General features: G+C 39.0%; 11 protein-coding genes across 19 annotated transcripts; 5 read left to right on the top strand and 6 right to left on the bottom strand.

Moving 5' to 3' along the window:
* Window positions 1-87893: 87893 nt before the first annotated feature.
* cep126 (centrosomal protein 126) lies at window positions 87894-99081 on the top strand. Of its 2 annotated transcripts, XM_079465385.1 has the most exons (13): window positions 87894-88053; window positions 88171-88295; window positions 88635-88754; window positions 89602-89747; window positions 89890-90001; window positions 90904-91084; window positions 92415-94410; window positions 95930-96085; window positions 96627-96748; window positions 97494-97548; window positions 97698-97868; window positions 97948-98012; window positions 98107-99081. In XM_079465385.1, exons 2-13 carry the CDS (start codon window positions 88264-88266, stop codon window positions 98191-98193), a joined length of 3243 nt encoding a protein of 1080 aa, XP_079321511.1. In that variant the 5' UTR covers window positions 87894-88053; window positions 88171-88263; the 3' UTR covers window positions 98194-99081. The 2 variants fall into 2 exon arrangements, with proteins under 2 accessions (XP_079321511.1, XP_079321510.1); XM_079465384.1 differs by having other exon boundaries at window positions 87910-88295.
* A 3761-nt stretch (window positions 99082-102842) lies between these two features.
* On the top strand, window positions 102843-128349 carry yap1 (Yes1 associated transcriptional regulator). 2 transcript variants are annotated; one of them, XM_079465401.1, is made up of 8 exons: window positions 102843-103488; window positions 104345-104580; window positions 116199-116317; window positions 116837-116950; window positions 123399-123571; window positions 124365-124498; window positions 125472-125584; window positions 125677-128349. In XM_079465401.1, the coding sequence occupies exons 1-8, from the start codon at window positions 103288-103290 to the stop codon at window positions 125913-125915; spliced, it is 1329 nt and encodes a 442-aa protein (XP_079321527.1). In that variant the 5' UTR covers window positions 102843-103287; the 3' UTR covers window positions 125916-128349. The 2 variants fall into 2 exon arrangements, with proteins under 2 accessions (XP_079321527.1, XP_079321528.1); XM_079465402.1 differs by lacking the exon at window positions 116837-116950 and having other exon boundaries at window positions 102847-103488; window positions 125677-128263.
* Window positions 128242-132668, bottom strand: tbcb (tubulin folding cofactor B). The gene is made up of 8 exons (XM_079465403.1): window positions 132444-132668; window positions 132095-132275; window positions 131537-131680; window positions 131291-131387; window positions 130544-130735; window positions 130159-130231; window positions 128429-130035; window positions 128242-128351 (listed from the first exon to the last, which is right to left on the bottom strand). Exons 2-7 carry the CDS (start codon window positions 132212-132214, stop codon window positions 129921-129923), a joined length of 741 nt encoding a protein of 246 aa, XP_079321529.1. The 5' UTR covers window positions 132215-132275; window positions 132444-132668; the 3' UTR covers window positions 128242-128351; window positions 128429-129920.
* Window positions 132669-134026: 1358 nt separating this feature from the next.
* six5 (SIX homeobox 5) lies at window positions 134027-141373 on the top strand. The gene is made up of 3 exons (XM_079466379.1): window positions 134027-134849; window positions 136849-138314; window positions 138397-141373. Exons 1-3 carry the CDS (start codon window positions 134161-134163, stop codon window positions 139095-139097), a joined length of 2856 nt encoding a protein of 951 aa, XP_079322505.1. The 5' UTR covers window positions 134027-134160; the 3' UTR covers window positions 139098-141373.
* six9 (SIX homeobox 9) lies at window positions 141280-145224 on the top strand (the record flags this gene model as incomplete). Of its 2 annotated transcripts, none has more annotated exons than XM_079466382.1 (3): window positions 141280-142874; window positions 143381-143544; window positions 144221-145224. In XM_079466382.1, the coding sequence occupies exons 1-3, from the start codon at window positions 142473-142475 to the stop codon at window positions 144351-144353; spliced, it is 699 nt and encodes a 232-aa protein (XP_079322508.1). In that variant the 5' UTR covers window positions 141280-142472. The 2 variants fall into 2 exon arrangements, with proteins under 2 accessions (XP_079322508.1, XP_079322509.1); XM_079466383.1 differs by having other exon boundaries at window positions 144218-144353.
* On the bottom strand, window positions 144717-148384 carry qpctla (glutaminyl-peptide cyclotransferase-like a). 2 transcript variants are annotated; one of them, XM_079466381.1, is made up of 8 exons: window positions 147863-148384; window positions 147531-147794; window positions 147202-147348; window positions 146829-147122; window positions 146492-146653; window positions 146281-146380; window positions 146083-146199; window positions 144717-145503 (listed from the first exon to the last, which is right to left on the bottom strand). In XM_079466381.1, the coding sequence occupies exons 2-8, from the start codon at window positions 147738-147740 to the stop codon at window positions 145358-145360; spliced, it is 1176 nt and encodes a 391-aa protein (XP_079322507.1). In that variant the 5' UTR covers window positions 147741-147794; window positions 147863-148384; the 3' UTR covers window positions 144717-145357. The 2 variants fall into 2 exon arrangements, with proteins under 2 accessions (XP_079322507.1, XP_079322506.1); XM_079466380.1 differs by having other exon boundaries at window positions 147531-148384.
* Window positions 148385-149015: 631 nt separating this feature from the next.
* Window positions 149016-209414, bottom strand: sipa1l3 (signal-induced proliferation-associated 1 like 3). Of its 2 annotated transcripts, none has more exons than XM_079466377.1 (22): window positions 209246-209414; window positions 185958-186037; window positions 173484-175060; window positions 170686-170816; window positions 168864-169052; window positions 168544-168718; window positions 167849-167952; window positions 165413-165570; window positions 164256-164841; window positions 163896-164170; window positions 158725-158931; window positions 158445-158621; window positions 155579-155700; window positions 155296-155408; window positions 154736-155166; window positions 154450-154650; window positions 154198-154360; window positions 153931-154117; window positions 153695-153844; window positions 153447-153573; window positions 153271-153352; window positions 149016-151923 (listed from the first exon to the last, which is right to left on the bottom strand). In XM_079466377.1, exons 3-22 carry the CDS (start codon window positions 174829-174831, stop codon window positions 151777-151779), a joined length of 5073 nt encoding a protein of 1690 aa, XP_079322503.1. In that variant the 5' UTR covers window positions 174832-175060; window positions 185958-186037; window positions 209246-209414; the 3' UTR covers window positions 149016-151776. The 2 variants fall into 2 exon arrangements, with proteins under 2 accessions (XP_079322503.1, XP_079322504.1); XM_079466378.1 differs by having other exon boundaries at window positions 153940-154117.
* A 1968-nt stretch (window positions 209415-211382) lies between these two features.
* On the top strand, window positions 211383-236369 carry map3k10 (mitogen-activated protein kinase kinase kinase 10). The gene is made up of 11 exons (XM_079466534.1): window positions 211383-214013; window positions 227250-227430; window positions 229024-229172; window positions 229295-229470; window positions 230994-231240; window positions 231563-231685; window positions 231995-232133; window positions 232662-232771; window positions 232873-233111; window positions 233500-234034; window positions 234322-236369. Exons 1-11 carry the CDS (start codon window positions 213146-213148, stop codon window positions 234729-234731), a joined length of 3177 nt encoding a protein of 1058 aa, XP_079322660.1. The 5' UTR covers window positions 211383-213145; the 3' UTR covers window positions 234732-236369.
* A 1838-nt stretch (window positions 236370-238207) lies between these two features.
* On the bottom strand, window positions 238208-259445 carry ttc9b (tetratricopeptide repeat domain 9B). Its single transcript, XM_079466127.1, has 3 exons — window positions 258731-259445; window positions 241459-241641; window positions 238208-241146 (listed from the first exon to the last, which is right to left on the bottom strand). Exons 1-3 carry the CDS (start codon window positions 259191-259193, stop codon window positions 241052-241054), a joined length of 741 nt encoding a protein of 246 aa, XP_079322253.1. The 5' UTR covers window positions 259194-259445; the 3' UTR covers window positions 238208-241051.
* A 984-nt stretch (window positions 259446-260429) lies between these two features.
* cUnh19orf47 (chromosome Un C19orf47 homolog) lies at window positions 260430-265205 on the bottom strand. 2 transcript variants are annotated; one of them, XM_079465316.1, is made up of 8 exons: window positions 264803-265205; window positions 263841-263928; window positions 263514-263628; window positions 262951-263032; window positions 262713-262826; window positions 262401-262544; window positions 262191-262267; window positions 260430-262079 (listed from the first exon to the last, which is right to left on the bottom strand). In XM_079465316.1, the coding sequence occupies exons 1-8, from the start codon at window positions 264819-264821 to the stop codon at window positions 261549-261551; spliced, it is 1170 nt and encodes a 389-aa protein (XP_079321442.1). In that variant the 5' UTR covers window positions 264822-265205; the 3' UTR covers window positions 260430-261548. The 2 variants fall into 2 exon arrangements, with proteins under 2 accessions (XP_079321442.1, XP_079321443.1); XM_079465317.1 differs by having other exon boundaries at window positions 262951-262990; window positions 264803-264874.
* Window positions 265206-267477: 2272 nt separating this feature from the next.
* On the bottom strand, window positions 267478-272871 carry fosb (FBJ murine osteosarcoma viral oncogene homolog B). Of its 3 annotated transcripts, none has more exons than XM_079466444.1 (6): window positions 272609-272871; window positions 272226-272413; window positions 270862-271194; window positions 270569-270676; window positions 270007-270315; window positions 267478-269120 (listed from the first exon to the last, which is right to left on the bottom strand). In XM_079466444.1, exons 1-6 carry the CDS (start codon window positions 272670-272672, stop codon window positions 269067-269069), a joined length of 1056 nt encoding a protein of 351 aa, XP_079322570.1. In that variant the 5' UTR covers window positions 272673-272871; the 3' UTR covers window positions 267478-269066. The 3 variants fall into 3 exon arrangements, with proteins under 3 accessions (XP_079322570.1, XP_079322569.1, XP_079322571.1); XM_079466445.1 differs by lacking the exon at window positions 267478-269120 and adding an exon at window positions 269655-269867; XM_079466443.1 differs by lacking the exon at window positions 267478-269120 and having other exon boundaries at window positions 269635-270315.
* Window positions 272872-279732: the final 6861 nt, after the last annotated feature.

Raw genomic sequence — 279732 nt, 5'->3', positions numbered from 1 at the left:
TAGTTCGCATGAGAAGGGTGCATTTGGAGTGTACTACCTGCTTTTCTGAAACGAGACATCCCCGATGATATAGCAGGCTTCAAATAAGACCTCCGGAGGACGCAGCCTTCCAAAACGAGATACACCTCTCCGGGCCTACAGGGGTAACGTTTTCTTCTACTACCTTGAATCGATGCTCCCGGACACTGTTGCCACCTGGTGGATAAACAAATTACCGCAAGAGATGGAATGGAGATGCGTGACCTATTCTGGTGACAAAATTTGCCCTCGCGTATGCGTAAAAAGGATGGAACTCTACTTCAGTCTTTTCAACATCAACAAGCTCAACTTACAGTGTTACTAAGTTGCCCACACCTGGCTGACCTGATTTAAGGTGGTAAAAGCATCATCTTGCTTAGTTTTTAAACGGTTAACACAACCGTCTGCTGAAACAGGTTGTAGCGCAGGTAACTCCACAGGATATGGATGATACAAAGGAAGGTGCTTCAACTTAGCATCAGAAATATTCATGACGATGCCCCTCAGCAGCATACCCAGCATGCACTCTCGGTTAAGAACAATTGCATGTCAGCGCTTAAATAAAAAGTTCCCTTGTGTTCTCACACTGTAGATACTGTAACCTTAAACAGAGCAGAGTACAAATATGTGCTAATTCAATTAACATTCTCCATTGCTATGAGAGAATCGTGAGATGCAATTTAACCGCTACAAACATCGGTCAGTACACGAATGCAAAAAACGCATTCTCTGAAAATATAATGCCTTAAATATTCACATTTATATGGATGAATTTGCTGAAAGCTGTTTTTGTGCTGGGCACAGTTCTCCGGTGATGGATGGTGTATATTGAGCACAACATAGCCAAGACTTCCCCGGAGTGTTTACTCTTTCAAAAATGTATTTGTGGATTATTTTTTACTGGTTCAGAAATGTGAAAACACTGTTAATGAGAACTAGAGGGAGGCAACAGAAAGCTTACATTTTGCCTCTCTTTCTGAGAATTGTAATGAAGAGTTGAAATAAAGGTCATGTCAGCGAGGTCACTTGGAGAAGAATAGTAATGTATTGGAGAGGATTCAGGGCAAATGGGGTCATGATGGATGCCTTTCACTCACTACTCTGAGACACTTCCTCTATGAATGTTTTTGGTTCCTGCGTTGTAGTTCAGAGCCTGAGATGCATTGCACGGGTTAATTAATTCAATTCCTATGTAATTGCATAATTGTAGTTTTACTCTGGTGATGTCTTCTGTTTTTAAAAAAAGCAAGTGACATCCAAATGCATTATTCAGCCTTTAATCGTTTACTATTTTGTCTTTTTGTTGTTTGTTCTGCTACAAGTTCTTAATAGCTTGACTCATTCAAATTCTTTAAAGCCATGAAATGATCAGTGTTTTCTTCATCCGGTCTCATCTTTGTGCTATAGTATTTGTCAACAAAATATTTTTTGCTGTTTCTCTTATTCATTTATTCTTTCGTGATAGTTATTATTTCCATCTATTATTGATACATTTCTACTTTTCTTTCCCTTTTAGATCTCCGAATGCAAGAAGGAGACATTGCAGAAGATTACATCATTATAGGGTTTAGCAGCCTGCTGTTGAGGTGTTTGGATGGCCAACAGTGTTGGCTAACCAAAAGAATAGCGTGTGTGTGTTAGCTAGTAGAGCAGTGTGTAAGTTAGTTGTCAGAGCGCTGTGTGTCTGAGTATCGATTCACATGTTCTAGCTGTCAGCCCTGTTGCTCCTCTGGCCATGTAGACTGTGGCACATTGACGTATATGACAGCAATGGAAGGAGAATAAATGGAGATCCTGCTCCTTAAAGATCTTTAAAGGAAGCAGTGCAGCCCTCAATAAGGAGGATGGCAGCTGAGCACATTACGAATCTGTAGTGTGAATCTTTCAATTAAACTCCTTATACCTTAAATACCCAATCATATACTGTTTTTTTCTTACGGAAACAGAACATCAAAAAATTTTTCAGAAAAGTAAAGTGTATAAACAGCAATTAATTTCATGGATAAAATATACACCAACGTCTTTATTAGTACGTTTTCCCTTATGCTCACTATTCTTTAGAAGTCAAGATCCCTTTATTGAACATTAAACGGAAATTATAAGTTTGTGTAGCGGTATTTTTCAATTGTCTATAAATCTGACTTTTTGGGGAAATCTGACATCTTGAACTAACTTTAAAAGTCAAACTCTCCCCACATCTCCATGGAAACAAGAGCTTTACAGCTTTCTCAACCTTCACTTGAGAAATCCTGTCCTCCCTGCCAGGAGCACAGCGCTGTATTGTTGATAATGGGTTTACACTTCAAATGATGTATCACCACCATCTTTGCTCTAATGTACTAGTAAACATTTAAGTGTAATTTTATGCTATCAGCCCAGGTAATTACAGTATTTACAAAGGATCCTTTTGAAGTCATTCTGTGAAATAAGCTATAAGCGAAAGACTGAGACTTTATTCGGAACAGATGCTGTTATGTATTATTTCTGTCATTTTGCATATTATTGTCCAATAAAAAATGTCAGATGGTTATCTGTACGATTCATGCTTTTCATCGGGTTAACAATCAGAGAGCAATAATCATTCGCGTTATTTGATCATTAAAGAATTTTTTTTTTCTTAACAAATCGATTCGATATCCGTTCAGAACGATATTGTGCCAATATTAATGAACCGACAGAATCTCATTAGGTTTTCAAACAAAGGTAAAATATTTTTACTTTGTGCTTTTAGGACACAGAGCTGGAGCAATGACAAATAAGTGCAATCGAATAATGTGGAGAAGGACACAGCTGCTGTCACTGAGCCGTGCACTGTCCACATTCTTGGTGACTGGTGCATTGCATTTTGTCATTTGCTTTTGATTGTAGCCAAATCTTTTATGTTACTGTGACCTTAAGAGAGACTCCAGCAGTCCCTGAGCTGCCAGCCTGAGCACCGACCCTCAGGTCATTTGAGGTCCCAGCAGAACATGTTAACAGCTACTTTAATCTAATTAGAGTCAACATTTATTTGTGAAATGGGCAACAGTAGTACTTGTTGGCTGTGAACAGTATTGTTTAGTGAACACACTATCTTTCTATAATGATCATAAAATGTGCAGAAATGTCGTGTATTCTATCCAGTACGTAAGTTCTATTGAATATGTATATATTTTTTTTTCCTTGTAGAGCTTGTAGAACATTGTAAAAAGCGCTATGTAAACAAATTTAAATGGTATTATCTTTTAAAGATCTAATTTTTTCATTTAGTAATGCCCAAGAACACTTCAATTGTATTGCCTTTATTCCTTAAAGACAAAATAACAACAGTCAGACTACCCACAAGCCTTCTTGAGCATGATTAAACATTTATCTCTTTTGTAATAGTTTTGTATATGAGTCTGTCATTTGTTCTCAGTTAAAAAAAAATCTAACAGCTGCTGTTAAAGGTTCTGTGTGCATTTTTGGAGGATCTATAGACGGAAATGCAATATAATATACATACAGTAACTATGTCTTCAGAGGTGTATAAAACCCTTACATAATGAAGCGCTCTAATTTTATTACCTTAGAATGAGCTATTTCTATCTACATACACCGCGATGAAATTGGCCATGTTGTCTCTAAATTTCTGTAAATACACTGAACTTCAAATATGCAGAAGATGCTGAAAATGCAGGGACTTGGAGTATTTTTCAAAATTAAAATTCTGTCATTATTTACATTCTCTCTTGTCATTTTAGACCTTTATGACTGTCTTTCTCCTGCAGAACACAAAAGAAGATATCTACAATGCACATTGTGAAAAGCGCTATATAAATAAAATTGAATTGAATATTTAAAAAAAAGTTGGTAACCATTGGTCCCCATTGACTTGCATTGATTTTGTGTCCATAAAATAGAAGTCAAAGAACCAATGGTTTTGGTTACCAACATCTTTCAAAATATCTTTTTTTATTTGCAGATGAAAGAAAATCACACAGGTTAAAAATGACAATGGGGTGAGTAAATGATGACATAATTTTCATTTTGAAGGTGAACTATTCCTTAAAGGAAATGAAAGCAACACTGTTAAGGGAAATAAGCCATACGATAACACATTTGAATGTAACAGTGCTGCAGTCACATTAGATTGTTTGGATACATTTTGCAGTCTGTAGATGGTTGGTCTTTGCTGGATGCCTTTATTTCCCGATGTAAAGAAAACAGCGGGTGGAATAGATCGGAACGCCTGCCTCTCTTTTCATTCGATTGGACAATGGGGAAAGGGCGCATGACATAAAGCGCTTTTCTGCTCAGAGTTGGGGTTTTTCAACTTCAAGCGCTCCGAGCACTCCGCCAAAACCGCAAGGCACAGTATGCCTGATTCACATTTCTCATCTTGACTTTGTATGTAATTTACTCACGCAAATCGCTTAATTCACATTTGGTGTGAACACAGGATAACAGCAAAAAAAGTGCATGGCCCGAAGCAGATCCTTGAGTTCAGATATAGATATTAGATGTCAGATACAGTTATGATGCTGGTTTACGCCTTCACGTGGCACTGTGTGGTTCTTTTCTCACTTTACACAGCCTGACAAAATTTCACTTTTTATACGTATGCATTTTTATTCAAAGCAACCTTCAAAGCTGCTGTCATCATCTAGCGGGGTAACTGTAAAAGTGAGTATTGCGGAGACGCTGCAAGGCTTGACAAACAGATTGGCCGTAAAAAATAACTGAGCATGTGTCAGAGTGATTGCATCATTTCCTCCATGTTTGGCAGGAAGGAGATTGATTTAGCCTCCATTTCCCCCCACAGTAACACCAAGGAATGCTTTTAGCTGATCAGAGAAGTTCTGTCCAACCCCGTCTTGGTTTAGAATGAGCATCATGATGCAATTACGGCATCTTTATGGGACCCATGTGCTTCCTTTGTTTTGGTGTAGACAGATAGTCTAGAAGTCGTAAAACATTTCACAGTTTTCAGGGCATCTGACTGCACCCAGCCTGAGTTTATTTATGCTCCAGAATGAAGCATCTGGGATATTTTGATGTCAGACATCACAAGACTATGTTCAAAACAAATTATTTTCTGATGAAAAAGTGTTTGAAAAGCAAAATCAGCAGAGTGGAAAGGCGAAATATGTGACATGACACAGGGCCAGATTAACACTTCACTCTACCCTGGGCAACAATATTCAAGGGCCCCATCATCACAACCCCAGGATCACCATAATCTTGCAAAATACAGAATAAATTACAGTAATACAGTCAATATACTCAATATTTCAATAACTAACTGACATCAAATGCATTTTGATGTAAAGATGTGCAAATGTTCTTCGAACTACGAATGCACCACTATGTTCTCTTGTCAAGACCACTCAGTCATTATGTTATGAAAACAAAACACATCGGCATCAGTATAATCTGGCAAAATGACCCACTAAATATTCACAAAAAATAAATAAGCAGCGACTTTCAAAGCATCCAATATTTATTTAACAACACCTACTCCAAACACAAATGCATAGAATTTATAGCGCCATCACAGAGGAAGACACAAACAAAAATCCATTGAATCCATCTCCTAGAATCAAGTAGCATTTTGGTCCTCAGCTCATTTTAAACAGAAATCACCGTCACCTGAGAATGAAATAGGACTATCAAGTTATAGCGCAATATAAATATTTTGAAATCTGCTGTTTTCTCGCAACAACAATAAACAAACAAAATTAACAGCATTTTCATGGCTCCACCACAAGGAAAAAATGTATCAAATGTTTTAAAACAGAAAACAACCTGTCACATCACAGTTCAACAAGACAGGCAAGGGTTAAACATTTTAGTGCAATATAATTGCTAAATAATCTGGCAAAATACACAATTTGAATCCTAAATAATGGGGAAGAGCATGTTTAAATTTGAAATGCTTGATTTCATTTGGCAAACACATTTTACACGAGCATTTTGTAGAGCATAGACTCGACAAGCGGTTCAGATGGCGGTTAGACTCGAGACCCATCACCGCTTTCCTCACTGATCGCACTCGCAGCAGAATCCGGGTCGTAGGTTGAAGATGCTGCTGAGGGCTCTTCGCTCTCGGGGCTGTGAACATTAGCTCGAGCCGGCAGTGAAGAAATGTTCTGGCTAGCTGAGCTGTCCTCGTTGACGGATGGTGCCTTAGCAGACTAGTTGCTAACGTTTACTAGCGTAAAGAAATTCCCTATTTTCGGTATATATTTTTAATTTTCTGCGTTCCTGATATCCTTCTCCCTTTTAAATATCCGATTAGCACTCCCACTAAGCTACTCCATGTTTGCATTTTTTGAGTTGTGTCGTAGCGCTTGCCGTCACGCGACCGGCTCAGTGCACGTTGATTGGTGTTACCGCCCGTGGGGCCCTTTAGAAGTCGGGGCCCCTGGGCAATTGCCCATATGGTTAATCCGGCCCTGACATGACATGAATTCGTCTGCCTTGTCAGTGAATGAATACATAGCTGCTTTGATAAATCCTCAAAAACATAATCTCTGACTCCCGCTCTTTAAAAACTCAAAATCAAGGGGTTCTCAATAAATTAGTTTCGGGGTAAAATAGTATCGTCTTTATATGATTGTCAATGGATCGGATCGGATCAAATCTCTTACCTGGTTTGTATCATTTTTAGAATCTGTATCCATTGACTTTGGAAGGTTATTATGGTGATAAATGGGATCAAACATACGATAATAAATGTGTAATAGAAAGAGTGCAAATAACTTGGAATAAATTAATATTTTTAGGAAATGATAAAGATCTCTATATTGGAGCTTGTTAAAAGACAGGGCTATAAGCTGCAGTTGTCGTTTTGTGAAGAGGTGGCTTTCGAAATCTGACATCCTGATCGCATCCGCACATACAGAGAGTGTGACTTGAATCACATTTTCATGAGAAACACTTCAAAAACAAGAGCTGCCGCTAAATAAACCCTACAGGAGAGGACATATTCTCTGCTGTCAGAGATAACAGGAAGCAAATTAAGCCAAACCTGCATGAAACATTGCATGAGACATTCGGATGAAACCCTTGTGAAATTAAGCTGTGGCTACACGTAGAGTATATGAGAATAATTACGAAAAATTGCTGTATGACATGCACAAAAATCTGTACACATTGTATATTTTAATATGGCGCTAATATAAATGTTGTGTGGTTTGAATAGGTGCAAGCAGAAATAAGGACAGACTTTGTATGACTGGATCATGGCAATAACAAACTGATAATGAAGACGTTTCACGGTTTTTATGATCTTTGTTTACTGTACTATATATAGGCAGAGATGGTAAGTAACGAAGTACAAATACTTCGTTACTGTACTTAAGTAGATTTTTTTGGTATCTGTACTTTACTTCACTACTTATTTTTCCGACAACTTTTTACTTTCACTTCTTACACTTTTAACCAAATATCTGTACTTTCTACTTCTTACATTTTCAAACCAGACTTGTTACTTTAATCTGTATTATTTTTTGTCATGCGCGCTGTTTTTAAACAAGAAGCCTGTTGGTTTATCGGTTTTTAGGTGAGTCATTCCCAGACATCCCAAGTCTCCCGGAAGTTCCGGGAGTCTCCCGCATATTGATAGCGGCTCCCTGATGCCCGCAAATGAGTTAAAATATCCCGGAATCTAGAGCGAGTGATCAAGAGCGCGCATGCGAGACAGAGACTGTGCTTCAACACATGTAGCGCATGCACAGCAGAGAGGGAGCGCGATACCTTGCGTGTGTGTGTTTGTGCTAGTCTGCGTGTGTGTGCCTCGTGAAGCGCAGGTAATACAGAGAGCATCCTGATTGGCCCGTTTCGGTAAATCAACCAATCAATTGTCAGTGTGGGCGGGCTTTTATCTCTTCTCCCTAGTCCCGAACTGAATACTCTGTTCAGTGTATATCTGGGTTTAATGATTGTAAAGACATGTTGAGGTGAGTTCATCAAGTTTTATTTGATTTCATGCGCATATTATTCAGGTCGAATAACAACTAGCTACGTGAAAACACCTTAGACATATTTAAAATGGCAATGGAATGTAAATAAATGCAGTTTACATGAGAGAGAGAGAGAGAGAGAGAGAGGGAGAGGGAGAGGGGGGGAGAAGAGATTTTATTTGTCATTGTGCAGTAGTACCATACAACTAAATTTGCTTGTGCATCCTCTAAAACAATACTCACTTTCATATACACACTCACACAATAAATAAAGTATAAAAATATAAAACAATAACAGGGCATCCAACATTACTCTGAAGTCCCATTGCATAAAAGCCCCTATCTATAAAGTGCAACTGTGCTGACTGGGTGGTAGGGGTGTATGATTGTTCAGTTCTATGATGGCTCTTGGGATAAAAGTATAAATAGAATAAGCAGCTTATATAAATAGTAAAATTAATCTACATATAAAATGAAAGCTTGCAAGAAAAGTAAAAGGCATATGATGTAGGAAATAGGCCTAGGCCTACTACATTTGCAGTGTGTGTAAATAGTTATTTTATTCATTCATTGTTGTTATATTCAGCTGTATTTCGCTACACAAGTAAAGTGCAGTTCTGTGGTGAATTGTCATATCCTTGTCCTTCATTTTTTTATGGGTGGGGGGGTCTTCGGGACACCTCCCTGAAATGACTTTTTGCAGGTTGGGATGTCTGCATTCCTAATCACCCATGGCCATATATTCGGGAGATGTTTGAAATTGTCGGTGTTAAAAATATTTCCGTAATTATAGTCTATTTTCTATGTTTGCTAAGTCTGTAATGTTATCATGAATTCATATTTTGCTAGCGTGTTAGTTAGATGTTGTTCATTGTTCACACTTCGCATCTTTTTTGACCAGAAAAAGAACACACATACACTCACCGGCAAACACACACAATAACTTAATGTAGTGTTGCTTGCCTGTTATTTGTTTTGTTAAAGGGATTTTGCTAGTGCTGTTCGTGCTGTTGGCACACACTTTAATATTCAGTCTTTAGCACAAATTGTTTAAGCCAGCGAATAGGATTATCTAGAAAGTTGCCAATTTGAGCAGTAATGATTTATAATATTTTCACTAGGCCTATTAATCTGTAATCTGGTAAACTAGGTGAGGTGTGAATTATAATGATACTTTCACTCTTGTTTGCATTTCAGTATAATTAACAATGTAACTCACTTTTGTCTGCCTGTGTTCTCTATAGCAGTTGTTCATGGATACAGGCTAAAGCAGGTAGTAGTAATGGCTACTTTTTACTTAAGTATATTTTAGAGCTCATACTTTTTTACTTTTACTTGAGTAAAAAATTAAGTCAGTACTTCAACTTTTACCAGAGTATTTTTAAACATGAGTATCTGTACTTCTACTTAAGTAAGGGATGTGTGTACTTTTGCCATCTCTGTATATAGGAAAAGCTTCGGAAAAACACTGAAGTCTCCTCTCGTTCTCTATTGTTAGTATGAAAGTTGCTTGTAGAAAGCAATTTTACCACCCTGCACTTTGATCTTGTTAGTATGTATATTACCGGTGCTGACTTATGAGCACAGAGCATCTCCATAGAAGGGTAAATTATGCCATGTTTTCACTTTTTTTCTTTCAAATCAAATACCATCCTGCAGTAAACGTTTTATTTGGGGGAATAACATCTATTGAATGTATAATGGAGAAGATGCTCAAAATGACCGCATATCAATTCAAATCTAATCTCATAATCAATATGAAAATATAAGGCTGTTGTTTTCAGCCACTGGTGCACACAATATTACTGATTTTATACAACTTTAAATATGTGATGATATAAGTTTGGCTTGAGTATACCATTTAAAGGGATAGTTCACCCAAAAATAAAAATTCTGTCATCGTTTACTCACCCTCAAGTTGTTCCAAACAAAGAAATGTATACAGGTTTGGATCTTGAGGGTTTGTAAATGATGAGTGAATTGTCATTTTTGGGTGGAGTATCCCTTTAAATACAAGGTAAGGTTTTTCAACACCTCTTTAAAATGTGTAACTTCTCTCTCAGTTTGTAAAAACAACCAACAATTATCATTACTGTCATGCATTCACAATGTAAGTCAATGGAGGTATTCTGAAATATTTAAATGCAGAAATAAAATCTATAATACGTCTATAGTTGTGTTAAGTTCTGCTATTACAAGTGCATTACAGTAAACATTTTATTCTTGTTTGTAAAAAAAGGTAATTGACAGACGTTGTGAGCATGCATTTTCAACATGAAACATTGCCGCTTACAAAATATGCCAATTCCACCAACCAATCAAACAACACCAAATAAAAAAACATGCTTTGTTGTATATTTGTAAGATGACTTTTCTTCTGTTAATCTGTTAGGTTCACCTTTTGCTCCAATGTCAGTGCATTATTTTTGTGTCAGGTTCAGACGGGCATACAACAAAAGAGCTCATGATGTGAAGAAGCAAGGCTAGATTTCAGTATGCACGCCTTCTGTTCAATGAATCCTGAGAAGTTTCCCTGCGGAGACACAGAGGCCTTATCACGGATGCTCTTTTAGTATGCGGTCGTCTGTGAGATGTCATTAAACATGCTCTTTGTCCGCTCCCTAACTCGCTTTCTCTCTTTCTCTTCGTGCATGTGTGACTCTACCTTCCTCTACCCCTTGCTGTTTTCCTCTGTGGTGTGATGGTCTTTATCTGGCAGCTCTGTCATTGTCTCCTGCCCGTTGTCCTTAATGGGATCCTGCATCTGCATCAAAGGGAGTCATTGATGTGGTCCGGGGAAGCTCTGACAGTATCAGACTGTGTCCAGAAGAGGATGATAGGAAAAGAAAAGTGACCCAAAGTGACCTTGTGCTCATTGTCTGTAAATAGAATGAGAAAATTATGTCCCCTCAAGTCTTCATTCAAAATGCATCTGTCATTTCTTTTTCTATCTAAAGACATTTCAAGCAAACCTTTCAAGTTTCACGACAGGGTGAAGGGTGATGTCTCAGTGGTTAGTTACAGTCTCCAGCGTGGCCGTTGACGGCGCACATAACTGCTAGTTCTGTAAGCCTTTGGTGGCGGCCTGTCCATTTTTTTCGGGTCACGTCTGACGTCGCTCTCGAGTGAAATTCTTTTGGCTGTTTGCCAATCAGCAGGAACTTTGATTAAAATCCCGATAATACCCTATTAATGTCGCTGCTCCGAGCGTTCTGTTTTCACATCTCCAAGATTAGGATGGACAGAAAGCAAACTCTAAATATCAAGCACTTCAAAGCTTTGTTTAATGAAGGTCACAAATCATTTATGATAAGTGGATAAAAGAAACTGCGCTCGTAGGTTTTCCTCTTAGATTTTGAACAATATGCTATGCGCAAGAATCAGCTTTTTCATCGCCCACAGATGCAGATGCAGATGCACACCTGTATTTATGCTGAAAACATATTATTTGTAGCTGTGTGGGTGTGTATATACCAGAGATTTGAAGATGCTGACTCTGGTGCATAATGACATGTGCATAAATGAAAATGCTGATGCCATGTGATTGCAGATACACATTGCAAAAATGTGAGACTGTATCGTTCATACAGTACCTGTTTATCTTCAAAAGGAATATTTGGTCGCGTCGCTCTTTATCTACTCCGTTTTTACACAAAGTAACACAAAATGAACTCTTTGTTATTTTGTCCTCCCCAGAAGCTTGCATCCGGTGTAAAACAGCGTGAAATTAACATTGGTCTAATTCCGGTCTGTTCTTCACCCAAAACTATCAAGTGTAAGGACTAGAAATATGTGAGCATGAGTCATACAGACTACTGCTATAGTGCTTTGTTTTTCATCTCTTTTGAAGCTCTGTAAGATTCTCGTTTTGTGTTCCACTGAAAAGATATCAGGTTATGGGTGTTCCATTGACATTTACATTTCACTTTTGGGTTAAAACTCTTTTAATAATTTATCGGCAAACTTAACTCAAAGACATGAGGGTTTCCTAGCGCTATTCACAACGTCTGGTTTTGTCCATTTTTCTTTTCATCCATGTCTGTTATCATGTGTCTGGCTGTGTTGAATGGCTTATTAGCCAATAATAGCTCATAGTTTATTTATAGCTTCTCCTGTTCTTTTTTTACACATCGTAGGAGCACATTGTCATCCTTATTGTGTTTACATACCAGGATTGATGTTGGGCAGCATAGTGTTCAATTTCATTTAGACGTCTTGCGCTTAACATTTACGAAGCAATTATGCCTCGAAATGTTCCCAGCCCCTTAGGGAGACTGACATAATGTTAAAAGAGTGAGAGGTGGGTAGTTAGCTCCTCTGTGCTAAAGCACTTTATGGCTCTGGTCTTTAAATAAGGTCTGTGTGTTGTTCGATCTTTTAGTGCAGCGTAATGATTATCTATTCATTATTAGTAAGCTTAAAACAAAGATTAATGTTTAACGCTCAATGATTTGACGAGCCATAAGGGTCTCGTCTGAGATTTTAAAGGTAAAGCATTCATTACTAGCTCATTATGTATCAAACGCTACTGTGTCGATATATTGACAGGCAGTGAGAATCCAGCGTGACAGGTGGTCTTTTCTGTTGATGTTGTCTGAGTGATTGGAGACCCACCTTGAGCAGATAATTAGCTGTCTCCTTGGTGCGAAAGGGGTGGATGTAATTCAATCAAAGCACAATGCCGACAACTATTATGAAGGCCTTCGAGGAGATTAAAAGAATGTGCGTCCGCACATTAATATCAAATAAGCTCTCGGTCGCCCGTCCTACTTATTGATTGTTTATTCATTTGTAGTAATTAATGGCGACCTTTATGTGCTTACTAGGGGGGGCCATGCACCACTAAGACCGTCGTGTTCTTAGGGTCTGTACAGACAACAGAGTCCATGGGATAATGCATCTCTAGAGGGATGCTCTGTCAACACCGCTCGAGGTAACGCTCGCTCCTCACCTGCATGGGAAAAACTCACCGCTTTGACCCCATCGCTATTCCCATGAAAGCCAGATTGATAGCTGCAGTTTAGCCCCTTGGTGCGCGAGTCACATTAGACCTTTAAACTTGTCGAACATCCACGTGCAAATGCTTTCCATTCGCACTGTTTCCTTCCGTTCAGAGTGCTGGAGGGAAAACACAACCATCAGTTGAATTACAGTTCTCGAAGGGCCGCTGTTGATCTGATGAGTTAGTTACACTCATGAATTAATGATAGCCCTCCCCTCTTGGTATTAAGGCAGTGGTGTCGAGGGGGAAGCTGTTCAGACTCAATTTGAGGCTTTTCTGGTGAACCGGAGGTGATATTCGGTGCCTCGTATAATGTTTTTTCTGACATGCGTAACCCTTTGAACGTCATCATATGAAAATGTCCGTTTGAAAATGTCGTTGGAATGTTAAGGGGAAAATACATGAGCTGCTTGCTTCACATTGATGTCCAAAACATTGTTATTGGAGCATACTTTTTAATTCGTTTTTTAATACAATACCCCATGAACAGAAAAAGAGCAAAAATATATTAGTTAAAAAAGATAATCTGATCAATATTTATTGATTAAACCGGTACCTGTATACTTGAACTAAAAACATGCCCTTAATGAGTTGTTATTTCTAATACATCGTAAACATATCTAAAAACACCTTTTATCATTTTCAGCACCTAAAGTAGCCATAAAAAAAGTGTACATGCAAATTTGCTAGAAGAACGTACAACAGTGATGATCAAAACTGTACAACAGAGCCTTTGCAAAAGGATACTTAACAATCAGAATACTTAAAGTCTTCCTGTGGTGAAAATATTTCTTTATGTTATTTATACTGTATATGTATTTTTGGTGTTTACAATATGCTTTAATATATACCATGTGCAAATTCAAATATGAGTTTTAAGTAATACAATTATTGAATACAGTGGGACTTTAACCTTCTAGCCCGAATAAAGTTATAATGGGGATCACATTGCCAAATAAACTGCTAAATACTAATTTAGTCATAAATTGGTCAAGCAGCATCGTGGAGTCAAATAGTTTTGTATAAAAAAATCTTTACTCTGTAACAGAACTCTGTAATCTCGTTCTTCTAATGTAATAAAATAATCTCAACACAAGTTTAGTATTTCATAATTCTTTATTCTATAAACTTATTTATTTAGTTGCTGTGCAGTAAGGGGGATAAGTCATACAGTTGTTATCCCAAAACAAACCCCCTCAAATGTGATGAGTCGGGACCCCATTGCTTGATGTCAGAGTACGGATCACCTTTACTTAAACGATAGATCAGGAGTCATACATTATCTTTTTCTGTTTCTCAAATGTCCCCCAGTTATGCTGTAGAGATTTATGAGGGCCAAACAGAATACAGATTTCTAATCATTTATCACTTGGCTCCTTATACATGAAATATTTAAATGTACACACTGGTTCAAAAGGTTTTTATTCAGACAGCCATGCCCTCAGATTACTCATTCATAATAAGTGCCGAACAGGACTGACGCATTGAGATTCTTCCCTACCTGCCCTGTGTCTAACAGCTATCTCCACAGTTCTTGCTTTGCTATTGAGAAGTGGCAAACAGAACAATTATCTTGTCACATCTGGCACTAACGTTTTCTTTTGTACCGACTATCCGATAATCTTGAGTTGGATTGTTTATTGAAGCATTAGATGCAAAGCTGAGGATTGAAATTCAATCATCTTTTTGTCTCTGTTCAAATAATGTTTGGGGTCCAACAGCTTTTCAAATTCACAACCATTTATAGGAGTGTTTATTTTTATTGTGTAGATCAAAGCAAAGAATAACCTCTCCAGTTTCAATAGAATTCACAAAACACATCAAAGTACAGCACATGAGCTTCTAAAGGAAAAAGCAGACCTCATGCACATCATGATTTTGTCAGATATGCATTATTGCTTTCCTTTTAAAAGGCTTTGAGATGCTTTCTGTGTTGGAGAATTCCAATGCATTCCATTAAAAAAACATTCACGCAGTTAGACCTCAAGCGTGGCTCATGAAGGCACTTGCTCTGCAGAATAGCTCATACTTGGAATTAAAGTGTCGGAACTGTAGACGTATTGAAATGGTCTTGATGTGAAATTTAGTCATATACTTATTAAGCTGTTGAAAAGAGCCAAGTTGGATGTCTTCATTCACTAAATCTTTTCAAATTGGATAATCACAACAGGAATAATACAAGAAAAGATAAAATAAAATTGCACTATGACCAGTGTTGGCAGACCCTTTTATCAAAAGTGACTAGCAGTGCGATCAAAGAATACATGTGAAGGAACCTGCAATCTTGCGGTTGTATCAAACTGAAGCCATTCAATACATAACCAAAACAAATTTATTTGATATGTTTTTATTTCAATTAATATTTAGTTCATCTTTAGCTCAATTTTGATTTAAAAGGCACAAGAAACATATAGAATTCATTAGAAATGTCTCTTCTAATGTTTCCACAGTGTTTTTGTGTTGCATGTTTTTCTGCGTACGCACGGTTTAGTCATCTGTAGGCGACCTAAGAGAAAGAGGAAGTATTCTCTGTTGCTTTTACAGCATTTCACTGTGTTAGGACGGCCTCCGGGCATAATAGTGAAAATGGCAGGCAGGTAAAGCTCTGTTGGAGCTGAGAGAGCGAACATGAGTCTGAGGCAATGTATGTTTGACATGGTGTGAAATGTGATGACTTTCTTTTGACTCACTCAGGAGTTTGCAGGTGCTCCTCTTCGCAACATGCCTACCCGGCTTAAAACCCCACGTACCCGAGTTAATTCCAACGTAAACCACAGCCTGTCGTTGCATTTTCTTTTATTACAATGAATACACAGAGCTGTCATGTACATACAGTAGCTCACAAAAGATTGTTGTCTCTGTAACTCTTATATCACTGTGAGTAATCATGTATCATAATCTTCCTATAGGTCTATAAAGACAAGATCATTTTAAATAATAGCAGACATTTATGTCATTTATAAAAATTTAATCTGATGACTAAAGCACATGACCACACATGTCAGCATTTATCCAACTAAATATATATTCAGTGTTCAATGTTTACCAAACTTTAATACTGTAAAATGGTATAAAGAGAAGAAATGAAGTGGAAAATCACAAATCAGGATATGCTTTATAGTGTGATAATCTTTCAAGGTGTGGTTAATCCGTCAGAATATTAAAGGAACAGTGTGTAATTTCTTGGAGGATCTATTGGCAGAAATGCAATATAAAATACATAACTATGTCTTCAGAGGAAAGAGCACTATGTTTTTATGACCTTCGAATGAGCTGTTTCTATCTACAACTCCAGGTCCCCTTGCATTAAATTTGCCATGTTGTTTCTATAGTAGCCCTAGACGGACAACCTGCGTTTCATAAATACGTTATCTCCTTCGGGAAAGGAGTCGAAAACGTGACAACATCTTGGTCCTGTGTCAGCCTCTGTATTGCATCGAAGGGGAGGGGTGGAGTGAGGGATTGGTTGCAGTTCACAACCTCACCTCTAGAAATTGCACATTGGTCTTTTAAGCTATTGATTGACATCTCTGTGTTCTTTAAAGGTTATGATATTGATATCACTGATTTATTTTTGTTGCATATCACAATAAAACTTCATCCATTTTACAGATGAATTTCCATTTTTTTTATGTAACACAAGTTAAGGCTTAACAAGTTAAGGTTGAAAATCAATACTTTCATTTTTAGTCTGATTCTGAATGTAAATTAGGAAAAGAAAGTAATTCACAATATTTCTTATGAAAGTACTGTTTTTGTATTACTCAATCAAGTAACACTTTACTGTGCCTTTTATACAGTCAATAATAGTGTGTCGTCTGCGTAGCATGATAAAATGCAAATAATGAGTCTGAGAAGACAAAACCATGACAGATTTTCAATTAGATCTGTGCTGAATCGATTTTCCGACCGCACATCATACATAACTGTCTTTAGTCTTAAAAATATAATCGAATTATCCGCACAGAAACATCTGTGAGTTTTCTAACAATACAAAGTCAGGTTGAGCATAACACTTACATGATTTTCATTTCAGATATCTCTCAGACATGGTACTCCATTGGGAAGCAGCAGGCATAATGTATTGGCTCTGAGATACAGCCAGAAGGAAAGCCGTGCGGTTTGTCGTCATAATGCTGGTCTGAATTGGACAATATTTTATTGTTGTGGGTGACTGGGATGTCTTATGAGACATCTGACGTAATCAGTCACATCATGCAGGCTATGGCACAAGGCTCTGTGACAGTGTGCTCCATCACGCTTGGTGATGCTGACAACAACGGTCAAATAAGAAACCGATCACAGAAGCTCTTCTGACACTGTGGGGTTCAAAAGTGTATTTGTGTATTTCATCACAAATGATATTATCTGTGAAACTATCTGGATGAATTGAGAAATATACATGAACTATATTGCAATTGCATCTTTTGCATGATACACTCAAGCTGGAAAAACCTAATGATCCATGTTTTCCCAGCATGTTTTAAAAATGTCCCAAATATAATATTTAATGGAAGAATGCTAACCTTCCACCTCATATAATGTTAACATGGTCAGTGTCACAAATTTACTCATTTGATTTGTGATCTAGAAATAATGTGCAATCCTAACGTTTTATTATATGTTTGAAAGCACATTAAATTCATTTTCTAATTGTATTATTTATGTACAGGTACTGCATATACATTTCAGAACATCTGTGCACAATTACAATAGATGCAGTACATTCAGCACATTTCTGCTCTGCAGTAACTTCTTTTCAATGGCACTATAAAAGTCTAGCCAATATCATTCACCTGATTCGTTTGTGTTTTGTAATATAACTGGCCTTGAATCTAATTCCTGATCCAAATGACCGGTGGTGCATACACCTAATTTAACATTCAGGGGACCACTTTGCCCACTGTGCAGTGATCCATTTGTTTCATCAAACTGAAAAGCCAGATAGATTGCACATTAACTCACTTAGTTCAAAATGGCCAGCACAAAATGCTTCCAATAAATATTTAATGTTTGTAGTGTCATTTTTGGGGGAGCTAGCCATTGGTCTTTCTAGCTCTTCTTAAAACACACTAAGTTAAAGTAAGCCGTGTTAAATTTACTTGTAGATAAAGTATACTTTATGATCAAAAATACAGTTCCTTCGATAGAGTAAATCAATTTGTTGCACTACAGGGGTTGTTATTAATGAAACTGATAAAAATTATAAACATTAATAAAGAAAGTGTAACCGAAATCTAGGCTAGACAAGGGCCATCAGGTGTGTGAAATGAAATCAATAGCGTCATGACTGGGGTAGATCAGGTCACATGCCATTAAATAGGACAGAGTTTCGGAAAACAACATATTTGAAACCTATCTCAGTTACTGCTGAATGCCCTTTATTGTACAAGCCTGCGACTTTGACAAAGGGACTTTAAATGTCACTATAATAGAATAAGCGACCTGAGTTCAATATGAATCATTGGAACATGTGAAGATTGAACCCACTGAAGCCCATGACACAAGTGATGTAAACCTGCCTACATGGTACAAAATAATGACGACATATTTGAAATAAAGCAAATAATCACAATGAATGTCCAAGATATGCAAGAAAACAAAGTTTATGCTTGTAAACTGTATGTTGCTGTGTGGAATCTTTTGGAGGATCTATTTGCAGAAATGCAATAAACGATGTTCACATTGACATCAACATAAAATGTTTTGCTCATATGTGAACTGGACAAACCAAATGGAATCCAATCTTTTTAAATCTGAAGCCACTTCCATATGTGGTCCTAAATCAGATACGGGGCTGATGTTTCACAATGCGATCTCAGTCTGAACCGTAATATTGGAATTCCTGCAACTTTTGCGTCATTGTAGATCGACATGCGTCACAATTTTGCACCGATTCAAAGCTTCACGTGCCATTGGTGACGGAAAAAAACTGCTCTAAAGAGCGTGTTTCATAACATGTAATCTCCTTCGGCAAAAAAGCGAAATTTTGACATCATCTTAATAATGTGTCAGCTACCGTAGTGCTTCAAAAGAGAGGGATGATGTAAGTTGTTGGTTGTAGTTCACAACCTAGATGACGTTAAATTTCAAACACTGGACCTTTAAATAAATATTTTTACAACAAGTATACCTGTAGCGTAACCCCTTTAGGTACTTATCTTCAAAACAATGTAAAGTTAATTCCTGTTAGAAGTTATTGTCACAAGCAAATTACTCAAATTACTTACTAAAATTCGGTTTGGACAGGAAATTGCAACTTGTCAGCACTCTCTCAATCTCTCTCTCTCTCTCTCTCTCTCTCTCTCACTTTAACCTCTAATACAGAGCATTCAGCGAAATAAACAAAAGCTCTGGATGCATCTAAAAAAAATTGTGTCTATCATTCTGCAGTCTGTTCACTTTCTTCACAAACAATTACTTGTCTGTGTTCCAACAATTTCATTCTTGTGTTTTATCCTTGAAATATCAAAAGTGAGTGTAATGAATGTTGAGAAATGGAAGCATGCAGTCATGCAGACGATCTTGGGAAATATATGGGGATGAGGAGTTATATTCTTCATCATCACCACGTAATAATAGATGGGTGCTTATGTAGCATGAAGATCACTTTAATGTGTTAAAGGCTACATTACATTAACATTTAGATGCAGGAAGCACCAGAGCTATAGTGGAAAAGATGCACATGAAAAACGTTCCAATGTTATTCGGTGTCAACATTTGAATTTTTCTGCACACAATTTATGTTTTTTATAGGGCAGTGGAGGATCTAATGCATTTGCGCCAACAAAACACAGGCACATTCACTTGCCATGTGCGGTTCATGTCCGGCAACGTTTAGGCCTGGGAACGACGCTCCAACTATCAGTTTCAAACAACCTACAAATCCAGCGTTGCATCCACCGTTTACATAACATTCATCACCCAAATGCAGTGAACAAACAAACACAGCTGAACTTCGCGATTGAAATTAGTTCTTTCTCTCTCTCCTGCACACAAGTGAAAGTGCCGCATGCTTTTCCAGGAGAATTGTCCAATTAAGGACTTGGATTTTTATGTTCGGAAAAAACACTCTGAAACCTATACGAACACTGGGGTAGTGTTTTGAGCACAGAAATAATACGTCATATGTCCAACTCGTTTTTTGACAAGTTGACCATATCAAGCATGAGAAGACAATACGTTTAACATTGTAAATAAGTCAGAATGCATGAGACACCATTGCACAGCCTTTTTAACAAAATGCAATGTAATATAGTTCCTTATACAGTATATAACTGTGAACATGGTTGCTGTTGTGCCTCAGTTCCGGCTGTTGACCGATCAGCAGAACTATGCACTTCCAAAGACATTCAGACTCTCATCCTTGAAATATGACAAGTAGATACTAGAGCACAAAACATATGAGTATTGCAAAAATACAGGACAGCTCAACATGCACATAACAAATATGCACCAATCTCTTTGCAGTACAAGAGAGTAAATGATATAAATTTCTTAACATTCTCTGATTTTATTATATTTCTGTTTGTAGTTGTTCTCATCGAAGCATAACTTGGCTGCCAGTTATGTTTTTGCAGAGCGATTTCTCTCTCGGCTCAAAATAAACATTTATATGAGTTTTGTTTAATATTTAAATAAAAATATTAGGACTGTACCAGGCGGCATAACCAGCTGCTTTACAACCGTAACGTGATTATGTAGAATCCTTCTCAGTAAGCACGAGATTACAGAAAGATGCTCAGGAGCTAGAAAACAAAACTCAATAACTGTCTGGAAGAATTCAGCTGCGTTGAAGACTTTTAAAGCAGTTGGCTGTCGTAGCAGTTGTGTTACGTGCATGCCTTGTCATGAGTGGCCATATTTTTCAGTTTCTATGTAACTAGCCAAGATTGGCAATTTGCCGACAGACCTTCTGAGCTAGTGTGCCAGAATCATGAATTCATATGAGCCTATTTGGTTATACTGAAAACATTTTCACACTTTTGTCAAAACAATTTATTATTAAGCTGTTGCTACTGTAATTTCATGGGAATTATGTGATTTATGTGGGTGAAATGATGGCGCGCTTGCAGTGCCAACAAGCGACTTTTGCATTTCATAACCAGAGATAAACATCCTCTTTATATTCACAATAATGATGAACACCAGATTAGATTTCTCTCTAGTAATATTGCAAAACAAGGCAAGTGTGAAAATTAAACTGTGACAAACATGGCAAATATACGAGAATGTATTTTTGTCCATGGGACTGGAGTCCATAGAGGACAGTGTACGATCCCAAAAGTATGCTGATTTAAAAGATAAAAAGTTTTAGAATCCCCTCTGTGCATTTCATCACATGAAATCATTCCACCCTCCCTGGTTTAATAGCAAGGGTTTGACAAAGAGTGGATATATTAACTCTGGCTGGTTTGCTGTAGCTGCCAGGGGCAACTCATTTAGTATGAGAGAATACAACTGAATGATAGCAGGATATGCACTTGCTGCACTGGGACAGTAGAGTGAATTCTGTCTCTCCATGATGGGAGATTTTAATAAACCACCATGACAGCACTGAGACCACTGTTGACCTCCCTGGACCATGATTGGCTGAAATGAGCAGCACAAAGCTCACATTGTAATCTCATTGTAAGCTCATGTCTTTTTTTCCCTAATGCAAGCCCTTTATAATGTTTCTGGTTAGTATTTATTTCCTTTCTTCTGACTCAGTGGTTAGAGCATGGCGCTAGCAATGCAATACCAAGGGTTCGATCCCAGGGGATTCCACATATTTATCTTTGTCTTAAAGCCTCTGGACATTGCATAAATGTAAAATGTAGTAAAGCTAGATTTTAAAAATACACTTATTTTATTTTGAGAACTATTACACAGTTAGCATTCGGAAATTAAAAGTGTATTGATTGCATATAGTCCCAATAATTATTTTTGCTGCTTTGTTTAATTAAAATGCAACACGATTCTTGCACACATTGGACCATTCACTACATGCAGTACATTTAAAATCGCAAAACCAACGTTTCTTAATCCATTTAAGTTAAGACTACTCTGGGAATAATTTGCTTTGCTGTTGACATAGCATTGCCGAAATGAGGCAGGGGATTTCCAGTTCCCAGCATGCTTTGCATAGAACTAGATAGAGAGAGTTAATCTTAGTGTAAGTGTTATTTTATGTTGTATAGTGAATTGAGAAAAGAGCAAGACTTTTTAATGTTCTATTAATGTGGGATATAAAAGAGTTTCCTTACGAAGAGTTTTGAGGGTTACGATTGGGGTGATAAGTGCATTTTTGCTTTAGGTGAAGGCGGGGGCCAAAAATGTTTTGTTGGTGTCAGCAATTAGTAATTTTCTGCGCAAATGCTTGAGTGGCGGTTTGTCATTGATCTCGCCATTGTTTTACAATTTTACTGTATAAATATGCAATTGATAGACACTTATTCAAGGGATAGTTCCCCCAAAAATTCTGTCATTATTTATTCACCCTTATGTCATTCAAAACTTCTGTGGAATAAAAAAGATATTTTGAGAAATGTCACAGTGATTTTGTGTCTATACCTTGGAAATCAATGTGAGCCTCTATTGATTAGTTACCAACGTCCTTCAAAATATCTTCTTTTGTGTCTCTGCAGAAGAAAGAAAGCCACATAGGTTTGAAGTTGTGTGAGGGTGAGTGAATGATGCAGTCATTGAACAATCCCTTTTTCTGCAAGATTTAAAATTGTGAACTTTAATAGTTTACTCATTTTGGCCACGTTTCAGAGTTTACGGTTAAATTAAAATTGAATGTTTAGAAAATCGTGGACTGTCCAGACATGAATTAAGTTCAGCAATATGATATTGTCACAGCTCGTCCATTTGTCTTATATATTGTCATTAATTGTCACCACAGGCCCATGTTGTCTCACACCAGGAGTGGTGGCCGAAAAGAGGATGATAAAGAACCAGAATGATGAAGGAATCTTGCTGACACAGCAGGAAGATGCACACCTGATGGTTATAGTGCCATAAATCCAGCTCTAACTCTCATACCCGACTGTGCATGTACGCAATTACTTGCCCTTGAGCTCAAGATATGACACCACTAATCCAACAACCGCCTGGTCCTGCCCGAGAACTACAGACATCTTCACCACGGACCACACAATCACACCCCAATGCCTTTTGCAAAATAAAACTGAATATTACTGATATAATAACCTGTGCTTCGAATAAATGGAGCTGGGTCTGAGAACATGTGATGTAATTACGCTGTCCTGTTCTGAACCCGTGGGGGTGATTTGGCTAACTCTGACCTTGTCTCTTTAAGACGGATTACAAACAGTTCTCCCTAAACCAATTAGTTGGACATTATCATGCAAATGACTGTTATTTCTCTCGGTGATCCCAACCACAGATGTGGAAAAAGTAGTACACTTGTGATGATTTCCCTCGAGATCCTCCCGAGATGAACCACAAGCAGACACTGTGTTCCAAAAACACATGCTCCTCTGCTTCCCTCCCTGCAGATTCATCACAATGAGCACTTAGCAAGACACATAATTCATGAGTGTTTGTTCAAAATAAAAACAACCACATCTTAAACACCAGGGCTCTGAACACAGGCGTAAATAAAACAAGCTAAAAGCTACTGGATCAAGATGTTTGCGCTCTGAGTTATGGGACTTGGTTGAAACTTTGAAACTTCTGAAACTTGCAGCATTGGAAAAGTGAGACTGCATAAAGCTACTTACAACACGGCAAATTTGGATCTAAATGTCCAAAATACATTCCATGTTTAGTGAAGCATTAAAACCTACATTTTCTACTGTATGCTTGATGCACACCTGAAGCACAATCTGAAAGTAATAAGAACAAAGAAATTATTTTTAGAATTTTTGTTAACAATAAAATGCATAAACTTCTAATCCAAATAATAGCATTTCCATTCATCCTGACCTATTCAACCAAAAAAGCTAGAAGAACACTCTGTCTATACGACTCTGTTGATAAATTGGTGTTTATGTCTATAGCTGAAAGCTCCACTGCTTATTAAAACTCACTGTTTTGTGCCCTGATGCCCTATGGTGCATTGTAGAATTATCATAAATAGAGAGATAGAAAGCCTACAATTCCTTTTAATCAACAACCCAGAGAATCTATCCCTCACAATATTCTACACACAGTCGCGCTGATGCACAGGAAAATAATCAACTGTCAACCTATTTTACCAAGAAATAACTGATCTGTTTGTAATAACAATATTGTCATATATAATCCGTGAAGACTAATATCACACGGGTTGACAATTCAACACAGTATTTATTCCAGTTAGGTTTCATCCATGTACATTGTTTTGAGGAAAGATTGCTGTAACTCGTGTTGTAATACCGTATATTTCACTTTACTACAGTAACCACCTACATATGAGAAATGAAGTTCAAAGTAATTTTATAATTGCAAAGATAAGGCACATAAACATACATGAAACATATTGAAATATTTAGCAATATTTCAAAGTTTAGTTTTGTTTGTAAATTGTAGCCACCAAGCACTGTGACGACCATGCACAAAAAACTTTAACCATGGAAAAATGCTGAAAGGGCTTCATAAAACAAACAAAGGTCATTAATTTGACATTTAAACGATCAAACAGCCGTTGTAATCTTATACATGATTACCTACACGTCCACACTTCATTTATTACTGAATATAAAGGTTATTAAATACCACTAAATCTCAATCGCCCAAAGCCGAATCTCATTATGAAGCATTTCCTCGTCGCTCTGCGTTTGGTTTTGCTATCTGTGCATCTTTGGTTAATTAACGTTCCAAATTCTTTTGCCTGGATGCAGATGAACATCTCAAACAGCATAATTAGGCCAGACAACATTATTTTAGAAGCACTTATGGGGTCTGTTCCTCTGGCCCCAAGAGATGAATTTGAAATTCTAAATAGTTTTTCTCTTCTTTTTTTAGGATCAGATTATCATGTTAAACGAACAGGCATTTTGTTTATTTTAAGTTACCTTTTGACGAAGAAAGAAAGAATTGTATTCATTTTTAACATTTTAACATTAAAGACTATAATTAAATTAAATATAGAAAATCAATGTGAACATCACGCTGTAGCTCCCCCATTTCTTCCAAGCATTCATACACTTGAGATCCTGGTAGAATATTGTTTCTAAATCGTCTCTGAATTAGCAAGGGGCTCCACTTCCTGTGCTGTTGAGAGATTAGGGAGTGTAGTGTCAGGTGTGAATATAGAATTCCCAAGTGACCCGTGATACATACCTCGCTCATGAATAATTGAAAGTGGATCATTTCCCTGTGGCACACAGTTGGAGCCATAAGCCTACCTCGACCATGATTTAGAGAACACAAAATAAGTGTGTTGCATAAGTGTCTGGATGTCATATTAGTTGCCATAGCCTAAAGCAGTAGTTTGTGCTATTATTAGTTCTCACAGCACCAGTTGAATCCCTAATAGGACAGCTGCCAAGAAAAGTAAATATCATTCATTATTCCACCTTATTAACGTCTAAATACTTCTCGCACGTCAACACATTGTGAATTTAGCGACTGACAATTCGAAAATTAAGTAGTGCTGGAGAACTTTTTTACCAAATCAAGTCACTGTTGTCAAATTTGAGACTTAGTTTCGGAGCATTATGTTCATTAAAATGTAGTCAAGAAATTTAAGAAATTGTCATATTCCGTATTTCATTACAGTAGATGATTTACCGCTGACCAATAGAAGAAATTGTGTCTATTTACACTGGGTAAAAATAACCCATCTGGCTATTTGCACTAACTCTTCGCACCAATATGTGATTGGAATAGACAAAGTGCCAAATTGCCATACGTTTTATAATTTGTATAAATATAATGATTGGCTGTATACTCTGTTATTATTGCATAATGTTTAATGCACAACAAAACTGAGCTACAAATAGTAAAGTTATCTGCCACTACTTTTAAGTACATTTTCTACTCAATCCAAAGAAAATACCTCTGTTTTCGCTAAGAAATGCTGCTATTTTCACTTAGTGTAAACAGAACCTACTGATATTTAAACTTAGTGTGAATGGCATCTGTCGCTATTTTCACTTAGTGTAAACAGCATCTATTGCTATTTACACTAAATAGCCGCTGCCTAAAATAAATTGTTTTCCCCATCCTGGTTTAAATGTGGAGTAAGCAATTTCTAAACTCTGCTGAAAACTACAATGAACACCCAAACAAATAATCTGTTTTATGTGCGTTTTTAAAAAATGTTGTGTTTGCGCATACCGTATCCCTGCCTCTGTAAAGAGGAAAAAAAATGAAAGTTTATCGGAAACGATCGAAACAACACAAGAATAATCTCATAGCCATGATGGAAGATGAGAGCGAGCAAGCAATCTTTCATTGCAGAGCAACAGACATATGTATCTTTGGAGTAGGAAAATGTTGGTTTAGGTGTCAATTTCTAATATCAAAAGCGTTTCTCAGAAAGAGTTATTAATATAAAGGGCTAAGCAGGTCTCCTGATGTAATTTCCTGCAATTTCACAATCACTTTATCAATTACAGCTCAGGTCCTAAAAAACAACCCGTGACACATTTCAAATTGTCTATGTCCAGGGTCTCCTGAGCCAGCCAACCAACCACTATTTAGATGAAGATAGATAGCTTTTTCTGTTATCATAGTCCTTTTTGTAGAGAATGTGATGTTGAAGGGATGAGGTAGGGAGGCTAATTTAATGGCCTGGCAGAAGTTGCAAAACAGCTTAAATAGAATACAGTACCTTTAAAGGGCACTCATGTCAGACACGATACTGTCAACAGTTGCTAATTAGTATTAACTACTAATAACATCACACAGCTGTCACCCCTAATAGCAGATTACATGTTGATAAGTGCTCCACAACATTTTAATGCCCTTGTATTACATTTTCCAGATTTTGAATCAAGTATTAAATTGCAAAACAAAAATCTTGGGTATTTGTCCCACAAGTACAAAACAGTGTTTGAATAGGGCTACTGTTAAATAGCCCAATAGGCATTTTAAATATGGTGTTTAGGAGGTATAAAGATGCTAATTAAGATCCAGTCTAAATTAAATATGACACCCTTGAAATAAGTTATTGAAGTGGGTTGTCTTTTGTTGTAAAGAAGCTGGATTGTGAGCACTTATCAGCAAACCCAGTGAATTGGTGACACATCCAGTGTATGCCATTTTATTCATGCACACAAAATAAAATTGTTTTTACAAGAGTTCTTTATTTAGCAGCACCAATTTGAAAGCTAAAATCTTCCAAACAAACACAATACCTCTTTTAAGAGATTTAATGAAAACATGTTACTTTGAAGAACAGGACCACAGAATAAATAAACCCATTAATTTCCTGTATGGAATCATTTTCCACCCAAAACCATGTGCCACTTGGAAACAACCTGACACTTCGAATCCCTGAACATGACGAGTGCTTTCGAAATCTGGAATTTTAATGTCTATAAAATTAAATCTGCTGCAAAAAGTCAACAGTTATGTTAGGAGATAATAATCCTGTATTGATACCAAAAAGCACCTCCTGCTCTGCTTTCAAATTTTGCATTCGGAATGGAGAGACTTAGTGATGTTCTATAGACTTTACTTGACCTAGACAAGTGGTTCTCAAACTTCTTTAGTATTTGAACGCATACAAAATCTGGTGTCCCTAACTATCAAGTTACATATATACACAATAACAATACGTTAATCTGGCCCATGATGCGTAGCCTTTAAATTTGTGCCCACGCATGCAGAATGTGCGCGTCCAGTTTGACGCTTGTCAACCCTCATTTATTTACTGGGCACTGCAGACCTCTGCGGCACATTCCATGCAGAGCCTCACATTAGGATCATTTCAAAAGCGAAGCAGGATTCGTGTGACTACGAGATTTGCTTGGACGTGCATTGACTGATCAGCTGGCCATGTCTGAGCCGTAATGTGCTACAGACACATGCATAGCACCACACCGCTTGTGTCCGATGTAGACATCATGACACCGTGCTGCTGGTCAAGGCTAGAAGGGGTAGAGCTACGGCCAAAATCTGTCAAAGTCTTATTTTAAGGGTTAGGTTTGGGGGTAGGAATAGGTTAAAAACTCATTGGGCGAGATTTCGCAAGCTGTATTCTGTGCGACCCTAACTTTGTAAATCTTTGACCTACACTATTGAGAAATTAACTTATTAAATGACTCATGGCAAATACACAAAGGGCAGTAGAAAATATAAGACATTTATTCTGCAGCGATGCCAACGGAAAAGCTGACAGTTGGATGATTTGAAGAATTATGAGGCACACGGAAAAAAAGTCAGCTTAAATGTTTCACTCCTAGAAACTGAGAATTATATTTTTTTATTACCCATTGTGAGTCTTTAAAACCCACTTTACCACATGGCGTCAGACAAAAAAAAACATAATGAAAATCTCCATTATCTAAGTGGTGGCACCATTGTTCTCTAATCATTCTGTTATTTTCGTGTCCGTGCATCTTCAGTCGACGAAAGACTTTTCTTTTTTAAATGCTTATAAAACCATGACCTCTTTTAGTGCACTTTTCTCACTTTTTTACATGAATTTTAGTATGTAGACAGCATACCAAAAATACTTTGACAGTCTTTTATTTTGTTTCTTCATTACAATTTGTAAGTATAGCCGATACCCTCTTTTAATTTTTACAAGATATATTACATATTTACATTTAGGCATTTGGCAGATGCTTTTATCCAAAGCGACTTACATTATCCTATACATTTTATATAGATATATGCAATCCCCTGGGATCAAACCCACAACCTTGAATTGTTAACGCAATGCTCTTACCACGGAGCTACAGGACCACATTCTGTAGTATAAAATGTACACTGTGTCTTTTGAGATACCGTTATGATTTGTACTACGCTGCTATTTATTACCTCATTTGGTCATTTTTTGCACTTTACCATAATTTATTTATATAGTGCATTTCTATTTGCACTTCTGGTTAAATGCTTACTGTATTTCATTGGCCCTGTACGTCACACACTGACAATACAATGACTCTACACAATCTAATCTAATTTAATAAATGACTTTTTTTGTAGGCTCAACATCCATTTATAATAACTACACAGCTTTATAAGGAACAGTATGCTTTGGCAAGTAATAAAAAAACCCACATTTGGCTGTCCTTGAGGCCTGTGGTGGTCACCAACAATCCCAACCTCCATTGGTTTGTGATCCCTGCCTTCATTCTTAAACCAATTACAATGCAAACAATTTGCACTGTAGCACGGAGAACAGAAAAGGTGAATTCACGTTTTACATGTTTCTGCTCAGTTCTGCCAAGAATTTGAAAATGTTATGAAAAAAGGTCAGCCTCATCGCACGCTCTAAAAGAATGAGACATTGCTTATCAAAACAAAATGCACCAATGGATTGGATTCCCAGGTGAACATTAATTCCCAGGAGCATTAGTGACATTTTGATGCTATTTCCATCAAGAAAAGTATTGTGGATACTCGAAATTGCATTTAATACTGTTGACAGAAGCTTTGAGAAATTGTAGGAGATTGTAAAGGAAAAAAAACATAATAAAGGAAGAGTTGGCAATTTCATAATTTAACCTGCTTATCAGGTTTGTTTGCAAATGTGGATGTACATCCTACACAACTGACAAACTGCTTTGTCAGGAAGAGAACAGATTAATTGGTTCAGTATCTTCTGTTTTCTGGATAGAATTACGCCTGAAATTAAATGACCCAGAGGTAATAGAACAAAAACATATTGTTCATCCATAATGTATATGATCAGTGCAGACTATAGCTCAACACACAACCTACTGTGAGACACACGTGATGCCACCCTCATAAGTAATGGCAAATATTTACTATATTACCATGGCCTTGCTTGTCCTTTCTATCTCTTAGCGGTGAATCATAATGCCTTTTTCTAAGTGAGTGATATGGGTATAACAACAGCTGTTTTGTGTCCTGTAATGCTTTGGGAGATAAACACCATCACTAATGAGTAGAGCTCGAAGCCATGCAGCAACAACTCGGATCCTTTTTCACCTATTGGCCCATGTTACCATGGTAACTGATATGTCTAGAGAACAATAAATACATACATATGTGATAGTGTTTTAGGTTTTATCATGGTTGATAAAACCACATAGGCATGGATGGATGGATGGATGGATGGATGGATGGATGGATGGATGGATTGATTAAAGATTCAGAAGCATCCTGGAACGGCAGATTGAATGAAGCCCACACATTTGACATGTAAAGCACATGTTTTATGTTTTAGCTGCATGGTAATGTCTTCTGGTGCCTGCAATTGTTACAGGGCCATTGGGTTTTGTGATTGCTATCATGTGTAATAACTCACCGTTCTCTTGCTTGGCAGCAGTCTAATATTAATGGCGCAACATGTCAAGCCATGTCAGAACAATTAAAGTCGTCCGCAACTCACAGTATGTCAGAGTGGAGATATATCCATTAAATTAAGATCATCATCCAAGGCATTACAATATCCATACTAAGAAAGTTAATCAGCTTTTCACACTCCATCATTTGCAAGTAACTAAAAACAAAGACTGAAAATTAAAGAAGAATGAAACGTCATGATTTTATTCACTGAAGGATCTATTGTTTACACCAAGTTTAATTGATTTTCTTTTGTAGAATAAATGTTGAATATGATGATGCGAATGTCTAATCTCCCACTTCCTTTGCAAACGTTCACTTAGTCCTCTGCTTGAGTGGATTCTGAACCTTTGCTGTTCAATAGTCGTATCATGTTCTGCCCAGGCCCCAGCCTTTAAACCTCTAATCAACCCATAATAGGCATAATACGATGGAGTCAGACCTAAGATTATCCTAAACACTCCGTATCAGACTGCTGGGCTGTCTTAATTTTTCCACTGGGAAGGTGAAACTTGAAAGGTTGAATGAAAGTCATGTATTAATCATTTTTTTCTAAAACAGCAGTTAAATTCAATTGAGATGGGATTGTTTGGGTCTATTTAACATTTTTCAAATACATTTTTGAAGACTCATTTAGGACAAAATCATGAGCAATAATGTTCTCGTCTGAGCATTATGATAGTTATGTCAGTTTAGTTATTCATCCAAATTATCTACTCACCGTCATGATGTTCATGTGATTATTTCTTCTGTGGAACACAAAAACTAAGACTATTAAGATGTTGTAACAGGTGCAGAAATATGAGAGCAATGCAACGAAACATGTGAAATCGCCAACAAGACAAAGGACTTTATTTTTGTTAGTCCTTTCCAAGTGCCACTTGCAAACTTTTATACATGTTCTAGCTGTTTACCTGCCATTCTCACACAGTGTATGTGACCGCACTGATGAAGTATGGTGTCTGTGAGAACAGGGTGAACAATGGGATGCAAAATACATTGATTTAAAATGTACACACGACCTATCATTGCGTTCGGACTGAATGCAATGATTGGGCAAATGTTTTTTGGTCCTATGCCTTTCACAGACATATATACAGTAATTATAAAAATATAATTGGACCACATTACTTATTGATTGATAAGGATGTAAAGAGATTTCCAACCAGCATGACAAAAAAATCTAGACAGGATCACCTATTCTGCCTTTAATTAATACAAAATAAAATGTATGCAAACAGCTAAATGTACAATTTTAACATGGCAGTGTGATATATTTATAGCGTTTTATGGCTGGAATACACTACAAGACTAAACTGATTTTTTTTAAACTTGACATCATACACTTCCAGACTTTCTGAAACTTTCAGATAGAAACACTCTTACTGATCAAACCTTCAGACTGGCACAGACTTTCTTCAGTCCAGACTGAAAATCTGAGCAAACGTATCGTAGTGAATAGGTCAGATGTGAACAAGCCTGACTTCATCCATGTGTTTGCCAGCCAATCTGATATTCACATTCTAGGTCTTACTGAGACATGGATTCGTTCTGAGGACTCAGCCACACCTGCTGCTCTCAAACTACTCCTTCTTTCACTTTCCCTGCCAAACTGGAAGAGGAGGAGGCACAGGTTTGCTTATCAACAATAATTGGAAATATTCCACACTATCTTCCCTATGCAACAACTATTCATTTGAATACCACAATGTTAATATCACTTCTCCCACTCAGCTCAGTATTGTCATTTTACCGTCCCCAGGTCCTCTTCACAACTTCATTGAAGAGTTAGATGTGCTGCGCTCATCATTCCCGGAGGCTAGCGGCCCTCTTGCAGTCTTTGGGGACTTCAACATCCACCTGGACAAACCCTATAGACAACATTAAAGTCACACCTCTTAACATTTCTGACCAACATACTCCTCTCTGAATGCACTACATAAACACCACCACCTGTTTATTTTAGACGGAACCGTCACTCCCTCCCCCTTGCACCCTCTCTGCTAAAGTGACACCCATTCTTCCCTCCATCTTTGCATCTCTAGATGCTGACACCGACACCTTATTCTCAACATTTCCATCCTGTCTAGATAACCTTTGTCCTCTGTCCTCCAGACCAGCTTGTGCCACGCCCTCCTGACCTTGGCTGTCTTACATCCTCCGAGAACAACGGAGTACACTCAGGGCTGCTGAAAGGAAATGGCACAAGACCAAGAATCCTGCTGACCTAAGCAACTATCACTCACCACTCTCCTCTGTCTCTGCTAGTGTTACCACAGCTAAAACTTCTTTCTGTACCATCAAGGTGAGCAATGCACCTAACACTCGGCAGTTTTTCAAGACCTTTAGCTCTTTTCTTTGCCCCCCTCTTCCCCGCCCACTTTATCTTTTACTGCGGTGGACTTTGCTGTATTTTTCACTGAGAAACCATCATCCAACAGCAAACAATTCTCAGGACCTCAGAGCTCGGTACACACTACCCTAACTTCAAACATCAAACATCGACATTGGACCTCTACTACCGACAGTTACAGACCTGTCTCTCTTCTCCCATTTATTGCAAAAACTCTTGAAATGGCTTTTTTCAACCAGTTGTCTTCCTACATATTCCAGAACAAACTACTAGATGACAAGCAGTCTGGCTTCAGAACAAACCACTCCACTGAGACTGCACTGCTATCGGTCACAGAAACACTGCGGCTAGCCAAGGTGGAATCTAAATCCTTGGTCCTGATTCTGCTAGACCTATCGGCACCGTTTGACACTGTCAATCACCAGATACTGCTAGCAACCCTGTCATCTCTAGGAATCGTAGGCTCTCCTCTGTGCTGGTTTAAATCCCACCTCTCAGTCAGATCCTTCAGGGTGTCATGGAGGGGCTCCCAGTCCACTGCTCACCACATTTTCATTGGGGTCCCTCAGAGATCGGTACTTGAACCGCTGTTTTTTTCGATCTACAGGACATCCTTGGGACCCTTCATACAGGCATGCGGATTCTCCTATCACTGTTATGCTGACGACACCCAGATCTACATCTCATTTCACCCAGACGATACCACTGTAGCAGCTTGCATAACAGCCTGCCTAGAAGACATCTCAGCTCGGATGAAAGAGCATCACCTTCAGCTGAACCCGGCCAAAACAGAACTACTCGTGTTTCCAGCACACCCTACAGTGCAACATGATCTCACCATTCAACTTGGCAATTCCACAATCACTCCCTCCGAATCAGCCAGGAACCTCGGAGTCATATTTGATGAACAGCAGTCCATCAATTATCCCATTGCAACACACGACACAACTCCTTGTCCAGGCCCTGGTAATCTCAAGGTTGGACTACTGAAATGCTCTCATTGCTGGTCTTCCTGTAAAGGCTACCAAACCACTCCAGCTTGTTCAAAACGCAGCAGCACGCCTCGTCTTCCAACAGCCCAAAAGGGCTCATGTGACACCCCTTTTCATCTCTCTCCACTGGCTACCGGTTGAAGCCCGTATCAACTCACTGATGCTTGCCTACAGGACAATTACTGGATCTGCACCGGCATACTTTCACACCCTCCTACACTCCTACACCCCATCAAGGACCCTGCGTTCAGCAAACGAGCGGCATATTGTATTGCCTTCGCATTAAGGCAGTAAATCACTTTCTCGCTCATTCTCCTTCACAACTGCTCTTTGTAAGTTGCTTTGTATAAAAGCATCTGCTAAATGACTAAATGTAAATGTAATAAAAAATGTTTGCCTTTAGATTTTACAATCATTCTGCAAATAAATGTTTCTTCTGAAAAGCATCTGCAGTACTAAATCAGCACAATGCATTACATTTTGAACATGCATGAGCTGATTTGTCGTCAAGCAGATGAGAGGATTTAGTGGAACATCTTGTGGCAGTTTATTGGAATCCTTGTCAATATCTACTTTTGTACAGTGCAAACCCTGAAGAAGTGAGGAGTGCAGTGCTAAACTTTCCATCTCAACTTGCTGAAAGGATAGCTGCCGCCTTTGATGTCCGTATTGGTTTTTGGAGGCAGTATTTAACTGGGGATGTTTCTGTTTAGCTATGCAAAGAGAGCACTTAATCCCACTGTAGATTAAGAAGAGCTCCACGTTGCATTTCAATACAGCCGAACACAGCAGTCTGCATGATTGGAATATCGAGCAGCAAATGATGTAGAACGAAAATGCAAAGCTGCTCTCCAAGCTTGCTGTGAACATGTCAGTTCTCCTTGTAGAGAACGTTTATCTTGTAAAACAACTCACCCAAAAGTAAGAGATGATCTGGCTTCCCGGGTTTAGAAGGAAAAGCGTCTTTCCTTTCGCCAGCTAAATTCGATCAAGATCCGCAAATGCAGGAAGTCAATGAGATTTTACATCTTGCTATGATGGACAAAACGTTTTAGAAGAACTGCAGAAGCGAAAGTGGTTATATTGGCTAAATCTTGTAAATGATGAAAAAGGTGATGATACCCGACATGTTAACATAATAAGTGGTTTAAGTGCATTTAGGTGACAGTCAAGATGGAGGTCCTTATCCTGACATCAACTGGTCAATATTCAGGTGAAGGGGCCACGGCACTGTTTCAGGAGATCAATTAAGATGGACATCTCACATCTGGCCTGTAGTAAGACCAGTCTGTACAATCTGTCAGAAGGGTTGATTTACTGCGGAAGTGTGTTGATTCAGAGTCTAGAAATACTGTCCTTATGTTACAGAACCCATGTAATTAATATAGTCAATATAAATGTTGTGATGAGTTGCTCATGTCTATTTTCTTTTTATGCCCCCTCAAGACCATCAAAATATGATGTACAAAATGGAAAACAACAACTTTTACGGTATTATTTATTGCATAAAATGATTTGGCAGAATGGCAAACCAAAGCAAATCAGGGAATACAGGTTTAATTCTAATATTTAGAAGTAGATAAAAAGCTAACAGTAAATATTTGTTATTAATATTGTTGATCTTCTCTCATGGTAATCAAATAAGTTTCAGTTTATACTCTAAACACACCAATGCAAAATACATACACATTTTTTATACTTCTTTAATAGAATATTGGAATTCCAAAGTTGGACATCACTTGGTCACAACTTTACAGGTACATGCTATTGCACTCCAAAGATTGACTAACATTTCAGCAAACATTTCAGTTAAAATTTTGCAGTCCTTTTCCTCATGAAAATATTGTGCACCAATAATATCGATGACTCATCCAAATCCAAATGGGTTTCTAATTAAATGCTTTTTTGAAAAATAATGTTTCCTCTTCCTCATGCCACCTGTCGTTGACTAGCAAAGGCAGTAGCAAATCATGGCTCACAACTTTAACCTAAAAGCCTTTGTGGACTTTGTGTCTATAAAATATACATCAACACAGGACCAAAAACTGTGTTTCTCAAGCTGTTCAACAGGGTCTTTAAGTTTAAAAGATAAAGACTTTAGAACTAGAATACGTAGCAGCATCAGCTACCTCGCTTAAGTATAAACGCTTGGATGTGGAGGGAAATAAAGACGTACATCACAGCCTACATACAAACTCAAGCAGCAATTGACAAAGAAAGGTCCCACGCAGAACAAAAATTGGAGCACTCAAACACCAGCAGGTATTCTCCACACTCTAAATGACAGCTGAGTAAACGAGTGGTTGCAGAGAATCATGTACCTACAAGCTTTGTCAAAACATTTTGCAAGATTTTGAAGCGCGTCTCATTTAAATAAAACAAGACAGGTGAGCTTTAAAATCAAGTGCTAATTCATTACCGCACCCAAGCTCTGCATGGGTTTATAAACTGAGTGTCATGGGTTATTGCTCCACCGCACAACTTTGAAATCTAACTGGCTCTTGATTAAGAAAGCAAGTTTCGCTGTCACCCAGGGAGATAAGAGTAAGGATCTATAAAATACTAGAAGGATAAACAAGGCTAAAACTTGAGTCAATCTTCAAGGGAGCGTTGAACTTGATTGCTTTTTTGTGGTCGAGGGCACCTGCTCTGTCCTCATAGTCATAATCCTCCATTTTTAAATGCCAACAAACCTGTTTCCTGTGCCGTATATCTGAAGGCTGTTTTGAGCTAAAACTTCAGGGTGGAACACTTGTCTATGTGAATTAAGTTGTAAATGACATTGCTTAATGTAGACAGTCAGTCAGAGCGGATACTGAGGATAAACTGCATTCAGGCAGAAGTATACTCAAGTGTGTTCCTGTCAGAAGTGATGATCGGATGGAAGGATGATGGAGTGAAATAAGATAAACCATAATGAGAGATATAAAGCATTAGCATTCTGCCAACAAAGGGACATCTCATGGTGCACCTGGGTCTGAAGAGATGATAGAAACAGTTTACACGGTTTGTTGTTATATGCAGGGATGGAAATGGTGGGAACGTGGGGGTCTGAGTCCAGGGAGTGGTTTTTAAGAGGGGGTAGAGTTCCACCTCAAATGTAGAGGATTTCCATCTTTTATCCATGAAATAGCCTAAAAAAACAACTATCACCGGCATTTCCTGTCCTGATAACATTGGAAGACGAAATAATGCTGGTCCAACACTGGTCCATATAGCGTCCTGTTTCTGTTTTTTAAAGGAAAAGTTCATCTCAAAATTGTGTTTATTTTTTACTCACCCACATGACCGTCAACATGTTTTAAAGACCTCCCAGAATCTTCGGAACACAAATAAAAATATTTTATGTTGACATCCGAGAGATTTTCAGGCCTCCCCATAGACATCATGGTTATAGTTGTTGTCAGATCCAGAAAAGTACTAAAGACCTTGTTAAATTGGTCCATCCGCTCATAGGGGCTCAATAAAAAAGTTTTGAAGCGAAGACAATACTAAAAAACAAACCAAAATATTGAATTTCATCAATATATTCTCTTCTGTTTTGTCAGTCTATAGTGTGCGATCACAAGAGCACTACGACCACGAGCATTTGGTTTTTACGGTTGGGCAAAAAAGTGCTTCCCCAATATCGAAATCAGACATTTTGCGAAGATCACCTTGTATACAGCATGCGTCTGCTTGTAAACACAGAGTTGACAACTTGCGGGGTTGTCAGTCAGACATCTGCATCCACCGAATGCGCATGCGTCGAAGTGCTCTCGTGAAAAAGCAGAGGAGAAAATATCGATTAAAGTCGTTATTTTGGTTTGTTTTTCACACAAAGTATTCTCGTCGCTTAAAAAAAAGGTATTGAGCCCTTATGAGCAGATAGACCCATTTAACTTTCTTTAGTACTTTTCTGGACCTTGAAAAAAACTAGAACCATGATGTCTATGAGGAGGCCTGGACATCTCTCGGATGTCACCTAAAATATCTTTATTTTGTTTCGAATATACTGGGAGGTCTTAAAACATGTTGAACGTCGTGTACAATTTTGATTTTGAGATTAACTTTTCCTTTAACACTACACAAAAATACTCAGAATACAACCAACAGAACATTTATAACCTAATCATTAAATTGAATAAAATTCTATGTAAGATGTAAAAAAATGTATCCATTCATTTTTATTTTTTATTATTATAAATGTTTTCTTTTTTAATATTTACAGTTGTTTTTAAAATCAATGTATTAATTATATGTATTAATTTTTATATAATCATATAGAATTGTAAGCTATTCAGCATTTATTAAAAGATTTGTGAAGATTCATTTATACGATATAAAAAATGTATGTAAAGATAGGCTATTTGTGCTTTGGATTCTGCCTTTTCAAAACGTCATAGAAGTATTTCGAATGATCTCATCACAATGGCCGTAGTTGTGATTAAATAATGTCATCATTTAGTTATAACCTATGCGCGACACATCTTGTAACAAATGGCAACAAGATTTTCCGATCAAACCCTCACACCAAAACTGTCCAACCGATTGAGTTGCTCTCATTAGCCAAGAAGCCTCAAAGAAATCTCACTAAGATCTCAGCGTGTGCTGTTCCAGCTCCTCTGTGGGAAATCCAAAAATACCACTTGTAGTTGTTTTGCTGCCCTGCTGACTCACTTCTGTTGGTCAATAGCTAATTCGCTTACATAATTAAGAGGCACAGCAATGAGAAGCTTCCAGAGGATGTGATAATTAATCAAAGAGGTTCAGCATTTCCTTCCCGTTGCTCTGTCATCTTCTCTAGTCCATCCCCCCTGCAGAGGTACTAGCATCATCAATTTGCATCTTTGTACTCTTACCCCAGTGGCCCTCATCTACACTTACTTCTGAAATGCAAACAAATACATTAGAAATGTATATTAGAAAAATACAAATATACTAGAAAAATGGCTGTCGCCAGGTGCCACGACACAAACATTTGGGATACTGTTCTCGCCTACAATTCTGCCAACGGCTTTCCGCCCCACTTCCTTTAAATGTTCATAAAAAGTACATCCCAACTGGTGCAATCTGCTGCTTCAGGTGGCCTAACTTCCCAGGTCCCCCACAGCTCTCCACCGGGGCTATTGGAACACACACTCAGAAGCACTAATTCAACGGTTATTCTCAAGGTTAAGCATCTAAAAATACTCACCTTACACAAAACCATGTTATCTCATCACTCCCAGAGTTGTTGTCTAGTACTGAGTGAACAGTGATATTATCTATCTGGTATTGACACTTATAACAGCTGTATCAGCATCAGTACCTAACATCACTGCTTGTTTATATACTCCTTACTTGCAATACATTTGCTTATCTGTCACTGGCACTGCTTAGAAAGCACCTGCTAAGAAGATAAATGTTCAGTAGATGTAAGAATGTTAAAGAGGGTGGTGGAGAGAAATCAAAGAGGCATACCTAACTGCAGGGAGCCCTTCTGTGCATTGCTCACTCAGAGTGCAATATGTGACAATCCAAAATATATTCGCCACCCAGATGCCAGTTTTCAATTAAAATGGCAAGGCTAATGTAGAAACGCATGGCTGATGAGTGGAAACTGGAGATGGTCTAATGTTTCTCGTTTGTGGCGGGGCAATTTATTTCCTACATAATTGTAGGTGAAGCGATGCGATGGCAGTCAGCAGATCCACATTCCACGTTCAGGTATACAGAGAATACATTTTTGCACCGATTAGTCAGGATATTATTCATATGCAAGGCCAAAGTGTCATTTCATTTCTGCAGAGAACAGAGAAAACACTCCGTTCTCCAACAAAGTGGACATTTTTAATTTGGCTGTTAAATAATCAATACAATGCTAAAAGAGGCAAGTGTTTTTTAATGTATATTGCAAAATATAGCCTTTATTGAAATCTACATTGTTGAAATCATTTGCAGCATGAATACCTGCCAAAATTCTAAGGAGTGCATGTCTATACGCCAAAAAACTGAGATACAGTTTCAGTAACATCTGCAGGATTTTGATTAGATCAAAAACAAAACAAATTTGGTTAATTTCGATACTGAAATTATTATATTTACATAACCAATTTACTGCAGAGCAGTTATTCACTACAATCAGCTTCAATGCTGGTTTCCAGTTTATCGAGATATGATTTTGTTTGCCGATACATTGTAAGATTCCTGTTTTTGTACCAGATAACTGTATTGACTTTGGCATCTGTCTGGGGATAAGGATGTTCCTTTAAGTATGTATGTATTAGCTTGCTTCTATGTTATTTATTTTAATAATTTATTGATAAATAGTTTGACTATACAAATGACATTAAGGATTTAACTACTGTGGTAGACAGTCTATCGTCTTTTAAGACAGAGAAACACAACTAAGCAGTGGCTGAACAGTATGCAGTGATATATGTTATACATTAACAAACACTAGGTGGTGAATGTAATGATCGTGAAAACAAATCATTATCTATGACAGTCGAATAATTGTGAACTTGATATGCATGTTTCTTCCTTTTAGTTCAAAGGGTATATATTCCAATTTTATTATTTAATAAATTTTGTTAGAAATAAATTAAAGAAAGGATTAAGGATTATACTGCATTTGATCCCAATTTCAGCCTTATCAAACTCAGTCCTTTAACATTTAACAAAAACTGCAGTGATGACAGCAATAAAGAATCTAATTATTTACTGTCAGTTTCCAGAAGTTCCATTTGTCATAATCTAACCACTAGACATAAGTGACTCTAGGAGGTTAATAACAGTCCACTGAAATCTCAGGCGTTTCAATGATGATCATGTCAAATTTTAGCTTAGGACGGCATTAAGTCTTGTGGTACTTTTAATTGGGTTTGAAAAGTTTTGTGCAAATGTCGTGATCGCAAGAATTATAAATTTCTTCAGTACATGAAATCTCCAAAAACTTCATCTTCTTCAGAAAATCATTTGTTAAAGAGATGTCAAGTTTTACTTAGAGTGCTTATTTGAAAGTCATTTTTAAACCATACACACTAATATTCTTATATTTCATAATGTAGCTCACATATTTGGTTGCTTTTTTAAACATTATGATTGTTGGATGATGGAAAATCTTGCCATCCAAGGCAGAAGATTATGAAGATGGAAACAGAATAGAATACATTATAATAAAACATTGGTGAATCATAGTAAAAGATTATTTTCGAAGTATTTTAAAATGATATCTTTATTCTCAGTGGATTTAGTACTGGCTCAAAGCAGACTGATGACAAGTTTTGTAAGGAATGACTCAATGTCAGTCAAGATTTCTGTCCTCAGAGGACAAACTCAGACACAGCCAGCTTAAAATAGATTTTTCAAAGCAGTACATCAGTGTGAGTTCAGGCACCAGTATGTGGTCCACATGCTGTGCTGTGTTTTACATAATGAGCTTAGTTCAGAGCCTGTGGCTGAAAGGGCCCTGAATGCAGAGTGGTCCCGATGCAGCCCTGAGAATCAACCCTCTGTCACTCAAAACTCCCAAGAATCCAAAGCTCATTACTGGAAAGTGATTATGAAGCGATTTTTGCAAATTAGGACAATGATTTTAAATCTGGAACAAGAATTTATTCAGCCAAAAGAAAACATCTGCAGGGACAATGAGTAAGCTGGCTCTCTCGATGCTCAAGTTTTGATGGATGAGTCATGGCTTTGATCTAGTTAGCCTTGAATTTTATGCAATTACTGTGTAAAAACGGTAAGACCTGAAACTTGATTTCATGTAGTATGATTTCAAATGGCAGCAGAGGGGCACGAGCGAGGGGATTTTTGTAGTCCATGGCTTTTTGCTTCGCCATGTTAACATTCTTGAAAAATGGCTTTGTTCTTCTAAACCATTTTCTTGAAAGCATGAGGAAAATTGTGTTATCGTTGTACGTCACTTCATACCAGTTTTGTGAATTCACACAAATTCTATGAAATAAGTATAAAATAAACGAAAAATTTAATATGCTAAGGTAATTCATATTTTTTTCCGATGTTAAACCGAATGTGGCCCAGTCACAAGCATTGGTTAGAATACTCGTCCGCATTGAATCACCGTCTGAACTGCAATAAACTAAGTACAGTAAAATTCTACATTTTACCCCTGTACCATGAATAAGGCAACTAAAGTTGACTATTCTGACATGCTACTTACAAAATAAAAAGCTACACACACAAATAAACACGCAGTCTTGACTCCTAACAATGTTACCATTGCATTATCCCTGGGGAAAATATCATCTCCACTTGAAATATTTCTATATAACATTGAGCAGGTTTAAAATCTAATTTATTCCTTCTTGGCATCAACCACTGTTGTAGAGTTTGAAACTCTGCCATACAAAAGATTAGAGAAAGCACTTGATCTCACTGAGAAAATAAACTTGGACACTGTAAATACATCCCATGCTTTATGTTACTGTATTCCAACATGTACTGTATCAGAATGCCTACATACATCCTCTCATTCTTATCCGTTCATTATACAGTATTTAAGCTAATTTCATAATGCTTTCAGCTACTTTTAAATGTGTAGTAATCTCAGCTTCATTTAACAGCAAATCCATTCTACAGAATTCTGCCGATTTTATTTGATCAAAATAAGGCCAAAAAATGGCTGCAGATTTTGCCTCGGCCTTGAGGCCCTATGATCAAAACTGACACTTTTTGAGCAACCATTACAAAGCTAAAATAAGTTTTTTGTTTTCTAATAAAAATTTAATTTAATCTGCTCTGATGAATTACTGTCCACTGCTTCCTGTTTCCAAGTCAAATAACAATTAAGTCTAAGTGTAAGGAAAATATTTATTTATTTTTCATTGCATGAATATTCATTGACGTCTTTTCTCTTTTCGGATGATATGAAATGACGGATAAACCCATTTTGAACCCTGCAGCAAGAACAAGACCTAAAGTAATAAGACAGGAAGTGGTCAGTCCAAAATCGTCTGCATCTACTTCTTACTCATACAAATCTCAAATATGTCACTGTGAATTTACACTCTGTTTATGTGGGCAGACAGTATTATAAAAGCAAGAATAACTTTATATAACTTTATATTTAAACAAAAGTTTGGTATGTTTTCATTTCCTCATTATGTACTGAAAATACATCTTTATCTAACACCTACGTAATGTAAATCTCCAAGTCTAGGTAGTCTTCTTTGCTGTACCACAAAACACAATATACATAGTGTATAGGCCTACTGCCACAATTCCTTGGTGTCAGAAACTGTCCCTTTGTGCTCTGAAACATCAACCTTTTCATGACTGTCTTTCACTCCTGTACCACCTCTTCATTTATTTTTCATACTGTAAGAGTCCATCCCCCTTAGCATTCATACAAATACATAAATAAATGCATTTCCCTAAGAGAGTCAGATGGAAATGTCTTTTTTAAAGCCATTAAAGAACAAGCATGAAGCACGTGTTTATTTGCTGCTTTATCATAAGCAATAGGCAAAATGAGAAAAGTGGCCTTTCAATAACCTCTAAATATTGTTCCATGCAGCCCCCTTGCTTAATGGACAGAACTATTGACGTGTGTTCATAAAGAGTAGAAGAGTCCCCTGGGGTTTTCATAACAGCAGGATGTGCAAGATATCTCACAGTAGGAGGAAATGCAATCTGACTGCATCGCTGAGAAAAGTGTTTCCCTGTTGTTCTCACATTGGTCCTGGCGAAGGACGCAAATCAACAAAATCACTCCTATTATGGTTATGTCTTTGGAGAAAGAAAGCTGTTATCTACAAATATTATTTTGCACATTTCTTTGTCAAATTTAATATTCTACAATGAGAATTATTTCACGATAGCACAGATAAATCTCTAGGCGTGCTTTTTATAAAACTAAAGCCTTCACATTAAGTTCTGCTTTTGTCACCAGGTTTAGGGTTATGGTAATAATGAGTTTTCCTTTTGCTACCTAAAATCTGTTATTTGAAGTCTGGCCTGTTCTTTTTATGCAAACCCATGTGGTCACCGTTCTAGGTTTTCTTCTAGGTTGTCTACATTTAGATTTAGTCATTTAGCAGACGCTTTTATCCAAAGCGACTTACAAAGAGTTCGGGGAGCAATAAGCGATATGTCATAATAGAGCAATATTACATTAGGTGCTAATACAAAGTTACTAGTTTCAACAAAAGCTAGATCACTACCTGAGGAGAGAAATCCGCCGAGATGTCAAGTATTCTCTGTCAAGTATTCGCCGAGGTGTGTTTCAAGTAGTTTGTGAGAGATGTGGTTGACCGGACCGCATTGGGAATAATGTTCCACCAGGAAGGAGTAGTGAAGAATGAGCGGGAAAGGGATTTAGTGCCCTTATGAGAAGGCATTACAAGGCGCCGCTCATTTGCTGAACGCAGGGATCTTGATGGGGTGTAGGAGTGCATGCTCAGTGAGGTAGGGTCTAACCTTTCGAATGTTGAATAAGGCATATCGACAGGATCGTGTTGTCTTTACAATGTGATCATTGAAGGACAGCTGTTCATCAAATATGACTCCGAGGTTCCTGGCTGATTCGGTGGGAGTGATAGTGGAATTGCCAAGCTGGATGGTGAGATCGTGTTGGACCGTGGGGTGTGCCGGAAACACGAGTAGTTCTGTCTTGGCTGGGTTCAGCTGAAGGTGATGCTCTTTCATCCAAGCCTTGCCAGTAATCTGTGAATCATTGACCAGAAAACACAAATAAACATCATAAATGATACATTTGACTGATAGCATACAGGTATTAACTTTTTTAAACTTGTCAATGGATATCGTGATAATATTTTTATTGTGTATTGTTTTGGCCACAATAACTGGATATCTTTTCTGTCTTTGAAGAAACCAACCAGAAGCACTTTGATATTCAGGAAATCAAAGGTCAAGCTCAGCAGTTCCTCAGATGTGATATTGTTAGGGAGAGAACAGGAAAGGCCAGAACACTGTTCGTTTCTCTTAGCAGCAAGCCAGTGATTTCAGACCCAATTAAACTAAGGGTTCATGTGAAATCACCTTTTCATGGAGCGCCAAACACCTGCTTATCCCCACTCACTAACACTCTTAAGGCATTGCTTTTGTTTGGTGCTTACCTTTAAAATGAGATTCCATTTTTTTAACCATGCTTCACCTCTCACGGTTATGCCTGGCTGTTTGGACTGCAAGGAGAAGATAAGGAAATGTGTGTTGGCCTATTCTGACAGTGAAATTGGTTTTAGATCACATTGCAGGGCATTTCCAGCCATACTGAGGGCTCTTTTGTGATTCTTACCTGGCAGAACCACACTGAAAGAATTTAAGACCTGAAAAGCATTTCTTTAGTCTGGCTCATGCACCACACAGAATGTCAGTCAAGGCATTTATAATGGCACATACATATGTCCAGTCACTTGGAGGATTGCCTACTGATCCAAACAGTGCACTTCATGAGCTGCATTTGTTGGATTTTTGTCTGATATTTTTGACACGAATGCATCTTTGGATATGTTATCTAAAGGCTGAAATGAGAAACTTCAAATCCACAAAATTTGAATAACTCACCAATTGCACATGAAAGCATTGGAACAACACAGTTCAAAGCAACATTTTAAAAAGTAACTTTTTTTACTTCTCAATACACAAAAAATTCTGGTTGCCAGAAATTTACTGTAAAAAATATGGTAACAATGTTTCATACAATTCTGTCATCTTGGTGCCTATACATATTATACAGTTGATTATACTGTTATTACTATGTTATCACGTTAAATTCGGCATGAAATCAAAAAAATATTACATTTAATATTGCGACGTTTATATTAGAAATAATTGAACCATACACATCATTATTTTAAAGAATGCATGTGTCTTCGTAATCCTAAAAACATTCATGTCGCCATCATGATTTATAATTCTTTGCAAGGGTGGGAATTGCCTGTTCATTTGCCAGACTGTTTCTATCCTTTCTAACGATCCAATAATTTCCTGAAGGACGACATCAAGTCCATTCCTATATTTTCTCTCAAATCGAAAGCTGTTTTACTCGGATGTACATCACAACAGGGAAGAAAAGACCATAATAACTTCTGTTGCATGCTGACTTTAATGTACTGTGCAACCCTGCTTCAAATGGCTAAACACTAGCCAGGGCTCACTGCCAAAGTGAACGTTTGGCATCTGTTTGGTCCTAAAACTGTGAATTTACATACAGTATGCAGTCCTGCTGATTTACTGTAAAAAAATGGCTAGTGTGATTTTGCTTTAATATATTATGCATGGGGGTTTTGAGCAAAGAAAATATTTTATATAATATTATATTGGACAGGTTAGATTTTAGCTTCTCTGAAATATCTTCTACAGTACAAGCATATGACAGCTAAAAGATTACTATCCATAAATAGAATGATTATTTCTTTGCCTTAGCTTCTGAAACGCAAATCTGATTTAATGCGATGGGTCCAGACGTGAGCCCAGAGGAGCTTTTTCTGAAAAAACTAAATCAGACTTAATGTAAAAGATTGGGACTGAAAGAAGTCTTCATTCAAAATTTTCCCTGGCGTTCATGAAGGATGTTCATTTGTGTCTAACCGTGAAATAAATACACCTTAATGTGTCAACGCGAAATAAGTTTCTATGAAGAACAATGAACCACAATGCATTCCAAGCAGGGTCTTGAAAAATAAACATAAATTAGTTCTCTTTGTCTCTGCACACAGGTATCATAGAATAAGAAATGTCCCCACTGAGTTTCAACGTGAAACTATTTGAACTCTTATCATATTTTCCTCTACTGTGGTCATGTGGCAAAGTCATTTACAAGAGAAATAGGAAAGAAGAGGGAAGGCTCGGTTTTAACAAAGCTGGAAAACAATGTATTTAAGGCCTGAGTCACAAAAAATCTGAGATGAGTCATTTTCTACCGGTCAACCATTGTTTTGTTTTACATCCTACCAATATTCAAATTTCCTTACAATATTTTTTGTGCATATTTCTTCTATTTCTTATTTCTATTATTTAAATCACTTGTTATATTTCGTCTTTGGTGAAACTTTTTTCTGTTTATATGAAGCAACAGGGCAGGTCAAAATAATCAAGCTCTCTAAATCGCAAGATTTTGTATTTTATTTTGCTTTCAAAAATGTGATTCCGCGTACAGAAACCACTACTTCACCAATAGAAAAGTTGTTTCATCCACTAGCGCTATTGTTCGGCTTGACACAAAAATGAAAGTGAAGTCACAACAACTACAAACATCATCTTCCTCCGACTATACATTAATTTATTAATTTTAAGAGGAAAAAAAAGTCGATTCAAAAACTGAAAGTGTGATTCATTCTAATTCCTCACACATCTCCCAAAGTGTTTCAGAGTGTTTCAGAAAGAACAGCAAAGTGAAAATGATCAAACATTCAGATGTCTCTTCTTCTACTCACTCGGTAATTCAAAGAAAACAGAGTAAAACTTATTTGGCACCACTGTGACTCTAACTGCGATCCTTATTCAGATTTTTCATAATTAGTTTGGCAGGTGCAGTGATGTATTGTAAAAGAAGATGCTGAACTTTGCTACCAAATACTCCTATGAGTGCCAAAACATCTGCTTGAAAGAGGAACGATTTGTTTGAAACTTTGATCTCCTCTGAAATCAAAGAGATATTCATTCGAATGAAAATGTGGTGAGCTTCCTAAAAATGAAAGGTTTAAAATACCCATCTGTATTTTACAGCTCTCCGGGACTGATAAATGATGTCCTTTTGTATGTATCCAGCTATGGGCGGTTTCACCTTAACAACATAAACAAAGATACTGTGCATGCGCACTTTTGTGACCCCAACTTAACTTCCTGTACACATTCACAAACGATGGAGCAGTGCTGTTGTCTAGATCTGATTTCCCCCCCAGCCTACTCACTCATCCCAGATCGACACCCCATGAGCACCACCACACTCACGAATGCATAGAGTATGCATCTGTACTGTACGTAATAGAGCATTATGAAAGATTTATTGCAAGCAAGATTTCAACAGCCAATGACAGCCGGGGGGACTTGCTGGTTTTGTTAATCACGGTCTAACTCAGCCAGTTAAGAGTTACATTTAGCCTTAACTGTTGTATATAATCCATAAAGCACAGGTTTTATCAGCTGGCAAATTGCAATGAATATTTGTGATCCATGTGAAAACCAGTCATCATATTTCTAAATAAGCCCACCCTGCTGAAAATAGTATTACATAAATTCTGGTGGTTGCCGTTAAAATACCATTATGAACAACAAATCTTTCTATTACAAAATAATTAAAAAAATGTCTTGGGCATTTATATTGATTCTCATCTGCATCTATTGTGTTTTGGGCAGGATTCTATTATTTTTTCAGCAGGAGAACCAATATAAAATCTAAAGAACATCCTGTGAAAATATAATCTTTAGATTTTATATTAGCTTGATTCTGATTGACTATGTTTTTTATTTTCAATTTTCTGCTGCAGGAGTCAGCCGAAGCGGCAATAGCTTCGGGGTCATGCTTACAAAAACAATGATATAGTGTAGTTTAATGCTTGCCTTTCATGTTCTCCTTTTGTTATATATCCAATGATCCAAAAGTCAGTGCATCACACTTGACTGATAACAATGTTGTTACGTATCCTCGCACTTTATTAAGTGGTTATATGGAAATCCTTGATCTTTTCTAGTGGGTATACAGCTTTTACCTGCGTATCACGTAGACTACACTATTGCAATATAGTGTGCCTGTAGATTATTTCTGATAACAATCGGAAGAAACCGAGAAGAAGCTTTACTTGGCCAAACTTGTCTCTCCAGTATTTTGAATTTAGACTGCGATATCATGCTCAACCGCTTGGTGTCAATGTACCATATGGTTTCTTTAAACACGAGCAAACAGATAGTTTAAATTATAATGACACAGAAATTATATATTTGTATTGTTTCCTAATTGTTTTGGATAAAAGCGTTTGCTTAATGCATATGCAAATAAAGCAAAGAACATTACATCAAATCATATAAGAATTGTGATGTTTCCTTTCATACATACTGAATCCAGCAGTACTGCAGTAGTAGAAACTCAAGTAGGCCTACAGACCTTGACCCTAATTTAATATTCAGTGACCCACATGTTTGCTTTGTTGGTTTCTTGTGTCTGGTGTAACTTTTTTCTTTCATAGTACAAGCTGGTAGTCCAGCTTAAGCAGCTAAGTCCACAGCACTACCCATCTTCATCCTTCCTGCAGGAGAAAAAGCAAAATAGAGAAAGCCCCAAGTGTATACTACAGTACACAGAAAGGCAAACAAGAGGGAATTTAAAATAAACTGCAGCCAAATACATCTCTCACTATTGTCCTTGTCTCCCTCTTTTTCCTACAAGTGAAGAGAGGCTATTTGTCCTTCTCTTCAGCACACCAGCATGTGGGTGAGACTGGGGCTTGCTGTCACACTTTTTACTCTGGCGACTGTTCCTCGGGGTAGGTTTAGTTTTGAAAGTCATTTTTGTGTGAGCACAGATGGTTACACAGATATGGAAGATTGAGCTACTGGAGATTTCCAAAATGTTTGCCGATCTGGAAAAAGTACAGGAACGTAATAAGGCAACATGCAAATAAATCAATCAATCGCATTGATCAATGAATATTTGTGAAGAATGTTGGTAATCAAACAACACTGACCTTAAATTACTTCCATCGTGTAACCCCGAATAAATTGTGAAAACTCAGATTGGGGTAATCAGTTCTTTTGAGTTAGGAAGTTTTGAGCTTGTTGAACTCTTCTAAATATCCAAGATAAATGAACATTCATCATTAACAAGGCTTTCTCCTTTCTAAAAACGCATACAATAAAACTCAATTTCAAAATGTTCTAGAACACATATCTGTGTAAGTAGACTTTTGACTCCAATATCTTCTGTAACAACTTCCCCATGTGTGTTGTTTCTCTTTGCAGTTGATTCATCATCAACACACCAGTATCCTAAAGTTGTGTGCCGTTTCATTGTATAAATTCCATATTGGTCCTGTTCTCACTGTATAAGCCGCTGTCCCCCTGTTATGTCATTCCTCGGTGGATTATAAAATGCTGTAATCACCGGTTCCGCTCGTCTGGTTGCAGAATGGTTTAAGGTTAGCTGCTGTTACTGCTAGAGGATTAGACACGCAGAGGTTGGAAAAGTGAAGACTATATTGAAAGATCAAATTTATTCAAAACCTATTAGAATATATTTTTCAGAGAATGACTTTTTATTCATGTTCCTTTAGTAATTTAAACTAGTTAGTCTGACATTTTAATTCCATGCTGTTATGATGCATTTACAACCATAAAAGGGACCTCCTGCCATTTGTTCTTCTGAATGTATGTTGGTCATGGTTTTGGGTTGCGTAGGTTACAGCAATTCTGAAACTCTGATATGACTGACTCTGCCTAAAGGCATTATTAAAGAGGAAACACTCAGCTCCTTAGTCCCTGTTCTGGATAGCTCTTCTAAGTGAACCTGAGGTTGCAGAGGGTATCGACATGAATCAGATTGAAGTGCAGCAATACACAAAGGTCTCATATTGCCATCATGGGAAAAAAAGTTACTTTGGACCTTAGGGCAAGAATTGGACTATGGCGACCTCCAAGGAGGATTGATGTAGGCAGACGTCTTAATATTTTGTCAGTACTGATCCCAGGTTTCTTTCCAGGGTACATATTTTAAACGACTGGTAAGGGAAGGATTCAGATTGAAATAATAAAGCAATTTCACTGAAGCAAAAGTGTTAAGGCCATTTGACTTTATGTCACAGTGCACTGATATACAGCTATGATACTGCTATTATACAACAGTCATCACAGCCATCATCAGAGCAGTGTCCCAAAATCTGTGACAAATACCTTGTCCAAGGGCCTCCTATGGTCCTAAAGCATCAGTTTTTGCCTGTCATGCAATCAGATTCCAGGACCAGAACTGTTTTATGTAATATAATGTATAATACAAAACTAGGCCTACATACAGTCGTGGAGGAGATCTTCAACATTTCAAATCAGCATTTCTAGATATATTGTGTCCATTCCAGTCTGTTGAATTCAAACCTCGGGAGTGACATAAAGTCATCCAACAGCAATGTGAAAGACGGACAGCGTGACAACACCCATGAAAAATCAAGGTTATCACATCCAAATTTTTTTAAATTTTACTAAATACACATGCAAATGAAGAGCTTGGTTCCAAAATGAGATAATCATGTTTGTTTATTGTGCAGTCCAATTGAGATCAATCAAACTGAAGTTGGTTTGGTTTGTTTTGATCTGAGCCATAATAACTTACAAAATACAGCTAACACAATAAAAACATGATAACATAATAAAAATTGAAATGTAGTCTCATTTAATCTCTAATATCATTTTGGAACCAAACTTTTCAAATATTACTCATCTGTTGCTTAAAAGTGAATATAAACATGCAGTATTTGAGGTATGAATGAAACAGAATGTTTACCAGTTTCTGCTGTTTTCATTTTCTGCAAATAAATGCAAATATAATGTTTGTTAGTAGTTCACAGAATAAAACAAAAATAACCATTTTACCTAAACACATACTGTATTTATGAATAGTAAATTCAGAAAAACTGAAACTGTCTTAGAAATGGCCCTTCAGTTTTTCATATTGCATAAAACAACACTCACTGTTTGAAGCAAACACGAAGAACAATCACATAATCCCTGAAAGAAGTTGAAAATAAGGTCTACACTTTTACCTAATACGCTTGCAAAAGCACATTTTGAGAAAATGACACTAATTAGAGTATTGTTAGATCTCATTGCACTAGTCCTGGTGTACACTATGTGTCTTCATCCAAGACATTCAACACAGAAACAGATCAATAGAATCAACCCATCTCTGCATAAGACATGACGTTTTAGAGTGTAAAGATGACACACAGGTTCAATCGGCATTGATGAAATGACAAACAAAAGGAGAACAGGATAATCTGTGTGCTATGAAGTCCATGATTCTGTCTGAAAGAGGATAATGTTGTTACCTCAGTTAGGTTTTGTCCGTGATGTTTGCGGAACAACAGCTCTAAGGTTCTCGGTTCAGAAGAGGATTAGGGCTCAAAGATTCTGGCAGGGATTGTCTGTCTTTTGCCCGTAATTGTCAGGAGAAATAAAAAGCAATGCCAGTCTGCCAATGGGGAAAAAGAAACTCTTTCTTTGTTCATCGCACTGCAAATCTATCAACCAGTTTTGCCCCTTGGGAATCAAGTCTGTTGCTATGGAAATTCAAAGGAATTTTCAGGTCTTGGGTGTGTTAATATATTGTTCTGGTTGTGAATGTCGTTAGGGTATATACCGTAGCAATTCCTATTTTCTTAAAAAATATATACAGTGGGGTCTCAAAGGGGAAGTTTTGACTGCAGTAGCAAAATAATGTTAATTCAAAGTTCTGCCAATTTTATAAGCACAAAATGTGTAAAATACCAAGGGTGACTTTCAAATAAATTGACCCATTCTGCACAAAATGAAAATTATGTTGCTGCCCTGATTAATATTAGAAATTATAATGTCTTTTAGAGTATGCAAATAAAATACGGAAATAAACAACTTTAACAAGGAGGCCGACAGCGAGTCAGATGGGAAATTAGATGTTTCTCAAGTAGGTAGGGCAGTATACAGTGCAGAAAATTCGCTATGCCTTCAAACATTATTGGACACTGTCACACAAGTCCATTTACCATTTGACATTCATTGACTCATTTTTTAAATGAATACCAGCCTTTAAAGTTTCAATATCTGCAGCCCAGTGGGAGACTCCACTTGTGTCTTGAGTAGGTAGACAATTACTATAAATGTTTTTTGTTCTTGAAATAGCTCATCTTGTTCGTCAATAAGAAACAGAGTTATCCAAAACATTTCATGTAGAGGTAACATTGTTGGCTCAACCTATGGCATTGATTTTTGGAGTGGAACTATATATTTATCCAATGGCGAAGAAACTATGCACTTCAACTTAAGTATTCCCATTTCCCGAAAAAATTCAGAGAGATGTCTCCAAAATGGCATTAAAGGCATTTACAGTTTCATTTCATCCACTGGTAGCTTACAGTGGACAAACTAGAAAAGGTAATGGAAACAATTTTGTGGCAGACATACAAAAACAGGCTCTCATTTGTCTGGACAAACCTCCCCGTTTCCTTCAGGCGATCCTTGTAAAATGATAAGCCTGGCATTTGTTCAGAGGTCACCATGCAGAGAAGCAAGCTCATCAGACGAGCAGGATGTGGTGCTGTTGTGTATTAGCGAATACCATCACTGCTTATTAAGGCACCAGCGCCTCAAGCACATCAGGTGCCCTCAGGGCAAATGTTTAGTCCTAAATGATTTCAGACGAAATGTGAAAGTTGGAATGAAGTTCCTGACATCTATCTGGCGAAAGCAGATCAAAAAGTACGAGATTGTACGAGTTTATATGAATTAAAAAATGAAAAATAGTTGAACTGTTGTGAGTGGGAATATGTTTTGAAGATTTGAAATATAGAAACTTAACATTTATGCATTTGGCGGCTTTCATCCAAAGCAATTTACAATCCATGATTCTTTATTGTATTAAAATGTATGTTATATGATTAAATTGAGTGCATTACTAGACAAGCCTCTGTGTTGACAAAAAGTCAATCATTTATTCTGTTATGCCATTACACCAGTAGGTGCCGAACTCTTGTTGTTTTAAGGATTATGGGTCTTTTAAACAATAATATAAGAGTTTCATTCAAAACACCTCACTGAAGTTACACGCTAACTAAGTGTTAAATGCTCAAACTATTTAGAAAAACACTTCATGTCAAGAGTAAAAGTGTAGAGTGCGTTGCATGTTATTTTCAGCTACTGGAATTGAATGAGTTTAAATGGAGGTTTTAAGACAAGGGCAGGCTTGATTGCCTTGTGGATTAATTCTGTTTTGCAGCTCATTTGAGCATTTGACATTAGAAGACCTTGCGTGGCTTCACAAAATAATCCTTCAGCAATGGTCTAAAGGAGCTTTTTGTTTCATCAACCACTAACTGTGTGACTCACTAACCATTTGAACTCGTGACAGGTCTAATCTTTGAAAAGATTAAAGGAACTGTCCTGAATTCTCCTGGATCACCTTGTCGCAGCAGACTTAATTAGAGCTACTGGCTAAAGCTTAGACTTCAGAGTTCTGGTTTACCTCCGGAATGCATTAAACTTTGAAGTTATCAAATGTCCATGAACACAGAAATAAGTCACAATGCAGGTCTATAAAATATTTAGACAGTTAAAACATTTTTTGCTGGCACAAAAAGGAAATTTGCTTAATGAGTAAAATAGGAAGTACTGCACAGCAAGTGACGGTATCACTGTCAAGACTGTTTGTGTCAATTATATTGGTCTTAAAACCAAAAATTCCCTCTTGTACTTTCATTTTCACTGCCTAAAGCTCATCCACTTACAGTCATTATTTTTTCTCTAAACGTACTTGAGGGACAGATGACTGTCAGAGAGTTAATATGGCAGCTTATTGTTTTAATTATTCATTTTTCATGGTTACGTTTTCCAAGCTTTCATAGCAAAAGCTCCATGACTTTGGAACTGATTATTTAGGTGGTTCATTTTCCCCCTGATTTACTTTCTGTCATGCATATTATGTTGTAATTTTCTTTCAAGGTGAAGATTCAATTTAAAACAAGTTTTCCAGCTGAGGCTCACACTTTCTATCTTGGTAAGCAATATTGTATAATAACAAACTCAGAAAACTTTTTTTTATTTATTTTTAATTTGAAGTTTTGAGGGTTTTAAAAAACGGTTCTAAAAGTTACAAATAATGCTTACGTCTTCGCGAAACATGTTGACTGTAAGTACTGTATGTGCTGTGAAGTACTGGTAATTCTTCAATTCTAATACGTATATTTAACAAAGTTCGGCTAATCCAACCAATTAGCATGAGAAGATTGGTTGCCTCGTGACAGTTTTGCAGCATACCTGAACCAACCCATCTCTCCTCACAAATGTTCTAAAACCCCCATTTTTCTGCATATGTATGTGTAAACATTAACTTCATGAACATAAAGTACATTGGAACTAAAACAACCCAGTCTCACAGTAGTTTGTGAAATAATCACACAAAAAGACTAACTGTATTGATTTGTGTTCATGGACACAAAAGGGGTTACAGCAATTCTGAAACTCTGATATGACTCTGCGAGCCGGTAGCCTAAAGGCATTATTAAAGAGGAAACACTCAGCTCCTTAGTCCCTCTTCTGGATAGCTCTTCTAAGTGAACCTGAGGTTGCAGAGGGTATCGACATGAATCAGATTGAAGTGCAGCAATACACAAAGGTCTCATATTGCCATCATGGGAAAAAAAGTTACTTTGGACCTTAGGGCAAGAATTGGACTATGGCGACCTCCAAGGAGGAATGATGTAGGCAGCCGTCTTAATATTTTGTCAGTACTGATCCCAGGTTTCTTTCCAGGGTACATATTTTAAACGACTGGTAAGAGAAGGATTCAGATTGAAATAATAAAGCTATTTCACTGAAGCAGAAGTGTTAAGGCCATTTGACTTTCTGTCACAAGTGTTAAGGCCATTTGACTTTATGTCACAGTGCACAGTGACTGCAGTTGGTTTGTTTTGATTTGAGCCAAAATAACTTCAAAATACAGCTAACTAACACAATAAAACACAATAAAAACATGATAACAAAATAAAAATTGAAATGTAGTTATCTCATTTTGGAAACAAACTCTTTGAATATTACTTATCTGTTGCTTTAAAGTAAATATATGAACATGCATATTTGAGGTATGAAAGAAACGGAGCAGTTTCTCCAGTTTTCATTTTCTGCAAAGAAATTAACACAATATATATATATATATATATATATATATATATATATATTAAACCTATCAGGAGAATTCATATTGTACGAGGTGGTTACCCACCCCAAACCCCAATTACAGGCGCAAAGGCAAATTTCGCTACAATACACACTATTTACTAAGTTGCAAAGAAATGATAAAAGCCTGATAAAGGGAGACCGTGCTGTGCAAAAACAATAAAAATATTTGGGTGATTTTAAGATTGTCTTCTCATACTTATCAGGAACAAAAGTCGGCTGCTAGATTTTTTTAGTAGATTATCAACGTCTTTGAAGTCTGCCTTATGACAAATGCCACAGCTTTCATTGGACAGTTACCCAGGACATATTGTGGTTTTACCTTTTTAATTGTCTTGAATCTCAGGAAACTCTGCAGTGCTCATCCGGAGAAGAGCTCAACAGCCAAGTCTATGAGAGTCAAATCCTAAAATTAAAAGGGTGGAATGTTGTAAACTAAAAGGTTCAGGATATAGTGAACATCAAAATAGTTCTGATCATTTGTGTAATTCTTAAAACAGTGTTAGAAATGTTTATGGCTGGAAGATATGTAATGCCCTGCATGCCAGGAAGTCTAAGGAGGGAATGGCTGTGTTTTACTGTGTTTATAAGAGGGTGTTAACCTTAAAAAAGCCTAACATACGATGCCTTTAAACCAAAGAATAGTGCTTTTACAGCAGAACTAATTCCAGTAAATGAAAATTCCAGTAAAAATGTAGCTGGATTGAGCATCACCACAAATACCAGAGACATGTCATCAATCCAACAGGGTAAACAATCACAGTACACTAAGAACAGAAGCCTATAGAAACTCTGTTAAACCTAATCATCCAACTGATGCTATGTTCACCATAAATGCAGAAAACAATCTCACTATATTATTTCATCAAATGATATTAGGTGATCTTATAGTGGCCCTTTTTTTGCTTTCCAACTAGAGAGACTTTTCTACTTAAAACTTTTTAGTTCAGCTGAATCTGAATTCAGTGATTCCCAATGCCTATTCTCATAATTTTTGTTTATCTATAATTACATTTATTGCTAGTCTTCAACCGTTTATTAAATTGTCAAAAGAAAAAGATTCTGGCATTTGCTGCTAAACTAGCTAGTTGATAAGACTTTCATTTATTTCCCATATTAAAGGTTCCGTGTGTATTTTTTTGGAGGATCAATTGACAGAAATGCAAAATATGATATAACTATGTCTTCAGAGGGGTATAAAGACGTGATCAGAACACATCTTGTTCATTTTGAAATATTAGGAAAAATCGAAATAGTGTGTAATTAATTAATTATTAATTAGAATTGATATGTTCAGAAATGCCCTAAAATGCCCTAAACGTTTATAGAACCCTTAAATAATATTAGAAGTATTTCAAATGAATAAGCCATACATACATATAAAAATTTACCATACATTGTCAAGATATTACAATTCTGCCCACAAAACATTGTTTAAGGATATTGTACATACATATTGTAATTATCGGCATGATTTACATTTACTACTGACACATCAGTAAATTCAAGATTGTCTTTGATGACATCCTGATTGCATTTTTATGAGACCAAATACACAGTACAATATTTATTAAATTACCCTCACAAGAGGTATGCGAGATATCCATTCCTCCTAATGAGCTAAGCATATCAATTTTACATCACCATATCAATACACATGGGGTCATATAACAAGGTGCATAAAACACAGCGCCTAAAGCCAACGCATTCCCGCTCATCAGCACGACTTCTAGGGCGAGTAAGGCATTTCTCTTTTGCTGATGAGGGGAGAAAGCCAGATGCGTGTCAGCAATCTTTATTCCATTATAGCATGTCATTAAAAAGTCAGCACATGACTGACAAGCAGATTAAAAGAAACTGTCAGAACTAATATCCAAACTCCATATTTATTGTGATTCAATTGCATGTTTGTCAGAATTCATTGTCTCCTAAGTGCTCCACCTCAGTTTAGAAATCCAAAGACACCACTGTTGAATACTGGAGCAAAGGAGATTCTCCCATCACTTTCACAGCACATTTCACAGTATCAGAAATGCCTCTGGGCATGATATTGAAAATGGCAGATGATAAAAGCTCTTACAGAGCTATGAGAGCAAACCTGAGTTGAGGTTGCACGTGAATGCCATGCTAAACAGTAATGACTTTCTCTTGACTTGCGGAAAGTATGCACGCTGCCAGGCTGGTCCTCTGAGTGTTGCTATTGCATTGACTGTCCTGTGTAGATCTCATGAATATTCTGCCTTTCTGCCGTGTTCTGCCCAGCCCTGGGAGACAACAAAGAGCTCGCAACTGTAGCCAATGCTGCAATAAATTGCAATAAATGCAATGACTACAACCAGCTTGCCTCAAATAGCTTATCAGGCTGTGTCATAATGGGCACCATTCAGTTGTGAGAACACATTAAAGATTGATTGAGTGAATGTCATAGACCTTCATTTGTGGAACTAATGGACTGGGTTAAGGCCACAACGGTCAATATCGCGTCTCTTTGCATTCACTTCAAAAATCAATGCGCATATTTACTTGGGTCTTAAACTACATGAAGCCCAAAGGTTATTTCAAAGAGATTTGATCTACTGTGAATCAAGCATACACTAATTATTAGCTGGTCAGACAGCAACTGATGGCTGCAGAATATCATTCATATTCGGGTTTGTTCTGAAACAAAACAATACCACAGTAATTGATGATAACAAGCAAAAGACAACTAGCAATTTTTCAAGAACACAGGAGTCACTTGAACACCCTTCTAATTGCTCATGTATAATGAAACCCGTTTTTTATTCATGACGCAAATGAGATGATCCCACAATCCAATCCACATTGCCAGTGTGAATAATGCAAAATCAATGTGTAAGAATTCAACTGGAAAATGAGAATGTTTAGGTGCCGTAAAGGTGAGCTCACCGTGAATCATCTTTTCCTTCATCATCACTTTAAGTAGGTCCCAATGCACATCCTGACTCTAATTAACACCACTGGGGCTGTGAAGCGTTTGTAGTGCTCTGCGTAGGAGACGCTCGCTTCAGGATGACTGGGAACTCAACTCATTTACTGCCCATGAAGCTATAAGAAAAGTTTCATGCATGAATTGATGGAAGTTGCATGATGTTTTTTATTTCTTTTTATTTTGGAAACTTCATAATTCTTGAGTGATCATCACTCTTGTGCAGTCAGTGCTAAAAGTCAGTTTATTTCGTATAATGAGTACTTCCTTAGCACATAAGGAGTCACGCAACATAATTTTCCATCTCAATTCACATTCATTTTTTTTCATTAAAGAGGGCTCATCATGAAGAATTTCATTTTAATTCATTATGAAAGCCTCTCAAAAATAAATTTTTAAGCCAACGTTTCATGCCCACATTGCAAAAAAAACTTGTTACATTTACATTTACATTTAGTCATTTGGCAGACGCTTTTATCCAAAGCGATTTACAGATGAGGAAACATTGGAAGCAATTATAACAACATAGGCAACAAAATACATAAGTGCATCAAACTAGTCCATTAAAGCCTAGAACAGTATAAAAGCTAAGAATAGTGAGGTTAGTAAGTGTTTTTTTTTTTTTTTTTTTTTTTTATAAACCTTTTTTAAAAAAAAATTTGTTAACCAGGAGGCGTCCGTTGAGGGGGGTACTGTCATGATCCTGGCTCTCATTGTCATGCATTCGCAGCCTTGTGGCAGGGTCATGACTGTCCTCACAGGGTTTTGTGTGCGACACATGGCATTGTTTGTTTTTGACATGCCATGTCTCCTCCTGTCTCGTCTTTGTCCCCGACCCTTGTTTTCTCATTACGCAGGCATGTTAACAGTCGAGTTTGGCCATATTTTGATGTATTTTGCTGGAGCGAGTGAAATCAACAGTGTAATTCAGAAGGGAACTCCCACCTCCAATGGATCTATATGTGGATGTCTCATACAGTAGCACAGTCAAGCCTGAGAGACCTCAAAGCAGACATAAACATTTGTCACATCCCTCAGAGAACACTAATTGAACATGTGCTGTCACAAACTTACCTACACAGCAGAAAGCAGAGCGAAAATGTACGAGAAGGATGCATAATGGACTGTCTATTTTTTTAAATGCGACGTGACATCATTGATACAACATACATTCTTAGGTCATGAACTTCTTATTAATGCCTTATCAGAAGAATTTCATAACACTTCCTGTACTTCAAATTTATTTGCTGTACATAGACTTGTATAGACTTGTGAGAGCAAGAAAATATAATATATATATATATATATATATATATCTGTAAGTCATTTAGATAAGTGTATTTTAAATGCTTAAATACAGTATATTCAAAGCATTGTTCTGCCTTTTTTGTTGTGTTTATTTAAAAAATAAAAAAATAAAATCTTATTTAACAGCATGGCACACATGGGCAAAGACACTCTGATCTGATGTTTCATTTCCAAAGTATCGCACACAAAGACCCTCGGCCCTGGCATTCCATTCAGTCTAAAGGGCCATTACGAGAAGAGCACAGATTCCCCTCACATTCTGAGGCAGCAAATATTCAGCGAATAAATTATAAGTCAGGGACTTTCATTTCACATATCTCAATTGAATTAATGTGCTTCTGCCTGGAGGATCATTAGCATCACCTCGAGGCCTTCCTCGGTACAATGGACTAGCCCTCATTTACACTTTTATTGTGGCTGAAAATGCAGGTAAAATTGTAACATTTATCCGCCTCTGTTCCTTGTGACCCAGAGCCAGTTCATCATAGATAGACTAATTCCCAGGGCCTTGGGGTAAAACAGGACCTTTACCACAGAAATTATTCTGTTTGATGGATTGAGTTGTTTTCCAACAGAAGTACAACAAAGAAAATGCTTTTGTGAGAATTTTGTGACAAACATATTTCGGACTGTGAGCAGTATCATTTTATGTAGAAAAACGATAAGCTAATTAAACCCAAATTAGTTATAATTTATCAAAACATATTTCTGTAAGTTTTCAGTAGAATTGAAGACTTGATTTTCTGGTTATGGTGTGTTTGAGTTGACATAGATGACACTGCATGACTCTGGATGACATGGCACTCCATTCATAGAAATGAATTTGTACCGTAATGTTTATGGTTGCTTTAGATGTCAGTGGACAAAACCAATTTTGGTCCTTTATTGGGTCTTTTATTTTGTATCATTTTGTCATCTTGGTTTTTGTTGGTTTTTATGTTGCCCTCCCTAATTGTGTTCAGGTGTTAGTTGTTTCCTTGATTATTTATTTTGTGTACATATCTACCCCTTCATTGTTCTCATTGTCAGTGATTGCTTTTGTGCCAACATCATGTTATTCTTGCGAGTTGTCTTCACCTCTATGCAATGTGTCCTTGAATATCTTAAACAATTTCATGTCTGCAAGTACAGTAAATATCCAGCATATGGATCCTGTATAGATCCTGTTTTGACAGCATGTTACACCAATTGTTAACATATCACATACACTAATTGTATATACTGTCATAAGATTTTATAAGTATTATCAGTATCAATATTATTAAGGTGGTGTAACATTTGCCAAGTAGTCCTTGATGACTGGCAGGTAAATGATTAGCTTTATACTTGCATGTTTATTTAGTTTCCTACCAGTGACAGAGGCTTTGCCTCGGTCCTGAAATTGTCGTTAGATTTCTTTAATTGTTGCATTACTTTTTTCACAAACATTCAAAGCTCATCCAGTAAAAGATGATAAAGGTTCATTCAAACAAGATGTTGATGTGCCATCTTTACAAGGCACTTACCCATTCATCAATTTGATTTACACATTTCTCACCTACCATATACCTCCATGATAACTTACACTGTCCAGTCAGTAAATGTTTTGGGGGGTTACATTTTCATAGACATTCTTGGTTGTTTTTGCTTTAATTATGACATTTGGGCAGGTTTATAAATGTCACGTGTATTCTAAATACAAGCGCACGACAATGGAGTAGAATCCTAAATGATATCTTTAATAAATCAGCAGGACCACACGGGAGAAGGCACAGGAATAGAACTACATGGAATCTTAAACAATAGCATACAAGGAACTGATGAAAACATAAATATCAACGGAAATCTACTCAACAGAAACAGGTGAGAACTAATCAGCAGCCATGGGAATTACTGAATGATCGCAAGCAACAAACACATGTTTGAACACGAGCACAGAAAACAAAACATAACATGACCGTGACAATAATTTTACTGTAGCTGGATATACATACATGCATGCAAATGTCATTTTCCTTTACTTTTGGGATGTCTTAGTTGCGGAAAGATCTGTTCAGCTGAATGTCCAGCAAATAAATTGATAAATATACGTCGAGTAAATGGCTTTGGTGAAAAGTGTCAGCCAAATGTGAATGAAAACAACCAAGCATCATACTTATCTGTGTGTCTATGTATAGAATCCTGGAACCACACGGCTATCAGATTTGCAAACCGTGGCTCTAAGATGAAAGCTGTTTGAGTGACATGTACTACTTTGGCTGAAGACGAGGGGTTTGATGTTGAAAGGAGTTACCAGTAATGCCTTCAATAAACGAGAAGAGAGACAGCTCAAAGCAGCAGGGATTATATATCCACCGCCGAAAGAGCTCTGTTGTACAATGACACAGCCCACTCAGTATGGGACAGCTTAGTCTAATGGTGCATGGCCAGAAAAGGTCACATTGTTAGAACCATAAATTATACACAACGGTTCCCTCTTATTCCGTGCATACATATTCCACCTTGTCTACCCTGTCCAAGTCAGTCAGGTTTTCTCGTCCCTCTGGTATACACAAGACGAAATGAGCTTGCTATCCATGAAAAGTGTCACCATCCATCATCTTAATGGTGTCATGAGCAAACCTTTCACCAGGAGCCATCCAGTCACACTCCAGGTTGAAGTGTGGCCAGCAGAGTTTATCATCTTATTGTATGTTTAACCAAATCATCTAATGAAGTACCCTTTACGCTGCTTGAGTGAAAGAGTGAAATGTGTGTACCGAGTGTTGCGTGTGAAGGAAAATGTGTCACGTGTGAAAGAAAATGTGTCGTGTGTGAGCAGATCTGCGCTGGTGTGGCCTTTTTCGGGGTTATGGGCATTCTGAGCTGTAATGACCGAGGTGTCAACTGTTGCCTTGTTAGCGAGGTTCAGGTCACCCCTGGTGGTAGATGTCATGGCGACACAATTATAAGAGCAAAATGCATCTTTACAGAAGATGTTTTACCAGGCATTGTTTTTTGAATCCTGTGATGGACTGCTCACCTATCCAGATCTTGGATAGGCTCCAGCGCTCCCACGAGCCCACCAAAAAATGCTGGGTGTTTTCAAACCATGGGTCGAATGGACAAAGGCAACCGTTGGATTAAATTAAAGGCGGGCTGTCCGATTTCTCTTAGCTGTTGTTGATGTTCAAATCACCAAAACAAAACACCCCTGCCCCATCTTTTGCTTTTATCAGCACTTGACTCATCTAATGTCCGTCCTGTGCACTGTGCACCTCACTGCTGATTGGCTACAAGTTTGTTTTGGGACTCGGCCTGACTTTGTCTAAACAAGCGTAATTTGGAGAGAAAATGTCAAAAGAAATTGTTCAAATTTGGACAACCCCCCATTTTTGTAGGATGCAGGGATGAAATATAGAATTAAAGGAGAGTTTTTTTGCGAGTTAGAGAATTGCCGGTTACATTTACTCCTCCAAAAACATGTTTGCTATCCAAGCTGAATTAATAAGAGATTTCCTACACGAAGCCCCCTGTTACAGTGAAATGTTAAAGTTATAAAATGTTAAAGTCTGGGCGGCATAACCCACAGCGTCCCAATGATCAAAGACTTGATTGATTTTCCTTTTACATTTAAACCACATAGGAGGACATCTGGTTGGTTTTGTGAAATGTTCATGTACTGTAGGGCCCAGTCTGAGACATTCATTATTAAGAGTAGACTGTTAATGGGCATATGGAAGCAGCCTAGAAGGCATTGACCAACCTCCTTAGACATATCTGTAACGTCAACTTGACTTATCTGTCTATGACTTCACACTTGAACACATAAGCAGGTGTGTGTAGTACACTAAGTAGTGGAATTACTTAATTTCAGTTCATTAAGAGCAGTTTTTAAAGATGCATGAGGTGATAATGGACATTTGACAGCACAAAGTGCAATTTAAAATATTTTAAATCCAGCAAAGAGTAATATCGTGTATCGTATAATCTCAAAAGATCTGAGGTTGCAAAGTGTCAAATGTATTGCATTAAAATAACTTTAGCCTAAATGTATTCATGTGGTTACTCTTCAACACAGATTAAATTATAGATATTCCTAGCTGAATAGTGGTTACACTGGTATGTGGATGTGCGTTTTTCATTTTTGGAGATACAATACTATAGCTACACAATAAAGTGGTTCATCTACCTATAATTATTACATTTACTTAGTAAAACAGACAGCATTTATTATTGAATTTAATTAACCTTGAGAATATCTGTTTAAATGTGAGTTGTAATCACATTGTGGGATTTCTTTGTCTGTAAGAGCCAGAGGGTTTTTCTGTGTGTTTTAAATATTATCAAATGACTTTATACTCAGACTATCAAACTATATATTTGAATGGCTAAAATTTTACATTTTAAGTTAGTACAAAGAGAATTGTGCTAATTGTGCTAATACACTTTCATTTATTTAAAGTTAATTTATTATTACAGTAGAATATTAGAAGGCAATTATAGAATATAATGAATGACAGATCTGTGCTACTAAAACAAACAGTCCTTAATTTCCCCTTATAGTAAGAGCAGTTGTTCACTGTTTGGCAAGTTATCTCATGTTCTTAGAAGTGTAATTCTTTGTTATCTGCCCGCTTAGTCTTACTATAATTTTAATGTGGACACAACCTTAGCTGTCCGCTTTTTCACACCATGTACAGTCTTTGTAGTCCTTGCATTGCGTTCCTTAGGTGATGCATTTCTGTCTTTCTATCATGTTGTAATTTGGTTTAATAGGTCGTATTGTCTTTCTCACCACCAACTTTTCTTACTGTATTAATATGTCTCTGGTTGTGTGTTCTTGGCCACAGTGCTGATCTTATTTATCTGAATGAATACCAGTGTCACTGCACAATGTGTCTGGGCAGCCACATGTCACTTTTAATGATAGCTGCCATTACTTTCAGATGGCCCAAGAAATTGCCCTTTTTCAGGAAGTGGCAGGAGCACACATTTGTGCACATGATTTACAGCCAATTGCACCACATTGATTCATGTTGCATATCATTCTGCTACGCTGCCGGGTCTGTTTGCGCATATACACTATATGGACTAACGTATTGGGAAACCTGTTCATTAGAAACCCCTTCTAATGAACAGGTTAACAACTTCACTCATTTCCGTGAGCACAAATATCAGTTCTACATGCCTCTTTTGTTCCTCTCCTATTTAACGCCCTTGTGTTTGCTGTCCTGTGCTGGGACGTCCTGTCAGAAACGTCATGTCTTGTTGGCCCCTCAAGGTTTTATTTATCAAGGTTGAGTTTTATTCTTTTGTTTATTTATGTTTAAGTGTCTGTTCCTTTCTGTGGCCCTCCCGAGAGTGTTCCTGTCTGCGGGCCTCAAGTGAATGTTCCTGTCTGCGGGGCCCCAGGGGATGTTCCTGGGTGCCAGCCTCAAGTGTGTTCATGTCTGCAGGCCTCCTGTATGTTCCTGTCTTTGGTCCGGCCAGTGTCTATTCCTGGGAGCGGGCCTCCAGAGTGGGTCCCTGTCTGCAGGCCCTCTTTTGTGTGTTCCTGTCTGCGGGCCTGCCAGTTTGGGCTCCTGCCTGGGGTCCCCCAGTTTTTGTTTTGGACGTCCCTGCTACCTCCCCCCACCACTAATGTTTTGTACTGTTTTTGTTTTGGGGGTTCTGTTTGTGTTGGGTTGTCCTGTCTTGTGTTGTCCATGGGGACAGAATGTAATTTTTGGATGTACAATCCCTTTAATGTAAGCATTGATTTACCTTTATCCATGTTGGGATCACTCCTCGATGCCGTTTTAGTTTATTTGACTCTTGTAATATCCACCTTAGTCTGAGTCTGAATGATGAAAATCAAGAAGTTTATAGTATTGCTATATATTACACAATATACCGTACTTAATTCAAAGTCTACACCAATCTTTTTTCTGACCAGAAATGGAGAAAATGTGGCACAGGGAAGTGTGTGTGTTTCTGTTTGTGTAGGTGTAATTGAGATTTCTCTTCCAACAAAGAGGTGTACAAAGCTTTAATGTATTATCATGCTGTGCACACATTCCATAGTCTGAGCATCTGCTGTAGAGCGCATTGTGTTTCTTTTACACAGCAGTGTGAGGTCTGTGTGAGGGTTTTTGTAAACAAATGCCTGAATACTCAACGAGAAACAAACAGTACAAGGCTGTGTGGTTCATGCGTGCATGTGCGAGCGTGTATGTGTTTGTGTAACCCAGACCCTATGAAAAGGTGCGTGTATAATTGTGTTAGTCACTGAATGGCCTGCAGTTCAATGAATTGAAGAATTTTGTATCTCCTCGCTAACTCACGATGTCTTCATCAAGTCGGAGCCAAGCCTGGCAAACGCACACTAAGGAGTTTCTTTGGCACAGCTCAAAAACCCCAGCAATGTGATCAAAACCAATTTTCCCATTTGAATACGCTTGAACGTGTTTTCTTATCTCGCCTTTGCAGTCCAAGAAATCCGGGCTCAGATGATAGGTCTATGGGTTGGCGAAAAAGCGGAATGAATTTTAAGGGTGAGGGCCAAACAGACGCATGCTTTATGATTGTAGCCTAAAGCAGGTGTAAACAGGAGCTCAGGCCCACCTTGAAAAGGTGATTTTACCTGAGTTCTTGGTTTAATTGAGTCTTAGCAGCCTGTCCTGCAGCTTTGATTTCATACCAGTTCACTCCAAATACATATTTTTGTAAATTGTTCAGCCGTGAAAAAGACCTGGGCCATGTCTAAAAGTTCGGACAATGCATTTGCATGAACTTTCAGGATACAAAGTTATTTTTATACATACAGCGTAAGAGAAAACTGAATGTTTTCTAGTCATTTTTCTAGTGATTTTTGGGATTGTACAATATGGTTTTGCTGTCATGATGTCATTTTATTTCCCATAAATTAAATGACCACGCTGTCTCACATGTAACCCAGACTTTGACAAAGATACACCTGATAGGTGCGGTTAGCCTATGATGAAAAAATATTTTAATTTTACAGACATTTTCCTGTTATTTTTTACATTTTTTAAATATGGGAAAATGTATTTTATCTATTTTTCTGGCGAATTTTTTGTCCCGTTTTTTACGAGATTTATTCCACATTGTATATACACACAGTAAAGGCTTTCAAAATGAGAAACAAGCTTTTTGTGTAGTGTGTGCTTTTGTTTGTTGGTAAACTTGGTCAAATGTCCACATGAGACGGTTGTTATTTCTGGTTGGCTTTAAAAGCAAAGGCTACTCCCCTGACTCTTCTTGTTGTGCAGAGCCTAGGGCTGTCAACAAATCCGGTGTAATTTCTCATGACACCTATTCACTGATGTCTGTCAGGTAGTATAGACACTATGTGTGGTATTGAAAAATAGCTTAAAGCACTTAAATTATTATTAACATAAATTATAATAAACATGTAGAGCAAATCTAATTTCTGAGTAGTGATAGAAAAGTTTGTTAGGTGTTAGAGTTTGTTAGGGAGTGATTAGCATTGCTGTGGATGAGTCATATAGGTTGCATAACCCACAGTATTGTCTACATAGAACATGTGTTCGTATGTGTTGAAAGGCAATTTTAAACTGTCTATTTATATTCATTATACTTTCCTTGGTGATCAGTGACTGTTTGTTGTGACAGCTGCTATTGTCTCAACCTACCTGGCTTTTCATTTCATTTCTCATCTTTTAATGCATGTATTTGCTTATTTTTTACGGGCTCTGCTTCATCCTGATCAGATTGTTACCGACACTGAGATTATACATTTCTGCAGAAGTGGTTTGCTTTGCATTGTTCGTTGTTGTCTCTTTGATGAACATTCTCCGATTCAATTCCAATGAAGTCTTGCACATTATTAATGGCTTATGCTGGTGCGCCAGGAGTCTGTCACCAGCTCTCTCAATAATAACTCATGGAGGCACCTCGTGTTGTGGCGGCTGAGGTCTTGCCATTTGTCCTCACTGTGTGGCGTGGGAGTTGTGGGTCGTCGGGGCTTGTCTCATTGCTTGAGCAGAGACGGCTTGTTTGGACATTTGATTTTTTTCCATTCCATTCTGTTTAGACTGGTGGAACGCACACATGCTGATGCATACTGATGGTAGGCCTACTGAACAGGGCAGATCTAGGATCAGTGGATAAATATAGCCCAGACCTCTGTGGATCCATATGGAGTCATCCTTTGATTAAATATTTTCATACCCTATATGTCCAAATTTGTGACGGGTACTGTTGCATCTGCAAGGTTATTGTTTTTATAAACATCACTGGAGCTAAAAGTAAAACACAGTGAATGCAAAAACGACTTCATTTATATTGTTTTTAAAAATGCTAATTTATTTGTGTAGAACATTTTTAATAGTTTTTTGTCAAATTTTATACACAGCTATCACATCCTCCAAGTATTTTTCATCTTCCTCCTTCCCTGTTAACTGTTTGGTAATTAAGACAAATGAAGTCATTGAAATTAAATTTTATCTTGGTAATTGATGTGGTCTGGCTCAACTGGACTGGTCCCTCTGTCAACGGTAAAAAAGACAGATTACTGAGAGATTAAAGAGCTCTGAATCGAAGATCCGCAATCCCTAATTACTCACTTAACAAATTAAATTACACATCCAGCCAGCAGACAACTGAGGCATGATCACAACTGCTAAAACATTTAAACACAAGCTGATGTTATCATGAATGAATCGCATAATTCACAGTTTGTTTGGCATACGTTGTTTTGTGAGCCAGGCTCGGGGGGTCCACTACAGCCCGTTTAATGATTGTAAAGTTCACGAGGCTAAAAGGTACTTGGAAAAAATGGCTAGCTACAATCAGATTGCCTAAAGTTTTTCCAGTCCACTGGGCGAGGTTGTTTTTCATCACAACACAATGAATCTGATTTTGCTCTATTGTGCAATCATACAAAGGGGAAATGAGCCCTTACACTTGAAAATTGTAATTGGGTATACTCGGATAAATTTAGAAAATGATTCCTGCAGCTTGACTGGTGAAGCGTGAAGCTAACGTTGCCATGGTCATGGGTTCAATATGCTGGAAACACTATTGGTAAAACATTTATATTGAATGAACTGTGAATTGCATTAAATGGAAATGGAAATTCAGCTTTATTTAATGTTGTTTTTTGTCAATATTTGTGTTTTACTGAATTTCGATGATTAGTGTTTTCTCCGAAAATCTTGCAATCTATTTGCATTTGGAAACATCACAACATCACAATTTATCAGCATAGTTCAGTAATTCTGCAAAGCATGCTGGGTGCCACTGTTACAATAATATACAGTATATCTTTAAAGACTATATAAAACACAGAAAGCCTATTGCGTTATTAGTAAATCCTAGTAATTTCATGGCTAGTTTAACTTTTAAAAAACGGAATTAAATAGTTTGTTTAGTGGTGTAATTATTGTTTGTTCCAGTACTGTAAAATGACAGAACTTCAAATGAACACATAAATATTTTACAGTGCGGACATAACAGTAATCACGCAATACCTCGCAACATCTCATGCAACTATGTATTTCTTTGGGGTGTGTTGTATCTCAATGCACTTCAATGTAATGATTCTACTTGAGTCTGTATTCATCAGTATAATGATTTACAGGACGTCTCTTTCAGGATTCTTGGCATGAGGAAAAACAATCAAGGTATCTTGTACTTCTTTCTGTTTGTCAGGCCGGATTACTGAACGTGAAGCAGTAGCTGTGTGGTAAGAGGAAAGTGTATGAGCTTCTAAAGTGAGTATGACAGTTCTATGAAAGAAAAATCTCATTTTTTACAACAGGGGAATATTGGCCCCATTTAGGCCTTCAGTAGTCTGATGAACAGAACAGCAATGGGTCTTGTCTTATGTTTTCCTCTATATCTGGTCCCACCAGTAAAGGCTCAATCTGTTACCACCTGTGACATGTTCTGATTAACACATAGGCTACTAAGGTTCAAATGACGGCATGCAACATCAAGTTTTGCTTTCCCGTGAGACTGAGTGCTGTATTTGTTCTCTTATGTTGATGATGAGGATACGGTTGCTTTAAAAAAAATGCCAAGCAACCTGCTGTAGTACCACCTGTTCAATCAGTGTAATGCCTGAATGGAAATATGGCACATGTCATTTATTTGGGTGAAGTAGGTGATCACCATAATTTCATCTGAATGCAACATTCGTTTTAGAGGAAACGTGCTCTTCAGTATTTTTACAAAGTAGTTTTTTGTCGTGCATTTCTGCAGCCCATAACTTCGACTTATGAGAGGTCTGTTTTTAACAAGCAGAAGAATCGAGATTCGCAAACGCCGCCACGTCGCAGCGAAATGAAAGAGAATTCTCATCCTCTGTGCAAATGAAGTCACAATAAATGATCAGTCATTCCCTTCTCAAACTTAGGAGGGAGACTCTGACACGCTCTCCAAGCAGAGCTCCGTTCCTCTCAACCCACACGCTCCTTAAAATTCAAACCTTTCTCAAACTGAATCGTATGAATTATTTACTGTAGATGACAGGACTGTGGGCTTCAGATTTGGATGATGGCTTGGTTTTCAACTGTGTTTGTTTGTCGTTTTACCCCTAATTTTTTTCGTCCATAAATGAAAATGTCAACTGAGGTGCATCTTTCACAGATAAAAAGAAAAATTGCCTAATAAACACTGGACTTTTCCAAAAAAATGGCATTGTCTGTGTGGGATTAAAGGTGATGCAGTATAGTGGAAGTTCAATCACAAGTCAGAGCTCAGAGAGAAAGGCTTTTAGGAGTCACATCTGAAGATGAAGCTCAGATGCTGAAAAGGATTGTGTGTACAAAGAGTATTGGGTGTCAAAGCACTCCACAACCTTTCAACCTTCAGCCAAGCCACGTTCAAAACTAACAGCGCTGAACATAATAAAATGTGTCTGGTTTCTTCATCTACATACATGCAAGCATTCGGTTTTGCATTTTACATGTAATACAACTGCTGCATCTCCAAATCCTTTTATCATCGGCTCTTAAAATTACAATCAGATATCAAATACGACGTTTTACCGAAACATTAACACTTATATACATGTCTGAATTAGGAACCTATTTATTAAGTGGGGTTTACTATTAAACACATGTTTATAAATCAGGCACTAGTCAAACAGCTTCAACAGCTGTACTTTAATTGAAACGGTTACGATTTATTTATATTTCCTAAATGCTTTTTAGTCAGAATACACGTAGACCACTGAATGGCAGACTGTCACGATCCAGTCTGTGATTGCCCTGTGTATTGTGGACTTTTACGTTACTTCCTGTCCTGTTTCATATTTTGTAGTCCTTTGTAGTTCTGTTTTCTATTGGTTCTTTGTGATAGTCTAGCCAGGTGTTTCTTGTCTGGTTGTTATCCTAATTATTTCTGTCAGCCCTTTAGTTTCATTTGCCGGTCATTGTTTTGTCGCGTAACCTGTATTTGCTTTATTACCTGAGTTTTGTTCTTTGTTTTGTTTACTTCATTAAACTGGCTGTTTGCAAGTGGATCCACCCTCTGCCTAGTAGCTTCAGCATTACACGGACAATGGAGAAAAATGCATTGGTCACATAATGTTTAGCAAGGGGCTAGCAAAGGAAAGTAGCTATTCAATACTCATATGAGATAATGCAGTAATAAAGATTGAGGGTGCCGTTCATGCAGAGACATAACCATACCTTAGTCTTTAAAACCTAGTCTCTGTAGGACATGAATGTTTATGATGATGTGTTCGTCTGTATGATGTATTTGACAGGGCATGAAATTCATATGAGAGAGTCAAGAGAAATCAATGTTCTCTCAACTCACCCATGTGAGACATAGAGGGTTTTATCTATTTTTAATTGACAGCAGGGTTGGCTTTCTATCCTCTACATCAGAAGTGAAACTTTATCATCTCCGTTTATCTTTTGACAGCTCTATCATTTTCTTTCTTAAAAAAGTTATGTCTATTTAATATGTGATGTTGTCAGCGAGATCTTGTGGTGATGTGGTGTAATGTCTAACACACGGTAAGCTTTTCTCTGACTCTCTTGTTGCTTTTTAAATGGTAATGTAGTCTTGAAGCAGATATTTTTGCCAGTTTTACTAACTACAGTATTAATGTTGCTCTCAGGAGACCTTAAGAGGAATTTTAAAATGGGAATCTTTTTCTGTATAATCTATTTATTGCTTTTAGCTCTGGAATTCTCGTAATCATGCATTTTTAAAGTGGGAAATTACATAGTTTTCTTGTCTTACAGTAAGTTTCTAGTCTCTTAAGTCGAGCATGTTTTTCTTCTGATATTATGTTTAAAGGCAGGCTCCATTGAAAGTTTAAAATCTTTGTGATAATACATTTTAAAATCATCACTTTTGTGACTACATGCCCCACTATTGGGAATGTATTTCGTTGCTGTCCTTCTGAAGCCTTGTATCTCAATATTTTGAGATTTTATATTTAGATTCATTATTATTAGTAACCCTTTATGTTTGTATACATGGTTTTGCAAATACATAACCAATAAAAAACATTGAACAATATTGAAACTGCCTGTCAGCTTTGCCAACCATTTAAAAGGCACAGTGTTTTTTCCATTTCCTGACAAACAGCTAATTTGGACATCCAAGATTTCGGAAGGACAGCAACGATATAGGTTGCTACTGGGCATGTAACCGAACAGGATTGGCCCCCATTCACTTCTATTGTATGGACACAAAACCAATGCAAGGTCATCTGTCCGTTAGAGCGGATCATTAAACTCAACGGACAGGCAAAGAAAATTAGGTAAAAAAAGTAAGTGAAGTCCGCAGAACGGAAAGAAAGTCATACAGGTATGAAATAACAAGAGGGTTATTAAATGATGAAAGAAAGTTACCTGCTTATACATTATCAAATATTCACTGAAGTAAAAAGTGTGACAACTAGCCCCGGTCAACCTTATGTAAAATGAAATTGAATACTACCGAAAAGATCCTTCCAAATGTCCAACAAATAGTACAAGACGTGATTTGAAGATAATATGTTTCATCACTAAAAGTCATTGAGGTTATAATGCACAAGGGAGTTTATGTATTTTCACAGAGCAGATGGCAGGTGAATATAATCTCCTTTGCACACCTGCTAAAGCTGAAGATATCCAGCATGAGGTCATGGATCATGTTCAAGTTTCCATGCAGAAATAGTGGTGAAATTGGGATAGCAGCCCCTAGGAGTTTTCACACCTATTCATTCTGGTCGAAGTGTTTGAAAAGCATTTTTATTTAAGCAAATGTGCAACATGAATACTTGTCAGGGTGCCGTGAACTGTATGTCATGTTTTGAAGATTTGTGTGAGGAATAGAACATCGTTTACGTCATTATTACTGTGAAAATCTTCCCATCTGTCAAAACTGTGAAATAGATTATATACATATGTCGCATATACTGTGATTTAGGTATACTGATAAGGGTACATCTTTTGACTCAATGTCATAATGTCAAACATATGTTATTTAAGAGAAATGACTGTAACGCGAAGCTGCTGTATCGCATAACGTCAGGAGACTTATAGAAAAAGATCAATGTTTGCGGTGTTTTTTATCATTTTGGAGCTTGGCATTATAAAAACGTACTTTTGGTGTTTAGAAGAATAGAAAATAATATGATGTTAGGAGAGCATGAGCATTGTGACTTATGGTGTTGAATTTACAATAATACTATCTGTTTTTTATTTCCCATCATCCATATCCAGCAAAATCAATCACATTTAGTTGCACTCTCGTCCTGAATGACATTGGACCTATCATAGATGTAGTACCTCAGTAACACACCTGAACTGATTCCGAAAACGTTTAATTCCTGCTAGCTTTCACACAAAGTTCCAAATTCCAGCTGAATGTGAAAGTAATTGTGTTGTTTACCACCATAAACTTTTAGACACGGGTGATATTGAAATGAAAAGCAAGACAGAGGACAAAACAAGCAAAGGAAAATGTCGAGGGCTGGAATGGCAATTCAGCCTTTAAGGTCAAGTCATCAACCTTTAGCTCAAGAAATGATTTGTACATAGAATGATCGGCAACAGGCGAAACTGCTTTAGTGATCTGATGTTGCTATCTATAAGTCCTTCCGCTTTATTTATGGTGAGGATATATTTTTCAAACAGACAGCACGTAATAATTTGAAAGTAACCCAAATGTTAACTGTAGTAGATTGCAATATTTGTGTTTGCAATGTTTCTGGCATGTATAGAGATGCATGTTTATAAATATTACAATAATTGTTACAAATGTCATGCTAATTTGAAACATTTTTGAGTTTTTCTTGTAGGTGCATTTAACATTAACATTAACATTTATGCACTCAAGATTTTATTGTCCATGCTTTTCCTAGGATTCGAACCAATGAATAGCGCTGCTAGTCATGCTAAGCACACCAGGACATACCCTATAGATCATACTTGTGTGACTGATTATAGATTTGTTGGACAGAGTTGCCGTGTTGGAAAATCCATCTTACGCCGACAGATGTGTTTTAAAATACGTATCCAGTGAACAGCAACTGTTGAAACCAGCCACCATGTACCAAAACACTGTATTTTCCAGCAGGTTCAGATGTAATGGTAGGGCACAAACTTGTAAAGCATGAACTGCAGTAGCACACAGTTAGGTCAAACAGTCAAAGTTGGGCACTGAACAGATGCACTGCATGTGCTTCTTACACATCAGCAGCGATTTGCAACTGGCCTTGAGTGCCTTCTCTCTGAATTCCTGATGTAAACAGTCGGAGGGCATTTTTTTATAAAATATACCAGTTCACAGCCCTCAGAGAGCTGTAATTAAAGAGATGAAGCTGTTTCTCTGTTCTTTTGAACTACGGTCTGTGGGCCAGACAGTGCGTAACATGTTTGTGCTTGTGTTTTGAGAGGTTAAGACTTGGAGTGCCAGGTAAAACATTATCAAGTGGATTTACGTGAACATGCTGTGGGTCAAAACATTGTGTCGGCCCCCAAGAATGTGAAACTTCAGGCAGAACTGAAAAGGAACATCTTTATTTCAGTCTCGGTTGGACCATATTCTTTCTCTCCCCTAGGGTGATGGACAATCTGTTTCTTATCACTGAATGCAGAAATGAGTTGGATTGGTAGCAGATTTAATTAGTTATACAAAACTCATTAACATATTACCATACAAATGAGAACTAGAAGGCAAAATTCGTACTTCTAGCATGCAGGCCCAGTCAGTTTAATAAGAAAAATCACTCTCGTGTTTTCTCAAGTGGCAACACAAGCATTGAATCAGCACTTAAGAATAGCATCATCGTTGTGGAATTCAGGCTTTAAGTTCTAGTTCAGTTTTTAATCTCGAAAGCGAAAATTGTTTTTGTTACTTTTAAACTGCTATTTTCACATTTTTATGGAGATAAAAATGATCAAAAAGTAGTTCATATAAGTATATAAAAGAAGTGTTTAAAACTGCCTTAGTGATTCACAGCAGCTTAAAATGATAATTTATGAGTCAAATGCTTGAGTGTTTTTGCGAGAAATGTCAATTTTACACAATATCAGATTTTTGTAGTATTGGTAATTTGATTGTTTTTAGTAGTATAGGATAGTATTAGTAATATTATTAGTGTTATTAGTATATAATATATAGAATTAATAGTATTTGTCATAGTATTAGTGTTATTAGGACATTATATTTATCTAGCATGCTGTGGATGCATTGGCAGCAGCAAGTCTCCGTACTCCGTATGATTAGTATTGGTAATAATATTATTATTACATGACATTTATGATATGATTCTTAGTATTGGTAATATTATTAGTGTTACTAATATTTGATATATAGGATTATTAGTATTGGTTATAGTGTTAGTGTTATTAGTATATGATATGTATGCAGCATGCTGTGGATGCATTGGCCGTAGCAAGTCTCCGTATTTGCTCTACCGCAGCAGCGTAACAGAACTATTTCGCCAAGACCAAATACATTTATATGTCATGTACGTTACCATGCCAAATCCTCCGAGCGTTGTCATGACAGAACTGTTATAAACCCTTATTTTATAAGTAACCTGCAATGGACCTTTATCACAACGGAACTTAACACTGGAAGTACTTGTAGATGGATTTTTTAGTCTCCGAATGGATGATTTCAGATGTTTAATACGAAAATAACCACAGAGGAGTTGAGGGAATATCATTTAGCTAAACCATTGCCATGGCAGTACTAGTACAGGTGTGTTGTGTACACGTGTGGGGTGCACTGTAACTCATTATCATTTAAAGGGACATGCACCAAAACGTGTTGCTGTGAGCATAGCTGTTTTTGACGAGCTAAAAAACACTTCGTTTACAAAGCCATTGACTGTTTTTAAGCTAAATATGTTACAGACAGTTCACGAAGACCATATTAAATCAAACCAACTTGTTGAAAGTGCTCATCCGACGAGTCCTTTAAGGAATCGAATGCCCGTCCATTAATGTTCAACATGTCCCCACCAAACAATACTTTGGTTGGGAACGTTATCTAGATTTTATTTTGATAAAATGTTTATTTTTAAAGAGAAGGCAGACTTACGAATGTTGCGACAGGCAGGACTCACTTATGGCATTATCCTAGATTTAATATATTGAACAATGGCTTTCAGGTTTCAGCAGTTTTGAGAAAACTTGATAGATAACAAAAACGGCATTTATGCATATGATGGACAAATCCACGCGAAGTGTAACGTAAACTGTTACCTACTGCTGTAAAACTAAACTCCGGCCACTGACGACACTGCCACTATATGATTGGTTGAGGGTGCCTCACGTGATCCAGGTTAGCCGTTACGCTTTTTCCTATGGTAAGTACTACAGTATCTCTGTATACACTGCTACGCTAACCGGATATAATCAGTGTGATAAAGGCCTTCTTTTGTGTTTCAAACATAGATAGTGATATAAAGAAAAAGTTATTCATTGCAACTTTGATATTGCTCATAGTTCAATTCAATTTGACATTCTTAACTGTGAATCAGTGATGAATGTCATCAGATTAGAGTACCACAGTTTTTTTTATCATTTATAGGTTTTAAAAACATGTTTAGATTATGGTTTCAAAGAAAGTCAACCTGTGAACATCAGTTGCCTTTATTTTACATGACTCTCTCCAAAAAAAATCCCTGAATTTAACACTTTAGTGTTGTTGTGCAAAAACAATTTTCCTATGGGAGCGGGAGCACCCACCCCCTCTTAAAAAATACTTGTTTACTTGATGTGGAGCTTGTGCTGCAGTGCTGATGAAAGCATAGAAACAAGGCTGTCACACACTGAACTGATAGTATCATCCATACAGCACACATTCTGACATGACTGATCAGAGTTGACATAACACATCACAGCAGGGTATCACCATTGAACACCGAAATACTCCATATATTTTTGTCATCCCTTTGTAACAAAGCTCAACATCTGGTTCTTCTAAATAACCCTTCATCATTAAGGGCGAAAGCAGTAAATAATGCAGCAGATATGACCAAAAACTCCTTTTTCACAAAGGCGACAACATGTGGGTTTAACCAAAGATAAAGCGATAACCAAGTTTGAGGATAACTCCAGCTCACCAATCAATAGTTGAGCTCCAGTAGGATCAGCAGGATTACCGGAGGGAGCAGTGATGATAACAGAAAGTCAGAGAGACCATTACATGGATTGTGGTTTCCATGGTGACGGTAAATGTTGGGGTAGGAGGGTGGATTGGTGGAATAGTATTTTCTGTCTTCTCCGATTAGAACATTTGTTTAAATGATTGCAGGAAAATAATGTTTCACACAGTTGTTATGTCTTACGTATTTTTCCTGGACGCAGAGGTTTGGAGTGTTCTGAGCATGGTTGATTTTATGCTGCATATGAACTGCCAGAAGGAACAATCCACTTGTAATCAGTTGATCTGAAAGTGTAAGCTGGAGATTGATTAAAATGAGAACAAACCAAAGCTGTTTCTCCCCTACACCGTAACAGGGAAGTGACAAAATGTCATGTATGAATATAATAGTTTTAATTACATTTATGTGGTCATTTTACTTTTAAGAAGTAATAAATAAATATCGACAGTCCATTTTAATTGAAGGCGCTGCTTCTTAAATGAAAAATAAAAATTGATATTAGCCAAGCAACAATGGATCTATAATTCTAACGAGCATGTGCAACAGCATGTTTCAAATCGTCTTTCTAGATTCACAAACAAAGATCAAATGACCTGTGAGTTTTTGACATTTTTACAGGACCTTCCAGCAAAGCTGACTTGGATGACATTATGTATACCTTGAATGTTGCTTTAGAGAAAAGCGTCTGCCAAATGCATTAATATAAACATTACATTGCTCTTTCAACAATTGTTACAGAATGGAAAATAGAAAAACACATTTTTGTGTTTCTATTTGTCTACAAAACAATTTTCACACAATCATTTACAAAACATTTATTAAGCTATCCCAAAAAGTTTATATGCAACGAATCACTAAACATTTTTAGAGTTCACAGAGTTCAAAACGTCTAGCCGCGCACATATACAACATCACAATTGGTGCAATGCCCTAAATGCTGTATTCCAAACCGTAAAGCAAGATAATACAGCATGCAGTTTAAAGCCAGCCTGTTATTGGAATAACAATACCTCAATAAACACAGTGTGAGCCCAGCGCGGTTTACTGATTCCCCTCCACCCCGTTCCACATAGAGAGAACTTTCATACTCCGTCAAGGGGATTGCTTGGGATAGGAAGGTTGCCGCTGTTCTTTGATGCCACAGCAGGATTCCATTAAAGATGTTCAGTACGATACAATGACAGGCTTTCAAAACTGAACTTCACACTGTAGAGGAGTTGGTATTAGACAGAAAGAGTGAAGAAGGAGAGAGAGTCAGGACAGCCCAGAAAGGGCATGTTTAATGAAGTCTCAGACAAAAAAAGATTTACACTCGGAAAGTGCAGGCCTTTGTTTTCCGGAAAAACTTCTTATAGCTCAGAGCGCTTGAAAATTTGCATACGCACATTTTGAGCAAGGAAGATTATTGGTGGGTTTGTTATCGTTTTAAGCAACCTGTGGAATTTTAAAGATACTGTGCTAAGCCTGTATCTGTTCAACTGTATGATGAAAATTGTCATTGAGTTCCTCCTTTGGAGTGCATTAAAAATTTATCAAAGGCAGTCAAAGTAGCCCAGGCATGCTGGAATATCAAGTCATGAAAAAAGGCAGAAGCATTAGCTTGGATTACATTGACATCACATCCTTCGCAAGGATAGATTGCTGATATGTGTCGAGTTCTGTTACTATTTGTGGGAATCAGAGAGGCCTGCTTTGTCATTCAGCGTCGGTCTGCAACATACTGAGATGAAAGTCTGTTGAGGCGTACAGTGGTTTAATCAGAGATTTGGGGTTTGATGTTGGAAGCAGAGGCCACTAATGGATTCAATAGATGTAGAGCCTCCAGAGAGGGGACTTAAAGCTGCAGGGATTACAGGGAAAACCTCTATCTTACTTCGGCATTGGCCATATAAACCCTATCGGGATTGGAGGAACGCATGCATGCCTAGAAGTCAAAATCCCTCAGAGCCATTTTCACACTATCAAACGAGGGAAATCCTTGATTGACTCTTCAAAAGACGTGAAAATGTTTTATCAATACATTTTTTATGAGAAAAGACGACTGTGTTGTTGCTATTCCAAAAGCACAGAATAGTTGCAATACGTTGCTGCTTAAATGACTTGCTTTGTGAACAAAACATGGGGGGAAAATAAGGATGTATTAAATTAAAAGGATAAGATGCAGATAGTTAGCATGCTAGCTAAGTAGTTTGGTTCATTCGGTTATTGTCGGTTGACAGAATAACTGTTGCATTACAGCCAAAAAAAGTATTTCTTATTTGACAGCCATTCAAAAGTTGCTGAGTAATTGAGTACATATACAATGAAATATAATGAGATATCGACCAACTGACCCTAGCCACTTCCTGCACCCCATATACATGTATGGGCATACAAAAAAGATTGACGGACAGAAAACAGAAAGACAGAATATGATCGGTTTAACAAAATATCCGACGGATGATCCACCAGTCCATTTTACAATTGTACAAACAATTAAATTTGGCTGATTCTAAAGTGTGTCTAAAATAAGCATTCCGTTTTTAAAAGAATCACATCCACTTTCTTTTTGAGAAATGATCACTGAGTGCCAATACAGAGAGTGATGAAACAAGCTCTGATAGATCCCTGATTGTGAAGGAGGCCAGTCTCTCTTTAATGTGATCATGCATTGCAGGGAGCTTTCGGGATGTGTGCGGTATGATGACACCAAATCTGAAAAGTTCTTTGAATGAAGAGCATAATGAAAGAGAATAAGAGATGAAAACTCAGAGAGGGTCCTGGAAAACCTTACAAGTAATTAGACCACGGAAGATGCAGCTCCACTGGGGCGATGTGAACCCCACGTTCAGCTATGAAGGTGGTGTGATGTGAACGGCTGAATATTATAAGCTGGCTGAGAGGCAATTACGGGTATAGCAAATTCAGCTGAAGTAAACTGAAATGATCAAAGCTATTTTGTTATTTGTGATGTAATTAAGTAATAGGCTCATAAAATATTCAAGGGATGTGTTTTGCATTTGCAGATGCCTTTATAACTTTAGTAGCAGACAAACATTGTGTGCATACGCGTGCGTGCGTGCGTCTGATTTGAAACTCTAGTGTTATGTTCACGTCGAGTTTCATTTACTCAAATACGTTTTTTTATATTTAAGTAAACAACCTTAATGGTGAATCCATTCGTGTTTATTTGCTCTCATATATTATATTTTTTTCCAAGATTAACCTCCGAACTATTAATTTGGATATCACAGAATGCTCTATTCGCTTTAAATTATTATTAGCTCAACCAAAAATATTATAGCATTATTTATGTGGCTGTCACTCGTATGACTGAAAAATCTACTGCTTGGGTTATTTTATGTACAATGAATGGAGATCAGACAGATTCGTAAACAGGTTTCATGAACTGGATTATAGAGATATATAGAGTTCATTGAAAAGATATGAACAACATACATTAGATATCAATCTGTTTCTCAAACAAAGCTATCAAGAAGACTAAAAGTATAGACTATGAGTCATATGAAACGTTTTAATACCTTTATGGAGTTTTCTGTATGTTTTCTAAAGCTTAAAAGTCTCAGTCCCATTCATTGAAGTTGCATGGAGGAGAACAAAGAAAAATACACATTTGGAGAAATATAAGGGTGTGAACAGAATGTTTAAAAAAAGCAACTTAACATAAAGTACATCTAGATGTCCTCGGGCTGAAGGTTACGTAATTAGTAGATATAGCAACAGATTTATCAAGCATTACAAAACAGAAAGTGTTGTCCTTGCATGGTTCGTCGCACAACAGTTGTGCACATTGTGAACTTGTAAGCTCCTGCTGCCATGGCAACTAACATAAACCCTCTATTAAATCTAACTTGGTGTTAACTAAGGATATAGGATGCAGGAGAAATATCAGCCGGTAAATGTGACACAACAGATGAGATTTTATGGTACGAATTTCTTCAAAAATATTATCTATACTTTCTTTGTTCCATTCCCCCAGTCATCGACCACACGGCTGCTTTATAAATGATCAGGGTTTGCAATAATCGGTGAAGTGGCCAAGTAATTCCCGGAGTTATAATTTGTTTTCAGTCATACATAGTTAAACACATGCGCACACTCATCCTCGCACAGATACGGGCCATTAGTCCCCACCACATGTGCCTCCCCTCATTGAGCGCAATAAGACCACTTTGCTCCTTCTGATTTTGCCTCTTCTGTCAATGTGTAACAGTCAGTGGAGGCAGAGAGAAGCAGCAGGGCTGAACACAAGAGAAGACCAGAATCAGCATGGTCTGATTCACAAAACCCTGTCTCAAACACAGCTCACACAGGTGATCACACAACAGATATTTTCTCAATTTTTCACTTCCACAGAACAGCCAGGAACAGCAAACAGTAGCTTCATGGGTGTCTGTGATCTTGGCCACATTTGCAGCCACACAGAGCTTGAAGTTCTACTTTTGTATGTTAAAATGATAGTTCCCCCAAAAATGAAAGTTTTGAAAGATTGTTTACTCGCCCTCTTGTCATTTCAACCTGTATGATATTTTAAAGAATTTTGGTAACCGAACAAACGCGGTACCCATTGACTTTTTTTCCTTTTGTGTAGAAGTTTGGTTACATTCTACAAAATATCTTTTTTAGTTCGGCGGAAGAAAGTCATAGAGGTTTGAAAAATGCCAAGAGTAGATACATTTGCTTTAGCAAATACATAAAAATGTTGTTGGAATGGAAGTCTAAAGAAAGACTCAAAGATGGTAAAAGAAAAGCTCCATTGCATGTCTTGTTAATATTTTACATGAGGGAAAAAGCTAATTCGATGCTTTCCCTGAACTTCATGTCGAAACACATATATGGAACATTCCATACATAAAAAGTAATGTGCATTTCACTCAAAATCTGTTTGTCTGAGCAGACATAACTGCATCGGCTCAAACAATGACATCACTTTGGAGCGAGACAATCTGTTTGTCTGACCAATGGTAAATGGTGACCGAGGTTACCAATATAAATTCAAAATGTCATATCAAACATGCACATCACAGCTTATAGCACATAGAAAACAAATATTCCTTTAGAATCAGCTGTAATGAACAGTTAAGGAGTCTATTTATGTTGGAGCATATGAGTGTAAATAATACAATTGCACAACATCATTGGGTTGTCTGTTGTAGTGGCAACACTACCAACAGAAACAAATTAATGACCTGTGAAGACACGTCTAGTGGCAATTTATTGGCAGAGTTTAGAATTACCTCTGTTTACTGGTGCCATCCGGGGCATGTGATAAGAAATAAAATGGCTTGAATTACTTCTTAATATTCTACTAAATAATATTGGACAGTACAATTTGAATGAGATTTACTTGTGAAGTGTCTCATCAAATCTCCTAGTAACCCATATAACAAATTTAACCCAACAGTTATTATTATTTATGCCCCTACAGTGAAAGATATCAACTCCATAAGGTCTGTTGTTGTCGTGAAGAAATGCTTACACTCCCTATAATGTCAAGGAAGTACCAGACTTCATAAAGCTCATCCATGAAGAACCATGACCATGGGTTAAGCAAATGCATGCACTGGTATAAAACCATGAACACGGTGTATAAAAACATTAGCCAAATGCATAAATATAAAACCCTGTTGCAATCCATCCATTCAAAGATCTTCTGACTGTGATGGTAAAAAAAACAGTTCTCCACGTCTCCAAGTTCTCCACTTCTCCAAGTTCTCATGTCTCCAATTTCTCCACGTCTCCCAATATCTCCACGTCTCCAAGTTCTCCACGTCTCCCAAGTTCTCCATGTTTCCCACGTTCTCCACGTCTCCCAAGTTCTCCACGTCTCCCAAGTTCTCCATGTTTCCCACGTTCTCCACGTCTCCCAAGTTCTCCACGTCCTCCACGTCTCCAAGTTCTCCACTTCTCCAAGTTCTCATGTCTCCAAGTTCTCCACGTCTCCAAGTTTTCCACATCTCCCAATTTCTCCACGTCTCCCAAGTTCTCCACGTCTCCAAGTTCTCCACGTCTCCAAGTTCTCCACGTCTCCCAAGTTCTCCATGTCTCCAAAGTTCTCCACGTCTCCCAAGTTCTCCCATGCTTATCACGTCTGCCACATGTTACCATCCTCACCTGCACTCGACCAGATTCACCAGCCCGCCGTCCATGATCTCCTGCAACACAAGGACAGTATTAACCAGTATACCTCTCATCAGTCATTTATATATTCATTACTTACCTGTTGTTCTCCTGTGTGGTTGTCAATAAACTATTTTGAGATCTTACCTCTTTCCGTCCTCGTGATTTCATGTTATATACATACAGTATATACTGTATATGCATGAAATCTATAAACAGTGAGCTGCTACAGTAATGGCCTAGGATTGGAGAAAACTCATTACAGCCAGGTGACACATTAGCAGGCCTAAGAGGTTTTTCGCACCATTTACTGTGTTTGGCGATAGAAATGACTTTGGCAGTAATAGGCTGAAAGCAGGAGCTTTTTAAAGGACACAGTCAAAAAATGAGAGTCAGTTGTGGCATATTGTGAAACATCCAGTTGCCACGGGGGAGATCAGGATGCAGCAGACAAAGATGTTTGACTGACTGATTGAGTCAAATTGAGCATCTAAGAGAAACTCCTATTTTTTCACATCTAACTCAAGTAATATAAGAAAAGAAAAGTAATAAAAGTAAAGTTTCAAAGTTATGACTAACATTTTAGGAAAAGGTAAAAATGGGCTGCTCATCCCTGCTCCCGCAGATCTTCATTCATAAAGATTATGGTTCAAAACAATCTCTAATACATTAGCACTACTCAGGTGTGTTTTAAAAGGATTGAATATTGAGCTATAGACCTTTAAAATATGTATAATAATATGTTATATTTGTTTTGTTGTTTATGGAGCATGCCCAGTATTTTAGAAGGTTTTACATTTTAGAAACATATTTATCATTATTTCAGTTTTATTTATAGTTTGGCCTGAAACTTACTTACTGTACCTTGCAGAAACTCCATCAACAAAGCCAGAATCTAATATGTGCATAATGACAGGTGTGTTGTATTTGATCCATGAATCTGATTTGTTTATTAACCATGCAATCACATCTTTATTTCTTTTCATTACTTAGGGACGGATCCATCCTCTACAAAACCAGATAAAAATGGTGCAAGCAAACTCCCACGTTTCACTAAACAAAATGACCAATCAATCCTTGATGATGCGGCCAGTTTGTGAGACAAGTTCTGTAGCACTTCAGCCAACATTCAGCGAGAAATGATCGCTTGTGTTACCCAGAGGGCCACAACAAAAGGGAGGAGAGCTGGCTTTAACTGTCTGACTCTTTGTGCTATTGAAGCACTTTCAGACTTTAGATGACAGTTCGGCACAATTGTACTAGCAAAATTTATCTGACCCCTATCTCCCCAGACAGACTCTCTTTTTTCATACATACCCACCCTAAAATGGGTGTAAACAAAAAAGGAACAACAAAGCCCTCTAGAGGAGAGAAAGGGCAATTGCAAAACCAGGCAGTTTGCGTTAATGGTGCATTAACGTCTCCTGCTGGAGGAGATGACCTTCTGCACCTTCAAAGAAACAACATGACTACCTTTGTAGTATGAGGAAAATTCCTGTGATTTAAATTCAAGCCTTTAAAATGAAACAAGAGCTCTGAAGAGTTCTGCCTGGTGTCTTACAGAGTTTTTACATAGGCTCTGTTTTCAATATCATTATTGTACAAGACCCTTTTAAGCCTCATGCTTAAGATTACTTCTGTGGCTGCATACATTTCACCCTCAGTGTTTCATTGTGAGTGTAAATCCGGATCAGAGGGGATGCCTCGCAGTAACTGGATTAGAGCGATCTGGATTACATTTGTCCCCTTGCATGCTTAGCCAGGGTTTATTATTCGGTTAGTAAAAACAGGGGGTTCAAGGGGGAAATAGAAGAGCCTGAGATCCAGTGTAAATCCTATTAAAGATCGGTTAACACGTGCAGTTTCTGCCAATCTCATATGAGTACCTATACAGTAGTATTGCATGCCTCGTATCTTCGAAGGGTATTTTGTTTGATCAAATTCATAAAAGAGAGGAACAGCTGTACGATTATTTCCGGAAAAATATAAGCGCCTGTAGGCAGAAATACACCATGAGCACACAATACATCATTGCATGAATCCCTTCATGTTTTTTACATTATGTACGCACGCGCTGATTGCCAACAAAACATAGACATACTGTTTGACTTAGTTTTACTTTCCGCGTGCAGTTCATGCTCGGCATGTTTTTAGCACTGGGACCGCGCCATCTATCAGTTTCATACAATCTCCAAATCCAGTGTTATATCCACCGTTTATATAACAGCCATCACTGAAATGCTGTGAGCAAACAAACACACCTCAGCTTCTCCTCTTCTCTCACGATCGCTAGAATAATGAGCTGCAATTCATAATCTTGATGCAGCGCAGGCAATCTTGATAAGCGAGTCTTCCTATCGCTCGTCGGTTGGAGCGTGGGCATGCTTTTCCGGAAGAATTGCCCAATAAAAGGAATAGAACTTTTTCGTAACAGGTATCCAGACTTTTAAAAAACTTTCCGAAAAAAGTTGGAGTGCTGGGGGAGAGTTGAGCGAGTAAAGCCTTAGAAGCCAGCATGTTCAACAGTGTAAAGAAGCCAGAATGCATGACATAGCATGTTACCCTCTCTTAAGCGTATTTAAGGTCCCATGTTAGCACCAGCTGTGGCAACAAATTGTATGGTAGATAAACTATTACATGTGAAAGTATAGGCTACATTAGTAATAGTTTCTATGTAAACACTTTAATGTTGTGCCCGGAACACACTCACAAATAATAGAGCGCCTGTAGATTATTTCTGATAACAAGTAAAAGAAACTGAGAAGAACCGTTATTGTTTTACTAAATAAAAATGTCTTGTCAGTGTGTCTTTATGTGTGGTTGAATGTTTTTAAAGACTGCTCATTAAATAAAATGTTATCTACCCTCTCCCTGTATAAATTATATAATAAAATCTCTAACTGGCTGAAATTGTTTGTGTTGTTCATTTTTCAGCGTTCTTTGTGGTGCATTTACTTCCAATCACTTGTGCATTTTTATGTGAATGTCTTACTAACAACAAATGTAACATTGGTATGTACTGATTATCATAGAAGCATACAGATGAATGCATGCATGCTGTTAATGTATTGCACATTATGCATCCTTCCTAGTCAAAATAAACACACAGAACTAATTAATACTGTCTCTCTTACATTTATCAGACAAAATGTTATAATACATTTAATCAACATAGTAATCAGTGCATGTATTGTGTTGGTATTTAGTGAAAGTTGTTGCAAACACAGCTGCTTCCACTGTCTCGCCAGTTTAAACTCATTCAAACAGACTGACAACTATTGAGAGCTCCATGAACCACTTGACCACTACTTGACCAGTGTTTTGACTTGCATAACCTTATATGTTTTGCTTATAGTCAATGTTTTCTTGTATAGCTGCTTTGTAACGATGAAAATTGTAAAAAGCGCTATTTAAATAGTTGACTTGATTTGACCACGCGGTAGCGAGATCAAAATGTGTCGCAACTCTCATATTCAACGGCTCTGCGTTCAACAAATTGTTTATTTATTATATTAACACACAACAAAATGCAATAATTATTATGCAATAAAATAATCATATAAATTAATATTAACATAAATTAAATATAAATCGTTATATTATTAGACGCTAGTAGCCAGACCGATAAACAGACACAGAGTTTAGTACTGCAGTCCTGTCGCGCGCGTCCGATGAAACGATCTATAATAAATGAGTGGGTAAGGCAAATGCAGAAATTATATTTTTAATGATTGCAATCTTTTTTTACTTCAGTGCTTCTATGTCCAAATATTTACTAAGCCTATTTATGCACTTATTTGTTTTATTGATTTTGCTGCATAAGTTTGCATTCATTCAAATTGAGGTATGTCATTGTTTACTTGTCTATTTGTCTTCACTGCTAAATATTCGCATTCATTAGCATCAATCGCGAGCCAGTCAAAAGAAAATGATGTAAGACAGCAATGGGGAACAGGCGGTACGGATGTGTCATGCTGAAACAACCACGGAAACCATAACCGAACGGGGTCGACAGGGCTTGTCAGCTAACATTCCCCTTCTAACATCTCTAACCTGGCAGTTTCGCTCCAATTCACACTTTAGCAGCTGCTGTGATTGACAGAATCCATCCAGCTGAGACCTGCGGTTCACAACTTCGGTGAATCGAGAGTAACATTAAAAATCATCACGTAAAAATTGTAAAATATTTGTTCTAGTATTCAGACGTCTTTGCGTGGCAACTTTGTTGTGAATTTCACCTTTCAACTTTTTTTACGTTGGGGAATTATTATTTTTATTTCTAAGCCTTCACGTCTACATACAGTATATGCACGCAGCAATGGCTCCACCTACTGACATATTCACCAACCGTCAATCGTGTCTGAAAGGCGCGGCCACGCCCCCGCTGGGAGTTTGCGTGTGTTGTCAAGGAAGCGCGTTGGTGGTTACCAAAATGGCTGTTTCACCTGTAACAACAATGGCATACGTTTACATGCTGCTTAAATAATTAAAATAATTATAGGTTAACACCGACGTGGTTTTGGACATCAAGTTGATATCGGGCTAAAAAACATTAGAGGTAGTAAGCCACCATCAGTCAGATCTGCGCTGTCTAACGTTATTTGTTTGGGGCTGTCGCACGCACTTAATGGCTAGTCTTCGTCTTAATCAAGGCAACAATATTTTATTTCATCAGATTTGTCAGCTATGTTACTGCACTTTTCTTGTTTGGATGAGGACTGTGGTGTGTTGAAACCTGTCATCAGTATATCATCCTGAATTCGTCGGGATGCCAGCCCTCAAGGACAAACTTTACTACTCGTATCCTTTTTCTTGACAGAATTTCCAGCTTGTATTTTTGAGGTCTGTGCTTTAGATCAACACAGCAGGAATCGCTTAAAAGTCTTGCATAAGTAGCATGCCATTTGGAAGACTAATCAAATTCCAAGTAATATGGGGATTTTTTATTAAATGGTTTAAATTAAGTAGTAAAATCTCCAGTATTTTCTGTTATTTTCTTATTTTGCCATGTGGTCCATTGTCATGTTCTGTGCATATTCTTATTAATAACATATCCTGTAATTGTAGGCTAATTGTTATTTTGTAATCTTGTTTTTTTGGTGTCATTGTTGTTATTTCCTTAATTTTACGTCACGTTAGTAACATTAGATTAGGTCTACATGAAGACACTGAAGATGACAGGGAACTGCTGGTACGAGAACAGAAGTACTCTCGATCTCTGTCTCGCAAACTTACCCTGGAAACGAATCGCAGAAGAAGGTGAGTGTCTGGATAAATACAAATCTGTTTTTTATGTATTTTAGATATGTAAATTGAAGACAAGGGTCAAACAGGTTTTTAGACAGTTATAGTCAAAGACACTTAAAGTGTTGGCATGCTATTAATACATCAGTCTGGTGTTTTGACCAGGTCAGTCCCTTTTCACGTTGCAGGTAAAGCTACACTACAAGCCACAGATACTGTTATACAATCCTGAATTTGTTAGCCTGGATTTACCAGCTTGAAATAGTACCTCTAACCTGCAAGAGCAAAGGAACATCACTTAACAGATATCAGTAGTGGTGTCAAAGACAAGTGCGTCCCCCACAGAGTTCAGATATGGTTGAGACACAGATGTGGCCCAGTTTCTTTTGTGATTAAATAAGTACTTAAAAAGGAATATAGCAAGTATACCACCATGAGAAGTCAACGAGTGAGTCCGTGTTCATGCACACTTGTTTATGTGTTCTTTATCACAACGGCCAAAGAGAATCTGCTCCATTTTAGGTGCATTTCATTCTGACAGCTCAAGGTCTCAGTGTGGGTATGTTCGTGGCTGTGCCATTACCAAATTAATCTAGCTGAAATGCCATCTGTTAGAGAAGACTCAGGTTCCTGTTGACTCTAGAATTTAAACGTGCGAGATAATGAAAGCTTGCTCGCTGAGCTGATATTGTAAATTTGCTGAAAGTCTCATTTCCCTTCTGATTTAAGTGGTGCATTTGATATGCAGCATTTAGTTGCCAACGTTTTCATGATACCCACAACATTGTAAAACTTTAATACAGCTTGTGTAAAAGAAAAGAGAAAAAAATGAGAGCGCAAATATTGTCATTGTCTGTCTAAGGGCTCTGGAGGAGAAAAGGAAACAGTGGGATTTCCAGGAGCAGAGACTGAGGGAGAACATTCTACAGCAGCGTCGGCAGAAGGTCCAGGATGCCACCGAAAACTTCCAAAGAGCACATCTTCCTCCTTCCCAGAGGAAGAGAACAGGTTCAATAAAACAGACGGACTCGCAATAATTCATGTCTCCATGCACTGTTTATCTCTTGAACTGTCTGTTAGCAGCTATTATTAGGTTGGCGTGTGTTGTCTTGTCTGGCATTTAAATAGTGATTTATTTGGTGTTTTACAGCCTTTAGAAGAAGAGCGCCCAACCTCGATCAAGCACTTCATCATATCCAAGGCACTTCCCACTTATATACTGATCAGTCTCCGTTTTTTTCCAGTGCCTTCACCATTAGCAGGTAGGAGACTTTGTCATCCTAAATTCTAATAATTGTTAAGAGACATAATACATCAGATTTTGGTAATTGTGGGTATTCATTTTTATTATCAACTTGATCAAAGTAAAATCTCAAGAGACCGTGCATATTTTATTACAACTACAATCGCAGTCTATGCAAGACATTTTAAAATTATAACTTTTGTACTCCACCCACATGAATAATGTTTGTAACACATAACCATAAATTAATCAACCTAGAAAGTATGGCCACCCCAAAAAACATAACATTTATACTTTTAAATTTTCAATGGTTGGGCCATATACAGAGGCTGTCACGACTATGAAATTTGGCTGACGAATAGCCTAACTGTTTAATAAATAATTTCAATTATTTTAATTAATTGTCATGCAAATCTTCATATATTAGTGTGCTTCGTTCAGCGAGTAATTGCCACAAAATTTGACTTTAATTTGATGAATTGTAAATTGTCACTTGCAGTCTAACATTAATACACTTAACATCCCTAACTGTTAATGTTTTCAGAAATATGAAAATTCTGTACATGTGTTTTTAATTATTGTTTTTAAATAACATATTTTTCCTAAAGAAATAAAATATTTATCAGCAGACTCGGTTGCCATCTTTAAAAAACGCCTAAAAACGCATCTCTTCCGTCAACACGTCGCTGATTGATTTTTCCTAATTCTCTTCCCTTTCCTTCTTTATAAAAAAAAAACCTTCTAACCTCACTATTCTTAGCTTTTTATACTGTGCTAGACTTTAATGGACTAGTTTGATGCACTTATGTATTTTGTGGCCTATGTTGTTATAATTGCTTCCAATGTTTCCTGATCTGTATGTCGCTTTGGATAAAAGCCTCTGCTAAATGACTAAATGTAAATGTAAATGTTATCTTTCAGAAGCTGCACTCCCTCTCCAAAGCCTCCAGGGGGCGCCCGTCATCTGCGTGCCTTATCTGCAGCTGAGGCCTACACCAAGCTCATGCAGGAGAAGAGCTTTAAAAACAATCAGCTACTCTTCCTCACTGAGCAGCAGTTAATACAGTCTGTTCTTAAAGAAAAAGAGGAGAGCAGTCCACAGGTAATTAAAGATACATTCAAACAGTCATTTCAGGGCTCAACAATAAAAGTGTGAAAGAGTTTCAGTCCAAAGTTTCATTGTCACAAAGTCTTTCCGTTGTTGACTTGCAAAAATGAATGTAATGCATTTAACATGGTTGTTCAATTCTGCTTATATAAACATATCATCAAGGTCACATTACAACAAACAGCAGTCTAAGCAGCAATTTACAATGGTTACAATTTTAAATAAACATGAACACAAATGTTCATATGCATTTAGCTACCACAGAGTTAGATTGTTTGCAAACTTGACACTTAATTACATCTGCAAAACTTTATCACAAATATATTAAGAACTTTAAGTAGAAGAAATAAATTAGAAATGTCAATAAATATGTTTCTTTATGATAAAGTATTTCTGTGTAATATGTCACACTGTGATCATGTCACACTTTGACTGTCCGTGGTGACAGTTCACTGTTATTCGCTGTGCATGGGGCTTGTGCATGTTGCAATAGGCCTTTTGGCAAATTTGGTACAGAAGTGTGAATGTTTTAAGGAAAAAACGACATAGCCCAGGGCTCCTCCTGCCATAACATGCTGCAGCGCCTTTAAAACTAATGGAGGTTTTTTAAAGAGATGAGCTCACATTAAAACTTTGTTACACAAACACACACTCAGCCACCTTATACTTAAAGCTACACACTTTTACACACGCACATTGGAATGTTACCTGTGCTGGCCTGGAGCCAAACACATCGTTTTATGCTCGAACTCAAAGCAAGACACAGCGGTAATACTCCTGTGGCTTTAGCTTTCTTAGAAAAGTGTAACATCCTCACAAATATAGTCAGACTTATGCAACTATATTGTCTTTATACAGTAGGAATGTCTGTGAGCATAAAGCTTAACCTATGTTTAATTTTATGTCCGGAAAGACAGCAAGCTGCTAAATTTATAGATTTTTCGGTGTTAAAGTGATAGTTCACCCTAATATGAAAACTCTGTCATCATTTACTCACCCTCTTGTCATTTCAAACTTGTATGACTTTCTTTTTTTCGCAGAAAACAAAAGAAGAGATTTCGAAGAAAGGTGTAAGCCGGCAACCATTCACTGTCCATACAATAGAAGTGAATGGGTGCCGGTGCTATTTGGTTTCCAACGCAGCACCTTCAATGTTCCATAAATAAAAAAGATATAAGTGTAACTTTCTGTTCAATTTCAATCCCTTAAAGTGGTTAAGTAACTAACTGTGTATTATTGTTTTAAACTTTTGTAACAATCCCATCAGTCAAGAATGCCATCAGTCTGCCAGTAATTGGTGTAATGTTTTTCTATTGATTTTTAGGAATATCTCGATAACCCACACAGTGAAACAGAGAGTCTTTCTAGTCTGGACAGTTTAGAGAACGGAGGACCTCAGCAGTGCCATGCCACCCCATCAGTACATTGCTCTAACCTGGTTCGTTCCTTGCATCAGAACACCTGTACCCAATCCTCCTGGCACCTCCTGGATCCGCTTCAAGGCCCGAAATGTTCTCCATCACCTCCAGGACAGTCCGCCTTTATCCTATGCTCATCACCTAAACCCTCCGGTTCTGTAGTAAAGAGCTTCCTAGAGGAAGTCTTAATCCAGGAACGCATTCTCAGTTCCAGTTCACCCTCACCCAGGGCTCATGAGTCAGCAGAGGTAAATAAGAGTCTCCAGAATCTCACGCAAGCAACAGAGCAATGCAATCTGAAGGACCAATCCCAGAGCTTCGACACCCAATCTGTTCTTAGATGCCAAAGAGAGTTGATTCAGCAAGATTTAGCAGCTAATTCAGAACATATGACTCATTATAATGATAGGAATATTTTGAAAGACAAAGAAACTGCGGTTGCCCACTGCAAAATACAAACTGTGCCAGTTACCACACCCCTGGAATTCTCGAATCTGCCTGAAGAGTTCAAGTGCGAATCCAAACTGCAGACGAAAACCCTGGAGGAGAAATATTCAAAACATTCATCAGAATGGCAGATGTCTGTCTCACCCAGCAGATCCAAACACAGTTTATTCAAAACCACCTCAGATTTCGATGCTCACTCTCGGACTGATCGGATCGCAGACGTACAGCCGCTACAAACACAGAGTTCTTCACGGACGCACAAACACAAAGCAGATGTAGACATTGCCTCTGGGTTCAAGAGAGAATTTAAACCCCTGACCACAGAGGAGAGTGCAACTATAGATCTCCAGAATCCTAAAAAGGAATCAGAAATCAACAAAGAGGAACCAGACAGAACATCTGCAGAGCCGATGACCCATCCTGCACCTAACAGCTGCAATGCCCTATTCCTGAAAGGGATTCTCAAAAACCATTTAAAAACCAAATCAGGAAATGTCAAATTCAGTTACACTCCTAACCATTTACTTTTCACTAAAGAAGTGGCAATTTTAATAAGAGACAGCGTGGAACTGGCAAGGGCAAAACTCAATGAGCCAGAGCATAATAGGACCATTAAGAAGAAACTACGCTGGTTTGATGAAGTGAACGGGATTGAGGGGGCAGAGGTAGACAGAATATTTAAAGACCCCGGCAAGCAATCAGCAGCTAAAGGGGGGCATGCTAACTCACCTCAACAAACCCATAAACAGCTCTCAGCAGATCAGGGTTCATACTACGTGAATTTACTCTCAGGGGTATCAAAAAACATCTCCAGTAAGACCTCCTGTGCCCCTGCTGGCCCCAAATCCACCCGACAAGCTTGGGCAGATGTAGGGCCCCAAGAAAACCATACACAGGAGCATATAAGAGAGCTCACCTCTCAAAAAGGCGGCTGTTGCGTCTGGGGCCCACGCGGTCCCCGGAGAGCACGTTCAGCCAGACCCGGCCCAGGATCCATTACCTCCCGGGCCAGGAAGGGCACTATCATCAGACCGCAATCTGCCAGGGAAGCACAACATGTGGCCAAGGCCCAGGGGAAGATGTTTGTGCCTCGTCCCCCTCCAAAACCAGACGTAGTGGAGTGTGATTTTGCTGACATCTCCAAGGCTGCATACTGCGATGTAAAAAGCCAACCTGGTGCACAAATGGAGCAGGTCCTGTGTGGAGACAATCCAGAAAGCCAGGCAACTGCTCACCAGCCTGTTCTCAAAGCAGATGCTGTCTGTGTTCCAGTGACACCTTACTATACCTACTCCCATGAGAGTGTCTCCAAGGGTGTCTGTTCCCTTTCCCCTCCTGTGGAAAATGCAGAGCGCAGGTGTGGAGAGAACGGAATCTGTTTGGATCGGACTCCAACAGATGAGGAGATCACACTCCTGTGGCATGGGGTCCGAAGTGCTCTTGCTAGCAAAGATGGTAAAGCAAACTTAGACTTCAATTTTCACATTTTGCTTGTCTAACCTCACCTATAGTAAATTGTTCCACTTATCTCAGTAATTTCACTTACAGTATGTACAGACTAATTACTTGTGACGTCTGATTGAAGTAGTAGTTCACCCCAAAATGGAAATTCTGTCATCATTTACTTACCCTCTTGTCATTTCAAAACTTTGTGACTTTCTTTCTTCTGCAAAACACAAAAGAAGATTTTTTTTTTAAGAATGTTGGAAAACCAAAACTATTGGTCCCCATTCACTTCTATTATATTTTGCACAAATGCAAGTCAACAGGGACAAACAGTTTTCTGTGACCAACCTTCTTCAAAATATCTTCTTTTGTATTCTTCTTACGATAGAAAGTCATACGGGTTTGAAATGACATGAGGGTGAGTAATTGATGACAGAATTTTTATTTTGGGGTGGACGGTCCCCTTAAGACACGATTTAAGTAAGGGATAATGTACAGGCAGCCGGTTGTTATCGCAGAAATAAGCCCCGATAGTGTGATCAGGACCCGATGCGAAGTCTTGAATCACACTGAAGGGGCTTATTTTGCGATAAGAGCCGGCTGCTTGTACATTATACTGCTTATTAAATGGCTACTTGCACATGAGAAAAAAAACTGGACATGAAATGTGAATTTGAAATATTTTATTAGCTCATGTTTACCGAATGTAGACCTTCTACGAGGAAAAAACTTTAACTTTAGTCTTTAAAGGTAAGACACGAAGTTCAAATGTCGCGAACAGGCAAATTGGTTTGATCATTTGTAAATATAATTTCATATGTTATCAAAAGACATATTTATATTTAATTTGTCAAAAAACCTGTCAAAATGATTTGCTGCATCTGGGATACCATGTGTTATTAATTTTGAGAGGTTGTTATCTGGGAATAACAAACCAGCAAGTATCACGACTGGCCAATCAGAATCAAGCATACCAACGAGCCATGTAATATCATAGTTTATCACATAAGAATTTTTGTTCTGTCTCATTTTTATCTTTTCTTTAAAGCAACATTTAGGATAATTTTTTAAGGGGTTTCATTTCATATTCACATCAAACTAAACCAACAGTCATGAAATCCCATGAACTGGCTTCCCATGAACTTTCTTTGCACCTTGTCATACAGTCAGACGAGAGTCTATTGAAGGAACTGAGCTTTCTTTGTGTGTCGGCAAGTTCAGCAGCTTTGTTTGAGATTCTTGGGGGATATTTTTCTAGAGTCTTTGGAAAAGACTCTTTTTTACTGTTGGATCAATAGAGTCTGTTTTCTTTGGCCCTTTGCACAGCGGTGCAGCACTTGGGATTACAACTCTGTTGAAAAATATCCATTTAATGGGGGATTGTTGTTCCTTAGGGGTCAATCATTTTTATAACATAAGGAAACATCTGAATGTACTGAATTTGAAGGACAGAGACTTAAAAAATGGAAGACGAAGAGACCTTTCCCTTGAACTGTCCTGTGTTCTCTCTCCATCTGAATTGACTTAGGTGACCCTCAAAGTTTTCTGGCTCACAATGGACCGTTGTCTGCTCCGCCTCAAGCCTGTGCCAGCCTGTCCCATGTTACTATCAATGGTAATAGTCTGGTCAGTGGTGTCAAAGGAGTCTCAGGAATGGGCGGCTTCTTCCTGTCTTCCTCCAACAGTAAGAGGCCAGCATTTAAAAGCATTTAGCTTCCTATAGTCCAAAAGCCAGGAACTGTGTCTCTGGTGGTGCAATCTTCTGTCCAGTAATAACTGATAAAATTCTTAAAGTAGTAGTTTACCTTCAGAATGAAATTCTGTCATCATTTACACTTGTCATTTCAAACCTGTATGACTTTCTTTCTTCCACAGAACACAAAAGAAGATATTTTTTAAATATTGTTAACAGAACAGCACAGCCCCCCATTCACTTCTATTGTACAGTATGGACACAAAACCAATGCAAGTGAATGAGGGGCTGTTAACAGCATTCTTCAAAATATCTTCTTTAAAAATGATGACAGAATTTTCATTTTGAAGGTGAACTACTCCTTTAGGACATTACAGCTCCGGTGGTTACAGAGTCTAAGTGTCTCTTGTGATTTGAGCCCATGAATAACAGACTCTGCCGAGGTAAAATGGTCTGGTATTGACTGACATGCGCTTGCTTGCATTTGCTTGGACTGAATGTGCTTTTAAAGAGAGCTTCTTCTTTAAATCAGTGAGAAATCCAATAAGAAGACAGACGATGGAGAGTAACATGGTGAAGAACAGAACGATAGCAGACGGCAGCAGAAACCAAACTGCAGGAACAGTGCAGAGGAAGAACTATTTATCATATCAGGTAAACACAGATTATACAATTATATTACACATCTTAAAGAAACGTTTCACCCAAAATTCTATCTTCATTCACTAGAGCTTTTGTCATTTTAAACCCATATGTCTTTCTTTCTTCTGCAAAACACAAAAAGATATCTTAAAGAATGTTGTTAACCGGCACCCACTTGCATTGGTTTTGTGTAGAATAGAAGTGATTGGGTGCCAGCGCTGTTCGGTTACCAACTTTCTTTCAAATGTCTTCTTCTGTTCTGATGGTAATTGCATATTTGTATATTCAAATCAAAGTTAATTTTGGAGTTGATTCGGTCATGTCTTTAAATTAACATTTTTTGTTCCTGAGGCAAATAAAAATACATTTACATTTGGGCATTTGGCAGACGCTTTTATCCAAAGTGACTTACATAGCATTATCCTATACATTTTACATAGGTGTCTGCAATCCCCTGATATTGAACCGACAACCTTGCGTTGTTAACGCAATGCTCTTACCACTGAGCTACAGGAAAGCTGAATAAAATAAAAAAAATCCAGAACTGTTTAAAAAGTGTGATGGCACTAGAAAAAAAGAAATTGAGCAATTGTTGCTCATTGAAATATTCTGAATCTCAGAACCAATTCATTACGCATAGGTCTTTTGTACAGCATAGCGAATGATAAATGTAATGTGGGCAAAATACTTATTCATAATTACATTGCTTTCTGGACATTTTGATTACACATTTTTTATAAATTGTGTTTTTTTACAGGTCACTGTGCCAAGAGCTCCACACCCAGATACAAATCAAGCAGCAGTCAATGGAGGTAATTTACAATGTTATTTGATGGAGCTGGGTTGTATTGTGAGTTTTAATATTTATATATGTCTGCTCTTTAGATTTTCAAAGTGTCAGTGTTTTCTTAACATTTACAATCAAGTTCAGTCTCATGTCCAAAAACAAATCTTATCCCAGAGGTAACGGACGGTGAACATGATGCCGTGGCCTGGGTTCAGTCCCATAAGACCTGCAATGCTCCTATTGGTCCACAGAGCCAGAGAATGCAGTCTCTGAATGCCAGTGGTCTCACATTGGAGGAGCAAAAGATCCTGCAGTCACTCGAAAGACTCAATCAACGCCTACAATGTCAGTGTTTCTTGTTTTAATGTTTTCACAATTGCAATGGTTGTGTTTGCTGAAATATTGCTTCCACTTTTTTTAACAGATGTGAAAGATACAGCTGGTGGCAACCCAGCGGTAAGAGGCATCGTTGCTTCGACTCCTGGATTTGTGAGTATCGCTCATGTTCACAGAAAGCAATCTGTTCTATGACCCAATGTGACCTGCGGACCTGTCCCCTCTCTTTTTCTTCTCCTCCCTGCAGAACCAGACGGGCGAGAATGTGGGTGTCGCCGTGCGTAGGCGAGGAGTCTCTGCTGACAATCGCACCCAAACTCAACAGCGTTACTGACTACACCTCCCATGATCCACCACTCCCACAGCCTCTTCTCTGAGGTGCACTTCTGGAACCTTTCAACTCTGCGGTTGCACTATTTGTCAGATATTATACTGTATGAGTGAATTGATTTTGGCAATACAGCCTGTGCTTGTCTAATGTTTTGTGAGGATTTGTAAGTTATGTATTCTTGTTGGCCTTCTGAATAGTGTAGAGTTATTTTTTTACCATGAGATTATATATTTTCTGAGAAATTGTAGATAACTAATGTGTACATAGTGGTATTTTTATTATGAATCTTGACTATATTAATGGAAAATAAATTAATCGATGGTTAAAGCAACGTTTTAAGCAGTTTTGCTTTATTGTCTCACTGCCAAGACAAGATTAAGGGCTTTATTTGAGCAACTTGAACCCAGTCAACGAGACATCGAATGCAGATTTACATTGTAAGTGTGCCATAATCATGACAGGTTTTTCTGGGTGTGTGTATTACAATGTGTTTATTATGTATACGCGAGTGATGTTTTGTGTGTGCGGATGTGCAGTGTGTCTGTGTGTGGGAGAGCTTAGGTGTGTGACAGTGACGTTTGGGTGACAATTAATTACTACGGTTCATTGGAGACTCACCACACTGGTATTGCAGGATAACGAAAAACTCAACTGTTCTGTGACCTGCTTGTCCTGTAGCATCACCACCACCCTATAACTGCTCACATCACTTTACGTCATGTCACGTAACCATGTTCCTCTTTTGAATGTTTTGCAATATGATGCGTTTTGCAAATCTTACTGTTCAATCACTAAAAACCAAGACGAATTTTGACATCACAAGTAAATTGTATTTTAACATTTAGAGTGAAAAAGGGGAATTTATAGCTAATATTAAAGGGATAGTTGACCAAACATTTTTAATTGTGTTATTTTTAATTCACCCTTTTGTTGATCAAATCCTATAATGTGACTCTTTTTAGTGAAACACAGGAAGATATTTTGAAAAATTTCTCATTGGTTTTGTGCACAATGGAGGTCAATAGGGGCCAGTGTTGTCTGGTTTAGAATGCCATGAAGGTGAATTTAATAATAAAAGGATTTTCATTTTGGGTAAACCATCCCTTTAATACCATTGATATAATGTTCCCGTATGATAAATTCAGAATGTCCTTTGCTTAAATTACATAATAGGTGCAATAGACTGTGATTAAATCATGATATTTCAATTAGGAGCATTTTAATGGGAAAAAGAAAATACTCAAAATATCAACAGCTGAATTAACACTTGGAAGAGAACAAAAAGGTAAATAAATTAAGGATTAAATTAGTAGGATATTGGAAAATGTGAAAGAATAATAATCCAGTGGCAGTGTGATTTTGTGATCGTATGAGATAAGCAACGTGTGAGCCAAGAATTTAAAAGACACCTTAAATTTATGCTGACTGAAGTGTACAATGAAGCATGCTGAAAGTGCTGGTGGTAGTTGCTGCTTGCTTCCCACCATGTTCTTATGAAGACGTAGGTAAGAATATACAGCAAAAGAAATCTCTTTCAGGTTGCTTCAAATAGATTAAGGTGAAAAAGTGAATAAAGGTGTCATTTGAATACCGTTTTTGAAAAAGTCACAAAGTTGGTAATTGCTGAACAGGTGGATAAAACATTGAATCAAGGAAATAAATACTCTGCTGTTTGTCACTTAATAATAAAGATTATTTTACATGAACTGAACTATTGTTCATTACCACAAGCAAGAACAAAACGCTTTGGTCACCCTCTCCATATGTCGGTCTTGCTGTATTATGTTAATCATAATTGACTTCAATTATTAATATGAATACCGGGCAATGCTTACTAATCTGTTCAAGGAAAAGAAAGGGGGAAAACAATAATAACTTCATGCTGTGCTTGGTTAAAGATTTGCTTACGTTCAGCACAGTTAATTTCTGGGAAGGGTGAAGTAACTCCTCCGGTCAGCTTGCCTTGGCTTGTTGCAGCGGGTGGAGGAGGTCTCTACACCTTTGAAGAATTCGGCAGTGAGTGCCTTCCCTCTTTTAAATCTGACAAAATGAAATGTATTGCAAGAACACACTTGCTGAACAGGTTTTTAGACTCATTGTGCATGCACTGAAGGCCTGTTTCTCACCTAAATTTCCACTTGACAGTGAGAGGTTTTAAAAGATTTACTCTGCAGATGTAAGATTTATGCTTTATATTCATGCAGTCACTTACAATAAGGTTGTATTTATTAACATGAGTAAATGCAACATTAGCTAACATGTACTAACATCTACTAATATAACAATATATACAACTTTACTGTTAAATGTTTTCATGCATTTCTTTGTAATATCATCAAACGTGTTAGATACTGATGTAATGAACACATCTGAAATCTAAATAAAACAAATTGTGCCATTTATCCTTCTTGTATTTTGCTGTATTGCTTTTTACAGACTTTTAAATGTTTGTTCTGGTGTAATTAAATAGTTAACTATACCTAAAAAGACATAACTGGAATTATTACATTTAAACAAATGTATTTCCTTGGGTGTGGTTCGTTACTAAGATGACTTCTAAAATCTTATGCGGGTTAGTAGCAAACATTCACCACCTCCATATTATGACCCCAAGAGACCCTGTTTATTATGCATATTGGCAAATTAGCTCCATTATAAATATGAAGTCACCTTTTTCAAATTAGTCTGAAGGAAATATAAGCAAAAAGAAGGGCATGGCAGCTTCCTTGTTCTTTACAATTAGATCCATCATTGTCAATCAGCAGTTGACAGGTATTCATGTTATGCAACAAAACATTGAAATTAAAACATCACACTCTCAGTAGACTGGAAATTAAGAGATAACCTTGCAGTTGAATTCCTACTGACGGATGGCAAACTGTACAGACTTTCACATTTAGCACAAGACATTTAGACGATCAGCAATGATGACATGTATATTATAAACTGATGGAAATTTGTGTGTTGCAACAATATTTAAATAAGGCATTAAAGTAATAAATAAATAAATATTTACACATTAATATCTGCAGTTTATTGCAAAGTGATTGCTTTTGGTGATCATTTAGGGTCATTCTTATTTTCGTACTCCAAGAGAGAAAAAGAGGAATGATTGTTTCAATTATTGTTTTCACAATATTTGATTACAATTCATTACTTAATATAACGAAGGTGATGTAAATGTTATAATGTACTATATAGATCTAATTGGACGGTCTCTAAAGAGCCATTGGCCTACAGGGGGCGCACAAAAGTCCACGTTTCAATCCAATGTGCAAACGTACCATCTAACTATTGAGACTGTTGTCGATCTTCAGAATTGTACAATTACTAAAGGTAAAACAATTACAACAATATTTTACTATTTGCCAATGTAAAAATAGTAAGTGGTGCATTGTTTTCTTTATTTTGTTATGTATGTTTTTAAGCATGCCCTACTGTTAAACATTAATAACATTGGCAAGCGAGAGCACTTTTGTTCACCAACACTTCCGTTTTTCGCGTAATACTGATGTCAACAATTGTCACAGGCTCAAAGATGTTGGGTCATGTTGACTAAATGATCGAGTTACCCGCGGTATAGCTAAGTGGGTGGTCTGTCTCCCCCAGGGTTGGGCAGGGTAGCCCCCAGAAAATACCTCAAATATTGCCTCGATCGTTTCAGGATATTTATAACTTTTTAATGATCTGAAACACAACCTTGTGTTTCCAGAATCAAAGGAGCAATTTTCATTAAATATCAATTTGGAAATGTGCTTAGGATAGTGTTGGGAAATGTATTTGTAGGCCGTGCATTGAAAGAACTGCATAATCAAAACATGACATTGTTCATTCAATTCATAAACGCTGAAGTTTGATACAAAATCATTCACAGCACTATCCAAATTACAAGGCAGTGACAAAAACCACGCACATGTTGTGGTTAATAATACATGGCCCGTAGAGACAGTTCATGTTAAGGCTGCATATTTGGTTGGCTGGTTAAAAGCACAAAGTAACTTTTTTAATCCATTCATCATGCCTTTACTGTTCCCGCAGAGGATTAAAGGGGTTTATAATCAGTCACTCAATGTTATATGTATGGGAAAAGAACTGGTCTCAGTCTTGACAAAATGATTTCTCAATGGACCGGGAAGGCTCATTTGCATAACAATTATGGGAACTGCATGGAACTACTTTTCTGTGGCTTTCTACAGAATGAAAGACAATTTATTTCTTTATTCATAAAGAACTGAGTGCTTGAACTTCACTGGTGTACTTTTGTATGATGGGACGTAATCCATAGAGAGTGACACCTCATGGGATAGCCTAAATATGGATGAATAATTGCGACCCCTATAACACACACACACGGCACTCACTGTCTTGCCCGACCACTTTATTGGGCATGCAATACATGATGCAATACAATTATATATATTCATGTCGTGATGAATTCGTCTGTATAGTTGAACACATTTCAGAATACATATGAAATGATCTCAATCTAAACTAAACTGGTCAACAGATATTATTAATATACGTTATTTGTCGTTGTAAAAAATTTTTTGCTTTACGAAATTATATTTGTTGGGAAATTATTTATTTGTGCTATAACGTCCTACAATGAGGAAAGCTCGTTGCTTTAAAGTCTCTTGCTCAAGCCCCTCCCTCTCTGACTCAGCGGTCACATGACTCATAAAGTTTGATGTCCTGCCCAAACTTTCAGAAAGTTAGTTAGGTTAGTGAGGGGGCTGTGATTTTTAATGCGCAGTACTACAGTCACTACTAATGTCTGCATCAGAAGACCCGTAAACTTTTGTGAAAGTCATACGGACACCGCGTAAAGACTTTAGACACTTTGGAAGAAGTTTAAAGGACAAAGTTGAGTAGATATGAGCGTTTCCAGATTTATGGCTGTGTTTTCGGCAAGCAGAAAAACACAGCGCTGTCTACTTTCTTCGCAAGGCTCGGATGACTAATACATTGGACGGACACAGAAAGGAGTCGGGCTGCTTGGATTTAAGTTTTTGACATTTTATGCCTTCAGCTTCTTGTTCACTCGGATAAAAAGAACAGCAGATTTCGCGCAGAAAACAGTGCGTTTAATTTGGAGCCATGGATCCGAGCCAGCACCAGCCTCCGGTCGGCCATCAGATCGTACATGTCCGGGGAGACTCTGAGACCGATCTGGAAGCTCTTTTTAACGCTGTGATGAACCCGAAAAACACTATCGTCCCTCCTTCTCTGCCTATGAGGATGAGAAAGCTGCCAGACTCCTTCTTCAAGCCACCAGAGCCAAAGTCCCACTCTAGACAAGTAAGACCACCCCACCGAACCCAAAAACTATTCCTCCAAAGTTATTCCTGCGCCTGACACTTCGAGCGAGCGGCACCGTTGCATAGCTTCACACAACCTTCGAGCTTGTGGCGACTTTCGCAAACTTTCCTATTAAAATCGACGGCGCTGTCTACGCTGCGAGTCAGGCTCCGTTGATTATAATGGGACTCGACGCCATCAGTGACATCATCTTCTGTGCACATTTTGTTCCTTTAACAAGTTTGCCTCTTGTAGATATTTTTCGACAAAACATTTTTATAAACGCAAGTTAACTGCTTTTATAAACCAATATTGCACCAGAATTTCCAAAACTTTGTGTATGTGTCTTAAGTGTTGCATAAAAAGATAAATGTCGTAAATGTTTAAGTTTAGTTTTATATAGTGTAATGTTACAGCAGCAAAGAAAAGTGAGAAAAGTTGTTTAAAAGAGTGACATCTAGCAGCATTTTAAGATTAAAATCGTTAGTCGGCTACAGAACTCATCGGGGTTTTCTCGATCTTGGACTCGCGTACCGCGCATGCGCCGATGAGAGGTTGACTTTGCTAAGAAGTTGCCCCAGGACAGCCCGTTTCCTACAGAGCTCCTCCTAAAGTCTGCAGTGTGGGCCACATCCGATTTTTAAATTTGTGTTATTGTGAGAGGAGCTGATAATGAAAGCAAACCCACCCTGTGTATAAATCTCACCACTAGTATTTAAGTTTCCCTATTGCATAATTGTATTCATGTTGGAAATCCTTTTCAGAATTCACAAATCCTTTCACATTAATGATTGCTTTACGTTGAGTCCTATGGATGTTTTCATTATAATAAATGTAATTCCCTAACCCTCCACAGGCCAGCACAGATGCAGGTACCGCTGGTACACTCACACCCCAGCACATCAGGGCACACTCGTCTCCTGCCTCCCTGCAGCTGGGGGCAGTTTCCCCTGGCGCGTTGAGCAGCATGGGTCAGCCAAACCCCCCACCTCAGCACCTCCGCCAGTCCTCGTATGAGATACCCGACGATATACCACTACCCCCAGGCTGGGAGATGGCCAAAACCCCTTCAGGCCAGAGATACTTCCTGAAGTGAGTTAAATTTGTCATGCCTGATATGATTTGTATGCCACAGTCGTGTCTGTGCTGTTTTGTGTACGTGGATTTGGTGTTAACTGAATAACCCTTGACCTTTAGAATATGCAATGCTATCAGCAAGTTTAGAAGTAAAGGACTTAATTGCAACAAAGACACATTTTAGAGTTTATTATAACAGTTACAGCAATAAATAGCAACATCTGTCCTTTTATTGTAAATGAAACAGATGAGAACTCATTCTTGTGCCGTAACACTTTTTTGATCAGAGAAAATTCCCAATAAGGAATCTTTTCTCCAGCTGGTTTATAGATCCTAGTCTTCGCAACAGTTTGTTAGCTCGTGTGCCAAGGTTTTCTTCTTTGTGTGTGTGTGTGGGGGTACTTGGAGCTTCTACGGATTGGGTTTCAGAAGGGAACAAAGGCCCTGTGTAACAGCGTAGAGTAGTGGAAGACGGGCCGGCCTGCCAAACTCATCTGCCTTGCCACAGAGCTCTAACACAGGACTCAATCCGAGAGCCCATAGAGTTAAAGTGGCAAATGAAACTTCAAGGGAGTACATTCCGTCCTTTTGAAACGCTCTATTTAGGCTCTCATTATTTATTTGATAGCTGCTATATTAAGACTGAATTGATACAACTCTTTTTGCATATAATGTTTCTGGGATGTCGGGATCGGTGACCCTCTGACCAGCCGGTTCTAGACAAACATGATTAGTCTCCAGTTTACTGTGATAAAATGGAGAGCTTTTAAAACCAGATGTTTGGAGGGTGAACATCTGGAGAACATCTGCTTCATTTGGACCAGATCTACAGGAATTGTGCAAAGAGAGAAGAGGGACAGGGAGGGGGAAACGCCACTTGTGTAGTCGCCTCACAAGACCGAGGCTGATGTTTTGGAAATGTTGTAACTACTAATATAACACAGAGGACAGGCTCATCTTTAAAGGGATAGTTCACCTAAAATTGAAAATTCGATTAGCATTTACACACCCTAAAGTGTTTTGGTTCTTTTGAACACAGAAGAAGGTATTTTGAAGCATGTGGGAAACCAAACAGTTCTTGGGCACTGTTAACTACCATAGTAGTTTAGTTTCCTACTATAGTAGTCGATGGTGCCCCAAAACTGTTACTTTACAAACATTCTTCCAAATATCTTCTTTTGTGTATGCGCAACAATACAATTTATACAGATTTGAAGCAGATTGAGCTTGAGTAAATGATGACCAAGTTTTCTTTTTTGGGTGAACTATCCCTTTAAGACCCAGTCATTCACAGCTTCAGAGTTAGGCAGCTTGTTCTTTATTTCTTTAACAAAAAATATAAGGCTCATGCCATCCATTAAGAAGGTGATTCTCAGGCAAACACAGGGCAAATAAGACGTCTCGCTCCTTCTACCTTCCCAAGTTGTCTGTGTGTGGGCATTGTTTGATCTTTACCCAGGCCAGTGCTCAAATACACAAATGAAAGTCAGGGTGTCCAAGACTTCTCTTGTCTGTTGAACCCCTCCTTTTAACATCTCTTTGTTTGGGGTTTTGGAGAACCGGGAGGCTCGTTTTATTAATCTCTTATTGTTGTTGACCCTGGCTTTGTTTGTGCAAAACTTTCCCACAGGAATGGTTTGTCTACAGTTTCTTAATTTTCATATTGAGCGCATTCTATATTTAATTTGAAATTAAATGCACATGTAAAATTGTATAATTCACATTCATAGTAACAGTCTGTTTACTTGCACATCAAAAGTGTCGATGATGTGTGGATTCACTGGTGGCTTCAAGGATCTTGTGCTGGAAAATGGAACCACACTCCTATTTATAATCGCAGCCTCTTCAAACGATGGCTCCGTGCCAACTTGTTTCAAACTCCGCTCACATTACTTTCAGGTACAGTTCTTCCTTTCCTGCTTGTACTTAACTCTCACATGAGCTCCTTACACCTGAGGTTTCATCTAAGAGGGGAATTTGAACATCAATGTGGGATACAGATAAGCGTAGGGTGCAGTATCCGGATGTCTCATGCGAGTTACACAGCCGAGGGAAGCATGACCATTTCCGTTTCTGTGTGAATGAAAGCGCAGTTTGTGAATCCGCTGTGACGCTGCGTCAGTAGATATAAAACAGATTGTGTGCAGAGGAGAGAGGGGCCGCTTTCTTCATCCAGTGACAATCATGTGATCCAGTCAAATATAGACAAACAAGATTGAAAGACTGAACACAGAGTAAAGGTTCTGTCTCATTAATGCTTGTTAGATTGTAGCCGGAAATGGTTACACTGTAACCTTTTTGTCCTTCAGTATTAAGTTTAGCCGTAGCTTGGGACTCTGCTTCTGTTGTGGTGATGAATTTGAAAAAGTCGGGAGAACATAAAGTTATCAGAAGACGTATTCAACCTGTAACAACCAGTCATTTGAAACGGTTTAGCAGCAGAAGCTCTCGATTATAGGGAACTATTTTGGTGAAGCTTCCAGATGTTAGTTGTGGATTTGCTTACTGTGATTATAGTTTTGCTGTGTGTTTTGTGTTCGGCAGGAAAAGTAGTTTTCTTTTTTTTTAGAATGTGAGGTTGGTGATTGGTTTGATTTTTATTATGTTACAGCTGATAAAATGGCTTGACAATTCTGTATTATTTTAATTGAACTTAAAGGGGTCGTTCGCCCCAAAACAATGAAAACTCTGTCACCATTTATTCACCTTGTGTGGTTCGAAACCTGTATATGGCTCTTTTTTTATGTGGAACACAAAAGAAGATATTTTCAGAAATGTCTTGGTGTCCAGACAATGGAAGTCAATGCGGACCAATGTTGTTTGGTTACCAACGTCCCTATGTTCTGGAGAAGAAAGTAAGTCATAGAGATTTAAAATGCCTGACAGAATTTTCATTTGTGGGTACACTATTCATTTCGTCGATCATAATTGTGATGCCTTGCCCAAATTAACTTTCAAATCCTGGTTCACCATGCATCTTATCTGGGCCTTCATGTCTTCCTGCTTTCATTCTAAACCTTGTGAAGGAGAGAAGTGGGAAAAGGTCAACATGATGTGTTGACCTCTCCTTTTTTTCCCTTTTTTCCAACAGTTTACTGTGAGCTTTGATTTATAATAGACTCTGACAGAGGGTGGGGGGAGGCTCGGGCGGTTGAGGGTCATCTTGTTTAGTTCTCGCCTGCCTGTTTTTTGGGACCCATGAGGGGGGGGACTAAGTTCACAGGGCACTAACACTGAGACCAGGGTCATAAACTAATGAAGGATTCTAATTTAGAGAATGTGGCCAAATAGAGGGGCTAATCAGTGTTTCCGTTGTCTTATTAAAGCCAGGATTCGGTGGGGGATTAGCCCACGGGAGGGCGGCCCTTGCTGAGAAGGGCCCTCAGGGATGTGGACCCCAGCTATCACCGGGATTAAACCCTATGATGGGAACCGCCGCTGCCCCTCCACCCTTTCTTAAACATGCTGCTTTTAATTAGTACACAAAGGTGTGTCTCCGATTCACACTGAATCTTTCCTCAAGGCGAAACTTTGTTGCATTAAGGCTGTCAAGATAATTTTTCAAAGATTTGGGTAAGAAGGTGAGCGACATGACTAATTTGCATATAATACAACACTTCTGTGTGTGAGGTGACATGGTGGTGATGATGGTTGGTGGAGAAGTGTAGTGTTTTAATGAGCACTATTTGGGTTTCACAACATGCTTACCATTAAATCAGTGTGGCCTCAAGGTCCATAAACCAGAACTGGAGCTCCTATTTCCTTCCTGCTGTGTACTCCACCATGGGATTTTCTTGGTTAAGGTTGAAGGTGAACCTGGAGGAAAAGGACATGAGGATTTCTCTGGGTGGACTGTAACATCATTTTTATGTTTGCATTTAATTGCACGTAGCTCACTAAATGGCTTTATTTTGACTTTGCGGTTTTTGTGCTGCTGCAACATGCTGCACAAACATACTGCAGGACATCCAAGCTGTTCCAGCAAAAACAAATGGCGTGTGTTTTTTTTTTTTTTGAATAAAACACGTATAAGCAGACAACACGCTCACAGCCTTTTGTTACAGTGGGTTGTAAAATTTGTGCTACTTCAGGAAGCATTGCATGTCAAGACACAAACAGTCTTTGTTATTGTGCTGCAGTCTTCTGGGGTGGGCTGTTTTCTTTTGGATTTTCCTCACACACTCAAACTCCATTTTCCTCAAGCCAGTTGGGAAAATATTTGCTTTGCTGCCTTTTTTCCCCATCTTAAAGGAGGTATCCGCTAGATTCACGTCCGTCTCGATTTCCAAACAGTTCAATTGTGTGTTATGGGAACACATGAGCAACGCAGACATGACGGGATTAGTAGAGTGCTCTGAGGAGTTTTGTGTTCATGTGATTTATTCACGTGATCATGATTTAACTTCATCTTCTACTCCTATTCGTGTTTAAACGGACTCATCGGGAGGGCCGGTTTGAATCATGCTGTGTTAAATTGCACCCTTGTGTGTGTGAGTTTGGAGCAAGTGTGTTGTGTACTGCTTTTGGTTGTTTCTTTGATGGCTAACGGTTAGGCCATCTGGGTCAGGCTTCTCTTCCCAGCTCCATTTGTAGCACATTTGTGCAGAGGACAGTGAAGGGAGTGAAAGTTTGCTGTTGTAAATGTGATCAGCATCACGGGGAGAGGCTGGTTGTTCTCCCCACCAACCCTGACCACAGTCTTGCTTTGGTTAAATGGACAAACAAGGGCATTTTAGGGGCCTGTCTACTATTTTATTAGAAAAGAATAGTTTGCCCCTACTGACATAAATCTATAGAAATTTTTCCTTTTTCTAGAATATTATCAGAATCTTTTTTACACCGAGATATGAATGGCCAGAGGAGACTTGCAATATAGTTCTGCTTGTGTATTATAAAGTTTTGAAGCTTCTGTTCACGTCTATTGAAATTAGATGGAATGCAGCACAGGGTTCAGAATGTTTCCTTTTTAGCCTTTTTTCAAACTATTTGCAATATTTTTAGAGACAGTTTTATTAGAGAATTACGTCATTTGTCAGATAACAGTCACTCCATTTTGTAATGTTTAGTTTCCCAGGTCGGGGTGGATTCATTTCCCAGCTCATCTAGTGTGAAGCATTCACTCTGAGCAAAATGTGTGTTTGTCAAGCTTTGGCTTTATTGACCACACACAAACAAGACCCTTTCCTGTTGAAGTGTCATCTGTGTATGTACATATAGAAGGCAGAGTTAGCCAGACCAGTGTTTACTCAGTCCTGATGTAACACCTTTGCCCCAGACATCAATGCTTCTACTGTCAGTGAGGAACAAACTGCTTCAGGAAGAACCCCTGCCTATATAAATTCTATTTAGATTTCCCAAACAACTCCGCATGTGTGTCGCTTTCAGTTTTTTTGCTTTTCATTAGCGGTTTAGCTACTACAGGTCAATGAAGCACAACCTCCCAAATCTCATTATGTAAAAATGTACAGGTATGATTGGTCTTTTTACATTTTGTACATCATGGTAGTGTAAACAGACGTGTCTGGAGAGGATGATTTTAATAACCGTGTAGTAATGAGAATAGGATTTCCTCTGTCTAAATATGGGGTTTGGTCCTAACCAGCCATGTCGGCGATAAGCAGCAGAACATTTTGTTTTATCACTTTGTTTTTCTTTTTCCAGCGTTTTGTAGAGTAACAATTAAACTTCAGCCATCTTTTGCTTCGAATTGAAAGTCAAATGTCTTGTCGCTGGATACTGCGAAAGGCAAGATTTTGGCAATACAGAAATATGAGGTCTTTTTTAAATGAGCTCTACCAAAGTTTCCTTTAGTATTTTTCTCTCTCTTTCATTTTCTGACCGACTGTGTTAACTCACCGCTTTGTCCACTGGCCCCTGTGATATGAGCTCTCCTTCAAAGAGGAACTTAAATCCGGCCAGAGGTCATCAGGTCGCTCAATAATCTCTCCTGATGATGTCCTGCTGACGGAAGCTCAGTCACTCATCCACCCGTCATGATACACGCCCGCTCGCTCGTCCGTGATGGAGAAATGGAGAGCCGACTGGGGTCCTGACTAACAGCATTCAGCCTTTCATAATGGTCACTTGTCTGTGACTTCATTACAGGCTAATATACAAAGTCTTTGTGTGGATATGTGTTTTAGGATTTTTTTTCTTTGGATGGTTTTAGTCATTTTTGGTGAATTTTAAGAAAATATTGGAACACGCATACTGATGAGACGTATAGTCTGAAGGCACTCTGTATGATGCGTAAATTTAAAACAAGCATTCATTCATTTAACTTGTTTACATCTCATTTTTGCTGTATCACTTATCATGTATATGTTGGTCCCCTCGCCTGCTATTTTCCATGTTAAATGCAACTAAAGCTGTCGTTGTATGAGGACAGATCATTCCCTATGCCCATATTCCCGTAATTTAGGGTCAAATATTTGTTGTTTCTTCGGCAGAAGTGGAAAACACACATTGCTTACTAAAGTGAGTGGAACTGTGAGAAGCATTCAACGCTGCACCTCCAGCTCTGTTAAAAATAACTGCAGCACAATAAACAGAGGCCTGATAATTGGGCCATCAATCATGTCGAGCGCTTGGGTGGGTCTAGGGCCAGTGCCGTGAGCTCGCTAACCTCCCCTCTCCACCGACCACCTCCTCCTCCAGCGCTCTCTGATTTCATGAGCGGTGATAACAGCTGGAGAGGAAATCAGGAAGTTAAGTTCTGTAGAGGACTGTCTCACTTTGTGTCTCTCTGACACGGAGGGTTTGCTGAGTGGTCATGGCTCAATGTGATTTGAGTGCCAGAATCCCCACCTCCGCTCTCACTGTCTAGCCATTGGCCATAACCCAAAAGTTTGGCTGTTAGGGCTTTAGACCCTTGCTTTGTCTACATTTGTCAGTCAACAAGTTTCTCTTTCTTTCTGTAGTTCTGTAGTATGGAGGGTTATACTTGTCTGGCTGATAATGTTTAAAACTCTGAAGGGTGTTTGTGGGGGTCCTATGAGCGGAACTCTATCCTGTCTTTGCTTTTGTCTCCATCTCTGGCTCCTTAATCTTCAATAACGCCTCTCAGCTGGTGGCCCCCAATGATCTGTAATGGGCCCTGAGCTGTAGACGTGACAGTGATGGGTTTCCTTCTTGGATATTGTTGCTGCAGGTTTGTTGGTATAAATGTGCAGTCACCCTCATTGAACTCCACTGATGAGCGATTACCGGTTGATGTAATTGGTTAGTCATTAAACAGCTGTTTTAGTGCTGTTAGCTACGTAAGGTTATTTGTTGCAACATATTGTGTAAAATATAAAATAAGAGTCACATTTTATGTAGGCCACATATGGATTTGTTACTCTTAGCTGGTTTTTGGTCATCCTCCCGTTTTCCCGGTACTTTCCAGCCGAGTGAAGGAAAGCTAGTGTGCTTCATTTTTTAAGTGTGTTTGTGTATGAAAAGTGCTGAAGGAACATTACAAAAGTGAGGCAATGCTTGGGCTCGGGCCCAAACTAGGTTGTGAGTTGATGACCACAAAAACACATGTTCCAAAACTTTGTTTGTTTCCGTGCTGCCTACTGCCTATTTGGTTGATTCCAGGGTTATGGATGGGACATTTTCAATCTGAACTTGAAATATTAGTTCTCGGAGAATGTAATTATTACCAATAAATTGAATCATCTGTTTTTATTTTGCTTAACCCCTGCGTATCAGTTTATGGATGAGTTTCTATTTAAAAAAAGAGATACATTGATGCATTATGGACGTGACAAAATTTTTTAGACGACATCATTTTTAGGATTTCTGTGAATTAAAATGTACAATCCAGAAGCAATACTACCCATCATATGGAGAAGGAATGGCTACGCAAAAAACATAAAATAGTTACTATATTTTAATGTTTCTGTTTATCACTACTGTTATGGATGTGACAATTCACGTGGTTTTTTAAACCACTGACATCTGTCCTATCAGTTTGTTTTTCTTCCTAAATTTGACATTTGTATACATCTACCCATATGGCCGATGAAAGTGACAGTTCCAAGTTTTATTTGAAAGGTGGGACTTCCTGTACCAGAGCCGTCCCATTGGGTGTTCCAATTCCTCCTATTAATTTTAAAACAAGCACCTTTATAACATCTCCAGCAGGACACTCGGGGCTAATAAAGCCCACCTGTGTGAATGCGCCAGCTTCTGCCCTCACTGAAACCCAAGAGGAGATCTTCATACTCTACATCCTGTGCTCCAATTAAAATTAATTCACACAGCCTCTTGCTCTCTCCCTCTCTGTACACCCCCCCCCCCATCTCACTGTCATAGTTTCCAGCAGCATAGGAAGGGGGAGGACTGGGGTGATCTAAAGTGTAACAGGACCACAGCGAAACCACTCATCCAATAGAGTTCACAGGAATTGCTTCCGCGCTCGTTTTTCCCCTTATTCTTTTCCTCCGCAGCCTTTCTTTTTTTGTTTGGCGGTCATTTGGCCCTGCCCCGTGACCCTCCTGAAGAGGCCCCCTGTTCCTCGTCTGCTGCGACCCGGGCAGTTTCCTGGAGTGTGTGTGTGGGTTGGGGGTAGGGTGGCTTACTGGTAGGTGGGTGGGAGAGGGGGCAGTTTTTTGGCTGCTCCTTTGATCAGTAAAGCATAAACAAGAGGGAGCTTAGAGAGAGGGGGTGGTGAAGTGCTGAGTCAGTCTCTCTCTCTTTCTCTCTTTCTCTCTTTGTTTTTCTTACTCCCTCCTTCTCTCATAAGGCAGTGATGGCGGAATAGTGACTAATTGGTGGAGAGAAAGTGACGACAAGAAAAAACATAGAGCTGTGTTTATGATAGGAAGGGGGTCACGTGAGTTTATCATTGTAGTAGTGTTTGAAAATGTCTGATTCTGTATTTTGTCGGTTCAAGATTATGGTTCGGTAAGTGCAGGGTGGTCATTGACCACAACGATGCCATTATTTAACAAATAAATCAAATAATGATGACAAATGAAGTATGAAAAACAGCTTAAAGATGAGGAGCCAAGCAGACGAAAATGTATTGGTCGACTTATCATTAGTCAAGACACCCAAAAAAGTTCAACACATGCAAATCTCATACGTTTTCGGCGACAAAACCCCTTTTAAATGGGCAAAGACAGCAGAGCGGGGTAAAAAGAAATGGGTGAATAGCATTTAGGGTTTTGGGTCGTAGCTTGGTCTGAGTCTTTGTCCAGCAGGTGAAAGCTTTGTAAAACTGGCGCCAGATTGTTAAAGAGGCTGACACTTCAGTGTGTTGAAACAGGCAGAGAGAGAAAGAAACCTCCTGGGAGGAGACCCACTACTGACCCTGCCTGAATGTACAGGCCCTCGCCAGAGAGACAGAGAGACAGAGAGACAGAGAGACAGAGAGACAGAGAGACAGAGAGAGAGAGAGACAGAGAGAGAGAGAGAGAGAGAGAGGGCTTTTCCTGTGTTAGCTCTTCATCTTAATCGAGCAACAAGCCCTGACAAAGTCTTCATTAGAAATGCCACCACACTGCTATCAAAAGACATGAGAGTGGCGTTCATTTCAGTATGAAGCATTTCATAACCGTCTCATTAGACGGGACGTCTTGTGTTTTTAGGACGTTTTGTGTTGAAGGTTTTACTTGCAGCAATATGTTGGTTTAAAAACTTAAGCACATAATCCAAACTGGTTCTGTCTTGCCCTGATTCAAGTTAGATTGCAGACCTGAAATGTGCGTCACCTCCAAACACGCGTCTTTGTGCTGCCCACCCCATCCCAATCTCTGCTGGTAAATTGCGTGCTTGTGCAGGACGCTGGAACCATTTCCTATAAAGATTTGCTCAAATGAGAAGAAAAAGAGATCGCAACTTTGAGTGTTTAGGAAGCGGGGAGGAGTTGTCAGGTTTGAAGGCGTGAGATTAGATAATGCAAGAATGTGCCTTCATACAGAACTGTCAAGAAACAGATGAGATTTTTGCAGTGGAATATCGCTGCTGTCCTTCTGAAACCTCATATCTCCAAGTTTTGTGATTTATTTTTTTTGGCATAAATCATTATTATTTTGTTTGCCACTAGCTTTTGCCAATATCTAACAATACAAAATATGAAAACGTGATTGTCAACTTTGACACCACAGTATGCAGTATCGTTTAAAAATGTTTCATTTCCTGAAAAACAGTGAATTTAGACATACAAGGTACATACAAACCAAAGTTCTTTCATTTGCGTGCCTTCATTTTGTGTTGAATCTGTATGACTTATTTTCTTCAGAGAAACACAAGCAAGTTTACTTGAATGTCTCTGATCTCATCCCTACAGTGAAAGTGGGTAGAGCCCGGGAGCTGTCAACCTAAGGAAATGCTCCACATGACACAATATTTCAAATGTAATATTTTAATGAATATTTAAAAAATTTCATATTATTGATGTGTGAGGAACAGACTGAAAATTAATAAAATGTAATTCAATAAAATGCTATTAATAACTCAATTTAAAACACCGCCATAAATAAATAACTTTTTGGTGATCCAAAAAAGTAATACAAGTTTGGAACTAAATGAAAGAAGTATTACCTTTTTGAATATTTTTCTCATTTATTTAGTTTTTTCATAGCTCAAGGCAAATGTGTCTCTTTCTGTTTGTTGGGATTAAATCCTCACTAGGGCCTCAGTTCTCTGGCAGTATTTATCCCAGCTCCACATGTGATAGACTGCTTAACCTTTAAGTGGCAAACTGCAGTGAAGGAGAAAAAAACAACACTGCGTCAAACGGCACCGCTCACCCTACCACCCCGCTGTCTGTTTAGATTCAGAATAAACAAACGGTGTTAGTCTGGCTTCAGTCTCTCTCTTTGGTCTTGTTTATTCGTTATACGCGTGTTCATCACCGACCTTACACAGTAATAGTTGACTTCATGTGCAAATGATACAAGATTCAGTTTTCGGTCCAGCGATAACAGTCAAATCACATGTAAACTAGGTCAAAGTTCATTTAGTGACCTACAGTTAGACACACACCCTGCAGTGGCTCCATTACTGTAATACATCAGCAGATCTTAGTAAGAGTATAAAGTTTACCAAATGGAGACTATTTTTTGTGAGCAGGGCAGAATTAATGAAGTGTAGTGCCATTGGTAACAGGACAGCCCATCATTTACACACAGTTTGCAGAAGGCTTTGGAGATGTTTGGTACCTGCTTGCAGATAAAAGGATTGAAATGGCGACCAGGTTCTGATGATTACAAACATCTTGTAAAGTTTCATTTGCTGGAGGAGTATTTCAGCCGAGCACTGTTAAAATCAAATGTGTAATGGTGTGTTATATTAAGTACGTTTGCTGATGTTTGCTGGCGTAGATCTTTGCTTTATTTAGACATAAATGTGCGTGTGTGAAAAGCTAGAGAGCAGACAGCACTGAATTAAATACGCAAACATGCCTATGGTACAGAAATACTGTCTAGGTAGACAAATAAACATTGGTTAGCATGTCATTTGGAGATCAAACAAATGTAAACTTAATATTACTTTCATGAAATTTTTGGTATGGCAAACAAAGGCTAAATTTAAAACTACCTTTGTTAATTTAAAAATAAAATGTGTCAGTGTGTCCAAAACATTCACCAAGAATTAACTTTATATGCCATGCTTACATGTGCCTTTCTATCTCCTCATAGCCACAACGACCAGACAACCACCTGGCAGGACCCTCGCAAGGCCCTCCTTCAGATGAACCAGGCCGCTCCGGCCAGCCCAGTGCCTGTTCAGCAACAGAACATCATGAACCCTGCCTCAGGTCAGCAGCGATCCCAGACACTCGTTACGTATTAGAAACCACACTCACAGTCGCAGCATTCTCATGGTAATTCCACGGGTGTAGCGGTCTCTGTTTACATCCCACCCAACTCCACCTCTGTCCGAGCAAAAGCAGAAACCTTATCAGACGTATGAAACAGACAAATGCAAATGAATGCATATGAATGACAGTCGGTTAGGTTAGAAGCGTCTTGTTGGTCGGTCTCATGGAGTCACAATAAAGACCTGGGTGTCCAGACCTGGGTTTAGCCTTTGGGCGGTTTGAGAGGAACCAAACAAAACCAGTCTTGTTCAAGATTTTAAGGTGTTCCCTCTGTCATTCTATTGTCATGCTTTAGACAACAAACACAAATTCCACAGTGTTTCCCAAAGTTTCTGTGGTGAAAATGTTCAGATTCTGTACGTAAAATTAATTGGTTCTGTTCAAAAGTAAAGAAATCCATGTGTTTAAATTCAGTCAAAACTGGAAGAGTCACTTTGCTGGACTGTTCTCTCTCAGGTCCTCTTCCTGATGGCTGGGAACAAGCTATTACCTCAGAAGGAGAGATCTACTACATCAATCACAAAAACAAAACCACCTCTTGGCTGGACCCACGACTTGACCCACGTTTTGGTGAGCTCTAAATTCTTAAAGACGAAAGCAAATGAGAAAAGCTCAGCATTTTTAATACTACTTTATAAAACAGATTCCAACTATACATTTTGATTGGATGAGCCATGTTCACAGCCATTATGACAACAGAGCACCTCAGAGATGACATATTTTTGTAGGCCAACTCGGAAGTTAGCGGCGCTAAACTTAATTAAAAACGTGTTCCCTGGTAAGTAATAACTCCGTGAATGAATCCCCAACAATGTTTTTAAAGATTTGTGCCAATGTTGCATTATTTGTGAGATGTATATGTGTGATGACTTGTTAGTAACCACTGTTTTGAAAAAGTGTTATAACATAAAGGTTTAAAAAATCACAAGCGGGTTAGAACTGGTGTGTTTTGATGTCATTGATTAAAACGTGAAAATATTTGGAGGTTTTGTGGTGATTTAACAAAAACCCGTTCAAGAAACCCATAAACTTTGAGGCGATGGAACCGGAAGTGCTAAAATGCTTACTCACTTCCGGGGTTTGCTTATGAAAATACGTCATCTCTGAGGTACTCCATACAGATGTAAAGAAGTGTCTATGTTACTTGGCAACTGTAAACAACCTAAAGTAAGGTTTGTTAACCGTTTACCAAACTCTTAGGTCCCTTACGTGGTAAAAACACTTTAAATCAGTGTCATGGCTTATTGTTTTAATGTAAATTACAACACGTGACCCTGAAATCCAGACATAAGTCTCAATCATATTACGGGATTAGGAACATCAAAGTTGGGTATATGTTGTGTATGTTAACATTAGTAAATGCTTTTGTTAACATGAACTAACAATGAGAAATACTTCTACAGCATTTATTAATATTTATGTTATCGTCAGCATTTACTAATAAGATAAAATGTAATACTACATAAATATTACTAATAATATAATGACACATTTTTTTAATCTAAAGATGTAACTGTTAACATTAGTTTATGCCCCATGAACTAACATGAATGATTGTATTGATATGTACTAGCATTAACAAAGATTAATAAATGCTGAAAAACGCTATTGCTTATTGTTAGTTCATATTACTTAATGCATTTAATAATGATATAACTGAAATGAATGATTTTTTCTCGCTATTATTTTGCACAGAAAACTAAACATTATGTTGAGTCTTTGACCAATAAGCCTATATTAAAGATATTAAGGTTATATTTGTATACAGATTGTTCTTTACGTAGAATTAATATGTGTAAAAACCAATAAATCACAAAAAAGATGTGTTTTACAGGCAGGCTGACATATAGCTACTGTCTGATAGCGTGTGTATGAAAGTGATTGAGAGTGCGCGTGTGTTTGGGGCACTCTGTTCCCGCTTCCTGTGACTCATTCTTGAGGTTAGCCAAAACTGCTCCACACTCAGTCAGGACTTTGCTATGTGATCCCTTTTTACTCACTCGAACACACACACATTCACAAACTAGCGCAAACCGAATCTGATTACGCTGCCCCCGTACCCCCTTTCGGATATGAACTCATAATCCAAAAGCACAGGCAATGAACTGCACCTGACTAGTGAAAGAGTCACGTTGATCTTATAATCTTTAGTGCTGTCAAACGGTCTGCAGAAAGGTTGTCAGATTGGGACGTTCATCCACTTCTACCCCTCTTTAATCCACGTTCACAAAAGACTTGAAGGCTTCTGCTCATGTCACTTTGAGTTACTCGTGCTCGAGGTGCTTTCCCTTCTTCTCAAACGGTGTTCCTTTGGGAGCCTCTATCTGTTTCCTACATGTATCAACAAGTACATTTGTGCTCGCTGTCTGAATCCTCGGAGATGATGTTTATGAAAGGTACAGGAAAAACACAATAGCGGTTGTGGAGTAAGTAGTAAAAAGTCTGAAAGACTAAAGAAGGCGAGAGAGAGAGAGGGAGAGAGCAGGGGCGGGGGGGTCGGCTCTGGTGGGTGAAGCCCTTTGAAGATTTATAAGTGTTCAGCGGACAAGCTTGGTGGGCCCCTGAATTACAGACGTAATGTGAGGGGGAGAGCAGTGAGAGAGAGACGTGGTTAACTCGTTCTTTGCCGCAAGTTCTGAATGTTTGGGCGTTCCCATGTGGTTTTATGTAACTGCTTGTGTCTGCATTTCTTTACGGGCTCTGTTGTTTTTATCCATCTCCTCTCATCTGCATCTTCAAACTGCAGACCTTTGGAAAAGATCTTGCTGCTGTGACTAGACAGTTAGTTTGCTAACTTAAAAGAAAGTTATTGTTGTACTCAAAACTATCGCAGTTTGAAACTATCGAACGGTTTAAAGCAAACACCACATCAATAACCTGACATTCACTTTAAAGCTCTATCCAGTCTAGGTCTCCACTCATTGACAATGGCGACAGCGGAGTAATTTGAGGAGGGCTAGAATAGGACTGTACTCCTTTAACTGAGAACTAAAGTCTGGCCATTCTCTCTAAACCCCCCTTCCCACCCCGCATGAGGCCCAGCGCAGGCAGAACTGTTCTCAGCTGCACATCTAGACAGACTTGAGTCGGTGCCAGGCCTCTCGATGCTGCAGCTCTGCTCCTAATCTGTTCCAGACCTTTTCAGTCAAAGAGACCTATGTTAGAGAGAGAGAGAGAGAGAGAGAGGAAAGGGGGCAGGCAGAGGCAGGGCAAGAGAGGGGGAAGGGACGAGGAAAAAATAAAGGGAGGAATAGAAGAAAAGGAAGAAAGGCCACAGGATAAACTTGTGCCTTCCTCTTAACACGTAGAGGGTTTGGTAAGAAGTGAACACGCAACGGTGAGCAATTTCCTGAAAAGTCTGGTCAGAGACGCCAACCCTCGCACTTCATCAGGCCCTGCAGACAACACAAGCAATCACTCAAGTTCTTTAAAGAAAAAAGATAAAAAATTTTATTTGTGCTTATGTTTGTGTGAACTGTCTCTTTAACTTGGAAGACTCAGTGGTGGGCCAAGTGGAACGTTTGGTTATCGGTCATGTGCTGCAGCCCGTTTTATCCACATGGATTGTCAAAGCACTTAAGTGCTGGAGTTGGCACCTTGTTGGCAAGCGCAGAGTGATGTCACACTCTTGTGAAGCACTCGTCTTTTCCAAAGCTTTGAGCTAACCCTGACTCGCACACTCTTGGGCATAAACACTCTATAGCTGCCTTATTGGGAAATGGGATAAATTCATTTCGAGAGTTGACTTTTCATTCGTTATGCTTAAAATGAATTATGCTTAAATAGGTTGAATTCTCAGTTTCTGATGAAAGGAGTGAAGCTAAACTAGCCATCATAATGCTAGAATGTGGTGGGTTTCGTCAGGCCGATGCTATGTGGTTGCTAGGGCATTTCTTGACGGTTGCTAGAAAGTTCCAGGTGGTTGCTAGGTGATTGCTTACTTGAGCAGAAGTCTTTATGATGTTCTTATTCGTATATGTACCTCAAGAGGTCCCTCCTTCAGTGTGACCCATTTTTAAAGATGCAGATTATAATTTTTGTCTCCGTGTCTTCATCTTTGTTTATACCATAAATGTAGACGTTACTGTGCAGACTTATCTTTATGTGGGTCGAAATCTGATAGTGGCAAACTGAACTACTTCTTCTGCTGTGTATTTTTGGAGTTTCTGCGTGAGAGCGCCCACTGGCTTTCAGATGCAACAAACTACTCAAAAAAATACAGACGACGGTTTATTTTCAATGTATCGTGCAGCCCAAATAGACGCCGAAATCTTATGTACTTGTTTGATAACTGAATTTCATTTATTTCTACCAAAAAAGCCAAAGATATGTTGAGAAGTTAAATAGCACACCTATTCCTAACAAGGTTTTTTTTACTCTAGTATGAGCAGTAACAATCGTCACAAAACAGAAGTTGCAATTGTGTTGTCTTCCGAATTGTGAAGTTATCTGAGTGTAATGACTTTTGGATTGAGAAAAATATAGGGCGGGGCTTGATTTGAACCTTTAAGTAATTGATTGGATTGGTTGAAGCCATTGTTTAGTCAGTATGGTCCCGCCCTCAGGCCGAGACATACGTCATGCAAAAGAGAGATTAGTTTTGAAAGGGATGGGATTTTCTTTTATTTTGACATGATTAACATTTTTCGTGAATTTTCTTGAAAAAATATGAATTATTATTTCATAGTAACTTTAATAGTTCATGCTGCTAACAGTCACCAAAAATGTGCTAACTCGCCGAGCCTTTATCTTGTTTTTTGTAATACTGTCCTGTGCTTTCACGAGTGATATGACTGCGATCTTGCTTTTAGCTGGTTTTCTAGTCAGACAGCTGAATCTCCTCACACCAGCTTCCGACAACGCTGCTTTCTTTTGTGTGACCTGCTGAGGTTTGTGTATGATAGGATAGAGCAGCTTTACTTTCAGACTCAGATTAGCTCTCCTTCCTTGTCTCCTCCGGGCTTATCTACTAGCTGGAAACTCAGCCAAGCGTGTTTCAGAGAACAAACGTGTTCAGTCGTCAGCCTGCAAATATTGACAAAGTCTTCGGGTTCATGGCGCAGGGTCTTCTGAGAGCACTCCTAGAAGTTTCCCAACACACTGTAAAGACTGGTGAAGCGCTGCCGACTGGCAGAGTTGTGAGATGGTCTGATAAAGACTGTTATTGCTGGATGCTCATGTTCCAACGGCAGTGGGTAAAAGACAACAGGGCAAACTACGTCAATGTGTTCTTTATCTCTTTAATTGTATTCCTCTGGCACATTTCCTTCTCCACCTGATGGTTCAAGGGAGAACACATCCATGGCACGAACTTGCAGTTCTGCAACACTTATGCAACACTTAAGTCATTCTGCCATGTGGATAAGACTTTTTTTGTTTATGTGTTCTTTTGCTGTGGTGTGGAGTTTCCCAAGCGAGATACTCCAACAGTCAAGTACAGACTAGTCGAGGAAATCCAGACGTGACAGTCGCTGTTAGTTTTCTGGTTGTTTTGAAGTGAAAATCATGGAGTAGATCATGATGGTTGAGACGTAAGATGCAACAAATCCTGCTGCTACATATCAGCCTGTACCAACCGGTCACTTCTGCCCAGAGTTCAGCCATTACTTCTCTACCAAATCCGTCATTTGGCTTCAATAGACCCATATCTATGCAAGATAAGGGTCTTAAAGAGAAACAAACACACACACTCCCCCACTAGCACTCGTATACATTCCCACACACTCTTCCACACCTCGGGCAGTGTGGGGGAGGGTGTTTGTGGTGTGTGTGTGTGTGTGTGTGAGAGAGAGAGAGGCGTGGTGAGTCTCTGATCTGATTCCCATGGTGAGAGGAGAGCAGAGACTCATTCAGGCCTGAGGTAAAGTAAACACACTGTGATTGAATGGTGATGAGGATAAGCGGGAAAGACGGGGCTCCCTCGCGCATGACAACGCGGCACCATCGCAGCTTTGTTGTCACTGGTGGCCCCAGTGCATAAGTAAACAGCAGTTTTCATTGGCTCAATTACTGTAACACCCCGCCTCCAGTAGTCTCTAACATTTGTTTCTTTTATTGGAGTCTGTGGCGATACACATGATTCCTTTTCACTTGCATTGATAAGCTCTTTTCATTGGGTTTATCGTCATGCTGCTACACCCTCACTGATGTTTAACATTTATGCATTTGGCAGACGCTTTTATTGAAACTTGAGTGGCGGTTCATTTTAAGTAACACATTTTTATCAGAACGTGCGTTCCGTGGGATTTAACCTGTGACTTACAATGCTAACATTTGCATTTCATGGACCTTTACTTTTGCAACTTTGATATTAAAATATTTTATTGATCTGTTATCTGTGGTCTGTTATGAATCTGCCGTTTTATATATATATATATATATATATGCGCAATATAACATTTTAATTCTTACACATTTAACTAAACTCACTTTTTCTATCATTTTCACCATATTTATGTGTAAGAAACTGCGGTCTATTAGACATAATACTGACAGTATTATTTCTACCCCCGTGAGGAACTTTTCATTCTGTTGATACTTCATCCACATTTCCTTTTTACTTTATAAAGTTATTCTCTCAAGAATCTTCAGTCTTACTTTTAAATAGCTTGCATCCATAAATGGTAAATTTAGATTAATGGCATCCAGAACAAACATTTGTGTTTACATAATATACCGTATATCCGCGTATTGTGCATGTTACATATGTGTAATATGTATGCATACATGTAGGAATGTATACATATGTAGGAACTATTTGTATATTTACAAAAAATTTTAATTATTTATAAATGCTTAGTGATATTGATATTTTTCTTAAATATTTGCATGCATGTATATGCGTTTATAAATACAAAATGAATATACACAGAACACAGACATATATTATGTAAACACAAACTTTTAATCTGGCTGCGATTATTCACGATTAATCGTTTGACAAAAAGCTTGATTTTAATTGGCAGAAATTAGATGGCAACAAAGCACGCTAACAGTGATTCCTTCTGTGCCCTTATAGCTTTGAATCAGCAGCGGATTTCCCAGAGTGCTCCGGTAAAGCAAGGCTCCCAGTTGCCCTCCAGCCCACAGAGCGGAGTGATGGGTGGAAATAACCAGATCAGACTGCAGCAGATCCAGATGGAAAAAGAGAGACTGAGACTCAAGCAGGAGCTCCTTCGGCAGAGACCACAGGTCAGACACACCTGTCAGAACATTCAGTCCTCACATGCTCGACGAGCGCACGCACAGAGTCTGAACCCAGTGTATTTAAAACTAATGTTTGTGAGATGTATTTCTGTTTGCAGTGTACCGTGTTTAATTGTGCCAGTTGTTTTGCCATACTTTTGATTATTGGCACAAGGCCACTTTTATAGACAGTGTCGTGATGACAAGAACCGGCCAGTTTTTTGGTGTTCTTTAGGGTAAATCAAATCAGATGAACTCTTCTTATTGTCTTGTTATCTGTTAATCACCAGCGGCTGTGTCAGTTTCAATTGGTCATAGGAAGTCTGTAATAAAATCGAAGATCTGACCCTCCGCTCTCCCCTAAATGACAGGCAATAAACCCACACCTCTGCTAGATAATGTGCGAGTCTCTGCGAACCGCCCGTTTGAGCCGAGGTTGTAAAATAATAGAGGATGTTTACAGACAATCTTGCACAATCTTCTGACAAATGATAACCAGATTAGTCACTCAGGACTTGTTGGATGGGCAGGGCTTGTATTTCCCTGAAGAAGGTGATACATGAAACTTAAGGAAACTTGTAGGTGAAGTTTCTTTCATGTAACGTTTTGAGTCAAACCTGTATAGTTTGTTCTGTCCTTTTTATTCAATGGAAATATGCGCTTGCTCTCGTCGCCGTACTTGGAACGATCAATATAGTGTAAGCTTCCATTGTAATCTAAATTTAAGAAAACCCATTGCGACCACTTCATTAAACAAACCTACATGGAAAAAATGTGACGCTTCAAATTCTGTGTACAGGAGCTCGCGCTGAGAAACCAGCTGCCTACCAGCATGGAGCAGGATGGGGGCACCCAGAACCCCGTCTCCTCACCCGGCATGGGCCAGGACGCACGCAACATGACCACCAACAGCTCTGACCCTTTCCTGAACAGGTAAAAGAGACATCCAAACACAAAACTGTAAACACAATGAACACAAGGAAAAAAAATCACTTTTACTTTTGCACGTGGTTGTAATTGCCAGTCAAAGCACCATAAGGGCAATCCTTCTGTTGTTACATGGGGCTCATCTGTGACCTCTGGTGGACGGATGTCTCAACGTTGTCATCATGGTAAAGTTGCTTTTGAGAGAAATGCGACACCCAGTGGCAGTCTATGACAGGAGACCCTCTCCTCCTACATCATGAGCAGATAAGGGTTTGATGTGAATAACAAGGCAGCCCATGAGAATATGTAGTCTTAGCCAAGGCCGCCCCCCTCACGCTGCGCTTACAAAGAGCTCATTCATCCAGAAATTCTCATGTACTGAAGGCACAGTTCATTCTCTTAATTAGAAGAAACGTGCTGTATTTTCCTTCACTGTAGCATGTCCTCTGGTCTCTTTATTCCAGCTCAATGTGCTCAACTGGCTGGCTGCTATTTATAGAAAGCTTTTCTCAGACCACCAGCAAAACAACACCTTTTACAGTGACTCTCAAAGGCCGTTCAAAGCAGGCCACTGCCAACAATACAAGAAAAAATACTTCATTTCAGTTTTTACGTATTATTATTATTATTATTGCTGTTTTGCATATAGGAGAATAGTAAGGAATTCAAAATAATACAATAACATAAAATAATATTATGGATATTGTGCAGTGTCCTATGCTCATTATTCATAGTGTTCAGGCTTTCTGTTGATAAAAGCTTGCTGTTTTCTCTGGCAAATGCATCCTTGGTTCATTTTAAACACTTCTAGAAAAGAAACCTTTTATGTCCAGTTTTCTTGACTTTTTGATTATTAAAAATAATACAGCGTTTTATCGTAAAAACAGTAGCGGACGTGCAAGATTTCAATGGACAATGATGGTATGCTGTGTCTTGGCATTATCAAAATTAATGTTGTCCATGGTCTTTCTCTCTGCAGCGGGACATATCACTCCAGAGATGAGAGCACAGACAGCGGCCTGAGCATGAGCAGTTACAGCGTCCCCCGCACCCCAGACGACTTCCTCAACAGTGTGGATGAGATGGAAACAGGTACAGCGCTACACAAGATGCCATGCACACCATCACTAAACACTTTAATGTAGATGTATGACAAACTGACCAATCCAATCTCTCGCTCTTAGGCGATAGCCTTGGCCCTGTCTCCATGGCAACACAGCCCAGCCGTTTCCCTGACTACCTGGATGCCATCCCGGGCACAGATGTGGACCTGGGCACCCTGGAGAGCGAGAGCATGGCGGTAGAGGGTGAAGAGCTGATGCCCAGCCTCCAGGAAGCCTTGAGCTCCGACATCCTCAACGACATGGAGTCCGTGCTCGCGGCTACCAAGATTGACAAGGAAAACTTTCTGACCTGGTTATAGAGCATCTGAAGCCAGCACTACGCCTTCTCTTCCAACATGCTGAACTGCTGCCTAGTCCAATCTGTGAAGGATGTGTAGATGCGTCGAGTTGAAAAGAAAAGACATTTCACCTGGACATGTAACATGGTTTTTATTTCCTTTTCTTATCTTCCTTTCACTACCTTTGGCCGGTTTTGAAAGCAGAGGGTTTTTTAACCTTACGTCCTTTGTGCTTTTTATTTCTCGCGTCTTTTTTGTGTCTGCATCCTCAAGGCTGGGCCATGAACAGACAAGTATTCACCCAAATCCTTATCATGGCCGTGCTATACGACGGCCTGTCATTGTGTGTCTGGTGGATACGACTTCGTGTCCTTCACCCTCGGGAACTCCTCGCCGTGCGAACAGAGCCAAGAGGCTCAGACTAACCCTTGAATCGACCACCACATTCTCCTGTGACTGTAAAGTGCATCTCACCACAACCTTGATCTCAGCTCGCACGCGCGAATCAGAGAAACCAAAATAAACACTCATGAGGAGGTCGTCGTCGGATTTGCGGTTTATTGATTGAAAGGTTTAAATCGAAAGGTTTCAACGTGTCGCTTTGATAAAACAAATACTGCTGCTTGGCTGTGCCAGCAATATTACACTAGAAACTTGTATCTAATCAAGTGCCTTCTGTCGTGTTTCTCAGAGAAAAGATCCTGTCATTTTACATTCATTTATCATAGATCAAACCCTTTTTGTTTTTACTTGTTTCATTAATCAAGGTTTTTCTTGAAAGGTTTTATGAAAATGAAATTATGTCTGGAAGTAGGGTTTATTTTTGAAGAACCCTAGTCTTTTGTGTGTCAGTTTTATTTAAGCCTGAATCTGTTTCTTGAGGGTTATGGCATTCATATGTGATCAAAGAACAAATTTCTTTTTGCTTTCGTTTTAATCGATGTTAACCGAGCTGCCTTTTTAGTACAACATTTTACTGAAGACACTGAATAGATTGACTATCATTTCTGCTTCATTGTAATCACAGATGATCATTAGATGGAAGTCTGTTTTTTAAAGCCGATATCTATTTTTAGCTTCTGATTTTAGTATATGTTCTTGCATACTGTTTTTAGTGACAGTATCTCAGCAAAAAACAAAGAACAAAATATTAAAGGGCACTTTGATCAACTCTTAAATAACAATGCCTTTGAATAAACATCTCTCATATGAGATCAGTGCCAGTTGAGGTTGTTGCTGAGACAGATATGGGGCAGGATGGAAGGTTCTGATAAGTTTTAGATGGCTGGATGAGCATGTCTTGAGGGTTAGCTGTTAGCGTGAACATGATTTGGCAACGGTGGATATGAATGATAGACTTCAAGGAAACAATCAGTCATGATTTCTGCCAGGATTTTTCTCAACGAGGCTTCCAAAGACTGTTGTTAATAGATTGTTTTCTCTCGAAATGAAAGGGCAATGAACGTAATTTATCATACTTTTGTGTACACATAAGGCATAAGCTAATGGGAAATGGTCTAAATGATTTTGTGAGGGTATTTCTAATGAAGCATGATTTGACAGATCCTCGTATGCTGTTATAACTAAAGACACTATGAACAGGTTACCGAGAGCGGCCTTTTTGTTACATGGTTTACATTATTTCACAGTAATCGAACACTACAGGGACTTGTTAGTTTGATGATTTGCATACAGTACAATATGAATATTTCCTCATGTTTACAAGACCTTGACACTACAATGTTAGCTCAACTGGCCCATATCCTCAATGTATTTTACATGTATTTTTTTAAAGGTGAAGATTTATGATTATGATATTCTGTGGTCTGTTGGGGTGAATACACCATCAAGGTCTATAACTCAATTGCCTCAGTATGAAAAATGTTATGGTCAAATTTTGATCGAATTTAGACATTCTAGAGAAAATAAAGGAAAAAAAGACAAGCTAAAAGAAATATCTATTTTTGCAAACATAGTATTGATGGCAGACTGGTGAGAAAAAAATGTCTGAGAGCAATGCAACAAAATGTTTTATGAACTGTTGGTACAGTGCTGGTATTGCACGTTAATAGAACATTGTGTCAAATTTGTACTTCACTTAAACATGATTTTATGCTTGCTTAGTGTGAAACTGTTCAGAATATATAGTAACTGTTTATTTTTTGTGTAGTGGTAGTACTAATCACACAAGTTAATGGATTGGTATTTAGAGTTCTTTAAATGCACCCAGAATGAATTTAAATCCATTTATTATGATCTCTTTTTTTAATCAATGTATGTGCATGTACCTTAGAACCTTATGTTCTGTTACATTGTATCTCTTTACATATTACTTTGAAATTGGCCTGGAATAAAGTATATACTTTGGTAAATACTGTTTATGCATTTTTAATTAAACATACAGTATATCACACAATGTATTGTATCTCGACAAATAAACACTAGGTTATGCTTCTTCTGGACCAGCGCTTAATTACGTCAGCCGAAGATGTCAAGCCCAACCCGTATAATGTTTCACTCCCAAATTTTTAAACTGTGCATATTAAAAACGTTACACAGACTCGTATGCACAATGGAGGCTTTTGCGAGTCAGTTATACAATAGTACTTAGCAATAACCTACCTTACCTAAAATACACTTGCTTTGTCGAGAAAAGCAGACAGAAGTTAATGAAAGTAAACGCAAACAGCAATTCATTTTCATTGTGTATGAAGCCCATTCAGTCCAGCAGTCCCAAACAACAGTGGTGTGACGAGGAAAACTCAAAAGAGTTTCGGCTTCAAATGTTCTTTAACTGGAAAAATTTGTTAATCGCATTCTTAAGAGAAATTAAACACTCGTATCCAGCTGTAATGATGGGTATGGCAACTTTGTACAGCACAGGCGAGACAAACTTTTTTTTTTACTTTGTCTTTATTTTTTGCAAAGCCAAACTCTAAAAACAGAATTGTAATACGTTTACAAAAATCCTGTTACCATGTTTCTTTTATTTAAGGAAAAATCATAGTGAAAAAAGAGCAATAAAATGTAACAAAAACAACGTTTTGATTGTATATGGAAATCTCAAAATGGTCTGTGCGGAGTAAAAATCTGTATTGTGACCAACACACAAAAAAACACTAGGCAACTATTTTCTTCCTTTTTACTGAATTAAATTCAACCATCAGTGTTTGCTTACGGTCTAGTGTCAAACATTTAGACTTTTACATTACATAGATTACTGTTAAATTTGCAAACCAATGTAAAGTCAAGGTATGTACTGTGTCTTTCAGAGCAACAGAGGCTGTATTTTTTGCTGCAAATTAAGGCCGTTCAAGAGATGTCCAAAGTTGGCACATTTACTTATTTGAAACAGAGACGGTTTCTGCTAAACATGAATTTGACATGCATCAAAATGCTTATGTGCCTGTGTTCACCTGCAAGGATCATTCACACTGAGAATACAAAACTATGAAAAACTCAGGCCACAATATTATCCATTTAGCTAACTGCTAAAGTGCCTAACAGAATGAAGGACTGAGACCCTAAACACAGTCATAATAATGATGGATGAGCATGTAATACACTGCATGTACAAGTTTTCATTAGTTCAGAGATGATAACAAAATACAGCGTGCACAGACTGTGAAGAACAGTTTCTGTTGTTGTGGTCAATTGTTTTTGTCTAATTAAAATGAGGCTGAAATTTAATAATAAACAATCAACATGCAGTGAATGCTTCAAAGAACTCCACAGTTTTTTTTTTATCTAGCTGATATTGGGTCCATTAATCTGATTAAGGTTTTCACATTTACCGTGCTAGTAACTTCCAGTCACCATAACATAGCAGGTTGTTTCATATCATTGCTTGAGTTTGACTTCAGGAAATTAAAGGTATTAAATTGCTGATCTCTGCCAGACTCGCGCAAAATAAAACTGCATTGACACATAAAACTTTTAACTACAGCAGCAATTTCTCACTGCGTGAAGTCAAACTTCTTAAAGAACGAGGTTCTTTTCTTCGATGCCTTGACTGGCGTGCGAGTCTTACATCTCATCCAAACCATAATCCTCTTCAGGGAAATCGCCCACGGATACTGAGAGCGGCTTCACGAAGGCGCCATATTTTGGTTGACACTCAAAGTATTGTTTGCCATTCACACTAAAACAAGACAAACAGTTGTATTTGAAGCCTAGATGTTAGCAGTTAGATGTTCTCAAAACGTTCATGGAAGGGTGACATTAGTCCTATGCATGAGCATAAATAACTTGTTCTTGCACTTACCTTCCATCATTCTTCCCAAGTGGCTCATCGTATTTCACACCTACCCAACAGCCTGGCTTGAAATCTGTTGTACCTGTAAACAAAGCAATAAATCAGAGACCAAGTCACAACAGGCCAATATGGTGTAGTGTTGTGCACACCACCAAAAGTGGTTTAAATTTTAAATAAATATTCTCAATGTCACATATCATTAAGATCTGTGTGGTAAATCAGAGCAGTGGATGTGATTAAAGCAGTTACAGGCTCCCAAAATGCCGGATCCACCTGGACGAAACGCAGATACGCGTTACGTCTCCGTGTGGATGGCATCTAAAATAAGTCATGCAAACAGCAAAAACCAAGCTTTAATGTGAGAGGTGTGGTATGAAAACGGAGGTAAGCTTACCCACATACATAACCGTGCCAATCTTGGTGGGTTGCCCGGCAATTTGAGTTTTACAGCGGCTCCCAACCGCAATAGCTTCAGCAGCTGCCTTCTCTTCCTCTTCTTTCTTAGCCAGAGCCTCTTCTTGCATAGCCATGCTTTCCTCATTAAATCGTCCTAACTTCATATTCTTCTTGAAATTCCGCACCGAATCTGACAATTGAAAACTGGGAAAGTGAGACCTTTGGCTTTTCTAACATTTTATAGTGGACCGTGACATTCCTCTTGGTAAAACAAAAAATGCACTTTCGGGCTATTTATTTAAAGTTGGTTCGTGTGTTGACACTGACAAACAAATTATACATTATTTATACAATGTGTGAATGAAAATATAGTTTTATCCTTTAAAGGTCCAGTGTGTAACTTTTGGGATGATCTATTGATAGAAATACAATATTATATACATAGCTTGCCAGTTGTATAAAGAGCTCACACAATAAAGCGTTACGTTTTTATTACCTTAGAATAAACTATTTCTATCTACATAAACCACGGGTCCCCTTGCATGTAATTCGCCATGTTCTGTCAGCTGTCGCAGTGTTTCGAAAGGGAGGGGTAGAGTGAGGGGTTGGTTGCCATCCGCAACCTTGCATCTAGATATTACTGACTGGACCTCTAAGGTCCATACTGTCATAGAGTGCGTTCTTGTATAAATGCTCAAAAAAGAATTCCATTTAAAAAAATCATAAACAACGTTGTTGTATTTACCAGTTCTTTTTTCGTAGGCATCATCCGAAATCTCAAATTTATCCACTTTGGATACATCTGTGAACTCCCCACTTTGTGTTCCACTGCAGTCTGTCACCTGCGATTAAAACAAATACGTGGCTTATTTTAAAATATCCATCTACGTGATACAACTACCTTTTGACCGAGGAATGTATTGCAATCAAAACGTTCTCATTTCGTTGCATTGTTTGTTTTGTGTGTCAAAGAGTATCATACAGAACCCACATGTATTTTGCAGTCATCATCTACAGGATAGGAGCCAAGCAGGGCATCATTGTTCTCGAGCTTCTGTAAAAACCTGTCTGAAGTATTGTACAGCTCAAGATCCATATAGGCTGCTGGGGTACCCACAATCATCTCCAGTTTACTCTTTAAAAGAAAAATACATGATATTAGACTAGAGTCATAGATCAGAGAATAACAACGGCTTATAGTCACAGCTGCCCCAAAAATGCTACTATTATACTGCAATGAATCGGCATTCAGCTGTAGTTAAAGTAAACATACTCAAAACCTGTTTGACTACCACCTTATCCCTAAGGTTCACAAATGTCTCAAATACATCTGCCCTGTACAGAATGCGTACACTTCATTTAATGTATGTTCGCACTGAATTTGGCAACTTGGAGTTCCAGATGCAAGACATTGGTAGTATGGTGTGCTTAGTTACTAATAACGCATTGACCAAATGGATTTTTAAATCAGCATACAAAAGTACTTGTGCAACACATAATGGGCTGAATCACACCGGTGACACATGAAGAACGATCTGGTTTGCTGCACCTTAAACTCTGCGATCGTGATGCCTCGGTTGAATCTCCGGTTGGACTCAAAGGAGCTGACGGTGCTGGTGACCCGCACGGAGACCGTCGGGTTGGTGATGACTGTGACGCTCGCCTCCATCTTCCCGTTACTAAGCAAAGCGGCTGATCGAACTCTGATACTGCTGGTCGTTGCCGTCCAGCTGAAAATAAAATGCTGAACTTGGTGTATTTACGCAACAACATGCATACGTGCGTTAACATCGTCTTGTCTTATTTCTAAAAGCGGAAATCTAACGTTACGATTCGCTAAAGGTTTAATATCTAGCTGGTTGCTAAGGCTAATAGGTAACTAAGTATGATGAACTCACGTGGCTAGACTTCTTTAGTCGATGCAGTCAGCTGTTTGCTCTTTGCTCTTTCAGCTCTCGTCGGTTTACTGTGATCCGCTATTTTCAATGTCCGCGTTCACAATAAAAACGGCAAAATCGTGCAAAACCAACTTCCGTCTGATACCACACCACTGGGTTCTGGAAGATTCTGCCCACCCATATTCACGTCTGAGCCAATAGAAATCGTCTATTGGGCTGGGCCTTGAGGTCAACCAATAATCATCAGCTTTTGGTCTTTTTTCCGGGCGGGAGAACACTACTCTGTCCAATCAGACTATTTAGTAAAACGTTTATTATCCAATCATTGCTCGCGTTGTTGGAACGGTCGCTCCCAAGCTGCTCGAGAAAAGCTCATGCCTGCAGTTCTAAACGTGAACCGCACGATGGCGATAGAGATTTAGACACGCAGATAAACACATCATCTCCAGCATTTGCTCTACACTACAGGCAGGCTAATCTCCTTGAATATTAATATCTTTATGTAACGCATAAATATTAAACCGCATATTAGGTTATGCTTCTCAAAGCAATAATTGAATTTCTTATTTTGCAGTACACTATAAGGTTGTTAAAAAGCTTAGAAACACATTTATGTTCGATCACTTATAAACCAAGAACAGTACTTAAACAGGATGATTTACCGTGTTCAAAGGCAAGTTTGCGCACGCACAAAGCAGAGGATAAAAGGGTGAGGGTAATGGAGTAGACGACAGAACGTTGCGGGATGGGGGTGGTAGGATCCAGCCTGCTTTCCTGAAAACTCAGTTTACATACTTGCAAAGCGATGATATGGAGGTTCTGAACTCTGCCTCATCTCATACCGTCCTTCTGTTTCCAGGTGTGCGTGTCCTCTTTCACATTAAATCCCTTGTTCTCCCTGTCCACCAAGCATGCAAAATTCTAAAACACACACACACTTGCGCTCTTACGAAGACTTTCCATTGGATAATGGTCACTTTTCATTTTAAAGTAACCAGCAGTCAATATTTTCTCCTAACGAGACCTTTCTGCGTGTTTAGATTTCATTAAAAAGCCACGTTGGTCTCACTAGTATATTTGTGAGGACACATCGCATATACTAAGTTTCTAGTTTTTATGCAAATGTCCAGACACAAGGTTCTAGATTCACTTTATTTGGCACTCACGGTAACCACGAACAAACACACTTCCTATCTCCATTTTTCACTTTTAGTTTAATTTTCTCGTTGACAAACTCAAATAGGCCTAACTTAAGTTAAGTACAATAAAAATAAATAAATAAATATGAAACACCACTTCAACTATGTCAAAATATTATTATTATTTGTCGCGTCTAAAAAAGCATGCATTATGCATATGTTTCTGCATGGGGTGAATTACGTGTAAATCAATATTTCTGTAATTTTCTCATAAAATGAAATCAAGTGCGTATGAAATGAGTTGCATGCATGCATAACACACACATTACAAACAACCGAAAGGCTTTTATTGTATGCTCCTCAGTGTAAAGCGTGTGATTTTAAAATAATAATCGTAAAGCGGTAAAATTGACACTGTATGCAGCAGGCCTGCTGTGGATGTTTAGATGGGGGAGGTTGGCGAAATGCAGGGGCGTGACACCTCAGTCTGTAGCAGGCACTCGCCTACGGGGAGAATGGGAGAGAGAGAGAAAGAAGGGGAGGGAGGAGGAACTTAAAGGAAAAAAGTTAAAATAAAAATGGCTTCCTTGTCTTTGGAGTCCACAGAACAAACGGAAAACGGTGCAAAGGAGTCCACGGAAGATGAAGCCAAAGTAAAAGAGGAGACGGATCCGGACGAAGTTTCGGAACAATTGCTGCAAAGCTTCCAGAACTCGGCGCTCAGTTTTTCCACCGATCAAGTCGCGTGTCTGTGCGAGGCGCTCCTGCAAGCGGGCAATGTGGATCGCCTGTGGAGATTTCTCTCCACCATCCCTCCTTCGGCCGAAATGCTACGTGGCAACGAGACGCTGCTGAAGGCCCAGGCTTTGGTGGCTTTTCACAGGGACGAATTCAAAGAGTTGTATGCCATACTGGACAGTCACGACTTTCACCCGAGTAACCATGGGTTCCTTCAAGACCTCTACTTAAAAGCGCGCTACAAGGAGGCTGAGAGGTCTCGGGGTCGCAGTCTAGGCGCCGTGGACAAATATCGACTCCGAAAGAAGTTTCCTCTGCCAAAAACCATTTGGGACGGAGAGGAGACGGTGTACTGCTTCAAGGAGAAGTCGCGGAACGCTCTGAAGGAGTGCTATAAGATCAACAGGTATCCCACTCCGGACGAGAAGAAGAATTTAGCCAAAGCCACCGGACTTTCTTTGACTCAAGTGAGCAACTGGTTTAAGAATCGCCGACAGAGAGACCGAACCCCGTCCGGCAACAGCAAAAGGTAAATGCAACGAATTTCTTTCATATTGACGATGCGAATACTTTCAGCTTAAAGGCCGAGTGGTTTTACTCAGGCCCCGGAGAAACATTCCAGAGCAAATGCGAGAGAAGAGTCCAACAAACAAACAAACCTCTATTGTTTAGCAAATATGTGCGGTTTACACTAAGGGAAGCTAAACAAAAAAAAATGGAAGCAAAATAAAGCTTGACAACAGAAGTAAACAGGGTCACTCAGACTGTCACATTCTTCGTCAGTGAATGTTACATTGTTTCTTATTGTGCCCTCATTAAGGCCTCGTGTGCTACATTAATATATTTTCTTTTCAGTGTTACAATTCTTCTGTTTCACAGGGACGCTAAATTCATGGGGACGTTTTGTGTTTGTGCGTGCAAGGTCATACAGATAGGAAAGAAAGTTTACAAATATTTGTCACCATCATTGTTCCCAGCCGCCGGTTCGATGAAGTGTTTGACAAGTCCAAATGACAAGGGGCTCAGAAAGCATGTTGCTTTGTTGTGAAATGTGAGATGGGGCGACAGGAGTGGCTCCAGTTTCCTGAAATCCTGCACCACAATGTCTATCTCTGTAGATCACTAGCAATTAAACCACCATGGTGAGACGAAATGAAAAGTAATAATAAATAAATACAAATGAACAGCAATTGTTTAATTAAATTGTATACATTCTTCTCCAAAATGAAAAAAATAGATACTGTTTAAAGCTAAGTCTGACACAGATACAAAAACAAAGTTTTGTTCTCACAAATGGACAAGTATTATGTGTTTTAGAGTTGTTAATGATATCTTGCAAACAAAAACTGTTATATTCAAACTCTCGATTATCAATATCATGTTAATTCTATACATATAATGACATAAACAATTCATCACCCATTTCATGTGTTGCCTTAAAGTTATAGTTCATCCAAAAACATTTGTGACTTTCTTCCGCAGAACACAAAAGAAGATATTTTGAAGAAAGTTGGTAACCAAACAGCACTGGACCCCTTTGACTTCTATTTTGTGGACACAAAACCAATGCAAGTAAACGGGGTCCAGCTGACAACATTTTTCTAAATATCTTCTTTTGTGTTCTGTGGAAGAAAGAAAGTCCTACACGTTTAAAATGACACGAGGGAAAAGCAAAATCTGATATTGTGACTGCCCTATTTTAAATTCTTTGATTCACACGTCTTAATTAAATAATGGAGTTCATTTTTGAGGTACGCACAGGTACAACTAAATATGTTATACTGAAACGAAACAAGGATCTTATTAACTGTTTTTATAGATTTTGAGTAAATATATTATTTGTATTGATATAAAAAGTAAGTATTGTGATCATTACGCTATTGTGAATTATAATAATTAGCATTTACTGGTAACAATTAGCAGAAACAGTTAAGCAGCTATGCAGAACCGTAGTGTCAATCTCCAGCTCAGATCAGTTGTTTTTTCCAATAGTGTCAGTAAAGTCATACCAGTAGTTTAACTGAATATTAAATGTAATTTAAATCCCAACTAAGCAAGCCAGCGACAGTGGCAAAGGAACCAAAACTCCATTAGGTTAGAGAAACCAGGTTCAGTGCAGGGTCAGTTCTCCTCTGGTCAATTGAATAAAAAGCAAGTTTCCATCCACATATGCCACTTATATTTATATAGCTGCACATATATGCAGCACATTTTATTCATTTGAATATCCAAAAAAGCTTCTTGCCAGTAGCCAAACGTGAATTTGTTAATGAGTTATGCTGTTTTGTTCCCCATCACATCATGTATGTAAACATTTTTATCTGAATCTAGGGGTTATTGATTGCAGATCTAAAATATTCAACCGGCCATTCGTCAGGCATTGTGCTTTACTTGGTCTAGTTTGTTATTAACCTAAGCTTTCCTTCAACTAAGAATATGAAGAAAGATTTGTAAGGGATTGTAAATAAATAATGGGTGGGGTTTTAGGACTATCTGTTGAAATGTAATGTTTCTGTTTCTTCTTCTAGTGAATCTGATGGGAACCACAGCACAGAAGATGAAGCAAGCAAAGGAGATCTGGAGGACATTACTGACAAACTTGCTCAAGAGACAGGCAGCTCCACTGCACCTCTTTTCTCTTTCACCGGAGCTCCTGGCAGTACTGGTGGTCATCTTATTCTCAATAGCACAGGGGGATTCCTCACAAGTTCTCACCCACTGCTGCTCAATGGGAGCCCTATACTCTCAGGGGCAGGAACCGGGGTCATCATCAATGGGTTGACACTAAGCGATGGTCACACAGTCACTCTAAGTCCTGTTACAGCAAACGCACCATTGCTATTTAATGGGGCACAAGTGATCACCAAAGAGGAACGTAGTGTCCATGACATGGATGTCCAAAGCGGGCTACCCAATGTGGTGCTGAGTCCACAAGCCAGTTTAACAAACACAATACCTCTCTCTCTCAGTGAAGAAGCAAAAACAGCCAGCAGTAGTGTTTCTCCACTGGATTTCATCACTATTCCGGAGGCCTTAAAGAATCTAGACAATACCCAGTCAGTGCCTACAAACTCTATGTCCACGTCCACCATCTCCACTTCGGTTATATCTTCAATGTCTTTTCCTTCAGTGGTCTTGACCCAAAATAGTGTTTCTGCGTCAACAGCTGACTCTGCAAATTCAGTCATCTCTAGTCCCTTGGTGCCCCTACAGCCCACACAACCACCAGAGATTGTTATATTTGCAAAGACTGAGGCCCAGGCCCCCTCCTGCAGCTCCAGCCCTCAGGTGCTGTCTTTACCTCAGGTTGTACCATCTATACAAGGCATTCCAGTGTCCCAACTGATTCAACATCCACCTGGGGCCACCCTGTCTTCATGTCCCCAACTTGTACCGGTCTCCCCTCTCAATCCACAGCTACCACAATGTCCCATTCCTCAGTTTCCGACACAGACCTTGCACATAGGTCCCAGACTTGCTCAAACTCAGCCCCCAAATAGCTCCAACACACTAAGCACCAGTACAGCTTTATCCCTCTCCCAACTGACCGATACCCAACTTGCACAAGGACTTGCGGGTCAGTTAGGAGATGAGACGACTTCAGCCACAATCTCACAGACCTCAATGGGAACACCGGTGATTCCCATCTCCTCTCCAACTCAAGTTGTGCCTGTTTCCCACCCCAAAGACACAGGCCATCCACAGCTGGTCCCCCTGTCACTGCCTCAGTTTATGCCTGTGCCATCCATCACAGGAACTCCTACTGGAACACTCTCTTTCCCTCAGGTGGTCCCAGCGGCACCGTCTCTTTCAATCCCATCCCCAGGAGGTGCGTTCCAGATTCTGACATCTGGGTCTGGTGCAGGATTAAGTGTTGCCCAGGGGCCAATACGCCTTAGCCCAATAGGTCCTCCTCAGAGTGTCCCTACTGCTTCCATCCCTGGTGTTCAGCTGCTGAATTCTGGGGTTATCCAACTGCCTTCGTCTTCTCCAGGTAAGGCATTTGATAGTAACATAGTGTTTACTTTGATTTACAATTTTGTTTTTTTAACAAGATTTCTTCATTCTGCTTTCAGGCAATCTACTATTAGCAGGTGGATTAGGAGGCAGCCCCATTCTAAGTCTTCAGAATGGTAAACTCATCCTTACTATACCAACTGGCATCCAGTTCACTACCATGCCTGTCAAGTCCGTCCCAGAGAACACAGTTCCAAGTGCCTTTTATACAACCTCTACGGTACCTTCACTTGAAAATCCACCAGTGCCTTCACTTACTGCTCAAACTTCACATTCACTACAGTCATCTCCTTTGGGATTTATTGGATCCTCTACACTTTACTGCAGCCCTGAGCCAGGGACCATTGCCAACCTCACCCCAGGAGCTTCTCCTAACACTCCAGACTCCTCTAGTACTCCTACCCCCACCGGCGTCCTACAGTCTCACCAGACCCTCAGCCCTGATAGTATGCTCCCCCTCAGTCCAATCTGTAGTGGCGTGGCAACTGGCCCTCATCTCTCACAGCCAGTCTGGAGCACAGTGTCTCTGTCCTCCGCTGCTGGCCTGACATTATTTGACATGCGTGGGAAAGGGGATCTATTGGAGGACCCCGCTTTGTTAATCTTACCGGGTGGTGAGTCCCTCCTGTTGGGCACTCCTCCTCCGGGCGAGGATGTGGAAAGACATTCTCAACTGGATGATGTAGAGGACATGGATGGGGACTCCAAAATTCTTACACAACTCCAGTCTGTCCCTGTAGATGATGAGTTGGGTTTGTAATTACCTGTCGTGTTGACAGCCTGCCAGTTGAACAGTGTTAAATCTCTGACTTCAAGAGTTCATTTAACTATGATGAGAAATGGGATAAGATTGATGACCTCAAAGGTTTGTGAATTTCCCTACTTAGCATTGCATATATTGGGGATTAAACGGTGAAAGTTTTCAACCTGATAACTATGATGTTATAAAAACGTCCTAGGCTTTGTTGAACAAATAATTGTCATATATTTTGAATTTGGTTGTGAAAACAGAATTCAGCAAGGGCATGATAATAAGGAGGTCTCAAACGGCACTGTTATGAGTTGTCACAGAGGACATTTAACCGATAGTCAACTCTAGAAAAATGAGATCAAAGATTGTCTCTCTATGTGAGGAAACGCAGAGCTTGAGAAATGTCAAAAGGGCCTATATGTTCAATCTAGGAGTGATTGGATTATAAAACCTCATCTTGTGTGCCTTACGTATTTTGCATTACTTCTCAAATCTTTGTTTAAACAACTTTGAGCAGTACTTGTATTATAAACAATAATAAAGAAGTGATATTTTAATAGAGGTACATGCATTCTATGATCACAGAACTGACTTCTTGGACAGAAAGAGTCCAGAATAAAACATGAAAATGAAAAGCGAAACTACAACACATCGAATTGACTACATCACTGCCTCAAACAGCGATTTGTCAAATAGTGTTTTTTCTTCGATTATCGATTTGTTTTAGGAAAGTGTAACACGTGAGTTGGTGGTGCGGACGGTTAATGCAGTACCTTTGAAAAACTGTTAATTGCTTCCAGTTTATAATAAAAACTCTCTGATCTTCAATCTGATCTCTTTTAAGAAATCGTTCATAAAACTAGAATGCATTCACATAAAGCACTCTTACTGTTAGTTATTTTTTATTTCATATGTGAATTTTATAGAGAGTCAAGTCTGAATAATGATGTGTATGGCATAGTTTTTATATTGATATGAGATCGGTAATGACAAGGCCAGGTGATGTTGGTTTCCATTAAAAAAAACACTGAGGTCTTCCGAGCATTCCCGCTCATTAAACTTTAGTGATGTGTATGAACAGAATAGGCTGTGCTGTTTTGTTTGAAGGGAATTGAAGTACTGCTATAATAGTTTTCTATGCAACAACGGATCCATATGATAACTGACCTGATGATTATAAAACTTAGCCCTAAGATGTGTCTATTTTTTGGTTTCTTGTTGAAAACAGCAATTTCTTACACTACAATCTGCCATGTACATATACAGTGAAGTTTTTATTCTTTGTGATTTATTTTATATTTTAAATAATTTTATTTGTAGTATTACATATAGCTATGACTGTCATTTGTCTTTTTCCCGTCTCCATTCTAATCAAGTGGAATTCTACCCATGGGATTTTTCCACACAGAAGAAAACACAAATACATGTGTGTATACCATGACTGGTTACTTTCATTGTTGTCACCAGCACATTTGCTCAAAGCAGAGCACGGCTCTGTTTGTTTTGCACATTTTATTCATGAAGCATTTATCTTTGTCTTGTCCCACAGAAGTTGGTGCTATTATTTAACGGTTAGGCCATTCAATTGTAAATCCAAGGTTTTGGGTCATATTGACATAAAAAGCTTAAGAGATTTTGGCATGTATCCATGGTACACATCTTAAATACCCTTTGTCGTCTTATTTTGATTTTTTTAACCCATATTTAATGCATGTTTCAATCATTTTGGAGTCGTTCTATGACAACACTCAAGCTGTTACTTTTTCTATCCTAAGGTTCACACTCCATTTAGCATTGAGAAGCATCTTTCAAGGATTTCCGTTTCTTTCTTTTTTTCAATTAAAGAGTTTGTATTACACATTTATGTTACATAGGACTAGTATCATTGACTTGCCAAAAAATATTCCTTTCAAGCACCTGGAAAATGTTTTGGAAAGTAAAGGGAATGTGTGTTTGGTTTTGTAGAACACAACGTTTGTGTCTGAGTATTGCTATTTCATTTCCAGAATGTAGTGATGACTATGTATATTATTTTAGTGTTTGTAGTTTTCATTGTTCTGATCACTTTTCTTTTTTGTTCTTAAGACATCCAGTACACATATGTACACGAAATATGCAGCTGATTAAACCAAAGACGCTTTTTTTCATCATTTCATGTAGTAAAAGGGAGGCTTTTGTTTTTTGTAAACATCTCTTTTTACAGAGGTGTGTTTTGTAATTCTCATAGTTATTTTATTTTTTATATTCCATTTATTGTGACATGCAATAAACAACGTATATAATGTAATCTGACTGATCTTTGTCTGAAATGTACCTACAGTACCAGGGGTTTCTAAACCATTACTAATATTCTGTCTTCGTCTACTTACACAAGTTGTTCCAAATCTGAATACATTTCTTTCTTCTGGTAAACACAGAAAGATATTTGGAAGAATGTTTGTAGTTTGTAACCAAACAGTTCATGGTCACCATTGATTACCATAGTAGGAAAATTTGCTTTATAAATGTCTTTGTTCTGTTCAACACAAAAGAAGACCATTTGAAGAACGTAGTAAAGCAAACAGTTCTGGGCCACCTTTGACTACCATTGTCATTTGGTAATGTGGTAGTCAATGGTGGCCAAGAAACATTCTTCCAAATATCTTTCTTCACATCTTCTCTAATGGAATGTTGCACTATTCATCTATCTATTGTTTTGGCATGTGACCTACACACATTATAGTATCACAAGATAACCGCAATACATTTCTCCACAGTTAAAAATAAATCCCTTAACAATGGGTGTTCATATTATTTTGTCCAACACTTGAATATATATATGTCAGTACAAACCAAATCTGCTAACAAATGCTGGCACCATGATTTGATTAAGAAATTAGATTGGCTTCATATTTAAATACGCTCTATTGCGCACCTGAAGTTTTCCGAGGCAATTGATACAAATACAAACAAGGCTTAGGTTGAGAGGCATGCGCCTGTGTGTTGGTGCATCTCTGTGTTTTTATAACCCCCATGCTCTCCGGTTACCTGCATGTACAGAGTTGTCTGGGCGGGTCTTTGTGGCTGGAGGAGGTAAAGCCTGCTAAAACAAAAAAGGTGATACACTCATCTGCTACCCTTATTGGCTATCACATCCCCAAAGAACAATAAGGACTATTGTGAGATCTCCCTGACCTGAAAGATTCAACAGCATACAAGCATCTCATCAGAAGGTACTTTAGAGTCTATAAAACTTCTTCAAATCATAAAAGAAACAGCTGGGAAGAAGGTTCATCTTGATTTGCCTTGATACTGGCCTCAGCTACCACCTGGATCCCATCATAGGATTTCAGCATCTTTCCATTTCCAACTTTTACAGACCAACTCACCATTCTTGGTCCGATCATGTCGATGGGCTTTTCTCCAGAGCAGGTGGCGTGTGTATGTGAAGTTCTGCTTCAGAGTGGAAGCATGGATCGCTTAACCTCGTTCTTGTGCTCACTGCCTCCCGCATCTTCCACCATGTATCTGGGGATGCTGCAGAGCCAGGAGAGCATGCTTAAGGCGCGGGCCGCTGTCGCCTTCCACCACTGCCGTTTTGCTGAGCTGTACGCCTTGCTGGAGGGGAATGTGTTTTCTCCTCGCAGTCACCCTCTCCTCCAACAGCTCTGGCTCCGGGCACACTACATCGAGGCTGAAATGCATCGGGGCCGCCCTCTTGGGGCTGTGGGAAAGTACCGCATCCGTCGTAAGTTCCCTCTTCCTCGTACAATCTGGGATGGAGAGGAGACCAGCTATTGCTTCAAGGTACGAAAATACTCTACTCTCATACTTTAACACAGTTAACTTAGTGACAGCTAACTCATAAATGAAAATTCTGTCATCATATACTCACCCTCTTGTCATCTCAAACCTTTTCTTTCTTTCGCAGAACACAAAAGAAGATCGTTTAAAGAATGTTGTTAACTGGCCCCCATTCACTTGCATTGGTTTTGTGTTTATACAGTAGATTGGGGTCCAGTGCTGTTCGGTTACCAACTTTCTTCAAATGATCTTCTTTTGTGTTCTGCAGAAGAAAATAAGTCATACAGGTTTGAAATAACAAGAGGGCGAGTACATGATGACAGAATCTTTATATTTTGAATTAAAGATTTAACTTTAATCTTTGTATTTACAGTAAATTCTCACTGAATTTAAGTCTGACCTTGCATTTATCCCAAATTAACCCTTTTTTAGATTTTAGTACAATCTCTCAAAGATGTATTTTACTTTCATGAGCTTTTGGTTGCATCTTCTGCTCTGTCTTGTTCCAGGAAAAGTCCCGCAGTGTATTGAGAGAGTGGTACTGCAGAAAGCCATACCCTTCACCACGAGAGAAACGTGATTTAGCAGAAGCCACTGGTCTCACTGCTACACAAGTCAGCAACTGGTTTAAGAACCGCCGTCAGAGGGACAGAGCTGCATCTAGCCGTCAAGGGTAGGAGAAACATCTCTAGTCATTTTTTTATATGCAAGAGAGGTGAACAACATTATTTTTTTCTCTGGTTCCATACTGCCATCTGCTGGACCGGTTACAAACATAAGAAAACATGACCTCAGACCTACAGATTGTTGCACTTTTGTTCATTTGAAGGGATAGTTTACCCCAAAAATGAAAATGTTGTCATGAATTACTAGTTGTTGCAAACCTGTTAAATATTTTTGTTTGGGTGAACCCAAATAAATATATTTGGAAGAATGTTAACAACTGAGGCACCATTGACTACCGCAGCAGAAATAATTATTGTATAATTTTCTTGTTTTGTTGAACACAAATGAATTATTATTTTACCCAGTGACCCGGAAATCTCAGTTGCTAACATTATTCCAAATATCTTTCTCAATTCCCTTTCTCCTCACTTGTAAGTCACTTTGGATAAAAGAATCTGCTGATGATAAAATGTAAATATTAAATGTCTTCAACACTTCAGAGGTTTTGGGGTGGTTTCCCAGACAGGGAAACATGCCTTTCTTGTGTGTAAAACATAACTTGTGCATTTTGAGACAAAACAATATCCATGCAAGCTGCTTTTGGGTTTAGACAGTTCTAACGTAGTCTTAGGCTCTGTCCGTCAAACCACCCTTTAATGTCCAAGTTTCTTGTGATCCAGCAGAACAACAGGAGCGTTCTTGAGCTCTGATGAGGAACTTTCTCCACCATCAAGCCCCAGCACACTGTTCTCCTGCTCCCAGCAACTGTCTGCCCACCCGCCCCCTCTACGCCACCTGGGACCAACACTATACTAGGATCCATTAAAAACATTGCATGTCAAAGCTAGAGCTCTATTAAAAACAAAATCACCAGTTGAACAAATAAAAGGAAGTAGAAGCTCTTTGGAAAATAGTTAAGCTTAATACTACTCCACTAAGTTGATTTTCCTCTTCTGAACATACAGTTTACACTGATACTTTCTGTCTTGAAAATCTCATTTTTAAGAATTGTGTATAATCAATTGCTTCAGTGAAGTGCATTCTCTTTGCAAATTCCCTTCTTTGACATATCAGACACTTTCTTTGGAAGCATATGCGATTTAAAAAATTTGTAGCAGACATGTATTGTATTCAAGTATGCATTACAAGTCAATACATGATCTAATAAAAAAACGTAACCACCGTTATCTTTCTAAGTTTATTACAAACTGTGTCAGACCATTTCACTTAGTATTTTGATTCATAATGGTAACATCTATAACTAAGGAATGTTGAAAGATTTGATATCTATTTCTCTTAGAACATGAAATGGTACTCATGCTTATAATGACCTGATCTTCTTGTTTCCTGCTTTCCCCAACACAAAAATAACTGCTGTTTCAGAATACTGTGCCATAGTGCAGTATTAAACATGTAGTCACTTTTAATCTGCACATCCACAGCACAGATCATTTTCAAGCTACAAGAAAACAGTCACTGAACATGGACTTTGTTAAAACAGTCTTTTATAACAATGTCCACAACAAAATCCTCTTTAAGAATTGCATTATGATTAGGAATCATTCATAGCTGCCATTACATGAGGATTTGCCCTATGATGTATGGCTCTTTTCAGCAATAAAATTAATGAATATATATCTGTAGGTTGTAACATTCAAATTCCAAATAAACACACATCATTACTGTGTAGTGTGTCTCTTTGGTCATTATGATGGCTCATTATTATTAACTCCTACACGTCACATACGTTTACTACATTCTGATCACGTGACCGTGGGAGTCACGGTCATGTGGGTAAAGGTCTGCTGTAGGATGAGTGGTTAGAGGCTCAGGTACTCAGCTACAAATATGGCCAGGATTCTAGTAAGGTTTTCCACCGTGGGTCTGTGCATCCTCTCCTCTGTGTCGTCCAGTGTGTGCCAAAACAAAGGAAACGGTGTGGGGATCAGATGCAGCACAGGAACACCTGGAGACAAACAGGCACCGATTCAGATACACACCTGAATCTCTATATACATACATAAAAATAAATATATGAATATATTATTTCTATTAACACAACCCCAAACTCTTAATGGTGCAGTATATTTAGCGACATCTAGCGGTGAGGTTACGAATTGCAACCAATGGCTCACTCCAACCCTCCCTTTTGAAGCACTACGGAGGCAGACACAAGACTAAGATGTCGTCATGTTTTCGCTTCTTTGCCGAAGGATATAACACATTTACAAAACGCGCTCTGTGGAGCATGTCATGGGTAGTTTAGGGCTACTCTAGAAACAACATGATGAATTCCATGTATGTGGACCCGCAGTCTGTGTAGATAGAAATTCTAAGGTAATAAAAACACAACACTTCATTATACAAGAAGTTTATACACCTATGAAGAAATAGTTATGTACATTATATTGCATATAGATCAATAGATCCCCCAAAAAATGACACTGCTTAGGATGTAACTGCACAAAGCACCAAAATCCAGTGATAAAACATGAATGACATCACAGTTTGAATAACTACAAAACCTAAAAGTGAGATTACTGACCCCTGTTCAGAAATGGAATATGGTCATCCTGCACTGGACCAAGATAAAAATCTTTCCTGAAGTAACTTTGTTCTTTTGGGTGAGATGTCAACAAGCCCTGTTTGTGAAGTCTCTTCTCTGAAAAAAAGAAAAACAAGAGGCGCCGTGAATGTAGAGGTCACTGTGCACTGTGCCATTCGGGCTGTGCTGTGGATTTACCTGCAGCGATCAGTCGGTCAAACCATCTAGCTGTGTTATCAAAGTGACTGACAATCAATGGCTCCAGACCACCAAGCAGATCCAATAAGACTAACAGATCCTGAAAGAAAAATAATGCAATGCATGAATTGTTCAAATGCAAAACATCACGAAAGTAAATTTGTACAAAATGCACAAATGTAAGAACTCATGTTAGCACACACAACCTCACCACTGCCTGAAGAAGAGTGGTTTTGGAGGATCCAGGAGGATGAGGGGTGCGCTCCATGAGTTCAGCCAGGTGACGAGAACCATACAGAGAGTCTGTGTCGGTCCAATGCTCAAATGCCTCCTCTCCGTCAAAAAACACTAGCTGCAATGTCACAGCAGACTTCTAGAGAGAGAGAGGAGAGTTCGTAGATGGGTTTTTAGGCACTATTGTCAATGATCTCATTTACTTTGATCTATTCTTCTGAAATCATAATTTCAGTATTGTTTTATAAGAAAGTGAAAATAAATCATCGTGGAGTGTTGATAAGCAACACAACGGTGAAACCTTGCAAACATACCAGCTGTTTAAGTGCTTTAAGCTGTGTGTCCAAAGCAGCGGCCAGCTCCAAGATTATAGCACAGGGTACAGCTGAATCACTTGCGCCCACAAACACCCGCAGTGGGTTTTGAGGGTCCGGAGGTAAGATTTTTGAGTCATGATGGCATGCTAGAAGCAGCCTGCGAGGAGCTGAGGGGTCCAGCACGGCCAGCACATTGGTGAAGGTCACGTCACCCTTCGGGGTGGATGAAACAAAGGAATTCTCTTCTAATGTCCATCCCGCAGAAAGCGAACCCAGCTGGGTCAAGATGTGCTGCAGATGGAATAATTAGACGAATGCCTAAAGTTATAAAATATGTGTTTGAAGCTATCGTGAATGTAACAGATTAAACCTGGCGTATGATCTGACTGCCCGCAGTTCCAGGAACCCGCTCAATCAGTAGAGGCCGCAGATGGGTTTCCCAAAGCCGATGGCCATTCACCTGAGCTGCAACCTTCTTTATTTGTGCCACAGAGTACTTACCGGGCTTATGAGAAAGCTGCAGAGACAATCAAGTACAGGTGAGCACCAGCTGAACTACAAGGCACATTTATGGCAGCATCCACTTTCACAACATTCCGGGTCACATCAAAACAACCCGGATGACTGTGTGCCAAGCCTGAGCAGAGAGGCACGTGACACGGCAATGCAATTCATCACGGTAGCTTAGTATAGACTCACCCTGTCCTTTATGAGCCCTGTGTCATATTGCAGGTGAGAGGTGCCAGAATCTGCAGACAGGTACAGTCCGAGAATCACGGACAGCGACAGCACGCCAAAGAGACACATCACAAGCACGCGCATCCGCGATGTTCTCGTCGGATCGCAGGCTGCCAGCGCGCGGCCGTTATTCGGGTGCAAAACTTTGGCCCGTCGACTGGTCCTCGACATGTTTAGTCTGATGAAGCGTCAGAGATGCGGGGAGGCTCCACGACAGACGTGTCCCTACAGCCCAAGGACACGTCAGTACTCGAAACTGCCAACTTTGTTGTAAAAAATAACGTTTATGTCACCTTGCAGCTCGCGCTGGTGCTCTGTGTGAAGTTGAACACATCCCAGCTCTATAACGTCGACAGGTGTTTGGAAATATATCGGGAAACACACTATACGTGTGTCAGTCAGGTCTAGTTTTCGTTTATTCTGTTATACTTTATACTTGTTTTACACTTTCTGTGAAATTCTAAAAACTGGTTGGAAAACGCACAACGTCGATGAGAAATATTGTTACACTATTGCACTTACACGCGTTAAAAATGACGTAATGTCTCGCATTCTTACGTTAGTGAGGAAATCTTGTTCAGCTCTATTTGCGCATACTTGACTTCTGCCCTACACCGCCGGTCTCCGCCTACAGCAGCTGTTTTCATCTTATAAACCATTCTGGATCTGAAGGTGCAAGATATTTGTCATTCTTGTGTATATCAATATTTCGAAAACGAAATCGATTCCTTCTGTTCTACAATTCAGTCATTTAATCGCGTGCAGTCTAACGCAGTCTTTTTTCACTGCGCTTCCGTCATGACGTCATTCTGGCTGATTTTAGCGTCATCTTAAAGGGACAGGCGAGAGCCTGCAACGTTGACAAAACATTTGATGTTGCCTTTTTATTCTGTTTCATTTACATTGATTTCATACACTCTTGTTTTCACTTAGATCTTAACATATCGTTTCTTATATCGTTTTAAGAATTTTAGCATGCTTCTCCTTCAAAAGACCATTCAAAAGTAGATGTTTTGACACACACTTTTCTGAAAAAACAAGATACAGATTGCAAAATTATTTAATAGTAAATACTTTCTCTACAAATAGCATAGTGTTTAACTATGGTTGTTATAATAAATCCACGGTTCATTATTTAAGAGAAGAAACAAACTTCTGTTGTCGCTTACAAAAAGTGTTGTCTTTTAGGGATTAGCCAGCCAGCATGTGCCAAATATCAGGATTTCACAATATGTTGTTTTTGTAGACATGTTTCGGTGTCTTTTGGGATCAAGTAGTTTAGTTCTACAAATATAATGAATTACACAATCCCTTTAGAGAATATCTGACTGAACAGGAGAATGTGGGTTACTTGCTCTGTCTAACATAACATTTAACAAAAGGCACACACAAACGATAACAAGTACAAGACTTCTATCATTATGAAATATTTTTTATATATTTTTTATAAAATAATGAAAACATAATTTACACTTATTAAATGTACACTCATTGATACAACATCCCCAAATAAAACTGAAAGATAGATAATCAAGGCATTGGAGCCGCTGTCTCATGCATAAAGCTAATGAAAACAGAGACGAAAAAAGAACTTACGATAAAAAAGGATAATAAAATCAGCTTTGTACAAAAGATCATGAATCAAACAAAACATAAGGCAAATTAAAAAATATTAACTCAGTACCCTCCAATAATGTTACCAAATCTGTAATCTTGCAAATTCGGTTGGAATTTGCTTTAACGTATTTAAAAAAGGAGAAAAGAGGATTAAAATAAATAGTCACAATATTACACAAAAATAAACCTTCAAATATAACAGCTTGACTATATATTTTGCTTTGATTTATGAATGCGCAACACAGATGCACATAAGATGGTTTCACAAGAATATTACTCAACTTTCTCAAATAAAAAGAACAAACTTAATTAAAACACCTCCACCCAACTACAAAACAAACAGAAATTATAAAACAATCCATGGTGTAGATATAACACCCAGTAATCCAGAGCTGAGTGATACACCAAGAGTCCATAGAACCTCCCATTTCTTTGACAAAGTGGGTGGAGTTCTTGTAATCACAGCAATGAGATGAGAATTTAAAAAAACATCCCTTACAGTAAATGACCTATAACAGGGGGACAAAAGAGCTTATAGTAATATGAAAGTTCAAAATGCATCATATGCTTATTAAAGCTGAACAATGGATGACGAGTACTTAAACTTTTTAAGGTGTGTACAGTTTTTTCTTTATATAATTTATTGTGAGGAGGTGAAACAAGTCATGTTAGCTATTAGCAGTTCAAAGCATTATAAAAATCACCCTATGTACAATTACACCACTAAAGAGCACTAAGGAATCCTGCAATGAATAATGTCTTCGTTTATGTGTAACATTTCACACATACTCCATAAAATTTATCTTTGCCATTTACTATATTAATATGGTTATTATTTATGTCCGAGCAAAGTCCTCAGGTTTTCATTTAGAGCTATTATGAAAGCAACGACTAATACAATAACGTTAACCGACTGGAGCAGTGCTTTTGCTCTGACATGAATAAATAGTTAAGAGAAATAGGTCAGGTCACTAAGAGGGCAGCTTATGGGTCCTGAGAGAGGAGGAGATATTTTCCAGTTGGATCAGGTTAAAGGGATGGACAGAGCCGATACGAGTCGTAAATTACATCAGATCACTGGTCAATGTTGGACTCCCTGACCACTCTTAAGGCAGACATGTACAGAACCGCACAGGGTAAACCATAAATCATATTACATCCAGCTTGACTGTTAATCCAGTTACCCAAAACTAATTGAATAAACATGGGAGAAAACAAAGACCTACTAAGATTTTACAGAGCACTGCAGTCCGTCTACAGACGAACAAGGTCTTTGTATGTAAACATAACGATCTAAAACAGCCATCTATTGCCAACAGTCGTTTGACGTTATAAAACTGAATAAAACAATACAAATAGAAAAATAGAGTCTGTATGGAACAGAGCTAACAAGTGTTTTTCGCCTTGCATATAGATATACAGTGTCTAAATTTGACAGAACAGCCCCAGTTTACACACAGTGCTTTGCCAAAACGATACAGAAAGAGAAAATGGCATTTCCTTTCATATGACACTGTCACTTTACAACTGACGGATGACCATGCACAGAGAAATAAACAAAGACTTGGGTGTAACATCACAGTTTTAGTGGCAGTCGCTGTCAATGGTCACGTCGTTTCCATTACAAGACTTGTGAAATTGTGATTTTGGTCACCACTTTTTTCTGTCCTTAGTTTGGTGGAGATCTACAGAGCCATTATTGCAGATGAGCTTCGGTAACTATAACCCCCTATGGGATTTTATGTTTAGGAATGCCCCCAAAAATGTAGAAGTCTGCACAGATGAAGCAAGGTTTGAAGAACGCTTACTAGAAATCAGCTGAGATGAACACTTCAAAGTGTAAAAATTTCAATTTACAATAATGTTTATTTTTGCTGTTTAATGTACCTGCACACGTATGTGATTTGTAACTTATACTAACAGTACCACACATTATATGAGAGTCAATGTACCTCTCCTTGAAAATTACAGTACCGTGTTTCTGCACATGCTCCAATGTTGCATGCTTGATCTCCTACATGGCTCAAGTGTAGATTTGTTCTGCTTTTCTGATGAGTGTTGTTTTTTTGGCTGTTGAGCTGACTGTGCAATAGGCCTCTCTGATTTTTAGTGTCTTAAGCTTGGCTTAAGTGTCTACTGGTTGATTACAAAAATAAATCTACAATGTGAAAATAGTTCTGAAAGGAATTAGATCAGAGTGCTATTTTTGATGAGGAGCTTGCGCTTTTCAAAGTTGGACTTATTACGCACGTTCGTTTTTAAAAAATAGACATTTTGCATCCGTACCGGCCTTCAGTTTTTTCTCACGGTTTTACCAGTTTCTCGTATCTACCTCCCTCCATCACACTTTGATAGAGCTCACAGCTGTATGTGTGGTGTCATCTGTGAGAGACGATAAGCTGGCAGATATTTTTTTGCTCACCAGAGGACGTCTGCCTTAGATGAGGTTGAACAGGACAGTGAATAAACTGGGTGATAAAAAATGATTTCAAACAGCTTTTGGCACACAACGCGCCCCATTAGGCAAAGCACAGGTACGTAAGGTTCCCCACCATCTTCTGAAATTCAATCCATTTGCTCAGAGTGGAAGTCACTTCCTCTCGGGAATGCTAGAGGACAAGAGTTTGCTAAATTTCCGTAGCTGTTCACTGGCCGAGAGAGATTCTTCCTGCAGACGATTGTTATTTTCCCTCAGATTAGCCATCTCCGCTAACAACACTTTTTTGTCCTGTTTCTCCTAAATAAGGAACAAAGAGGAAAGGACATTGATGACATCATCTAAAAGTAGGGATGTAACAATATTATCGATATCGTGTTTAAAATGTCTCTATATTATCATGGTCACATGACCAAACTAAAAGAAAGTTAGAACAAACAATAGATGTTATTATTAGACCAATCTCATACTATAACTCATACCTCTAAGCAACGGTAATGATTAGAGGATAAAGAAAAGAGGAGGCTTATCGCACTTTTCCAAGTCATCATTTGTTACCGTAACGTGGATGTTATACCGAGGATTAATCATACAGTGAGATTTTTATATTGTTACTGAAGATAGCACAGTTCATTTACTTTTAGATTAACCTTTATTTATTTATTTATTTATTTGTTTTTAATACCATATCTGCACTAAAGGCCCAGGTTAACCTTTATAGACCACTTTGCAAGATGAAAACATTGGTCCAGAGGCACTTCTTTTTCATTTATTTTATTTTTAATTCTTCTATATATTTGATAAACATTTTGAGTTGGCTATAAATGTTGGTTGCATTTTGCTCAAATGTTTGTGTAGTGTTAAATGGGTAATTTAATGAAACATATTTAAGTGCTCAGGGACCTGTGGCAACTTAAAAGTAGGTTAAATGTCCCTGCGAAATGTTTGTCCCTTCACTCATAGAAAGCAATGTGTATGCCTTGTAAACATGCGACGGATTGTCCTGTGTAACGTTACTTATACAAAACATGAAACATTCATCTTGAGTACTTTCAATTACAGAAAGCAGCGTTTATGGTTTGTAAACACGAGACAGGTTTGGAAGGTGTAAAAGGGTAGTCTAGTGGATATCCTGGGTCACCTAACCAAAGATACAGTAATTACAGAATTATTAATTACAGAACACTGCAAAATTAAAACAAAAATTATTATTGTTGATTATTGAGTTTTATATAGTAATTGTGTATGTTTGATTTTATTGATGTTATAAGCATTAATAAATGGGTTATGTCAACTGGACATAAATAGAAGCCTAAAAAGAAAGCAGGGTAAGAATATTCCCCGTCACTGAACGGTCACTGACTTCTAAAGAAAATCCTCCCTCAACAAAACGCTGTTTCTCCAGAAATGCAAAACTAGGCATTTAGGCATTTATATTACACTTGTGTAAAAGTAGAAAAAAATTTCCCCATATATATATATATAGAAGAATCCCTTTAAAAACCCGAAACAGGAAGTTCTTCTGAACCAGCGTTGTTTACATCATTGAAAGTGGTCTATAGAAACTTTTCATATAAAGTGCTTAACTGCACATTTGCTCAGAATTAATCTGTCTTGCATAGATGAGATTTCCTTAACGTAACTCACTTTTTCCAGATCGTTGTTAAGTTGTTTTAGCATGACTTCTAAACTATACAGACGACCAGGCAAGTTATTAGAAGCTTCTTCGCTGTAACACACACAAAGACAAACAGTGTCAGAGAGGAAAAATTAAAGAACAAGTAGTGTCTGTGAAGTAAATAAATGATGTATGAACATCATACCCGCTGAAAGTAGGGGTTGTGCGAGGTGTCTGTGGCGTGTGGAAAGGCACAGGGCTGATGACAGGCCTCAACTCATTGCCTCCCATGTGAGGCTCAGACAGTGAAAACAAAGAAACGGCCCTTTGCACTATACAAAACAAACACAAAGTTAAACTGTGCATATCCCAAACAGAATGTTTTCAAACAGCTTTCCCTAAACATCCATCCTATAATCGACCTGATTTACTCACACGTGCACAGACTCGTACCTTCATACGCCTTGGCTGCATTGACAAGGCTGGTCCACTCAAGGCCAGAGGCAGTGTCAGGAAGAGGCATGAGTCCCGGGTCAAGCCTTCTGAGGGGTGGAACCTTATCCCTCACCTCAGTCAGAGACAACTCTGAGGCTGACAACGGCACTGAAAATCCAATTGAATTAGAAGAGATGAAGTTACAAGCAGATAGCAAAAACATCACTACTGTATGTCTAGCAAATAAAGCCCACCTTTCTTACTAGGCATGAGGGCTCCGTGGTTGGTGTTGTGGCGCCGTGTAGGCAGCGTGCATGTGAAGAGCAGGTCGCTTGGCGGGACCTGTCCTTCAAAAAGTGGTGTGCTTGCATAACTAGCGTCTCTCCGGCCACTACACAGGCTCTCATCGGAGAAAGTGCGTTGGAGAGTCCGATGTGGCGACTGTGAGATGAGCACAAACACAAATGAGTTTCAACTAAATTTGATTGATTTCTGTGTGTACAAAATCTCTATGTGCTCACTGCGTCTCGTGACGGCATCTCTATTGGGTTGTCCATGATGATGAGTTTTTTCAAGTCGTCCTCAATGGTGCTCTTGTGAGCTCTGCGTGGTGAGCGCAGGTCCCTCAGAGAGGCACGTAATCGGGGCTGTCCGAACACATTTTTACTGTTCATGTCCACTTGCCTTGAAGGACACACAACACAATAGTTAAAAATTGAATGTAGAATGTGTGAATGACATTCTTCATGAGGTCATCCACATGTGACACTTACTTGCTGGTGTCAGTGGTTGTGGTGCTTGATGCGGTACTGCTCTCCTCCTGTTGCCATGCACTCTGCTTGCTTTTAGTAAAGGATTTGGGGGCGGAGCTTGACAGCTGGGTGGGGCCAGATGTGGGTGTGGCAGTTAAAGCTCTGAATGGTCGCGGTTTGTCTCCCACAGCAGGGGTTTTATACCCTTGAGGGGTATAGGGCCTAAATCCACACACATAAATCCCCACAAATTGAAACATGTGCAAATATGAACCAGACGAATAACAATATTTTTTGACCTTCCTACCTCGGTTTGAAGTTGTCTGTATTGCCTGATCCCGGAGGGGGAAACGTGCGTGTGCGATAGTTCTTGCTTTGACTGGCGGATGCAGGAATGACCGGGGACGACTCCCTACGATGCCCATCCCCCGTTCCAGACAGCTCCTGAAGGCCGCTGTATGTAGCAGAGCCGTGCAGGGGTTTGTGGGGAGTTCCTGCGTGACTGCGGCTGGGCTTGCCTCCTTTAGTGTTGGGGCTGGGCGTGTAGAGAGATGCATCAATGCCACTGTCACTGGAGCCTCCCTTGCCCATGGGGTCAGGATCAGGATCTAAAGGATCACTCAGGGCCCCTGAAGCCCCGCCTCCCATCCCATCAAACCAGCGTTCATCGCTGTGACTGCTGGAGGCATTGCTGGAGAGGGTGTTACTGCTGGAATGACTGGAGTAATGTGTTTCACCCTGAGAAAAAAACAGAAGAATGATTCAAATCTATATACATGTATTTCTTTGTGTATTTATATATATATATATATATATATATATATATATATATACACACACACACACTGGTTTCTGCTGATTTCTCACCTTAGATTGGCGGTTTGGAGAATCTTTCCCTGGGAATTCCTGTCGGTTTTGTCTTCTTGGAGCTGAGCCCACCGACACACCTCGTGATGAAGCAGCGACATGCCACATGGGCTCTGTCCAGCACAAACATAAAGAGGCATTGGTGTTTGATTCTCCTTTCTTGTGGTTCAATGTTTAACCAATAGAGGGCACTATTTACAAAGTAGTGATGCACTACTGGAGCACTGGAATTTCATACTTGTCTTAGTATTTCCACAAAAGCTCTGTTTGTGTGTTTGTTTACCTGATTTGTTGCGTTCCATCGTGCTCTCTTGACTTGTGAAGCCGGATGATGATTCTCCACTTGACACATCAACCGTAACATGAGGGTCAAACTGTTGGAGAGACCTCTGGGCTGATCCAAACCTGAACACATATGACACACATATATCAACATACGCAAAGTGGCCAAATCAACTTTTTTTAATCAAATCTATTATGGAAGATGTATTAAACATTTTTGTTTTTGTCATTCAAAAAATTACACATGCTTGTGCATACACCATTTCAAGGCCCAGGAGAATGGCTTCACATTTGACTAAAAAATATAAATAACTAATGAAACATTTGTCAATGTAAGCTTTATTTTCATGTTTTTCTACACATTTTCTATACAGTAAAACCCATATTCACTGTAGCTTGGGTTTTGTTGAATCATTTTGTCTAGAAAGGTTTTGTGTCTTCTCCATTTTGTACCATGCAACTAACTACTTTGATGGTTTGATTGAACCTCAGAAGGCATTAATAGCAACTAAAATACACTCTGTACATCACTTTTGGCCACTACTACTTTGGTATCGAATATATATCATAATCAACAACAAAAAAAAACATTCCCAACAAAAAACCTTTCAACACTTCCACACAACATGTATTAGTAAAGTAAACACTATCAATGGGCACTCTATATCAGTGAGTCTTCATAAAATGCACACCGCTCATTGAATTGTGAGTTTGCTGCAACCCAAGTGTGCCGTGGGTTTGAGCGGTGATGTACGGCTCAATCTGACAGGCCTATTATTAGCACTCATCAGCAAATCTCGCTGATTCACCAGCATAAATACAGTCAGTGTAAAATGCTAACAGATCTGATCTGAACAGAACAGAAACAGCCTACTTAGAACACGCTAATGCGTCATAACTGCAATCACACTCACTGGAAATAAAGAATGAATAAAACGAATCAGTTCTTCCTCTTTATTTCAACTTCTGAAATGAATATGACCCAAAAACATAATCATGAAATATTTAAGATGTTTGTCCGATGTTATTTTGAAAGGATGAGCCACAATGATAAGACAAACACAGAATATGCTAATCGATGACCTAGTTTTCTTAACTGTATCAAATGAGAATGCATGCAAGTATTAAGTATTATAAAAGAGGGGAATAAGGTGGTAAATTGTGAAAAACTGTACACCTAACCCAGAATTATTACGGTCTCATTAGTCAGACAGACACATCTCACACAACTAGTTCCTCTGGTTAAGTCGACCAGCAAACATATAAACACAACAGAGCTGTGTGTCTGACTGCCTGTACAGAGACTACATATTTTCTGTTTTTCTGAATTAAGTATTAGGTCTGTGTTTATGTAAAACTATCATTTTATTTTGTTTCTTTGAACTATGGACCATATTTCATATTCAAATGAAAATAGTGTTTTTATAGCCATTTAATTTTGATCAATCTGAAAAAGTACCAACTGGTCAAAAGAAATAAAAAAATCTGATCCTAAATAGAGCAGCAAGGAAAACAAATTCATATTAATGTTTACAAAACACTATACTAATGGTTTTAGATATTTTAGGATCAGCTCAAAAATGAATATATTGTATCACAACTTTCAAATCTTGTTTGATGTCATTGACTTTATGTCATTCCTGAGGTTTAATTGTGAGGGAATTCGACAGACAGGCTGTAATACATGTAGAAAGCTGAATATAAACAAAACCGGAGGGGTGGTCTCTTCATTTTTTCTGTGGCTATACAAATATATCAGGGTTCGAGTCTCAGACAAAGTGATGTGACTACAATGACTGAAGATGTTTATTTGTACTCTCACTAATATTCATAATAATTATATATATAATATATTCAATAAGTAAACCAACAATGACAGTATTGCGATGATATTCTCAAACAACACAGAACTGTGTTCAACGTTTTGTATTTGGTCATCTATGAGCTTTGCAAAACTGTTAGAAATCATATCCTGTTCAAGTCAAATTTAAAATAATTGTAACATATCAGATAGTAGAGGAATGAATTGACGCCACATGCTAGAGGACTGAATTGGGATCCCGCGCGTCCCAACGCAAATCTTGCGGGAGCGGGCGGGTTTACCTTTGCAGGACTGGGCGGGTAAAACAAATAATGTGGGTACCGCAAATTATAGCCGCCCGTAGGCAAGGATGGAACCGGAAAATGAAGTAGAGAGGAATATTAATGTGGGGATTTACTGCACAGAACAGAAGCAAGGCAAGTCCGACATTTGGACAAACTTCTCTATTGTTACTGACAAAGGTGATAAAGAATTAGAATTTGTAAGTTACAAGAAATGTACAAAAGTGTTAATATACAACGGACACAAATCTGGCACCTATGGGTTGAGGTGACATACCTTCTCGGTTATACCTGGTCAAAGTAAGCTCTTCTCCCTGCATGTGTTAAGCAAGATATTTGTCATTTGCACATTGCTACGCTTTAATACTGTGTGTGCTGTTATAGGCACAGCCTTTCAGAAGCAAAAAGTTTTAATGGTCTAATAATTTTTTTATTTGTCACTTGTCGTCATTTTTTAATTTATTTGTCGGGCGTGGTGCTTAACCCTCACATGAACATATTTATCAACCATAAAATGGGCTTTTAATTAAGCTTTGTCTGTTGTTATGAACATTAGCATACCTCAACGTTGTTTAAATTCTAAATTATTTGCGGATGGGTGCGGGAGCAAGCGCACAAATTGCGGGTGCGGGCAAGAGTGAAACACACGTTGCAGGAGCGTGCGGGATTGGTCAGAAATTCAATGGGAGCGGGATTAAAAAATCTGTCCTATGCAGGGCTCTACCACATGCTACAAATAAACAGGACATTTGATCAGCACCTACCTGTCTGGAGAGGGTTTATAGCGAACAAAGGGTCCACTATGTCCTGGCACCCCCAGGGCTGCGGAGTTGAACCCAGAACCTGTAGTGGTGAAACTAGCTGAAGGATTTCTATATGGCATCCCTCTGTCTGCACCAACTGGAGAAACGCTGTACTGGTTCTCTGGATAACTGACAGGCCTGTGGGTGGGGACGGAAATAGCTAGTGAGAAGAAAAACAAGCGAGGATCCGGAATCCAAAATGTTGGTCTTAAGGCTTTAACGTTATGCAGGAACATCTCACCGTTTAGGAACCAGCGCTTTGTGTGATCGACTGGGGACCGCAGGTGGAGCTCCACTGGGGGTCCAACGCTGGGCGGAGCTGTGTGTAACAGGGGGGCTGTCCCAACGCCATACTGGCGTCCGCTGCCCACTGCGATACCCTGCGGCTACTGGCTCCGCTTCTCCTTTCTGCTCCATCATCTTCATCTCGAACTCCTCTGTGCAGCCCCTATACACACAAATAGCATAAATGATTTATTTTCAAGTATCTGTAGACCTTAATGACTAGATTTTCCATCATCTAAACCAACAGTGCAGTCATTTTGAGTTGTGAGCTCGCTAGTACAGTGGATCATGTTCACCCGCAGATCAGCACCAAATCCCAGTTGACCAGTTCACTAACCCCTACTGAATGCCAAACAGCAGAATAAAACCTTCTCATCAGTGCAACAATTCCTCTGGGTCTTTGCTTTCTGATGATGATGAGAAACTAAACCCCCTTCTGTCTTTCTGTCTAAAGCCCCCTAAACTGTCAGCACTTTCACACGAGGACTCAAGTCAAGGTCCAACTGTCCTTTGATTTGAGTAGCTTCTGAAAGAGCGGCTTTATCAGCCTCACCTACATCTACTTAAACTTGTCAGCACCCAGGGCCACAGAGTTTTTTCAATTCATTAAAACCTTGTACATGAGTGCAGCTAAGTAAATGCTATGAGTCCAAACACCTTTTAAAACCACATTAATGTTCATCTCAAGTCACAAGTCTATGCTTATTCAAATACAGTATGTTATTTGCATTTTCAGAGGATGCAATGTTATGGAGGTTTACGGTCTTAAAAGGACATGAAAAGTCTGTCATCATTTATTCACCGGGAAGTTTATCCACATCTGTATAAAGAAAGAAATTTGAAAGAATGCTTTAACCAAACAGTTCTTGGCCAACATTTAAAAAAAAAATGGCAATGGTCCTTAAAAGTTTCCCAGAACTGTTTGATTTCCTACATTCTTCAAAATATCATCTTTTGTGTTCAACAGAACAAAGACATTTATAAAGTAATTCGTCCTACTACTCAATGGTGATCAAGAACTGTTTGGTAATAGGCATTCTTCCAATTATCATTGCTCTGTGTTCATCAGATCAAAGACGTTTACGGTTTAAAGATTTGGAACAACGCGAGTATGAGTAAATTAAAATTTTGGGTGAACTGTTCCTTTATAAGAGCTCATTCTAGGGCTGCAACAACTTGCGCAGTTATAAATCAAGCACGTCTTCTTCCCTTTTAAAACTACCAGGGGAGAGGTGTTCTAAATGACTGCTTCTAATATGACACACCTGAAACAACTCATAAGCCTTGGTGTGTTAATTGGGGGACATCCACAAGATTTTGGGAGTAGGCTGATGAGTTCAGTTGTGTTTACTTTTCTCATCTGTGATTTAGTTATAAGCCGAAGATCAAATTAAACGTCTTATCCTATTAAACGATAAAATAATCGTCCAACGAATGGATTATCAAAATAATCGTTAGTTGCAGCCCTAGTTCATTCCAAATCTCTGATATTTCATGTACTATAAATCTAAAGCATTTTGTTCACCTGTTTTATTGCACGCTTGGCAAAAATCCCAGGTCCGATCACTTAAAGTAATACCACGCCTCTCCTCAACAAGCCACACAACTCACATCCATAACACAACTGGGATACAATACAAACTGAACTTTAATACAAGTATTAATAGTGATGGCAATAGCAAGCATCCTATAGAAGAAAATTATCAAAGGACTAACTCAAGGGCTCATGTTGGTTAATGTCAATACTCTACTAAAAAAACCAAAGTGTCACAATGCAGCTGAAATTCCAGCACTTGGTCTAGCAGAACCTTCTGGCTCCCGATACGGTGGATCATCTATATTTTATACATCATCTCGCTGCCACCTATTATTATCCTCTCTCCTCTAGGAAGACAGTGGGAGAGAAAGCAAACAAAGATATACTGGGAGACAGAAAGCCAGCAGCAGAGACAAAGGAAAACAAGGGGAGAGAATGGATTACACGGCAGCACAACAGCTCTTCTGTCTAATACACCCAAAACTCCCTTCTGAGGACCACATGAGAGGAAATAAACTATCCAGACTGACTACACAAGATGCTTATGGGATGGAAACTGAATATTAACTCAACTCTACTGGTTGCTGGGAAAGAAATAATTATCAGCCAATGAAAACTGTTTGGAAGGCAACTGATGCTTCACCACAAAGGAATGATAGAAAAACAACACATCCATGTTACAACAGTTTATAGTATACAGTTATGCAATTTGATTCATTTTCAGAGTTTGACAGCTTTAACATGGACTCAAATCCTTCACTAACCATAACACACAAACAGCCAAGCTATAAGTGGACAACAGAACCATTAAGGGACCCTAAGCATCAAAAACATCAGCACGGCCGTTTTTTTCATCTCTAAGGAAGTGTTGTTAGCACCCCCTCTCCTCTTCTCCTGCCAACCATCCATCCATTATCTCAACACCTCCAGTGTTGATCTCCATTCTCATTGTTCCGACACAATCCAGTTCCCGGTTCCAGCACATCACCTCGTTCTCTTTGTCTCCCAGACCGGCACTAACCTCCGAGCGCCAAGCTGAATGTTTTCTCGGCTATCCGCGGCAGCTCCATGAGGCTCTAACTGACAGCTGAAGTACAGTCGAGTCTAACAACCCAACACACACACACCGACAGACTTCTGGCTTTCCCCACCCCTCCAATCTTCTTTCACTACGATAATAAGGGAAGCGGGAGGGAGAAAGAGGAGGGGTAGTTCTTTCCCCTGTAAGCAACACCCTCCCTACTTTGTTTCCAAGCAAGGAGGCGCTCAGACATGTCTCAGCATCTTTATATCCTCTCTCTGCATTTTAAACACACGCGTCCTGCGAACGCGTCTCAATGAATCCCCCTACATTTATTTTTAGCCCCTTTCACAGATTCCTGGCTTTAATCTCACACGATCTGCTCCCCTGGTAGCAGAGGAGAGCGATACAAATAGAGAAAGAGAAAGCGATAGGATGACAGAAAGACAAGCATGTCCAAGCATGCAATTAAAACGCTCTTTCATTCCACCGAACAGGGTGGAAAGGGGTTTTCGGAAGCGTTTGTGTGCAAGAGAGAACGTTAACTGAGGCAATTTAACCACAATGAAGAATACGTGTCCCGCCAATCAAAAATGCAGCCGTGTAATTGGGCAAAGGTAGCAGCCACTCAGGGGGTGCGTTACAAGAATTATATCGTTGCATTGTGTTTCGTAACTTATAATTTATAACTTGAGTTTATTACAACCTAATCTAAAAGTGCAGGACAAAACATTACAGAAAAATGGTAGTGTGTATAAAGCTACAGAAACGCCTGAGAAGAAGCTTCTACGTGACATATAAAACAAGAAGAGGCATGCTGTGCATACAAACTTAAGACCGAAACCTTGAGGAGTTTAACAACCAAGGACAAAAAAGACAGAATAATAGGATCTGCATAAATCAACACTTACTGGAAATGAATACATTACAACAGAAAACATACAAGTTGGGAGTTGTCATTCACTTGAATTTATTTTACCTGCCTATTCTATTCAAACAGGTCAGAGCTGACATTTCCTTACAGCGATTCATTTATTAAAAACCCACAAATCTTAGTACCCGCACACACTGCCACTGAAAAAATGGACATTGTTTTAAAAACGGATGGCGACTCGCAGAATCAAAATTAAAATCAAATTATAAGGTGCCTAGAGATTGCCAACCCTACAGAACAGACATGCGATACTAAACCAGAACAAATGTTCACACACAATGCATGCGCATGCAGTATAGAAGCCAGCACGCTTGCATACATACCTTATCAATGCAGTAAAACCAAGGCTTCACATAATCACTGTTTTCATTTGTAAACTGTTCCATCCCTCTCTCCTCTCCTCTTCTAACACGCTTTCTCTCTGGTCCGCTCTCTCTCTCTCTCTCTCTCTCTCTCTCTCTCCCACTCCCACTCACAGTTCCCCTGAGAACTGAGGCGTCTGCCAATGTTCTCAAAATCTGGTGAGTGCCTGTGTGTGTGTTCTTGTATGCATTTGTGTTTATGCATCGGACAAAGAGAAGGTCCGAGTGAGAGTGAATTTGTTGCTGGTCAGATTTAGTGCTGAACATTCCTGTTTTATATATATACTGACTCTTGCTAAGTTAAGCTGTCAGTTTTTGTATTCGGTCTAGGTGAAAACACTGGCTGCGGTTAAATGCACAAAATATTTGCAAAAATTATTTCAGATTTGACCATATTTTGCATGGGGCGTGCAAAAATACTAACAAGGCTGCCTTAACAAACAGGTGTACATCCATGTTTCTAAAAATAGGAAAACAGCTTGCATACTAAAGCGGCCATAACTCAGTTTCTGTATATCTTTGTGAGAATTGTGATGCAGACAACAGCATCCTGAATGAGGGATGCAGCCAAAGCTTCTGCGTCCAGACTTTCAGACAAGCTGGAGCCTTTTAATGTTATCTCTGTTAATGATTTATCAAAGCGAAATGATTCTTTTCGAATTATGAGAGCCATTTGATAACAAGGCTGAGTTAATGGCTTTTTGCAATATTCTAGATGCTAACATGTACTTGAACTGAACACCGGACTCAAAAGAAAGCTGATGCAGGTATAAGTGGATGCCATGCTATTCTGTTTCTCATATTCCAGAGATATTCAAATCCTTGGATCAATTAAGTTTTATTTATGCGTGTTTTGCTACACGATTCTACATTTTGTAATTTATTAAAGAAGCAGGTCTTTAAAAGATGTTCAATAAACTCTACATTTTAAAACATATAGTCCTGGGTACTGGATGCTGACAGACTTTTGTGATACATTCTTATTAATCACACTTTATGATTGTCACTGGGTTTTGCAAACATCTAACCAATTAAAAGTATTCAAAAGTGCTCAACTTTGACAACACAGTATTTAATCATTTAAAAATGTACATTGTATTTTCTTTTTCCTGAAAAATATTTGGACATCCGAGGTTTCGGAAGGTCAGTGATAATATATAATAACTGCTTAATTCTGTTGTAAGCCACTGGGCTGTCCAACATAACAGCATATTAAGCAATCTCCTTTTACAAAATACACCTAAATAATATAAAGAAATTCCCAAATGCTCACCTGCGGGCCCCTCCCTCTTCATAAGGTGGAATGATGACCACTTTAACAGTGACCGAAGTGCGCAGTAGGTCAATCATTTGCTCGTGGGAGAGCGTGACTGCAGCAACCTTGCAGATCTCCACCAAACGGCTGCCCTGTCGGAGACCCGCCTGCCAAGCAAAACCATATTCCTCCACCTCAGACACCGTTCCGTCCAGACGAACATGAAAACCAAGCTGACCTAAACCATTACGCCGTAACGTCATATCAACGGTCTCGCAACCTACAGTCAATGTCTGCAAAGACAAACCAGAGAAAGACAATCACAAAAAAACATTCAAATATTTCAATGATACATGCAAAGCTCTACGCATATCCTACCTTAAGTCTCTGCACCACCTCTCTGATATCATGGGCATTGCCCTCAGGCACCCGTAAGGCCACGTGGTCTCCTCTGCCATAGTAAACCTTCAATGCAAGTCTTTCTGCCGTCCAGCCAATCACATCAGCGCAGAAACAATTAAACACCACCTCTTTGGTAGAGCAGTCCGCCAGTACTACATACTCATTGGAGATGGCCAGCACACAGGGTAGCTCGGCACCTCCGCCGCTAAAGTCCTGCGCAAGCACACGCCAAACAACTGACCCCATGGCACCCATCTCTGCCCCCTCTCGTGCCCGCACGCGTTCCTTCCGTTTGGAAGCCAGAGAAATTAGATTGTTCAGCTTGCCGGTAGTGTCCAGAGGTGTTGTGGAAACGCAGTGTTCCGCCAGGTCACGTAGGTACCCTTGGCGTGTACGGGTGGCCATTGTGTGGAATTTCTCCGATTTGTGTGCGGCATTTTCGGCGTTGATGATCTTGGCTAGCAGGAAGGCGCGGAAGGCAGCAGGGTCACGAAACATCACGCCGTTTGAGGGAAGAGGAGGGCCAAATGGAGGGACGTCCTTCATGCGCGTCACTGCCACACTATAGGACGGAACGTGTGAAATGTGTTACTACAACAAATTCAAGTAAAGCTTACTTGAATTAAATCTTCATGACATAATGTACGTTACACGGCCAAAAGTATACGGACTTTTACATAAAATTTCAAAATAAGTTGATACATTTGCACAAGATGCTGTAGGGTTGTGAGGATTTGCTCCAATTCAGACAGACGAGGATCAGAAGTCTGGCACTCATGTTAAGTGATGCTTGCAGACAGCATTTAAATTCATCCCAAAGGTTTTCAGATCTGGGCTTTATATATGCCAGTAAGCTCTTTTACAGACCTCGCTTTGTGCATATAGCAAAATCATGCAGAAGCAGAAATGGGCCCATTTCAAACTGTCGCCACAAATTTGGAACTTAGAACATTTAGAACTGTATGCCATAGTATTAAGATTGTTTTTTGCTGGAAACACCGGAATAGTCGAACCCGTTAATTACAAGGGAGTGTTCACATAGTTTTGGCCATGTGGTGTAATTCAGTGACTAGCTACAGGCCACACATGCAAGAGTGTGCTTAGTGTAGAGTTGCTATGGAAACAAGACCAACCTGTAGCAGGTGTTGTCAGAGCAAGGGTTGTGCACACGGACAATAACGAACACGTGCTGGAAGTGTGAGCGAATATTCTGTGGAGTAAATGGAAGTGCTCCAGGCTCCTGGAATATAATAGTGACTATATCATTTCCTATGTGCCTCTTCCTCAGGAGCTGTGAGAGAAATAAAAGAGAAAACAAATACAACAGTCATCTAATTCAACAAATTTACCAGGGGATTCTTAACGTAGGTGGATGGGAAGTTTAACTTGTTTTGATAGAAGAGCGATAGAAAATGAGAGAGCAAGAGAGAGAAACTATATAGACTGTTCTCTGTTGAAGGGCACTGAAAAATGAATGTTGTAACTGGCAGAAATATCTTCAGAGACGCACAGTGGTTTTCTGGTGAGAGACACAGAGGTGTGAAGAAGCCTGTTAGCATTGCAGCAAGAGTCTGTGAGACAGCCTGTTATAAAGCTTAAGTTGTACTAGTTCTGCATTTCCTTAGGGAAGTAACAGTGCTTGCAAAGCACCAAAAAGAATAATGATAAAGTATGGAATAGACTCTGCTTTTAGGTTTCACAATACATCAGATGCATTTAGCCATTGACATGACCATCACTGCGTATCATTTCTACTGCCAATGCAGGAGAATCAAAACATAGTGTGTAATAGGGAAGTATAAGTTAAGCTATGCATAAGCAGTATGGCCAAATGAGTAGGATTGTTGAATGCTTAAATAGGAAGTGTTGCTTACATCTTCCGAAGTGTTGTTTTACACGTGTCTAAACAACAGTTTGGATTTAAATGTGATCTACCTCCTCATAAATAAAATAAAAATAAATAAATTGAAATGACAAATTCCCTGTTGTAACTCTGATGTCATTTTCTGCATGAAGCTGCAACTATTTTTAGAAATGTAAGAGTGTATCTGTAAGTGTTAGATGCTGCCTACCTGTTCACAACAGCCTATCCGTTATATAAACTGTACAGATTAACTAGACACTCCATGGAAAACCATGGAAACAAAGGTCTTCAGTGAATGTTAACACAAGACCACACCCTTTATTAACAAGTCCTGAGGGGGAGACGCTCCTGTACCCTGAGATTATTCTACAATCTTGACACCCGTTTTTATTGCTCAGAGAATTATCTGACAAACATCACCCCCTGCAGGTTGTCTGAGAGGCATGCGGATACATTTGCTAAATAGTTCCGTCATTTTACTCACCCTTTTGTCATTTGAAATCTTTATGACTTTTATTCTTCTGCAGAACACAAAAGAATACATTTTGAAAAATGTTGTTAACTGGACCCCATTTACTTGCATTAGTTTTGTGTCCATACAATTGAAGTGAATGGGGTCCAGTGGTGTTCGGTTACTACTTTTCTTTCAAATATCTTCTTTTGTGTTCTGTAGAAGAAACAAAGTCATACAGGTCTGAAATCACAGAGGGTGAGAATATTATGAAAGATGTTTTGGGTTCACTATCACTCTAAAGCTGCGCTGCATCCAGTTCTGTTCCACCAAATTATACAACAAAAGTAATTATTATCAAACAGGTTTCCCAAATGGTCCGCCCATCTTCTATTTTTCAAACAGACAAACACAGTTTTGAAAGTGAGTTTTGACACGGACAGCAGCGTTATGACACGTCTGATAATACTGATGACGTTTTCAGGGAACCTTTCTAAAGGAAAAGTTTTAAATTAGAAAGTTTTTATAATCTTAAATCAAAATTAAATAAACTAACTTTCTGGATAATGACTTCACCGCTGGTGCAACCGAAGCAGCGCAAGCTCTCAAAATGAATAGCAACCAAAGATATTATAACCAGTGTTGAAAATGATCACCCATCAAGAAAGAAATAACCCAACTATTATGGGTTGATTGATTAACATTTTCATGGGAAACTACTTACACACATGCATGTACGTGAAAACACACACAACCCAAGAGCAAATGATGGCACATTACAGGATTATAATAAACAGTATGGAAACAGCAGATGAAAACCACACCCTGCTCTGATTCATGCCTCAAAGAATATTTTAAAAGCAGGAGAACCTGACAAAACCAAACATAAAGAGAAAGGGCGAGACCAATCCCTTCAACCAAATATAACCAAAATACAGATCGGAAGAGTGGCCATGCAGAAGCTGTGGCCTCGTGTTCCGCAAAGAAATCCACTGCTGCACTCCATAAACTTTACGACTTTTCCAGATGTTTCTCTGCAAACTCACTCTGCCAAACGTGGCACCCATAACAAACACATTGGCGCATATGAGCAAAGCAAATAAAATGAAGAGCATGGTGCACAACATGCAAAACAACCTGGGAGTATTTCTAAGTGAGAAGAGGGGGCGGGATCTGTCAAGATAAGTTGGGTCATGCCTCTTAAGAACACGCACTACACAGACTGAGACACCGATGAGTGTGTGTGCATCTCACCTGTTGTGGATTATTGGGCATGTATGGAAGCATGCTGGACACATGAAACATGATCTCGTAGTCTTGATAGGTGGTATACAGTGAGTGTGTTCCAGTTGAGTCCGCTGTTAAAAAAATACACACTTATTAACAATTACAAACAACATGCAGTGAAAATCTGTTTGAACGATGTGAAAAATATAATATTATTATTATATTACAGAAATACAAAATCAGAATTTTCTTTTACCGGTTCAGACATTTGAAAACTGTGTTATTTGGGTTACAAACACTGGCACTTTGTTTTTCCTTGGTTTAACTACACTCACAAAGCAATTGCTGTCATTCACTCGCTAACGTATGACACTCATTCAGAGGATTTGTGAGTTTATCTGTGATGTGACTTTTATTTACAAAGATGATCTCTTAAAGGTGCAGTTACACACGCTTTCACTGCAAGTGGTGTGAGAAATGACACACTGTTCCTTTAACAAGTTAAGTTGCGCGAGCATGTGTTACACCCTGCACTAACTATGCACATGTCAGACTGTGCTCAAAGTAAAAATCCAGCATGATGCAACAGCCACAGAAAATAATTGACTTTTTTCTGTGTTATGCTGTTAGGTGCTGTTAACTCTTCTCTTAACTTGAAAGGGATATGATTCATCACTTGACACTTTTCTACTTAGGGCTCTTTCTAAGAGAGTCATGCTCACTTTTGGTATCCAGTTGGGCAGCATATTTGTTGAAACCTTTCAGACACACAGTTTCTCCCAGCAGTTCCATGAAGGCGGTGAACGCTGGCGTGGCTTCTTCGTTGTTGTACATCTCTTCCTCTGTGCTCTGTCCAGCCCGACACAGCAGGATGCCCACTTTGTGTTTCCGACTGAGCTGTAGACACAAACAGAGCCCAGGTCACACACATGAAGCGTATATGAAGTACAGAAATTGTATTTCCAATGAAGCAGCCCTTAAAAAAGAAAAATCTCTTGTTCACACCCACAGATATATTTTTAACTGGTGACCCCGTACTCACCCCCTGCTCGTCCAGTTTTAGAATTTGCTCCGTGACCTTGGGTGTGTTTAGGGACAGTCGCAGGCAGGGCACGCTGAGCTCTGGCAGCACATACTCCAAAACTTCTTTCAGAGGCAGACCTCGAACTGATCCGTGCTTCGCAGAGGACGGAACCGTGTCCTCCAGGATCGCTCCTCGCAGCGTGACCATCTAAAGCAACCACAAGGGAAGAAAAACACAGGTCAAGACCCATAATCATGTGACTAACCCAATATCTTGACAGCATGTGATCGATCACAAGAATGACACAAATTATGAAAAAAGGCACATTAATGCTGGTGTCCAGAAGTGCCCACTGTGTGGCATCCTTTCTCCACTGATTCCCTGATTCATCACATGCAGCATCTCACATCCGCTGTTAATCTTTCACACGCTTATGCTATTGCAGTCTTCAACCACGTGAATGCAAAAATCAGCATAGTACACACTCTTGGAATTTGTGGATCATTCATAAAGCTGTTTTGTGGTTTTGTTTCGGATTGAAGTCATATATTTTAGGACGTCATGAGATTGAATGTGTGACAGACCGTGTGACCAATCATTCAAATGAAACCTCAGGTTAAAAAATTATCCTTGTTTTTAGTGTGTAAAAACTTGTGACATTTATGGCCACATCCTATAATAATGATTGAGTGTGTGTATGTGTGGACTGAAGACTGCATTGTTCAAAGAGAGTAAGTCTGATGTGTCCAGGGAGCCATGTAATCTGACTAAAGCCAGTCATACCGATACAGCTCAGCACTTTTCAAACACATTTACTCAACTTCTTGGCCACGCCAAACAAGCTCAAAATTTACTTTTACTTTAGTGTGGAAAAAGAAGATGGCAGACTAAAAGTCTGGAGGAAAAACTTCAGTGCTTATTTTTTTCCTCAAATCACCATTTGTTAAGCGTCAGTGGCCATTTGTTGAGGCAGCAGTGGCTTTTTTTTTCAAATTAACCATTAATAATTCCATCTAGCACAAATTACAAACAATTTGTGTCTATTTTGCAAAGTTAAAATTATTTTGAAGTCATGTCCTGACATCCATATAAAGGCGTCTTAAAAGCTACTTCTGAAGTGCACGGAGAATTTAAGTGCTAAATTTGAACAAACTAAATCAATAAAAATACAATGAATAAGGTGAGCAGAAACCAACTTTAAAACACCAGCCACAGCTGTAACGTTTTACACAGGAACGAAAAAATGTATCACACTTGACACAATACATTTTTGAGAAAACGCAGCCATCTGTTTTGATTCTCATGCAATGCTGTCAGACAACAAGATGCTCTAGATGCTGCAACAAGAGATGCCTTACATGCAGTATACAAAACACACATTTCTTCTGAACAAAACAATGTGTAAATCCATTTATACATGTTTGCATTTATAAAAAAGTAAATTTTCTCAACAGTGCTCACACAATTCTCATAAGTCTGCATCAGAAAAGCAAAGGACATGCAAACACTATGACATTTCTAACCTGTTGAGCTTGTAATGATAGTTATATTGCAAACATTTTGATATTCATTTATAAATAACAGAATCAAACCGTAATGCCAAACTTCTTAATCCTATAAACATTGACTGAGCCTCATGTGGAACGTATTACATTTTATGCTTCCTGTTACATTGCCTGAACAACAGCACATTCTCATCTTGGTCAGGCACTGAAATTTACAAAATGATAAATGTCAAACCACAGGCATCAGTAGAATTTTTATATATGACACACACTCTCTGGCATTTGTTTGTGGCCACACATTGTGCAGGTATAATTTATTTCGCAGTCGTACACACCTCACTGGTGCGGAAGATGATGCGGTATTGATACTGGTCCTTTAAATCTTTGGTATCGTCCAGTTTCTCTCTACGGATGCTCAAAGCAACAGGCCCCAGCTTCTCATCAGTACCAAAGTAGTTCCAGTGCTCTGAGTAGAAAAAGAGAGAGAAAAAAACACAAAAAACGTATAAAGATTAATACAATAAAGTATACAATAAAGATTAATACCGTTTATAAAAGAAAACAAGACCACAAACTTCCTTCACGAGATCAAAATAAAAAGGAGAAAAGAATAAGACGATATGAGGGATGATAGATGGAGGAAAACGACACCGGGAAAGATTTATAAGGAAAACTTAAAATGCTGCTTAAAGTAGGTCACCATGAAATAAGGGACATTAGTCAATGTCCGGTTGGCTATAGGACTTCCTGAAGGTATTGTGAGCATTCAAAGTCAATAAAGCACCAGACACAAAAACATACACAATGTTGCTTGAAAACATTATGCAAGACTTAAGGAAGTCATTGTCCTTTCAGGTTTTCCCACAGGGTTTTATTTTTGCAGACCGTTGAAACTGGATGTTTAACAAAACTAAGCCTATTCTGTAATTTACTTCTTTAATTTTGAATGTATCAAGATGTAAAACTAGACATGGTCATGTGAACAGCAAGTTTCACAAAATATATATAATATAATATTATATAATATAATTTTGTCGAAATGCACACACAACAACTGCTCATATATATGAGCAGTTGTATGTATGTATGTATGTATGTACGTACGGGAGAAATCATTATTGATCACTTGCTGATTTTGCCTGCTCACAAAGAAATTAATGATCTATAATTTTATGGTAGGTTTACTTTAAACTTAGAGAGACTGAATATAAACAAAATCAGGGGAAATGTTTTTTGTACGTTTTGAGTACTTTCCTAAAGTGACAGGATTCATCTGTGGTCCACATAGGCACATAACCAATCTGTGGAGCCAGAATTCTTGCTGGTTGGTAGGGGATCAAATACTTATTTCACTGACAGAAATGCAAATCAATTTATAACCTTTATTAATTGCTTCCCCAGATTTTTTTGGTTGATATTTGGTTTCTATCAGTTAAAATAAACCTAAAAATTATAGACCCTTCTTTTCTTTGAAAGCAGGCAAACTTACAAAATCAGCAGGGGATCAAATTATTATTTCCCTCACTGTGTGTGTGTGGGGGTGTGTGTATATATATATCCAAAATAGTACACTGAATAGCATTAGTGTTTTAATGGAAATCTGATATCCTATCGATTTTCCACTCATTTCATTTTGGCATTTAGTCTAATGTTTCCTTAATCTGTCAAGCCAGTCACTCGGCACAGGATATGAGTTTAGCAGTTTTGTAAGGGAAGGGAAAGCTAAGGAAACTTGAGTTGAGAGAATTATATGTTTCAGGAGCATGCAGATATGGGCTTTGCAAGGTTTTTATGCTATGCAGGGTGCTTGCCCCATGACTGAATCAGTGCCACAGTTCAGCTGGAACTCCAATAAAAGTCTACACACAGTTTCAGCTAGGTTTTAACTATATCAAACAAAGTGTTGCTACACTAGAAAATGTAGCCAACACATTAACTACTGATAAGAAGTACTTGGCGCAACAAGGAAAAATACATTTGCTGCTCATGAAGCATTTTTAGTCATTAAGTTAAACATTTAACACCCAAATCTAAAAAAGACCACCGTGAAAGGTTCTTAAGAAAGCTTAGCTTTAAGGTAAACTGTGGAATTTTTCAAATGTAAAAATACTTTTCCAGCTTAGTATGCAGTATGGTATTTGTAGGTTGATTTCGCCCAAAACATCACATTGTTGGCTAGAACATTCCAATATTGCCTCAACCAATGGAATAAGTTTAGGGCTGTTCGACCAGCCAAAACAAGTGTTTGAGCTTTCATACTTTCTGCAATTGTGTTCGATGATGCTCGTGACGCAGGATTGGCACATGTCACCTTTAACAATATCTGGTATTAGGCCTGTTGAACAATTAATCGGACCCAGATTACATTATTTATGTCTGTCCACTGTGCATATTTATTTTGTATGTATAAACACATACACATCATATATATATATATATATATATATATATCTTAAATTATAGGTAAACAATAACATTTATTATTCTACTTGATCTTTCTTTTTATATGCCAACATTTATTCATTTTATATTTTTCTTAATTATGTGTATGTTTATAAATACAAAATGAACATGCACAGTACACAGACGAATATTATGTAAACTAACTTTTTGGGTGCGACTTATCATTGAACAGCCCTATTGGGTATGCAACCCGGAAAGAACACATATCTTGATTATTTCTGAAACTTGTTAACCTTTATCTAGCCAATTCTTCTCATAACAGACATGGACATGCAATTAGGACCATGATGATAAGGGTGCATGTGCAAAGATTTATCTAATGTGGCTATAAGGCGACGAGGGGGCTATTTTTAGACTGAGGTTTTTTTATTACACTGGCATTTGGGAAGGCAAGACCTTTAGTGAGATGAACATTTGGGAGGCATACATAGTGAGATGTGTGCTGGGAGCATAGCTTCACTTCCACTTTATTTTCTTTGGTTAATAATATGAGACGTTAATAACTGCAGCATTATTTGATTGCTATTTACTGTGTGCATGAATAATACATCCTTCACTATCACTCATGCTTGCAGACACTCTGGATCTCGTGTTGCTTTTTAAAATGTGATTAATGATTGCAATGTACTGAATAGTTACAAGTCAAATAAAAACATCCAAAACGTCCTACCTTTCCCATGGAAATGCTCCTGGTAGTATCTGGCACCCAGGTCGACGTGCTCAATGCAGTGATGCTGGAGTCTCTCCAACCTGGAGGCCTGAACTTCTGGCGACGCTTCCAGAATAGACACACTGGCGTTACTGCACCGTGGGTGCAGCCTGGCCTCCACCACGCCAGACTCACCCCGCTCTGCCCATGAGCTCAGGAAGCTAATGTTACGCTCCCCAAAGCTTCCAGTCTCATTGAGAAAGTGCGGGCAGCTCAGCAACAACTGATGCTGAGAACTGGGTGAACCAACTTGCTCTGACTGTTCCAGGACTAGGGTCGAACTTTCCGACAGGTCTCTGACACTGAGGTCATCAGTGCTGGAAAAGCTGGGCTCTACGCCCCCCAGAGCAAGAGCTCTGGAAACTGCCAAGGAAACAGCGGCGGAGGAAGCAGCTGACGCTCCGGTGGCTGTGTTTCTCCGCTGGGCGGCATAGCTACGGGAAGCCGCTGCCTCGTGCAAGTCAAAAAGAATGCTCTGAGAGTCGTAGTGGGCAAAACTGTGCACACAAAGCCATGGTTTGGAAGACAATGTTTCTAGGGCTCGTGCATCATCAGCGTCACCACGGGGAATTTCAGTTTCACCTCTGCTGGAGCTGCGAAGTTTGCGGAATAAGGAGGCGGTGCCGAGAGATGACTCTGTGCCGCCGCTCTTCTTGCGGCCGCGATTCTCTGGGCGGTCGTCAGGACGTGGAGTTGATGCGAACGCATGCGAGGTTGGTCCTTCTAAAGTAGTCGGCGCACCAAGTAGTTCTCCAAGTTTGGCGGGGGCTGTGCTGCGCTGGTCTGGTCGTTCCTGTTGAAACTGGCTGAGCATATCAAAAAAGCTTTGTTCCGACACCGCCTGCACGTTGATGGAAGAAGTACTGCCATATTCCCGGAATAAACAGCTTTCGACTTCTGTTTCATCCTGTTCACTTAGTGTAATCTGGCTGATTGACCGCTGCCGTAATGGAGCAAAACCCGGAGTACGAAAGCGTGGGGGTGTGCACAGAAGCACCAACTGACCACCTGATTCAAGAAAATCACCATCCCCTCGCTGGGGCACTCTGATCAAGGTCCCACGTGTAAGCCCGTCATCACTGAGGTCATAATGACTTCCCTGGCCGTTCTCAAGTAGCGATTCCCGTGACAGTGCCCTTCGTGGAGGCCACTCTGCAATCCGAGCTCGTACCCCCATTTTGGGTACTGAGACACGGGATGGGATCGCATCCCCCATAGAAGAGTGGCCATTGTGGAGGGTTAGACGGAGGTGGGGAGGGGGTTGGGAGAGAGGTGTGGTACACCCCCCTGTGTCTCTGTACATGTTCATGGAGCCCAGTGAAGTCTCAGGGCTGAAGAGGACAGCAGGGGTCGTGTGGGAGAGAGCATCCTGGACCGAGACGGCTGGTATTTAGAGACGGGGAGGAGGGATGGAGGAGCTCCAAGCTGCAGTTGCTTCCTCCCACTCCCACATTTATTTCCTTGGTGAGAAATGACACACCGTCTCTGATCCTCTGGACCAATCACAGCAAAGATTAAACTCCACTCAAATCACAAACCTGCAAAGAGCAAAAAAAGAAGGGAAATAGGAAAATTATTACATCGCAGCACTATATCGTTAATTTCAAAGGGATACTCTCATAAAAAAAAAAAAACATTTTGAAATGCAGTCTCCATTGGCAGGATTTGTATGCCATGCACTTGCTTGCAAATATTTATAAATTGTGCCCAGCTAATATTTTATTTTATAAACCCTCAACAAATCACTTTTAGATTTTGTCTCTCATATCTTTGAAGAGGAAAGCGTAGTAAAATTAAACATGAAGCTGAAATTAAAAGACCAGAAATATTAGGCTGGGAATCTGAGGTGAAAGGATTTCAGAGATGATTTTCTAATGTTATTGAACAACAGATGCAAATGCAAAAGAATGTGTCAGACTGACTAGCAACTTGCTAATCTCCTGTCAGCTAACCGAAACTGAGAGGGCATGTGAAAGGTAACATCAGTATATGCGTGAACACCAGGATGTGTTTACATTTCCTGACCAGCCAAACACAGCAGCAAGCTGGAAAGGCACAAAAAGAAGGTGTCAATCAACAGTCCATCCAACTGACAAGTGCAATGGTTATGCCCCTACATGACCACACCCACTGCTACTCTGGCATGCCACGGTTACATAGTGTTAAGTCTGCAACCCTGGACCGCTGGTGAGGTATAAAAGGGGTGCTGACAGATTTAGGACCCATGAAACCCTTGTGTAGACTACCGGATGGGACCTCAATGTCGTTGGGTCATCAGGGCGAAGCGTCCAATCACCTGAGGGATAAGTCATTTAGTAAGGGAGATTAGGACGCAGGACGCCCATACAAAAAACTGAATACAAAAAGATTACATAACAAGGGCTCTGTGTGAGATTACTAATATGTAAGACTGTATAAAACATGTGGACCGTTATACAGGCTTAATCGAAAATGGCAAAGCAAGGATTGTGATTCAGTCTAGATTGTGAAGGAGCCTTTCTAACTTTGTGATGCAAACCCACTCAAGTCTCAGCATCTCTACATCTCTTCGTGCCTCATTGTGATAAGACAAAATTAATCTGACAGGAAGCCATTGGACTAGACAAACATAAAAAGACAGGATATATGGGAGAGGTAGAGCAAACAGAGAAGACTGAAGAGAGGAAATCTGACAGGCTTTGTGAGGAAGGAATCCAGGAATCGAGAGGGAATCTGAATTCCATTGACCATAAGTATGCTATGTAACATCATTATTTATGAGACAACAAAGCCGTTTAAAACACATTGTTTAGAGAGCTTTGTTCTGACCTAAGAACGTTCACCCAAGATAAATCCCACCTATAATATTGTTCTCATATCATGGCTGAGTAGAGATTTAGGTTCCATCTCTCCCCAATGAATCAACCCTTCAGAGGAATGTTGTATCATTGCTCTTTGTTTCTCGGTCTGTGTTAAGATTATGACATGAATGTTATCTCAAGTCCATTTATAAAAGAGGGCTGACTATGGTTTCATAAGGTCCTTAAGAACAGCAAGAATGACATATTTATTAAATGCCCTTTTTGTCAGTTATGGTGAACCATACCTGAAATGTGACCTCTGCATTTAACCCATCCAGAGAGTAGTGAATACACGAACACCAGGAGCAGTGGGCAGCTATCACTGCAGCGCCCGGGGAGCAAGTAGGGGTAAGGTGCCTTGCTCAAGGGCATCTCAGTCGTTACCTGGCGGCCCTGAGGATCGAACTGACAACTTTCTGGTCAAGAGTCCGACTCTCTAACCATTAGGCCATGACTGCCCCAGGAGATGGTAACATTGTTTATTCTAAGCTAATTATTCTAATTCGGTTTCATCGTTCATCAGCTAAAATGATCTGAAAGTGAAGAGTTCATTTGCAAACACAGATAATTCCGTTTTTATTAATTTTCAAAATCATGTTTTTATTGTGCATTCCAAGTAATATCAATGAAACTGCAGTTGGTTTGCTTTGAATAAGTAATAACTCAAAGCTCTATAATTATTTCAATAAAGTCACAAGCTTATAAGTAAAACATTTTTCAAGATGTTAACTGACTACTTTTTTTGAAAACATCTCTCTTTCTCCATGTTTTGACCCTCTCACTATTTATCCGATGGCTATCAAATCTAGAAGAACACATCATCAATACAATTTAGTTAAAGGGATACTTTACTATCAAATCAAAACGTCCCCCTGTTTTACACACCCTCAAGGCTTCCTTACTGAATATGTTTGTCTTCTTGAAGAATAATGCAGTCGGAGTTATAATACCACTTATCCTTTTACTACAAAGCGGTAGAATGGGAGTGAATGGGTGTTGACTTTTTGAAGCTCCAAAAAGATGACGAAGACCTTTGACCACAGAGCCGTGTCGAGCAGTTCTTTGATCGATGGATGCACTTTTTGGAGTTTTAGAAAATCAACACACATTCTACCGCTTGGAAATCAAATGATACATGGTAGAGGTCTTCAGAGGTCCAAAGATGTAGACCCGAACCCGAAGAGACCCGGAAAGACAGACCCTGGACCCGATCAGCACAAATTCCACAGCAAATTGCTGTTAAGTCAGTAAACATGTTGCAAAATAAAAGTTTTTGTCTCACGTTACTCCCTCGTCCAGGATTGTGATAAATGGTATAACATTGTCTCCATGTTATTCCTTTCTTGCCGATTGAAAGAGCAGCATTACTTTGCTATTATCTATGTGCTATGAGCCGAGTCTGAACAACAATTTAAGATATAACAAGACGCTTCATTTATATCAATATAAACATGGAAAGGTACAGGTTGCAATGCGCGTGATGGTGGAATAAGTCCCGCCTTCTAAATAAAAGAGCCAATCGTTAATTGTTAAAGTCACGTTATCATTGCTTAAGCTCCAGTTGCCATAGCTGTGCTGAGTTCTGAGTCTGACGGTGACGGCTGTTGAGTCCTTACTGAGCTCCCACATGTTTTTTTTACCTCATTTAGCCAGTTGAAACTAAGTTACAAAACACAAATGCTGCTGAACTTAAATCGACTCAGGTATTATAAAAAATATTAAGTAATAGTAATAGGGTAATTACCCGAAGTAATAGGATTTGGACCCGACCTGGACCCGGTTAACTACTATTTATTTCAGCTATGCCATTGGCAACAGTCACCGAGTTCAGATGCACTGTGGAGCAAAGCCACAGAGCTGCATTAATGCTGCCTTTTTGTTTAAGTCATTAAACAAGCACTTCAAGGCGAGTCTTTGAAAGAGCTTCACCCCCAAACGTTTGGCTAATACCACATCCCGACACTCGGCCAGCACAGTTCACATAAAGAAAAAAGGCCTTTTTCTGTAAATACATTATTTTCTTTGTGTAAATGGGACACCGGGGGAAAAGCACCACATGTGTGTGAATACAAGATTCTTTTTAAACTAACATACTCCTTGGGAAACATGCCTACACCCAGTGCCAGATCTCATAGACTTCAAACTGTTTTTAATTGCTCACATAGTCATTAGCTGAAATTCTGCAAGCTCATACTGAGACCACACAAACAGACACACATATACGCCACATTCACAACAGCAGCTAATTCCACGAGCTTAATGTTGTTAAAACCATGTAAATCCAATCCCAAACGACCCATTACAAATCATCTTAACCCGGTTTACATTTTCTCCCTGTCCATTTGTGGATGTTCACACCAATATGCATAAGTATTTCTGTCCCATAACCATCCGTCCATTTCTATTTCAGTGTTGCCTACAACCTCTTCCTCATCCCAGAGTCCAGACATCTAAAGACAGAGCCTGTTGTTTGTTTGTGAGGCCTTGGGCTTTAAATCACACATACTTGTCCTATCGCACATATACAACCGTACCCTACAGCCGATGACTCAGTGTACGCCTTCGCTGGACTGCCAGGACAGGATCTGTCAATTATAGCACAGCTTGCTTCCTGCATTGATTTCCTGTCGCTTTGCTTCCAGGGTGTCAGACATGAACCCCCTGGTGGTAGCAGCTGTGAGCGTATGTTTAAAAAGAAAAGACTAGGAATAGAGGGTGCGTTTGATCTGCCCTGAAGCGTTTACTTCAGTGGGTGTGAAGGACAGAGGAATGATGTGACACAGGGATGATGGGTGAGGGTCAGAGGGAAGAGAGGAAGGTCGCTACTGTGTTTCGGATTGGCCTTAACTTCATGTGTGCTGAATCATAATCCCTTAAATCACTGAGATAAGCGGCAAAGATCAAAGGTGCATAAAATCAATCGTGAGAGTGAAAGATAATCGATGAAAAAAAACAGGCATACCTGAATAACAGGAGATATTGTGCGAGCACTGGGTTGGAGTTCTCCACACATTCTGAATGTAATCGCCGTGTACCAAGATGTAAAAAACTATGTATATTTCAAATCGAAAGTGCTTTAGTGAAGGCGCTTGAAACAGGATTCATTTTGAGCTGAGATAATATACATGTGTTCAAGATTCTAATCATAAAAGTGAGACAAACATTACTCATTTAATCTGAATTAACACTACCCCCCATCAAAAATGAATGGGACTGTTTTTATGAACAGGGTGATGATATCCCAAACATACCTGATGGTGCTAGAATGTAATACTGACCCATTCATTCAACTAAGCACACTCGGAGTCACACATGACCTTGTAAACCCCGCACACACCTGATCGATGTTTTATAAAGATAACATGAAGTTGGTTAGCTGGACTGTCAAGCCAAAATCTAGGTCAGAAGAACACAAGATAACAAGCAAAAAGGAGGAATTGAATTCTGCTCAAGGGCAACAAAACCCGAAACACCAGTTTGTCCTGAGGGCTTTTAAACACAACAGCGTGAACACATGTGTGGACTTTCTTTGTTCAGATCACTGAGAGATGAGGCATTGTAACTATACAGGCACACAACACAGCAGAGGAAAAACAGGTCAGCCCACACACCCCAGACATTTAAATCAAGTGATGTATCGAAACAAACACATGAACCGGTGTGCAGAGCGTCATTCCATGTGCATGTGTTTATCTCACAGTTTATCTCTTCAACAGAATTCAGTTACACAATACTGGATTTTTTGTTGGCAGTGTACGAAGAAAACAGTTTCAAAATAGCTGTGTCACTGGAAGTCTGGTGACGGCCTAAAGTGTAGTTTTGGACACCACAGGCCGTCTCAAACATTTGACTTGAATATTTAAATTGATCAGTTAACAAAACACACAAAAACAATCTGCCCTCAGTTTACACACATGCCTGTTCAAGCCTGTTTGACTTTCTAGGGAACACAAAACATATTTTTCTAAATGCCATTTTTCTTGCAAATGAAGTCAAGGGGGGGGGTTGGGAATTATGACAGTATGAGGGTGAGAAAATGATTTTTTTAATTAAGTTATAAAGACACGGATTTGGAAACAACCTGGTAAATTCCCTAAAAAGCCATGGCTAGAAAAATGCATTACTTGAGAATTACAGTAAAGTCTCAGGAGAAAAGAAATTGTGACTTTCAGGCCAGTCATCTGACATCTGTAGACAGAGCTGAGCTGTCAGAAGATGGAGTGATCTGACAGAAAGACCACTTTCAGATGCTGGCATCATAACTACCTTCTGCTATAGAAACAGCAGCTCACCAGAGCATCAGTACTTCAGCTGTTAGCAAGCTGGCATTAAAGGCATAGTTTACAATTTTGTTAACATTTTCCACCCTCGTGTCATTCAAAACCTGAATATAATATTTTGAGAAAGTCTCTGTGGTTTTGTGTCCAAAGAATTAAAATCAACAAGGTGCTAATTTTGTTTGATCACCAACATTCTTGTTCTGCAGAAGAAAGTAAATGATGAAAGAATATTAATTTGGGTGAACTATCCCTTTAAGCGTGAGTGCATGTTAGTGTTGATATTTGAGAAAAACACCAACAAAGATGTGGCACATGACACAAGAATAAGCTTCATTATAAATTAAGTGTTTAATATGAAACAACAGTAGATTATGTAAGAGTGTGTGTGTGTGTGTGTGTGTGTGTACGCGTCTTTGTGTGTCAGTGCCACCCTTCAGGCCTATACCCACTGTCTCCTTAGACAATAGAGTCATAGCGTAGCTGATCGGTACGAGCTGACAGCTTCATCCAGCTCAGACTTAACACACATACACACAACCCAATACAGAAAGCTTTGGAATGTCTTTTCGTAGTTTGCAACATCAAAGGAAGATTAAGCCCGATTCATAGCTTACTCGTGAATTTTGGGTTTATCTATCACACACAGACACCGCTTGCATAGCAAGTCGGCACAATTTATCAAAAAAGTAAACAAGATTACCATTACGGCTGTCCCGCGAAAAGTGTCTATAACTGCATTCCATTAAGTCTAGTGGTTTTATAGCAGCATGATAACCAATACACTGGAAAAAATAAAAGGGTTTAAATTCAAGTTTAAAGTGAAACTGTACACTTGAAATTACAGCTTTGATGATTAGAATGCAATGTGAGGTTTTAGTATTGTCGTGTTGCTCGGTTTCTGTGTATAATTCATTCAAAATATAATTAACAGTTTTGTTTAAGAGTGCCAATGTAAAGCTGGCTGCTGTCTTGATTTACAGATGAATAAATTAGCTCTGCCTGTTCTAATGTGGCGCCTACATCAAAATATCCAAGTTTTACTTTTGATTATGGACATTATTAATTACAATTATTAAAATCATTGACCCAATCCTAGACACAGTTAAAAAACGTGTTTCTGACCTGTTACACACACACACACACACACACACACACACACACACACACACACACACACACACACACACTAAGAGACACTCTTTGCCACACAAACATTTCCTGTGGCAAGAGGCATGACGACCTGACAGACTCTGGCCCATCAATACTAATCAATTCAGCTCTAGTTCCTTCCTGTCTGCACACTGGCCAATTGTTTATGCATTGAAGTGTGTGTTTTATTGATGTGCGTGTGGGAAACAGTCGACATCAGCTGGCAGCGGACCGTATCGGTATTGGCTCTGAGCAATGAACACCTACGTGTAAGTTGCGCTGCGCGTTTAACACTCTCAGCTCCGTCGGTTAGAATGTACAGCTTTGACTGCAAATCACATTACAGCCCAGAACTGCTTCACCATGACAACACATTTCAGCATGCTTCACTTCATCCAATTAGGCCTGCCAAGGCGCAAAATACAGCGCACCCAGGCAGTGGGCAGAAAAAGGGTATTTTAAGGTTACGCGCACACAGCCAGCGTTATGTGAAAAGCAATATGACGCCTTGTATGTTTTTGAGTCAGTGACTGAGTGTGAGGGGTAGGTCAGCATTACGGTCAGCACCGTGAACATTCAGAGTTCAAGGCGACCCTCCGTGATCTCAAGAGGTCATAACACATGCGGCTGAGAGCGTTAACAAAAATAGGTTCTGTTAGAGATGTGGAACAATAAGTGCGCTCTCAGGACACAGGCTAGAAGGCAAAAAGCCAGTAAAAACAACTTAATCGAATGGTGCTTACCCGTGTGAAATTTGCAAGGACAATTCCTGGGTGCCTTGGGTGTTTGCCAGAGCACGGTTATGAGGTTGCTGAGAATGGTTGTTAACATGTTGCTAATGTGTTAAAAAAACTAAAATTCAAATCGGAGTTGCATGAATATTCTAGAAAGATTCGCTAGCCTGACTATTTTGTCTCTCTGATTTCCGAGATTTCTGGTAAGTGAACATGTTAGTCACTGAAACACAGAGCAGCATCTGCCTCTTGGCACATTCTGCATGATGTACCGTCTCTGCGTTTGTGCTGCTTTGACATTACAAGAGCTAAAAAAAATCTACTCAGTTCATCTTTTCTCCTGCACAGCCTCTTCTACTGTCAGACACCCTAAGCGGTTAAAAGCTCTCTGGGAAGCTCTCAAGGACAACGTTCTTCAATTCAGCATGTTAAAAGCTGAGAACTTTGATGATTGTGGAGATGTTGAATAACAATATGCTGACATTAAGACACAGCCATGAAAGAACAGAAACGTCACCAGTCTGAGGCTGAGGGATGTGTGCGGTAATAAGGCTATTGCAGTACATTTGGCAAAGGCTGAACTTACATCAGTCGCCGAGATCTGATCATTTAAAATTTTAAAAGCTCTGCGGGAAACTTGAAATGGGTTGAAGGGGCCTAAACTTGTAAAGGCTGAGAGAAAAGGCTGCCAAGTACTGCAAACTCAAAAATGCCCTGAAATTTCACTTTGTGTACACTAGTGTATGAGTGCTGCAGGAATTGATGGTGACTACACATCTGTCGGATAGGGTTCAGTGGTGCTGTGAGCGGAAAGAGATGGTAAGATCATCAGGAAACCTGTACATGTCTTTGAGTTAGTTTATAAAATGATATGCAGGCAGTTAAAGGGACAGATCACCCAAAAATAAAAATAATGTCATAGTTTACTCATCAGAATGCTTGTATACAAACAGTTCTATGCCCATCTTTGACTACCATAGTTGGAAAATTACAATGGTAGTCAAAAGTGCCCAAGAACTGCTTGCTTTCCTACATTCTTCAAAATATCTACTTTTGTGCGCAACAGAAGAAATCTATAAAGCAATTTTTCCTACTGTAGTAGTCAATAGTGGTCACAAACTGTTTGGTCATGAGCATTCCTCTAAATATCTTTCTCTGTGTTTATCTAAACAAAGACCAGAACATTTAAGGTGAACTGTTCCCTTAAGTCCAGTTCTTGCTTTATATTATGTGTTTTTCTGTATGTGTTGTCTTGACATGTATACACACTAGACTCGAAAAATGAACACAGAGCTATTCATGTGTACCTTTACTTTAAAAACATATCTTAGTATAATCTTATCTCATATACCTAAAACCAGCATCTGTTCTTCTCAAAGTCATGATAAAGCCCACACTACTTGTGAATTCCCAGAAACATGCACTGTTGTGTCTACACCACAGCAGACATGTGGCTTCTCGTCAGATGTTGGGATGCACATTCATTGCACTTCGTATCAAAGTGAAATCCACATCTCTATTATCTCAGCCGCACATCTTCTGTCTTAGAAGGATCCCTTTGTAAGTATTGCTTACATGCTGGGCTAAACAGCTTTGTAATTAATGGGTTGAAGATACTTTTAAAACTCTATTAGCCGAAAGAACCGATTATAGACAAGCAAACACTTAGAACAAAGAACAGGCACACATACAAACACCTCTGGTGCTTGAAAAAGATCTCTCAATGACAATCAGTATGAGAGCTGCCAAAGAGGCAATTTCCATCTATTATGGTAGATGACTAATTACTCTCCTTTCGTTCCAAGAAATGTTCAAAATGATGCAACGGGAGAAGACACTGTTGGTTTCCAACTCAAAGTGTGTTTCAATCGAGCATAAGTGCCCTGCAAGTAGACTTATACTGATATTTCACACTGAGGGAACAGTAAACACTGCATGGGGACTCTGCGAATCAAACTCGCAAACATAATAAACAAACAATTAACAGTTTTCGTTTCTCCTTTTCTTCACACATTACGCTAAATAAGGGATGCCCAAGGGTCAGATCATTACTACAAATGGATTTGGTATGACGTTCCGAGTTTTAAAATAAGGAAGGGAGGTTTTAATTCCTGGCAGTCCTTAAGTAATGTGCAAGAGTTCGGTAAGTTTGGGGAATGTGTGATGTCATCGTCTTGCTTACAGAGAGTTTGTAATAAAGCGACTTGATGACATACCTTAGCTATTTTTCGTTCGCACTTCTATATTAGTAACATTATCAGACATTGGTAGGTGGCTTGTGTGAATTTTTCATAACAGTTGTCCTATTTTTAAAGGCTGTTTGAAACTTACTAGGGCTGTTTGAATCTTACTAGGGCTGTGTTTGACAGGCAGTGTTTGTCTAGGGATGTTTTAAGGTTTAAGACCCTTTACAGACACAAATTTAAGTGAGCTTTAGGCAAAAACCATTACACGCTGATTCGTACCATAGAAGTAAAGTGAAATATTCACACAATACAAAGTTACATTTTTTAAATGCTTTGAGTTTAACCTTCAAACACAAAGACATTTTTAATGTAAAGGTAAAACAAATTTAATGGTTTTAGGAACACACACTTCTATTGTTTATGGAAATCCTCCAGGATCTGAGGATCTGGCAAGGTCTTGGAGTCTCATGTTTGACCCAGAGGAGGAATGTTACTATTCAGGCCATTTCCTCCAGCTGTCAGCTTTCAACTCTTTATCCAGAAAACAACACTTATCTGTTCTAATTTCTAATGCTAATCTATTTCCTTTAACTCCATTATATAATACTACATTTTATCTGATGCATCAATTATCAGGTACAAAAGGCATTACACAATCCACTGCAATAAAAAATAAAGTTAAATATTCCCAAGGTAGATCAACACTTTTGTCATACATATTGCATTTATGGTGTTACAAAAAAAAAAGACAGAACAGCATAAAAAAACTGTAAGAAAGGCACAATGTTTAACCAATGGTAGTCTGGACGTAACATCACACCCTGATCGTTAAAAAAATTCATCAGCGGGTTAAATAAATAAACTCTCTTCTAGCAACGATTGCTTTCTCTCTCTCTTATATTCTGTCTACTGGCTGACGTCAGAGACTATGCAAACACCCGCGGGGTCCCCATAATAATGACTGGCTACATGACTGAATTACATCCCCACAGCTGCTGGAGATACATCCATCTCCCCAGAGTGAACACACACTACATAGTGTACAGTTCTGGCACACAAGACTACTGTGTAAAAACAAGGGTCAAAGGAAGTGCTGGATACATTCATTTCTAATCATTTCAGCTGCCAGCACAGAAGGACAGCAAAAGAGGGAATTAAATGAGCATTCACCCAGGATCAAAAGTGAACTATTAACTGCTTATAACGGTTAAAATGAGAAAATGTACAGTGCAGAAATATTTCTTACCTTTTCCTAGGGTATTTTTGTCCTTTTTACATTCAGTTTTCACTGAATCAGCAATGAGCCGCCTCCATCTTTTACAGTATCTGTAAGGAAAACAAAAGCCGTTGTGATTTTCATTTTGGTTATTTAGTACAGGATGTATTTCACATGTAGCGTTCTAGGGAAAAAAACCTTTAGGCATTCTAGATAGCCTTAACAGTATTCTTTAGTAATAAGTTGTAAGAAGCGTGGTAACAATCTGATTTAAGCCATGCTGATTTGCAGATCATAATAAAGTTACCAGGCAACTACCAAATAGCTCATTTCATTTACATCCCTAAACACATTTTTTGTCTCTTTGGTACCCAGGTAGCATTTATCTTGGACTGTGCATATACAAACCTGTCCTGTTTTTCATGTATCTTCATTACTGTCGTAGCATGCGCCTATAACCCAACTCTTGGGTTATACACTTGGGGGACATCTGACATCATAAAATAAATGTATATGATAAGAGCTGTGCCACGAGGAGTCTAAGATACACATGGTTACTGTGCCGCAGTGCCGGAGGTCTAACAAGAACTGATGGACCTACTGATCAGGATAAACGACATCCAGCAGGGGACTGATGAGAATCTGCAGGCCAGACTAGAGTGAATCTACACTGAGGAATATTCCCTCCAGTTCTTGCCTAAAGAAGGAGAAAATCTCCCTCTGGGTAGGCTGTCACTTCAGATTAACACTGACTCAATCATATATTAAAAATGTCCCCTTACATGAATTCACCATGTTGTTTCTACAGTGGCCCTAAACGGAAAAACTGCTCTACAGAGTGCATTTCGTAAATACTTTATGTCCTTTGGAACAGAAGCGTAAACGTGACAACATCTTAGTTCTGTGTTTATTCTTAACCCTAACAATTTATCCACCAATATTGTAATACTCTAGATTACGCTAAACCAGTGGTTCTCAGCATTGAAGCCCCTTCGTCAATAACAATATTTGAGGGGCAAAAAATACTCTGCAGTTTGATATTACTAAAAATATGTATTTGTTGTTTTAGAAAATAACCAAACATCAAGAAATCTCTCGACTTTAAAAGCTTATTTTATTTTAAATAATATTAGGTTATCTCGACGCCCCCTGTTTTAGAAACACTGAGCTAAACGATGCAGTACAGAAAAATCACAACTATCAGTTTTCTAATAATCAATTCAGCTTCATTGGATACTAGAACTGTCACGTGACAATGGTTGATTCTTTACTCCGGGGGTTTAAATGCACATCATGTAATTAGTTATGACTCAGATGCGCATTAACCCTCAGAGGAAAAGCTTTTAGATAAATGTAGATTAATGACTTCATCTAATAACTTGGAAGGAAATAAGCAGCTAGGAGACAGGAATGCAATACAAAGGATATTGAACAATAACTCACTTACATGAGCACAATACGTTTTTGTTTACCTCGTAATCTGACGCTACATCACGTTCCTTTTCAAGGTCAGACAAAGCAAGTATCTTAATTCTGTCTAACCGAACTGAACCCTCTTCAACCCCAACTAACTCATGAGCCCAATAATATACACAATAGCATGTGAACACGCAACTGCCCGGGACATGAGACATTAGGGTGGGGGGTGGGTGTCTTAACTGTAGTTAAACAAAGGGTCTCTGACACAGTTTCTCTTCTATCAGATATTCTCCTGTCTCAACAAAGAACTCTGCAGTCTTGTGAATGCATTATCTGGCATCTTCTAAATTTACATCTGCATACTGAAAAAGACCTGGCTTTGCATGTATTACTGAATGTGCGCAGATTTCCGAATGAGTCTGCAAAGCACTTGTGCTTTCATGAGCAGATCAATCTCTAGGGATGTCCTAGATCGCTTTCCCTCTGTAAGGATCTGAGGGATTCTTTGTAAGAAGCAGCTTTTCACAGAAGTCATGAGATAAAGCAGAAGCCAGTACTGAGGATTGAGACAGTAATGGAGATAATGCCACAACTCTGGGCCTAATGAAACGATGCCTTTCTCTGAGTTACACCCACAAACAATGAGATGAGGCTGGATGGACAGAACATGAGGGAGAGAAAAATAGAAAAAGAACAGTGTTCCTTGTTAACAAGGAGAGGGAATTTAACTCCGTTCTCTGTTTGGGACCCAGGGGAGACCGGGGCTTGTTTGTGATCATTTCTTATGATGTTTTTCTCTCATATTCATAGCTGAAAAGTTCAAAGGAAAGCAAATAAATCAGTCCAGCTAATGTGATTCAATGACAAGTCTTAGCAAGAAATCATCATAAATCTATTTGGGGATTGTAAGGAGAAATATCAGGAAGAAAACAGCCTCAAGCAGATAAAGGTCAGTCATGCCCCAATAACAAAACGAGAGATGACAACCTTGTGAAGGTGTGATGGAGAGGTTCTCTATCCGTCTAAACTACATTTAGACGGATAGAGAACGACAGAAAAAAGAAAGGTGCAGAAAACACGAATGTAGTATGAGTAATAACAGCCTCTCCACCTACTCAATTTAACAAAACTCTTTTCAAGAATCTCTTTTCACAAGCTCTGCGCCTTTTGAGACCACCTTGTGTTCAATGCACTGCAATGTAAGACAGACATGGCTATGCTCAGGACAGCATACTACCATATTACTGTGAGTTTGTGCCCTATACAGAATGCATACTGTGTGCAGAATGCAAAATTAATTTATGCATTGAATTAGGGCTGTGACGATATATATCGGGAATCACACTAATTACACATGTCTAGGTCCATTCTGAATTTGATTCTGAATTCGTCACCTGTTCATCAATAACCGTCAAAGTCTGTATCAAATGTGCAGCATACAACCGATCACTGCCTGCCTGCAATACTGTATCCCACAATGCAATGCACTTGACTTGACCTACCAATTCTAGTGTGATGAATGAACACTGGTTGCCACCTGCTGAACAGCACATGCACATGCAAAAAACTTGTGGAGTTTATTAATGATATTCTAAGCTGAATGTTTTATTTTATTTTGCCGTGTGCAAGCACTGTCGAGCTTGTGCAGAGGCTTCAGTTTTTGCCAGAGGGGAACTGGAATCCCCTGGTTAGGCCTGGTTTCCCTCTTTTTTCTCTGATAGAGTTTTGGGTTCCTCGCCGCCGTTTGCATACTGTTTTGCCTGGCCGGGGGGCTGCTAGAATTAAATTGTTTAATTTAATTAACACTCCATATAGGAATTTATATTCGGTTTAATATTTGACCTGTGTTTATCTCTCCTTAACTTGAGTGTGGGTTCTAGGTGATGGCCCTTTTTGGAACACAAAACCAATATAAACTGCACTTTAACTTTAGCCATTTCACATCTGTGTACACAAAAGCCACCATCTTTTAATTTTGTAAGGTATTCAAAATGCATAACAAGCATACAGTGCTCTGGTATTCATATGGTGTAATAAGCAAAAGGTCCTGCAGTATTTATGCGGGGTGACCGTCCAGGCGTTGAGCTGCATGGTGATCAGTAACAGAGCAGAAACAGCAGTGGGTCGCAATAATCACTGAGAGTGGCTGAATTATTCATGTGCTGGGCTCCTCCTGCATGTGTCTGTGTGTTTGTGTTGTAATTCAAGGACTGCCAACCTACCCACTCCCACGACTCTTGAGTGTATTCCCACTCTGTTCCTAGATGCATAACATTTGCCCTCACAAGAAAGTACCAGAACGTCTACGTTTCAACAGCCAAAACACACATTCTTAAAGCGAGAGGCTGGTCTGCTAAAATGAATGATGTGAACTGATGTGATGCAAGGCAACACGTATAACCCCACCGACAAACCCATACAAGTCTTGACATGTCTCATATCTTTAGTTCATTATTTTAACCTTGCCATTGTAAATCAGAGACTAAAATGTGCAGAGAAAACTAAGCAAGCAATTCAAAGATGTGTAAATACTTCCACGCTATCATAACATTCCAAGGTTGAGAGTCAAGTCCATGGATGTTTCACGGATGACTTGTTGTTTGATGCCAGCTATCCACATTAAAAATGAATTCTGTGTTACTACACATGATGGACTTTAGATCCTCGGTATAAAGTGCACTTCCACAAGGACAACAAATGCAAGTGTGAGGTGTTTGTTATTTACACAGGCGGTCTGCAGTTAGCTATAAAACGTTGCTAGCGGCAGGTATTTACAGGACTCTGCGTCCCTTTGAGACATGTTGTAATCGTGCTCCCCTTCAACCTCTCCTCCTTCCCTCATCCCTCCATCCCAAGGCCAGATGGACAGAGTTGGAAAAATGGGAGCTGTAAGCCCACTGGGTGGCCTTGGCTGTTAGCAGTTTGCTGCTTAGGACTGTAATGAAGTGAAACTCCTGCAAACAATTAAAACCGACGGAAGAAATACTGGAAACCAGAGACTGCTGCCTTTTGGCACAGCAAACCAACCAACGCCACCGAATTGACAAAAAATACTGCTAATATCCAGCCAGTGTTTCATGAGTAAATTTCTTTTTTTAAAGTGTATGAAGTACTTCACTCCCTTTCAGTATCAAACCGAAATCACTCTATAGTGTCACAATGTTTTGTATTGACGTGTCCATATAGTGAAAATATCATATAAAAGGTGCCTGGATGTATTACGCAAAAGATACAATGCATGACTATAAAAATGAATTTAACTTATGAATTTAGATGGTTTTGGTTTCATGCGGTATCCCAACCATCCAAATATATGCAAAATACATCATATTAGTGGTCTTAAAACTGTGCAAACTGGAACGAATCTGCAAATTATAAAAATTGGCCCAAAGTATTAGACCAAAAGCCCCATCAAAGCATTAGTCTCACAGTTTCACTTTTCAATAAGAACAACTATATTGGCAGTAATGTGATAACAAGAACAGAATCTTAATCTACACATGGCAAAATGACACACACAGCATCATAATCCTCTGTGAATGAAATAGATTCTTTTCAAAGCAGAGAGACAAAAAACATAATTTTCTGTCCCCCATGCCGGGTACATTTCTCATTTGTTCTCACAATAGAAGCCAGACACAGACAGAAACTGACTGTCAGCAAACAGAATCTCATCTATGCGGCTGTACGATGAGCATCTGCCTCTGATTCTTCTGAGCTTTTAGCAGCACAGAAACACAGACACAGCCCACAACCAAAAGTCCTTAAAGGAATTGTTCACACTTCCGCCTACATCAAGCGTGACCTTTTCAACGTAGTTACGTATTACGTGAAGCCGTGAGCGCACTTTGCAGAGCAAGGCGAGCATTTGTGTTTATAAAGCATATACATTTTTATTTATTTTTTGATAATGACTGATCGTTTCGCTAGATAAGACACTTATTCATCGTCTGGTATCGCTAAAAGCCCTTTGAAGCTACACTGAAACTGTAATAATGACCTTCAACCATTTGGAGTCCACTCAAGTCCCAATATGGAGAATAATCATGGAATGTTTTCATCAAAAACCTTCATTTCTTTCCGACTAAAGAATGAACTTCAGCTACATCTTCTGCCTGTCCTCTCGTGACCTCCGGAGTCTGTTTCTTGTGGCTCGCTTCGAGGTTTGGAGGATGCAAGAACCGCCATCCAGCAAAGAGCCCAGATGGCACCCCGGCTGCCCAACCCTGCCCTTACCAAGCTGCCCTGCACCAATGCCAGCTGCAGCGTTGGCCTTCAGAAATGGGCACAGACGGGGGCTGCAGGGTGCGGTCCTCAGCACAAGCAGGGACTGGAGACTCCTTGCGTACAGCATTGGGTTCTTTACCGCTGTAAACCCAACAGCCATATTGGTCGAGTCATATCTTGTTAAAAAAGATTCGGACGGGACCGTTTAGAAACGTCTGTGATGCTGTTAGTTACAGTTAATACAGGCATCCGAGGTTCCAATCACCACGTTTGCCGTTTGACAGTGTTTCACGCTTGATTGTTTCAAATCTGACAACTTCCTAATGCACACGACAGTGACATCACAAGCAGCCATAACAAACAAAGTGTCAGCCATAAGTAGATACAAATGTGGGCTACCCATGGAAAATTCAACGCACTTCAAATGCACTTACAAAGGCAGTTTAATATGTTGAATATTTTTATGTAGGCGTAGAGACAGATTTTTGCCATGACCGCAGATCAGACATACTGCCAATTTGGGTGAAGGAGGGTAGGCGATATTTTAGCCAATAAAGCATGTTTTTCTTCTGTTTTCTCTTTACTAAATTCATCATTGGTTAATTATAAATCTGCAGATTATTCACAACCAGTTTGCCCTTGTGGTATAGGAGAAAGGAGGATTAGAAAAGAGGTGGGGTGGGGGTGATGTCTGAGAAGGATGCAGAGCGATTTGCTTGACCCGGTTTTTACAGAGCTCAGCTGTAAGGCAATGTGACAGAGCCCTAGCTCAGATAGAAACCACACAGCCTTCAGTGAGCCAGGCAAGACCAAACAGTACGCACATTCAAACACACACAAGACCACTTCAAAAGAAGAACTGCCATTAAATTTAGATGGAAGGAGGTAAACATTTTTTACATTTGTTACAACAGTTAAAGAACAGTCTAGTATGCAACACTATGAAGAATAGGCATAAAAAGATAATGTCAGCCAAGAAGGTTATATTAATGTCCATAATGGAAATGTGTTTAGCAGAGAATTGTAATTATGATTTTCGTCAATCACAAATAAGCCTGAGATGACACGAATTCAGCATGTGCTTGTTAAATCTCTCTCTGCCAGCAATAAAAAAGTCTTTTGAATCTATAATGTTCTTGCATCTAAAGCTTGGAAAAATTCCAACTAATATCCATCAAGGTAATTAAAGGGGTAAAGGGTAACATGAACAAGGTTGAGGACAGTTAAAAGACTAGCCATAAAATATAAAGTGCATGACTAAATAAAAAAAATGAATCTTTAACCCCTTTCAAGCAAAGAGAGGTCACTGCAGTGGACAGCTACAGTGTCTATTCAATAAAAACAAAATGCATACAATCCAATCAAGAGGAGATTTTAAACTTTATTCTAAAAATTTGAATAACTTAAGACCAATATAAACACACACACGTTTTCATGTTTAATGGGGAATTTATTTTGTTGATATATGTTTGTATAGGCTCTGCGGTTTTAGGGGAATTCCCTCTTAATAGAAGTCTGATAATTAAAACTACTGACAACACGCAAACAGCAAATGTAATGTAACAATTAAAATGCTATATAACAATAAAAATCATAAGGAGAAAACAGAGTTACTAACTAAATTAGCCTTTCAATGCCATTGTCACCTTTTCACTTTCATATCAGAACTTCTATATCTTTAAATAATTTCCCAATTAAATCGTTGTTCATTACAAAATAGGAACCTGCTTGTGAAAACCCAGCAAATGTCCTTCATCAAATCATCCTACAGAATAATCTGGGAAAATATAACAATATCTTCAATATTGACTGAATAATGCCAAAATCTTAGTGAAATCAATGCTTGAAATGAATCTTTGATGCATGTTATAATATTCAATCTGACTATGAGATGTAAAGCTGTGTTTTCACACGGTCACAAAAGTTTACATGCTGACTAATAATGCTTATGCTAAATGTAGATAAAAACGTTATGGTTAATAAAGTATCACAAATCTGGTTGAAAGATTGGAGACCTAGCAAACAATAAACAGACTGACGGATACAAATGCTTTAATATTTACTGAATTTTTTGTTCACTGTTGTGTGTCCAATTACTTTCTCTGTGTGTCTGCACTAGTGTTGTTAAAATAAGCAAGTGTTTGCTGCTCTTTGTGCAGTCTTTGGCGGGAGAGAAGCAGCGCGTGCGAAGCCGAAAGGGTTAAAATGAAACGCGCTTGGCGCTAAATTAGGATATTAGAGAATATAGCGGCAAAATATAAATTACATAAATGTTCCTGAGAGCGCGTGTGATGTGATTCTCTGTTGTGAAGTCACTCGGCTCAATTTAAAAAACCAAAATAGTCAGAAGTTTTATTTGGTTTATTAGTCTATGTCTTGCGGTCCGGATGGAACGAAGCAAAGGTCCAGAGCCGGACCGGGGTCCGCCTATTGAGGATGACTGCCCTAAGCCTTTACCCCTAAATCTAAACATGACACAAATAAACATCATTTAGTTTGATTCATAAGCTGTTTTCAAAAATGGCCCCACAAGGTAAAATGCTTAAGAAACTGTATTTTCCTAAAGTATGTCGGAGTAGTTGTTGATTGACTCAAAATTGCTGACTACGTTGATATATTGCTGACTATGTAAAATTCCAGTTTTTTGTGATCTAGTCTGCAAGAGCATTAAAACAGTGGAAGTCCCCTCGGAAGATCCAAACACTCCTCCAGGAGGGGAGAGGGAGGGAGGGAGGGGGAGAGAGAGAGGGCGGGAGAGAGAGAGGGGGAGAGAGAGAGAGAGTTACAGAGAGAGAGAGACAGAGAGACAGAGAGACAGAGGAGACAGAGACAGAGACAGAGAGAGAGAGAGAGAGAGAGAGAGAGAGAGAGAGAGAGAGAGAGAGAGAGAGAGAGAGAGCTGAGTCAGCTGGTCGGTCCAGTTAAACTTAGAGGTCTGTTTCAAATCCCATCAGGGAAACCGTCAACATGTTTTACAAGCAGGAAACAATCAATGGAGGTGAAAACTGTTTCCAATTCACTCTCATCCTCTTTTGAACTCACAAAACTCTCAAAAATGCAAGTATACAGACATGCACATAAACCCAATCGTGGGCACTTGTGGATAAGAAGAGGAAGGGGATTAGTCGACTAAGCTACAAAATCTGGCAAGCGCCCAGTGCTAAATGTGTTAAAGTACACCCTCTACCTCCTAATCTCACACACACACCTAAAGCTCTGCCCTGCCACAGCAGGCCCGCCTCTGCCTCAAAGGAGCCTTTTATAGTGAGACCGGGGTCAGAATACATCACGTCGTATGGGACCCACACACAAACCCACACATGCTCACATCCTTCATCCCAGGTGTTGTGGTTTTTACTAGGCAGCTGGATCAGTTCCTCTTCCCTTTGCTTTTGTTGTGTCTCAGTCTCTGCTCAACCAAAACAAGAATTTAGAAGTACCAGAAATGGACTATAATTAAATTGTTTAATTTGAGTAAAATGGAACTTACAACAATAAAGACTTTGCATTTTAACAGTAAGAAATGCATTACAGTCATGCTCTAATGTGTCATAAATGTGTTGAGAAGTTGAGACAACAAACATATTTATAATCTTTAAGGGGAAGCAACCAATCAGCAGATACTTAATGTTTAATTCAAAGCTTTAGGAGATGGCGAGCTATCCATTTCATCATGCTGAAAGTGAAAAGAGAAAGCAAGCAACCATGAAAGGTTTGGTTGGGACAAAAACCCACTAACATGAAAAACAATTCTACTAAAGTGCAGGTTGAGATGTATTAACCTCCTGTGCAAGATAGTTTGGAGCAGAGCCATTGAAAAAGAGAATTGCTTAAACAGAAGTTAAAAATTTCCGTGTGTCACGTGATTCATGGAGCCTTCAGATAGTTCCAGGAAGTTATGTTTTCTCTTTAAATTCATTTCTTTCATTTCATTAACTAAATGACTTACATCTTTAAATGGGTTCAAGTTGACCTCAGTTTGTTTGTTTTGTCGCAGCTCCATGCGTTAATAGTAACTTTCGGGAACAATCGAAGGTCTCCATTATCTACCATTGATATGAAAAAACTGCAACTCTCTGTCGTAATGGCTCTGGTTTGGAATATCGGCAATATCATAAAAGTTACATTACAGTATTTGGAGCATATTCATTTAGGCTTAATGCAACTTAATCTCACAGGAATGTGTAACTTCTTTACAATATGGCACATTTTTATGAATCAGTGGCATAGCAAAATTGTATTTAAATGTACATTCATGAGAATAAAAGTGCTCCTAAGAATTAGCCTCCTTGCAAATTAGTTACAAACTGCTTTGAGATTGTTTTGAAAAATGCTTAAGAACTTTTTTATTTATTGCATTGTTCAAAATGGGCGAAACACAATAGAGCCAAAACTAAAGGTAGTATGCAGAAGTGTGTAGTACTTTGAGTGATTGTGAGCATCTTCTGCTGACAGCCAAGATGGTGATGGTGTCATGTGCCATGTTTGCAACCAGTTTTGTTATCGACAAAGTGATTAAGTTAGTTAACCCCTTTACTATCCTAAATTATTTGAGATAAAATTCTTTATTAATAAATTGCACTTACAACATTTTTATTTCCAAGTTTCTTCCAATTTTCCATGTGCCAACAGCCAGACTCATGATTTATGACAATACTTTTATTTATTCACATATTAAATTTTACATTCAGTGCAACAAATTTAGTTTGAACTCCAAATTTCCAAGACAATATTTTTCTCATCCACAGGCACCTTTTACAGAGAATCAGTGCTTTAACGGCAGCAACATCACAAATGCAGATGCTGCGTGTATAGAAGAATTCTGTAATGTGACACCACATTTATTACGTTAAAGAGACTTTTTTTCACACAAAAACGTATTTGATGTATCTATATGTATTTAATGTGCTAAAAATAAATGGAAAAATATTGTGTAGACATTTGAGGAATTTTATCGACAAATGGCATTTCAATCTGCTATATGGCTAGATATTTTGAAGCGCTAAACCTTCTTTCGCGAGGCTTCAGTTCAAGTTGACCCCTGAAAAACCTGACATTTTCCAATGATAACGCCTCTTTTTCACACCTAGTATTATATGCAGTAACCTTTATTACATGGTGTTGAACTACTTCATTAACTACAAGAAGTAGCTAGACTTTAAAGAGGCTTTCAGGCCACACATTACAAAACAGTCTGAGCGGAGCAGGTATCACAACTGAACACAAGAGTGATTGTGACTGAAGCGGCACTGACGTTACCTGAAACTAAGTAAACGGTGCACTGTTGTTCTGATCTGAGAACAGTTTGACTGCTTCTCCAGCAGTCTAGATCAGGCTAAAATACAACACTCCTTTCAGTCTCGACCCAGTGTGAGATGGCAGGTGTTTTTTGCAGACTGCAATGACCTCTAGCAGCTTTCCCAACAAAAGCAGCACTGACTGATATATATAAAGAAACAAGGTGTGGCTGTTTTTCAGTGTGAGAGGGGAAAACACAACAAAAGCAGTCAGAGTTTTTTTGAAGGGGAGAGAGGAAGAGAAAAAAAACTAAGAAACATGGACATGTATGGTTTTCTTTACAATTATGTAAATACAATTTAAATACAATGTCATAAGCATGGTATATCACATACGTCAGTGAGGGTAATTTTGCGTTTAGTCGGAACACTCACCATTACAGGCCTTCTGCGATTAACAAAAAAGCTGTCTAAGTCTTAATAAAAGTCTTTTTCTAAAAACAATTAACTGCCCGGCCCTTAACTTAGTTCTCTTTTCAGGGATGTTTGCTGAAAGATGTCCTTCGAGCAGCCAGAAATGAAAAGGAGCCACTTATGAAAATCTAAATATGTTTGACTTGAAGCTACTGCAAATAAAGATATACTGCAGAATGTCATAAATAAGGACTAAAGATGTAGTGCTCCAAAAATGACAAAAAGAACTATCAAAGTAACCTGCCAAATTTGGCTACTACGCTTTGAGTATTGTCTACCCATACATAGATGAACAGAGCAAAAGTTAAATTGTTTTAAATGAAAGTCTTCCACCCACTCCGCTGTCCAATCTCATTCATGCTAACAGCTCAATTCAAATATGGTAAATCAAGATCCATTGTCATTGATTCTAGTGTCTCGCGATTGACCTAGTGCACTGCATCTTGAAGGGCTATATTTGACAAGAATTACGTAGATATACACGCAAACACGATTCCCGAGAAGTCATATGATGGTGGGAGTATTTCAATTTTTTGCAATGACTATTTCTTTACACCAAAGCCTATTCTTAAAGTGACAAGTTCACTCAAAAATGAAAATGATGTCATACTTTTGTACATTATGTCTTGGAAGAATACTTGGAACCAAACAGACATTATTTACTACCATAGAAGGATCGTTGTCAAAAGTGCCCCAGAACTGTTCGCTCTCCTACATTCTCCAAAATATATTTTTGTGTTAAACAGAACAATTTTTATCTCGAGCAATTTTTCCTACTATGGTAGTTAATGGTGGCCAAGAACTGTTTGGTTACAAGCATTCTTCCAAATATCTTTCTCTGTGTTCATCTAAATAAAGAAATGTATACAGATTTGGAACAACTCGAGTGTGATTAAATGAAGACATTTTTGGGTGAACTGTTCCTGAACAACGGTTTTTTGACAATAGTTGCCACTGGATAGATTGCATGACAATGCTAAAAGTAGTTCTTGCATTGAATTCCATGAGGTCATAGTTTCTATCACCAAGTGTTAGTGTTGGTGATAATAAAGCCTTATCTTCTTTTCCTGTTACTTACAGTGATTTAATGTGTTTTTAAAGTGGGTGTGCTCAAAAGATCACATCAGGGCAATGTTTTGCCATTTCGACAATTCGCTTCCCAGGGTGACGGTAAAGTATCATTTGATTGCATAGTTTTATTTGGAGAGGATAAAACAGATGAAGGAAACAGCCAAAGAAAAAAGATGGAATAAAAGCATAAATTGAGCGCTGAAAATGTGTCTAAATGCTCCCTATAGGGCTAGTTACATTCCTGGGAGTTTGAGACGTGGGAACGGGTTGAAAGACGCACCGCTGCATGAGCGTGACCATGTGTATGTTTATACTGCTGATCTGTGCAGGAATTCATAAAGCTCGGCGCGCAGTTTGGCTCGCCATACGGCCCCGTCATCTTTCAAAGAGTGTAGACAGGGGAGGAGAAGTATTGCTTATACTCATCAACAGTGGGATAATAAAAAATGGCCATCGTGTTTTATTCCCCCCCCCCCTCTCTCTCTCTCTCTCTCTCTCTAATTTATAACTGTGACCTCTTTCATGAGAATGAGACTCCTCTCGTTACAAAAACCCTCTATCAATCTCCCACACACACCCGCAAATGTCTTTTGAATATCTACTAGGAAATCTAGCGTCCCCTGGGAATTTCTTTATGTTGGTGTGACCAAAACGTGTAACCATGTAAGGCCGATAGGATCAAAACAGGAAAACAAAGATACTATACAAGAGAAACAGACACAGAGTTGAGGTAATGGGAGTCCGAAAGCTAGAGACATCGATGAAACAGAATCGAGAGCATATAAGAGCTTTTGACCACACTGGAGCTCGTCTCCACCATTTTATCCATCCACGTGCTTTTGGTTTTCCCCTCACATTTTCTCCTCACATTGGACTGTGGTCCGGCCATCTCTCATCCCTAATCGGACAATCTCTCCCTCTCCCACGATGATAAGAGCTCCACTGTTCTACAGAGAAAACAGGCCATTTCCCTCCCTCTATCTCCACCGATGTGTAGTGGAGTTCTCATGAGATAGTCAGACACAACAGTCAACACCCGAGTGTCATAACTCTTCATTTACACTCTACACAGTTCACATCTTTGTGTGTATGTGTGTGTGTGGGACAGACACTGACTGTGAAAAGTTTTAAAATCCTTGCACACACTGTGTGTGACATAAGTTCATGGTGGGATAAACAAATGAATGGGCAACTAAACACATTTAAGCACCAACATTTTAGATGTGCTCACATTGACTTGAGTGAAGACTAGGGGACTTACTTAGACTGATGCTCTAACCGCCACATACGATGTGATAAAACCACAAAGGATAACAGCTATCTGTTCCATGGAAATCTGAGTTTTTGTCCTAACAAACAACAACTACAAAGCAGCAAGTGACAGGACAGTGTCAGGTTTTGCACTTTGTGTGGACAAACAAGCGACTTGAAAAGTGCACCAGTGTCATGTCTGGTGTTTTAGTTCTAAATCCCATAGATACAAGCAGTCCAAAAATGGCTTTAACTTTCATTATAAGTCAATATTATTTTGATGGTAATCGACATCAGGGCAAACTGGTGCTTATAGGGCTTAAGTAGTCTTATGTTTTTAACAGCCCTGAATGAAGGAAGTTTAATAATAATAATACGTTTTATTTATATAGCGCCTTTCCAGGGCTCAAGGACGCTTGGACGTTTAGACTCCAAGAACCTAATGTGAAAATATATGCACAATTGTTATTTGTGTAAACTACGGCAATTACTCTCAATCTCTATAAGCAATACCACACTCAAACATTCTATGGAATTTTAGGTCCCCACAAATCACAATTTTAGGCTATAAGTATGAATATATTAGCCTGAGATTGAAAAATGTATAGTCTTACATTTCTAACTATTCAGAATACATTTTTTATGACATCATTTTAGGCTGGGCGGTATGACGGAATATTCCGTTACCGCCCAATCAAATGTTATCATATTTATTTATTTGACCAGGGAAATCCCATTGAGACTTCACAGCAGAGACTGTTATAAGATTGTTTGTAACTGACAGGGCTGCAGTTACAGTGTTTCCCCTAAGTTTACGTCTTTGGGGTGTGGCCTCTATATTTGTGGGGGAGGTCCGGATAATACATTTTAAATAAATAACATTTTACCAATTGAGCCCAGTCGAATCTGTATATAAAAAATGTACAGCGAATGTTTTATCAGGCCCTTTATTTTATATTCTGATACCCACAGTATGTATGAAACATAGAAAAGCCTGGTAACTGATAAAATGTGTTGTAGACTCTGGTGCTAATAAAGCGAAGTCCTAGTGGTCTATTTAAATATATAAAAAAACTACTGACAACAAAATGTAACAATTGAAATTAATTTATCATGAGCAGAGGTTCTACAAAGTTACGAAGTAGCCTTAATGCCATTCATACTAGAACTGATTCTAAATAATCTCTGATTAAAACATGATTTATTATGAAATGCTGATTACATGCTGATTATTAATGCTATTCATATTTATTAATATCATTAATGCTAAATTTAGATAAAAGATGTTTAGGTTTAAAATCTGTCACAAACCTACATAGCAAACAGTAAACTTAAAATACTATTAAAATACTAAATTAGGCTACTGCTATATTTTTGTTTACTTAAGTGTTACAGTAAAATTGTCCATTTATTTACCTGCTTTTGGTGTCTGCAGGTCTTTATATGCGACTCGGAGCAGGAGAGAAAATGTTTTTTTGCCACCCTGGGAGCGTTTATACAAACGCAAATATTTTTATCTGCTTGCATTTCAGGTGGTTGACGTGACATATTTATCCGCTATGCGCTCTCTGTCCGCTGGTGGGAGTGTGCTTTCCTGTGTATGGGCGTGCATATGTCTGTGAAGGTGTGCCCGGATTGGGGTGGAACTCGATACGAAGAGCAGAGGAGAATTGTAAACGCGCGACCATGTAGAGATAGAAATGACATGCCGCCGTGTAAATATGATAAATACTATCATGCTATTTAGAACATGCATTTGCTTGCTTATTTTGACACTAAAAGCGGTCTTCAGCAGCCTGATGAATTTGACAACTGAATGATACAATTTGTTAAGCTATAGGCACCAAACCTTTCAGGTCAGGGGTTTAAATCCAGTATAGCACATACCCAGACCACCAGACATACAGTGTCAAGAAAAGATGATTCAGTTGTTTTTGTTCCACATGTACCTTTATGAGTGACTTAGTTTAAATGGGAAAAGGTGTACTGCACTCATACACAAGTCTTAATTATTTTGAGTTGATTTTCACTTGAACTACAGAGATTTGCCTGTGTGTCTTATCAGTGGCACAATGGGTTGAGTGACTGGCACAATGGGTTGAGTGACAGGCACCTGACCCAGACATTGTGGGTTTGATTCTCATGTAATACAACTTCAGATGATTGAGTAATGTTCTACCTTTAACAACTCAAGACTCCACAAAATTAAAACAAACCACTGTGTGTGACTGGCATGCTGTGTTCAAAAAAGGCTATAGCTTTGAAGGTTTTTTTAATAATTCAGTATGTAGCAACTGTTTAACAAGGGGAATTTTGCAAAGTTTAATAAGTAATCGCTGCTTGCAGCTATATTATACGTGTTGTCTATCTTCCTACTTTATAGATATAGCCACAAGATAAATATAAATGAATAATAAATCTGATATCTTTGGTACATTTTCATAACTTCATTTAAACTATGATGAGAATTTAAATGAACTGTTATAAATAAATAAAGTACATCAATCTAAGAAAAATTAGGTATAGTATATAGAATTAAAATGGCAGCTTGATACCGTGAAATATCTTGTTACTGTGAAATAAAACGAATCATTCCGTGAAATAGATTTTTGGCCATTCCGCCCCCGCTAACTCAGCTTCTCATCAATTACATGAGGTGTGAGGTAAGGTAACACAATTGGATATTTTTAAAGGGGAGGGACCGTTAAATATGCCCTGCCGTTACTTTCTGTTTCATTGGAATTTACACCTATGCATCAAACACATCAAACATTTGTTGCTGTCCTTCTGAAATCTTGTAAATAGAAAAAACTGTACTTTTTAAAACACAAAAGGTACAGAGACTGCATAGAACTGCACAGATGCATTAAAACAAAGCTTTTGCCTCATTCAATTCTGATTTTGTAATGGAAAAAGGCATGTTGAAAACTAAATGGCATTCTGGGATTGACCACATGCTGCAGCTGTACTGGAATTAGCATTAAAACAATGACTCTACAGTTGCTGGATTTCAGTGAACAGTTACAAAGAACACACACACAACCCTGGACAAACATGGGAACACACGCATACACAACTTCCTGTTAAGAAATTCCAGTCTTTAACAGTGGCAAGAAAAAGAGGCCCTTGGTGCCTTTGGCACAGGCGTCAATATTAACCCTAATCCGGGAGTTCACGCATTTTGGAGACAATCTGCAGCTTTGTCTGAGCCACAAGCAATGTGCTAACAGAAAGGAGACTATGCACAGCCGGCCCGCTCACGACCAGCCATTTATGAGGGTTTTACTAACCGATGTGCTTTTCAGTGCACTGACGTCAATTCTTTGAAGCAGTTCTGGAAGCGGCTTTGTTAAGCTCATGCAGAAGTAGCTCAATAGAAGTTATATTTGTTAAATCATGTCTGTGCACAGACGTGAAACATAAAAGGCCCAGAAGTATAAAGAGCAGTAGCCCATCCGCAGGCCACAATTCACTGCAGGACGCTGTGGGCATGAACGCCTACAGATAAATGTAAAAACCAGAAACTTATAAAATCTGCCACGGCTTACAAGTCATCAATCTAGTGGATGAATCCAAGGTTAATGTTGCTGGACAGAGCAATCCAGAGGTTATTCAAAAATACTTATATTATTCAGAACCATTGAAGAATGGGTCTCCCATATCGGTGGCGTGGGCATGGTATACTGTGTGGTTAAGGCCTTATTGATAGGGCATTATAAAAATGATGTCAAAAATGAAATGCATTGCAGTATAATGATGGAGTGGATGCAGGAATGTGTGTAGGCTACATAAATGAGCGTAGGCATATGTGTGTGGGTGTGCACAGACTTAACAGAATGGAAAAAAAAGTGCGGCCCTTGAGCTCTGACCACATTAGGGCCCTCGAAGGAGGTAACTGAGTGCCTTCTGAGAATTTTTTTTTTGACAAATCCAAGCGGTTAAACACAATACTCCCAATGCTTTACGGTGAAAAACCAACTCCATTTAAAAACAGAACACTTAATGGCAAAATTTGAATCTACAGTGTTTTTTTGCTTTGTAATGGGCTCCGAATTCCTAAAATGAACAAAATTCTTGAAATATGTGAGTATGTGACAGGACATGGGAGTAACTGGATTTTTCCCTCCAATGTTCCCTCGGGCAACATGAGCTGTTTTAAAACCATGTGTTTGATCCTGACCCATCTTCTGAAAGTAGCGGTGATTCATGGGTCTGTCATCTCCCTGCACTCATTTCCTGTCCGAGTTACCCTCCTCTCCAACAGTGCAGTAGAACGACCAGCATGATGCACACCCCTACCGCACTTCACTCAATCAGAGACAGATGGAGGAAGACGCGACTATCTGACCACTGGATGAAGTCTATCAAGTCCAGATCTCATTTAGTTCTGAAGGGAATGATGTTAGTTCATAAGTCATCTATACTCTGCGGAATGTCTGTCTGGTTTGCATACAGAAACCATCCCAGAGGACCTTCGACGGTAGTGAAGACATACTAGACTGTGAAGACATTCATCTAGACTTCCTTCCACGTATCCGTTTGACGCGCTCTCGAGGATTCCCTACTCGCTCTGACAGTTTCCTCTCCATGTCTCTCCTCCTCCCCCTGCCTCTCCAGAGAGAACAGAATAAACTGCTCTGCCAGATCAATAGGAAATTCCTTAAGAACAGAAAGTTGTGAAAAAGGAGATCTCCAGGGACAATGAATGGCCTACTTCCACAACTGTGTGGGACTGAAACATCTGGTGTCATTAATTTCATTGAGATCCTGTATAAAACAAAGAGCATTTTCCCTTCTGATACACTTATTGGTAAAGTAAATTTCCAGCTCAAATCTCTCAAGCACTCCCACAATCACAAATGGTTCTAGGCTAGATGTTTAAGAAATCAGGAGAGATCTTAGAAAGCTCTTCACGATACAAAACATAATGAAAAGCATTTTCTAAAATTGATACTTTAGTTAAAATGACTATTAACGTACATGTTGCTGCATTGCTTTGCACATTAAAAAAAAGGTGCTTCATGATGCCATAAAAGAACCTTTTTTGCCTAAATGATTCCATATAGAACCTTTAACTTCCAAAGAACCTTTCTGTTTCACAAAAGGTTAGCCCGTTGTCGTACAAAAACAGCGTTTTAAAACTAAAACAATCGTAGTTTATATTTCTGTTTTAACATACGTGTTAGAAAAAACCTGCATTTACACTACACTACCGAAACCGCATGTCACATATATGGGCTTGTATGGGCATACATGAGTTGGTTGTTGGTGACTGTTGATTACTAGTCAGATACCGACCAGTACAAAATTAACATGATGGCGAGGCAAAGCAAGGACGTCTTCGTGTAGATAACGTTAGATGAGGTAATCCATGTTATTAGGCTTGTTTGATTTCTTTTGGCACTACACGGACCAAGCGACGGATGACATCGCAGTGCTGCTGGGTGAGCTATTTAAAAGCATACGACTCTCAATTCTCTCTCTCGTTGCTGGAATGTCACCGTGTTGATCTGTGTATGCAGCGCAGCAATCTTGTTGGTTCTTTTCCGGTTTTGTAATCCTCACATGATAGGGGGTTGACGAATAAGGGAAGCATATACGCAATGATACAGACGACCCTATCAGTGAGCGAATGTAGGCAGCCATGCTCACATATTCTGAAGTCTACGTTTCGGTCCATTTACACTGGAACGCAACCCCAGAGTTTTCAAACTAAAACGGTGTCTACAGCGTTTACAAAAGTCTCCGTTTTAGGGGGCTTAAAACTCTGGAGTAGTGTAAACGGCAGACGTAGACGTAGCAAAAAGTATGCGTTTTTAAATTAAATATATTAAATAAACACTGCCTTTGACTGAATGTTTGACTGAAAAACTTCCAGATATCGCAAAAAATGTTTTTTTAGCTTGCATGAGGTGTTTTTCCAGGCAACTTCATTAGGAATCATTAGCAAAACTGCAATGGAAACGCATTTGCAGACGACGTGATGTACGAAAGTCACTTGATCAATCAAGATGGCGCTGTGTAGTTGGGAACTTCTGTTGGTGAATCGTGATCCACCTTTAATCCCAAAGAGGTTTGGAAAGAATGACTCATCACAAGAAGAACAAAAATCTTATTTCTGTCGCATAACTTTGTTTAATGGAACTGCTGTCATTCTGCAATATATTCTATCCACAATTGTCAAAAATATTGCCTAAGTTTCGCAAACATATGTATAATGGAAACCTACTACTGTTTATGAGAAAGCTCTCACAAAACTCTATGCAAAACTCAAAACAATTTTTAACCTAAATTTCACTAAGGCTGTGCAAACCAATTTTAGGTTTCAGCTACCTATTATTCAGTTAAGCATCGGACTTGTTTTTACATGGAAGGGGGGCATATCAAAGACATGTTTTGTTCTTTGCTCCACTCCCTCTCTGTGGGATATCTCTTGTCAATCAGGTCTCTCTGGTTCTGGAGACGAGCAGGTGGAGAGACAAAGTGGAAGAGGTGTAAAAACAGCATGGCGGTTTTACTGCTCACGGTAAGCAGAAAGACAAGTTTACATGTAACAATGCAAATTCCACCCTTGTTAATGTGCAAATTCGAGACTAATGCAATATTTAACTACCTTGCACGCTATCAAATTAATTATACACCTAAATGTAACTCTATCAGCATTGACCAAACAAGAAAACCAGGTAGAGAATAGGTCATTGAGGATTCAGACTTGATGACTGCAGTAAACATTGAGGTTATTATGACATTCAAATGAAAATTATTATCGTACCTCTAGGAACAAATGCATGGGGTGAGTTCACAGTGGCAAACAGGCCTATTTCGACATCTGTGTTTATCTTTAAGCAAAAAAACCAAACATGCTATATTTACTCTGGCCAAACAGGCAGAAGGAGAGGGCAAAGAAAGAGAGAGAGAGAGCGAGAGAGAGAGAGAGAGAGAGAAAGAGAGAAACTTTAGCAGGTTTAGGGATATTTTTGTCTTATGCAGGTAATGGATGTTAGGACACAAGTCAGACTTTTCCGTTCAACACTATTGATCTATTACAAAGGGCGTGTTGTGATCAAATATGTAAATAACTTTATTATTAACTATTTTCCTCCAAAGTAGAGGCCGACCGATATATGTCATATTTCTATATATCGGCATCGGCCGATATCCGTGTTTAGTAACGTCGATTTAAAGTCAGGCATGTCCGTGGGCAGCCCCGTGTAATTGGTGCGGTGGAAGGTGCTGCTGCCGCATGTGAAGGACCCCAAGTCAAAACTTTTGGAAGATTCCACAACAGTCCTGGGAGATAAAGGCATGACTTAAATTCTGATATTTTAAAATCCTATGGCCATTTATTTACTATATATTACTAGTAAACTATGAAGTGTATTATTGTGTTGTTTTAAACTTAATTTGTACATTTCTTACCTGAATACTACTGTTACTTTATTTATAACTTTATGTTGTAGGCTGTTCATCTATGCTAATTTAAGTAATTGTTAAGTACACAACTTTTGTTGCTGATCAGAAAAAATGATCCGATCTGTGACTCAAAATCCGTAGTATGATCCGAATCGTGAGTTTTTGTAATCTGTTGCACCACTAGTTTTGCTTCTTTTTCACTTTTTTCAATTAGAGTGTAATTGAATTAATGTGTATGGAATATTGGAATTATAGACTGAACTAAAGATGAAGGCACTACTAAAAAGCTAACCATGAATGTTTCTTCTCTTTAGTAATTACTGCCCGATGGCTGAACAAAAATCGAATTATAAATGTTGTTACATTTACATTAAGGCATTTGGCAGACGCTTTTATCCAAAGCGACTTACATTGCATTATCCTATACATTTGACATAGGCATCTGAGATCCCCTGGGTTCGAACCCACAACCTTGAGTTGTTAACGCAATGCTCTTACCACTGAGATACAGGAAAGCTGAATAGCTACAGGAAAGCTGAATAGCTACAGGAAAGCTGAATAGCTACAGGAAAGCTGAATAGCTACAGGAAAGCTGAATAGCTACAGGAAAGCTGAATAGCTACAGGAAAGCTGAATTGTTCATCCACTTCTTATTAGTGTGACATTTAGCATGCAAATGAAGGGGAAACGTCAAAATAATCGGCAGCACATATCGGCCATCGGCTGACCTTGAACTCTAAACATCGGCATCAGTTATAGAAAAACGCATATCTCTACTTCAAAAACATTCCTGGATTGTTTATACTTAAAACAAAAAATAGAGGTTTGCCAGACCAGGAGTTTCTGTTGTTTCTTTCTGCCAAGCGGAAATCTTATTTATACCTGACAGAAATCACCAAAACCCTCTTAAATTGACATGCAGGGACTCAAATGACAACATTCAAATCCCACAGACAATCCCGAACTACTCTTAGTCTCAACTCAGTTTGTCTATTCAAAACCTTGAACTAGCAATCTCTCAACCAGTGGTGTTTTTGCACAGAAGTAAAAGTTGTTTTTCTGGTAAGCTGATGGAAAAACAACTTGAGATTCCTCAAGAACTCCCAAGTATTTCTCCCCGCACACAAATATATATTGCAACTTTACAGGGCACAACTGAACACTGAACTTTAGCCTAACACCTGGAAGCAGTTATTCAGATTTACAACAGCATTCAACTCCTAACAAAAAGACATTTTGTCTTAAATTATTACTTTAAAGAAGAGTTGGCTGCAACATTGTGACTGATGTCCGCACTTGCCTCTCAAGTTTGTCTGAATGAGACCTGAATTTGGCCACAGTCACTGGTATCAGTCATCTAACATGACTGAATTAGCCCCAGAAAGGAAGTTACCAAAAATAAAACCTTTCAACATGACAGTCTGGATCTCTGATATGAGATGTTCAATATGTTCACTTATTAAATAGCTACACATTACCAAAATAATTGATAGACTACCATTTATGACGACAGGTAAAGTGAATGATTCAATAATGAATCAAATAAACCGCTTGTTGTTTTGTGAATTAAAAGGATACCACAACATCTGCAAAGATGTAAAGCAGGATTAAGAGCATTATGGAGATGTCCTACAGACTTTTTATAAATACTCATTGTCAAAACATGCTCTGTATCTACAAATACATTTGTAAACTCATATGAAACATCTTCTTTAAATGCGAACTAACTGTAAAGCAACTGTTGCGCTTCAAGACATTTTCTTCGGTTTCTTAAATAATTCAGCATTTGCTGAAACTTCAGAGAACAATTTTCCCTCACTAACAGACAAACACTCGTCTTAAGATGATTTAAGAAATAACATTAACCTTGGAACAAGGGGACGATTGTATGTAACTTGTAGTCTCGCTATTGTCGCATGGACCGACTACAGGTGAGTAAAAACTACAAAGTGCTGACGCATGCGCGTTGATTCATCAGGAAGGACTCGATTATTTTCACTAACGTTTAACACTTAATGAAAATACATCCCAATGTTCTCAAATCCCTCACAATGACCGGTGCCCGGTTGCCAAAAGCTAAATTACCCACCGTACACCTCTGCATGTAATGAAAAAACATGACAAAATCTAAAAGCTGTCCAAAGGCTCCTGAGTTTACTCGCCACTTCGCATTGTTGATTTAAACATGACCGTACAAACTAATGATTCCCGCTGAACGCCTCTTACCTTATCCGAGACGGGCATGCGTGGGGAAACTTCAATTTCCAAAGCAAACATGTGTAGTCCGTAAAAAGGTTTCAGAAATCCTGTGAATATTGTGCACTTCTAGCCCCAGCGCCGTTCGCCAACGAGGAATTCTTGGCTCACACATTCGTTATTCCTCTTCCTCCCAGCCAACCGAAACCACGACGCCCGGCTGCTACTCGCGCACACACGTACAGCGCACTGCGCATGCGCACGGCTGAATTCACAAGTGTCAGTAGTAATGCATGAAAGAGACCGAAGTCCGCAATATAACGTGGTGAGCACTCGGGATCAGTCTGCTGTGTGAAGAAGACAACGCCATTAAAACAGTTCACATTACTACACAATGATGAAAAACAGAATGGTGCAGCATATAAATCATGCAAATATTAAACATCTAAGTTAAGCCTAAATAATTCAATGTAATTTAAACGGCACTTGGGATGTGTTGTGCTGTGCCGAGCTAAGTAATGCGTAAGTAACTACGCCGACACAGCACGGTAGGGATTTCCTTTAGGTCATTTGATTTGGCGTTCTTGCATGACGTCAGACTGCAGTTACGTCTATTTTCTCGGGTGAAAAAAAGTATGTCTGCAATCGGCGCGCGCATGTGGCTTATTAAAATAAAGGCCTGTTAAATGAAAACATTTCGTTGTAAAGGATGTCATTCTATGAATAGCTAATCGCATAACACAAATTGAGATATCACGCACGTTCAAAATCTAGTAGGATTCATACTGTGCGGGTACATTCTCGCAGTGTATAGCACAGCCCCGTGGACACTTTTTTTCATTACACACTCGACTGCAATACCACGACATCATGGAACATGAACAGAGGAAGACAAGGTGTGTTTGTAAAGATACATGCGATTTGTGTCATTTTAATTGTTTTGTTCTTTAAAAAAATAGGCCTATTCATATCAGTATTCAGTCAACCTTGTATATATAATAATGTTATTATTCTATATAGAAACGGTTGGATTTACCTGTATGGCTGGATGACCTTCAGTGTCTGAAAAATACAAAGAAAAGTAAAGAAACCTAAAAACCGGAAACAATATATTTGTAGACGTTGTTTTCAGTAGTTGGCTACTCTGATAAATTATGTATGTACAAAAAGTCAATTATACTCATTTACAAATGTTAAAACATATTGTAATAGATGACTGTGTGTTATTATTTACAAGATTTATCTAACAGTGTGTTCTCGTCAATAAACGTACAATAATCTGTAGTTATGAAATGAAAGATTTAAGAGAATGTAAAGCCATCTCTTTTATTTCCCATTTCCAGCCCTGCTTTATCCAAGTTTGTATAAGCAAAAATATTTAAATTGCATGTCCATGAAAACCTTAATAAGTTATGAGTATTGCCAAATTGAACCAAACTCTAACATAAACATTTTAATGTGTTTAAATGACATTGATAACAAAAACTTAATGTTGCTGATGAGGTTCTTAAAAAACATTGGTAGAAGCAGGGGAACTGTAATGAGAAGCGTTAGATTAGGGTTGGGGTGGCCTTGAGGCCCAAAGTACAAATTAGCCATGTGGCCCAGAAAACTCATGGCACCCCTGGGTAGAAGAGGCTCTAAAAGCTTAACCTCAGATGGATGTCCCAGTTCCCCTCATCATCATTAATCCCTCAACCTCTGAGATGAAATCTCAACACACCTCTTGACATGAGCAGAAAGAATCACCATATGATTTAAATTCTCAGTAGGGGGCAGTATAACCAAATGATGATGTTTTAGGTCTTGAACATCTTGTGCAGGTCAGTTATTTTATTGAACTGCATTTTTATCTGCATAGGAAAATAAATTTACATTTTGGCAGACACTTTTATCCAAAGCGATCAGTGCATTAATAAGAAATAAATTAACTGTCAAAAATATTTAGCCTTATGCACTTGCTCAACTAATAGAATTGAGATTATTTAAATCGCCATTTAACACATTACACATTTTTATTTTATGTGTCATTGAATTCTGTTATATGACCCTATAAAGGATACATATGAGACCTGATACATCGAGTCACATCCTCTGTGCACAAAACATAAACTCCATTTCCCAGCATTCCCTATGTCCTCCACCCCCAGTCCAGCCGGTGTATTTGGATACAAAGTCAGCCCTTGGAGCTGACAGCTTGGTCCATGGAATAGCTCGCATTTTGCAGGGAGAAAAGATACGGGGGCAATAAACGATGGAGGACCGGCTGACCAACTACACCATCTGAGGGGACGAATACATTTTATCGGCGGAATTAGGTTATGTGTACAACGAATGGGAGGAATATTCCAGCGTTCTGATACGCCCATGCGACGAGGTGTGTGGATGTTGTGATGTACAGAGATCGGTCAAGGCAACAAGAAGAAACATATGAATACAGAAAACCGGTGGTTATTTTTAGAGGACGCCTGGAAATACGCATGGATACAATGTCACTAATGTCTGGATTACACGATTTTTTTGCAGTTGGTGCAGAATATAAGAGAAACTAGGTGGCTATTTATTATTATTATTATAAAGATGGTGGAGGCACTTTCTGCTGGCTTAAATTTACACAACAGAAACACATTATGGAGAAGACTTTCGTCGCTTAATCACCATCACATCGTCTAGGATAAAGTCACCTTTATGCATGCCATCCGCACCTCTGTCTTTTCTCATGAAAGCAACATATATCGCTATTTATATAATACTAAACAGCCAATACCAAGCCGAAGTTTCTCTTTTGTATTTATTGATCTATTTATACAAACAACATCTTCAAGAATTAGCGCCTCTATCTGACAATAACGGGTCTGCTGACAAAAATGACTATCATGGAAAATGAAGAGGAAATTATCGAATGACCTGCACATGCGATTCACAGAAACCAGACGAAGTCCAGTGGTCAGCGGCTTTGACTTCGACGTGGATTAAAATGCAAAACAACGTAGACCTGTAATAGCGATATTTAAATGTATCCTGAGATGAATTCATTTGATTAAAAATAGATGCTAATAACGTTACGCCAAATGCTAGAAGTGTACGAAATATTCTGCTTAGACGACATAAGCAAATGGCACTGCCATCACTTTTGTGATGTTAAAATGGAAGCGGGCTTTGGAAGACGTAAACTGGCTTAAATCTTTAACGATTTACAAGATGCGTACGTGACGTAGAGAATTGTGATGACAAATATAAACGATATGGCGATATTTAGAAGTGTTTTGATGTCGCAAGCAGGTGCATTTCTGTTAGCCAATAACATTTGAGCTGGAGGAAAGATGCCTGGAGATGCCTTCTGCCAGCGCATACATGTCTTTGTATGCTGTTAATTTTAATTCAACATATATTGCAAAATAAGAACACGTGTGCATACATTCATAAATCCAAAAACCTGATTATGTGTCAATGGATTATTTAAGACAACATTCTCTTTATAAGCATAACGTGTACTTAATTATAATATAGTATGGGGCAAATTATGAGACGATCCATCTAGTCCTATCATAATTCTGTAGAAATATTCATTTTGTTGCAAAAGAAAAATCAGCAAGTCTTTTGGAAGGAGACTTTTTAATGGAAAAGTATCATTTGGGTATCTGTTAAACGCTTTGGATCTGATGTGGAGCCCTCTCATTCACTGTTGGGATCTGTCATATTGGACTGAACATTTGTCTAAAGGTGCAAGGCTCTATACATGTTAAGACACGCACAAAGTGTCAATGAGAACAGTGCGGGGGCAGCTCATCAGAAGCATTTCTTATTGATTTCTTCCCTCATCAAAAAGGCCTGTATTCAATAGATGGGCTCTGTATGGATATTGTGTGTGAGTTGACAGAGGGCTTCTTCCAGCTATTGAGACCGCATCGCTGACCTGTGCACTCAGTGATGGAACCATACTCAAGAGGGAGTGGAGTAGGAGATGGAGGCGGTGGAAATGCCGCCCCTCTACCTTGCACCAGCAGTGGAGGCTCCTGTGGACCCCCACTTCCCCCAAATACACCCTGTCTGACACAGGAAGAGACCAGCAGTAGCTGGAACTCCTCTACTCTTTCATCTTCTGTGGGATCCCCAGATTCTCATCTACCCAACCATCCCGAAGGGAATAACCCTTTCTGGATGGCTGTGTTTGATTATGAGGCCACAGCGGATGAGGAGTTGACCCTACGACGGGGTGACCTACTGGAGGTCCTCTCCAAGGACTCCAAAGTGTCTGGAGATGAGGGCTGGTGGACCGGCAAGATCCAGGACAAGGTGGGCATATTTCCCAGTAATTACGTGACCCGACGGGACGCCAGCTACCCCACGCTCCCTCCCGAAGGCCTGGTTGGTGGGGAGTCGCCACTAGACATTGACTTTTCAGAGCTGTGCTTGGAGGAGGTGATTGGCGTCGGTGGATTTGGAAAGGTGTACAAGGGTGTATGGAAAGATGAGGAAGTTGCTGTTAAAGCGGCCCGTCAGGATCCAGATGAGGACATCAGTGCCACTGCGGAGAATGTCAGGCAGGAGGCCAGACTCTTCTGGATGCTACGACACTGCAACATCATCGCTCTACGAGGTGTTTGCCTACAGGAGCCAAATCTTTGCCTGGTTATGGAGTATGCCCGTGGCGGGGGGCTTAATCGGGCGCTTGCTGGGAAAAAGGTGCCCCCTCGGGTTCTGGTGAATTGGGCAGTGCAGATTGCGAATGGAATGGACTATCTGCACAACCAGACCTTTGTGCCAATCATCCACAGAGACCTCAAATCCAGCAACAGTGAGTCACGTTTTTGTATTTGATAACCAACGAGGATTCATAGATCAAATTTAAACCACGTTAACACGATTTTAATCCATATTTGAAGCATTCTCATGCCATCCTAGGTAACTTTCTTTTTTCAGCCGGGCACAATTTGAGTAATTTTGAAAAATATCCAACCTCAGAACCTATGAGATTCGACACTGAGATACATGGAGCCGGCATGCTGGCATCATGCATGTAGTTTTCTAATCTAATGTAATGCATATTGGTAACATACACTCAAAATATGAATGATTTTACTTAAAAACATATCTTTCCCTCAAGAAACAAGGAGTCATGCGGATTACTTTTATGATTGATATACACGCTTTTTTGGAGCTTCAAAACAGGGGCACTGTTTAATGTCATTGCACAGCTAGGAAGTGGTAGGATATTTTCCAAAGATACTAGTCAGTTACAAAGAAAATGACATGAGTGTGTGTTAATTATTATTTCTAGTAAATTTCTTTAAAGGGATAGTTCACCCAAGAACGAAAATTCTGTCATCATTTACTCACCCCTCAGATTGTTCCAAACCATTTTTTTTATGAGATGTACAAACTTGAAATATGAATAGAAAAGACACAGTTCCAAAAACAGACGTAAGTATCAAACAAAACATGAGGTCTCCTCAAAACTGCAAAGGAAACAGCATGCAAATTTGGCACGGGTGGTCTGAACACAGTGACAGCAGGTCTCACATAGATGAAAGAAATAGGCTCGATGTTGTATGTGAACTTTATTTTCTGGTCTTTTTTTGCCCTCAGCCTCCTCTCATTGCGTTGCTTCCTCTGCTTAAGGAGAGCTGCTCTGCTCTGGAACATGCTGGTCTATTTTTGGTCCTTTGTGCTATTTGCTGCAAAGCGCAGTTAAGAGTTGTTGGTTTACTGGGCAGAAAGAAGACAGTCGCTGAATGGCTGTGTGAGTGTATGGATGCATATATGGGTGTGTGTTTAGATGGATGGGGAAAGCAGCACTGCACAGCACTGACTGTTCACCTTGTGCGCCAACAGAGCTAGACCGACACTGCAGCCCAAAAGCTAGAGAGAAGATTTAGCAAAGTCCTAATCCCTGTCCTTGTCGCCTCAGCGCTGCTGCCCCTCCTCGCAGAGATGGGATGCGTGTTAACAGTGCCCCTGTAGACACAGGAGGGGTGAATGCGTTAGCTGTCAGAGTTTAGAGTTTCACAGCTCCTCATTATCCAGAGGCTGTGAGCTCAGGTATCTCTTCAAACTGTTGACGTACTTGGAGATTGGCACAGCTGCCGTGGCAACAGAGGCGGATTCCAAGCCCTCCAGCTTCTTCCCAGCTCCCTGCTTTTGCACCCTAGATATCCCCTCCCCCTACAGTACAATTCTCTATCGCGATGCATCACATTGGATGAATGATAGAATATCTGCTTCAACAATCGCAATACTTTGTGAGTTGGTGTTTATCACATTTTTTATTTAGTGACGCATAATTTAAGGGTTCATTAAAGGGAACGTTCACACAGAAATAAAAGTATTCAATCATTTATATACCCTCATGTCATTCCAAAACAGACTTTCTTTCTTTTGCAGAACACAAAAGATGATGTTTTGAAGAACGGTGATAAGAAAACAACAATGGTCTCCATTGACTATCACTGTATGGATATAAAGCCACTGAGACATTTCTCAAAATATCTTCTTTTGTGTTCCACAGAATAAAAAGAGTCATATACAGGTTTTGAACAACATGAAGGTGAATAATGACAATTGTATTTTTGGGTGAAGTGTTGGTAATTGAGTTACAGCATACTAATTTGAATCTCAAATACTATTTCGGACAAATGGAATGTGAATGGGGATGCATGGCTTGTGTTTGAAAAAGGAGCTTTGCTAATAAATCCAAAGCCAGAAACAAAGACGTATAGTATGAAAGAATTGGCACGCTAAAATAACTGTAAAATCTGCCCCCCGGGGGGCTAATTTCAACATACTTGCCTGGCTGGTCAGTGCGTCTGTATAACTGGGATAATCTGATTACTGTGACCTGCTTTAAAGTGATGTCACTCTGTATTTGTGTGTTGATTGGCTGCAGTAATTGGTCAGTCCATATTGTTAACCGAGCTCACACCGGACTTAAATTACGCCTTATCAAAGAGCGGCCCACACGCCGGCAAAAACAAAAAAGAAATGGGGATCAACTGGAAGCGTGAGTCAGCCGAAAGTAACGCTAAACCCCTGATCACCTTCCCCTGACACACTCCTCAGGCAGGCATTTCCTGGAATACCTGACTGCTAATGGTTAACACGCACTGTCTCAAGCTATCAAATAGCCATGGCACACGTTCAGTACTTGTTTTTTACTTGTTGTTAAAGATAATATCTGTAGACCTAGATTCAGTATCAGGTGTGCAAGTTAAAGACACACTGATGTTCAAGGTAGGCCTATCAGACTGGGTTAGAAGTGGTCATTTCTAATAGTGTCTAAATTAAATAATGTTGAGGTTTTGAATTCAGACTTAATATTGCATCTGACAGAACAGATGATAGAATGCAGACCTGTATTTTTGGTGCTGAACATTAATTGTAAAACAAAAAGTGTCTTTTGGGGAAAAAAATTACGTAAATATGTCACTGTAATATATATATATATATATATATATATATATATATTAAGGCTATATAGGGTTGTTTTGGATGTCTTGACCCGTTTTCAAATATTAACGGCATCCATATCTGTGTACTATGTACAAACTGGCTACAGTTCAGTCTTTGGCCTTGTGATGCCATGCCATCTTAGCATGCCATTAGCTTTTAAACTAAGAGTTTTGAAACAACATTTTACCAGCAAATGTAGAAAACAAGAATGAGGGACAGAGAGAAGCAGAAAGGCTGGAAATACAGCACAGCACAATGACCCCTTTATCGCACGCCCAAGACAGAGATGGCTCGACAATGACAGGAGTCGCTCGCCTGGCAGGGGGAGGGGAGAATGGATATGAGAAAATGAGGGCCTATACCTTTCACAAGAGTTCGTACAAATACATGGGAGAGGAATGAGGAATGTGTGTGGATACATGTATGTGTGTGGCTGAAAAGCCCTTGGGTCTGAACTCACGCAGGGGGAGGAAGGGGGTCAATGAGGGGTTATAAGTACCGGGGTCACCAGGGTACATGGACAGAATCACAGAACTGAAGCAAGAGCACTCATTTGTCATTTGTATTGCAGGCTTCAGTTTAAATGACTAATTGCTGTGGTTATATTTTATGTCTTTGTAATTGTCCTGTAGCTTAACTGGTTGAACATGACTCTGAGAACACCAAGGTCATGGGTTCGATTTCCAGGGGTACACAGATTATATGTACTGTAAGTCACATTTGATTTAAGTGAAAACATGCCCACGTAGGACATTGTGGTAAGATACTCCACATACTTATCCACATACTTATACAGTAGATCTACTTAAATGTATTGTAAATAGGTATAGTCACATTGGTTGTACCACCTTGTCGCTCAGAGTCTTTATTCGAAAGATTTGCTCTCGGGGCTACAAAAGAGGCCTGACAGTTTCACAGCACAGCTCACTTGCCTATACGACAACACTACGCATTCATCCATTGCACAACTGTCACTCAGAATTTAAGGTGTGCCATTAATAAGTAATAGGATGCATTCCTTTCCCACCAATTAGAATGAGTCAGATGCACTAGGCTAGATTGTGTCTTCTCAAACATGCAGGATCGTAAAAAAAATTATTTATTTTTTAATGTTTGCTTTTTTGGTTAGTGCACATGACTCATTTATTTGTGGATATATCTATTAAACACTAGGGATGTATTGGATGTAACCATGACCTGTGCGTTGCTAGTGCAGTTGTTTACCAGCTGGAAGAGCTACCGGTACTCTTTATTTTCAGTAATCCTTCTACAGATGTGTTCCGTCATTACTTGTGTTGACGTGAATACTATCTCCAAGCATTACCTGAGAGAAGGGATTTTCTATTAAAGTTTTTCTCAGCTGTGCCTCCCTGCACCTGTTTAAACAGCAGCAAAGTCTTTAAAATGACTTGTTAACAATTAATTTATATTATAGACATTGATACTCATTAAACTATCTTCACCAATACTGCTCATCGATCAGATTTGAAACATCATCCAGTTGATGGGAACTCTGGCATCTGCCGCAGAGGTGTGTTTTGAGGCCATGAGTTTTTAATAATCTTTTGTTAATATACACCTAGCCGTGTGTGAGTGAGACTGCGAAAAAACCGAGGTCAGTCTCCCTTAGTTTAAAGGGAAAGTTCAACCAAAATGAAATTTCTGGCATCATTTAGTCACCCTTAAGTTGTTTCAAATTTGTATAAATGTATTTGTTCTGTTCAACACCGAGACTGGGACATCATTCACTACCATAGTAGAAGAAAAAGATTGTATATTTTTTGTTCTGTTGAACACAATATTAGAATTTAGGAAAGCAAACAGTTCTGGGGACCTTTGGCTAACATTTCAACTTTTCCTACTATGGTAGTGAATGATGTCCCAGAACTGAAAATTGATAACATTCTTCCAAATATCTTTCTCTGTGTTCATCAGAAATTGATAAGGTTTGGAATAACTTGAGGGTGGGTAAATGACAGAATTTTCCTTTTTGGGTGAACTATCCCTTTAAACTGTGACACAGATCAAATGCTTGCCAGGTAGCAAATGTGCACACACACACACACACACACACACACCAGTATCTAACACAGAAATCAATTAACAGACAATAAACAGTATGGCTGGCGGTCTCACTTAATGAACTGAAACCCACAAGTGATTGAGTATCTATACAACACTCTATTGGTTAATACATTAGTAGTATCTATAAAACTCTCTTTTGGTTTAATACATACAGTAAGTGGATACATTTGACCAGGTATAAGAATTTCTCATGTTAAAGAGTAACTTAGATGGAGTCCAATGTTTGGTCCTGATCTCACATGACTGTGAGAAAGGAGGGCAAAAGCTGAAAGCAAAGAGGACACAATGTGTACACACAAAGTGGTTATCCACACCCAGACTGAGCATACACTATAATGCACTGCGCACACACACACACATTAACTATGTACTGCAGCAATAATCAAAGTAAGACCTGCCCACACTGCTAATACATACATGCAAAAAACATGATGAACACGAACAGTACCACACATCCATTTCCACCGAGCACGCTCAAATATGGAGCATTGTTTTGACATACTGTGTGGTAGCTGCTAGGAACACACACTGAATGTATAGTATTCCCATCTGTATACCCTCGCAATGCAACGTTACAATGCATGCAAATGTCATAACACAGACAGCCACTATACAGTAGAACTGTACACAGAACGCACTGACATGGCTAAGTATCATAGATCTTGAAGTGAGAGAAGCATTGTTAGAACACTGAAAGGATCGCAGAGGAGCAAGGCCTCTCTTGAAGGGATGTCATACTGGAACAGGTTGTGTTAGCGTGTCCTGTAAACTAATTATTAGACAGCAGCCATGTTTTTATTAACCGGTCTCTTAAGGTCAGCAGATTCAGAATGTTCGATGAATTTAGGTCAGTTGTGTGGGGAATATTGTCCATAGTAAGAATATCAATACTGGAAAGTATTATTAATTACACAGAATTTTAAATGGTTTAAAATTGCGTTAGTCAAGGCAATTGTCTGGTGACTGTTTACAATTTAAGTATCAGCTGAGTTAGATAATGCAATTTGGCCTTTTTATTATTATGAATGGAGAATTGATGAATAAATGGATTGTGAAATTAAGTGAACCAGAATCGAACACCGTGTTCGAGCACCACAGTTTTGCAAATATCTAACCAATAAAAACTATTAAAAAGAAATTGTCATCATTTATTCACCCTCATGTCATTCAAAACCTGAATGACTCTTTTTTGTGGAAAACAAAAGAAGATAATTGTGAAATGTCTCATGGCTGTATGGTTTTGTGTCCATAAAATGAAAGTCAACGGGGGCGGATGTTGTTTGGTTTCCAAGATTCATCAAAATATCTTCCTTTGTGTTGTGCAGAAGAATGAAGAGCATACGGGTTTGGAATGACACGAGGTTGACTATATGATTAGACGATTTTCATTTTTGGGTGAACTTCCCAATTATCTTTTGATAGCTAATACAACAGCACCTTTTGGAGGCATTTGTAAATTAAGCTATTTGCATGTACTGACTGACTTTATATTAATATAAATTCATTTTTAGATTACTTGTTTTTGTCACCTGTACTACAATAATAATAATGATGTACAATATATAATAATGAATGTGGTCTATATTCCCCAAAACATTCCGAAAGCAAGCGTATGAAACACGCAGATAAGAAGAGCAGCTCTGTCAGGCAGGTATTTTGGTGACAGTCAGGTGCTGCTTGTGTCATGAAGTGTCTCTTTGCATGTGCCTCAGGTGACATTTACCTCAAAGAGGCCTGATAGCAGCACAGCTGACACAGGCTAAACCGGCCCTCTGCGGGTACATTTAACCCTGTGGGACAGGGAAACAGTGCGGTGTGTGGTGGTGTCCTGTTAATAAAATTCATTGAACGCTACAACATCTGATGAAAAAAATCTCTTAACATTTCTTGAAGTAAACTATTTTTGTGTTAAGATATTAAAATGTATTTTAAATTGCTCTCTGAATTATGTCATAAAGAAAGCCAATGCTGTACTCATAAAGTGAAAATGAAACACCAGTGTTTGGAAAGCGCGAGGAGAGAGAAGGAAGTAATAACTCTAGAGTTCAGCAGCAGTTTTCACGTCCCTGCTCCCTATTCAGGCAAATTTTCATGCAGTTCCTGCTTGGTGGTTTGCATTCCAAATGTCCCGAAAAAGACTCAATGTATGTCCAGAAGTCAAGGCCATCGCCGCGGCACTGGTTGTAATTACACTCTTATCTATTGACATTTCAGGCAGTCTAATATTGACATTTAAACAGAGTAAGGGCAGAAATTTGACTCTAATCGTGAATGCGTAACCTCAAGGACTTCTTAAAAGCACACGCAACAAAAGCAGCAGCATCTAATGTCAAAATTACTGTAAGTCACCTTGCAGAATATTGTATGGGTATATAGCCATAATAATAGCATTCCTGGAGGGCGACATTGTGCCATGCTGATTAAAGTGAAAATCATTCTTTGGTTTTGCATCTTGAGCCAAGTAAAGGTATCGGTGACATGAGGTCTTCGGATGTAAAGTCACAGCACACGCTATGAGATTGAGGCTTGCGGTTTCGTGTTGGAAAACTACTCAGCTCATCTAGACAAGATGTGCCGATTACAAAATCTTTATACCAGAGGTTCTGATTCTAAAATTTGGTCTCACGCAAATATGCACATAGCAAACTTTAGTCTTGACTAGAGTGTCAACAGTAGTCACAGAATGGGAAATATAACCAAGATACATGAATGTCACAATTGTTGGGGAGACAAAAGCACAATTTCATTGGCTATTGCACACCTGACAACTGGTCAGTCAGATTTTGAACCGTTTAGATGCAGATTTGTTGCAGATTTATAGGTCCGTGTATGAATTTTGTGGCATCCAGCAGTGAGGTTTTGGAATTGCAATCAACGGCTCACTCCACCCCTCCCTTTCTATGCACTATGGAGGCTGACACAAAACAAACATGTCATCAAGTTTTCGCTACTTTGCCGAAAGAGATAACTTATTTACGTAGAGCAGTGTGTCCAGTTAGGGCTACTGTAGAAACAACATGGCGGATTCCATGCAAGGGGACCCGCAGTGTATGTAGATAGAAAAAGCTCATTCTTAGGTCGTAAAACATAACTCTTTATTATGTAGGGTCTTTATACACCTCTGAAGCCATAGTTATGTAAAAATGCATTTCTGTCAATAGATCTTTAAAAAAAAAGATATAAAAGAGGGACAAGCTTCAGACCACATACAATACACTTGAGCTATTGTGATGATTGAAGCTTTATAGAAAGCACAAAACCGTGATTGTCACATTAGACACTTGAGTTAGAACTGTTAGACAAATATAGCTTCTCGTTTGTCTTGTTTTCTTCACTATATTTTCCACCTCTTTTATTTTCTTCCTTTTACCGTCTATTTTTGATGCCAATGTCTAAAATATCTGCGTCACTCCCTGTGTACTTCTCCCGCTTACAAAGCACACAAAGCCAGGAGCACATGAATACAAATTCATACTTATGCAAACAAACACACACACAGATGATATGCCCCATTTCCTCTTTTCCTTTTCCTTTCTACTCCTGTTTCTCTTTCACCCATTCCCACCATCCCTCTCTTCTGCTCTCTCCTCTGCAGAATGGATGCATGGGCAGGCGACAGCTGGAATATGATTCAGACAGGAATGGAGGAAAATAGGCAGGGAGGGGGAGAGAGAGGGGGTGATAGCGATTGTCTGCAGGGCATGATGAAGAGGAAATGTAGTCTCCCGGAGACTGCTGAGGATAGGGAGGAGAAGCGGGCCAAACTCACTGATTGGTCCAAAAAAGCCCCGCCCAGCTTAGTCATGCTTCTACTGATTGGTCAACAGCCATGCTTGCCACCAGCACTCTTAGTCAATAACCTTTTCAGTGAAATGCTGCTTTGATGTCTAAGCAAGTTACTGAGCTAAATATTGTCTAGATAAGGACCCTATCAGTCCACAAATACCATCAAATATGAATTTTTGCTACACACTAATGCAGCAAGATACATGTCATTGATGGCAATTAAGGAGTATTGTGTTTAAAATATGGTCATTTCATTATTTCTTGTTAAATGCATATGATATAATATTTTTTAAAACTATGTTAGAGATTGTGTCATGAGTCCAAGAATGCAGTGTATACGAAAGGGACGAAACCTTTTTTCAACACATCCATTTAGGTTTGTGCAACCAGACTTAAACAATGTTTTCAGGGAAATATTTTCAAAGCTAAGTTAAAAAGGGGACCCTCTCAAGTAGCTGCACAAAAATTGGAACATCACAGAAATACAAGGTGAAGGATTATAACTGCAACATCAACACGAGGGAATGTAAAAATCTGCTGCTCAGCAGTGTCTATAATGTAGCTGGTCCAAAACAGAAGGTGGAACAGGGGGTGGGAGGTGGGGTTGAACAAGAGACTTGACAGTTCCAGTTTGTCACTGCCTTCAGGGGACAGTGCCAATTTATCCTGATGAACCCTATTGAGTGTACTACAAATGGTACTGAAAGGACACCCAAAAGTTAACATTCTGTCATTATTTAGTAGTTAACAATAAACCTCACCTGTTTGTTTATCATTTTCTGTAATTAATTTGGCTGTCAAGTAATACTGATAATAAACAAAAACACAGTTTTGAAAATTTAATTCTTCATATTTTATTATTAAAACAACACTGGGTTGAAAATCAGTTTTACACCGTGTCTACATTGGAGGCAAAAGGTCGGATGCGCCGCATCCGGTGTGGAAAAGATATGACATTATAATGGTTTCTAATGCGTGTCTTTGGTGTTTTGTCATGTCGCGCCGCGCCGGTCACCATCCGGTGTAGACACGGTGTTAAAATGCATAAGAGAATGCTAACTGTACGTAATCTTTCCTCCAAGTGGGAAACTTGAAACTAAATCTTTACTAGTGGTGAAGCGTTTGACTGTTTCTATCGTGTGTCTTAGTATTACAACATATTACACAGCAAGAACGGACCATTTTATCTGTAAAATGAATCGAAATTGAATGAAGAATCTCAGCGTTGATACCTTACAAATGGCGGCGATACCCATAATGCACTTCGATTCTTGCGAGTGTGACGTCACCTGACAAAGACCGATACAGCATTTCAATTGTTTTAAAGTATTTAATATAGTAACAATGACTCCACAGCACCCACAGAGGCCAGATTCTAACAGTATTAACAGTTTTTTGTTAGGAACTAAATTGCATGATGATAAAATGCCACTTTATTCATTAGTTTAATTAAAAAGTGTTTTATATTACTCTCCTTCAAATGTGTATTATGTAGTATTTTGTAGTTTGTCTGCTGTGCATTGTGTCTAACAGCGCCCTTCAGCCACAACTAAATTTACAACCTATGGAACCTTATGACTTAATTATAAATCAGTGACTAACATTTTTAATCGAACATTTTTTATCACCCTCTCTTGACTTGTAACAGCAGGGTGAAGACATTGTGATGGCTGGATAATGTGCTGTTTACAAGTGACCAATGGTTTAATCTTCGGTCAGATCACTAAGGGTCAAGGGTCAAATGGCTCACTTGTAATGACAACAGTTAAACATGATTTGACAGATGTGTTTGCCCTGACATTGTACCGCACTTTATCATTATCAGCCCTAAGTAGCTGCAGATGGAGACCTAAACACAGGAAATGCTAGGGAAGTTGTAATTGATGTAGATGGGGATATGTCATCATTATCTGATACATATGTATCGTACATATTGAGACATATCCGTTTAATACACAGGGGCAAATATTATAAAATTATGAATGGAAGTTATGGTTGATGTCCTGCGCTTACAGGTTTGAGTGTGTTTGACAGACTTGTGAAACCTGTGCGACTGTCCTCTCAGATATCATCCCAACACATAGGCAATCTGTCACACACACCCTGGTTGATGTCATCCTTATGAGGACTTTGCATCGCCTCGGTTGTTTTTACAGTGATCTAATGAGATTGTCTAAAGCCCCTTAAGTTTAAACATTTTATTTCAAAAACCTTTACAACTTTATCCACTTAATATCGCTGAAAAGGAAAGACACACACAGCTACACACATGCATAAATGAGCAGTAGGGGACTTTAGTAAAGACCCAAAACAACAGTTCATTGGAACAAGCATGCATGTTTACAGTATATACATATTTACCGTCAATGACACACCCTCTCTTGTTCAGCATGCAGCATTTTCAGAGAATCTGCTTATTCATTCTCATGAACTTGTTCTGTTTTTACACTTTCTCACAATTCTATATATTCTTCCTATGTCGTTCACACATATAATCATCCTCTCACATGCCTCCGGTGGCAGCTGTTCCTCAGGGTGACATGGCCATTAACACAGCACTGTAACAATGGCTTATTAACATTTTGGAGCAAACATCTCCTATTCTCCAAATCCCACCACACAGCCCAGCCAGAAACACAAACACAAGGCTCAGCACAACCGACTTGACTTATTCTTCGCACACATTCTTAACCAGTAACATTGTCTTAATAGCTAACCTATACCTAAAAATAAGGATACATGTACCTGAAAAGCAATATTTCAAGCAAGATCAGGGATTTATTCATGAATTTCTTTTAGATTGATAGTCTCTCATCATATCTTAGTTTTTTAATAGCATGAATTCGTCAATGTTGAGAGCTGGAGAAATGTTGAGGAGCCGACTCGCAGTGCAAACACACGTGATAATACACAGAGTAGTTTTGTAAGCAGTGGACCGAGGGAAAGAGAGAAAGGATCCACCTGTTCAACCTGAGCTTGTGATCTGCTAGTTAAACAGAAACCCTGCTCCCTTCCTCTCTCTCTCTCTCTCTCTCTCTCTCTGTAACTCTCTGTCTCTCTCTCTCCCTTTTGCATATATGTGGTGATAAAGCAATAGCAGACTGCGCTCCACCCTTCTCCACCCCACTCAAACCAGTCCAGCTGACTATAGACACTCCAAACATTTCCATAGCTACCCACACAGGGAAACACAGCAGGAAACACAGGGAGGAACAACAAAACAGGGCACCACAAACAACCATCACTCTCATACACACACATGTAAGGGTGACAAGGCCTAGTTGTCACAAAGCTGTAAGGATAACCGGGGCTGGTTGTCACGAGATTGTTGTCAGATGTTTTATGTTATTTCATAGTGTCCCTCAAAGTTAAAAGATTAAAACTCTTTATTTTTTAAGAGCTGTTGAAAAAAAAACCACATATACTAGCATACATTTAGATAAGGATCAACAACTTGTACATTATGAAGATTTAAAAGTTGAATTGATTTCTCAGGATGTGCATCAGTTCTCAGGTGCAAGTCAATATTTCTTTAACTGTGGACTGAGCAGAATGTCTATGGTTGAACTCCTTCAAATCATTATATCTAGCGAACCCATGTATTGTGACAATAAGGCTTGATCTTCATCTAACAGGTTAAAGGTGTATTGTTGATTGTGTCATTGTGAAAATGCATTCTGGTAGTTCAACACAAGGCTGAATTCAAGGATAACAATGACAGGATCGCTCTCTGCGCTAATGCCACTTCTGTGAAATATTGACTTTGTACTCAACATGCGCTCAACATCAGGGCGTGATGGAGGGCCAATTGTGATATAGGCGTGTAAAGCGTGCAACTTTGAGGACACTTGGTGTGTATACAGTAAACGATTACGCTCTACTTAGGGTGCATCTTACCTCTACCTGTTAAGAGCTGAGAGCGTGTGTGTGTTCAGGACTGTAGCTCATGGCCGGGAGATCTTATTTCTCTCCGGGGCTCTGGGATGCCTGGACACATGCTGCTGAATGATAAATATTTGATAGAGTATAGAGCTTCAGCTCCCTCCAAAAATGAAGAAGCATCCTGCTAAATCTACAGAGTTTAAATTAAAGTCACTTACATGATTAAATTCATGATTCTTCAGTGCACATTATTGCACTAGAAAAATGTTTGTTTGTCTGTTTGTTTTCATAATATGTCATTTTTCATTTAAGGGATAGTACACCCAAAAATGTATATTTTGTCATCATGTATTCGCCCTCGTGTCATTCAAAACCTATATGTGAGAAGATATTTTGAGAAATGTCTCGGTTGCTTTGTGTCCATTACAATGGAAGTCAATGGGGCCAGTGTTAATTGGGCGGATTTGTGGGTGAACTGTCACTTTAAAAGTGTAGTCATATCTGTATCTGTAGATGTTTGCACTCTTGAGCAAATCTTGAGCAAAGCTGCTTTGAGCCAAGTCATGTTATGTTGAGCCAAGTCATGTTATGAACATCTAATCTGCTTTGATCTCCTAATGAGTACCACTGAGACTCCTTATTGGATGTTACGTGCAAAACTGAACACTGTTATGCAAATCCACAATACCTTTTTCATAAATATCTAATTTTGCACTATTCCTCGTTGGTTTGAATTTAAATCTGTGCAAGCTCATCCACTCATCTTCATTGCTTTGCATCTACCATCTACTTTGGCATTTAATCTCTGTTTCTCATCATATTCCTCCCTCAGTTCTGATCCTGGAGCCCATAGAGAGAGACGATCTGACCGGGAAGACGCTGAAGATCACCGACTTTGGGCTTGCACGAGAATGGCATCGCACCACAAAGATGAGCGCTGCCGGCACGTACGCCTGGATGGCCCCAGAGGTCATCAAACTGTCCCTATTCTCCAAAAGTAGTGATCTGTGGAGGTGAGCTTCTGTGTAGGGATGCTCCGATCCACCTTTTTTGCTTCCGATACCGATTCCGATACCTGAGATTCAGTATCGGCCGATACCGAGTACCGATCCGATACTAAGGTAAAAATTTTAAATTGCACAATTACTTAATAAACTATGTGCATTGCTGTGCAAGACATCAGGCTCGACTTAACATAAATTTCCTGACCCTGTAAAACAAAATAACAAACTAATGATTCACAAATTTAGTAAATAGTTTATTAAACCAGCACCGGTGCAAAACAAATGAAAAATAAAACAAAAGTGTTCACTATCTTTGGACAAAAGACATTCAAAATTAAAGTGCAAATTAAGCAGCTGAATATAACAACAGCTTCACTAGCTTGATAAACGGGTATAAATAAATGGAAACAAAATCTCTTAATAATTTTTAAGAAAGTGCAAAAATAATAAAAAAATCAATTCGCAAAAAAAAGCTGCTGAAATTGAGCAAAAAAGTAATAGCTTTACTGCTTTAGATATTCAAAATAACATGAATCAGATCTTTTTAATGCTTTAGTGACTAAAGCAAAGTCCACTTAACTAAACTAAAGTTTAGTGAAAATAAAATTTAACATCCAACACAGAAACAGATGAATAAAACACTAGCTTCCCTAGCTGAGTAAAACTGCACATGTTTGTTGCATTTAACGTGGCATTTTGTGGCACAAAATTCTCATCCAACCAGTGTGTGGTTAAACTTAAAAGCGACACGGTGGACACGTCGCAGCTCCAGATATCTGTTGTAAAACTCACCGCATTGACATCTTTAATTTTTTCTGATATGTGTTTGCAGACTTTTCGGTACAGTTCAAGGTAGAGTTAAATATTTACGCTTCGGCGTGTCGTACTGCGGCTCCAGGTGGTTTATAAGGAGTCTGAAGCCATTATTCGCAACGACGGACAGCGGTTGCCCATCCATAACAATGAAAGCGGTGGAACTTATTGGCGTAGCTGTTGTAAAATAACTCCAAATGACAGATATTTTGGCTCGCTCCATGCTGTTTGCTGCTATATGTTCACTTGTTCACGTGCACTACGTACAGAGCACGTTGCTAGCGTATGATGTCGCACGTTGCTAGCGTATGATGTCGCACGTTGCTAGCGTATGATGTCACACGTTGCTAGCGTATGATGTCGCACGTTGCGCAATGCGCAGCCGCCCACGAGAGAGTTTAAGCGCCGGTGTCTCCATGAACTTTTACATCGTCTAGCACAAATTTTATGTCAGATCGGGTATCGGTGACAAATTGCACCGATACCCGATCTAGAATTTTATTACGTATCGACGCCGATACCCGATACGAATATCGGATCGGAGCATCCCTACTTCTGTGTTTAAATAAATGGTTTTCTCCTGGAAAGTGACACACTATAAAAAATATTAGCATTATTTATAAATAATATATATGTATATTTTAGAGAAATAAATTATTTATTTATTATTATTTTTTGCACAGTTTTGTCTTTGTGGAATTATTTATCTCTGATAAATCCACCGCTAAACACACATACAAACAAAACAACCCGATGAAACAAAACAAACAAGCTGACTTTGTGTTCCAGTTTTGGAGTGTTGCTCTGGGAGCTACTGACTGGTGAGGTCCCATATCGTGAAATCGATGCTTTGGCTGTGGCCTACGGTGTTGCCATGAACAAGCTGACCCTCCCCATCCCGTCCACCTGCCCTGAGCCCTTCGTACAACTGCTTGAAGGTACAAATAAAGTTTAGGCTCAATCACATGACATTAGCAAGTTTCACTTTAGCATTCTTCTGCTTACCAATCACTTTATCTTCACGAACCCTTTACATCTATGTCTTCTATTTTCTCTGCAGAGTGTTGGTGTCCTAACCCACATGGTCGTCCCTCTTTTGGAAGTATCCTGAAGAGACTGCAGGCCATTGAACAGTCGTCCATGTTCCAGATGCCCCTGGAGTCTTTTCATTCCCTGCAGGAGGACTGGAGACTGGAGATCCAGCAGATGTTCGATGAGCTACGAGCGAAGGAGAAGGTAAGGACTGGATGTCTTAAACAGCCAAAGTCATGCTTGTTTACATATTGAGGATTTAAGAGAAACAATTCAAACACAGGTGATGCAAAATGATTAGTAAAGATTTAAGTTCAGTGTCTTAAGGTAACTAAATCATGTCACACTTTATATACAAACTCATAATTTGGGTTTCCATTGATGTTAGAAGTACAATATTGTTAAAGTTCCAGTGTGTCATATTTTGGAGGATCTATTGACAGAAATGCAGTATATTATACATAACAATAAATGTTTTCAAAGGGGTGTGTAAAAAAGACCTTACAAAAAAAATGTTTGTTTTACCTTAGAATGAGCTATTCCTATCTACATACACAGCGGGTCCTCTCACATGGAATTCACCATGTTGTTTCTACAGTAGCCCTTAACCAGGCAATGTGGATCTCAAGCCGCAGGTGGCTCTTCTGCCCCCCTGCTGCGGCTCCATGCAGTCTTAATAAGGCACTGTTTATGCCTGGTATAAGATGGGTTTTGGTCGATTGGTTCACAAGTGGACGAAAGAGGCACATACCCGTTTACACCCGCTGCTGTGATCCGTCTAATTTGTCTACTTCTGTCCTGATTTCTTCAAGAAATATCTGAAAAAGTATACACATTTACCCAGCCATACACCCTGGCTAGGTAAATGTATTAGCTTTTTCAGATATTTCATCCAAATAGACAAAATAAGTGCATGCAATGTACATATGAGCTCAACCGGAGATGACAGTAAAAACATGCAGAGAGCAGCAGTTTTATTTCAGTTTTGCGAATGTGAGACAGCGCCGAACACTGTATGCGTGTGTTAGAAATGGAATGGTGAGAAAGCATTCTGATGGGCACGTTTTTTGTCTTTAAACCAAACTTTAGGTCTTTAGCCGGAATAGTTTAAATCCTGTCTGGCTAGCAGAGAGTAGGTTGTCTCTTGTGGCTATTCATCAAACTCCTCAAATACAAAAGCCACAGAAAATGTTCACAGAAAAAGGTGTCTACAAAATGTCTAACTAAACCGCTACACTACTCTCCTATCGCAACACTTCCACTTTTGCCAGGGACAAAAATGTATAAATTGTTAACATATCATAAAAATCGCACTATGGGTAACTACTAACTTATATGCATAACATCCTGTGTTATAGTCATTTAAAGGTAACATATATTTTGCGGCTCCAAAAAAAATTATTTGGCTCTTTTAGTCGTAAAGGTTGCCGACCCCTGCCCTAAAACGGACAAAAATAATCTACAGAACGCATTTTTTTTAATAAATACGTTATTTCCTTCGGCAAAGATGCGAAAGAATGACGACATTTTAGTTCTTTGAGAGTCGGCATGGTGCTTCGTAGAGCCGTTGGTTGTAATTCACGCAAACCGGGGGTCAGGCTGCAGATGCAAGCACTGTAACTGATTATCATTTTTTTTGTCATTTAGTTAGTAAATCAAGGATACTAGATAAAATATTATACACAATAACCTACTGCTTTAGTGGTGTTAATTATCTTGTTCATTAGGAGTTGCGCTCTTGGGAGGAAGCATTGGCACGGGCCGCTGAGGAGCAGAGGGAGCAGGAGGAGCATCTGAGGAGGCGCGAGCAGGAACTAGCCGAGCGGGAGATTGACATCGTGGAAAGAGAGCTCAACATCATCATCCATCAAATGTATCAAGAAAAGCCACATGTCAAAAAGCGCAAGGGCCACTTCAAAAAGAGCCGGCTGCTCAAACTGGGCCGGGACAGCAACTGCATCAGTCTGCCCTCTGGTGGGTGGAGTGTGAATTTGGGAGAGCTTTTTTTATTGAGTTTCTTTTCTTTAATTTAAAGAGTGTAGTATGCTTTTACCACGCAATGTCAATCTAAAATATTTACAGTTGTATTTCAAAGTGCTTATTACAGGAAAATTTCGATTCAGAAGTGTAAAAAAAGTTCGTTTTTACTAAACTAGATGTTAAACCTTCGAGTACTAATGCACAACAAATCTTATTTGTGTTATTAAATGTTATGAATGTTTTGCAAATATAATAAACTGACAAAAATGTTTTTAGCATGAGATAATAATAAATATATTTTCCTGATATCATGAAGGTTTCGAGCATAAGATCACAGTTCAAGCTTCTCCTAGCGTGGACAAGAGGAAGGGTCAGGGGAGTGAAAACACTACTCCTCCAGCCAGCCCGGGTGTCATTCCTCGTCTAAGAGCGATACGCTGTAAGTAACAAAGAGAGTCCAATGCATTGATCTGGGCTTATATAAGAGATTAAGAGTAGAGTAGAGTAGAGTAGATTGCTAAAAAGCTTATTAGATATTAATGCATGCTTGCATTGCCTTGTGCCAAGAATCAATGCCTGGACACTTAAAAGAGTGTATTGTTTCTGTTAAGTGCCTTGAGACCCTACTTTAGGCTCATGTGTTTCTGTTTAATCATCTCTGCTCTATATTGTTCTGTAACTGTATGATATATATTATCATTTAAATAATAAAAAACTTTTTCTGAAATATTTATTCACTGACGTTTAGTGACACCGAGTGATGGAAGGAAGACGTGGGGCCGTACTGCAGTGTGTAAGAAAGAAGACCTGGCAGGAACCAAGAAGAAGGGCCGAACATGGGGACCAAGCTCCACACATCAGCGTGAGAGACCAGGTGGAGAAGACAGGTAAACCTTACAATGTGAAAAAAAACTTTGGTTTAAATGATATTAAAATAACTTCATTTCTTTCTCCAAGAAGATTTTTTAAATCATTTAAATTATTTGTAAAGCCAGGGGTCGTATAGTACATTATTTTATCTATTTCTAAGCTCAATTTAAGTTAATTATCACTGGAATAGCATTCATTTTCATGCATTTTTACTTAATGTTTATTTTCATGCTAAATAGGCATTGAAATTTGGATTTAAATATGTTCTGTCTAAAATTTGAAAATGGAGAGGTACTGAAGGTACAGTAACATGTTATTGCTTGAACTCATATTTATTAACATTGAGGAGGATGTTCTGAAGTCAAATGTATATTTACAGTACTAGTCTTGTCAAGGATAATTCTTCTTGATATGACGTCTTTAAGCTTCTATTAGGTTCATTTCTATTAGCTGACATTAACGAATGAAAAGGTCCTTTTACAGCGAAATGTTCAATTTGTGAGCTGTTGTACATTTTTGCCACTTTTTTGCTCATCTGGTTACAGACTTAAATCTCTTGGGGAGGGGAAGGTGTGGTCCACCAGTGCTCCAAATCTAGGGAAGTCCCCAAAACATGCTCCCATGACAGCGGGATTCTCAAGCTTAAATGAAATGGGTGAGCTAGATTAAAGTTCTCATGTCAGTACAACTAACTAACTTATCTTTAACCGAAATTATAATTCTAGATTTAATGTATTTGATTTATCCTTTATGTAGAGGAGCATAGTGAGTTTGAAGATACTTCCCCAGCTCGCCTGGCGCCTCAGTTGAACAGTAATGGAGCCATGGAGGAGATAGGCTCAGGGTCGGCAGGTGTAGGGCTGGGAATAGGCTTGCAAGATTCACTTCGACGATGTAGTCAAAGAAAGAAAAGTGACTTGCTGCTGTTGGGATGTGCTTCTATACTGGCTGCTGTTGGCCTTGGTTCTGACATCTTCCAACTGGGCCGACAACAGGTACACAATCTGAGAGAGTTCATTTTCTCTTCATTCTGAGGGTATAATACAGACTTTCATCATGACTTTCATTCTTCTGTGGAACACAAAAGCAGATATTTTGAGAAATATTTCAGTGGTTTTGTGTACATACAATGAAAGTCTATGGGGCCAATGTTGTGTGTTTACCAACGTTCTTCAAAATATTTTATTTTGTGTTCTGCAGAAGAAAATCGTACAGGTTTGCAATCACATGAAAGTGAGTAAATGATGACAGAATTTCCATTTATGGCTAAACTTTCCTTTAAAGTTCATTCATTTTAATCAGGAATCTGTCACCTGTACAGTTTTTCTCATTTAAATGCAGTAATGTAGTGATACCATATGATGATACCATCATTCCATGCAGATGAATCAAGATGAGCAAGACCTACGAGAGGAACAGAGGAAAAAGAAGGAGGGCCTGTTCCAGCGCACAGGCCGATTCAGACGCAGCACTTCTCCACCCAGCCGCACACTGTCGCTCTCCCTCTCCCAAAACCGCCATCACGACTCTACCCTGCCCACCACGGACCCGTCTCCCTCAGTCACGCTCCTTTCTCTTTCTTCCCTCTCCGACTGCAACTCCAGCAAATCCCTGTTGCCCTCCGACCCTGATGACTTCACTCCTACCCCAAGCAGCGCCCTCCCGGTGGTCTCTCCCACGCCATCATTAAACCCTCTGCTGGATCTGAAGGCGGAGAGCTTTAAACGAGAGCCTAACCAGTCTCTCACACCCACACACGTCTCTGCAACAATGGCACTGAATCGCGGGCATCGCAGGACGCCCTCTGACGGTGCCATCCGTCCACGAGCGCAGACGGTAGTGGGGCATCGCCGCACCCCCTCTGACGGGAGCATGCCCTTTCCTCCTACAACTGCACCTATTATCACACCACACACAGGTGAGAAAACATTTTCAGTATTGGGGGAACAAACGTTTAGGAAACAACAACTGAAAACGTTACCATACATTTTAGGAAAACTGATTTTTATCTTTTATTCACCTTTAAATCAAAGCAATCTTTTTTTTCTATCTTTTTATTTTTGGCTGAAATGTGACCCATCCTCATCCTTTTCCTAAAGCGTATGCTCTGACATCATTTTTAAAAGGTTGAATTGTCATAGATTTAAAGAGAGTTCAAACGTCTAGACAGTGGTTAAAATAAAAACATTTGCATGTTTCCCCCAGGTTCTCGTGAAACTCTTGACATTCCGCGCCTACCCGACCCATCTATCGTCCACCCCCCTGCCCATCGACGTAAACCCCCTCCTCCTCTCCCAGTGCCGGATCCGGAGAGCCACACCGGCACGCTCGAGCGTCCCAAAACTCTCGAGTTTGCCCCCCGACCTCGGCCGACCCCAGCTCGAGCACGTCCCGACCCCTGGAAGCTGTCATCTCTGTCACGGACCCTCAGTTCATCTCCAGGTAGCAGCTGCGACAGTCCGCTGGGCTCGGGCGACAGCGGAGTGAGCACCGGGGCCGGAATCGCCCATCAAAGCCTTCTCGACATGGACATGGAAGGCCAAAGTCAGGACAGCACAGTTGCCCTGTGTGGACAACACAAACAACACGCCCTGTGCGATCAACATTTCTTATAAAACCCCCGGACTGATGCACTCACAACCAGCATATTGTAGGGGTCTTAAGAATCAATCCCCACTGTTTGTCCGAAGATTCAACAAGACCACATTTTGTGGCAGGCAGCTCCCACAGAAAATCTGTCCTCTGCAGTGGCTAGAAAACGCCTTCTGAAACGGTTGGGATCCAGTTAGGAGATAAACGACCTTGATTTGTTTATCTCAGGCTGTCTGCAGTGACTCATTGTCTCCGAGCTTAATGGCCGAGTTTGGTTGGTTAAGTGCCAGCCTATGGTGATGTGCTTTATTGAGAAGTTTTATTACCCATGGAGCACAAGGGGGCAGTCATACTACACCCCTATTTCTCTGTACGTCTGTGACCTTCCTTGTTTGTTCATATCTCCGTTAACACTGGGCATGTCTCTGTTATCTGCTCCTTGTCACAGGCTCTGCGGGGAAACCCTGTTTTTGGCCTGAAAGAAAAATTACATTCTTCAGCATTATTCCCTCCAGTGTGTACATTGTAATGCTTTCTTTATGTATAATCAGGAGACTTGGGTATGCAATTAATTGCAATGGCATAGGATTCTCTTTGCAAGTTGCATTGTAATATATTAACGAAGTACAGAAATAGGTGTACAATACTTTTTTTTAATTATAAAACATCCTAAGGACTCTCTGCAAGACCTAATCAGAATGTGAGAGAGTCCAAAATCTAAAGGGATTTAAATGAAATTTCAGTCATCATTTACTCACTCTCATGTCACACAGATATGAATACATTTAGATTTTTCAATCTTAAAAGCCTCAATCCCTATATTGTAATTGCATGGAAGGGCAGTTCATGACCTAAGGGTGGGTAAATAAAGACAGAACCTACAGGTGAACCTTTTCTTTAAATGCGATGTGATTGGCTGTGCTCGGAGCAGAGGCTTTCTGTCTGTGTGTGAGGGTATTCATTGTGTGTTTGAGTGCATGTCAACCTGACGGACAACGGACGAGCAAACCTCTAATTTTTTCCTCTTCTAAAAAGTTCAAACCACATTCAACATCTCTTCGCAGCATCTCTTCTTCTCAACACCATAACAGCTCCTGTGAGGACCTTAATGAGAGAGGACAAAAAATCCATTAATGTAACAACTTGCAATAAAAAGCAGACGTGTACTACCTGTTTTTTATGATCGTGTACCAAACAGCCAGACAGACACTTCCTCCTCGTCCTTAGTAGTAGTAACAACTGTTGTTCTTCCTCAACCAATTCAGCAATTCATTTTAAATAGTAAGGAGAATACACAAGACTTTACCATGAATCACCTCAGAGAGCATTATGAAGGGACATGTGGACCGAGATGTAATGACATCATACTGGTGTTACTTTTGAGTAACAGAGAGATTCAGGATCTTTTGTTGGTGGACGGTACCATGCTGAGATACACACACTGGAGGGTTCTTAAATTCTTTGTGCTGAACTGTTAAAACATGGTAGTAGACAGTATTTCTTTGACTGTCCACGAGTATGACTGTATATGCGTGTGAGCGTGATTGTGTGTTTGTGTTGGTTATCAGGGTCATTCTCTGTGCAAGGGTTTGAACAAACCCACCCCTTATTTCCTGTGTGAGGAACACTAAGAGTATTTATTAAAATAATTGTTACAACTAAACAATTGTGATGTGTTTATGGAAATGTCTTTGAGGAAAACGTGGTTTATTATTTGTAGTTTTCTGAAATACAGAAAACCCTGTCACAATGTTGATTTAAAACAATGATTTGAAATCATCCATTGCTGACGACTTTACTGAAGAGTTGTAGTAATTTATTAGGCTGTACAAAGTTTGTTATAAATGAATTACCTTCAAGTTGGCCTCAAATCTACAGTATTAGCCTATGGTAGTTACCGGCCAAAAATCTATTTATGCAAATCTATTATTTGGGGTTATAATTTATGGGTATGTTTTTTCAGATTTTTCAGCGTAATCTTTGAAAGAGCAATAAACAACAGCAGTAAACTTAGAATGGTGCATTTTAATAACGGCCGCTAGATGTCGACATAGTCGCGCACCGTCCCAAGACATGACGCAATTCATTCCTATAGCGATTTTATTTGATGGAACATAAGGAGTGTTCACAAAACGAGCTCAACCTTAAAATTGTTGTAGGACATATAATGATTGTTATAAACCCTCGAAAAACTCATTAGTCAATTTAGAAAATAGAGCTGTGGACAAAGGCATGACAAGAAGAAGAGCAGCACCTCCAGTGAGCGCGCACACAAACGCGCGGTCACGTCTGTTTACAACAGCGAATGTTCCCTCACCGAGGACAACGGGAAGACACCACACTGATCCTCGCCCTGGGAGAGACGCCAAGAGAGGGATACAAAAACACGAAAAAGGATAATGATGTGCGTAAACCCACTTTTTATCTGACCATCAGATGTGGTACATGGAAGATTATCATTTATATCACCATAAATGTAATGCGAACACCATGGTTCATTTTGGTTCCTGTAGTAAAACCATTAGTTGTCACGAGTAAACTGTATTCCATCACTAACCACTGCTCACAATAGTGCACGCGTACACGCACACACACACACACACACACACACACACACACACACACAGTCACATAGCTTTGCTCGTGTCTGTGGAAGCAACAGCCACTATGAGCATCCAGACGCCAGCCAGTTACTTAGCAACCACACTTAACTTCCATGGCAATGCTATAAAAAGCAACAACAGATAAAAGTGGGAAGATGGTGGACATGACAGTACCGTATGGAGGACTGTGTCCAAAAAAAGACAGCACAGGGAAAGACTCTCTTAACATTTATTTTTGATGTGTTGATAATGGTAATAATGCTGTTCCAGTATATGAAGACACATATCTACATGTTGTCTAACCAATTTGATTGAAAATGAGATGAAATAGGCCAAGTAGCCATCATTCTTGATCATTTATCAGTAATAATTTAGTTCTAAATTAGATTGAAGGTTTTAGAGCGTTACTCTGTAGTGTCTGTAGATCTCGTACAAGCAAGCACACTTATGGACACTTGCCAGAGACTTTTATTGATTTTACAATGACCTACTGTTATTTTCTGTCAACTAGCTCTAACCACACCCTGAAACCTAAACCTCACAGACACCTTTCTGCATTTTAATATTTTCAAATAAGGGGTTGAAATTTAGCCAACTATGTTGTTTATTAACCAGTTTACCTCACAGCATCTCGTGTTTTACTATCCTTTTCGAGACATTCGGTGGCTACACCTGTACACAAACAAATCTGCTCTCACTTTCCCAATCTCATGTTGTCCAAATCCATTTACAGGGGTTTCAAATAAACAAATAAGCATTTCATTCTTCTAATACACATTGACTTTGTCTATTGAAGTGGAGACTGCAGGTCGACTGTCATCAAATAATTTCTTCTCTACATTTTTAGTTTTGCCCTCATACTATTTTAGCATAAAAACACAAACAGAAATACTATTACAGTTTATCTTTTAAACTTTATTTGTAGACTTCAAAAACCAATCAATAGTGCATTCTTGGTCTTGCAGGTAAATGTAACCAGTTTGTATGTCTTCCGATGTCCGGTGGAAGTAAGAACTTCCAAAGGAGACAATATTAATGATTGCATTAATGCATTAACATTGTACACAGTCCCAGTCTCTCTCTCTCCAGAACGGGCAAGAAAATTATAAACAAACCAGTGGGTTTTCTCTGGATGCCCTCACCCCTTCTTCCTCTCCAAGGAATCCATATTGTTATTCAATGAACCACCCCTTTCCTTCTGGAGGTCAAAGGGCATCCCCTGAATCCTTGGTCTTCATACAAAAAACAAAGCCAAGACATCACAGATAAGCCAAGGTACAAGAGGAAACCCGAACATATACACAGGTACAAAGCTGCCCCTCACAAGTCAAATATATTTTTCATAAATCTCTTTTATTTATCCGTCTCGTTTGCTCTCTGACATATCCATAAAAACAATTTCATAAAGTAAAGCTTTCGACAACCATTTTAAACCACACAAGTCTACTTTGACATTCAACAAACACATACCTCAATTGACATCCAAGAAAAGTAAAGTACAGTTAGTTTATTTGCTTGTCCATAAACCAGTTTGTGCTTTTGTTGTTGTCTGCTGACAACAGTCAGATTTGATGTTTCTGCATCTGTGCAGAAAGATATGCAGCACTGGAGGACATATGGACCACAGCTGAAAGAAGCAAATGTGTTGACGAAGATATACAGAAAAACACTGCTCTGTTATGGACAACATTATCTTTGCTATTTACAGAAATGAAATTAACAGCAAAGATAAGGTGAAGAGAGAAATGACACGAAACTGAAGAGACGAGACAGAGCTGAAGATCATGTCAGAACAGTACAGAAAGAGAGAATGTGGTTTCTCCTTTCAGTCAGTGCACTTACTATGTTTTTGTTTTACGTTTTGCTGAACATTCTAAATCCAAGTGCTCTTTGACTTTATACTGACACCTATAGGCGTGGATGCATGATGTTGTTGATAACTTGTGATTATAATATTTGTGTTATTCTTTTTCATATTGTTCATGAATATGCTATTCTTCTTTAATCTTTGGTGGTCACCAGCTCCATGTAGGAACTTTCCCAAATGGGGCACCCTCCTGAAACCTAAAATGACAAATGGGATACCCTATCAATGTGGTGGCTATTGCAAATTAGCTAAATCTGTACATCATTAAATTCTAGAAGTACTATTAAATATTTGTGTAAAATTACCAACTGCACCTTTAAGACACCAATGATATCACCGCATTTGTTATTTTCTCCAGTGTCACAGGAACGGCCATTGGCTCATATGGCATATATTTGCCTTCCTGCTCTGAATTCTTGATCTCTTCAGCGTGTCTTCTCATTTGAATCCACGGCACAACATCCCCAGAGTTCCACTGACACTATTAAATATGTTTTATATTAGGTCAGATGGATAATTTTATCTGCCTGTCCTCATCTCTTCAAAGCCATTCATCTCAACCAGACTCACTGTCAAATGCATCTGCACATGTTAATGAATCCATGGAGATGTCCCTTTTGGGAAGAAACCATCCCCCAAATTTCTTATCCATTTTATTCGTCACATAGCTAAGAATATAGATTTTGAAGTTTATAAAGTATACAATTTAAAGAACGACAAACACTAATGCTATCTTAAAACATTAATGGTTGTCATTACCTTTTTCAAAGCGTTTGTCTGTGCCACTATATTGTAACACTGATGATTTGGGGTAGATATGTAAATTCTTATTTGCATGTGTCAGACCTTTACCAAGTTGATCCCATTTCTTATACATATCAGGGAATTTTCAATATGGTTAGTTAGTTATTAACATAACAGCAGGCTGCTTTAGCATCATGATCATCAGGTTGAGGGGGGCTATGAGACAGTTCAATGTTACAGCATATGCCAGGAAAAATGGACGACATGTTTCACGAAACACCTGCTAACATTAGTACAGAGGATTTGTTCCTTTAAGAAAGGGAAAGATAACAACTAGCTTAAACTGCTACCATTAAACATTGATCAGCAAACTGAGAAAAACAAAATCAATACTGAAGGACGAATTACAAACACTTGAATTAGCCCTTGAATTGAAACCGTTTAGAAATTGATTCGAGATATGCCCAAATTCAAGAGAGAGAACAAGAAGGAAGCGGAAAATAACAGGCATTGCAGGCGAATGTGAATAAAGGTCTTGTTCTGAAACATTAACCTGTCGCTTTCTCATGTGTATCGAGAGAAGTCTCTTTTCAAAGTGAGTTCAGGCGTCACGATCCTAATCATTGACCTGCATTTCAGTATCATCTGCGCTTTCACTCGTTTCTCTACCAAACAGATTCAAAACTAACAGTACCACATTTCATTTCAACCATCCCACATTATTTTTAATTCTATAAAATACATTATGCACATTTTGATATCCGTACTTGATCATTTAACTGTAATATCCTCCCCCGTGGTTTATACGATTATTATACAGCATTTCCGCCCTTTTGTTTCCTTGTGTGTTGTTCATTCGTCAGTCAGATTCGCCATACCCGGGAAATGAAAGCACCGGGGAAGTTGGATTTAAAGGGACAGAGATACCTCAAAGCGAGAAAAGACAGTTGTGGGATCTGTGCTGTAGCTGTGCCCGTTTTGAGTCTGCTTTCTGAGAGGGACACAGCACATGTATCCTTGTCATCCAAAAGGATGAGAGGCATTGTGGGAAAGGGGGAGACTCAGAAAGAGAGCTTTTCTATAAGGATTAGGTCGTGGGATAAGGGGGCGGAGCAAGGCATGATCGGAGTTAACCCAAAGACTCTTTCCCGCTCTCGCGCACCTGCAGACCGCTCTTGCTCATCTTCATCTCCGTCAGTTGGATGTATCGCAGTACGTTTGTGTCTGAAAGGAGAAAAATAAAGCAAAGAAAATAACATCAAACATTTGTAATTGAATTCAGTTGAATAAATGTCCTTCCAAAACCTTGGACGTCCTAGTTCGCTGTTCTCGAGGAAATATAAAAAACACTGTACTTTTAAAACGATTAAATAATGTGCTGTCAAAGTTGACAACCACTTTTTAATACTTGTTTTTGGTTAGATATTGGCAAAACCCAGTGACTAGCATCAACGGTGACTAATAATAATGATTTATGGAAATACAAGGTTTCAGAAGGACAGCAGCAATATGATATAGAAAGCATATGAAAAGCACCTGTGGGTTCACGGCACTTAGCGTCGCGTAGGTAACGCAGGGCACACTCATAGTCTCCCAGGTGGTAGAAGGCAATCCCAGCACGGTACATGGCCTTGAAGTGATCCTGCTGGTGTCCCAGTACCTTCAAACAGTATTCCTTAACTCGCTCATAATTCACCAGTTCTGACTGCAGCAAGCAAGCTATAAAGAGAGAGAGGGGGGAATTAGTACAAAGAAAAGGACAAAACAATAAACCAGGTATAATAGATAAATCAAAGAACAGCTAGGTAGAAGGGAATCATAAAGGGTCAGGAAAATAGCCATAGAACACGCTAGAAAACTGTGGGCAGGCAGATAAAGCTGGAGACTGCACAGGATGTTTTATTATAGTCAAAGGTCTGAGGGCAGCATTTTATTATTGCTATTGGCCTCAGTTAGGCTCCAGATAACCACATTAGCACAAAGTTAAGGTCCAATTGCATCTTTTAGCCATTGTAGGCTCAGGGACAATAATGAAGCTAGTCTGCTAGTCTAAGCTGTTGCTTACTGTATCGAGTACATCAGAAAATGTTTACTTTATCTGAAAAATGGTCTAATATATTGCTCAAAATGCGATGGGTTGAATTACATAATGTGAGACTGCATGATGCTTGAATTACACTAACTCTAAACAGAGCAAAACAGTAATGAATAAATAATACATAAGACGGGTCCCAAATCGTGCACGTATGCACACTTCTACGCCATTTTGTTGAAAATATAAAGTGTGGAACTCCGAACACCTTTCGCACTTAACAGTTTGGCTTACGTAGCGGAAGGAAGGCGGACCTATCAGATGCTGCTCGAGCAAAGTTCTCCTGCGGAGTGTTTACGCTTAAATCTGATGGCAAAACAGATATAAATTGCATTCAATGTACAATGTACATATTTATTTGATCGACGTATATACTTCCGGTTAGTATAAAAAGTTTTCCATTTGGGATGATACTATCCTTCTTAGTTTCGCACACTAGATAGTTGAGTGCATAGGTTAGTGCATTGTGTATAGTGTGTCATTTAGAACACAACTATAAAAAATAAAGCTGCAATGTTTCAAGCAACGAATACACAAAAACAGTTATTGACCAAGAATATAACAAGCAGTTTCAATTAACAATACAACAACAGTAAGTCTTTAATAATAATATGTAGGAATATATATTATGCATAATTTATAGTTTGGGTCAGATTTCGCAGCCTCGGTTTACAGTGATTCTTTAACTTGTTAGCCCAAAACCTCTTAGCCGTTTGAAATCCCTATAAACCATGGGTTCTTGTGACTCATTGCTTTTATAAAACGGCTTCTCAACACACATAGCAGGGTTTCATCGAAGAAGACGTAACTTACGTAATAACTAAATGTTAAATAAACTGTTATTATATTTGTGAAAATAATATTGCTTCGCAAAACAATGTAGATCATAGGACACAGAAACAACGAACTAACCAGAACTTAATAACAGTCGGTGATGTAACCTGCAATTTTATTTTTGAAACAGACAAAACTATGAATTGCCGCTTTAAAACATAATGACCGACGGCTCTGGTATACCTGACAACAGCATGCAAATTTTCCACTCTCATTGCCAGTGCTTTATTGAACGACTTCAACGTCGACGGTCCTCGGTTTAAAAAAGCAGTAGCTTATTAGATGCATTGGCCCTAAAAGAACATCTGCACAGCAAATGAATTACTGCTGTGCCTGCTGGGCAGCTGGTGTGTGTTGTTAAGCACTCGTCCAATCAGGGTTATTTATTTCAACAGCAGATGAAATGGCTGGATGCTGATGGCAGGGGCTGGGAAACCTAATATCATTCTTCCCTATGATCTCACTGATTGTGGTGTATGTGGCATCTAGGCTGTTAGGACACCTCCTGTAGTTTACACAGATTGCTTTTGTTATCAGAACTGGAAAATAAACAGTTATGATTGAGAATGAAGATTTTGTTGACTAGAACATTATTGACTAGCAAATTTGTTGACTCGATTGAATAAAAGGTCAGATTTTCTGGCCTCGGTGGAAGCACACAAAATGTTCTTTGGAACAACCTCAAGTCATACTGGGATTACATGGATCATCGGGTTTTGGAAAAACGAACAGTTCATGCCATGTGTGCTGTCGTTTAAAGGAATAGTTTACCTAAAAAACGAACATTTTCTCATAATAAACTCACCTTCATGCCATCTGTGATGTACACGACTCCCTACTTCAGTCAAACACGATTTACGTATTTTTAGAAAATCATTTAGCACTTTATGTACTCTGAAGCAAGTCAAAGAAAATATTCATCTGGAATGGCACGAGGGTCGGCAAAAAGGGTGCATACGATATCACATCCTCTAATGTACATGTTTTTATATAGTACAGTGCATTTGTAGAGATGGCTGTCGTATGGAAATTTAACAAATAATTCCTTGTTCAAAAGTATCTGATCATCTTCATCACGATGGCCAAAATCTAAATCAATACCGATTTACTGTGTCAGCTCAGCATCAACCTGACTGACTAGCAGATGTCTGACCCCTGCCAAGGTTAATGTGTTTCTGTGCAGCTGAGAGCCTGCAGACCACCAAATACACTGAGCACAACTGCTGCTTCATCCTGACCTTCCTCAGTCCTTTCAATCTTTTACCCTTCACTCAGCCTGCTGCTGGCTCCTCTGCAACAGCAGGGAGTCAGCAGAGACACAGCACAGAAAGATGAGAATGTAAATATACTTCATTAGAAAAAAAACAGTTGTTGAAAACCCAGCATTCTACATTATGGTCTTAAAAACAGGGCAGGAATATGGAAGCACATGACAGGATCTATATTTTGCAAACTATCACATTTTAGGCATCAAAGACTGGGTTGTTGGATTCCCTCAACGAAACCAACGCCCTTAGGTTTTTGGTGCTAGATGGATAGACGGTGATATACTGTAGGTGCCCAACCTTCATGAAGGTTATGAAGATTGAAGGAACTAACAAGAGCAACGGTGAGATTAATTATCATTATATGTCAAATGGAAAAATACGAAAAAACATCTTAACCGGCATTTGTTCATTACAGCTAAAATTTCATTCCGAGTAGTTTTGCTTGTCAAGGCTTCCCTGCTCTCCCACTCAATCCCATTCTGCCTTATTCAGTTGTTTTCGCCTCTGGTTCTTTTCTTTTTCTCTACTGTGCTTTTTTTCGCAATAGATTGCTCTCAAGATAACACGGTCTGAAATTTCATGACACAAAACTGCCTCTCGTACTGAAATGGGAGAGAGAGTAAGAAAGTTCTTCTCCTGTTTCAAAAGAACATGCTGTACAACAATATTTAGTGTTATGTTGTATTGAGTTTCCCTCTCTCCGTCCTGAGGAGTGTGCTCAAACTGTGAATGTGAATGTTTATTTGGTCCGTATTACCGTATTACCTAGAGTGAATTTGTGTTATCTGGGACATTTTTTGCATTTTTGACTTCTGCGATATATTTCAATATCTATCACATTAGATTAACACATTAGACTTTTCTGAAATCCCTATTATGTTTTCTTACCACACCAGGAGAAAGAATGTAGATATAATACCCAGAAGAGACATGCCACACCTATTAGTGTTTTTGTGCCAAATCAAAATTCTGCTTAAATTTGAAAATCTGGGACAGGTCACTTTGTAATCTGGGACATACTGTATCAAAGCAACGGTGAAGAAGCTTCGCCTCTGAATGATGGGGGGAGGGGTTATATATATATATTTTTTTTAATTAAAAGGATTTATCCACTCAATAGTCTACAATATAATAGCCATATAAACGTAGCCTAATTATAATAATAAAACATAGCAAAGAGGCATTGACAGAGAGTAAAGAAATGATGATGAGAAGAATTATTACTATATATCAGTAAAGTTCATTAAATCTATTCTGTTGTTAGTGTGGCTTTAAACTTATGAACTGTGTATGTGTAACAGAGGCCAGCTAGTGAAGAGCTGTGCAGTGTGTAAGCCTCACTCCCCGACCAACAGAGATGCTCTTGCGACACACGCTAGCCTAGAGACGCGTGGTCTTTAGCCTCCTCGTTAGAGCGCCCGTCTCCCATTCGGACCGTCGTCGGTTCAAAGCCCACGAAGAGCGGGGCGAGTGGGACCGGTTACACATGGACTGACAAAAGTGTTACATGAGGAAGCAAGTTGACAACAATGCAATAAGTTGCATCAAAAAGCTAATCCAGCACAAATTAGTGCATAAAAGGTCACCAAAATAAAGGAGTTTGAACCTCAAAATTAAATACAAAAGGAGGAGAAAAATCAGCAAAAAGGTCCACTTTTTGAAAAAAAGAACCTCCCCTTTCAATAGGCTGGCTACGGACCTGTGTATGTATTAGTCTTAAAAAAGCCTATTCACCTTACTTTATGCATGCCAATCACAATATCACCAACTTTTAAAAAGCATTATTAAAAAAAGACAAGAAAATTGCTTTAAAAAAAATAAATCAACTAAAATGTAAACAACAATTAAGAGATTATTCATTCAGTTATTCAAGTTCTCCATTAATATTGAACAAACAAACAAACACTCTTTGCAGGTGAGAGAGACCCATTAATATCTATCTCATGTTATAACCTCCAATTTTAACACCCATTTCTCATTATCGCATATATTAGTCCTCGTCATTAGATTTATAATTATATTTCGAGACTGTCCCAGATTACCCAAAGTATGCTGTCCCGCATTCTCAATCATTTTTGAAACATTTCCAAGACTTTAATACATATTTTTGTTGCTGGAATAGATCACAAACATAATTTGACAACGATAAGAAACTTTGATGTGTGTTATTTCCTTAACATAAAATCAGTCAGAATCCTAAATCACTGACCTTTGTCATGCAATTCCCAGGGGAGCTATTTGATTGACAGTGCCCCGCCCCTTTCTGTTTAATCACCACATGAAGTCATGTGGATTCAGTGATATCCATGCTAAAAATAAAGTAAATGTCCTGTTGACTAAAATTTTATAGAACAGGAAATAAGTGTACCAGATCACCCAAATTCACCCTAGTGTTCTTATTCCTGAGAAAAACATCTCTGTCTTTATAAAGCACCATAACTAAAGCTAAATTCTTGTGATGCTGCCTGATGAATCTTCATTACGTATATAGCCATGTGGAAAAAATTAAGAGAACATACCAAATTTTCATTACATATTTCAGTATGACAAGAATTACAGGTTATCACATAAAAATGGTTGAACGTTTCCTAAATCCATGTACAAATATTACTGTTGTATTGCATAAAAGTGAATGTTAACTATATGTTTTCTTTGCATTTGAGGTCTGAAAAAATACAAAGCATTGTTTGTTATTTTTACCTGTCTCTCCACTTTTCATTTTCTGCAAGTAAAGGCAAATAGAAGCCATTTTTATTTTTGAGAAATATTGTTATTTAGTAGTTTACAGAATGAAACAAAAACGATGATTTAACCTAAACCCATACCTATAGTCAATTTTATTTTGAGATGGTCTCTAAGTGTTTTTCGTAGCTGTATTTTGGACATTTTATCACCTTTCTGGGTAAAACAACGCTGTCATCCCATCCAATATCAAAATCCCTCTGACTTCTGCAATACTCATTATTGCTGGGCCGGTTTGTCTCATTAGGCTGGCACCAAAATGTCCTGCTTTAACCCGGTCGTCTTTTCCAAAACTGCCTTTCAGCACATCGAGTGTCCTGTCCATCTTCATCCTGGGCAACTGGAACCCTCGCAAGCTCTCATTGTATTCTGTTTCAAGCAATAATGACCTAATGGGTCCTAACTCTCGATATCCTGATCTTTTTCTTTCCAGATCACACCTACAGGCACGCATACACACATACAAGAAGTCTACAGGCTAATTTATCACAAATGGATAAGGCGTGGCAGTGTGGATATGTGGACTGCACTTAAGTGTCTGATGAGTGGCTCTATCTGTGTAATAATGACAGCATCACATATTAATGGACCCGATGCACTTTATGCTACATCAAAGTTATGTGAGAACATAACTGCAAAGAGTACAGCAGAGCTTGAAAGCCAGAGCTGGTCATCTGAGAGGGGCAGACTGTAACAGAGTACATCTTAACATAATTCAGCATCAGGCATATGGGGGTTTGAAAAACATGGCATGCATGATGAAGCAAAAAGCAACACAAATATGCTCTGCTGTACATCGATGTAAATATGAGTCAGTTCTCTTTAACGGTCCATTCGTTTTCTTTGGAGGTTGGTTTCATGTGCCAAGGATCCAGTTATCGGGAATGGTTCACCTAACAATTCGGTCATGTCAATATTTTTATTTCCAACAATCTGATTATTTCCTTAGAAAGTCCAGTGTTTGAAATTTTGCGGTATCTAGTGGTAAGATTGTGAATTGCAACCAACGGCTCACTCCAAACCTCCACCATACCCTTTTGAAGCACTATGGCGGCTGAAACGTGACTTATATGTTGTCACATTTTCGCTTCTTTGCCAAAGCAGATAACGCTCTGTAGAGCAGTTTGTCTGTTTAGCGTTTCTGTAGAAACAACAAGGTGAACTTCATGCCAGTGGACCCGCAGTGTATGTAGGTAGAAAAAGCTCATTCTAAGGTAATAAAATATAACGCTTCATTATGCAAGGTCTTTATGATAGAAAATCCTCATTCTAAGGTAATAAAACAGAACGGGTCATTACGCAAGGTCTTCATACACCTCTGAAGATATCGTTTAGTATTATATATATTTCTGTCAATAGATCCTAAAAAAAAGACATATTGGAACTTTAAATGGATTGAAATTAACATTGCCATGTCATATTTGCATATTCAAATGTATCACTTGCATTCAGTTACATGACATTCAACAAAATAGCATTTGAAGCATTTAAATTATGTCACCATGACATGAAGGTCTTTCTATAATCTAAACATGTGCAGGGGAGTATGTGTGTGTGTGTGTGTGTGTGTGTGTATGTATGTGCGTGCAGAAGAGATAGACGTGCAACATTTGTATTTTGAGCAAACACCTGTGACAAAAATTAAACAACAAGCCCAAAAGTGGCTAGTGTACTACACATAAACTACACTGTCAGGAAAAAAGTACTTTTTATGGTACAATAGCCTTCACTGAGATGGTACCATAAAGGGTTCCTTTTTGTTCCTCTACAGACAAAAAACGTAATTATATACCTTGTGGGTACATAATTGTACCCTTAGGACATATTGTGTACCTTTAAGTGTACAGTTAAATGTTTAGTTCCCAAAGGAACAAAATTATACCCTCACAGAACATTTTTCTGACTATACCAAAAAGCACCATGGTCTCAGTTGGACATTTTTAGAAGTGCCGACAATAAAAATATCACAGTATCACCATCAGATAGCGTCACGGCACCAAGGTGCCACCACATTACGTGCTTCTAAGATAGATAGACACAAACGTTGGATGAGAAAAGCAAAGCAGAAAAAAAGGGGCAAGGAATAGCAAAAAGGTGCGGCAGAGCAGAGAGGAAGTGAGAACTCTAGGGCAATCGATTTCAAATGCTCCTACCGGAACATCCATCTCCACTGGACTGGATCATACCCTGTATCTTTTAGCTCTCCTTATTATCTCTCTCTCCCCCCTCTCGCTCTTTCAGGACATTGGTCTTTCGACAGGTGCAGAGATGACAGCATTAGGTATGAGAGAGAAGCTCATTTTAAGCATTGGTTTGTAGTGTTTATACGGATGTCACCACATTGGTAATTAGTTCTCGCAATGATTGACGAAGGAACCCATCAGTCTGGATAACATTTGCACTCCCACTGTGTCCTTATCCTTACTCGGTCTTAATACTGAACCCCTACTGGCATCTCACCTCTATCTATGGAACTGATTAACACCTACTTATCTCAGTAGCAAATGTTCTAGTTCACATTGTAGATTATTCTGGTCATGAACTAGCCATTAATGCTACGTCTACTGATACATCTGAAATCTACGTTTATTTAAAAACACTAGGTCCACACTAGCATTTCAGGCTTTTCCCAAAATCTGCTTAACCGCAAAAAGCTCCGACACTGAAACGTACTGTACATCCAAGTACTGCATATGAGAAAAATGTAAGATGCTTCAACGTGTGTCATGTTTGAAATGTTGCAGCAATAGTAGAAAGGCATAGTTTTTTTTTAAATGGGCGGACACAATGAAGTAGAGTTGTTGTTGGGGATAACACAAGATAATAAAGTTGCATAATTGAGTAAAAATGGCCTTGCGTTTAGCCAAACATCAACATGAAAACATGAATCTGCTTTGTAGAAATGCTAGAGAGCAGTAAAACAACTGTGTTAAATGATGAAAACGATGTCATGATTTTCTAAAGCCTCTGTTAACACAGTCTACACTACAACACAAAAAAATATACAACAAAAACGGTGTCTTAGTGTGGACGGAAGTCCAATACGGAGAATCATTTGTTTGTGTGTGGACAGTGTATTCGAGAGGGAAAGCCTGATTGACCTTTTAAGTGACCAATGACAGTTTGCTTTACTTTTATGTGTTGTTTACGTGTGGGTTTACTTAAAATGTTTTGTGATTGTACAACAATAAGGGCAAATATTACCGAGAGATCATAATCACAGACTATGTGATGTCATGCAAGACAAATAAAAAAAACCTTGTGTGTTCTTACTTCCAAAACTTGAACTCACAACTTTCAACCCAGCATTGGGTCGAAAAGGGACCAAAATTAAATTACATTAAAATTTTGTGTATATTTGACCCAACAATGGATTAAAACATCCCAGCATAGGTTAATTTATATCACAGTAGTTGGGTTTGTACAGTTCTGACCCAAAGTTTGTCATTTTTTTAGTAGTAAACCAATCCGATAAGAGCTTACCACTCATAAAAGAATCTGTTGCGAAATGCCCAGGTGGTCAGTAAATGAACTGTGGGCAGTTTGTAGATGTGCCGTCAGAGAATCAGATGAATTCAACTCATAGTTCAGCCAAAAATGAAAATTCTGTCATCATTTACTCACCCGCTTGATTTCAAACCTGTATTACTTTCTTTCTTCCACAGAACACAAAAGAAGATATTTTGAAGAATTTTGTTAACCGAACAAAAACGGCACCCATTCACTTGCATTGGTTTTGTGTCCATACATAAGAAATGAATGGGTGCAGGCACTCTTTGGTTTCAAACTTTCTTCAAAATATCTTCTTTTTTTTTTGCAGATTTGAAACGCAGGTTTGAAATTTACACTTACATTTAGCAGACGCTTTTATCCAAAGCGACTTACATTGCATTATCCTATACATTGTACATAGGTATCTGCAATCCCCCAAAAACAACAGCAACAGGCCTCAAAATTGTTTAATGGCAGACACGCTTGAGTCTTATTTAAGATAACTGAGGGACCATGATACTCACATGTATAATTCATACATGAGTTACTGCTAAGTGCTAGTTTCTCACCCCTGCACTAGAGCCTGTTCATAATGGCCCTGTCAGTCAGTGCACTGTGGCTTGAAGGACGCTAAAAGGAAGGCCGCTGTAAATCATGAAGCCCAGCCTGAGTCTCAGCAGTCAGAGCTTTTCTTCCACTCATTTCTCCTCGCTTCCCCTCCCATCCTCGGCTTCTCATTTTTTAGCTCTCTATTTCTGATTAGGAGTAAATGATCCATTCATTTTTTATGAATCTCATTTCCTCTCCAAATTTGGCAACTGCGCCTTGTCGCACATCTTCATTCATCTCACGACGTAAAACTACATCTTGATCTGCACTCCTTTCGTTTTTATTATTTTCCTATTCACCATATCAATGTAATAAGCTTTTCCAACAGGTGAAAAGTGCTGGGAGTGCTTGGGGGGCATACAACACAAAAAATGGCTGTCTCTGATTGATTTTGCACTTTCAGTCTTGCTTTTGAAGGATGGGGACTTAAAAACAGCTGAAACCGCTAACAGCAACTTTAATAACTGACTGAAATGACACTGATAGATACGGTGGGAGATTGTAAAGACACAGGACACTGGACTCATTACTGTCCTCTGAAGGCAGTGGTCCACTAATCGTCGCCTTCACCCTTTATTTTGTCAATCTGGAATCACAGAACGATAGTCTTGATCATGACACCAGAAACATGTATGCTGGAAGAGCTGAGAGCAGTCATGACATTGCATTTTTTTACTGAACTGAGGAAAAGATCTTTCCTGTGCAACAAAGTTTCATGCATTTGACTTCTTTACAATGTTAAACATGCTGGTTTCTCACGCTTGACATGGTCAACTTGTCAAAAAAGGAGTTGGACGTATGACGTAGTATTTCTGTGCTCGATACACTCCCCCATCGTTTGAATAGGTTTCAGAAAGTTTGGTTCGAACATGAAAATTCAAATTTTCTTAGTACTTACTGGACAATTCTCCCGGAAAGGCACATCAACCAGCCAGAGCGAGATGAAAGAGCATGCCCACGCGTCAACCAAGGAGAACGGGAGAAGGAGCATTTGCACAAGTCACTTTCACTTGTGTGCAGGATTGAGAGAGCTCTACATTTGCGAAGTTCAGATGTGATCGTTTGTTCACTGGATTTGAGTAATGAATTTTATATAAATGGTGGATATAGCGCTGGATTTGGAGATCGTTTGAAACTGATAGTTGGAGCGATCCCACCGATAAAAGATGCCAGACATGAACCGCACGCGGAAAGTGAAATTGAGCCATATGTCTGTGTTTGGTTGGCAATGGGTGCGCACATGCTTTAGTTCCGCCTATCCACCCCACCGGAAATAACTGTACAGCTGTATCTTTCTTTTATAAATGTGATCAAACTAAAGACTCTACGGATGTTTGAAGGTTAATATATTATTCCGTAAATACTGAAGATTAACATGAGATGTGCAAAAACTGTCTGAGTGACGGCCACTTTAAGAATGATGCTTTTTTCAATATGTCTAAATGTCCATAGAAATCAGAAAGTGTCTGTGATCAAGGTTTCAAAGCTGCACATACAAACATTTCATCTTGCACTAAAACTGACACTTTACAATGAAGTGCCTGTGCGTGAAGTACTTGTTCAGACTCAAGCTCGCCATAATAACCTCATCAAGTGGATGAATTTTTATGCCGTTCGACAGCTCAAAGAAATGTTCAGTGCGATTCCCCGGCAGTGCATGGAGATAAACTGGTGTTTTGCCTGCCGCATCCTAATCACGCCGCATGCTTTCCATGGATCGTGCATTGATTTTCCTACCCTATTCCAGCAGGAAACTCAAAGCATCACCTCTATTTGCATGCCTTATCCACGGTAGACTACAATATGCACTGCAGAGACAGGAGTAAAAAAAAGGCAGAATCCTCGTAAACATCACAACCCAGCAAACCATAGAAAACGTTTTAAGAGGAGAAAATAAAGTATTAAAGAGGGATCTCTCCAGCAACCTCCTATCATGCCCCCAAACACCATGCGTACATGTTGACTGTGATCAAAATATCTCTTTATGGAGATTTGATATCCTGCCTTACAATATAAAATGTGCAGAGATAGATTTTATTTTTATATTCCTGCGCTGAACTTTGATGCTCAGGCTACAGGATGATGAGCAGACTGCGGCCGGCTGGATTCCCAGATGCAGCCCTTAAGCAATGCTCTCAGCACCAGAGGTTTTAGTAAAGCCATTATGATTGTATGGAAACTCCAGCAATGCAACTCCACTTAGAGACATTAATAGAGACTTGATGAATATGCATAACAACAAAAAGCGCTAGATGATATTGATCCTTTAAGGGCTAACTTAATGCCACTTTCTACGACTTTTTTATGATAGAGACAAACACGGTAAACTATTTGCTGTCTTAAGTTTTTAAGTGCTTTCAACTTACTGTTTTTTATTTGTAAACGTATTTAAATTACTTCAACTGATCAAAATAAGCAATAAAATAAGCTGTTTGTCCGTTTAGAAATACTGTAGAACCATGGCGGCGCAACATGTCACATTCCATGTTCGGGGAAGGGGTCAGTGGTGTATGTAGATAGAAATAGCTCATTGTATGGTAATAAAACATAAAAACAAGTCTTTATACTCCTCTGAGAAAACCAATGATGCTTCTGTTCCAGATTTTTACAAATATTAAATGACAGATTTAGGAACTTGTGGCAGAAACAAAGGAACGTGTTGTTCTGCCAACTCGTGCTGTTGAAGTTAATGAGGAGAGACACCGACTGGTCCTGATCGACTCACTGTCCTAAAAATGGCCGACGGTGCATCAGGGGGGAAGGGCCACCTACAGCAACCGCTCACGGATCACGCTCAGAGGACAAATACTAACAGACAGCAACAGCTTTTCTGTGTGTGTGGGTAACCTTCACTACAGACCTTCATATACAACTCTGCGTACAGATAACACAGGACAAGAGTACAGACATTTCCAGCAAGCCTAAACAGGCAAAAAAACTAACATTTTCTTTTTATAAATCGCATACTGTATAATATGGTATGGACATATGGTATACTTTTGTTGAGCTTGACAATCTATACCCGCTGAATACTTTCCGATAGGAAAAGCAGCATACGCCTTAAAGTTTCTTTAGTTTTTCAATGATAAAGTTCTAAGGGTTTGGATTTTCATGTTCAGGCCATGTTTTGTCTGCAAACTGTCGTCTTCTGCATCTCTGTTTACAATAGAGCCAGCAGTGTTTCAGCTCAGGATGAATGTAGGGAGGTCCTCTGAGGCATTAGCTTAAGGGAGGACGAGCATTGTGTTGACACACAGGGGTGTGCCCCGTCTCGCAAACACCCAGTCAATACATGACTCAGCATAATAAAATACTGACATCGCCAAGGCACTTATGGAAGAGCTTTCAAATATCATAGGTTTATAATGGGATTAACAGTAACATTGCTTTATTACTAATGCATATAATAAATCTAAAACTGCAGCAGTAAGTTCAAGCCTTTATACTGTATGTCCCAATATGGATAACCAAAGGCTTTCTATAATCAAATCTACCATCCTGAAGTAACCTTTACATATTGAAAATACAATATAACTCATATCTTTCTTTATTTGCTGCTTTAGTTTTTTTCCAAACGCAAGTATTTTCTCAACCAACAAGACTTTATTTATTGCAATGAAAGCAGTTCTTACATGGCTCGACCATTTCTTCATTTTTACAATGAAATATGAGCCAAAACTGCTGCAATAGAGTCAAGGGACCAAACAACATGCTCAGGTTCTGTAGTCGCATAAAAGGTAAGCAGGCATTCTGCGATCCATCCACCTACTCTAAACACACACACACATTCTGCCCAGCCTCCGGCATCTTGTACTTTATGATCTTTTGTATTTCTCTCCCAGGCGGCAACAGAAAACTATAGCATAATACAGTGTGCTGTACAGTAAGTAATGTCCGTGCCTAGAGGAACCCTATGGCGATGCCATGCCATCTGCGGACCTGGCACCAGCTGCCTCTGCTGGCCAACCACCATGATAATAAACGCAGACACGGTTCCTTGCGCATTGCTTGTGTTCTACACCTTCATCTTCATCTTGCGTTCAACACTGCTGTACATCAATACGTTTTCCAGCAAAAAAAGAGACAGAAAAGGATTTTGGCAGATGAAAGACTTTAATATTTCTTTTTTTTTAGCGTTTGGTTCTTGGGACAGAGATAAGACCCCTTCCTTGAGATGATGTATGTAATGCAAACACTATCTGGGCTCTCCAGAGTCAGGCAGACGCAGACTGCGAGAGAGACAGGAGAGAAGTAAAGGCTCTTAAATCCTGCTTAATAAAGCTGCTTCTAATTGAACATCAGAGTTGAGAAGTTCATTTACGGTCGATGTACGTTGTAATAAGAGAACAAATGAGCAGTCAAAGGTGGATAGACAGAGTTACATTATTTCACAAACCTTTTTGCGATCTTTTAGGTTCAGTGTATAATTCTTTTGCAGCACCTATTGACAGAAACATACAGAACTATGTCGGTAACACTTTACAATAAGGTGCTATTTGTTAACAATCAGTTCATGCTTTACTTAACATGATCTAACAATGATCAATTCTCCTACAGCATTTATTAATCTTAGTTCATATTAATTTTAGCATTTAGTAAAACATTTTTAAAATGAAACGTTGTGTCTGTTAACACTAGTTAATGCACCATGAGCTAAAATGAATAATTGAATTGACATTAACAAGGATTAATAAATGCCGAAAAACTAAATTGTTCATTATTAGCTAATGCATTTACTACGATTGTAATTGTAATGTGTATTTAGACATTACATAATGAAGCGTTATGTTTTTATTACCTTAGAATGAGCAATGACCATCCACATATTCATGGTGACCACTTAGTACCGTGTCAGACTCCGTTGTGCTTCTAAATGGAGGGTGGAGGGGTGGAGTGAGCTAATGCCAATACATCGCATACATTGGGCCTAGATAACTAGTCCTTAAAGAGACAAATCCCTCCTAAAAAAGATTTTTATCCTAATCTCAGTTAAAATCTGAATAATAATTACTTTAGTTGACACAGTTCCTTTCTCTTTAATGAAAGTCAATGGTTCCGGGGTTGTCTAGCTAAAAATAAATAAATGTCCATATGACTTTTCCACCACTTTTTAAGCCATACAATAGCTTTGTATGAGCCAAAAACAAAACAAATTTAGGTAATCTTTATTAATCTTCTATTCTCAAATCTCTCGTTCATTTATATTCAAATGTCAATAATATTGTGGTTTGATATGGCATGAGTAAACAAATGACAGTGTTGCTTTAACAAGACAACAAAATCCCATCCAATGATCTCTGTAGTGGAAACATTAGCTTGATACTGTAATAGCAGAACAGCTGGGTGTGCTGGTAATCGTAAAACAAAAGCTTGGTATCACCATCAGGGCCATCTCTAATAATACAGCTTGAATTGTTCTAAAATTAAACAGTGTTGATTTTATGCAGCAACGAGAACAACACAGAGTTCACGGCTTCAGCTGTTTTATCCGGCTCTAGCTCAAAGTGAATAAATTAACACACGTACTAAACATGCACTTGTTCCACCGCGCACTGTTCAAAGACAAACGAATCTGCAGTTTTTTACTGTGGTCAGTAAATCCCGAAAACATTGATTCCAAAAGGTCATCTATATTAAGTCCTTTGATTTTAATATTTTTGGATTGACAGTCACATAACAGGGTGTGCAAGACGCCAAAAAAACAAACAACCATGCCAAGGAGTCTGGTTAACTACACACAGTAAAGTGTCGGCCAAATAACCCACTTAGAAATGGAATGCATGGCTTATGGATGGAGATGGCAAACAAGCCATTTATTTACTTGCTTGCTTTTCAGACAGATTCAGGTAGCTGTACATTTGCTCTGGGTCTTCTTGCATCTCTCTGTTATTTTTCTCATACAAAGGTTTTTGCTACACCCTAGCTTCATCTTTCACTCTCTCTTAGCATTTCGTAGCTCAGCTGTTTCATGTTTTGATATCTCACTCTTTTAGTTTCAGAAGTAACTTTTTGTTATGGTCTCTTGGTCCTGTCACAACTGACTTATAACACCTTGCTGAGCTAAGACTCGGCATAGACGACTCAGCAAACTTTGGTGCAGAAGTTGCTGTGGCTGGCTTTAGTTGAACAATACAGAAGGAAGGCTTATCCTTGTCATAACAAACAGAGTTCAGAATACCCTTTCCCTCTTGCACACATGCAACAGAATTTACAAGGCTCTGTTGAGATTGGCAGATCACACAGTAGGCTTTTCTATTAGTTCTCCCCCCCTTACTTAGCAAAGCACAGCATTCTAGTACAATTGCTGAGATCAACAAAAGCACACCAGCTAATAGGTTAGAGCTTGTCATGTGACGGTTGAAGACTGAATGCCCTATAGACAAATTGTAAAATATATATATATATATATATATATATTATAAATCAAAGAAAGTAGTTAGGGGACTGTACCATGACACCTGCATGACACTGCAGTGCTAGATATTTGAGGTAAACAGCAATTCAGACAACACAATCTTTTTATCTAAATTCAATAACCCTATGCATTCAAAAGTCATCAACATCAGAAAAAATAAAAAAATAAGAAAAGAAAGTTTAGCATATGCACCCAATAGATAAATATAAGGCAATTTAAAGTATATTGTGCAAGTCTCTTGCCTCTCGTTTTGATGTATTATTTATAAAAGAAAAAAGATGGACAACACGGAAAACATTAGCGCACCGTGACCTAAGCAGCCCACATGCACCTCAAAGAACCCTAAATGTAACCACTGAAGAATAACCTACTTATATAACCATGTCATAAGCATGTTCCTTATATAATATATTTGCAACTCGCCTAAACACAAGTGTGACTGTTTAGTTCCGGGAAGCCAAAACAAAGGGCGGTGACTAAAGAACATTTGCAGTGCTGGCTGCATCGGTGAAATGTACCATTCTCTCTTTCACGCCTAAATGGTTCCCCCACAGGGACCGAAGTGTTTGCCACAATCGTGACATTCAAGCCTTACCTCAAATCGGCCACCATGGGAGACCACCAGGGATATCAAGGGCCACAAACAACAGGCATCACTCTACCAGATCAAGCAGATGCACAAGGGTATTAACCAATATCCTCACGATGAGCAAACACAGTTGGCATCTGTGATCCTGTTAATGTTATCCTGGGTTTATTGACAACTAAACTAACACGATTTTAAATTAACATTTAGGAAACAAACTGGATCTGAGAATGGGATACAAGAACGGCGTCTGTAATACAAGGGACTTTTAATGTCTGTTAAATTTAAGCTACACAAAGCCATTACAATAAGGTAGTGCGTGAAACAGAAATATATCAAGTGTGCATTTGTTTGGTAGATATTGGAATTTGAAAGTGAAAATCATAACAAAGAAAGGATTTGGGTGCTTATGTTTGAGTCGTTAAATATTACCTGTCCCAATATTAAGCGTTATGCGTTAGATTTATCGACATTAAATGATCTAATTGTAACATAAACTTCCATTATTAACAATTTGGGGAAAGCGCACAGTCACCGAATCACTTTCGCTTGAAAACAATGGAGGCAATGGTATTCTTTAACTCGTTTAAAATCGTGAGATATATATATATATATATTCAAACCCCTCTTTCTCCGCCGTATAGTTCCCACGTAGCCCTTCAAACATCACGTTTTGTTCATCATCTCAGAATATCCGTAGCCTCATTCAACCCCTCCAGAACAATGGCAGCGGCTGTTTTGACACGATTCAACACACAAAAATATCTCACCTGTCAGACTGTCATAGCATTCGATCTCGGTGCTCTCCACGGATCTCCGCTGCTCTTCCGTCAGTTTAGCCGCCGCTTGGTTCAGAAGGTTGACCTCGGATCCGGTGGTCCCGTCGACGACATGGATCCCTTTTAATTGCAGTAGCGCCCTGTGGTACTTCCCAATAGCTTCCCGGAATTTCTTCTCCTTGTAACAACGGTGACCCTCCAGTTTAAAGTCGATCGCTTTCTGTATTTTCGCCTCCATCTCCATCTCCGCGCCGCCGACACGGTATCCTCCGCCGTCCCCAGCCGCCGCCGCCGCCGCTAGACTCCGGCCCCCAGCCTCCGGGTAGCTCTTCAGGCTCTTGATCGAGTGCTGCTTCGCTTCCATCCCGCTCAGTGCGCACGACTGTAGGTAGCCATGCTGTTCCGACACGGATGCCTGTGTTCTCTTTAAAGGCTGGAGCAGCGTGCTTTGCATAAAGGACGCGAGGCGTACGGAAGCCGACAAATACAACTAGATAGTAGGCCTATCTTTAATAAACACAACACTAATCCCAAAAAAGGAACAAAGAAAGAAAACAGCTATAGTGTTGACAGATTAAAATGATAAAGCAGGTTTTGCGATTTTTCTCGTTTACCCCATCGATCAGCGAGGAACGCCTTTGCATGGAGGTGATGCAGGACGCAGGCTCAGATTTCCTCTGCTGTTGTGTTTGCCGCCGGCGAGAGCAGCTTCAGCACCACAGACAGCGCCAGCGAGCCCTGACGCGGGGCATCATGGGAAATAATTAATCGTGAGATGATGATGATCCTGTTGGATCACGATTACATCAAAGCGTAGCAAATCTCCAAAGCCAAAAAAGCAATGAATGAAAAATGCTAAATCGTGTTTACCTCAATATTATTCAAAGAGCACAACATTCGGTGGATGTACGTATCCATGACATTCAAACGTGTTCATGAAAAGAAGTCCTTGAATGAGTTTAAATCAGAGGAAGTCTCTCTGATTGCCTGAACGATTCATCTCAATAACATTACATCTTAAAGGAGCTAAACATTTACTCGATAATGTCTATGTGCTTTGCATGAATGAAAATTGAACGCATTTCTCTGGCCAAGTAAACTAATAACAGTAAATAAACCCAAATCCTTTGGCTCCGTGACGCTGTGACACATATAGGCTGAACTAATAAAATAGCTTAAATTGACACACTGACTCAGTAGTGTTGTGCGTACTGCTCTTACAAAGTGCTTAGTGTGCTATACCACTAAGGGCTAATGCGGTTTCCAAAGACTCTGTGTACTAGCATATGTAGGCAGCTTAAAGGCTCTGCGTCGTTTTTAACACGTCATTCTGACCTCAACTCTAATTCCTTTCTGTGCGTTTACTCTTCCCCTAAAGAATAAAAAAAACACAAAAACCTGTTATGTCACATGTCTAAGGGGATATTCTTACACTTATTAAACTCATTTAAGTCTCAAATACGAATGCATGTAGTTTGAGTATAGAAATTCCCTCTATTTGTGCAATGTCCTTTTATATCTTCAGAACGGGCTTTAACAGCATTTTAACTATCCAAACTACCCTTTACAACAAATTCCAGAACATGACCTTAAACTTCATATATTGAAAGAATCAGATAAAACATTTTACACTTCATATAAAAGTTTACACAGTTGACTCGTCTGTGAAAAAAAAGAATGATTCAAAATGTGCGTTTCATCTTTTTATATTCAAATCCATTCTCAAAACAAATAACCTTCACAAATACTATATAAACTTATCCAGGTAAAACATTTTTGATCCTCTGGTATTTTGCTTAAATATACACAATGTAAGAAAGTTTTGCTTTTGAGATGCCTAATAAAAAATATTATAAACTAAAACAACAACCAACAACATAAAACCGAAATGTGAGTTCCTATTGCAACATAACAATGGTTTCTTTTTCAGAGGGTAGGTGTATGGGGTGAAATTTAAAAATACACAAGGGTCCACCTCCACGTGTGTTGCTTGGCAACAGCATGCTATTCCCAATGTGACTTCGGCTCTGTAAAATCAGTAAGCTCTATCGGCTGGAATTCCAAATGAGGAAATATAAAAGCAGAGACTGTAAGACGGTGACTGTCTGATATTGTAAATTGAAGTGATTTCATATCTTCACAAAAGTTACAGTTAAGGTCATAAGGCGCATTAACGGAAATGGTTACACGTGCAGTTTCAAGCCACTGAAAGGCTTGTTTGTGATTATAAAGACCAGTTAAAAATATGGAGATATAAGGATGGCTGAACAGGGGCTTACCGGTTCAACTCATGGAGGAATCTGTAAGCTGAGGTGTTAAACATAGCCTTCGTTTAGGTTTCTTGGCTACTGTAGTGAAAAATCTGATGTTTGACACCATGCATTATAAATTGTGTATTACAAACCCGTGATTTAATCTGGAAAAACGTTTCAAAATGCTCTCAAGAGCATAGGAGAGTAGGTATAAAAGTAGGAGAGCGGATCTCAACTTCAGTCCTAGGCATGCACATTGTACATGTCTGTCTTATCTGACATGACAATAATTCCTTTAACCAAACATAACAATAGTTACGCAACTTAAATAAGCTTTCTGTATAATTTCACAGTGCAATAACTGATTGCAGCTGACCCTTTGTTCCCCCATAATATCATAATTTGCATGAAATACAGCATATAAACTTCCAAAACCATCAACGGTGGTGCTACAGTTTCTCAACTTCACACTCTTTTATGGAAACTCAGGGCTCTGAGAGAGGGGCTCAGAAGGGTAAACAGGATTTAAAACGGCACCATTCTTTGGAAATTGTGTATTAGGTTTTTTTAGCACCCAGTCTCTTAAATACACTGACCGCCCCGGCATCCATCTGAGCCCCTTGACTGTCACCCGTGCTACTGCTGACCTTGGGGCTGGCAAGAGCGAAGCTTCCCTGGGCTTTGCTTTTGCTACTCGTCACTCGACTGTCCTGGGTTTCTGCAGACTGAAAGACTTGAGGGATTGAGGAGGTAGGGTTGACTGAGGGAGCCTTGCCTAATCTCTGCAGGACACCCAGTTTGGGTGCCCGTTTCTGGCTGGAGGAGGTAGAGGAGGAGATAGGTGGTGTGCCTTCAGATGGGGGAAGTTTGTACTTGGTGCCTAGCCGACGCAGAGTAAGGGTTTTAGCCTTAGGGGTCACAGTCTCATTTTTCGAAGCAGTTGGGGTTCGTTTTAGGATGCCGGCGTACTGCAGTACTGAGCCCTCACCATCGCTGTCATCATCCTCAAAGACCTCAGTAACAGCTCCCGTCTTCCCAACAATCTCTTCCTCTGCCTTACCTAGTCGGCTAAACACACCTGTTGGCGACTGCATGGCAGAGAAGAAACTTTCACAATGCTAATACATGTAAGAATTTTCACAATTTGTTTTTGGTGTCATGTTTATCTGATGAACGAATCAATCAACACAATGATTTACCTTATTGGTTGTAGTGAGGTCTGCCTTAGATTCGGCACCAAGTCTGTCAAACACTGAGGTACGCTTTAGAACCTTAGCTGTGGCAACGAAATGAGATGGCATGTCAATTACATCAAGCTCCAGTGCAGTTTTCTTTGATGAGTTTTAATGTTGTGTGAACAGAATTTATCCAAAACCAATTCCTCAATATTATATACAACACAAATGTACCTTTTTTGGCCTGCTGTGCCAGGATGCGTCGGGTGCGAGCTGTTGTACCTTTTGGCATATTTACAATGTATTTTCCCTCAATTTCTTTAGTGACCCGCCGGTGTTTTACCTGCAATTCATTTTCCTCTGCTGGTTGACTGGGCACTGTGAGAGGGTGAAGAGATAAAGATTTTTTGTTTCCTTTCTCATTTTGCCAATTTATCAGTTACCCATGTATGAATAACTGAAACAGTCAAATGCTAGTATGTGGATTTAAACACACATTTAATACAAACATGACATCCAGCTACCATGCAATCAAATCTTATGTACCTGTTTTGGCACTGGCATTGGAGACTGTCACTGATAAACGGTTGTCAGGGCGCCGAGCAGGGGTACTTGGTGGGGAGTCCCGGCTCAAAGCGTTGGCAATCATGCGTGTGGCAGCTGTCAGGAGAATATGAACATTGCAAGATCTACAGCTTCAAACTGAGACAAAGATAAATGACTTCCATTATGAAAAACCAGTTGAAGAACTGAAGGGAAACTTTGGTGCCACCCCTGTACTTACGAGTGTTAGCAGTGCGTCTCAGTTCAGCCTGTACACTGGTCTGTCCAGAAGAAATAGCTTCAGTTGTCATTTTACACAAATCCTGTAAATAAAGGTTCAGCCAGCAGGTTGTCATATTTACAATAAAGCAGCATAGGCTCCTTATCAGGTCTGACAGAGCCAACTGTTACCAAGGTGGGATTATTACTTTTTTTTTATAGTCTCACATTTTTATACTTTTTAAGTTTCGGTTGAGCATATAACATAGTTGCCAAACTTGTTTGGACGTGCCATGCTTTGCCTCTCAGTAGAAATAAATACAATGTCAATAAAAAATACAAGCCGACAATATAATTTAAAAAAATCTAATGATAAAAATGCCTAAATTAAACAAGTTCTCCGAGAAGTTTGAGATATTGTTAATCTTAAATTGTTTACTATTCATCAAAGCCCTGCTAGGTATATTTGGGAACTTAAACAAGAGGGGGAAACGTTTGTGTCACCAATTCAGATCTCCAAATAAACTAATATTGTTCAATTAATCCACCTTGCTGAGAAAAGTTGAATGAAACATTAAAACTCACCTGTCTATACACATGCTTGGCGTGTTTAAGAATGGCTATGATGTCCCCGATGACTGTAATACCCAAGTCCATCATTATTTCTTTACTGAGGTCCATAAGCATGCTTTTCTGAATCCTAAAAAACAAAAACAAGAAGTTTATGCCACATTTTCAACATACATACTCCAAACATCATAAGTAGTCTATTGCTCTGAATGTTGTTGGTAACATGTCACAGATAGCATGCCATAGCCAACTTAAAACAAGTTCTACAATGTATTCTACAGTACAACTGTCTGCACATGACCCAAGTAAGGAAAGTAAATACTTTAATAGAGGTTACTTTACCTGTTATCAACAAATGCCACAGCGTAGTTGACTGCCAGTCCAGGAGGGATCCCAGCATCTTTGAAGAACTGGATCCACTCAGAGGTGGCTATAAAATAAACAGAAATGTTGTTGGTTTTTATGTGTGTTCAATGAAGTGCTTAATAAAATGTGCATGCTTGCTCTGTGTTACATAACAACTGTACATTTAAATTAAACAGATATGTGTGTAATGTATGGGGTCAACGGCAGCATATAAGGCTCGACTTGCATGACAAAGAGAGAACATATGGTCAGCATGAGCAGCTGCCACCAGGATGTTATTTTTAAAGTCTTAAGCATGAGTCTTGTGTCAGTAACTGAATTAATTTGGTCAGGAATATACAATTAATAAATAAAACCATCATCTGAATCGAGAAAACCAAGAAAGTCATTATTATAAGAAATAAAATACATATAGTTAAAGGCCGAATCATTCTGGACCACTGTTCGGGCATTTAAAGCCGAATTAAATAATAAGACTAATATCCTGAGGACATTTAAAATGACTGAAATATGACTTAATACACAAATTATTTGTTGGTACTTGTTGGTTCACTTGTAACAAGACAAAATGGTCCACCCAATGCCAAAGGCGGAACAGAGTCCAATCGTTAAAACGACCCGAAATAAACATAATAAACCGAAATTCTGTTCAAATAAACAGAAACATTTTTTCACAGTTTTTCCATATACTCTGTAGTACACGGAGACAGAACGATGTAAATAACACAAACATTACTGAATAAAGACACAATGGAAATACATCGCGGGGCCTCTTTTATTAAACCCGACACAGTATTGTACTAAAACGTCTTATGAAGACCAAACCTAACCCCACAACAAACATTCACCCATAAACTACCCATGACTGAGAGCTAAACACTGTTTTAAAACGTGTACATTGTCCATATTCCATGAATGGGGTCATTTATTTCTCTTACCCATGGTGACGGTCGCCATTTTCCCTAGGAAAAAACCAGCGCGTTGCGGAAATGCTGTGACGTAACATCCCCTCCGTCTTCGGAACAAATCGATTTACCGGAATATTGCGAACCGGAATATTGCTCCAAAACGCGTCTCTCTTTTAATATTTTGTTCCACGTTGCTCCAATGGGTCAATATGCGTATAATTACTCGTATCATAACCGTGTATAAATGGAATATTCCACGATCAAAACGTATTTTAACATACATGAGTTAGAGACACTTACATGCTATAACATGTCGTCATACGAGCAGTGGGGCCAAGAAGAGAAACTCTTAGAATGATAAAATGTGATTTAACAATTTTTGTTTAGTTATCAGCTTCATTTCCTGGCTGACTTTGTGTGCTGTGTCTACTCTGTCCACTAGAGTGCAGTAAAATCCCATTTATACCCTATCAAAACATGAATTAATGAATGAGGCATTTATTGTATGTTGCTGTACACCCAAAGCGCTTTATAATCATATGAGGGGGTCTCTGCTCAAACCATCACCAGTGTGTACCATGGAAAAATGCGATGGCAGCCACAGTACAACAGAGCCAGTGCGCTCACCACACACTAGCCATTATAGGTGGAGAGAGAGATTCGGGGGGGGGTTGGGATTATTAGGAGGCCATGATTAACAAGGGCCAGTGGAGGGAATCTGGCCAAGACACCGGGGTTACAACCCTACTCTTTACAAAAAGTGCCATGGGATCTTTAATGACCACAGGGAGTCAGGACTTTGGTTAAACATCTCATCCGAAGGACAGTGATTTATACAGTATAGTGTCCCCATCACTATATTGGGACATTGGTGCCCATACAGACCACAGTGTGAGCAACTAACCTCCAGCAGCAACCTAGATTTCCCAGCGTCAGTTGGCAACCAGTCTTGGGCTACAGGGTGAACTTCTCAATAGTGTATTTGCCCAACTTTATCTCTTCAGTGTATGAGCAACATTATGTCTTCACCTGGATGTTGTGAGATGGCTTTATAACAAATCTTGTTCAAAAGACAGAAAGAAAATAATTCCGAATATGTTTATTTTGTAGACATTTCCATTACAAGAAAAACCGGACGTCATACAAAGGTATTAAGATAGGACAGTACACCTACTTTTCACAGTCTATGTAACAATATGAAATGTCCTTCTCCATTCATTAAAGGGCTAGAAATATAGCATTAAGTGAAATGAAATGGAGAGGAAAAGATAAAGAACGTAGAGCGGTGTTTATATCATTCACAAATATGCTGTTCAAATATGAGAGCTTAGAGCAGGGCCATCAGTCATGGTGAGAAAAGCACTCTTCTAAAGAAACCACGAGTGTCCTAAAGCCCATGACATCAAACCTTCCAGACACTTCTGATATTTTCTTATCAAGTATATACTGTACAAAGACAAAAAGTATTGAAAAAGCACCATGTCATTTTCAGTTTACAATATTCTTTGATGTTTATGCCTTGCGTTCCTTTTCCCTCAAAAAAGGCAAAAATGTGTCTGATGCAAGTCAGCCCTCTTTACACTGTTTGAAAAAAGAGGTTGTAAAATATGATCACTAATATTTCACACTTTTATTTTAAAGGCAATCTTCAAATGTGCATTAGGAAGTAAAGAAATTTCATCTATCAAAGGATTCCCACCGATATGATAGGCACTGACGTTTTACAACCTCACAATGCATAACCATCCATTCATTGAGTACTTAGCAGAGTAAATCATACATCAGATCAACTGTAATGACAGATTCTATTCTTCAGTGTGACCCTGTAGCAATCAGGGTTGATGTAATCTTACAATTAAGTAGATATGCTACATGGTTCTCCTAGAGTATCTGATATATTGCATTCTACTGTGTCAATTCAAAGCACTGTGAATTTGGTAATAACTAGGATTATCGTAGCCTCTGGTGATTGTACGGTTAAGCCAAACAAGGTGTTTTTGCAAAGTGGAAGACCACAGAGTCCTATACTGTCTCATTTAACCGATACTTTGCATCTCTTTATGATATCAGAGTCAGATCACATAAGTAAGGATACAGTAACATATTTTGGCGTAGAAGTAACAAAAGCACCAACAGCTAAAAAACAAAACAACATAAAACTGTTGTTACACACAATGTAGTCTTTTAAAGAAAATTTGGAACTGATATCAATGTAATGTTGTATCACAAAGCTGTTTGACAGCACAAACTTAATTAAATGAGAAATATAATACTGTCCCTCTTTGTGAAATCAGAGTTTGTCCTTCATTACATTTGGTGATACTGTAACAGGCCTAAATTCAAAACAATGGTGCACTTGTGTATATAAATGTAGCATAAAAAGGCATTTCATAATCAACAACTGTACATATGATCTTTTCCATCCCATACAATACTACAAATGAAGCCAAACTCATTAAGAACAATGGATCTTCTCTGTGTTTAAAAACTTGCATCTGTAATTTAGGACTAATTGAAAGTAGATGTCCATCAAGCCCTGAATAGCACACAGACCCAAAAATAAGGAGCAGACAGCACACACTGGACATGATAAATCCATAGGAGAATATATCACAACTGCTTGATAAACACAGTTGAATACCATACGGTTATCTACATTGATACATTGAGACACTTGATTCATATCTTATTTTTCTTTAGAATATTTATTTTTTATTTATGCATTCATAGATGTTTGTGTCCAGTGTGTTTTGTCCACAGGGGTTGATGAACAAATGCTGTGGGACCAATAATATTGACATATCAAGCAAAGCAAAAAGCAGCGGATAGCTTCCACAAATCCGTGATACACATGTATGCACCAGAGTTTGAATAAAGTCATCATACATATTACACATTTTGTATGAAAGGCAGTGACAATGCTTTTCATATTAAGGGAACGGTGAGCTGTTATTGTTGATTATAATATATATCTTTTGTTCTTTTTAGAAAAATATCTATGTTCAAACCAAAACCAAGTCCATCAAGCTCTCCCTTCTGTCTTCATTGACAAAAATATCATTTTCTGAACATTCATATATTACATTACAATCATTGCAGATATATATACACACTGAATATGTATATATATGCATACATAATATATGTTTTTATATATTTTATATATAGTTTATGACATACAAAAAGTTCATAGAGCACAACATGCCTTTTCATTTGCCAACATGAGCTAACAATGAAATAATAATAACCATAATAACAATATTTGTGATAACTGCAGTAAGACAACAGTAACAGAGAGAAGGAGCAGCTAAGAGCCCAACAAAATTCTTCCATTTTGGCAGCAACGGCACAATCAAGAGTAAAAGAGAAAAGCAAAATGACAAATCTGTAACTTAAAACATAAAAAATCATCAACATTCACAGAAAAAGTAGACTGTTCATTTTCATAAGCACATTGCATTCTTTTGGCCACCGTTGTTTTCCTTCCTTCCGTCTATAGCCGGCTTTTGTGCTTTACTTTGTTTCGGCTTTAACAACCCCCTTTAAGAAAGAAATAAACTGGAGATGCAGTCCTCTGTGACTTCCATTCACATCAACAACTGGAGCTGTGCTAAACCAGATCCACAACTCAAGAACAACGGCAAGGACTTTTAGAAGCACAGAGGCCACACATCCAAAACCAAGAGGTTGTCTCTGTTGTTTTTGTTGGTCTTTCATTTTCGTTATAATGCTTTTCAAACTCAGACATTGATTGACACTATTGGTGTAACTCACAATAAAAGACACATTTGTATGCACTCATGAGAGTTAATACTATAATTGAAACACAGAATGAAACAAACCCTTCTAATTCACACAGTAAATAGGAAAGGGCATAACATTACGTCAAAGCTCTGAGAAATATGAGGACCAGCAAGAGGTGACTTGTGGTGCTAAACCGCTGAACAGACCGCATGAATAATCCCAATCCAGATTTTTGGAACTCATACCTCCAGATTCCAATGGCTCTCTTAGCACCTTGTTGTTGAAGCTCCTCTGCTGGCCTTGCCAAAGTCTACCCAGTGTTTCCTCACTCATCCAAATAAATCCTCAGCGCAAAGGAGGAATAAAGAGTCCCTTTTTGCCTTTATAGCTTCTGAAATGGCATTTGCGGTCGTTTGATTAGCGTGCTGTGTCTGGTTTGTTAGGATGTTTTGAAATGTCTGCCCATTGTGAAAGGGTCTGAGGTTCCATCGTGCAATGCAGCAGGCCGGTCCGTGCGAGGGGAGTTTGTGGTATTGGGGTGGGCTGGCACTCACTCAAGGTTCCATGGGCTTTCAGGGTCCAACGGGCTCTCAGGGGTTGAAGACTTCGGAGAGAACCAGAGGTACATAAAGACAGGAGAGAGGAGAAACAGATGTGGACAACGGAGGGAGAAAAAAGAAATAGACAAGTAGCTAAAGAGTGTGCTGTAACGTCCGTTTCATAGGATCAGAAAAGGTGTGGATGAACTGGATGGGGAAAAAAGCACGGCAATCTGGCCCAAAAAAATAAACGAGACCCACAAAAGCCACGTCAGTTCCCCCTTTTTCCACTTAGACAAAAACACTGGGATGAATAGAGCGAGAACGAGGGAGATGGTACACCAATGTATGCTAGAGCAAGAAGAGATAGAAGCAAGAGAGAGAGAGCTAATGTGCTTTTATTATTATCATGTGCAGCACACGCTGGTGGATTTGAACATCCATGAAAATTTAAGCATGTGTGCGTGTATGCATTGGCTAGTGACTCATCTTGATATTAAGCCTGAATTCATTGTGAATTAATATACACTTACATCACCTTGATGAAGTCACTCAGATTCGAACGCATCTGGGCCTTAATTAAACGAGGCCTTAAAGTAAGAGGTCGATGTCTGAGATCCCAGTTTATCTGCCCAACAATTACTTAATGCCAAACTTTGGAATCTGTACTTGCTTATGTGTTTTTGTCGACAGGCAAGCAGAGGCAGAGATGCAAAGCTCTCAAAGTGCAAGAAGGGAGGGTGAGTTCAGGGAATCAGAGGACTGATCGCTGCTAGTGGTTCGCTGGTTAGCGCTGGCCCCGCAGGCTCCCTCTGGGTAGGTGAACACAAATGAAGATGTGTATGAGGGGATGTAGCTGCCGGCGTCAGGGTTACCGCCACCGTCGGCAACAATGCACGGGCCGTCTGGCGCCGGCTGGCCCTGGCCATAGAAAGAACTAGAAAAGGCTACCTCCTGCATCATCCCTTGCTGCTGTGCTGGGACCGGCTGCGTCGTGGGCTGTGAAACCGGGACGTGGTGGTGGGACGAGTAGGCGGGCGGCAGGTAGAAAGAGTCCTCCTTCACAGTCAAGCCCACCAAAGAGACTGAAGGCGCTTGTGGGGAGGTCTGCTGCATCTGCGCAGGCGGCTGGTCCTGATAGGGAATTTTGCAGCCGGGCTGGTGCGCAACCAGGACGAACTCCAGGCGTTCCTTCTCCTTTTGCAGCTCAGATATTTCTGCCTCAAGCTCAGCCTTCTCCTCCTCCAATATGTCTGTCTCCTTTGGTTGGAGAGACAAGAGGAGGACACAAGGGGACAATATTTTATGATCATATGAAATGGGGACAGGAAAGTTTATTTTTAAATCTGAACATGTAGACACAAAAGAATAATGCATTTTGCATATGTTTGTTGGTCTCATTCTAAAAATACTATTATTAATTTAATAATAATAAAATATGAATTAATTTTCAAAGACAGCTATAGAGAGTATTGTAACTAGTGAAATTATATGTGAGTACAGCATCGCTCACCGACTGTAACCTGTCTGTAAGCTCACGCCGTCGGTTTCTACACTTAGCGGCAGCCATTTTATTTCTCTCTCGTCTAACTCTTCTTTTCTCCTCCTCTTCAGGGGTCAACTGGAAAAGAGGAACAAATAAAGTGTTTAATCCGTATGTCAGATCACATTTTCTTTATATTTATTTTTAACTCTGGATACTTCTAAAAAAAAACCTACTACAAAATCTCATTACTTGTATTTGGAACACACAATGTAAACTGTAAAATATTCAAAATCATTGGTTTCATCACTGGTTTCATTTACCGTTTCATCACGTGTACGGCGACGGCTACGAGACTGGCGCACTGGGCCAGGCGCATCAGAACTCGGTGGGGTGAAGGCTCCAGCAGTAGAAAAACTGGGGCCAGGCAGGTCATAAGGATCCAAGGCAACAGGCTGCGTCATGGTGCTGGAGCCCATGGCGCTTTGCCCTGGTGCCACAGATGAGATGAGAGTAGGCTGCACCATCCACTGCAGATCCTGGCTGGTGGTGATGGCCGTCACTGTGGGCACAAATGAGCTGGGCATGTCCACCCCTGCCCCGGTGCCAGTTGAAAGTCCACCCACCCCTACCCCACCAGTGGTGGATACACACTCCTGGAACCCAAGAACATAAACAGTTTAAAGCTGTGAGTTTGACCTACTTGCATTATCAAAAGTGTGGTAAAGTAGTGCTTCCAGATAATGATAAACATTATTTTTTATTCAGATTTATATTAGGCTACATTATTTATTTAGACCGCCAAAAATGAGTGTTGTCATAAAACAACAATCCTACCATAAACAACTATTCACGTTGGCTATTTTCAATAAACGCATTAAATTGTTATGTTTATCCAATAGTATATGAGTAAACCAAGCCTCATAAATATTTCGTTCAATACACGTTAAATATGTCTAATTAAATCTAAATCTTAAAGGTTTTCACTTTGCTCATTCTTGCCTAAAAAAGATCGCAAATAAAAAAAAAGATTTAGACATAAAAACCTATTTATATGACTTCGGTTTTTAGAAGAAATAAGCCCAGAGTTCCACGCTTCATTAATATTCATAAGAAAGCGTGTGAGGCAAATGACACGCAGCTTCGAAGACGTCGACTTAGCCAATCAGCGTCCCCGTATCCCCTCCCTTCTCTGTTCCTCCGCCCCCGTCACACCCCCGGTGTTCCCCTTAGCAACCCAACGTAACTCTCCAAAATAGAACGCATTGACGTCACAGCAGAGTCTGAGAAGCGAGAGCGGTAGGACCGAGCAAAGGCGGAGCTTTTTGCGCAGACGTCGGAGAGTTCCACAGCTTTGTCGTATGTTTCGCAGCGTGCTGTAAACAGACCACGTTGCTACCGGCCTGTTTCAGCGCGCATGCTGCCTTGTCATTATACTCAACGTAAGTGTTGAGATTCTGCATGATGATAGTCGTGGCTTACAAAAACGCCATTGTATCTACTAATCGTATTCAACACATCCTTGAAAAACATTGCTGTGTTTGATTAATCAAATTAAAACGGACATCGCTCCGTTTCACACACAACTGCAGACTAAACCAGCAAATCTGAGGTGCAGATCATTTCACCTAAACAAAGCTGTGACAAACGACATTTCTATTAGTCTAAACGAAACGCTGCGACTTACTTGTGGTGCGCTGGTGGTGGGGGGACTTCCGAAGGATTCCACGGACGACAGGTACTGAGATTCAAGAGAAGGAGATATGCTTCCACGGGAGCCGGTGTCGGGGTCTCCAGGGAACCCCTGAAACATCTCCCTGGTGGAGCCGAAAGAAGCCGCAACACCTACTGTGCCCGGCGAGAACTGGACGTCACCTGTCACCCAACACATATTAAACTGAAGCGCATTTAGGACATTAACTTTTCTCAGACATTTGCATCTGTAAACTGCAGTGCAGAAGAGAGCATAAAGTGAACACTGAAACGTGCCTGGACACTGTACGATTGTTTGTTTCAAGACACTAAACTTGGAAAAAAATTGCAATGTATTCAATATCGTAAATTACTTACCGTAACAAGTTTTACTTGGAGTCTTCGTTAAGATGCCTTTCGTCTCTTTCCAAAATAGTTGCATGAAGACATCAATCCAGATGCTTTTGCTGGAGAAAACTTCTAAATTCCACTCACTTCTTAGATAACACTTCCCAGTTCGCGGTACAATCCTTCAAACGTTTCCTTTGAAATGTGCATATATTAATCCATAAAATAATCCGTAATGTGTTTGTTATAAACGGGAGCCGACGTAGTGTTTCGGCAGCAGCGCTTCTTCTTCTGAATGAAGCCTGAGAGCGCATTGTAAAGTAGGGAGTCCTAACTCCGCCCCGTACTGGTGTTCCGCTGACGTAGGTGCCCATATATGGTCCAAAAGCAGTGTTTTTGTTTTCGGTATCTAAGCAATATGACGTGTAAGGGATTCCCTCACCCACAGAAAGAGACAGCTTGCTCGCGGTCAAGAATAGGTACGTTTACTATTAGTTTCACGAGATATTTTTACTTGTTACATTATATTTATAGACAATATTTAGAAATTACACGATTTCAAGTATTTAACCTGAGGGCTACCTTAAAAATAAAATGCAACTTTATGTAACTTTGTCAGATTAAAACCACTTTATCCCCATCAAAGTTAACATCGATTCCCCTAAAGTCACTCTTAATCAACAAATAAAATACGTTTTACATTAGAAAATAAAGCGTTTTGCAACATGAAATGATTATCATAGCTATAATTTGAACAATTAAATTGAATGAAATTGAACAAAATGTATTGTTTTGCGTTGAAGGCTACGCAAACTTTAGAAATATATAGACTACTAACTACAAAGTTATAGAAAGTGCATAAACTATTTTAGTAGGTCACATTTTGCTGAGGTAGCGGTTAAACTTAGGAGGGAACCGCTTTCACTTGTTTTGACTCCACTGTAAACTTTCTCACCGACACGCCCCACGGAATCCCCGATACACAGGAGGTTCCTTCGTCGCTAACAGTCTTGAGAACCGGTCGGGTCAGAGATTAACATAACCAGCTCTCTATAGTGGGTAAGTTTTAAACTTTGCCTTTTGTTATTTTAAGACATGAAACGTTGCTTTGGTGTTGTTGTGTTTGGAGTTATTAGGTAACTACGATAAATAAACCACATAACAAGTCTTCATTCGATTAACCCACATATTTAAGAAAAATTACTTATGCTAAAATGCATTAAAATCCTTAAAATCATAACAATGAACGACTGCAGCGGAGTTCAACTGAATTCGCGTTATTGTTCAGGGTACAATGCGTCCATTATGGTTTTACCCTCGCCATTTACAAGAAACCATGCACAAGTTCCAAGTCGGACAGTGGGCTGTAGTGACGGAAGTCATATAGTGTCATATACTGTCACAACGCATTTCTTTTTCAAATAGGAACAAAGGTGAGTCATTGTTCTTTGGTCAATTTGTATTGTGAGTAAGGTAAAGCTAAAATAAATGGAGAAAGTAATTTGGAAATTAGTAATTGTGTCAAAACATAAAACACAATGAAGTGTCACAGGGGTAGAAAGGCTGCACGCCTCGGGTTGAGGATGGGTAAGAGTGGGGATAACAACAATTAGTCAGCAGCACTTCACGTCACCGGCGGAGAACGCTCTGTCCAGTGGCAGACATATAACGACCGAACAGCAATGACTAATACAGAGTTGCCTACTTGCAATGTGCGGCAAACATTTTACCCAATATCCACCAGAATACCGCCGACACGCATTAAAAATCATGTGGTTACGTGAAAGAAATCATATGTGGGATGTTTAAAGATAAACCAGATACGCAGAATAATCTATATGCTCGAAAACAACGCAACACGCGCTTCAGAGGCTTCATACAACCATTTTCTCTTTTATGTTGAATATTTATGTCTCTTCATGTAATCGCTAAAATGTTGGACTTGCCCGAGAAGATCTTGAACAGAGCAGTACTTTTGATCCTCTAGGCTACCTAAAATTGTTATTATAGTCAGTAAATATACAGTCACTGGGGAACAATTAAGACACGTACTTCTGTTTAAAATCTCAAATTCCGTGGTTAAATGAAAAGTAAACGACACCGCTTTGAAGGCAACCAAGCCCGCTACTTCTACAACCAATCCTGCATGTGTATACAACGTTTCGTCTCCGTGGAAACGCCGTTCCCGCACGTCTGACGCAAGGACGTCACGACCATTGGTACTTTTTTGTTTTTGCTGCGTAGCAACATGTTTCCGTGGCAACTCTTAAAGGGACAGCAGAGCGGTTGAACGTTGCCAGTGGAGAAACGATGTTTGCACATTCCAATACTTTTGACTTCTGCGAGATATAGAGGCAGATTTTCGCATATTTAGCATTTTGATGGTTTCGATTAACCACGCAGACTTTAGTCATGAATTGAAGTAACTTTAGTTAGCTATGTAGCTAGCGTGCTAGCGTCTATCGTTCTAGCATTGCAGCGCAACGTTGTAAAGGGACATTCATGTCAGTAACAACATACAGCTGTGTATCGAATACAAATTGCTGCGTTTTGGCGTCATTAACGTTACTTGAAAATGTTGTAAGGCTATTAAATAGTGGCGTTCTGTTGTTAGCTATGGTATGCTACCGCCAAAGTAACGTTATACAACGGAATTAAAAATACCGTCCAAAAGAGCTCATAATAACGTTAGGTCGTTTCACCCAGCTTCCAAATTACAGTCAGCTAGCTTGACTGTTTTGTATAAATGTAGGTTTGCATAAACATCGGATGGTTGTGCCCGATGAGCAAGTTTACCGAGTGGCTCTGGAATGCAACGTCCATTTTAAAGTTAGAAACATGTTATTTCTACTGTAACAACAGCCAGACGTATAAACACACTTTTAATGCTAGTGTAGATTCACACAGAAGGCAGTTTTGGTCCTAATTGTATAACTTTCTCAAGCCATTGGCATGTGGACAGCTTAAACAAAATGGTTCATACATTCCTAATATTATGTTTTTTAAAGATTGGCTTTTTGAGGTGTTTATAACAGGTATGCATGTAACAATAATGTTTTTAGTGACAGTTGGAGTTATATTGTAATGCATTATCTATTATTTTGCAATGTAGTGCTTAAAATATAAGTGCATGTCATGTTGCAGAGTATGAAGATACACATGATGTAAAGATGTAAAGGATCTTTTTTTTATTGCTAGTATTATGCAATACAATTATATATACTTTCATTCATAATTCTACGTTTCCACTCTTGAGTAATTTTATTGGGCTTAATAGTTAAAATCTTAACTGATTTGTCAATAACAGGTTTAAACAGAGCATAGCTGTGCCCAGCGGGACTTGCCACAAAGTCACATGGTTAGGAAGCGCCTTTTCATCCATAATGTGTAAAACAAGTTTTAATTATGAAATCACAAGATAATCATAAAAACAAGATAACATTTGTACTTTCATTCAAAGAAATTGCAGTTCTTAATTTGCAAATGGGTAGTTGACTAATGCCGTGCATGTGTCCTATGGTGTGACATTGCAAAAATGTAGAAAACAAACTGTTAATAATATATTATTTTATATTATATTGACAATGAAGGTAAATCCCTCATATGCTACAGTTTTTTCAAAATTTTTGCAGTCTCACCAAAGGACACTACCCTAATACAGAATTTTTGCTTAGCCATACAATTTTACATTGATCTAAACTGAAGCAAGGTATCAAAATTGTAATCATACAAGCGCATAATTTGGTTAATTCACCCTGCAATTCAGAGAATTGTCCTAAAATGATAATCACACGTTTTGTTGTTTTTTTGGTTACTGCAGTGGTTGCAATTTGTGTGTTATGGGATAACCAATGAATAGGAAAATATATTTATTTGCATTTCAGTTAAAACTGCCCCAACTGTGCTCACATGTCTTAGGTTTCTTGAGTTCATTTGGCTTTATGCAAAAAACAAACTTTGTTTTTGTTTTATTGGAAATTCTTCACAGCCATATTGTTCGACTTGATTTGCTTTTTTTTATAAATCTTTGCCATCCTGCTCCAGAAAAAGTTTTATAATGTAGGGGAGGGGCACGAAACTGCAGCAAGAATGTATGTTTTGTTTACACTACGCTTTCTGTTTTCGTCTCTCCAGTCATTTTAGAACTTGATCCCCTGCAGCAGTCACGAGAGCGTCTTGTTTCCTGGGGAGGTGGTTTGGCTGTTTTCCTGGTTCCCTGCCCAAAATATTTGTAACCAGGCAACAGCAAAGCCCATCCCACAATAGCTCTGTGTCGTTAACACCCCTTTTGGCATCTTACCCCAACGACATTGCATAACCGCTGTCTCGGACTTCCCATCGCCACAAATTTGCCAAAAACTTTCCTTTTAACAGCGCTTATTCCAACAGAAAATTGCACAATGAGTACACTCTGCTTAGTTTAGCTTTTGTTGTATGCTGTCTGTACTCTGGGACAGCTTTAGACCTAGACTTTTGGGCACGCTCGGTGTTGTGGAAGAGAATGCCGTGTTTGCGCAGACATACACAGAGTGGCGTGAGCCGGAACCTCAGCAGTTGAACTGAAAGTCACTGTCTGTCGTCGTTGTATCCCCTAGCATGGAAGATTTCCATGTTGTCCCATGTGCATAGCGGACATGCTGTTCTTTGCCCAAGAAAACAACACATGTATGCAAAGTATTAAGTGAAAAACAATGTTAATGTTTAGGGAAATTGTAGCCTTATGTCAGTTAGCAAACATTGTACCTCAACATTGAGGGAACTTTCTTAACACACATTGATGAACATTTCTAACAATATAATTTTAGATGTAATTATTTTGGATATTGTTTAATAAAGCTTTTCCAACACAAAATATTTGACATATCCATCACATTCTATAAAGAATTTGGTCTTTTTGACCTTCCTTAGCTTTCTACCTTTCTCATTCTTATGTCCCACTGGTTGCCTCATAGATGGGGAAACTCTCAGTCGCGTCTGGAAACATCTGGACGCGTAGACGACATGAGGTCATTCCCCTACCTCCCTTGCTTTCTCATCAACTGGCTCGCCGTGTGTGTACGTCTGTCTGTTTGTCTGACCTGGAGAATGTGCTAGAGAGGTTTAGGAATATACAGTTATGTAGAAGAAAGTTTCCCTTCCTTCTGCGTTCCTTTTCATGATAGCTAGACAAACTGGATCTCAGCTTTCTCCCTAAAGCAAACCCAGATGGTTGAGAGACACACTTTACTCATGATCTAAGATTTTAAAATACGATGGGAATTTTGTTTTTACATTAGCAACTGGCATGATAAACATTTTAAAAAAGGAAACCCAATGAACAAGGTGACAATGTGGTTTGGTTGATCCTGACTTACATAGTGAAGATTTTCAAGGACAACATTGTCCAATATTGCACCCCAAACTTGTAAGTTATGTCGCCATGTACACCTCAACATTACATAAATCACTTCCTGTCAGGATAGTAGGCCTCTGGGTAGTCAAGGAAACAGCGAAGGAAAAGGAAATTGCAGTCCTTTGATAACACGCACCGTGATGGAAAGACTTTCAATTTGTTCTCCACATTCAGATCAATATCAGACCAATGGAATGTGTTTTAGGAAATAAACAGTTGTGGGTTCCCAACAAGGACATATTTTAACTGTTAAATTGCTGTGTGTTTAATCCGTGTTGAAAATGTCAGGCTGCATTAAAAATCCTGGGTTAATCCAGCTATCGCTGTCACTCCATTGTGTGAAAGAACATGAACTGTCATTTTGTTCTATGTAAAACTTTGCAATCCAGCCAGCTGAAGCTTTGCTGAAATGCAATCAGTGGGTTTAGTATTCAGCAGCGTAGTGTGACTCAGAAAGCGTAAACCTCAAGCGCGTCAAACATAGCCTACTTTCAGCAGGCCGCATGCCAGACAGAGAGGCACAGCACTGCATCAGAAAGAGAGAGAGGAACAGAAAGCGTACTCTTTCTCTGCCATCTCTCTGCACATCCAACCATCTCCAGCAATTCTTTTTCTCAACCCCCACATTCTCTCCTGCTCTTTGCATCCATCTACCCCACTCCTCCATTGCTTATGCAACAGTTGTCCTATTTTCATGGGGGAGGTTGTGAGGAAAGAGAGATTGAAAGAGCAGGTGGGAGGGATACGTAGAGGAAGGAGAAACGGGGGTCCAGGAGTGCTTTTTGTGCACACTGCACATGTCAGGGAGGAGACAAAACTGTCCTTTTCTGACTCCCCTTCGTGCCAACCTGTTGGTCGTCATCATCATCCCCAACCTCTCACCCAGGGTCGTGTCTGCATTCGCTGCTAGAAAGGTTGGGTTTGGGGAGGGTTTCGGGTAGAGTTAGGGGGACTCTAAATAAGCAACATGGCACATGCGTAAATGTAAAACATTATCCTACTGACTTTATGTTTGGCTCCGTAGCATGTCCCATTTTTCTCTATTGACAGACGTTTAATATTGTATTCTGGTGAAACATTTTGTGAAGAGTTTGGTTCCAAAATGAGATCTCTGTTAAAATATTTTTTTCGTGCATTCCAATTAATATCAATCAAAATGCAGTTGTTTGATTTGATTTTAGCCATAATGACTAAAATATACAGCTAATTTACAAACAATACAAACATGATAACATTATCAAAAACATGAATTTGAAAAGTTATCTCATTTTGGAACCAAACTCTTCATTTATATTGCAGACCCTTTTTTATAGTATAGCAGACTTTTATAGGGCATGTTATTATGGGGGCTCTTGACTATCTTCTGCCTTTTATGTGTAGATGGAAGGTTTATGACTGTGCACATTCTTGTGGTGCCATTGTCAAATCTACATTGTCATGACAATTCTCCTGCAGCATCATAATAATGATGTCACATGGGATAGGTGATTGGCTCAGAAAATGGACCATACTTTTGTTCTGGACGATATGCATTTGACTCACTGCTAATAAAATGCTGCCATTGATGTTCAAGTACAACTTTTCAACTCATCAAGTTAAGCAAGTTCTACTCATCTCTCTCTCTCTCTCTCTCTCTCTCTCTCTCTCTCTCTCTCTCTCTCTCTCTCTCTCTCTCTCTCTCTCTCTCTCTCTCTCTCTCTCTCCTCTCTCTCTCTCTCTCTCTCTCTCTCTCTCTCCTCTCTCTCCTCTCTCTCTCTCTCCT

This window comes from Barbatula barbatula (assembly GCF_947034865.1).
Source record: "Barbatula barbatula genome assembly, chromosome: 10".
In the NCBI taxonomy this organism is placed as follows: domain Eukaryota; kingdom Metazoa; phylum Chordata; class Actinopteri; order Cypriniformes; family Nemacheilidae; genus Barbatula; species Barbatula barbatula.
Note: the sequence above shows the minus strand (reverse complement) of the source record. Positions and strands in the feature narration are given on the sequence as shown.

Coding starts and splice junctions, on each gene's coding strand:
- tbcb (XM_079465403.1), bottom strand. CDS start 132,214: ATGGAGGCGAGCGTCACAGTCATCACCAACCCGACGGTCTCCGTGCGG. Junction 130,736..131,290: donor TGCCTACGAAAAAAGAACTG/GTAAATACAACA, acceptor TTCAATTGTCAG/ATTCGGTGCGGAATTTCAAG. Junction 130,036..130,158: donor CTTGGGAAGAATGATGGAAG/GTAAGTGCAAGA, acceptor GTCTTGTTTTAG/TGTGAATGGCAAACAATACT.
- map3k10 (XM_079466534.1), top strand. CDS start 213,146: ATGGAACCATACTCAAGAGGGAGTGGAGTAGGAGATGGAGGCGGTGGA. Junction 227,431..229,023: donor AAAAGTAGTGATCTGTGGAG/GTGAGCTTCTGT, acceptor TTTGTGTTCCAG/TTTTGGAGTGTTGCTCTGGG. Junction 234,035..234,321: donor TATTATCACACCACACACAG/GTGAGAAAACAT, acceptor TGTTTCCCCCAG/GTTCTCGTGAAACTCTTGAC.
- ttc9b (XM_079466127.1), bottom strand. CDS start 259,193: ATGCAAAGCACGCTGCTCCAGCCTTTAAAGAGAACACAGGCATCCGTG. Junction 241,642..258,730: donor ATGCTATGACAGTCTGACAG/GTGAGATATTTT, acceptor CTCTCTTTATAG/CTTGCTTGCTGCAGTCAGAA. Junction 241,147..241,458: donor TAAGTGCCGTGAACCCACAG/GTGCTTTTCATA, acceptor TTCTCCTTTCAG/ACACAAACGTACTGCGATAC.
- fosb (XM_079466443.1), bottom strand. CDS start 272,672: ATGCAACTATTTTGGAAAGAGACGAAAGGCATCTTAACGAAGACTCCA. Junction 272,414..272,608: donor TCCAAGTAAAACTTGTTACG/GTAAGTAATTTA, acceptor GTTGGGTGACAG/GTGACGTCCAGTTCTCGCCG. Junction 271,195..272,225: donor CCACCACCAGCGCACCACAA/GTAAGTCGCAGC, acceptor CTTGGGTTCCAG/GAGTGTGTATCCACCACTGG.
- cUnh19orf47 (XM_079465316.1), bottom strand. Junction 262,545..262,712: donor CAATGCCAGTGCCAAAACAG/GTACATAAGATT, acceptor ACCCTCTCACAG/TGCCCAGTCAACCAGCAGAG. Junction 262,080..262,190: donor ACCTCACTACAACCAATAAG/GTAAATCATTGT, acceptor TCTGCCATGCAG/TCGCCAACAGGTGTGTTTAG.
- cep126 (XM_079465385.1), top strand. CDS start 88,264: ATGCCAGCCCTCAAGGACAAACTTTACTACTC. Junction 90,002..90,903: donor AGTGCCTTCACCATTAGCAG/GTAGGAGACTTT, acceptor GTTATCTTTCAG/AAGCTGCACTCCCTCTCCAA. Junction 98,013..98,106: donor TTGCTTCGACTCCTGGATTT/GTGAGTATCGCT, acceptor TCCTCCCTGCAG/AACCAGACGGGCGAGAATGT.
- sipa1l3 (XM_079466377.1), bottom strand. CDS start 174,831: ATGAACATGTACAGAGACACAGGGGGGTGTACCACACCTCTCTCCCAA. Junction 158,622..158,724: donor AAAGCGCTGGTTCCTAAACG/GTGAGATGTTCC, acceptor CCCCACCCACAG/GCCTGTCAGTTATCCAGAGA. Junction 151,924..153,270: donor TTAACAACGATCTGGAAAAA/GTGAGTTACGTT, acceptor TTCCTTATTTAG/GAGAAACAGGACAAAAAAGT.
- six5 (XM_079466379.1), top strand. CDS start 134,161: ATGGCTTCCTTGTCTTTGGAGTCCACAGAACAAACGGAAAACGGTGCA. Junction 134,850..136,848: donor CCGTCCGGCAACAGCAAAAG/GTAAATGCAACG, acceptor TTCTTCTTCTAG/TGAATCTGATGGGAACCACA. Junction 138,315..138,396: donor ACTGCCTTCGTCTTCTCCAG/GTAAGGCATTTG, acceptor TTCTGCTTTCAG/GCAATCTACTATTAGCAGGT.
- yap1 (XM_079465401.1), top strand. CDS start 103,288: ATGGATCCGAGCCAGCACCAGCCTCCGGTCGGCCATCAGATCGTACAT. Junction 123,572..124,364: donor TCCTTCGGCAGAGACCACAG/GTCAGACACACC, acceptor TTCTGTGTACAG/GAGCTCGCGCTGAGAAACCA. Junction 124,499..125,471: donor TCTGACCCTTTCCTGAACAG/GTAAAAGAGACA, acceptor TTCTCTCTGCAG/CGGGACATATCACTCCAGAG.
- qpctla (XM_079466380.1), bottom strand. CDS start 147,740: ATGTCGAGGACCAGTCGACGGGCCAAAGTTTTGCACCCGAATAACGGC. Junction 146,654..146,828: donor TTAAAGCACTTAAACAGCTG/GTATGTTTGCAA, acceptor CTCTCTCTCTAG/AAGTCTGCTGTGACATTGCA. Junction 146,200..146,280: donor TGACCGACTGATCGCTGCAG/GTAAATCCACAG, acceptor TCTTTTTTTCAG/AGAAGAGACTTCACAAACAG.